Below are 288,358 nucleotides of genomic sequence, written 5' to 3'. Positions count from 1 at the left end.
CAAAGCTTGGTCAGATTTCTGACCACTGATAGACAACTCCATATTTACAGTCACTCTACTAAAACTCCAACCTTGCTCTTACGACTCAAAGCACTAGGGGCTAAAATAGCAATATTTCTACCTACCCATGTGCTAAATTATTCCAGACAGAGATCCATTAGACACTGCAGGAAGGTGACCTTGATAAGGTCTGAGAATCTTGGCATGTCATGAAATGGTCTGATCCAGCGTCTCACTCTTACAAGGGTCCATGGACCTGGATGTGAAGAAAGTCTGATGAAGACTATTTAAAATCATGTAAGCAGAACTCGTCGCAATTAAACTGGGTGTTTTTAACCTTAAAACTGTATCAGGCCATCCATCCCCCCAATTTTAGCATTTTGCAACTAATGTAAGGCCAGCTGATTAATGAATAGCAAGATGGAAATAGTAAATGCAAAAAAGTCTGTGGACTTTATTTAAAGATTGGTGGACAGCCACCTACCAGCAAGGGAGGCTTTGGCTCTTCCTCCGCTGTCCCACGCGCAGCTTCAGATACAGCTCTAGAGCCGACCTCCAGGTATGCAGCCTTTATTCACCAAACCTACTCCCAGGGCATATGGACAGTAATATCAGCATGGACAGTCATTCACCACTGCTGCCTGGTCAGCTTTTTTAAAATCTTCGTTTTACAAAGATAAAAAAGCAATGTCCCTGGTGCACTGTGTCTTTCCCACTGTGTGGGGGACATCGTCCATTTTGTAGGTCGAGCGCACAAGTGCTATGATGTGTTGTAATCTATCTGTGTGCCACCACTATCACTCGTTCATGGACTTGCCTTCCAAAAATCCTTTGTTATCATTGGTAAATGCTTTAAGTTTGTCCCTCCTTGGGGCAGTTTGTTACCGCCTTGGCCATCGACCCTGTTACATGGATAATTGCATGTTTGCCGATACGTTTGCAAGCACACTTATTTTTCCTTTTGTGTTTTTCATTCCCGCTCATGCTGGTCGTGGCGCTTTGAATCAGCTCGCTTATGTCAACCGTTTTACTTTTCGTTTGCAATTTATGTGGCTAGAAAAGTCCAGTTAGGAATTTACAACGCTAATAGGTCTAAGTCGAGCAAACGCAAGACCCATTGCATTACAAATGCTTGTTTTCAATCTTACGGCACATGCAGAAAACTGCTGGAAAGGTATCAGAAGGTCTGTAGTAAATGGAACCTTTTGCCTCTATGTCATCTGGAAGTCAAGCAGAACAGAGGGTGTGTCTGAAGGCACAGCCAGTGGGGTGGGGGACTTTTAAATTAGGTGGGTGAACTGATGGTTTGGTAGAAGAAATATTGCCATTTTTTTGTGGATGCCCTCATACTGTACATCCCTAGATTAGGCCTTTTTTACCTAACCAGACATACCCCAAAATCAAAATACTGTGACCTGTTCTAGTAAAAGTGGGTGTGTTTTGTTAGTCTGAGGAATGCTATTGTGTGTGTTGAGTAACACCAAGGGTTTCTGCGGTCAACCCTGCAACAACTCAGGAACTCTCTCTTTGCAGGATCTGAGCAGGAAGAGTGAAGAAGATAAGTACTACGACCCCTGAGGCAAAAGATAGTATCTATTTACTTACCATTGTAAAGATCCATGTGCGCAGCGCCAAGATGCGTTGTGTTGTATTGCACAAGCATCCGTGCAAACTGAAATAAATGTAGGTCATTACTTCTGCATCTCAACTGTGTGTGTGTGTGTGTGTGTGAGTGTGAGTGTGAGTGTGAGAGAGAGAGAGAGAGAACTGCATGCACTAGAGGGGAACTCACAGGATAGTGGCTTCAAGGGAGCAGCGGTACAACTGGTTGCAAGCCTTACGCTTTGGTAGACGGTCTCCCTCATTTGGTGTGAGACTCACGTCTGGACGCATAGATTCATTCTTTGGTTGCTAATCGCACACCCAATCACATAACCCTTAGTCAGGGCTGCTGATGTGGTAGGGGAGGGCCAAATTATATGGCAGGCTTGGCTAAATTATGCGGCAAGAAAAGGCAAAGTATGCAGGGAATGAGGCACATTTTGTGATAGTAGTACGTCATTATTTTGACATTTTTACACTTGGTAACACTGGGCAAAGATTTCACCTCAGTACTACTAGTTTAGAAACCAAATACAGCAACAAACGACTGGAATATGGCCAGTTAACTTTTGAGAAGGGCCTTCCACTGCAGAGGAAGACATCACAGTGTGTTTAGTAACTTCTGATCAGTTTCAGCTAGAAAGATTTTTTTGTTAAAGACTACAGATTATGGAGCAGGTGATGACTTGTGTGGCATATGTGGCAAATAATTATGTGGAAAATGCCGCAGCTGCAGAATCACGATTCCAGTGGCCCTGCTCTTTGTGTTATGGCGAATAATGCATGTGATCTTTTGAGGCCAGAATGTTCGAAAGAAGCAGGCACAGGGGACAAACCCTGGAATTTTTGTGGTCTGTCACAGTATTCAGTAAAGCTCCAATGATAACACTTTTTGGCATTTATTACTATCGCAGAGGGCTTTATTATGAGAAATGTGCCTTCCATCCAAGTCAGGTGTTCTGAGCCGCAGCACCTAACGAGAGCATCCGGCAATTAACACACGATAAAGCCCTTCAGAGCGCTATTGGAAGAGCTTGGGAGAATATGTTAACAATATGGTGTATATAGGTCACATAAAGAGTTAAAAAATATATATAATGTAAAGCAGTGCTGTCTGCTGTGGAAACGCAACCCTGGTTTGGCATTTAAGTCAATTCTCTTCATGGGGAGACTGTACAAAACTTTAGTGGCGGGGCAGAGAAAAACACTAATCAAAACCGTGTTCCTGTCTAGATTTCTTTCCTCTCAACAAGACTGTCGGGTCTCCCGTGATCTACACATTGTGGGCCCCTCACCCCGACCAGCCAGTGGGAGCATCTCCAGCGGCGCAGCTGTGGCTAATGATGCCTCATTCAGTAAGGGGTCGCCTGCCAAAGAGATGGGTTACCATGGCGACCACGATGCGCCCCCGCGCAAAACCTGCCCATTAAGAGACTCTGCGGCGGGCCATTGTCAACCGCATCCCTTAGATCTTAGGGTAACTTTCCCTTTAAAATGACCGAACAGTAAGTGATGCGCCGTACCTGTGTGTTAAGGTCCTCTATTCCAAGAAAGGGGGCGGTGGCGACGCTACATTTCTAGTCCCTTGCTAATTCTGACCAACATTAATGCATTCTGGGAGTTGTAGTCTCATGCTGTAGTCAAACTGGTTTACAACTTATTGTTTGTGAGACAGGTTCCGATAGAGGGACAGAGATTTTCAGTGATAGGAACCTAAGAAACAGTGACCGCCGGTAATTTCAAAAGGGAGGGGTAGGATACACATGCACACATACACCTCACTTACACCCATTCATTTACACATGCACTCACACACCCATTCCCAACACTCACTAACCAATACACGCACCAAACATTAATTAAAAACGTACCTCAGCAACACCGACAGGGAAGTCTCAGGGGTCCCAGGAGGGTTGGGACAGCTGCCTTCCCTCATTGGCTAACCTAAGGTCAGCCACTGAGGGAAGGCAGCAGTCTCAACGTGTCACAGAGTTCGATGGGGTCAGTGAGACTTCTGTCCCCACCCTACTCTGTAACGAGGTGTCACTGATTGACCCTCGGCCCTGGCCTGGCTCCCGCTCGTCATGAGTGGGAGGGCCTCCAGGCACCCTTGCCAGGCTGAAGAGGTCACGTCCACAGAAGCTGTGACTTCTTCAGCCCAGCAAAGTTCCGCTCAGGCAGCCAGGAGTCTGTACAAGAGTGTCTGTCAGGCTGACTTTTGTTCAGCCTGACAGACAGGCTTCAAGTCAGGACAAAGGTAGGGGGCGTGGCCCCTCAGCCCATACGGATAGGCCGCTGCTGCTAAGAAATTATTCTCTCAGAATATTGATTTCACCCAAGGGTGGTTTGGTGTGACCACTAGGCTGTGGACTATGAATTGCAGAAAAAGTCCTGCCACATTTCCTAGGTCCAAGCATAACATGTTGCTCCAGTCCACATTTTTTCTTTGAACTCTGGGACTTGTAGTTGTGGTTTTTCCATTATAAAAACAAGACTACAAGACACAGAATTCAAAGGATAAAAACTTAGACTGGAGAATGACATCACACATGGACCCGAGAAATTTGGCAGCTATGCGCAAACTCCTGTAGGCCTGAAGCAGGTGACAGTGCGGCTGAAGCAGTGTAAAGAAGCAGTGAAACAAACTAAACAATTGTCAACAGATCCTAAACCAGGTAGGAGAGAATCACTGAAAATCGATGGTGGACAGAGAAGTACTTTGGAGAAAAGAGATAGGGGTTAATACTTTGAACCCTGAAGGGGCGAGGTGGTGCCCAACATGTATTTTTGACTTGAGAATGGGGGTTGCTTCTAAGGGTGAAGCAAGAGGGAACTGAGAGACAGTGGTGGACTAAAGAGGGGGGAGTGAAGGATGAGAACATCTGGTAAAGTAGCGAGAGTAAACATAATGCCATTTTTGCATAGTTTTGCACACACTATAAACAGGGCCACTGAAATGATGTGATTGTGCAGATGCAGCAATGTTTACATAATTATAGATTAGCCACAATTAAAACATAATTCATCATCTGCTGTATATCTACAGATTTTAGCAAACAAATGATGCTTCTAGCTCAAACGGTTCACAAGTTACTAGAAATGCAGCGACACGTGTGGCTGTGCAGTGGAAGGCCCTTTGCAAAGCTGGACTGCTCAGCTTTCTGTTGCTTGTTGCTATATCTGGGTATTAAACTGGTACTTACGAGGTGCAACCAATGCCCAAATACTGTTACCAACTTTAAACAAGCATTTACAATGCAATAGGTCTTGCATTTACTTGAGTTGGAGCTATTGGCATTGTAAATGCATAATTGGATTTTTTTTCCACATTAATTGGTCAACCCTGTTGCACATTTTGGTCCTTTCTGCCACATAATTCCAGTGGCTCTGCAGGTAACTAAAGGGCTAGTAGGCCTACTAGAACTGTTTTAAACAAGGCCCTCAAAACACAAACTACTCCCCGGTGCAAAACATATTTACTTGCCAGTTGGTACAGGCGGAATTGCCTGTGGGGCAATGAATAAATAATTGTACTCCAAGAATGCATGCTTACTGAATCACTGTCCTTACCTGCCGTCTGGGGAGTCGAACAATACACCCAAGATTCTTCACACACTTGAGCACCTCACATGATATTAATGATCCTCAGTCTGTCTTGAACTGAAATATTAGTTATAAAATATTGACCATTGTACAGTGTAATCAACAGTAAGCTTTCTTTGAGGTTAGTTTAATAAATACACGTACGCCCAGCTCAGGTTTTACAGACTCAAACGAGGGTAATTCATCTAGCCAGGTTTCTGCTTTGTATTAGCAGCTTGTAATATGTTATAAAAATAAAACTACAAGTCCCAGAATGCAAATCTGAAACATAAACTAAATGAACAAATCACACATCGAACTAGGGAGCTGGACAACTTTACAAATACTACTTCGAAAAATAAAACTACAAGTCCCAGAATGTGTGCTGCAAAGAACGTGTATTACGCAGACCAGAGTGCATATAATGTAAAAAATGTCAAAATAACTATGGCAATTAATGTTCTTTTTTGAGAGAGATTGTACTTTTGTCTAGTGGAAGCTTGGACTCGTTATAAAGGTAGCACAGAGGGTTTGCCTGCTGCAAGAACGTGTACTAGGCAAATCAAAGTGCATATAATGTAGAAATGTCAAAATAACTCTGGCGATTTGTGTTCTTTCTGGAGAAAGAACATACTTTTGTCTAGTGGAAGCTTATAGCCATCATAAGGTAGTTGTAAAGAAATGGCTCCCTGATGCAGTTACCCCCCACTTTTTGCCTGATACTGATGCTGACTTGACTGAGAAGTGTGCTGGGACCCTGCTAACCAGGCCCCAGCACCAGTGTTCCTTCACCTAAAATGTACCATTGTATCCACAATTGGCACACCCTGGCATTCAGATAAGTCCCTTGTAACTGGTACTTCTAGTACCAAGGGCCCTGATACCAAGGAAGGTCTCTAAGGGCTGCAGCATGTCTTATGCCACCCTAGAGACCCCTCACTCAGCACAGACACACTGCTTACAAGCCTGTGTGTGCTAGTGAGAACAAAATGAGTAAGTCGACATGGCACTCCCCTCAGGGTGCCATGCCAGCCTCTCACTGCCTATGCAGTATAGGTAAGACACCCCTCTAGCAGGCCTTACAGCCCTAAGGCAGGGTGCACTATACCATAGGTGAGGGTACCAGTGCATGAGCACTGTGCCCCTACAGTGTCTAAACAAAACCTTAGACATTGTAAGTGCAGGGTAGCCATAAGAGTATATGGTCTGGGAGTTTGTCAAACACGAACTCCACAGCACCATAATGGCTACACTGAAAACTGGGAAGTTTGGTATCAAACTTCTCAGCACAATAAATGCACACTGAAGCCAGTGTACATTTTATTGTAAAATACACCACAGAGGGCACCTTAGAGGTGCCCCCTGAAACTTAACCAACTATCTGTGTAGGCTGACTGGTTCCAGCAGCCTGCCACACTAGAGACATGTTGCTGGCCCCATGGGGAGAGTGCCTTTGTCACTCTGAGGCCAGTAACAAAGCCTGCACTGGGTGGAGATGCTAACACCTCCCCCAGGCAGGAACTGTGACACCTGGCGGTGAGCCTCAAAGGCTCCCCCCTTTGTCACAGCCCAGCAGGGCACTCCAGCTTAGTGGAGTTGCCCGCCCCCTCCGGCCACGGCCCCCACTTTTGGCGGCAAGGCTGGAGGGAACAAAGAAAAACAAGGAGGAGTCACTGGCCAGTCAGGACAGCCCCTAAGGTGTCCTGAGCTGAAGTGACTCTAACTTTTAGAAATCCTCCATCTTGCAGATGGAGGATTCCCCCAATAGGGTTAGGATTGTGACCCCCTCCCCTTGGGAGGAGGCACAAAGAGGGTGTACCCACCCTCAGGGCTAGTAGCCATTGGCTACTAACCCCCCAGACCTAAACACGCCCTTAAATTTAGTATTTAAGGGCTACCCTGAACCCTAGAAAATTAGATTCCTGCAAACTACAAGAAGAAGGACTGCCTAGCTGAAAACCCCTGCAGAGGAAGACCAGAAGACGACAACTGCCTTGGCTCCAGAAACTCACCGGCCTGTCTCCTGCCTTCCAAAGAACTCTGCTCCAGCGACGCCTTCCAAGGGACCAGCGACCTCTGAATCCTCTGAGGACTGCCCTGCTTCGAAAAAGACAAGAAACTCCCGAGGACAGCGGACCTGCTCCAAAAAGACTGCAACTTTGTTTCAAGAAGCAGCTTTAAAGAACCCTGCAACTCCCCGCAAGAAGCGTGAGACTTGCAACACTGCACCCGGCGACCCCGACTCGGCTGGTGGAGAACCAACACCTCAGGGAGGACCCCCGGACTACTCTACGACTGTGAGTACCAAAACCTGTCCCCCCTGAGCCCCCACAGCGCCGCCTGCAGAGGGAATCCCGAGGCTTCCCCTGACCGCGACTCTCTGAAACCTAAGTCCCGACGCCTGGAAAAGACCCTGCACCCGCAGCCCCCAGGACCTGAAGGACCGGACTTTCACTGCAGAAGTGACCCCCAGGAGTCCCTCTCCCTTGCCCAAGTGGAGGTTTCCCTGAGGAAGCCCCCCCTTGCCTGCCTGCAGCGCTAAAGAGATCCCTTGATCTCTCATAGGCTAACATTGAAAACCCGACGCTTGTTTCTACACTGATCCCGGCCGCCCCCGCGCTGCTGAGGGTGAAATTTCTGTGTGGGCTTGTGTCCCCCCCCGGTGCCCTACAAAACCCCCCTGGTCTGCCCTCCGAAGACGCGGGTACTTACCTGCAAGCAGACCGGAACCGGGGCACCCCCTTCTCTCCATTCTAGCCTATGCGTTTTGGGCACCACTTTGAACTCTGCACCTGACCGGCCCTGAGCTGCTGGTGTGGTGACTTTGGGGTTGCTCTGAACCCCCAACGGTGGGCTACCTTGGACCAAGAACTGAACCCTGTAAGTGTCTTACTTACCTGGTAAAACTAACAAAAACATACCTCCCCCAGGAACTGTGAAAATTGCACTAAGTGTCCACTTTTAAAGTAGCTATTTGTCAATAACTTGAAAAGTATACATGCAATTGAAATGATTCAAAGTTCCTAATGTACTTACCTGCAATACCTTTCAAACAAGATATTACATGTTAAATTTGAACCTGTGGTTCTTAAAATAAACTAAGAAAAGATATTTTTCTATATAAAACCTATTGCCTGGATTTGTCTCTGAGTGTGTGTACCTCATTTATTGTCTATGTGTATGTACAACAAATGCTTAACACTACTCCTTGGATAAGCCTACTGCTCGACCACACTACCACAAAATAGAGCATTAGTATTATCTATTTTTACCACTATTTTACCTCTAAGGGGAACCCTTGGACTCTGTGCATGCTATTCCTTACTTTGAAATAGCACATACAGAGCCAACTTCCTACATTGGTGGATCAGCGGTGGGGTACAAGACTTTGCATTTGCTGGACTACTCAGCCAATACCTGATCACACGACAAATTCCAAAATTGTCATTAGAAATTGATTTTTGCAATTTGAAAAGTTTTCTAAATTCTTAAAAGACCTGCTAGGGCCTTGTGTTAGATCCTGTTTAGCATTTCTTTTAGAGTTTAAAAGTTTGTAAAAGTTTGAATTAGACTCTGGAACCAGTTGTAGATTCTTAAAAAGTATTCCAACTTTTAGAAGCAAAATGTCTAGCACAGATGTGACTGTGGTGGAACTCGACACCACACCTTACCTCCATCTTAAGATGAGGGAGCTAAGGTCACTCTGTAAAATAAAGAAAATAACAATGGGCCCCAAACCTACCAAAATACAGCTCCAGGAGCTTTTGGCAGAGTTTGAAAAGGCCAACCCCTCTGAGGGTGGCAACTCAGAGGAAGAGGATAGTGACTTGGAGGAAAATTCCCCCCTACCAGTCCTATCTAGGGAGAACAGGGTCCCTCAAACCCTGACTCCAAAAATAATAGTCAGAGATGCTGGTTCCCTCACAGGAGAGACCAACACCTCTGAAATCACTGAGGATAACTCCAGTGAAGATGACCCCCTGTTAGCCAGGATGGTCAAAAGATTGGCTTTGGAAAAGCAGCTCCTAGCCATAGAAAGGGAAAGAAAAGAGATGGGCCTAGGTCCCATCGATGGTGGCAGCAACTTAAATAGGGTCAGAGATTCTCCTGACATCCTAAAAATCCCCAAAGGGATTGTAACAAAATATGAAGATGGTGATGACATCACCAAATGGTTCACAGCTTTTGAGAGGGCTTGTGTAACCAGAAAAGTGAACAGATCTCACTGGGGTGCTCTCCTTTGGGAAATGTTCACTGGAAAGTGTAGGGATAGACTCCTCACACTCTCTGGAAAGAATGCAGAATCTTATGACCTCATGAAGGGTACCCTGATTGAGGGCTTTGGATTCTCCACTGAGGAGTATAGAATTAGATTCAGGGGGGCTCAAAAATCCTCGAGCCAGACCTGGGTTGATTTTGTAGACTACTCAGTAAAAACACTAGATGGTTGGTTAACTGGAAATGAAGTGTGTGACTATGTTGGGCTTTATAATTTGTTTATGAAAGAACACATTCTAAGTAACTGCTTCAATGAAAAGTTGCATCAGTATCTGGTAGACCTAGGTCCAATTTCTCCCCAAGAATTGGGAAAGAAGGCAGACCACTGGGTCAAGACTAGGGTAACCAAAACTTCCACTGGGGGTGACCAAACGAAAGGGGTTACAAAAACTCCCCAGGAGAAAGTGGGTGACACTAGAAACAAAGAAAAAGAGTCCTCTGTAGGCCCCCAAAAACCAGAACAGGTGGGTGGGTCCCAAGACACAACCCAAAACAAAGGTGGGTACCAGGGTAAGAACTGGGATGCCACTAAGGCATGGTGCCACAACTGTAAACAGTCTGGGCACCACACCAAGGACACTTCTTGTCCCAAAAACAAACCCCAGAACAAAATTCCAGGGGTAACCAGTGTAGCCATGGGAGATGACTCCTCAGACGAGGAGGTCTTCATAGCCTTCAACTGGAAACAGGGCCCAACAGGTGAGTTGGAGATTCCAGAGGGAAGTAGACACTTCCACCACCTACTGGTGAATGGAATCCCAACCACTGCCCTGAGAGACACTTGTGCCAGTCACACTATTGTGCATGACAGGCTGGTGCTCTCAAACCAGTACATCCCAGGTGAGACTGCCAGGGTAAGAGTTAGCCTAGACAGGGTCACTAAGAGGCCTGTGGCTTTAGTGCCCATAGAAGTGGGTGGCACTCTTAGCTGGAGAAGGGTAGTAGTCAGTACAGACCTCCCCCTTGATTGTCTCCTTGGAAATGACTACCCAGAGGTTAGTCAGAGCCCAAGAGAGGAACTGGTCCAGTGCCAGTCCGCTCCCAAGGATTCTGGAGTGCCTGCCTCTGCAGTAAATGCAAGTAGGCCCCAGAGGAAAAAGAAAAGGAAACAGAGTAGGAAAGGTGGACAACCTTTAGCCAAGGTTCCAGCAAGCCAAGGAGATCCTGCTCCAGTAGGGGAGAACTCCAAAAATGGCTCTGATAAAGTCCAACCTGACCCACAAGAAGTCCTGGCTAGTCAGGCAACTGTTAAGCCTGGGTGGGTGGCTCCTCAGCTAACAGAAGAAAGAGTGGAAGAAGGGTGTTTACTACAAGATGTGGTAACCCCCCACTCTAATACAGCAGACAGGCACCCTGAACCCAAAGAAGCCTGTAACTTAGCCCCTTCCCTTGTAGGTGAAGAGCTAAAGATGTGGTTCTGGGCACTGACAGCTGTCAGTGGCCTCTGCTGGGTGTTAGCCTTTATGGCTGCACTATCCTTGGCATGGTGGTCTGACCCCATGCCAAATAACAAGTTAGGCCCCCTGACCCTGTTGGTCATGGTGGGGTTACTCCAGCTCTGGGTAACCTCTTTGGGTAAGCTAGGGGTGACCCTGGCTAAGATCAGATTAGCAGAGGTGGATACCTCTGACCTCAAAATAGAGAGAATGGGTGAAGACATAAAAAGCACAGACAAGAGGCAGTTCAGACTAGGTCCTATCACTGTGGAAGTGGGTCAGTTCCCCAGAGGGAATGACCTGAACAGGAGGATGTAAGGCAGAGTAGGCCCTGCAACAAACCAGCCATTTCCTCTACTCTTCCTCGCCTGACAGACTAGGAAGACTCTTCCAGCGTTGGCTGAGTCTCCTGGCCTGTGGGCTGGGGGGGGGGGCTTGTGTAAAGAAATGGCTCCCTGTTGCAGTTACCCCCCACTTTTTGCCTGATACTGATGCTGACTTGACTGAGAAGTGTGCTGGGACCCTGCTAACCAGGCCCCAGCACCAGTGTTCCTTCACCTAAAATGTACCATTGTATCCACAATTGGCACACCCTGGCATTCAGATAAGTCCCTTGTAACTGGTACTTCTAGTACCAAGGGCCCTGATACCAAGGAAGGTCTCTAAGGGCTGCAGCATGTCTTATGCCACCCTAGAGACCCCTCACTCAGCACAGACACACTGCTTACAAGCCTGTGTGTGCTAGTGAGGACAAAATGAGTAAGTCGACATGGCACTCCCCTCAGGGTGCCATGCCAGCCTCTCACTGCCTATGCAGTATAGGTAAGACACCCCTCTAGCAGGCCTTACAGCCCTAAGGCAGGGTGCACTATACCATAGGTGAGGGTACCAGTGCATGAGCACTGTGCCCCTACAGTGTCTAAACAAAACCTTAGACATTGTAAGTGCAGGGTAGCCATAAGAGTATATGGTCTGGGAGTTTGTCAAACACGAACTCCACAGCACCATAATGGCTACACTGAAAACTGGGAAGTTTGGTATCAAACTTCTCAGCACAATAAATGCACACTGAAGCCAGTGTACATTTTATTGTAAAATACACCACAGAGGGCACCTTAGAGGTGCCCCCTGAAACTTAACCAACTATCTGTGTAGGCTGACTGGTTCCAGCAGCCTGCCACACTAGAGACATGTTGCTGGCCCCATGGGGAGAGTGCCTTTGTCACTCTGAGGCCAGTAACAAAGCCTGCACTGGGTGGAGATGCTAACACCTCCCCCAGGCAGGAACTGTGACACCTGGCGGTGAGCCTCAAAGGCTCCCCCCTTTGTCACAGCCCAGCAGGGCACTCCAGCTTAGTGGAGTTGCCCGCCCCCTCCGGCCACGGCCCCCACTTTTGGCGGCAAGGCTGGAGGGAACAAAGAAAAACAAGGAGGAGTCACTGGCCAGTCAGGACAGCCCCTAAGGTGTCCTGAGCTGAAGTGACTCTAACTTTTAGAAATCCTCCATCTTGCAGATGGAGGATTCCCCCAATAGGGTTAGGATTGTGACCCCCTCCCCTTGGGAGGAGGCACAAAGAGGGTGTACCCACCCTCAGGGCTAGTAGCCATTGGCTACTAACCCCCCAGACCTAAACACGCCCTTAAATTTAGTATTTAAGGGCTACCCTGAACCCTAGAAAATTAGATTCCTGCAAACTACAAGAAGAAGGACTGCCTAGCTGAAAACCCCTGCAGAGGAAGACCAGAAGACGACAACTGCCTTGGCTCCAGAAACTCACCGGCCTGTCTCCTGCCTTCCAAAGAACTCTGCTCCAGCGACGCCTTCCAAGGGACCAGCGACCTCTGAATCCTCTGAGGACTGCCCTGCTTCGAAAAAGACAAGAAACTCCCGAGGACAGCGGACCTGCTCCAAAAAGACTGCAACTTTGTTTCAAGAAGCAGCTTTAAAGAACCCTGCAACTCCCCGCAAGAAGCGTGAGACTTGCAACACTGCACCCGGCGACCCCGACTCGGCTGGTGGAGAACCAACACCTCAGGGAGGACCCCCGGACTACTCTACGACTGTGAGTACCAAAACCTGTCCCCCCTGAGCCCCCACAGCACCGCCTGCAGAGGGAATCCCGAGGCTTCCCCTGACCGCGACTCTCTGAAACCTAAGTCCCGACGCCTGGAAAAGACCCTGCACCCGCAGCCCCCAGGACCTGAAGGACCGGACTTTCACTGCAGAAGTGACCCCCAGGAGTCCCTCTCCCTTGCCCAAGTGGAGGTTTCCCTGAGGAAGCCCCCCCTTGCCTGCCTGCAGCGCTAAAGAGATCCCTTGATCTCTCATAGGCTAACATTGAAAACCCGACGCTTGTTTCTACACTGCACCCGGCCGCCCCCGCGCTGCTGAGGGTGAAATTTCTGTGTGGGCTTGTGTCCCCCCCCGGTGCCCTACAAAACCCCCCTGGTCTGCCCTCCGAAGACGCGGGTACTTACCTGCAAGCAGACCGGAACCGGGGCACCCCCTTCTCTCCATTCTAGCCTATGCGTTTTGGGCACCACTTTGAACTCTGCACCTGACCGGCCCTGAGCTGCTGGTGTGGTGACTTTGGGGTTGCTCTGAACCCCCAACGGTGGGCTACCTTGGACCAAGAACTGAACCCTGTAAGTGTCTTACTTACCTGGTAAAACTAACAAAAACTTACCTCCCCCAGGAACTGTGAAAATTGCACTAAGTGTCCACTTTTAAAGTAGCTATTTGTCAATAACTTGAAAAGTATACATGCAATTGAAATGATTCAAAGTTCCTAATGTACTTACCTGCAATACCTTTCAAACAAGATATTACATGTTAAATTTGAACCTGTGGTTCTTAAAATAAACTAAGAAAAGATATTTTTCTATATAAAACCTATTGCCTGGATTTGTCTCTGAGTGTGTGTACCTCATTTATTGTCTATGTGTATGTACAACAAATGCTTAACACTACTCCTTGGATAAGCCTACTGCTCGACCACACTACCACAAAATAGAGCATTAGTATTATCTATTTTTACCACTAGTTTACCTCTAAGGGGAACCCTTGGACTCTGTGCATGCTATTCCTTACTTTGAAATAGCACATACAGAGCCAACTTCCTACAGTAGTTCACAGGGTTAATATGTCTGCTGCAAAGAACATGTACTAAGCTGATCAGAGTCCATATAATGTAAAAATTATACCACAGATCGAGTTTGCGCTCTGAGCGCTGAGCGCGCCATGGCAGCCAAGGGAACATACTTTTGTCTAGTGGAAGCTTGGAGTCATAAGGTAGCGCATGGGGTTAATGTGCCTGCTGCAAATGACGGATACTAGGCAAATCACAAAGTGCATATAATGTAACAATGTCAAAATAACTGATGATTTATGTTCTTTCTTGAGAGAGAACGTACTTTTGTCTAGTGGAAGCTTGGACTCATCATAAGGTAGCGCACAGGATTAATATGCCTGCTGCCAAGAACGTGTACTAAGCAGATCAAAGTGCATATAATGTAAAAACAATAGTGCTGATCGAGTTCACACTCTGAGGGCTGGGAGTGCGATGGCAGCCACGACGTGCAGATAAAAGAAAAAAATAGTTTACCCACAATGAAGTATATCGACAATCGTGCAATTATCCCTGTAACAGGGTCGGTGCCCAAGGCAGTAACCAAACCGTCCCAAGGCGGGACAAGCGTAAAGCATTTACCAATGAGATCAAGTGATTTTGGAAAGGCAAGCCCACGAATGAGTGAAAGTGATGGGCGGGAGGTGGGCTGGGTTAAAGGCTCACAAGACTTACAACAGGTCAAAGCGCTTGTGCACTCGACCTAAAAAGTATGAAATAATGAATTAATGCTATTATAAAATGTGCTTCGTTATGCAGCATAATTTGACCTTTTTTGCTGCATAATTTACTCCTTGCCACTTAATTTGGCCCTCCCCACCGTATAATTCCAGTAGCCTTGGCTATAAACAAGTCATCTGTATAAGCAGCTCACTAAGGAGGCGTGTATTGCATGAATCAACGACAAGAAGAGTCTCTGCCCAGCTGGGTGAATCACACAGATGAGTATAACATTTCACAGAATACGCCTGCTTCTGCTGGCAAGAGAGGCATATCTGTTCAGGGCCACATGCCAACCCATCCCTTTCTCCCACACACTCCCCCAGAGTAATCTGCACGCTTGCTTTGAGGGTGGGGGTGCATCCAGGCCGCAGAGAAACAACCACATCTCACCAACGCTAGTCACTCTCCGATGAGTGTCCACTGAAGCCAGGTCCATGTACAAGATGGTTTGTATCCCTCACAAGCCGCTATATACATCCACTCCTCCTTAACTTGCAGACAAACATAGGGCCTGATTTAGAGTTTGGCAGAGGGGGGTTACTGTGTCAGAAATGTGACAGATATCCCGCCCACTGTATTACGATTCTCTTATAGCCTAGGGAAATCGTAATATGGCGAATGGGATATCAGTCACATTTGTGATGGAGTTACCTGTCTGCCAAACGCTACATCAGGCCTAAGCTCTCTGAAGACACTAGACCATCATGAAATGCCAAAGCTCTGCTGCTTGAACCTCCGGTATTTAAAGGGAATGACTGCTGGCACAATCCTTCTCTGGAAATGCGACCAGAATATGGAACTCCTTACCCCTGAACCTACTCACCACTACGGTGCTGGTGATCTTCAAAACACAACTGAAAGCCCTTCACCTTTAAAGGCATTTTAGCTTATGACGTCCTAGCTTTCGCTCTTGTGGACCTGTTCTTTCACCTACTAGGCTCAGCCTCTGACCATGAGATTATCTGCCCTCCCCCAGCACATTAGACTCTGCCTGGAACTTGTGGTACCTAGGCCCATATTTATACTTTTTTAGCGCTACATTTGCGTCATTTTTGTTACGCAAAAGCGGCACAAATGTGGCGCTAAAAAAGTATAAATATGGGCCCTAGTTCTTTGAACATTAGCAATTTGGTGCCTTGTGGAATGAGCAGTTATTTTAATTTTGGGCTCTCAAGTGCCCTCTGTTAATTGTTAAAGAGCACAGTTGTAAAGCGTCCAATTGTAATTCGGTGCCTTCTTTAATGACTACTTTGTAATTTTGGACCTTATGTGATAATCTTTGCTGTAATGCGCGGTGACACTTTTAGGTAACGTCCACACTATATAAAAATGTATAACTATATAGGAATACTTCAGCATGAACAGGGAGAGAGGGCAGACACAGCCCCGCTCGAGCTGTAATGGTGCAGGCCGTGAGAGTACGCTAGGGTGTCCACCTTTCTCAGACACGATCCCAGCCATTTCTTTACATTTTCCTGTTTGGTAAGCAGGGACACGTGGCACTTACATCAAACTTTATTTGAACTCCTTTGTTTTCGGTTAGACCAGTGGTTCCCAGCCTTTTCGACTTCTGTGGACCCCCATTTTATCATTATTGGAACCCGGGGACCCCCCACTGAATCACTGTTGGAATCTGAGGACCTCTTCATTGAGTCATTACTGAAAGCCGGGGACCTAATCTGTTAATATTATTTAATTTTCTAAGCATTCGCGGACCCCCAGGGGACCACGGACTACAGGTTAGGAACCACTGAGGTAGACATTTCAGTCGGTGCTAGCTTAAATTTTCCTACATTTAATTGCCACCCTTGACTTTAAAATACTACCCATGCGGTAAAAATAATGACAACAACAAAAAACAGCCGGGTGGTAACCCAAGTGCACGAGGTCACATCCCACCACTCGATCACAGTATTAATATTAGTGAGACTTAGGTCACGTTGGTGATGCAGACCTACAGCAAGACTCAGTTCAGAATTGCCTTCAAATCTCATTTTTGAATCCCCGCGGGCCTGCTGCTGCCGCCGCCTGCTGCTAAACACACCGCTGCTCCCCACTGCCCTTATCAACCAAAAATAGCGCTGCATATCATTATCCGGCCGTGGGAGCTTTTTAATGACGGGTTTGCCTTGCGCAAAACCCCTTCGCTGCCCTGGAGGGGGCAAGAAAGGTGGAGTTTCCCAATGGTCTCTCTGCAGAGGTCACTTTCACAGAGAACTTAGTGTGCCCACGCGTGAGCAGCACATCGAGTGTCAGGGGTAGTTCTCCTGATAAAAAGAGATGTTTCAGAAATCTACATTTTTCTAACTGTGGATATGCTAAAAATCTGGCATAGACCCAGCTCTCCAGGACCGACTTTGCAGAACCCTGGCCTAAAGCACTGGTGGTAAGTCCTGTCCTGACAGTCACCGCCAGGAAATGAAGTCACTATCTAGATACCATAATGCAAGTGCTGCAGATACTTGGGTGGAACTGAAGAGCTCCTTGTGGGATCAAACAAGCCCTCCATCCCTCTGGGGTCGAGAGAACGAGGATCAGTGAGTAAATCATATAATAAGTTTTTTTTTTTTTTGCTCAAGTAGATTTCGTATTCTTTCTTTAGAAAAAAGCCCTATCCATTCCCACAATGGCAAGCTTTTAATGACATTACTCACTTTCCGTTTTATTACGAATTCAACCGACATCACCCAGATGGCCTTCAAACACACCGAAGGGATGAGTAATGCTGGGAAGATGGGGGGGGTGGGGAGGAATGACTGTTCCTCGACCTGGCAATTGTACCATAAAATACAGACTGCTGCAGACCTCAGTTGCACTGCACGAGAGACAGGACTCTCTCTTAATAGGAGACACATCCCTCCAGCTTGACTACAAGCACTTCTCGTGGCTTGAAGAGAATGCACACTTAGAGGGAGGGAGAGAAGGAAACTGAAACGCTGAAGATCTATATAAAAAAAAAAAAAAACACTCTCTCTCTCACTCACACTCGGGTGCTTTTGTTGCACAAAATGCATTGGTACAACAATAAAACCATATTTCACAGGGAACTGTGAAACATTGAAAATATGCCGCAGTTCTCTATGCAATATGACTTGCATCAGCACAACAACTTTACCATTGTGAGGGCTACGGGGATTATGCAGCACGGAGGACCAAATTATGCGGCATGGTTAAAGTATTCACCAAAAAAAAAAAAAACGGTTTTAGTGGTATTTTTTATCCATTTATACCGAATAATATTTTTGTGAAATCGGCAAATTATGTGGCAAATGTGGAAAATCTACATTAATTCAAATAAAAACTGCACCCACTAATTTGCAAAAAAACGACCCCCCCCCTCCGATTCTTCGCTGATAATAAAGTTTGAGCTAGTTACTTTTAGCTGCACTTTGAATAAAATACTTCTTCAAGCTAGCAACCCCAAAATAAACATATAATATAAAAATACATCAGCGGGTAATGTTTATTATACTTCTATGTTGCCATCTCCGTGAGCTGGTCACATTTACATGCCACTGGGTTTGCACTCTCGAGGTTTACGATGGCTTCAAAAGCCACGATGCCAACTATAAATATATATAAGCACAGTGTAATGTGCTGTTTATTACCATTGTTGAGTGGGATGAGGGCCATGATTCACACGAGGCAAAGCCTCAAGTGGGTCATTAGCTCTCCCTCCCACCATCCCTCAACAGTGGTCATAATTTGCATGTTACATTCTGAACATCTGCATTTACCTTTTATCCACGGTATTTTTTGAATATTTGTTTTCAAAAACGGATATTCAATTAAAATGAGGAAGAAAGGGGTTACATTTGTGCATTAACATAAAACCACACTGCAGAGGCCTTGTGGACACCAGAAGAGTACATTAATGACACTGCAATCTGTGAGGCTGTAAACAATGTGTTCTACTCTGGTAAACTCAGATTTTCCTTTTCACTGTAGTAGTAAATGTGTGACTCTGCAATACTGGAGCACATTTATTTCCACCGCCATTGCACAAGCATCATACATAGATGGTGGGGTCCCAGGATGTTGCTGAAAGATAAAATGGAGAAGAGAGAAAGAGAAGAAGAGGTTCTTGTCAGTAGTCCGCAGAGACAGCGGACATCAGGACAAGATGGCCGCCACATCCGTTCTCCCGGTTTAGAGGTCACCGTGCGGGTCGGAAAAAATCCTGTTCACTACAGTCAAATGTAGTCCAGCGCATGCATAATGCAATAAACTCAGCGAGGACACATTGCAAATTAGATGCATTTCATTAACATTTTCTCTGCCTGCATAACCTCTGAAAATTACTCCCTTCGGAGCTGGGTGTTGCTGCCCGGGATGACCTTGGAATCTAACTTCTTGGAGGAAAAAACTGAGCCCAACTTTTACTGCACAGAACATAAGGAAAAATCTCCAAACTGATTGCTCACAGGCGATCTGGTGGCCTTAGATTACCATGCATTGAACATTACTATACAGCCCTCCATTTATCTCAATTGGTTTATCTTTGGCCAATACAGGATGACCCCTCACTATGGGTTCTTATTGAAAAGCAATCTTTACAGGTATCTCCAGGTTTGCAAATGTTTTATACTCATTGTAGGAAGTTGGCTCTGTATGTGCTATTTCAAAGTAAGGAATAGCATGCACAGAGTCCAAGGGTTCCCCTTAGAGGTAAGATAGTGGCAAAAAGAGATAATACTAATGCTCTATTTTGTGGTAGTGTGGTCGAGCAGTAGGCTTATCCAAGGAGTAGTGTTAAGCATTTGTTGTACATACACATAGACAATAAATGAGGTACACACACTCAGAGACAAATCCAGCCAATAGGTTTTTGTATAGAAAAATATCTTTTCTTAGTTTATTTTAAGAACCACAGGTTCAAATTCTACATGTAATATCTCATTCGAAAGGTATTGCAGGTAAGTACTTTAGGAACTTCAAATCATCAAAATTGCATGTATACTTTTCAAGTTATTCACAAATAGCTGTTTTAAAAGTGGACACAGTGCAATTTTCACAGTTCCTAGGGGAGGTAAGTATTTGTTAGGTTAACCAGGTAAGTAAGACACTTACAGGGCTTAGTTCTTGGTCCAAGGTAGCCCACCGTTGGGGGTTCAGAGCAACCCCAAAGTCACCACACCAGCAGCTCAGGGCCGGTCAGGTGCAGAGTTCAAAGTGGTGCCCAAAACACATAGGCTAGAATGGAGAGAAGGGGGTGCCCCGGTTCCGGTCTGCTTGCAGGTAAGTACCCGCGTCTTCGGAGGGCAGACCAGGGGGGTTTTGTAGGGCACCGGGGGGGACACAAGTCCACACAGAAATTTCACCCTCAGCAGCGCGGGGGCGGCCGGGTGCAGTGTAGGAACAGGCGTCGGGTTCGCAATGTTAGTCTATGAGAGATCTCGGGATCTCTTCAGCGCTGCAGGCAGGCAAGGGGGGGATTCCTCGGGGAAACCTCCACTTGGGTAAGGGAGAGGGACTCCTGGGGGTCACTTCTCCAGTGAAAGTCCGGTCCTTCAGGTCCTGGGGGCTGCGGGTGCAGGGTCTCTCCCAGGCGTCGGGACTTTAGGTTCAAAGAGTCGCGGTCAGGGGAAGCCTCGGGATTCCCTCTGCAGGCGGCGCTGTGGGGACTCAGGGGGGACAGGTTTTGGTACTCACAGTATCAGAGTAGTCCTGGGGTCCCTCCTGAGGTGTTGGATCGCCACCAGCCGAGTCGGGGTCGCCGGGTGCAGTGTTGCAAGTCTCACGCTTCTTGCGGGGAGCTTGCAGGGTTCTTTAAAGCTGCTGGAAACAAAGTTGCAGCTTTTCTTGGAGCAGGTCCGCTGTCCTCGGGAGTTTCTTGTCTTTTCGAAGCAGGGGCAGTCCTCAGAGGATGTCGAGGTCGCTGGTCCCTTTGGAAGGCGTCGCTGGAGCAGGATCTTTGGAAGGCAGGAGACAGGCCGGTGAGTTTCTGGAGCCAAGGCAGTTGTCGTCTTCTGGTCTTCCTCTGCAGGGGTTTTCAGCTAGGCAGTCCTTCTTCTTGTAGTTGCAGGAATCTAATTTTCTAGGGTTCAGGGTAGCCCTTAAATACTAGATTTAAGGGCGTGTTTAGGTCTGGGGGGTTAGTAGCCAATGGCTACTAGCCCTGAGGGTGGGTACACCCTCTTTGTGCCTCCTCCCAAGGGGAGGGGGACACAATCCTAACCCTATTGGGGGAATCCTCCATCTGCAAGATGGAGGATTTCTAAAAGTTAGAGTCACTTCAGCTCAGGACACCTTAGGGGCTGTCCTGACTGGCCAGTGACTCCTCCTTGTTTTTCTCATTATTTTCTCCGGCCTTGCCGCCAAAAGTGGGGCCTGGCCGGAGGGGGCGGCAAACTCCACTAGCTGGAGTGTCCTGCTGGGTTGGCACAAAGGAGGTGAGCCTTTGAGGCTCACCGCCAGGTGTGACAATTCCTGCCTGGGGGAGGTGTTAGCATCTCCACCCAGTGCAGGCTTTGTTGCTGGCCTCAGAGTGACAAAGGCACTCTCCCCATGGGGCCAGCAACATGTCTCGGTTTGTGGCAGGCTGCTAAAACTAGTCAGCCTACACAGATAGTCGGTTAAGTTTCAGGGGGCACCTCTAAGGTGCCCTCTGGGGTGTATTTTACAATAAAATGTACACTGGCATCAGTGTGCATTTATTGTGCTGAGAAGTTTGATACCAAACTTCCCAGTTTTCAGTGTAGCCATTATGGTGCTGTGGAGTTCGTGTTTGACAAACTCCCAGACCATATACTCTTATGGCTACCCTGCACTTACAATGTCTAAGGTTTTGTTTAGACACTGTAGGGGTACCATGCTCATGCACTGGTACCCTCACCTATGGTATAGTGCACCCTGCCTTAGGGCTGTAAGGCCTGCTAGAGGGGTGTCTTACCTATACTGCATAGGCAGTGAGAGGCTGGCATGGCACCCTGAGGGGAGTGCCATGTCGACTTACTCGTTTTGTCCTCACTAGCACACACAAGCTGGCAAGCAGGGTGTCTGTGCTGAGTGGGGGGTCTCCAGGGTGGCATAAGACATGCTGCAGCCCTTAGAGACCTTCCTTGGCATCAGGGCCCTTGGTACTAGAAGTACCAGTTACAAGGGACTTATCTGGATGCCAGGGTCTGCCAATTGTGGATACAAAAGTACAGGTTAGGGAAAGAACACTGGTGCTGGGGCCTGGTTAGCAGGCCTCAGCACACTTTCAATTGTAAACATAGCATCAGCAAAGGCAAAAAGTCAGGGGGCAACCATGCCAAGGAGGCATTTCCTTACACAACCCCCCCCCAAACGAAAGAGGATGAGACTAACCTTTCCCAAGAGAGTCTTCATTTTCTAAGTGGAAGAACCTGGAAAGGCCATCTGCATTGGCATGGGCAGTCCCAGGTCTGTGTTCCACTATAAAGTCCATTCCCTGTAGGGAGATGGACCACCTCAACAGTTTAGGATTTTCACCTTTCATTTGCATCAGCCATTTGAGAGGTCTGTGGTCAGTTTGAACTAGGAAGTGAGTCCCAAAGAGGTATGGTCTCAGCTTCTTCAGGGACCAAACCACAGCAAAGGCCTCCCTCTCAATGGCACTCCAACGCTGCTCCCTGGGGAGTAACCTCCTGCTAATGAAAGCAACAGGCTGGTCAAGGCCATCATCATTTGTTTGGGACAAAACTGCCCCTATCCCATGTTCAGAGGCATCAGTCTGCACAATGAACTGCTTAGAATAATCTGGAGCTTTGAGAACTGGTGCTGAGCACATTGCTTGTTTCAGGGTGTCAAAGGCCTGTTGGCATTCCACAGTCCAGTTCACTTTCTTGGGCATTTTCTTGGAGGTGAGTTCAGTGAGGGCTGTCACAATGGATCCATATCCCTTCACAAACCTCCTGTAATACCCAGTCAAGCCAAGGAATGCCCTGACTTGAGTCTGGGTTTTTGGAGCTACCCAGTCCAGAATAGTCTGGATCTTGGGTTGGAGTGGCTGAACTTGGCCTCCACCTACAAGGTGGCCCAAGTAAACCACAGTTCCCTGCCCTATCTGGCATTTGGATGCCTTGATAGAGAGGCCTGCAGATTGCAGAGCCTTCAAAACCTTCTTCAGGTGGACCAGGTGATCCTGCCAGGTGGAGCTAAAGACAGCAATATCATCAAGATAAGCTGTGCTAAAGGACTCCAAGCCAGCAAGGACTTGATTCACCAACCTTTGGAAGGTGGCAGGGGCATTCTTTAAACCAAAGGGCATAACAGTAAACTGATAATGCCCATCAGGTGTGGAGAATGCTGTCTTTTCTTTTGCTCCAGGTGCCATTTTTATTTGCCAGTACCCTGCTGTCAAGTCAAAGGTACTTAGAAATTTGGCAGCACCTAATTTATCAATGAGCTCATCAGCTCTTGGAATTGGATGGGCATCTGTCTTGGTGACAGAATTGAGCCCTCTGTAGTCCACACAAAACCTCATCTCTTTCTTTCCATCTTTGGTGTGAGGTTTGGGGACTAAGACCACTGGGCTAGCCCAGGGGCTGTCAGAGCGCTCAATTACTCCCAATTCCAGCATCTTGTGGACTTCCACCTTGATGCTTTCCTTAACATGGTCAGACTGTCTAAAGATTTTGTTTTTGACAGGCATGCTGTCTCCTGTGTCCACATCATGGGTACACAGGTGTGTCTGACCAGGGGTTAAGGAGAAGAGTTCAGGAAACTGTTGTAGGACTCTCCTACAATCAGCTTGCTGTTGGCCAGAGAGGGTGTCTGAGTAGATCACTCCATCTACTGTGCCATCCTTTGGGTCTGATGACAGAAGATCAGGGAGAGGTTCACTCTCTGCCTCCTGATCCTCATCTGTTACCATCAACAGATTGACATCAGCCCTGTCATGGAAGAGCTTAAGGCGGTTCACATGGATCACCCTCTTGGGGCTCCTGCTTGTGCCCAGGTCCACCAGGTAGGTGACCTGACTCTTCCTTTCTAGTACTGGGTAAGGGCCACTCCATTTGTCTTGGAGTGCCCTGGGAGCCACAGGCTCCAGAACCCAGACTTTCTGCCCTGGTTGGAACTCAACCAGTGCAGCCTTTTGGTCATACCAAAACTTCTGGAGTTGTTGGCTAGCCTCAAGGTTTTTGGTTGCCTTTTCCATGTACTCTGCCATTCTAGAGCGAAGGCCAAGTACATAGTCCACTATGTCTTGCTTAGGCTCATGGAGAGGTCTCTCCCAGCCTTCTTTAACAAGAGCAAGTGGTCCTCTTACAGGATGACCAAACAGAAGTTCAAAGGGTGAGAATCCTACTCCCTTCTGTGGCACCTCTCTGTAAGCGAAAAGCAGACATGGCAAGAGGACATCCCATCTCCTTTTGAGTTTTTCTGGGAGCCCCATGATCATGCCTTTTAATTTCTTGTTGAATCTCTCAACCAAGCCATTAGTTTGTGGATGGTATGGTGTAGTGAATTTATAAGTCACTCCACACTCATTCCACATGTGCTTTAGGTATGCTGACATGAAGTTGGTACCTCTGTCAGACACCACCTCCTTAGGGAAACGCACTCTGGTAAAGATACCAATGAGGGCCTTGGCTACTGCAGGGGCAGTAGTCGACCTAAGGGGAATAGCTTCAGGATACCTGGTAGCATGATCCACTACTACCAGGATATACATATTTCCTGAGGCTGTGGGAGGTTCTAGTGGACCAACTATGTCCACACCCACTCTTTCAAAGGGAACCCCCACCACTGGAAGTGGAATGAGGGGGGCCTTTGGATGCCCACCTGTCTTACCACTGGCTTGACAGGTGGGGCAGGAGAGGCAAAACTCCTTAACCATGTTGGACATATTGGGCCAGTAGAAGTGGTTGACTAACCTCTCCCACGTCTTGGTTTGTCCCAAATGTCCAGCAAGGGGAATGTCATGGGCCAATGTTAGGATGAACTTCCTGAACAGCTGAGGCACTACCACTCTCGTAGTGGCACCAGGTTTGGGGTCTCTGGCCTCAGTGTACAGGAGTCCATCTTCCCAATAGACCCTATGCGTTCCATTTTTCTTGCCTTTGGACTCTTCAGCAGCTTGCTGCCTAAGGCCTTCAAGAGAGGGACAGGTTTCTTGTCCCTTACACAGCTCCTCCCTTGAGGGTCCCCCTGGGCCTAAGAGCTCAACCTGATAAGGTTCAAGCTCCAAAGGCTCAGTTCCCTCAGAGGGCAGAACTTCTTCCTGAGAAGAGAGGTTCCCTTTCTTTTGCTGTGTTGCAGTTGGTTTCCCAACTGACTTTCCTGTTCTCTTGGTAGGCTGGGCCATTCTTCCAGACTCCAGCTCTACTTGTTCACCCTGTGCCTTGCACTGTGCTCTTGTTTTCACACACACCAGTTCAGGGATACCCAGCATTGCTGCATGGGTTTTTAGTTCTACCTCAGCCCATGCTGAGGACTCCAGGTCATTTCCAAGCAGACAGTCCACTGGGATATTTGAGGAGACCACCACCTGTTTCAGGCCATTGACCCCTCCCCATTCTAAAGTAACCATTGCCATGGGATGTACTTTTCTCTGATTGTCAGCGTTGGTGACTGTGTACGTTTTTCCAGTCAGGTATTGGCCAGGGGAAACCAGTTTCTCTGTCACCATGGTGACACTGGCACCTGTATCCCTCAGGCCCTCTATTCTAGTCCCATTAATTAAGAGTTGCTGTCTGTATTTTTGCATGTTAGGCGGCCAGACAGCTAGTGTGGCTAAATCCACCCCACCCTCAGAAACTAGAGTAGCTTCAGTGTGGACCCTGATTTGCTCTGGGCACACTGTTGATCCCACTTGGAGACTAGCCATACCAGTGTTACCTGGATGGGAGTTTGGAGTGGAACCTTTCTTGGGACAGGCCTTGTCTCCAGTTTGGTGTCCATGCTGTTTACAGCTATGACACCAGGCCTTTTTGGGATCAAAGTTTTTACCCTTGTACCCATTGTTTTGTGAAGAGGCTCTGGGCCCACCCTCCTGTGCAGGTTTTTGGGGGCCTGTATAAGACTCTTTACTATTTTTAGTTTTGGTTGTCTCATCACCCTTCCCCTGGGGAGTCTTTGTGACCCCTTTCTTTTGGTCACCCCCTGTTGAAGTCTTGGACACCCTTGTCTTGACCCAATGGTCCGCCTTCTTTCCCAATTCTTGGGGAGAAATTGGTCCTAGGTCTACCAGATGCTGATGCAGTTTATCATTGAAACAATTACTTAACAGGTGTTCTTTCACAAATAAATTGTACAGCCCATCATAATTACTTACACCACTGCCTTGAATCCAACCATCTAGTGTTTTCACTGAGTAGTCAACAAAGTCAACCCAGGTCTGGCTCGAGGATTTTTGAGCCCCCCTGAACCTAATCCTGTACTCCTCAGTGGAGAATCCAAAGCCCTCAATCAGGGTACCCTTCATGAGGTCATAAGATTCTGCATCTTTTCCAGAGAGTGTGAGGAGTCTATCCCTACACTTTCCAGTGAACATTTCCCAAAGGAGAGCACCCCAGTGAGATCTGTTCACTTTTCTGGTTACACAAGCCCTCTCAAAAGCTGTGAACCACTTGGTGATGTCATCACCATCTTCAAATTTTGTCACAATCCCTTTGGGGATTTTTAACATGTCAGGAGAATCTCTGACCCTATTTATATTGCTGCCACCATTGATGGGTCCTAGGCCCATCTCTTGTCTTTCCCTTTCTATGGCTAGGAGCTGTCTCTCTAAAGCCAATCTTTTGGCCATCCTGGCTAACAGGAGGTCATCTTCACTGAGAGCATCCTCAGTGATTTCAGAAATGTGGGACCCTCCTGTGAGGGACTCACCATTTCTGACTAACACAGTTGGAGACAGGACTTGAGGGGTCCTGTTCTCCCTATTTAGGACTGGAGGAGGGACATTGGCCTCCAAGTCACTAATTTCTTCCTCTGTGATGTCATCATCAGAGGGGTTGGCTTTTTCAAACTCTGCCAACAGCTCCTGGAGCTGAATTTTGGTAGGTCTGGAGCCAATGGTTATTTTTTTGATATTACAGAGAGACCTTAGCTCCCTCATCTTAAGATGGAGGTAAGGTGTGGTGTCGAGTTCCACCACATTCATCTCTGTATCAGACATTATTTTGCTAAAAGTTGGAAGACTTTTTAAAGAATCTAAAACTGTTTCTAGAATCTAATTTCAAACTTTTAACAAACTTTTAAACTCTAAAAAGACAATGCTAAACAGGGACTTAACACACAAGGCCCTAGCAGGACTTTTAAGAATTTAGAAAAATTTCAAATTGCAAAAATGAATTTCTAATGACAATTTTGGAATTTGTCGTGTGATCAGGTATTGGCTGAGTAGTCCAGCAAATGCAAAGTCTTGTACCCCACCGCTGATCCACCAATGTAGGAAGTTGGCTCTGTATGTGCTATTTCAAAGTAAGGAATAGCATGCACAGAGTCCAAGGGTTCCCCTTAGAGGTAAGATAGTGGCAAAAAGAGATAATACTAATGCTCTATTTTGTGGTAGTGTGGTCGAGCAGTAGGCTTATCCAAGGAGTAGTGTTAAGCATTTGTTGTACATACACATAGACAATAAATGAGGTACACACACTCAGAGACAAATCCAGCCAATAGGTTTTTGTATAGAAAAATATCTTTTCTTAGTTTATTTTAAGAACCACAGGTTCAAATTCTACATGTAATATCTCATTCGAAAGGTATTGCAGGTAAGTACTTTAGGAACTTCAAATCATCAAAATTGCATGTATACTTTTCAAGTTATTCACAAATAGCTGTTTTAAAAGTGGACACTTAGTGCAATTTTCACAGTTCCTAGGGGAGGTAAGTATTTGTTAGGTTAACCAGGTAAGTAAGACACTTACAGGGCTTAGTTCTTGGTCCAAGGTAGCCCACCGTTGGGGGTTCAGAGCAACCCCAAAGTCACCACACCAGCAGCTCAGGGCCGGTCAGGTGCAGAGTTCAAAGTGGTGCCCAAAACACATAGGCTAGAATGGAGAGAAGGGGGTGCCCCGGTTCCGGTCTGCTTGCAGGTAAGTACCCGCGTCTTCGGAGGGCAGACCAGGGGGGTTTTGTAGGGCACCGGGGGGGACACAAGTCCACACAGAAATTTCACCCTCAGCAGCGCGGGGGCGGCCGGGTGCAGTGTAGGAACAGGCGTCGGGTTCGCAATGTTAGTCTATGAGAGATCTCGGGATCTCTTCAGCGCTGCAGGCAGGCAAGGGGGGGATTCCTCGGGGAAACCTCCACTTGGGTAAGGGAGAGGGACTCCTGGGGGTCACTTCTCCAGTGAAAGTCCGGTCCTTCAGGTCCTGGGGGCTGCGGGTGCAGGGTCTCTCCCAGGCGTCGGGACTTTAGGTTCAAAGAGTCGCGGTCAGGGGAAGCCTCGGGATTCCCTCTGCAGGCGGCGCTGTGGGGGCTCAGGGGGGACAGGTTTTGGTACTCACAGTATCAGAGTAGTCCTGGGGTCCCTCCTGAGGTGTTGGATCGCCACCAGCCGAGTCGGGGTCGCCGGGTGCAGTGTTGCAAGTCTCACGCTTCTTGCGGGGAGCTTGCAGGGTTCTTTAAAGCTGCTGGAAACAAAGTTGCAGCTTTTCTTGGAGCAGGTCCGCTGTCCTCGGGAGTTTCTTGTCTTTTCGAAGCAGGGGCAGTCCTCAGAGGATGTCGAGGTCGCTGGTCCCTTTGGAAGGCGTCGCTGGAGCAGGATCTTTGGAAGGCAGGAGACAGGCCGGTGAGTTTCTGGAGCCAAGGCAGTTGTCGTCTTCTGGTCTTCCTCTGCAGGGGTTTTCAGCTAGGCAGTCCTTCTTCTTGTAGTTGCAGGAATCTAATTTTCTAGGGTTCAGGGTAGCCCTTAAATACTAGATTTAAGGGCGTGTTTAGGTCTGGGGGGTTAGTAGCCAATGGCTACTAGCCCTGAGGGTGGGTACACCCTCTTTGTGCCTCCTCCCAAGGGGAGGGGGACACAATCCTAACCCTATTGGGGGAATCCTCCATCTGCAAGATGGAGGATTTCTAAAAGTTAGAGTCACTTCAGCTCAGGACACCTTAGGGGCTGTCCTGACTGGCCAGTGACTCCTCCTTGTTTTTCTCATTATTTTCTCCGGCCTTGCCGCCAAAAGTGGGGCCTGGCCGGAGGGGGCGGGCAACTCCACTAGCTGGAGTGTCCTGCTGGGTTGGCACAAAGGAGGTGAGCCTTTGAGGCTCACCGCCAGGTGTGACAATTCCTGCCTGGGGGAGGTGTTAGCATCTCCACCCAGTGCAGGCTTTGTTGCTGGCCTCAGAGTGACAAAGGCACTCTCCCCATGGGGCCAGCAACATGTCTCGGTTTGTGGCAGGCTGCTAAAACTAGTCAGCCTACACAGATAGTCGGTTAAGTTTCAGGGGGCACCTCTAAGGTGCCCTCTGGGGTGTATTTTACAATAAAATGTACACTGGCATCAGTGTGCATTTATTGTGCTGAGAAGTTTGATACCAAACTTCCCAGTTTTCAGTGTAGCCATTATGGTGCTGTGGAGTTCGTGTTTGACAAACTCCCAGACCATATACTCTTATGGCTACCCTGCACTTACAATGTCTAAGGTTTTGTTTAGACACTGTAGGGGTACCATGCTCATGCACTGGTACCCTCACCTATGGTATAGTGCACCCTCCCTTAGGGCTGTAAGGCCTGCTAGAGGGGTGTCTTACCTATACTGCATAGGCAGTGAGAGGCTGGCATGGCACCCTGAGGGGAGTGCCATGTCGACTTACTCGTTTTGTCCTCACTAGCACACACAAGCTGGCAAGCAGGGTGTCTGTGCTGAGTGGGGGGTCTCCAGGGTGGCATAAGACATGCTGCAGCCCTTAGAGACCTTCCTTGGCATCAGGGCCCTTGGTACTAGAAGTACCAGTTACAAGGGACTTATCTGGATGCCAGGGTCTGCCAATTGTGGATACAAAAGTACAGGTTAGGGAAAGAACACTGGTGCTGGGGCCTGGTTAGCAGGCCTCAGCACACTTTCAATTGTAAACATAGCATCAGCAAAGGCAAAAAGTCAGGGGGCAACCATGCCAAGGAGGCATTTCCTTACACTCATAAATCGCCTGCTTTACAAAGTTCTAACCCTATTATTCAGTCTATGCTTAAGATTTGGATACACTCCCACAAACTCCTTAAGAGTAATCCGAGGCTACATAATAAGGCTCCCATATGGCATAACTGATATTAGAATAGGGAAACAGACAATTTCCTGGGATACATGGGAGAGAGCAGGTATTCTAATGCTGGATCATTTATTCACTTTAGAAGGCGAGCTTAAAACCTTTACGATGCTTCAGATAGAATTTCAACTCCCTAGCTCTCAAAAGGGGAAATACTTACAATTGAAACAAGCTCTACTTAGTAGACTAGGACCATTTCCGTGGATACCTGAGGATTCCCCAGTCGTTCAATACTTAAAAACTTGGGAGAAATTGAAAGGCGCGGTCTCTGGATTTTATAATCTCATTGTGCATGAACTACATTCATCACCATTACTAGCACAACTCCACTTCAAATGGCAAGGATTACTTAATGTAGCGTATTCCAATGAGGACTGGACGGATGTTGTTATGAACATGGATAAAGGAATCAGAGAGGCAAGAATGAAATTTACTCTTTTCAAAATTCTTCATAATTGGTACTGGTCACCACAAAAACTCAAGGCAGCAGGTTTACTACACCATTCTACCTGTTGGAGGTGTCCTCATGAGGACTGTGATATCCTACACATTTTATTTCGATGTCCAGTTTTGACGGAATACTGGTCTTCTATAACTTCCTCTATACACAGAGCTATACATGTGCCCATTCCTTTAACAGAAATATTAGTTATATTACATGATGTTACTGATCTCCCAAATCTAACAAACCATACAAGACGATTGATTGCTATTGCACTCACTGTAGCAAAAAATTGTATATTACGACATTGGATAACACCACAACGTCCTACACATGATGAATGGATTATTGAAATGTATAACATGGCATCATATGAAAAGCTGATTTACAGATTGCAAGATAATGTTGGGATTTTCATCCAAATTTGGAAACCCTTTCTAGCTAATTCATATTCTATTAATATTCACACGTAAACGTTTTCTCATTCTTTGTCTCCTATCTTTATTAAGACATTTTTATTATTGTTTTGAGTCATGCTGTTATTAAGACAATTGACATCTCACCCATTAACACTGTTATTTTAAGTAGGACTTACTGTTCACCAATTCAACACTGTTGAATTGGCAGAAATATCTGCATTTGAAATGTTATATATGTGGATTTGCATGATATTACTATCTCGACTGTCTTCTAACAACCTATAATATATGGTTTAATACATATTGCATAATTCTTTCTTTCCATATTTTCTGTTATAGGTCTACTTCTAAGAGTTAATGCACAGTTGGATGCCTTATAAATAATCTCATATATTGCATTTATTGATATATGTATAATGTTTTTTTTGTGTTTAGAAATCTGAGAAGTTAATATTTCATAATATTTTTCATATATGGCCATAATTTTAAGTATTGTTTCTCTATTTAACACAGTCTGTATATTGACATGTACTTCTCAATAAACATATACAAAAAAAAAAAAAAAAAGAACATAAGGAAAAGTTTGTTGCAGTGGATTATAATTTAACACTCAAAAGACTGATGTATCCTAGAAGACCTGGAGAGTTTTGCTGGGTGATCCTCCCGAACAAATATTTGCTTTTTTACATTGACATTTTATTTTATGGCCCTGCTTACACTTTGGGGTCTTTCATGCCCACCTTTTAGTGGTACCTCGGATCATATGAACATGTTTAGGAGGCAGGTCTTTCCCTTATATCACGGCAAAGAACTGAAGTTTGCTCCCTTCTTCCTTGGGGAGTCACAATAATCTTATATTTTAGAAATGATCAAGACCCCACTATTTCTTTCTTCATTATGGAAGCGCCCATTCTAGCACAGAGATACCTTTTGAGGTCTCTGTGGGCTACGGGCTGTGCTCATTCATTCCTTCATCAGAAAGGTCAGACGGGTAAAGGTATAAAGAGATTTTTCTAAATTAACAAATGAGGCCAGAAAATTTGCAGAATCAGCAATTTACACCTGAGTTTTTGCATAAAAGGACGCAGAGGTGAGAAGCAAGACGCCGGGTGTGTGCAGAGGAGACCCACTGTCATGTGAGAGGAAAGCGCCGAGAGGCCCGGTATCATCAGCAGAAGTCTAGGCGGGTTCTCCGGTAGACATGGCGAGACTGCTTGGGAGCAGAGCAGACCTCTGGAAGTAATCTTACTATCTATTGAAGGTTGCGTGGTGACTGTCGGAAGGCATTTGCACAAGTGACATAATGGGGCGTGTCAGTAAACATGAAGACAAACACCACCCCAGGAGGAAAGTGAGAGAAAAGATACAACCAAGGATGGGTTGGAAAAGGGCAAACAGAGAAGGGGGGGGGGGGCAATTAGGTACCACTCAGAAGAAACTGATGATTGTAGGAAAAGCAGTATCATTGATGGAGACATGTTTGTGGGTCATGGGGCGCAACCTCACAGGAACAGAAGCTAAACTGGCAGAACTGGATGCAAAAATGATCAGGAATGAGAAAGCCCTGACTAATGTTCAGGTACAAGATCTGAGTGCATTCCATCGAGGAGTCGCAAACACACTACTGCATTTAGAGATCTTTGAGAATGTTCATCCAGTGAATCATGTGAGAGTTCCTGGATCTGCACAGTCATGGAACGCCCCACATCAACTGAGAAACACTAGACTGAGCAAAGGCAATATCTACTCCCATCCTGAGTCCTCCAAAGATGGTGGCCAGCAGGCTGGAGGTGGAACTATGGTGGAAATCAAAGAGCCGGAGATGCTAGATGGTGTTCAGAAGATGCGGGCAATAAATGAATAGGACCTGACATATACTAATGATCCACGTCCTGAGAACAAAAGGTGTCACTGGAGTTCTGCAAGGAACTTTCTGGTATCAAGATGGCTGCCGCAGTGCTCATGAGTTCAAGGTATATGTTCTTGTGCGAGCTGAGGAACCCAGGGCCATGTTGGATGGATTAAAGAATAGTCCTGATGCAGGTTGAATGGTGAACCAGGGATTCTAGAGCGACTGTTCCTTCCTGGGCATTGGAAGGTTGGATGCGGTTTTTAGGCCGCTGAGCATGTCGATAAACATGGCTGGAGCAGAGATTACCCTCTTTGTTGATATTTAAGACATCTAGAGGAGCACGATGATTATCCTGGGTGAGGCCACCCTCTTTTATCCCTTTCCGTATGTAACCCACAAATAATGTTAAAATGTCCAGTAGAAACTTAAGAAAACGAAAACAAATTGGTATTTTAGTTGGCAATGGACAGTGGCTGTGATTTCCACGACTAACAAATTATATGAGAATACATTTTGGTGCCCGTCCCTTAAATAATGGTGAACACCTACTCTTTCACTAAGTGATCACTTTATTAAACAGTGTAAATATATAATGATAGTAATAATTGAAATTGAACCAAAACGAAACCACTATGCCCCAGATATAAGTAAATGAATGAATAAATAAATATTTAAACAATTTAAATACACAATGGTAGTAATTATTCAAATAGGACAAAAACGGAATCCCTACACCCAAGTATTTCAACTGCAGCTTGTACTACAAGTGTACCCGCCCTGCAGAAAAATGGTTTAAAATTCCAGTTTCCACTGCAATAACCTTAAAAAATGAAACCAAATGCAGAATACAACTGGAAATCCACAGTGATAATTGTTCAGTAAAATAGCACTGAAATATCTGTGGAAAATGTTGCCTTGCTCAGACAGTGTGTGATTACGCACAGAACTCGGCCTTCTGCACCAGCTGACGAATCACAAGTCGGAAACAATGTGCTAATTAGATGCTGTAAGGGCAAGTGGCAACCATTACTTAAATGCCACGATTGGCAATGAACAGGACTGCTAAATAGCACAATATTAAGATCGTCTCCTCCATTTGTGAACTAGAGGTATTGTTCTGCGAGCATGGCAGGCATGAGGCATAAACTTGTAAAATGCAACATCACATCTGACTGGCACAGATTACCTATTAATCATGTTGCCATGTTTCATCTAAAAATTTAGATTTTTTCAGGGAAAACCGTGCTTAGACTGGATAGTCTTTAAAAAATAAATAACCCCCTTGAAATGACTTCGGGTGAAACCCAGGGTAATCCGCCAGGTTGCTCTGCTGTGTCTTGCAGCTTTAGAGTCAGGCCTGTACAATTCAGGCACATGTGATGTAGGGACAGGTCGGTCGCGTTTAACAAAATTGAACCCAGGGAGGGAAAGAGTTTTGTTACCTCGGTCGTTTGTTTTCATTGGCAAACTTGGAAACTTTACAAGTTTAAACATTTCTTAGCTGCACTGTCAGATGTAGGGGCTTGCTTAAGTCTGCACATACTTGACTGCCCAGGACATGCTCCATTTCAGTTAACAATTGTCAGATGTAGGGGCTTGCTTAAGTCTGCACATACTTGACTGCCCATGACATGCTCCATTTCAGTTACCAATTGTCAGATGTAGGGGCTTAGGTCTGCACATACATGACTGCCCATGACATACTAAATTTCAGTTAACAATTGTCAGATGTAGGGGCTTGCTTAAGTCTGCACACACATGACTGCCCATGACATGCTCCATTTCGGTTACCAATGGTCAGGTGTAGGGGCTTGCTCTAGTCTGCACATACATGACTGCCCGTTACATGCTCGATTTCGGTTAACAATTGTCAGATGCAGAGGCTTGCTTAAGTCTGCACATACATGACTGCCCATGACATGCTCCATTTCGGTTACCAATGGTCAGGTGTAGGGGCTTGCTTTAGTCTGCACATACATGATTGCCCATGACATGCTCGATTTCGGTTAACAATTGTGAGATGCAGAGGCTTGCTTAAGTCTGCACATATACGACTGCCCATGACATGCTAATTTTCAGTTAACAATTGTCAGATGTAGGAGCTTGCTTAGTCTGCACATACATGACTGCCCATGACATGCTCGATTTCGGTTAACAATTGTCAGATGCAGAGGCTTGCTTAAGTCTGCACATACATGACTGCCCATGACATGCTCCATTTCGGTTACCAATGGTCAGGTGTAGGGGCTTGCTTTAGTCTGCACATACATGACTGCCCATGACATGCTCGATTTCGGTTAACAATTGTCAGATGCAGAGGCTTGCTTAAGTCTGCACATACACGACTGCCCATGACATGCTAAATTTCAGTTAACAATTGTCAGATGTAAGAGCTTGCTTAAGTCTGCACATACATGACTGTCCATGACATGTTACATTTCAGTTACCAATTGTCAGATGTAGGGGCTTGCTTAAGTCTGCACATACACGACTGCCCATGACATGCTAAATTTCAGTTAACAATTGTCAGATGTAAGAGCTTGCTTAAGTCTGCACATACATGACTGTCCATGACATGTTACATTTCAGTTACCAATTGTCAGATGTAGGGGCTTACGTCTGCACATACATGACTGCCCATGACATACTAAATTTCAGTTAACAATTGTCAGATGTAGGAGCTTGCTTAAGTCTGCACATACATGACTGTCCATGACATGTTACATTTCAGTTAACAATTGTCAGGTGTAGGGGCTTGCTTAAGTCTGCACATACACGACTGCCCATAACATGCTAAATTTCAGTTACCAATGGTCAGGTGTAGGCGCTTGCTTTAGTCTGTACATACATGACTGCACATGACATGCTCCATTTAAGTTAACAATTGTCAGATGTAGGGGCTTGCCTTAGTCTGTACATACATGACTGCCCATGACATGCTCTAGTTCAGTTAACAATTGTCAGATGCGGGAGCTTGCTTACGTCTGCACATACATGACTGCCCATGACATGCTCCATTTGAGTTAACAATTGTCAGATGCAGGGGCTTGCTTTAGTCTGTACATACATGACTGCCCATGACATGCTCTAGTTCAGTTAACAATTGTCAGATGCAGGGGCTTGCTTACGTCTTCACATACATGACTGCCCATGACATGCTCCATTTGAGTTAACAATTGTCAGATGCAGGGGCTTGCTTTAGTCTGTACATACATGACTGCCCATGACATGCTCTAGTTCAGTTAACAATTGTCAGATGCAGGGGCTTGCTTTAGTCTGCACATACATGACTGCTCACAACATGCTCCATTTCAGCTAACAATTGCTCAGAGGCACTGTTGTTGTTTATTGGGAAATAGCCTTTAGACAATATAATCCTACTGGGCCAAATTATGCGGTCACTTTTACTTTCCAAGGGGCGGTTAACAGCAGGTGATGGCCGGCCTTACTTAAGTTATGCGATCTCTGTCGAGAAGAAGCAAACGACTAAAATGAGGAATTACCAGGGAATGAGACAGAATTACCAATACCCCCTGATAATTTGCCATTGCTCTGGGGGCCTCACGGTTCCATCTGTACCCCCTCTTCACACTGACCTCCGGGGTCACCGGTACCTGCATGCCGCTAACTCCTTGGGAGCAGAATTAAAAGACACATCTGGGACTGCATCTGTGGGCCCACGGGCGTGCTGACGTCTTTACTTGCGCTTCTACCTGGAGCTGGAATCCTCATGGATGTATGGATGGTTGAATACTACTTATGCTATAAACACTGGGTAAATGAATAAAACAAACGTTACCGTACAGAACTTCAATTGTGTAGCTCTATTTGTGACAAAAAATAGCAGGAACCCACTAAATCAGTAGAAAACTTTCTTCAGAGTCGTGCGTTCATTGGTAGATGTCAGACACCCTTGCAGGTCACCGCTGTGATATTCGAGGGCCAGACGCGGGGGCTGTCACGAGTGGTGCACGCAGGTGTTACAGAAGATTGTCAAAAGGCATGGAGGGTGTCTCGTGCAGCATTTCACATGCCAGCAACATAACACTGTGTGACCACTCTGTAGAGTCTGTACACTTACAGCAATGGGAGCGGTGTGCTCACCGTTAGTAGAGGCAAGGACGAGCCATATGACCCCGAGGTAGCTTTGTATGCTAAACAGGGCAGGCACGGATCCGTGACTACCTCATAGGGCAAGGAAGGTGGTGCTAGAAGAGGATGGGTGAGGCCTAATCCTTGAATGAGAGAGAATTGGGGAACCCTCATTGTAAGATAGTCCCCTTTCCAGCAGCGCGCGGCCCATAGCAGTCACCCCCAGTGATGGATGGCTGGAGTCTCAGGGACGCCATCATAGTGCAGTGAGCAGCTGCTGCGTTATTAAGAGGGGTCTACTTCGGGGATCTCACAAGACGGCGCCGATGGGAACTGCGCGCCATCTGGATGTTTAATTCAGAGGCCGTGATGGAGAGTCCCCGGTGCACCCCCATCGTGGACCGAACGGACATCACAGCCGGGGCCTCGCTTTCAGAAGGAATGTCTGGAAAAGTTCGAGGTTATCCCTAATCAAGTCCAGAAGCGTGATAAGAAAGCAGTGTTTTTAAAAAGTCCATGTGTGTTCACTAATTTCTGGCCTGGAATGCCAAGCAAAGTATAACCTACAGGGTTAGAAGTTGATGAAAAATGAGAAGGCGTGCGTCAAGACTCTGTTTTCAAGTAAACTTTAGACAGTAAAGGACTTCGAGCCTTCATGGCACACGAGTCAGGAATCCCTCTTTGGAGGGAGCGCAGACCACTCACCGAGCGCCAGTGTATCGCTGCCATGAAGCAGTGTCCGCAGTCAGTATTTTGATGTCTCTGTGTGGGATAAGTTTGACTTCCGCCTGTCTACAAGCCAGGCCCAAGGCTTGTCTTGCAGACCTACGGGCTGGAGGAGGCCAATATTTCTACGTTGGTCCCATCCCAGCCTCCTTTGGTGCTAACCTTGATTGCACCATGGAGCTTCGCTGCTCAGAGGCTGATGATGCCAATCTGTCCCACAAAAGTCGCTGGGCACTACCAGAGCTCCAGCAATGCTGCCTGGCATGGCAATGGAAGGGCATCAGCAATGTCAACCACTGGACTCGCGCAGAAGTCTTTTTGTGAATGTTGTCTAGCGTAATTACATTTATATAGCGCTTTTATCACTGGCGAGGCACTAAAGGACAAACATGGACTATTCTGTGGGAGAGCAGTGAACGAATGGCCTACCTAGGTCATATTGCCTCAGTGAGTAGTGTGAAAGCTGAACTAATCAATAATAAATCTGCATTGATAAATAATTAAGAATTCTACATGTTTTAGGTTGATATAGAGAAAATAAGTCTTTGTTGAAAATGTGCCCACCAAAGTGGCCACCGTAGCCACCATAACATGTGCAACATTAATAAATAAATGGCATTAACTGTTAAAATAATGTACATAAGTGGGTAAAATGTATTAGTAGACCATATTAACGTATAATTGATATATATTTGCTTAAACGTATTACGCATAGACTAATCAAGAATTCTAGGCCTACTTGGCTAAGACTCATGCTAAGTTTCATGGCATTAAATAAATGTTAGAAAATGTTTTTCTGATGCATGGAGAAAGGTTTTGTTGTTCTTTTGTCCTTTGTACACACAGAGTTGACCAAATAGTTTGTAATGTTGCAACGTTTACTAGATGTCTTAACTTTCTCATGAGAATTGTCCGCTGTAGTGCAGTGTATTTTTAATGATACTTTTGTAACACTGATGCATGAGAAGCAAATGTTCTCAGGATCTAACAATGGACCCACTGACAAAAAAATGAATGGCAACTAAAAGTTACCTAGCGGAATTGGTGACAGGAACAGGAGAGGAGGAGCCAATCAAGGGCATGTGAAAGACTGTCTAAATATATCACAGATTTGAGAATGAATAATTATTGGTTCAACTGTGAACAGACGATATTCTGACCAATGACAACGTGAGAAAATACTTTGTGTACTTCTAATATACCCCGACCACCCTTGGCAAGAGCTCAGATCTAAGAACAGAATTCAGGAGAGAAGCAGACGCTGATACAGAAAGACCAGAGCAGGCTTAGATGCCCTTTTCGAGACATTACTTGATGCCCTTTTGATTTTAGTTTGGCTAACTTAGAGCCCATTGTGGCTGAGCCAATCCCCTTTACTTCCCCACTGCGAATGCTGTCCAGACAGATGATCAGCTGACGAAGAAGTCTCTCCTTGCTGACCCATTAAGGAGAAGTATAATGAGATGCAATATTACTTCTTGTCGCAGGTTTTGACTTTCTTTTCTAGGTACTAACCGCTGTATTTTTGCTAGAGCCATAGCTTGATGTCTTAATTTTTTTTCTCACTTTTCTCCTTTTTGCATGAGGCCCAACATGCCCAATCGAATTAGAGGGTTATTTAGTATGTTCATGTCCTATAATAAAAACTAATCAATAATTGATTTTGTTCCACTGTTAATGACTAAACGTATGCTACATCATTGGTTCAGTTATTGTTGATAATTTGTGTAGTAGCTATTGAATGTCTGATGTTAAACGCTTTAGTGAAGTTGAGGTTCTTTCGTCATTTTGGTCAACCTGTGTTGTTCATATATATGTCTATCAGCTAATATTCAGATTGGTTTACATGCCTTTAGCATTGTTATTCTAGGGAAATACATTTTTCTAACTTTCACTAAAAGGTGTGGTTATTCATGGCCACGTGGGTCATGGTGTGTGAAGTTACTGACTCAATCTTTTAATAAATGTGTTATGATTTGAAGTGTTATTTGGTAATTCAGTGATGAATAAGGTTTGTTTCCATGGTAAATCACTCTTAACTGAGTCAAAAGGTCCCTCGAACCTCTAACGGGTCCCCTTGTCAATAAACTATAAGACAAAATAAGGCCAGGCGCGCTCACAGTAGCACAGATGTCCTGCATGAGGACCAGAATTGTGCATGTATCCTGTTTCAGTCTACGCATGAACCTGAAGCGAAAGGGAGTGGAGGACTGGACACTTAATTGTAAGACACATTCCTGCACATGGTCGTTTACAGTTTCATATCACAATCTATCTATAGTGAGGGGTGGATGGGTAGGGGCTGTTAAATGGCCACTTATCTCCTCATCTTTCTCCCAACAAGGATCTCGCTCACAGCAAGTACAGTGGCACTCTCCACCCCAGAACTGTCACTCATAACAAGACCACATCTCCCTGATAAGGCAAGAACTCAGCTCTTTGTTGCTTAACATGTCACGCTCATAGCGGGAGACTAACGCATTGCGTCATAACCAGTGTGATACTTCTGATTCCCATAATCATTCTGATCCATTCACAAACCTTCCTAAAGAGTCTCCAGGTTTCACATCTGCACAAAACACCGAAAAGCTTTCAAATGCAGCGAGCTGTTGACTCTGTGAATATTTATTCCATCTGTACTGAGTGGGTGTTTCTCGTGTTTTTCTCTTATGGGAGAACAAAGTTAAGAAACATGAAATTACGCCAAATGAATCCTTTCCACCCCCCCCCCCCAGACGTCAACACCTCTATATTCTTCTGGTACACCTACCAAGTATCATGTTTGCAGCAGTGCTTAGTTTGTAAATAAAAACGTGCTGGTGCCCAAAGCCCTCCTCTGAAACACGCGGCTGCTGCAGTTAAATATGCGAACACGGAATACTGAGGCAGCATAATCCTGAAGCCATCTCAGGCCTCTATAATCCATTACAGCCACTCCCTGCCCCTTCAGCTCACTCTTGCAGGTTTCTGCTTTCTCCCTTTGTGACGCTTTTTCATTTTTCTCTTCCTCCATCTTTCTCATAAGTGCATTTTGCTCGCGGTAAATGCTTGAGGCAAAAAAATAAGTGCCGGCCCTCAAAATAAGAGCCGGTGACATGCACACGAAACCGCCAACACAAGTTAAGCACTGGTTTGCAGAATGCAAAGACAAGAATGATGTGAGTCCCTTAGCTGTCTGTCCTCTGGCTAAAGCAGCGTTGACGCTGCCACCTATCAGAGACGTTTTAAGGCATGGCAAAGAAGCTCAAACTCTTCCAAGGACATGTACTTTCTACTGCAAAAGAATCCTTTTTTCCAGTGGAAATAGCAGACTTTTTGCCTTCCTCCTCCTCTTTTTCTGACCTCATTTTTGCTGGCTTTTAGACTCTGCTCACTTTATCATGGCTAACCAGTGCTAAAGTGCATATGCTCTCTCCCTTTAAACATGGTAACCTTCGATCATACCTGATTGGACTATTTAATTTACTTCTAAGTCCCTAGTAATGTGCCTAGGGCCTGTAGATTAAATGCTACTAGTGGGCCTGCAGCACTGGTTGTGCCACCCACTTAAGTAGCCCCTTTACCTTGTCTCAGGCCTGCCATTGCAAGGCCTGTGTGTGCAGTTTCACTGTCACCTCGACTTGGCATTTAAAAGTACTTGCCAAGCCTAAACCTCCCCTTTCTCCACATATAAGTCACCTCTAATGTGTGCCCTAGGTAACCCCTAGAGCAGGGTGCTGTGTGGGTGAAAGGCAGGACATGTACCTGTGTAGTTTACATGTCCTGGTAGTGTAAAACTCCTAAATTCGTCTTGCACTACTATGAGGCCTGCTCCCTTTATAGGCTAACATTGGGGCTGCCCTCATACAGTATTGAAGTGGTAGCTGCTGATCTGAAAGGAGTAGGAAGGTCATATTTAGTATGGCCAGAATGGTAATACCAAATCCTGCTGTCTGGTGAAGTTGGATTTAATATTACTATTCTAGAAATGCCACTTTTAGAAAGTGAGCATTTCTTTGCACTTAAATCTTTCTGTGCCTTACAATCCACGTCTGGCTGGGCTTAGTTGACAACTCCTTGTGCATTCACTCAGACACACCCCAAACACAGGGTACTCAGCCTCACTTGCATACATCTGCATTTTGAATGGGTCTTCCTGGGCTGGGAGGGTGGAGGGCCTGCTCTCACACAAAGGACTGCCACACCCCCTACTGGGACCCTGGCAGACAGGATTGAACTGAAAGGGGACCTGGTGCACTTCTTAGCCACTCCTTGGAGTCTCCCCCACTTCAAAGGCACATTTGGGTATAAAAACAGGGCCTCTGCCCTACCTCATCAGACACTTGCTGGAGAAGAAACCTGAACCAGAAACTACATCCTACCAAGAAGAACTGCCTGGCTGCTCAAAGGACTCACCTGTCTACTTTCTACAAAGGACTGCTGCCTTGCTGAACTCTTGTCTGGCTGTAAAAGTGCTCTCCAAGGACTTGGATAGAGTTTGCCTCCCGTTCCCTGAAGTCTCAGGACCAAAAAGACTTCTCTTTTTCATTTGGACTCTTCGTGCGCCAAAAATTTCGATGCACAGCGTGCTCCGCGGTGAGAAAATCGCTGCACGCTGACGCTGCTCGACGCGACGCCTACGGGGCGACCGGAACTTTGACGCACGGCCTCGCATGAACAGCGCCGCCCGACTTCCAGAGGGGAAAGCGACGTGACGCCTGCCGTGAGAAAGAAAATTCCACGCACAACCTCCCGGAATGACGCGCAGCCAGAAAACAAGCCGAAGAATCCACGCACAGACCCCGGGACATCTGGTAATCCCGCGAACCACAGAAAGAGACTGTCCGCGCGTCGGAATACGATGCACGACTTCCCCGCGTGAAAAATAACGACGCAAGTCCGTGTGTGCATGGGAGAAATCGACGTACACACCATTTTTCCACGTATCTCTTCTTCTGCGGCCCTTTGCAGAGATTTTCCACTTTAAACCAAGTACTTTGTGCTTGAAAGAGACTTTGTTTGCTTTCTAAAGACTTAAGACACTTTATATCACTTTTCAGTGATATCTCTACAATTTCACATTGCATCTTTATTCGTTTTGACCTGCAATTATCCAGATACATATTATATATTTTTCTAAACACTGTGTGGTGTATTTTTGTGGTGCTATATTGTGTTATTGTATGATTTATTGCACAAATACTTTACACATTGCCTTCTAAGTTAAGCCTGACTGCTCGTGCCAAGCTACCAGAGGGTGGGCACAGGATAATTTGGATTGTGTGTGACTTACCCTGACTACAGTGAGGGTTCTTGCTTGGACAGAGGGTAACCTGACTGCCAACCAAAAACCCAATTTCTAACAGTGTTGCTTTATGCAACTTTACTTCGGGAGTGGGGGTGACTTTAAGTGATACTCTAGCGATTTACCAAAAGAACCCATACTTTTTGATGCAAAGCCAGACCTGGCGTTGGTCACAAACGTTCCGCTTCCTTGAAGCAGGCGCTAACATCGAGAAATGTTTTAATTTCTCCAAGCATTCCACATACTGCATATGTGCTGTACTGTACAGCACACACACGTGTGGAATATTTAAGAATGTATACACTTCCAGTACAAATCCTATGCTAGACAGCGCACACACACACCTCTGGACCGTGATACAACGGTTGTATGTGGCTCAAGCCAATCTGTGCACCAGTGCAAGGGAACTGAGCAGCAACAGACCACTGTTGCTAACTAAGGCACTGCAGAGCTTTCTCCCCCTGGTCCAATGCAGAGCTGCAAATTCAAAGTTGTTACAAACAGGGGGCACTCAAATATATTTTGCCCGGAGCCCCAGAAATCCGTCACTGCACCCTTTGTAGCCCGAGTGGTTCAGACACCTATCACTGCTAGAGGTTATACCAGAGACATACATGGGCGTCAATGCACTAAAATGCCAGAGATAGTGGAAGTGACATCACACGCCATTTGAGCTTTACTTAGGCACACATTTATATGCTTACACACACACACACACACACACAGACACACACACAGTCGTTCACACAAAGGCACTCTCATCTGCAAGCATGCACACAACATACAGTTAAAAGCATTTTTTACTTACCGTAGCTGCCAGATAGGGTCACATTCCAGCCAATTGTATTCCATTTTTATGACACTAATAGTGAATAATATTATTCACTATTTGTGTAATAAGAAATTGACAGAAAGACAGTAAAGTGGAACCCCAGCCGATGTCCATTATGGCGAGTTGCACCTGAGTTCCAGGCACTGATCACTGGCACCTCTGAGGCCAGGGGTCGCAAAGGCAGTGCCAGGGGTTGCAAGGAGCAAGCCGGGGGTCGCATCTGCGACCCTTGGCAACCTCTAAATGACGTCCATGGAGAAATAGCTCATCAGTGTGCGATCAGGTTTTTCATCAGTAGCTCAACCTACAAAGTCCGGTGTCAGCTTACCAAGACCATTATAGTGGGCTCTAAGCCCGCCCATTGCTTACTATTGGTCAGCCTTACTGCCACTCTTGCTTGCTTCTTATTCAGTGTCTTGCCTAGTCCTTCTTGTGTTTGATGCTACCCAGAGCACACCCTCCTTTCCTGTACTAGGTCCACTACTGCTTTTAAAGTGGTGGTGGAAATTTGGTACACTGTATGTTGTTGGGTGTGGAAAGCAGAAAGTGGGGGCTAAAATCTGCCTGGATGGTAAGTGGGAGTCCCTGCAACGTGACACTCTCTACACTATTGCTATTTCTCCCTGTTTTGTGTGCTTTCTCTAACACTCCTCATAAAACCATATTTGCTGCATTTCCTTATGGAAGCCAGTGACCCCGTCACTCAGTCAGGGTCCAGTGGAGTAACGCTCTCGTACCTTCACCTCATAAATCCGTCTAGTTCGTCCTTTGCTGCTCGGTCACGGGCTCTTGGTGTCCCAGCGTCCGGAACAACTGGGGACCCACAACCAGGGCTCTTCTTGCTGCAGCATTCAGGGTCACCAAGGCTTGAGATGGTTCCCATCATTTGTCATTGCTCCAGAAACTCGCTTTCTGTGTAGAGGTCTGCGTGGGAACAGCTTCCCATCAGAGAGATCTCCTGCACGTTTCCTCTAGTCCCACGTTGCTCTGATCATCTGTGCTTCTCGCGCATTGCTTCTAGAGCAGCAGTAGCAATGTAAGAAAGTGGCTACCCCTATTGCCAGCTCACACCATCTTCAATTAGTGTAAGTGCATCTCATACAATTGACGTTTAGCAATCTTGTGGGAACTACCCACTACTGTTCTCCTTGATAATTCTTCTAGCGCCCTCTCTAGTATTATTCATGCCCCCCCCAATTGCAAGCTTCCCTTCCTCAGCCCCATAGTTCAGGATAAGCTACTTGCCTTCATAGAGTCTGAACACCTCAGTGTTGTCTGCCATTTCAGCATAGACTCCCTGTTAAAACCAAGGTGTCTCCTGATGTCTGTTCCATGTTCCTCTTTAATCTTCCACAATGTGCAAGTAAACCACTTCTTAACATCCTACGTACCGCTCTGCATCAGGTGGAGTTCCGATCCACGGTGTAGGTTGTCTCCTAACACTAGGGAGGATGTCTCGACTGGCACAAATTGCCTTATCCAGTTGAGCAATCCAGGGAGCAACGTATTATGGATTCTTGCTTGGCCTCCAGTTTCAGCTGCCGTAGTCAGCACTCGAGAGATCCCAGGTTTAGAAGCTTCAAAATGGCAGACAGTCATAAGGAGGGTCGGCTTGGGGTGGCAGGTTTCCACCCCGTATCACCCCCAGCAGTTGTTCCAACTAACCGCACCCATATAAGAGCATAAACTTGATAGAGGTCCCACCTTGGGATATCCCCTAGAATGGGTCCTCCATGTTTAAAGCCCACCTATGCCCCTAGAATCAGAGCCTTTCTAGTACTGTAAATGGATCTTCAGAATCTAGTATGGACAATTACTGGCTTCAATTGGAGGATGGGTACGTGCAGACAAATAGAGAACACATCTTAGGAGAGAGAAAAAAATACTGCAAAGTGATATTTTAAAGTTTAGCATATTGCTTCATGTTTTTGAAAAACAACATTTTTGATAAACACCAACTTCATATAGATCAATTTCGACCTTTGTGAACAAGATATTTAATAATTTATGTTTTTGTACGATCTTTACTTGTTTTAGTATTTTTGTGTCTGGTCTTGAAGTTCAAATGGTAGAACTTGCTTTGGTAGGGGTCCCTGGCTTCCAGGAGTGGTTCAGTGTGGGCCCCCCAGAAGTCAAAAGGTTAACAACTGCTGTTTTAAGGCTTGCCACCCTCTGTGCTAACATAACAAGGTAGCGTTGTGCAAAATGTCCATGAAAATTGGAAGAACCCACTCTTCAACCCCTCAAAAGTTGAGCAAAATGGTGCAGTGAAACCATTTTTTTTTAATAGAAAATTTAGATTTAAAAGAACTTAACAAAAGAAGCACACCCCTATGCAGAACACCAGTCTCCCTTAATCACATCAGCACCAGAGGCATGTGAAGCACTGAGTATCTGAGTAAGGCATTGCAGCCAGGTCCATAAATCTCCTCGGCCCAGAGCACCACAAAAATCAATGGCCGCTGTGGAGCTGCATCCCAGATGCTGACCTCAGCTGCAATACATCCACACACACCTATAACTAAACACTCAATCGCCTAATTAGAAAAATGAAAGGCTTTTCTGCTAATTCCTAATTAGGTGGAATCAATTAAGCGACTGTATCTGCACCAATGTGGTGCATTCTGTGTGCCTAGTATGACCAAGAGCTTTGGAGCCATACGCGCATGAGTTAATGAAATTCATATCTTCAAAAGACGGACGAGAGGTGTATTCATGCAGTGCAGTGGGCCACCACCAAGTGAAGCGAGATTGGTATGTTAAAGTGAAATTACCAAACTCCCGAAGCACTTGCAAACATTAGGTCTGGTGTAGATCGCCAGCCTTTTGGATTGTCAAAACTTGTTTTGTCATGTTTTTGCAACACTTCATTGTCGGTTGAGCTACTGCGACATCATCAACCTAAAGTAAAAAATGGCTTAAAGTACAAATATTATCTATATTTTTGGTATCAGAAAACAGATATTGCCGTTTAGTCCCTGGTACGTAATGGAGCTACTTTGAGTGTGGATGTGCTCCTTGTGAAAGGGCAGAATGCCGTCACTCACTGTGAGGTTAGCCAATGGCTGAAGTGGGCTGACCCATGATCCCATGGGATGCTTGGTAGTTGGTGGAAGAAAATGTGAAAGATACAATAGCAGACCAATCACTGAAGGCGGCTAGTGGAAAGGCCCTGTAAGTATGTATATCATGCATATAATTTAGGAAATCTAAAGGTCCTGGAAAACCCCAACTGAAAAGCTCGTTCTCTTCTGTTTCACTGCTTAAAGTCCAGCCAAAGAACCACTGTTGGCAGCGACTAAGGGAGTTCATTGTAATGGCTGTTTTACCAGAGACAATTGGCAGTGCACTTTATAACCATGGCAACATGGATAGAAAATACAGTTGGAAAAAAACACAATATACGTTGTTCAACATTTGCATTACGGTTGTTTAGGTAGGGTGGCATTCTACGTTCAGTTAAAGAGCAGTTTCCTAAAATCTTTTATAAAGTGCTGTTTAAGGCTCCTCAAAGGCAGAGATTGACACGTCCCACTTGACATATGTCCAGAGAGGATGACCTAATGTTTGTCACGTTTCCAGAAAAAGATTGGTTGAGGGTGAAGGTGTTTAGAAATGTGGTATTGTTAACCTTGCAGTGAGCTTGGCTTTTTCATACTCTGTTTCCACTGGAGATTTGGAATTTTTGCAATGCGCAATCCATGTTTATTCAGGCAGATATCTATGTAGGTAATGTATGCTGAGCGAGTGTGATGCTATGAAACCTTTTCATATTCAAGACCAGAGTGGCGGTCTCATGGAGGACCGATTTGAGGGCAACTAGCGACACTTTAACAAATCAGTTGGTAGACCGTTCCAGCGTCCTAAATGTGAAATGACCAAGGCTTGAGTCCTTAACTTATTCTCTTGTTCAGAAAGAAGGATTGGAAGATGTACAGATGCTTTGGTTGGAATCTGGAGTTTCTGGCCATCTCTCAGATGTGAAAATCAAGGTCTGAGAGTTTGTCAACATTAAAGTCAATGGATATTACAGCGGTGATCCTTTTAGGTGACATGCCAGTGGCTAGATCGTGACATTCGTTAGGGGAGAACAGGAGAAATTCTACCTTCCGAGTGTTCAGCTTTAGTTTCATATATACACGAGCCATCCAACAAACCATCTTGTAATCCGATTAAAATTATTTTTAAAGAATATTACTGCTTGTAGCGTCGTGTTGTTTGGTTCTGAAGTTCTTTCAGAGGAGGTTAGGGCCTTGATGCGGTTTGAGCAGTCCGTCTTAATATATAGTTAGGAATCATTTGCATACCGCAGAACGCAGATTCCCTGTTTTGTTAGGGCATCGCCTTCTAAGAAGTACATGGTGAGGATGAAGCCTTAAGGGATCCCATGTGAAACTTCAAAGGATTAAGGTGAAAAGTCCTATTTCGATGCACTGTGATCTGTTAGGAGAAGACAAAAAAGTGGAACACTGTTCCCCTAATACCTATTCTGTTACCTAGGAGTTTTGGAGGGTTTCAAGACCAAGGGTCTGATTACAACCTTGGCAGATTGAATACTCTGTCACAAACATAAAGGATATCCAGTCCATCGTAATACAAGTTCCATTATATCCCGTTTGTGACGCAGTATCCCATCTGTCAAGGTCGTAATCAGGCCCAAGCGTCTCATGGGTCGACAAGGGCAAGAAGGCAGGCTTTCCTTCATCGAAGAGATAAGAGGGTAATGGCTACAAATTTGGGGGAAAAAATGTGTTTCTGTTGACGAAGTTGAACCAGATTGCACATGTCCTATAAAATGATTGTTATTGGTCTAGTCCATTAACCGGTTCCAAAATCTTTCCAAGATCTGGCAGAGGAAGGGGCTATCTAGGGTGGACATGTAGATGGTGAGCACTCCAGGTCAACGTTTGGTTCTTAAGAAGGCAAACTCAGATCGCCTTAAGGAAATGCTTGAGACAGAGGGAGTGCCTTTTTGCCAGAAGGCAGGGAGAGAACATTTGGGCTGTTTAGCTGAGAAGTGTATGTAGGTTTGGTTTCAGAGGCATTTCACGGTTTCGTGTTTGAGATGGCCTTTTTCAGCGTACCTACCAAAATGGGGTGAAGGAACTCCAGGAAACATTGGCCGGGGGTCCTGGAGAAAGGTATATTTTATGCGACTGAAAGTTGGTGTGCTTTAAAATGTTCAACATAATTGTTGTTATTTTCTTTGGTAAGTAGGAGGGGTCATCCTTGTATTTAAATCCTGTCATTGGAAGTGGAGGAGGAGGTGTGGATTGATTCTGTACAGAGTGGTACTTTAGTGAGTTTTAATGTGTGTGAGATGGCAGCCACCCTTGTATCATGATGGTGGAGGACAGATGTGTTTGAAAGTGCAGTCCCTCTGTCTTCAAGGTATAGGGAGGATGAGAAGAAATGTGCGAGGGAGCAGAGGCCCTGGTATCAAAGCACATGAAGGCTGAGTAGAGGCGTGTTAAGGGGTCAGAGACCCCGGCATCTGGATGGCAGAGGAGAGATTTGAGCAAGGCGTTAGGACACTAGATCGGAGGAGAGATGGCCTGGCTCAGAGACACTGACATTAGGACACCAAGGAGAGATCTGTGTCAGGAGATAGAAACCCCTACCTTCACTACACAGTTACTGCATCAATGGATAGCAGGAGAGAGATGTGTGCGAGGTGCCAGACCCTTGCGTCAGACCAGACTGCTGTGACATCTGTGTGAGGGACAGAGCTTGACCTAAGATGTACATACAGGGTGACAGAAGGGGGGGAAGGTGGACTAACATGTTTGTAGTCCTTGAGGTGATACATTTGGAGGTCAGCAGAACATGATTTCCAGGATCAAGCTTAAACAGGCACCTATAGCTGCCTGTACACGTCGTGCAGCAGTCTACATTCGATCTGGTCCCAAAACAAAGTACATTAGATCAGTTTCTATCCGCGTTCAACCAGTCTCCAAATCTGCTCATGGTTACTCCTTCTCTTGCCCCACTGTCCTGCTCAACACCCATTTTTTTCCAACATATTTCGCAATAACTATGACTGAGGATGACCAAACAATGCACCACGATGCATCCAAAGACAAATAAATGCATGCCGAGTGGGTATAAACAAATCCCTGATGCATCTAAGGCAAAGGGACCATTTACTTTTGACACTTAGATTCCATATACTCAGTCAGTACTTTGAGCTTGCTAGGTAAAGCTAAGCGCAGTGTTCCCAGAGCAGTGAATGCCCGGTCTGTAGTAAATACAGAAGTGTATGTTCAAAAAATGAAAATATACACCTTCATTTCCCCTTAATATTAATTTTGTAAATTACTTTTATGAAAGTTTCACGTCATAAGAGGCAGGGAGGGTGGCTGGAGTATTTTGTCACAAAGGTGGACGAAGGTGCAAAATTTGGTTTCACCGGAGGCCTTATCCGAGCGAAAGCGAGCTCTTCCGTCATCAGCAGTCAGTGAGGCGTGTGGATGCTTACTAATGTGTGTTAATGTGTTTGAAAGATACTCAGGGGAAACTGACCTCAGTACCAAGAGGCACCACAGGAAGCAGAAGAAGACCTGTGTGGATGGGTGGTGATGGTGGTGCGAAGGGTGGTGGCGATAACTGCATCTGGCTGCAGGAACTCGGAGGGAAGAGGGTGAGAGATGACAGAGTTTCACACCAGGAGGTACCAAACAGAGGCGAGGAGAGATAGCAGTATACATGTCTGTCTTCCCTAACAAGTAAGAACTGTTTGGAGATGTCCATTGGATGGACAGAGATCTGAATACATTAAATAATTAGCTTTTTACACACTTAGAAGCCTTTTAAAAGACTGAACACAAAAACAGTTAGCGTAGCCAGATGTACTCTGCTCCCTTAATTTTGATAAAAAATTAAGACATATGAATCTTCTTTACATTGTTTTGTTCACAGATTTTGTAAGTTAGTCTAATTTTATTTTTGCGCTTTTTCTTCACTGAAATTAAAAAAATTTAGAGATTTGTCTTGCCTTTTTCTGAGAGTTTGTACCGGTGGCTTTATACGAAGAATCATCCAGCGCAACTAATTTTTCAAGAGGTCACCAGAAAGGGTTCGGTCCATCGTGTTTTACAAAACTTTGATGCTTCGTGAGTAACGGGTGCCTCAGTTACCATCTGGGACACAGGGATAAGACAGTAAACACAAAACCGAAAACAGACAAGGTTCAATGAGCCGTTCCACTGTGCACGAAAATCTATTTAATTAAAGCTCAACACACAGAAAATCAGAAATTCCCCAGAACAAGTGTGAGTAAGGCAGTGTTCACATGGTGAGGCGAAACTACAACCATTGCTTGTTCCAGTAACATGAATCACAAATTACAAAAATACATTTCACAGGGCAGATTACAGGCTCCTTTAAGTGTGAACATCTTCTTATTCAGCTCCAAATTAGTCCCTGTTGTTGCTCTCAAGTGTAGTTTTTGTTTTGGATTCAATTCAAAATATGACCTCACTGTATCTAGGTCAGAACAACTGACAATACAATGCAGTGCATTTCCTAAGGCAAGATTTGATTTATGCAGATGTTAGGATGTTCAAGAATAGCGATTATTCTTGTTTTATTTTTAATACACACAAATTATTTCAATAGAGCTCTAAGCATTGTGGGGAGGAACTCGAGGTTCTCTTTATAGTTCCCCATCTGCCAACCGGTTGCGCTAAAAAAAAAAAGTGACTATAAAGCATCCGAAGTTGTGTTTCAAGAGAATTACAAAAGGGATCCATGGATATGCACTGATCCCAGATTCATGATATCGAAGTAAGAGCACCAATTAAGCTCAAAACATAGAGGGGGTAGTTGGTCAATGAACCCAAGGCCCAGCATCATGGGGCTTCTCCGCAAAGTTCACAATCGTAAAGAGACAGATCCCCCTACTCGGTAAAGTTAGAGCTTCTAGTTAAATAAATATTTAAAGATTATTCTACTTTTCATGTAAAAAGTGTAGTGGCTGCTTTCTGACAACACAAAGTATTTTGAGTGCATTAATGTGAGATATACAGAAAGTAAAGACTACAGTATATATATATATATATATATATATATATATATATATATATATATCTAAAAAAAAAAAAAAAAAAATCAGGAAACCACACCAGAAAAATAACCTCAGAACAGCCCCCGTCCCCCAAAAACATACTACAGAGCTTGCTTTCTAATCCTTCCCCTTCTTCACTTTGTTCCCAACTTGAAGAAACTAGACACACACACATAAGGCGATCTGTACAGTAGTTATTCTATTAACTTGTTTTCGGTTAGCTCCACAAACACCCCAAAATCTCACACAAATCAATAATAGCAGGTGCACAAGCTCATATTCCTCCAAGCAGTTACTTGGCAGTGAGCACAGAAACAACTTCACGCAATCCACCAAGAGAGCGCACAGTCCAAAGACGTGGACCGGAGATTCGGGCCTGGAGTCGACTAACATAACTCACTGCAGCAGTGAAGTGCAAGAGATTGGTGTAACACTGGTGTTGAATTTGCATACTTCACAGACAACCAATACAACACTCAGACCTCAAGGATTATCAGTCTGCTGCGGTTAAGTTGCAAACAGCAGTTTCAAATAAGACAGAACAAAAGGGACAAACACATGCACAGTGAAAAAGCACAATGGATGATGTGTCAACTTTTTATTAGAAATTCCCATAGGGAATCTTTTCCGTTTTATTTTACGCGCCTCAGTAACACATTCTGCTGTCTGCATATGGATAGAAATTATTATTTAACCAACTGAACTTTAAATCAACAGAAAAAGATAAACTCTAAAACAAGTGTGCAGATTAAAGCAAGGAACCCGATGCGTTCTGGATTCAAATTTACATCAAGTGAATAAGAAATATCTGCTCAGCTGATGAATGAGCTGCGGTCAAAATTGGATCTACCAATTTTCAAGAATATGCAATTTTTGCTCTTTGTCTGAACATTTCACAATACTTGGGCGTATCCCCATTACTAGTTAGTGTTTCCATAGCTGGATTAAGATATGACAAGTTACATTCATTCCATCAATATAAAAAAACAGTTAAAAACACTTCGTACAATAGCTGGCAAGGGCCCCTTGCCGACAAGGATAGTCAGTGGGTGATAACTTTCGAGACGCCACATATTGCAGCTCGCAGCCGCTATTCCAGCATTAGTGGACCACCTGTGGATATTATCACTTTAATGAGATGGCCTCTTACAATGCTGGACTAGGAGAAACACTGAAGAGGTAGCCCTTGTCCACAGATGCCTTTGTGGCGCGGTTCAAGTCAATCCCAGAAGCATCTTTCATTTTACTTAACTGGACAGCTCAAGGTCTAGCTGCAAAGCACTATTATATAGAGCACCTTGGTCTCAATAATAAGCTTGCAAAGGGCAGGACGGTCCTATTGTTAGTGACAGTTATCACTCACCAGAAGAAAAGAAAACTCAGGGTGGCTGTACTTGTAGGAATTTTAGAGAGAGGATTGTTGACAGTGATGAGGCTACATTCCATCCACTAATTCTTCTGCCTTCAACTTACAACATAAAAGAGTAATTCAACTTTTTATACACATCAGCCCTCAACATGTTAACCCAGCTGAAGACGAATTAGAGAAGGGAATGCATCATGCTTCAGTTGTTTCAGTGTAACAGCTACTGAGGAAAAATGGACTGGCACAGTTCCGCCAACGAACAATTGAGGAACTTCAGAGAAATTACTGAGCCTTCTGCAATGATATGTCGTGCAATGTGGGAACAGCTACAGCTTTTGCATCTATTGAGGGCATAAATCACCATTTTCAGTGCAAATAATTTTTAGGTTAAACACAGTGACCCAGCATTACAGAGTTTAGATTTTTTTTTTTTTTAAACAAGGCAGTGAATGTGGACACCTGCAATGGCCTTCAGAGTAGATCACTGCCTCCAATCATTTCACGATCTCTACAGCTCTCTGATGTGTTTTTTTTTGGTTTGGACAAAGGTCCACTCTAGAGGCATGTCCCAAAAAGCCTTTTACAATGGAGCTCTGCAATTGTGGTGAACACTTTAGGAATCATGCTGGCCACTTGGAATCTCTTTTTGATTAAAAACAAAAGTAGTATTTATCTTTCAACATAACTTTAGGTCACCTTCTGTTTTTAGTTACCATACGCTGCTATTCAGAAATGTCTTCTCAAAACACGAGAGTTCTGTAAGTGATAGAAAACGAGAAGTCCGATTGGTCAAGGTCTCTTCAGCAGTACCTTTTTCTCATATAATCTGGCAGATGATTTGGTCACCTTTTAATGGATCACACTTTTTCATCAAGTGCTTGCGGTAAGGAGGGCGTTGAAGGGGCTGTGGTTTCTTCAAGAGCATTTTGGTTTTGGATATCTGTACCGGAGACCTCTGGCTTAGTTTTGGTCTGAAACCAAAGGAGAAAAAGGAGGAAGAAATTGCTTTCAGTAAAATTAGCCTCAAGACTATCCAAGACAACAAAGTTTGCATGCTCATCCTTTTTTTATCATTCAGGCCTGGTTAATATTATTAAAACTTCAAAATACCACATGACAAACGTCTCCACGGAAACGTATTGTTAGAAGCTAAAAACAACAATCAACAAGTTCTTTAATATTGTTCAGGAGGATAAACGGAGGCATTCCTTTTTGGACTCGCTTCCAAAGCATGTAAATTAGCTCCCTAAAGACACTTTCCTGTATTAAAACTCTACCACTTAATTTGCTCAACATGTGATGGCCCAGTAATATCTCTAATCCTGGAGGTCCTAAGCAGAAAATCTTGTACTGACTGTGCTCCACCTCTACGTGCCGCACAGTCTGTGCGCCTCCCGACAGCCTCTTAGACCATGCACCTATGACTGTAATACAGTATGGGCAAAAGAATCCCTCATTAGCATGAAGCCACTACCCTATGCAAATGAGGGAAGGCCTTCAAGTGATCGCGCTGGTGCAGATGTAGCACCTACGTGATCTATGTTACATAAGGACCTTACAAGCATCTGCGTCCCCTTTGTTAACAGAGAAGTCCCTTTGGGTGCAAAAGGTGGGTGCATGTGCCTGTTGCAACCTATACCTGGGAACTTTGTATAATGCAGTCTTAGATGCTTAAAGGGCAGACACACTACACCTTAAGTGCAGGGTGAACCCTCATCAGATGTCTGTGGTCCGAATTAGCAGCACATTAGAGGTTTATGGCGCCCAGATTCCTTGTAATGCCTACACCCGTTGTTCAGGGACAATACATACACTACTTCAGCAAATATGAATTACTTACTAAGAACAAAAACTAATTACTTAAAAAGGATTACGGCTGTGCCCAGCAGAGAAGATATGGAAATCAGCAGGTGCTTCTGTATTATCCTCCTCAGTAATGGTGCGGTATCCTGAGATCCCCAACATGCCTTGTGCTAAGCGTAATATCCAATGTTTTCCAGAAAATTGAACTTACCACAAGCCAATAGCTATCCTCCGAGCAATGTACCTTAAAAATGTACCAGCTTTAAGCAAATTAAACTTGATATTTAGAAATCACTCATTCTGATTTTTCAAATTTTACAGCAGAGAGGCCGGAGGGCCAGTTAAGACAATTTATTGAGTGGCGCATTTGTTGCTAAGATCTTATATCTGCATAATCTCCTCTTGGTACACTCAGTCTCATAATTTCTAAGCATGAAGAAAAAAAAACGAGCTGGCCAATGAAAATAACCACCACTTAAGCAACAAAAGACAATGTTGGATGTGGTTCAAGTTACATAAATGGTAATATATAAAAATATATATATATTTTAAAGTTAAATAAGTGTACCTCCATCAGCGCTCTCATCATGCAACTGGCTTGAAAAAAGTTCAACAGTTCCTGTTCAATGCCAGCGATCTTGCTGCTCATGTGTCACATGGGTGTGGAGTGCCAGCAAAGACAGTGAGAAGTTTTAGGATAGACACTGCTCCTGGCAGCTCTTGCATCCTATATGCATCAATAATAACTGGAATAAAAACATCATACATTACAGAGAAACTTCTCGGCTTACCCTGTGCTTTATATAAGACAGGTACGTGTCCCATCCCAAAGTAATCACATTCACGTAGATGACACGATACTTCGGAGCCAGGAAGTAGAAATTAATCATCTGAGCAGGTGGCCAAACACACCAGTCCGCCTAGAGAGGAAACAGATGCTAAACATAAAAACTCACTCCAAAATTAATTCTGATCACTCTGCGATTACAGAAAACATATGGATGCCCTTCTACAATGATTGTGCAGTGAGTTTTGGCTACAGCAAATTAAATGAGATACAAACCACCCAGAACATAGACCCCTTAGGGTCCGTCTTCAATCATGCATTTCCAGACCAAGAGAATCAGACATATGTGCATGGTCTGTGCCCCCACTCAATTCACAAATCCAAAATGCAGGCATTATTTTCATTTAGAAACGTCCTTTAAGTCCACTTATTTTAAGTTTTATGCAACCTAGATGATAGAACCCTTGTTTGAGAGCCAAACATTACTACATTCTCATACTAATCCACACCCTCTCTACTACAGCCTAAAGACTAAACCGGGCTGCCCATATCATTTGATCTTACAAAATGTGACAAGGTTTGTGATGCATCTCTGCACAACTCAGCAGTCATAATTAGACTCTGTGTGCACTGTTCACTAACATGCATGGCAAGGGCACTGAATATAGTCAGTCTTTTTCAAAATCAAAATGATTTCCATGGACAAATGAAGGTCACGTGATTCCCACCCCATCTAGATTCTGAAAAGGTACTTTCTTAGCCTTTACTGCTGCAAAATTAAAAGACAAAAAAGTGATTGCTGTGTTCTTAAAGTAAGTGAAACAAACAGGAAATATTATCCATACCTAATATTTGCCCGTTTTATCTGAATTAACGCCCCCACCCTCTTCCGAGACAACCATCAAAGACTGACTATGTCAAAGGATTTTACCTCCCCAAATCGGCGAAAGGAACCCTGCATATATTAGAAAAAACTGTACAATGTTCCATTCACTTTGGGCTTCTTTAAAGAATATTTAAAATAAATCTAAACTACCTCTGAGCACCACAACTTACTACAAAGTAATCCATTAAAACATAAAATATTTTTCCTTTACCTTGTAAAATTCCCAGAATTTGTCCTTGAATTCCTGGGTGCTTTCTTGCAAGGTTTGGCCCTCCATTGATCCCATCCCTAATGTTAAAATAATCCACAACATTATTAGTTAGATTCATTATTAGACTTCTTACGAAGAAGGATAACACAGCAGGGAGGGATGCTATTCGCATGGCGGCCACTGTGAATGAGGGACTTAAAACCTGTATAAATTAAAAACGAATACATCTTACCTAAGAAATACCATGCTCCCAAAAGGGGTGAGCATATAAGCTGATCAATCAACACCTTCTTTGCCACTAGTTTAATTCCCTTCCCGGGAAATGATCGATCTAACCACAGGTACCAAAAATGCATGAACGGACCCATACTGCAACCGATTGCAAACATTCTTCCTGCAGGGGTTAAAAAAAAGAAATTCTATACTTTATGGCGTACAGCACTTCTTCTACACAATCACAAATTTAGCCCTTAAAATTCTAAAGTTGCACTTTAAATACACAAATATGGAAATTGCATTAATAAGCTAAATGTCCTTGGATAATGTAAGATAAGTGAATTTGTCCACATACATGCTATTCTTCAGTGCTTTCACCTCCTCTGTGAACAATGGTCCTAAAAAGTGTATTGTGGCTTTTAATATAATTTGCTAGAAATGGATTAGAGATGATTTTTTTTATTTTTTAAAACATGTGCTTTATTTCTGTTGATATCCACCAGTATACAGATTTGTGAAAACATGAATATTGAGTAAACATAAACTTTGGGGTTTTTATTTCTTTTTACTTTGGGCTAATACAGTTACACCATGATTTTGCATTAGCCACCGTTGAGTATCACAGCTTTTCACTTCTATTTAACGATTGGTATGTTAATAATCTTGCAAACTCACATGGAAATACGACAGAGAAGATTCCAGCATAACGTTCCTAAAATGGCATGGGTGTAGATTCAGAACTCCACCACGTTGAATGTACAATGTCAAAGCAGGAACCCGGAATTCATTGTGAATCATTTCAAGGAAGTACATTAACTCTGAACAACTACAAGATTAAAATTCCAGTTACCTGTTCGTGTCCAGTTTCTCTTCTGTTCCGGGTTCTTCCGAAGTTCTCGAGTTTGCTGAATGACATCTCCAGTGGCCAGGAACCCCCCGCAGGTTACTGTGTTGGTAATGATGAGTAATCTTCCTTTAAAGAAAGGTTTCCAGAGTACTGACAAACGGGCAAAGAAGAGTTTACCCTGGGGAAGCATTGCTCCCAAAATGTAATATTGTCAAATGACGAAACCACATTGACAGGAAAATCAATGCTCCTTGTACCCTACACTAAAGAAAAAAAGAAAGAAGACAGTTAAAAATCAGAGATTAGCTTACTTAAATTGGCTCACGAGGTGATCAAAAATTACATGAATTAATTTAAACTTTAAATTAGCACTAGCTTGTGTACAAAAAAAGAAAAATCAAGTAAATCTTAAACTACATTTTAGGAAATTACAGTTTGCCAGTGATGAATACTTTAGTGTTTGAGGTAACTGAGGTAAGCAAGTGTTGATATACTGGACTTATTTTATGTTATGGCATTGACACCTAACTGGTGACAACTTCTTTCAAATACTTTGTTATGAAGAAAGGATGCAGAACAAATATGGGTAATACAGAACAAACCATGCAGCCCAAAGGATTTGTTGATCCACAAACCCAGCTGACTAGACTAAGCTTTAAAAGTGGGTGAACTACCAAACCCATTTAAATTGAACTTTATAAAAAACTGGAACTAAAGAATATATTTGGAGACTCCATCCCGCTCCTATAAATGAATAATCAACTGGATTATATTCAGAGTAAATGCTAACCACAGATCACACTGTACAGTGCTCTACAGCTTTGTAATACACAAATAGTGCATACATATATACTACACAAAGAAAAGTGTAATTCTTAGTTAAGTGCACGATCTACATAAACATTGATTTCAGCTATAAACTCATTACTCAGCCTTAAAAAAAGGACTACTTTCTTATCATATTGTCATTGGGGGGTCCTTAATTTCCTCATATTGCACAATGAACTCTAGTTTATATCAGTTAGGGGAGGTCCTGGCCTATCAGTGCAAGAGATGGGATTTAGAGTTTGAGTCAACTGAAGAACTACCAGGACTTGTGATACGATCGCAGTTGTTCCTTACTCACTATATATATATATATATAAATAAATGTAGTATGGTAGCTATAAACCCATATCATCCTCAGTTAAATGTTCTGACCTATAAACAGAGTGCTTAGACACAGACTTACAACCAAAACCAAATACTATGAAGGTCCCAGCGTATAAAATTCCATTCTCTTCTAAACAAATGTGTGAATCTTAACATAGGTGATTCTATGTCAGGGCCGGAGGTGAGGATTATACAGTCCTTTCTTCACTTTTAACCCCTTCCGTGCTGTTGATGTAATGGTGACGTCCAGTGGCACATCACTGCTGTGCCATGGATGTAACCATTACGTCCTGCACCTGGCCCAAGGGGGGAGCGCTAACACTCCCCCTGCGGGTCTCCCACCCACACCCCCCCCCCCCCGGGCAGGGATGGCAGCGGAATCGCTTTTGCTGCCACCCCCGGCCTCCCCAGTGACATATGATAACGTAAGCATGCGATGCGTGCTGACCTTATCAGAGGTTGCCCCTGACGAGCAGGGACCACATTTTCCTCAGATTTCTGTGTGGGATCACTCCACCGGCACAAATTTCCTACCACCCAACGTTCCCCTCTGTCTCCTGATAAAAATGAAACCTCGCTTGTGTAGGTGGGCCAAGTGCCTGTGACAGGGAAAGGCCAAAAACATGTCAAAATTGAGAACGAACCGAAGCAGGACCAAAAGGGCAGTTTTGAAAAAAAAAAAAAGGTTTTAGGCTGACAAGTGGGACAGAATTTTTATTGGTACAGATGCGACAATGCTGGGTGGTAGGAATTTTGTGGATTCTGGAAGGCTCCATCACAAAAAAGTAGGGAAAATGTGTGATTTCAAGCAAAGTTGGAGGTTTGCAGGGCACTGTGGGTAAGAAAATGGTGTAGGGTACATGTGAAGCACACCACCATGGTGGACTCACCAAGATGTTTAGTTTTCAGACGTGTCTAGGTCTGGTAGATTTTTCTAGGTGGCAGGATGCTAAGGTCCAAAAGTGGTAGTCCAAAAGTGCTCCGTCGGTTTCCCGCCCTCTAGACACCAGAGATATAGATTTTTTTTTTTTTTTACAGGAGGGTAGCGACCCCTTATGCAAGGGTCGCTTCCCTGGAGGGCAAAATTATTTTAGGCCATTTTGGCCTATTATTAGAAGGCCAATCGGCCCCCAAAGGGGGGCAGAAACCCGTAGACAACAGAGATTATTGTTTTTTTTATTTTTTATTACATAACAGGAGCGAACCCTTGGGCAAGGGTCGCTCCCCAGAGGGCACAATATATCAGGCCTTTTCTGTCCCCCTTGGGGGCAGATCGGCCTACTTTTATTAGGTCAATCTGCTCTCAAGGGGGGCAGAAACCACTAGACATCAGCAATTTTTTTATGATTATTTTACATAACGGGAGCGGCCCCTTGGGCAAGGGCCGTTCTCCCTGGGGGCATAATATTTTAGGCCATTTCTGCATATTTCTATTAGGCCCATCTGCCCCCAATGGGGGAAGAAACCACTTAGGCACCAGGGATTGTTGTGTGTGTGTGTTTTGTTTAAGGGGCGGCCTCTTGGGCAAGTGTCGCTCCCCATGGGGTCAATTACTGTTGGCCATTTCTGCCCTCCTAGGGGCCAGATCGGTCTATTTTTATTAGGCCCTTCTGCCCCCAAGGGGGGCAGAAAACGCTCCGGCACCAGGGATTGGTGTGTGTGTGTTTTGTTTGGTGGGGTGGGGCAGCCCCTTGGGCAAGGGTCACTCCCCATGGGGGCACATTAATGATGACCATTTCTGCCCTACTGGGGGCAGATCAGCCCTATTTGAATGCCCATCTATACCCAAGGGGGGGAGAAAGCCCACTAGACACCAGGGATGATTAAAAAAATAAAAAAAAACAAAAAAGGGAGGGTGGGTTATGGCCATATTCCCACCCCAAATAAATAGGGACAAAGTTATTCTGCCCACTGGTGGGCAGATGGGGCAATTATCCCTGATTCACTCCCTGGGGGGATAGGGGGCAGAAAGCCAACTATATGCCAGGGAATTAAAAAAAAAAAAAAAAAAAAGGGGGGTGGCTGGGGGTGGCAGCAAAAGCATGGTGCCTGTGGCAGGAATGCCCCAAAACCCACCATGCCTACCAACACAAGGGAGGTACCATTTTTATCAGGAGACTGGGGGAGATGGGGGGGGGGGGGAGGGGAAGACTGCTGGATGGAAGGAAGTTTGTGACTCCTCTCAGATTCCAGAACATTGCAGCACCAAAATGTGAGGGAAAAGTGTTTTTTTAGACAAATTTTGAGGTTTGCAAAGGATTCTGAGTAACCGCACCTGGTGAGAGCACCACAAGGTATCCCATCCTTGTTTCCCCTAGGTGTCTAGTTTAAAAAAATGCACAGGTTTGGTAGGATTTCCTAGGTGCCAGCTGAGCTAGAGGCCAAAATGCTCAGCTAGGCACTTTCCAAAAAACACGTCAGATTTCAATGTAAAAATGTGATGTGTTCATGTTGCGTTTTGGGGCATTTCCTTTCCCGGGCACTAGGCCTACCCACACAAGTGAGGTACCATTTGTATTGGGAGACTGAGGGGAACACAGAATAGAAGAATAAGTGTTATTGCCCATTATCTTTCTCTGCATTTTTTCCTTCCAAATGTAAGACCGTGTGTAAGAAAGAAGTCTATATGAGAAATTCGCTGTACTTCACATGCTAGTGTGGGGACCCCCAAATTCAGAGATGTGCAAATAGCCACTACTTCTCAACACCTTATCTTGGGCTAATTTTTGAAAAAAAGGTTTCTTTGATACCTATTTTTCACTCTTTATATTTTACCAAATAAATTGCTGTATACCCGGTATACAATGAAAACCCATTGCAAGGTGCAGCTCGTTTATTGGCTCTGGGTACCTAGGGTTCTTGATGAACCTACAAGTCCTATATACCCCCGCAACTAGAAGAGTCCAGCAGACATAACGGTAAATTGCTTTAAAAAATCTGCCATAGCTGGAAAAAGTTACATAAGAAAACGTGAACAGAAATGGTTGATTCAATTTCAATATTTTTTTTATTTCAGCTGTTACTTTCTGTATGAAAACCTTGAAGATCTACACAAATAACTCCTTGCTGAATTAAGAATTTTGTCTACTTTTCAGAAATGTAGAGTTGTTCGGGATCTACCATTGCTTTCACACCGATTTATGTCACTAACTGGAAAAAGGCTGAAAGCACAAAAAACTGGAAAAATGGAGTATGTCCTAGTAAAATGCCAAAATTGTGTTGAAATTGTGTTGAAAAATGTGGTTTTCTGATTCAAGTCTGCCTGTTCCTGAAAGCTGGGAAGATGGTGATTTTAACACTGCAAACCCTTTGTTGATGCCATTTTCAGGGGGAAATCCACATGCTTTCTTCTGCAGCACTTTTTCTCCCCATTTCCCTTGCCCCCCCACCCCCCAAAAACAAATGTAGCTGTATTTTGGCTAATTTCTTGGTCTCCTTCAAGGGAACCGACAAACTCTGGGTACCTTTAGAATCCCTAGGATTTTGAAAGGACACAAATTTGGCGCGGGTAGCTTATGTGGACAAAAAGTTATGAGGGCGTAAGCACGAACTACGCCAAAGAAAGGCTTAGCACAGGAGGTGGAAAAGGCCTGGCAGCTAAGGAGTTAATATTGCAGCAAGTTCAAAGTTTAAACAAAACAAAAAAACACTATAAAACACTACATATCCCATGAGTCCAACAGAACATTCCCATGGCAACCATAAACCAATAGTAACACTGTCCAGTCCTTCCTCTTTCTTCACAGCTGACCCATCAGTTAAGCTCCTCGATTCCTTTTGGTTAGGTATTGCCGGGGGGGGGGGGGGGGGGAGAGGTCTGCCTTGTGGTACTGACGTGTGGTGCTTTTTACTATTGCTTATCCAAAAGCTGGTCTAACTGCTTTTTTCCTTACAGATTGTGGTGGGCTTCAGCCCGAGCATGGGTTTTGAGTACCTTGCGGGTCCTGAGGCGCACCGCAGCCAGTTTCTAGCACACTTTCCCCAGCGCTGTTCAGGCACCAGGCGCGCATTAGGGAGTAGGTGGATTTGACCATGAGCCCTAGTTTGGGTCTATTTTAGAGCCTTTACCTCCCTTCCAACCCTCGTCAACACCACATTGCGGTAAGAATCAGGCCTCGGCCTCCCTTACTCGGATGCCCCTTGGTGGTGTGTGCTGCCTCAAACAGTGTGAACACCTGCAAGATGGCTGTCCTTTCTAACATATTACAGGGAATGATACTTTACAGATGGTCTCACCCCAATAATATGGAATTTTTTCAAGACCATGCATATTCCCCTAACCTAGCCTCAGAAGAGGAATGGCCCCTTTAGCGCCACCTTCCTGCAGGGGTGAACAGGCTCCTTTCCCAGGCAATTGCCAAGGGTGGCATCTCTGCAAGAACGTGTGGACAAGCTTATGTCCCAGGTCTCCTTTGGCTCAGAGGGCCTGGCCACAGGGGCAGGTACTAGCAGCTCTGCCATCTCGGTCTGTTCGAGACCTTTGAAACGTGGCGCGGTGCACCTGGAAGGCTTGGAGTAGAAGCCTTCCGTAAGAGGGCGCGCATGTTACGAAATGCACCCTGCTGGGAGGGTGTTCTACCTGGGGAGTTTGGCGATGATGTCGCCCCGGAATTTGACCCATATCTGGGGTATCCCCAGTTCAGGGGTGGGGGGTTGATACAGATAAGGGCTTATCGGATGAGGGGTGCTTATCGGTTAGACCCTGGCACCCGAGCTTGGCCAGCTCAGGTTCTTGTGAAGGGGAACAAGTGAGCACTGACATGTATGACCCAGAACACATATACCACCCAAGGTCTTCTGAGTGGGTCCCAGAACAGAAAGTGGCCAAGTATGTGGCCAGTAAAATTTGTCACCCCTTGGATAAAGAGGTGCGTGCCCGCTTGCGGGCAGAATGCCCTAGGCCAGCCCTAGAGGGTAAGGTGGTGGCCACTCCCAACATTGCACATTCTTTTCCAAATATATGAAAGATCCCAAAAAAGGGATTGATTGCTCCTGGTGTGCATGCCAGGATAAGCTCCTAGTTGTCTTAGGCCCCCCCAACTAGCATAATAGAACTGGCTGAGTAATCCAAGCAGTCGGGATTCCCCCTACTCACAGACATTGTGGTGGGCTGGACACAGCAGGCGGTTTGTCTTCTTGAAAACGCCAAGTGTGCCCACTCCGCGGAGTGAAGACGCTCTCTATTGATAAAAATCGATCCTAAACTTGGTGAACTTTCATCATTGGAGGCAGGGCCAATAGAAAAGGACAAACTTTTTGGGGAATCCTTCGTGAAGGCTCTTGGGAAGTTCGTGTCCACCTTCTCCACTCTGGACAAAGCGCAATCTTCCATCAAGAAAGCCTTCCAGTGAAGGTTTTCTATGGGGCCGGAAGAGGCTCCTCCGGCTTCCCATCCATTCAGGCCCCTCTAGAGGTCACCTCACCAACACACATCGCTGGAAACACGCTCAATGCCATCTTCTTCACCATCAATCCCCGCACTCCAGGACTCCAGGCGCACTTGCAGATGGCTAGAGAAAAGAAGGAGTTACAGCAAGTCCCCGGAAGATTTTGAGGCCTTCAAAGCTACTACCAAATCCCACTAAATCATTAGAGTCACCAGGAAAGCCGCCCTGCAGGACCATGGGCTGAACACCGTTTCCTACGTCAACGACACCCAGCTATCACCTCACTGACTGAAACCCCACTACTGCCAAGAAGAACCTCCATAACGGGATGGAAGCCATCACCGCCTGGATGAAGAAGAGCTGCCTCAAGCTCAACTCCGACAAGACCGAGATCCTCATTCTGGGAGCATCCACATCAGCCTGGGACGACTTCTGGTGGTCATCAACCCTCGGCACCCCACCCCAACAAACCACGCATGCAACCTCAGCTTCATCCTGGACTCATTGATCACTATGACCCACCAAGTCAACTCAGTCTCATCCTCCTGCTTTCACACAGTCCGACTTCTCTGAAAGGTCTACAAATGGACCCCAAAGGACTGCCGCAAAACTGTAACCCTGGTTACCAGCAGACTCACCAATGGCAACGCCCTCTACGCCATTACCACCCAGAAGAACCTGAAAAAGCTACAGCACATCCAAGACGCATCTGCCAGACTCATCCAGGACATCCCACACCACAAACATATCTCCAATCACCTAAGAGACCTCAACTGGCTTCTTATCAAGAAAAGAATTAACTTCAAACTCCTAGTCCAAGTTTACAAGGCACTCCATTACCTAGGACCCGCCAACCTCAACCACTGCATCACCTTCTACTCCACCAGACCTCTCCACTCAATAACCACTAGCCACCGTATCCCGCATATGGAAGGCCTCGGCTGGTCGAAATTCCTTTGTCTACCACACAGCAAAGAGCTGGAATACCTTGCCCCTGCACCTCAGGCAGTCACCATTGCTTCCTCAATTCAGGAAGGACCTGAAAAGCGGACTATTCAACTGAAGCTCAGAGAACAAACCCCCTTAGCGCCTTTAGACCCTTATGAGTAAGTAGTTGCGCTTTATAAACCGTGATTTTGATTTTTTTTTTGTTTTAGAGGGAAGGCCCGCCAAAACAACAGGAGGAATGATGGCCGATATGGCACCTTCTTCCCCAAACAGGGAGGCGTGTAGGGTAGGCTCAACCGAGCTACCAGAGGAGGAGCTACTGTCCCAGGAGGCATCAACGATAAGCAGTACCTTTTTTTCCCCTCCAAAACTGGGAGGGAGACTGAGGTCGTTGGCCCACGGATGGGCCCAGATAACTTTGGCCCCGTGGGTGCTGGAGACAGTCAAAGGCTTTCACATAATTTTACGGAACTCCAGGTCAGAAAGTGAAACCACGCCCAATATGCTTTTCCCTACAGGAGTCAGATTTGATTGACACAGAGGTGCAGGAGCAGCTCTCCAAGGCAACTATCAAACAGACGAGTCTTCATCCGAGGGGTTTCTTGAGCAACCTATTCCTGGTGAAAAGAGAAAAAAAAAAAAAAAAAAAAAAAAAAAAAAAGGACAAGGGATTCTGACCAGTTATAAATCTAAAGTTGTTCAATGAGTGGTTGGTTGACCACCACTTCAAAATGAAGGGCATTCATTTCCTAAGGAACCTTCTCCTTCAGGGCAGCTGGCTAGTTCACCTAGATCTCAAAGATGCCTATCTGATGATTCCCATTTTTCCAGCTCATTCTCGCTTCCTGCAATTCAAATGGAGGAATCGGATCTATGAGTTCCAGTCTCTATCATTCGGCTTCTCCTCGGCTGCATGGTGCTTCACAAAGCTCCTGAAATCTGTTGTGGAGACCTTACGGTCACAGGGCATCAGGTTGATCATCTATCTTGACGATATCCTGCTGTTGGATCAATCTCACAACCAACCACAACTATTGTGCTTCTACAGGACCTCGGGTCTGTCATCAAGGGAAAGAAATCGGAAATGACTTCATCTCAGTCAATGACTTTCCTGGGTTTCCCGACAGACACCACTTCAGCTATGTTGGAACTTCTGGAACTGAAGATCATCAAGATCAAGAAGAAGCTTCTCAAAGTGTTTAGGAGAGACAGTATATATCTCTGACAACTTGCAAGGATAGCTAGATTGTCTTCTTCGATCCAAGCTACCTTTCCAGGGTTCCTGCACTACAGGGCTCTTCAACGGCTGAAAGCATCCCATCTGAGGAGTAGCCTTACGTATTCGGAACTAGTGGCACATGCACAGCAGCCAGAATGGAGATTCATTGGTGGATAGACCATATAGACCATATGGAGGCATGGAAAGGGCGATCGATCTTCGGTTCTCTATCGTACCTGATCATAGAGTCGGATGCCAGCCAACTAGGCTGGGATGCCAGATGTGGAGAGATCTCCATGGGAGGCCAGTGGACACAGGAGGGGTTGAGTATGCACATCAACTGCCTGGAACTTCTTGCAGGTTCCATTGAGATCCAATCCCTTACACAGAACAAGATCTCATGCTGTGTAACACTGAGGATGGACAATACGACAGAGGTCCAGACTTTCAACAGACTGGGGGGCACCCGCTCCAGAGCCACAGCAGAATTAGCCAAGGACTTTTGGCACTACTGCCTCCAGTGACAGATCTTGGTGATGGGGGAATGCCTTCCGGGTTCCTAGAACATGGTTGCAGACTGGAATTCCAGACATCGCAAGGATTTCAGCGATTGGCAACTGGATCCGTCAGTCTTCCACGCACTAATGGAACGGTGGGGCCCTCTTCTCTTCCAAATTGAATGCGCACCTTCCCAGGTATTTCAGCTGGAGACCAGACCCGGGAGCAGCAGCAGTGGATGCCTTCCTCCAAGATTGGACATCGGGGAAAACCTATGCTTTTCCTCTGATCCCCAGAGTGGTGGCTCAAGTCCACAGACAGAGAGCATCTCTGGTACTCATCACCCCGATTTGGAGATCGCAGGCATGGTTCCCCATACTGCTGGAGCTGTCATGGATGGAGCCGCTTGGTTTGCCATCGTCACAGGGGATCCTCCGGGATCCTTCCCGACGCCCTTACCCTCAAGTAATGAAAGGCCACTTGAACCTGATGGCCTGGAGAATTTCAGGGGACGATGGCAAGACATCCGATTTTCAGAGGAGGCTGACAATCTCATCAGACAGGCGTGGGCACGAGGCATGACCAAAAGATATAAATCGACCTGGAACCGATGGTCCTGTTAGTGTAAGGAGAGACACCTGGATAACGTGGGGGTCTCAATTCTACACATAATAAATTTCCTTGCAGACCTATACAAATCAGGTCTAGCTTATCTCACAGTTAATTCTTCCAGGTCAGCCATCTGGGCAGGACACTTTCCTATCAACAATATTCCAGTGGGGGAACATCCTTAGGGATGTAAATTACTTAAAGGTTTCAGAATGTCTGGGCCCCCGGAACCCAGACACTTCGCATTATGGGATGTCACTAGTGTTCTTCATCTCCTCTCGGAACGGCAGAATAAGCCAATACTTACTAGGAAGGAGATATCAGCCAAATTGGCCATGCTTTTATGCCTCATATCCTACAAGAGAATCTCAGACTTTCGGGCCCCCGACATCACAGCGAGAGTATTCATCTCAGAGGGGGTTACATTTACTATATCCAGGCAGAACAAAACAAATACCAGGTCGGTATCCTATCCTAGGTTTGAAAGTCATCCTAAGCTCTGGGTGGTCAGATGCCTCATGGCGTACGAGGGAATGATGACGGAAATAAGACCACCAGGTATGAAAGAATTAATTGCCATCAAGAAGACATACAAGGCGGTTTCTTCCCCATCTATTGCCAGGTGGGAAAGATCTATTATGACAGAGGCTGTTATCGATATTTGCCTTATTGGTGTGCACTCTACCAGAGGCGCCATGGCTTCTAAGGCAGTACAGGAAGAGGGCAAGCGTGAAGATATTATGAACGCGGCGGACTGGTCATCAGAATCCACCTTTAAAAAATTATGTTTCAAACCTAAACCTGTTCTGTGATCTACATAGAGGCTAAGACACTTCAAGTGAGGATTATTAAAGGAGTACTTTATAATTTACAGACAATAATATTATTTCACAAACTACTGGTTTAAAGAATAATTTTTCTGAGATTACTTTATTTCTCGATAACAAGCGAGTAGTGTATATCAGTTTTTTCTCTATACATATCCTTTAAAGACTGCAACGTTGCTAGGATTTGTCTTTGGTAATCAGAATGATTTGCCCTGATTTTATCTGGTAATGTTTCAGGATACTTAATATTTTGTTTGCATTCTAGGGTCTGACTCCAAAACGGATTAAGGTCGCTTGAACTTAACCTCCTACAGTGAAGAAGAGGAAGGACTGCAGCTGACCCGCATTTATGTGGGCATTCGGACAGTGTTACTATCGGTTTATGGTTACCATGGGAATGTTCTATTGGACTCATCGGATATGTAGTGTTTTACAGTGTTGTTTGTTTGAACTTGCTGTGATATTAAAAGGGAAGAAAGGCGTGCATGATCCTCGCCTCCGTGTCCTTAATAGAATTGCAACTTTTCTAGGAAATGTTTCATTTTTGGTGTTAAAACCAGATCTGGATGCAAGTGTTCCTTACCATGATTTGTGGAAACGAACTATGACCATGCTTTCAATTTCAGAATGACAGGGAGCTTGAATTTACAATAAGAGCCAAGGTGAACAGAATGGCTGTGCAAAGTCACCACTATCTCATGGTTAAAACACACTCCGAAGTGGGATAAACACAACCAAATGAAAACTCTGCGCCAAATGAAAAAGAAATCAACACAAGAGAGTGAAAGCCTGATATAGAGGACAGAAAATGATGAGAGAGAAAAGGCAACATGAGAAAAACCAAAGCAAGAGAGCGATACTGAATTAAAAGCGAAAGCCACACAAGAAAGCATAAGAGATAAAGCAACACAACAGAAAGAACCTAAATTGATTTATTCAAGGAGGACAGGGGACCATTAGACAATGACACGGAGGATGCATTTGGAAAGAACAGATATGAATAAGAAAAGAAAAAACTAAGCGAGTACTGATTGTGGCACTACATGCATGTTTAAAGATATATGATTATTTTCTTTTCAATTCAGAGTGTTTTTCTGTCCGGTACATTTCTCCAGTGATATCGATGAATGCAATTTATTACCCAATAAAAATGACTGAAAAAGAGAAATACAAACAATATGTTAAAGAAGAAAAGAAAGACAGGAAGAAAAGTGAACAGGATGGAAAAAAGTATCAAAATGAAAGTGAATGTATGCAACAGCAGATTATAATGAAGATACTGATATAAAGTAAGACAGAAAAGTGGAAGTGAGAGCATAAGTCATGGGACGAAACCAGAACATCTGAGCTGGGGAACCATGGCTAGCAAGAGGTTCTTCCACATCATGTGTTACAAGTTATATTGTTCCTGTTTCTTTTAGGCAACAGCAGTTTCTAGTGTTTTGAGTGCATATTTACAATGTTAAAGGAGAACTACAAGTTTGAGGTTGCAACATGCTGTTGCTTAAAGACCATCACTGACTGAAGATATTCCATATGACTAAGGTGACCAAATTCTCAAAACATAAAACCAGGACAGGTCATAGATGTAGAAGTAGCACTACAGTTTGCAGCAACCATTGACATAAAAACAGGACTACTTGACAGCGGTCATAGACATAGAAAAAAGGACTATAATGACAGCCTCCTCCATGGACGCATATGAAGAATTACAGACAACAAATCAGAGAATGCTAATGTGCCGTTAAGGAGGCCATGCCCCTGCACCATATTTACAAAGTGGCACAATGGTAGCATTGCGCCACTTTGTAACCCCTTGTGCCACTTTATACATGCGCTAGGTATAATGTATGCAAGAAGGGTGTTCTCACTCAAGGAGGCTGCAAAAAAAAAAAAATGACGCAGTGAAATCAACAAGATTTCACTGCAACTTTTTTTCCGTCATTTTTAAAGCCTGCTCGGGGCCAGCGTTAAAGTGATGGGCCCATAGTAACCTATGGGCCTCGCTAGTGCTTTGCTTTACTAGCGCCACAATTTATGGCACGAATCCAGTATAGCGCCACAGCAGCGGTATAAATTATGACTCTATTGTGGAAACAAGCACCATCTGTCAGAGGTTCGAGGCCCTCCTCTACCCACAGGCTTCAGCCTGGGCCTCATCCCTGGTGTCTAGTGGGAGAGCTCTGCTCTTCTGCTGGGCTGCCCTCTACCTCTTTTCTCCTCTTTTTATTATTTGGGTGCTGTTCCTTTTTTTGCCTTTCCTTTTTTGCGCTTTCTACGTTTTTTTCCCTCTCTTCCTCTTTTCTTCCCCTCACTCCGCTCTCTCTTCACTCTCCCCCCTCTCTCACTCCTTGCCGCTGCTGTCCCGTCCCCCTCCTCTCTCTCACTCTCTATCCCCACCTGCTTTTTTTGTGCAGTTTCCTGCTCCCCCCTACCCAGCTGTCCTCTCCTCCCTACCTAATGGCAGACATGCGCAGCGGGCGCACCTAAGGCAAGCCCGTCTGCGCCCATCCATGACCTGTACGCAACCGGCACCAGGACCCTGGTCCTGCCACCTCTACACATCAGCAAAACTGATCGCACTCAACCCAGGACGCAACAACAACTGCAATCAAGCATCTCCAGGCAACACATACGGTCCCTTCAGCTGCCTCCGCTGCTGCCAGACCTGCACCACCAACAAGACCCAGGACCCAGCTCAACCCACCCACAACAACTCCCCGAACCCAAAACCCCTGAGGTGCATCCTCCTAAACGCCCGCTCTCTCCATAAACACACCACCAAAATCTGGGACCTCCTTGACAGCACCACCCCGGACTTCGCATTCCTCACTGAGACTTGGACCAACGCCACCTCAGGCCCGGACATCGCCATCCCCCAGGGATACAAGATCGCCCGGAAAGACCACCCCAGCTGCCCTTGGGTGGGGGGGCATCATCCACAGGTCCAACCTCCGCCTGACCACACACTCCGAAGAATCCACAAACCTGATGGAACACCTCCACTTCAAGCTACTCAAGCTTATCATCTATGCCCCCCTCTCCCCCCCAGACCTCGCACACCATTCGCAGTCTCCATCACCGGACTGCATCTACGCACATGCCATTCCAGCCACCAACTACACCCTGCTGTGAGACCTCAATCCGAGAATTTACAAGACCCCAACACTGCATCCCTCCTAGACAACCTCCACAACATAGGACTCCGACGGATCGTGACAGAGCCAACACACTCAGCAGGACACACCCTCGATCCAATCTTCACTACAGGAACCTCTTCTACCTTCAACCACACTACGGAACTCCCATGGACAGATCACCGATGCATCCACTTCACCTTCAACACACCCACCATCACCAGACCCCCAACTCCAACCATCGCATACAAACTGGACAAGAACAACTGACGATCAGCTCACCCCCAACTTCGCACACAACGACGACCCAAACACCGCAGCACGCACCTTCCATAAATGAATCACCGAATGCGCCAACACCATAGCCTCCCCTCAAAAAGAACACCCCCGCAAAGACAGCCAGCTGGTTCATCCCCGAACTCCAAGAATTGAGACGCACCTGTTGCCGCCTTGAGAAAATCTGGAGAAACACCAAATCCCCAGAAGCCCACAGCAACTTCAATGCCACCACCACTGCACACCACCAACTCATCAGAAACACCAGAAAGAAGGCTATACAAGACAGAATCTCCTCAGAAGCACACAACAGCAAGGAACTCTTCAGCATCATCAAGGAGTTCACCCAACCCAACAGTGAAACAACGGACATTCCACCCTCACAGGACCTCTGCGACAGACTCAACACCTACTTCCACCACAAAATCAAGACCATCTACGACAGTTTCAACAAGGACAACCTACACGCACAAACCCGTCTACCAAACCCAGACACCAACAATCTCCACCTGGAAACTCCCCTCCACCGAGGATACGCTGAAAACAATGAAGTCCATACACTCCAGGACCCCCACGGACACGTGCCCCCATCACATCTTCAACAGAGCTGCAGACACCATCGCCCCCAAGCTCTGCCTCACAATCAACCGCTCACTAGCTGCCGCCACCTTCCCCGATGACTGGAAACAAACCAAGATCAACCCCCTCCTCAAGAAACCCTCAGCAGACCCCACCGACCTCAAAAACTACAGGCCCATCTCCCTACTTCCATTCCCTGCGAAAGTCATTGAAAAAGCAGTCAACAGCCAACTCACCACGTTTATAGAAGACCACAACATCCTCGACATCTCCCAATCCGGATTCAGGTCAAACCAAAGCACCGAAATAGCCCCTCTGGCCACAAAAGACTACATCCGCTCCCTACTGGACAAGGGAGAGACAGCGGCACTCATCTTACTAGACCTCTCTGCAGTTTTCGACACAGTCTCCCATCACACGCTGATAAGAAGACTCCAAAAAGCCGGCATCAGAGACAAGGCCCGCGACTGGATCCAAACGTTCCTCTCCAGCAGAACGCAACGAGTGAGACTCACCCCCTTCCTCGCAGACCCCACACCCACCACCTGCGGAGTGCCCTAGGGATCCTCCCTCAGCCCCACGCTGTTCAATGTCTACATGGCCCCGCTAGCCACTGTGAGAAAGTAGCCTCTTTCTAGCCTTGTTACCCCCACTTTTGGCCTGTTTGTGAGTATATGTCAGGGTGTTTTCATTGTCTCACTGGGATCCTGCTAGCCAGGGCCCAGTGCTCATAGTGAAAACCCTATGTTGTCAGTATGTTTGTTATGTGTCACTGGGACCCTGCTAGCCAGGACCACAGTGCTCATAGGTTTGTGGCCTATATGTATGTGTTCCCTGTGTGATGCCTAACTGTCTCACTGAGGCTCTGCTAACCAGAACCTCAGTGGTTATGCTCTCTCTGCTTCCCAAATTGTCACTAACAGGCTAGTGACCAATTTCACCAATTCACATTGGCATACTGGAACACCCTTATAATTCCCTAGTATATGGTACTGAGGTAGCCAGGGTATTGTAGTTCCAGGAGATCCCTATGGGCTGCAGCATTTCTTTTGCCACCCATAGGGAGATCTGACAATTCTTACACAGGCCTGCCAGTGCAGCCTGAGTGAAATAAACATCCACATTATGTCACAGCCATTTACCACTGCACTTAAGTAACTTATAAGTCACCTATATGTCTAACCTTCATCTGGTGAAGGTTGGGTGCTAAGTTACTTAGTGTGTGGACACCCTGGCACTAGCCAAGGTGCCCCCACATCGTTCAGGGCAAATTCCACGGACTTTGTGAGTGCAGGGACACCATTACACGTGTGCACTGTACATAGGTCACTACCTATGTACAGCGTCACAATGGTAACTCTGAACATGGCCATGTAACATGTCTAAGATCATGGAATTGTCACCCCAATGCCATCCTGGCATTGGGGAGACAATTCCATGATCCCCCGAGTCTCTAGCACAAACCCGGGTACTGCCAAACTGCCTTTCCCGGGGTATCACTGCAGCTGCTGCTGCTGCCAACCCCTCAGACAGGTTTCTGCCCTCCTGGGGTCCAGCCAGGCTTGGCCCAGGAAGGCAGAACAAAGGACTTCCTCAGAGAGAGGGTGTTACACCCTCTCCCTTTGGAAAAGGTGTCAGGGCTGGGGAGGAGTAGCCTCCCCCAGCCTCTGGAAATGCTTTGATGGGCACAGATGGTGCCCATCTCTGCATAAGCCAGTCTACACCGGTTCAGGGATCCCCCAGCCCTGCTCTGGCGCGAAACTGGACAAAGGAAAGGGGAGGGTCCACTCCTCTGACCTGCACCTCCCAGGGGAGGTGCACAGAGCTCCTCCAGTGTGCTCCAGACCTCTGCCATCTTGGAAACAGAGGTGCTGCTGGCACACTGGACTGCTCTGAGTGGCCAGTGCCAGCAGGTGACGTCAGAGACTCCTCCTGATAGGCTCTTACCTGTGTTGCTAGCCTATCCTCCTTCCTAAGTAGCCAAACCTCCTTTTCTGGCTATTTAGGGTCTCTGCTTTGGGGAATTCTTTAGATAACGAATGCAAGAGCTCATCAGAGTTCCTCTGCATCTCTCTCTTCACCTTCTGCCAAAGGATCGACCGCTGACTGCTCAGGACGCCTGCAAAACCGCAACAAAGTAGCAAAGACGACTACTGCAACCTTGTATCGCTGATCCTGCCGCCTTCTCGACTGTTTCCTGGTGGTGCATGCTCTGGGGGTAGCCTGCCTCCTTTCTGCACCAGGAGCTCTGAAGAAATCTCCTGTGGGTCGACGGAATCTTCCCCCTGCAACCGCAGGCAACAAAAGACTGCATCACCAGTCCTCTGGGTCCCCTCTCAGCACGACGAGCGTGGTCCCTGGAACTCAGCAACTCTGTCCAAGTGACTCCCACAGTCCAGTGACTCTTCAGTCCAAGTTTGGTGGAGGTAAGTCCTTGCCTCCCCACGCTAGACTGCATTGCTGGGTACCACGTGATTTGCAGCTGCTCCGGCTCCTGTGCACTCTTCCAGGATTTCCTTCGTGCACAGCCAAGCCTGGGTCCCCGACACTCTAACCTGCAGTGCACGACCTCCTGAGTTGTCCTCCGGCGTTGTGGGACTCCCTTTTGTGTCTTCGGGTGAGCTCCGGTTCACACCTCTTCCAAGTGCCTGTTCCGGTACTTCTGCGGGTGCTGCCTGCTTCTGTGAGGGCTCCCTGACTTGCTGGGCGCCTCCTCTGTCTCCTCACCCAAGTGGTGACATCCTGGTCCCTCCTGGGCCACAGCAGCATCCAAAAACCCTAACCGCGACCCTTGCAGCTAGCAAGGCTTGTTTGCGGTCTTTCTGCGTGGGAACACCTCTGCAAGCTTCTACACGACGTGGGACATCCATCCTCTAAAAGGGAAGTTTCTAGCCCTCGTCGTTCTTGCAGAATCCACAGCTTCTACCATCCGGTGGCAGCTCCCTTGCACCCTCAGCTGGCATTTCGTGGGCATCTGCCCACTCTCGACTTTGTCGCGACTCTTGGACTTGGTCCCCTTGTTCCACAGGTAATCTCGTCCAGGAATCCACTTTGGTTGCATTGCTGGTGTAGGTCTTCCTTGCAGAATTCCCCTATCACGACTTCTGTGCTCTCTGGGGAATATAGGTGCACTTTACACCAAATTTTCAGGGTCTTTGGGTGTGCTATTTTTCTAACCCTCACTGTTTTCTTACAGTCCCAGCGACCCTCTACAAGCTCACATAGGTTTGGGGTCCATACGTTATTCGCATTCCACTTTTGGAGTATATGGTTTGTGTTGCCCCTATACCTATGTGCTCCTATTGCAATACATTGTAACTTTGCACTGCTTGCATTACTTCCTTTTTCTATTACTGCATATTTTTGGTATTGTGTACATATATCTTGTGTATATTTGGCATCCTCATACTGAGGGTACTCACTGAGATACTTTTGGCATATTGTCATAAAAATAAAGTACCTTTATTTTTAGTATATCTGTGTATTGTGTTTTCTTATGATATTGTGCATATGACACCTGTAGGAAAGTACCATCTTGCCTGGCATGTTACCCCCATTTTTCACTGTATATATGTTGTTTTAGTTGTATGTGTCACTGGGACCCTGCCAGCCAGGGCCCCAGTGCTCATAAGTGTGCCTGAATGTGTTACCTGTGTTATGAGTAACTGTCTCACCGAGGCTCTGCTAATCAGAACCTCAGTGGATATGCTCTCTCATTTCTTTCAAATTGTCACTAACAGGCTAGTGACCAATTTTACCAATTTACATTGGCTTACTGGAACACCCCTAATTCCCTAGTATATGGTACTGAGATACCCAGGGTATTGGGGTTCCAGGAGTTCCCTATGGGCTGCAGCATTTCTTTTGCCGCCCATAGGGAGCTCTGACAATTCTTACACAGGCCTGCCACTGCAGCCTGAGTGAAATAACGTTCACGTTATTTCACATCCATTTTACACTGCACTTAAGTAACTTATAAGTCACCTATATGTCTAACCTTTACCTGGTAAAGGTTGGGTGCTAAGTTACTTAGTGTGTGGGCACCCTGGCACTAGCCAAGGTGCCCCCACATTGTTCAGGGCCAATTCCCCGGACTTTGTGAGTGCGGGGACACCATTACACGTGTGCACTACATATAGGTCACTACCTATATGTAGCTTCACAATGGTAACTCCGAATATGGCCATGTAACATGTCTATGATCATGGAATTGCCCCCTCTATACCATCCTGGCATAGTTGGCACAATCCCATGATCCCAGTGGTCTGTAGCACAGACCCTGGTACTGCCAAACTGCCTTTCCCGGGGTTTCACTGCAGCTGCTGCTGCTGCCAACCCCTCAGACAGGCTTCTGCCCTCCTGGGGTCCAGCCAGGCCTGGCCCAGGATGGCAGAACAAAGGACTTCCTCTGAGAGAGGGTGTTACACCCTCTCCCTTTGGAAAATGGTGTGAAGGCAGGGGAGGAGTAGCCTCCCCCAGCCTCTGGAAATGCTTTCATGGGCACACATGGTGCCCATTTCTGCATAAGCCAGTCTACACCGGCCCTGCTCTGGCGCGAAACTGGACAAAGGGAAGGGGAGTGACCACTCCCCTGACCTGTACCTCCCCTGGGAGGTGCCCAGAGCTCCTCCAGTGTGCTCCAGACCTCTGCCATCTTGGAAACAGAGGTGCTGCTGGCACACTGGACTGCTCCGAGTGGCCAGTGCCACCAGGTGACGTCAGAGACTCCTTCCGATAGGCTCCTTCAGGTGTTGCTAGCCTATCCTCTCTCCTAGGTAGCCAAACCCTCTTTTCTGGCTATTTAGGGTCTCTGTCTCTTGGGATTCCTTAGATAACGAATGCAAGAGCTCATCCGAGTTCCTCTGCATCTCTCTCTTCACCTTCTGCCAAGTAATCGACTGCTGACCGCGCTGGAAGCATGCAAAACTGCAACAAAGTAGTGAAGACGACTACTGCAACTCTGTAACGCTGATCCTGCCGCCTTCTCGACTGTTTTCCTGGTGGTGCATGCTGTGGGGGTAAGTCTGCCTCCTCTCTGCACTAGAAGCTCCGAAGAAATCTCCAGTGGGTCGACGGAATCGTCCCCCTGCAACCGCAGGCACCAAAGAACTGCATCACTGGTACCTTGGGTCTCCTCTCAGCACGACGAGCGAGGTCCGTTGAATCCAGCAACTCTGTCCAAGTGACTCCCACAGTCCAGTGACTCTTCAGTCCAAGTTTGGTGGAGGTAAGTCCTTGCCTCCCCACCCCAGACTGCATTGCTGGGAACCGCGACTTTTGCAGCTACTCCGGCCTCCGTGCACTTCCGGCGGAAATCCTTTTTGCACAATCCAGCCTGGGTCCACGGCACTCTAACCTGCATTGCACGACCTCCTAAGTTGTCCTCCGGCGACGTGGGACTCCTTTGTGCGACTTCGGGTGAGCACCGTTTCACGCATCCTCGTAGTGCCTGTTTCTGGCACTTCTGCGGGTGCTGCCTGCTGCTGAGAGGGCTCCTTGTCTTGCTCGACGCCCCCTCTGTCCCCAGACGCAATTGGCGACATCCTGGTCCCTCCTGGGCCACAGCAGCATCCAAAAACCCTAACCGCACGATTTGCAGCTAGCAAGGCTTGTTGGCGGTCTTTCTTCAGGAAAACACTTCTGCACGACTCTCCACGGCGTGGGGGATCCGTCCTCCAAAGGGGAAGTTCCTAGCCCTTGTCGTTCCTGCAGAATCTCTAGCTTCTACTGTCCAGTAGCAGCTTCTTTGCACCCACAGCTGGCATTTCCTGGGCATCTGCCCATCTCCGACTTGCTTGTGACTTTTGGACTTGGTCCCCTTGTTCCACAGGTACCCTCGACTGGAAATCCATCGTTGTTGCATTGCTGATTTGTGTCTTTCCTGCAGAATTCCCCTATCACGACTTCTATGTCCTTTGGGGAACTTTAGTGCACTTTGCACTCACTTTTCAGGGTCTTGGGGTGGGCTATTTTTCTAACCCTTACTATTTTCTAATAGTCCCAGCGACCCTCTACCAGGTCACATAGGTTTGGGGTCCATTTGTGGTTTGCATTCCACTTTTGGAGTATATGGTTTGTGTTGCCCCTATCCCTATGTGTCCCCATTGCATCCTATTGTAACTATACATTGTTTGCACTGTTTTCTAATACTATTACTGCATATTTTGGTATTGTGTACATATATCTTGTGTATATTTGCTATCCTCATACTGAGGGTACTCACTGAGATACTTTTGGCATATTGTCATAAAAATAAAGTACCTTTATTTTTAGTATATCTGTGTATTGTGTTTTCTTATGATATTGTGCATATGACACTAGTGGTACTGTAGGAGCTTCACTCGTCTCCTAGTTCAGCCTAAGCTGCTCTGCTAAGCTACCTTTTCTATCAGCCTAAGCTGCTAGACACCCCTCTACACTAATAAGGGATACCTGGGCCTGGTGCAAGGTGTAAGTACCCCTTGGTACTCACTACAAGCCAGTCCAGCCTCCTACATTGGTTGTGCAGTGGTGGGATACGTGCTTTGAGATTACTTACCACTTTTGTCATTGTACTTTTCATAAGAGAAAAATATACAAAACAAGTTCAGTGTATGTACACCTAACCAAAAAGTTTTGCATTTCTTTTCTCACCTCTTTTCTAAAGTGCTGAAAAGTACCTCTAAACTTTCTAAAAGTTCTTAAAAGTTTTAAAAGGTTTTTTTTTCTGTCGTTCTAAAAGTTCTGAAAACTTTTTTCTCTTTTTCTATCACTTAAACTCTTTCTAAAAAAATGTCTGGCACAGGCCAAAATGTTGATCTGTCCAAACTTGCATATGACCACCTTAGCTGGAAAGGAGCAAGGAGTCTCTGTATAGAAAGAGGTTTGAGTGTAGGGAAGAATCCTTCCTTGGAATTATTGCTTAACATGCTTAGAGAACAAGATAAGGCCAAAAGGGCCCCATCTGTTGAAAAAGTAGCTAATGGTTCCCAATCTGATCCAGGGACCCCCCTAGGAAAAGATTCAGGAAAGAAACTTCATAGCCTGCCCATTACTAGACAGTCTAGCATAGTTGGTACTGGGGTTGAGTCACACCATACAGATAGTGTTGTCTCACATCATAGCAAGAGCATTCATTCTCACCACAGTAGAAGTGATGTTTCTGTTAACCAAGCTGTTAGGGTGCCTTCTGTAAGGGACAGGTCTCCTTCTGTCCATTCTCATCATACTTTCTGTTTCAAGACATGTCCCTCCCACCCACCCTGATGACAGATTGTTAGAAAGGGAGCTCAATAGATTGAGAGTGGAACAAACCAGACTGAAGTTCAAGAAGCAACAGCTGGATTTGGACAGACAGACCTTAGAAGTAGAGAAGGAAAGACAGAAGTTGGGTTTAGAAACCCATGGTGGCAGCAGCAGTATTCCCCATAGTCATCCTGCAAAAGAGCATGATTCCAGGAATCTGCATAAGATAGTTCCCCCTTATAAGGAGGGGGATGACATTAACAAGTGGTTTGCTGCACTTGAGAGGGCCTGTGCTGTACAGGATGTCCCTCAAAAGCAGTGGGCTGCTATCCTATGGCTATCATTTAGTGGAAAAGGTAGGGATAGGCTCCTTACTGTGAAAGAAAGTGAAGCCAATGATTACAAAGTTCTTAAGAATGCACTCCTGGATGGTTATGGCTTAACCACTGAACAATACAGGATAAAGTTCAGAGAGACCAAAAAGGAGTCTTCACAAGACTGGGTTGATTTCATTGACCATTCAGTGAAGGCCTTGGAGGGGTGGTTACATGGCAGTGAAGTTACTGATTATGACAGCCTGTATAACTTGATCCTGAGAGCATATTCTTAATAATTGTGTGTCTGATTTGTTGCACCAGTACCTGGTGGACTCTGATCTGACCTCTCCCCAAGAATTGGGAAAGAAGGCAGACAAATGGGTCAGAACAAGGGTGAACAGAAAAGTTCATACAGGGGGTGACAAAGATGGCAACAAGAAGAAGGATGGTAAGTCTTCTGACAAGGGTGGGGACAAATCTAAAAATAAGTCTTCATCAGGCCCACAAAAACACTCTGGTGGGGGTGGTGGGCCCAAATCCTCTTCTAATCAAAACAAAGAAAATAAACCATGGTGCTATTTATGTAAAATAAAAGGCCATTGGACAACAGATCCCAGTTGTCCAAAGAAAAGCACCAAGCCTCCTACCACCACAACCCCTACTGCTACACCTAGTGTCCCTACTAATAGCAGTGGTGGTGGGAGCAAACCTACTAATAGCCAATCAAAGGGAGTAGCTGGGCTCACTTTTGGTAACTTAGTTGGGGTTGGTCTTGTTAGGGAGACCACAGAGGCTGTGTTAGTCTCTGAGGGGGCTATTGATTTAGCCACCTTAGTTGCTTGTCCCCTTAACATGGATAAGTACAAGCAGCTACCCCTAATAAATGGTGTTGAGGTTCAGGCCTACAGGGACACTGGTGCCAGTGTGACTATGGTCATAGAGAAACTGGTCCACCCTGAACACCTACTTGGTCACCAGTACCAAGTAACCGATGCTCACAACAACACACTTAGGGCCTGATTCAGACCTTGGCGGGCGGCCGAGGCCGCCCGCCAAGGTCCCGCCGACAAATGACCGCACCGCGGTCAAAAGACCGCGGCGGCCATTCATACATTTCCGCTGGGCCGGCGGGCGCTCTCCAAAAGAGCGCCCGCCGGCCCAGCGGAAATGCCCCTGCAACGAGGATGCCGGCTCCGAATGGAGCCGGCGGAGTTGCAGGGGTGCGACGGGTGCAGTGGCACCCGTCGCGTATTTCAGTGTCTGCATAGCAGACACTGAAATACTTTGTGGGGCCCTCTTACGGGGGCCCCTGCAGTGCCCATGCCATTGGCATGGGCACTGCAGGGGCCCCCAGGGGCCCCGCGGCACCCCCTACCGCCATCCTCTTCCTGGCAGGAGACCCGCCAGGAACAGGATGGCGGTAGGGGGTGTCAGAATCCCCATGGCGGCGGAGCGCGCTCCGCCGCCATGGAGGATTCTGCAGGGCAGCGGGAAACCGGCGGGAGACCGCCGGTTTCCCGCATCTGACCGCGGCCGAACCGCCGCGGTCAGAATGCCCTGCGGGGCACCGCCGGTCTGTCAGCGGTGCTCCCGCCGACCCTGGAGTCACCCCATGGCTGTTGTAAATCTAAACTGGGGGGGGGTTACTGGTCCAAAGAAAGTTGTGGTAGCCTCAGATTTACCTGTAGACTGTCTACTAGGAAATGATTTGGAGACATCAGCTTGGTCAGATGTGGAGTTGGAGGCCCATGCAGCAATGCTGGGCATCCCAGGGCATATTTTTGCTTTAACCAGGGCTCTGGCCAAAAAGCAAAAAGGACAGGGAAACTTGGATCCTGGAACAATGGACCAAGTGCTCCCTAAAGCTAGGGCTAGTAGAAGTAAAGCACTTCCTACTATCCCTCCCTCTACAGTGGATTCTAATTCTGAGGAAGAAGAATTTCCACCCTGTGCAGAACCTACACCAGAGGAGCTGGAAGCAGACACTGCTGAACTTTTGGGTGAAGGGGGGCCTGCCAGGGAGGAGATGAGTATGGCACAGCAAACCTGTCCCACACTAGAGGGTCTAAGACAGCAAGCTGTCAAACAAGCTAATGGGGATGTCAGTGACTCTCACAGAGTTTACTGGGAGGACAACCTCTTGTACACTGAAGCAAGGGATCCTAAACCTGGAACTGCCAGGAGGTTAGTGATTCCTCAGGAGTACAGAAAGTTCCTCCTAACTCTAGCCCATGACATTCCCCTAGCTGGACATCTGGGACAAATGAAAACTTGGGACAGGCTTGTTCCCTTGTTTCATTGGCCTAGAATGTCAGAGGACACAAAGGAATTTTGTAAGTCCTGTGAAACCTGTCAAGCCAGTGGCAAGACAGGTGGCACTCCAAACACCCCTTATCCCACTGCCTGTGGTTGGGGTTCCCTTTAAAAGGGTAGGGGTTGACATAGTTGGCCCCCTTGACCCTCCTACTGCTTCAGGCAATAGGTTTATCTTAGTGGTAGTGGACCATGCCACAAGATATGCTGAAGCAATTCCTTTAAGGACCACTACAGCACCTGCAGTGGCAAAGGCCCTCCTGGGAATATTTTCTAGGGTGGGCTTCCCAAAGGAAGTAGTATCAGACAGAGGAAGCAATTTCATGTCTGCTTACTTAAAGGCCATGTGGAAGGAGTGTGGTGTGACTTACAAGTTCACTACACCCTATCATCCACAAACAAATGGACTGGTGAAGAGATTTAACAAAACTCTCAAAGGTATGATTATGGGTCTCCCTGAAAAACTCCGCAGGAGATGGGATATCCTGTTACCATGCCTCCTTTTTGCCTACAGGGAGGTACCCCAGAAAGGAGTGGGCTTCAGCCCCTTTGAACTCCTCTTTGGACACCCTGTTAGGGGTCCACTAACACTTGGCAAGGAGGGTTGGGAACAACTTTTAAAAGCTCCAAAGCAAGATATTGTGGATTATGTACTTGGCCTCAGATCAAGGATGGCGGAGTACATGAAAAAGGCCAGTAAAAACCTTCAGGCCAGCCAAGAGCTCCAAAAGCAATGGCATGACCAGAAGGCTGTTTTGGTTCAGTACAAACCAGGGCAGAAAGTGTGGGTCTTGGAGCCTGTGGCCCCAAGAGCACTCCAGGATAAATGCAGTGGACCCCACACAATTGTTGAGAAAAAGGGTGAAGTCACCTACTTAGTTGACTTAGGCACTGCCAGGAGTCCCCTTAGGGTGCTCCATGTCTATCGCCTTAAACCCTACTATGACAGGGCTGATCTCACCCTGCTCATGGCAACTGATGAGGGACAGGAAGAAGACAGTGATCCTCTACCTGATCTCTTCTCTTCCACAGAACAAGATGCTCTTGTGGAGGGTGTAGTTTTGGTTGATTGTCTTACTGCTGAGCAGAAAGACCATTGCATAAATCTCCTGGGTCAGTTTTCTGAACTCTTCTCTACTGTGCCAGGTACCACTTCTTGGTGTGAGCACACTATAGATACTGGAGACAGCTTGCCTGTCAAAAGTAAAATCTATAGGCAGCCTGACCATGTCAGGGACTGCATAAAGCAAGAGGTGCAGAAAATGTTAGAACTGGGAGTGGTTGAGCACTCTGAAAGTCCATGGGCTTCTCCTGTGGTACTTGTACCAAAAACTCATTCCAAGGATGGAAAGAAAGAAATGCGGTTGTGTTGACTACAGAGGTCTCAACCAGGTAACCAAAACTGATGCTCACCCTATACCCAGGGCAGATGAGCTCATAGATACACTGGCATCTGCCAAGTATCTAAGCACTTTTGATTTGACTGCAGGGTATTGGCAGATCAAATTATCAGAAGATGCTAAACCTAAAACTGCATTTTCAACCATTGGAGGCCATTACCAATTCACAGTAATGCCTTTTGGATTGAAAAATGCACCTGCCACTTTTCAGAGGTTGGTGAACACAGTCCTGCAAGGGCTGGAAGCTTTTAGTGCAGCATATCTGGACGATATAGCTGTCTTTAGCTCCAGTTGGGATGATCACCTGGTCCACCTATGGAAAGTTTTAGAGGCCCTGCAAAAGGCAGGCCTCACTATCAAGGCTTCAAAGTGCCAGATAGGGCAGGGGAAGGTGGTTTATCTGGGACACCTTGTTGGTGGGGAACAGATTGCACCACTTCAGGGGAAAATCCAAACTATTATAGACTGGGTTCCCCCTACTACTCAGACTCAGGTGACAGCCTTCCTAGGCCTCACTGGGTATTACAGGAGGTTCATTAAGAACTATGGCTCCATTGCAGCCCCTCCTAATGACCTCACATCCAAAAAGATGCCTAAAAAGGTATTATGGACAGCAAACTATCAGAAAGCTTTTGAGGAGCTGAAGCAAGCCATGTGCTCTGCACCTGTCCTGAAAAGCCCTTGTTACTATAAAAAATTATATGTCCAAACTGATGCATCTGAATTAGGAGTAGGGGCAGTCCTATCACAACTTAATTCTGAGGGCCAGGATCAACCTGTAGCTTTTATTAGTAGAAGGTTGACCCCTAGAGAAAAGCGTTGGTCCGCCATTGAGAGGGAGGCCTTTGCTGTGGTCTGGGCACTGAAGAAGTTGAGGCCATACCTGTTTGGCACTCACTTCATTGTTCAGACAGACCACAAACCTCTACTTTGGCTAAAGCAAATGAAAGGTGAAAATACTAAATTGTTGAGGTGGTCCATATCCCTACAGGGAATGGACTATACAGTGGAACATAGACCTGGGAGTAGCCACTCCAATGCAGATGGACTCTCCAGATATTTCCACTTAGACAATGAAGACTCATCAGGTCATGGCTAGTCTTATTGTCCTTCGTTTGGGGGGGGGGGGGGGGTTGTGTAGGAAAGTACCATCTTGCCTGGCATGTTACCCCCATTTTTCACTGTATATATGTTGTTTTAGTTGTATGTGTCACTGGGACCCTGCCAGCCAGGGCCCCAGTGCTCATAAGTGTGCCTGAATGTGTTACCTGTGTTATGACTAACTGTCTCACTGAGGCTCTGCTAATCAGAACCTCAGTGGTTATGCTCTCTCATTTCTTTCAAATTGTCACTAACAGGCTAGTGACCAATTTTACCAATTTACATTGGCTTACTGGAACACCCTTATAATTCCCTAGTATATGGTACTGAGATACCCAGGGTATTGGGGTTCCAGGAGATCCCTATGGGCTGCAGCATTTCTTTTGCCACCCATAGGGAGCTCTGACAAACCTTACACAGGCCTGCCACTGCAGCCTGAGTGAAATAACGTCCACGTTATTTCACAGCCATTTTACACTGCACTTAAGAAACTTATAAGTCACCTATATGTCTAACCTTTACCTGGTAAAGGTTGGGTGCTAAGTTACTTAGTGTGTGGGCACCCTGGCACTAGCCAAGGTGCCCCCACATTGTTCAGGGCCAATTCCCCGGACTTTGTGAGTGCGGGGACACCATTACACGCGTGCACTACATATAGGTCACTACGTATATGTAGCTTCACAATGGTAACTCCGAATATGGCCATGTAACATGTCTATGATCATGGAATTGCCCCCTCTATACCATCCTGGCATAGTTGGCACAATCCCATGATCCCAGTGGTCTGTAGCACAGACCCTGGTACTGCCAAACTGCCTTTCCTGGGGTTTCACTGCAGCTGCTGTCAACCCCTCAGACAGGCTTCTGCCCTCCTGGGGTCCAGCCAGGCCTGGCCCAGGATGGCAGAACAAAGGACTTCCTCTGAGAGAGGGTGTTACACCCTCTCCCTTTGGAAAATGGTGTGAAGGCAGGGGAGGAGTAGCCTCCCCCAGCCTCTGGAAATGCTTTCATGGGCACAGATGGTGCCCATTTCTGCATAAGCCAGTCTACACCGGTTCAGGGACCCCTTAGCCCTGCTCTGGCGCGAAACTGGGCAAAGGGAAGGGAGTGACCACTCCCCTGACCTGTACCTCCCCTGGGAGGTGCCCAGAGCTCCTCCAGTGTGCTCCAGACCTCTGCCATCTTGGAAATAGAGGTGCTGCTGGCACACCGGACTGCTCTGGGTGGCCAGTACCACCAGGTGACGTCAGAGACTCCTTCTGATAGGCTCCTTCAGGTGCTGCTAGCCTATCCTCTCTCCTAGGTAGCCAAACCCTCTTTTCTGGCTATTTAGGGTCTCTGTCTCTTGGGATTCCTTAGATAACGAATGCAAGAGCTCATCCGAGTTCCTCTGCATCTCTCTCTTCACCTTCTGCCAAGGAATCGACTGCTGACCGCGCTGGAAGCCTGCAAAACTGCAACAAAGTAGCGAAGACGACTACTGCAACTCTGTAACGCTGATCCTGCCGCCTTCTCGATTGTTTTCCTGGTGGTGCATGCTGTGGGGGTAGTCTACCTCCTCTCTGCACTAGAAGCTCCGAAGAAATCTCCAGTGGGTCGACGGAATCGTCCCCCTGCAACCGCAGGCACCAAAGAACTGCATCACCGGTACCTTGGGTCTCCTCTCAGCATGACGAGCGAGGTCCCTTGAATCCAGCAACTCTGTCCAAGTGACTCCCACAGTCCAGTGACTCTTCAGTCCAAGTTTGGTGGAGGTAAGTCCTTGCCTCCCCACGCCAGACTGCATTGCTGGGAACCGCGACTTTTGCAGCTACTCCGGCCTCCGTGCACTTCCGGCGGAAATCCTTTTTGCACAGTCCAGCCTGGGTCCACGGCACTCTAACCTGCATTGCACGACCTCCTAAGTTGTCCTCCGGCGACGTGGGACTCCTTTGTGCGACTTCGGGTGAGCACTGTTTCACGCATCCTCGTAGTGCCTGTTTCTGGCACTTCTGCGGGTGCTGCCTGCTGCTGAGAGGGCTCCTTGTCTTGCTCGACGCCCCCTCTGTCCCCAGACGCAATTGGCGACATCCTGGTCCCTCCTGGGCCACAGCAGCATCCAAAAACACTAACCGCACGATTTGCAGCTAGCAAGGCTTGTTGGCGGTCTTTCTTCAGGAAAACACTTCTGCACGACTCTCCACGGCGTGGGGGATCTGTCCTCCAAAGGGGAAGTTCCTAGCCCTTGTCGTTCCTGCAGAATCTCCAGCTTCTACTGTCCAGTAGCAGCTTCTTTGCACCCACAGCTGTCATTTCCTGGGCATCTGCCCATCTCCGACTTGCTTGTGACTTTTGGACTTGGTCCCCTCGTTCCACAGTTACCCTCGACTGGAAATCCATCGTTGTTGCATTGCTGATTTGTGTCTTTCCTGCAGAATTCCCCTATCACGACTTCTATGTCCTTTGGGGAACTTTAGTGCACTTTGCACTCACTTTTCAGGGTCTTGGGGTGGGCTATTTTTCTAACCCTTACTATTTTCTAATAGTCCCAGCGACCCTCTACCAGGTCACATAGGTTTGAGGTCCATTCGTGGTTCGCATTCCACTTTTGGAGTATATGGTTTGTGTTGCCCCTATCCCTATGTGTCCCTATTGCATCCTATTGTAACTATACATTGTTTGCACTGTTTTCTAATACTATTACTGCATATTTTGGTATTGTGTACATATATCTTGTGTATATTTGCTATCCTCATACTGAGGGTACTCACTGAGATACTTTTGGCATATTGTCATAAAAATAAAGTACCTTTATTTTTAGTATATCTGTGTATTGTGTTTTCTTATGATATTGTGCATATGACATTAGTGGTACTGTAGGAGCTTCACTCGTCTCCTAGTTCACCCTAAGCTGCTCTGCTAAGCTACCTTTTCTATCAGCCTAAGCTGCTAGACACCCCTCTACACTAATAAGGGATACCTGGGCCTGGTGCAAGGTGTAAGTACCCCTTGGTACTCACTACAAGCCAGTCCAGCCTCCTACAACACCAGTGGTATAGTGGGAGTTTTGCATGTCTCCTAGTTCAGCCTAAGCTGCTCTACTATAGCTACCTTATATCAGCCTAAGCTGCTAGAAACACCTCTTCTACACTAATAAGGGATAACTGGACCTGGTACAGAGTGTAAGTACCCCTTGGTACCCACTACAAGCCAGGCCAGCCTCCTACAGCCACCCTCGTCAGACGCTATGGAATAAACATCTCCTACACCGACGACACCCAACTCATCCTCCCCCTCTCCAATGAACCCAACAAGGCCAGACGCAACTTCCATGAAGGCATGAAAGCAGTTGCAAACTGGATGAAAAACAGCTGCCTTAAACTTAACACAAACAAGACAGAAGTACTCATCATGGACCCTCAACCAATGCATGGAGCAACTTCTGGTGGCCACCCACCCTCAGAAACTCCACCCACCCCTGCCAGCCAAGCCCACAACCTCTGAATCATCCTGGACCCCGACCTCAGCATGAATCATCAAATCAACTTAATCACCTCCACCTGCTTCCGCACCTTCCCCCTCCTATGCAAAACCTTCAAATGGATCCCCCTACAACATAGAAAGACCATCACACACGCCCTCATCACCAGCAGACTAGACTACGGCAATGCACTCTACGCCGGAATCAACAAAAAAACTCACCCGCAAATTGCAAAACATCCAGAATGCCGCAGCCAGACTGGTCCTCGACCTACCCCGACACTGCCACATCGCACAACATCTACATACACTGCATTGGCTCCCCATAGAGAAAAAAATCACTTTCAAAATCCTCACCCACGCACACAAAGCCCTCCACAACACCGGACCATACTATCTGAAGCAGCGACTAAACTTCCACGTACCCCATAGGGCCCAGCGCTCAGCCCAGCTCTCTCTCGCAGAAGTACCGCGCTTCAGGAAAACCAGAACAGGAGGGCGCTCCTTCTCCTACCTGGCAGTAACCGCCTGGAACACCCTACTCATCCACATCAGACAAACCACCTCCCTCACCAGCATGGCGAGACATGGCTTTTTTAAACCCATCACCAGTATACGCTATCCCCCTCCTCCCCCTGCGACTTGAGACCCCAACAGGTGAGTAGCTGCGCTTTACAAGCACTGATTGATTCATTGGTGCGCTGCGTTGTAAATATGGCGCAACCATAGTGTCGCTAGGTGGGGCAGGCCGGAGCAAGAAAAGTGGTGCATCTAGAGCGATGCGCCACTTTCTAGTAGATCTGGCACAAAATGTTATTAAAAGGTAAAACTATACATACAGGCATAAAGGACAAATTAGCAAGGATCACGCTGTTTGCACCGACCAGGGCAGTCTATGCAAACCACCTACACAGTGTCCTGCAAACATAAAAAGGTGCAGTAATGTTCTCTTTGGCAAATGCATCACTCTCTTCAAACAAACCAGAAAAGGTACACATGCGCCATTTTCTTGTGACATAACAGCAGGCTTTGAGCGCTAAACATTCAAACGCACCCGGTGACAGCAAAATATATTTCTGCTCAGGGCTCTGTCATTGGTATTTGTATCACCCATAAACATGGGTTGTGGGTGATATTAAATTCATATCGTTATATCCTAAAAAGTTCATTTGAAGTTTCAAGTAAGAAGGTAGGTACAATTCTTATTTACTTTGACACATAACTGAATTGAGAAAGATGTGTGCAATGTGTATTAACACTTCAATGGAGTCAGCAAACAACCTTTTCAGGCAGCGTCCTATTGCTATACAAAATCCCTTTTGAAAAAGAGACTGTATCTTTCCTTACGAAGAAAACAGCAATCCGGTAACGGGGACAAAATGACGGTGTTAATGTTGTTAAATAGAAGCGATTATGAAACAGCTGTCTAAGAGCACTGGCACATGTTAACCGTGTAAAATGTGTAATGTAAGATGTTAAGCCTACGTCAGGACACCCCCCTCCCCGTTATCCTGTCTCGCGCTCCCCCCGACCCCTTGTCTCTCGTGTGCCTCCATGCTTTGCTTACCTTCTCCCTGTGACTATGAAGACTGCACGGCCTCTCCATCAAACAAACAGAAATAAAATAGTAATTTTCAAAAAATGGTCCGGAGCTCTCGGGTTTGTCAGGTGCATAGGAGAACATCTCACACAGTTAAAGTTGGTTCTTTTTGTGGCTTGCAGCACTAACTTTACAATGAGATAAACAGAACGACAAATCCCAGAATGCAAAGCAAAAACCTGGACTGGCGGAGCTACGCACACATGGCATGAGAAACTGGAGAGCTGTGGTTCCTCCAATCCTATGGATTGTCTTCCCAGATTCACGTAAAAGGGCACCCAGATACAGAATGCGCTACGAAGCGAGAACAGGGGTGGTCGGCACTACACAACAGTGAAAATCATGACACAAGGCTTTTGTAACACCGCAAACAAAATGTGTAACCCGCTAACAAAAGCAATGGAGCGCACCCTTATGGAAGGCAGGATGGGCATGCATGAAAGATGAGCAGAAAGCGCAGAAAATACAAATAAACCTAACATAGGACATAAAAAAAAAAAAACAATAAGCGCCGTGAATCCCAAGTGCGGCATTCTAGTAGCGCACATGTGCGTGTTATAAGTTGCATTTGTATAGCGCTCGCTATCCCTGACGAGGCGTCTTTAGGCGCTGCAGCCAGGTGTAAACACGTCCATCCCCGGGCGCTGCCGGGTCACACCACTTACCTCCCGTCTCCCGGTGAACACCCGTGTCAGCTCCCCGCCACTTCCGACTGTCAAACTAGAGAAGACTGAAAGCGGGGAGAGCCAATAGGAGAGCTCGCCTGCCGGGAGCGACTGCCGAGGGGCGGAACCAGGAAGTGCTGCGTCCGCGTGCCGCTGCCGTCAGCCCGCACACGGTAAAGGAACGAGAAAGTCCCGCCCCGGAAAAGTAGGACGCGTTATCCCGGATATGACCTCTCTGGCTACGGAGGAGCCGCCGCTTGGGTTTTCGGGGTACAATGGGGCACCCATTCCTAACCCAACGACGCCCCCGGGGGTTTAATGTAAAGTTAGGCCCCGCCCCTCTTAGTCGCTCCGCCTCCGAGCGCCTAGAAGTAGGGCCCTCTGCGGGCGAGGAACATAGCTCCCAATCTGATGCTTCCACGTTGAAGCAAACCTTTCAAATAAATGGCAAACGCACACAACAACAACGTTTTGAAGCAAGAAAGAGGACTTTTTTTTTTTTTTTTAATCCAGTGAAATCATTTTCCTCATCGACATGCATTAAGGCAAAGACGGTCCAGACGGGACGCAGCTAAAATGAATTAATTTTTCGCTTAAAAAATCGTGACTCCCCATATCCCACTGACCAACTCCTCTAATTTTGCTATCCGTGACTTCCGTGTCTTAGACACAACCACTCTTACACTACAAATCCATGTATTCTCCCAAAATCAATCTGTTCACTGAATATAAATCTGTATTTCTTTACCGAACTGCAATATGGACGATCCATTATGTTTATACTTCTTTAATTATGTTCCATTTATATATTGTTTTTGCTGTCTATCTGTATAAACCCTTAATAAAAATCTTTTGGAAATAAAATTAAAATGTGGGAGTCGCTTGCCCGAATCAGGTCTGTTGGCCTTTATACTAAAGAGCGGACCATAGCCCCAGTCACGTGCTGTTGTGAAAAACAACTTAAGTCATTAGCTTGCCATGCAGAAAAATACATTCTTCCACACAGAGCAGGTTTAAAATCGTGTATTTCCACATGTCACAAGACAATATTCACTCTGCAAAACAGCTTTAGATTCTTTCACGTCGCTAGGACAAAAGCTGATCAAGCAGGGTCTAACTCGTCATTTTTTTTTTTTTTTTAAATGTGTTTTTATTATTTATTATCACACAACAAAATTACACAAGTGAAAGCTGTCAATAAGAATAACATTTGCAACAGGTTCGTTCATCACATCACCCTAGACGGCTTATGTACCATGACTGGGCTATGTTGTACTTCGCCCACTTCCGCGCCACTGCCAGAGAGAACGTGTTGCCACGGGCTGGAGCAGGGGGGGGAATAGTCCTGACTGGGCATCATATTAAAGCATCCTGTTGCATTGGAAAGAAAGAAAAAAAAAAAAAAAACAGAAAAGAGAAAAGAAAGAAAGAGAAAGAGGGGAAATACTGTGGGGGGGGATAAAGGCCGGGGGGGGCCCCCAAGACGGAGGAAGCGGGGGCAGAGGAGGAAAGGGAGGCACGCGCGCGAGCATTGGGTCATGCGTCCCTTTGTGTGCTGGTGTTATTGCTAGTTGGTTACCGCCTGTTAGGTTATACAATTTCATGTTGTCTCTCCCAGCTCCTGTCCGCCTTCCTCTATTTGACATTCTGATTCGAGCCTGATGAAGGGTGGTTGCGCGCTATCACTGGGGGGTTACAGCTATTTAGGACTATAAAATGCAGATTTTAATGTTCGTTGGGGGGATCGTTCAGGGCGGGCGTTCGTCATCTTTTCTTTCTATTATTGCTACGAAAGAGTTCCAGGTGTCAAGACCTTTGACCAGAACACCCTTTGTTGATAGGAGCTGAAGCGTGTCGGCTTCGGCCCTGGCCCAACGCCGCAGCTCCGATCGCCATTGTTCAATGCTCGGCGCGGCTGGTGCCTTCCAGTGCATGGCTATGAGGCGTCTGTACAACACCAGTGCCAGCGCTATGCATCTTAGGGTTTGTTTCCGTCTTTTAAGGCTTGGACCTACACCCAGCAAACACAGCTCCGGGGTGGGGGACATTTCAACAGCTGTCCAATCAACAAGCAGTACTATTATGTCTTCCCATACTTTCCGGATTGGGGGGCATTCCCAGGTCATGTGGTAAAAGGTGGCTTCGGGAGTGGCGCATCTAGGGCATGTTTGCTTTGAGTGGGGGAAAATACGGGTTATTCGATGAGGTGATAAATATGTTTGATGTAAATAATTAAACTGGGTATAACGAAAACGCGGGTTGCGTGATACTTCTTTTGTCATTGTCAACGCCTGATTCCAAGCGGGTTGTGGTAGAGGCTCTGCTAGCACTGCATCCCACTTGTTCTTTGATTGTACTTGTTTATCTTCAGCGCAAGAAGTTAAGATTATGTATGCTCTTGACACATTTATTGAATCTTCTATGCTACCTAGCAACTCATGCAATCTAGGGGAGATATTTGGTTCTGAGTTTTCATTGCCCCAGCAAAACCTTAGTGTCTGGCGTACAGCTCCATATGCTATAAAGCTTCCGCGCCCCAGTTCATATTTATCAATTAGTGTATTGAAAGTTAGGAGGCGTCCTTCACTATAGATGTCGCCGATGGTGCGTATTCCCTTTTCTGACCAACTGTTCAGGCCAACTCTAGCTGCTATGTTGGCTATTTTCGAGATGGCCAAAAATGGAAGCCTGGGGGAATATTGTGGTGTTTTATTGTTCATGATCACATGGTGGCCCCATATCCAGTGCGCAATTTTCAGTAGTATGTTGCGTGGGTGTTTGGGGGATTCGCGATTCATCAAGTATTGTATTAAGCCCCTGTTCCCCAAAGACGAGTGGATCATCTGTGATTCAGCTCCGTCTGGACGGCTTAGCCAGGATGAGATCCATTGTAACTGGGAAGCTGCGTAGTACATTTCGAATCTAGGCGCTCCCATTCCACCCATTGTTAGTGGGTGGTATAATTTTGTTAGTGCCACTCGGCGTCTGCCGTTGCCCCATATGAGATTTATTAATAGGCTATTCAGAGGTTTAAAGAAAGAGGCTGGGAGAGTCAGTGGGAGGGCCATGAAGAAGTACAACAATCGGGGCAGGATCACCATCTTCGCTATGGCTACTCTGCCCAATGGTGATAGAGGGAGTGAGCACCAGAAGGGCAGGGAGCCTCTAATGGATCGAATCGCCTGCCCCAAGTTGCCGTCCCTGAGATCTCGTGCGTCGTGATATATGTTTACACCCAAGTATTTGAAAGTGGTGTAACACCATTTCAGTTCGCCAGGGTTGGAGGATAATCTGTGTGCTTCAGGGACAGGACACATAGGGAATATGCACGACTTAGACCAATTTACCTTGAGTCCGGCCAACGTGCCAAACCTGTGCAGTAACTTCAGCACTTCAGGTAGGGATTTTTGGTGATCTCGTAAGAAAATAAGTGCATCGTCTGCATATAGCGACACTATACGGTGTGTGTGGTCGTCTCGGATGCCCCATGCAGGGGCTACCGCTCGTAGGTGAGCTGCTAAGGGTTCGATTGCGAGGGCGAATAAAAGCGGGGATAATGGGCAGCCCTGCCTGGTTCCTCTCTCTATTTTAAACGGTTGCGAAATCGTGTCGCCCGTTTTGACTCTTGCAGAAGGGTTAGTGTAGAGTACCTCTATCCATCTGATGAATGTTCGACCGAAGCCCATACGGCGCAACGTCTCCATCAAGAAGGGCCAACCCAGCGTGTCAAATGCTTTTTCTATGTCCAGTGATACTGCCACTTGAGCATAGTCATCCGTTCGTGAGTTCGCCATAAGGCGCAATAAGTTTCGGATATTGCTAAATGTGCTCCGGCCAGGTATAAATCCAGCCTGGTCGTGATGTATCAGGTCCGGCATACATGGGAGCAAACGGTTGGCTAGCAGTTTACCGAGTAGCTTACAGTCTGTGTTCAGTAGTGATAGTGGTCTATATGAACGTACATCCAATGGGTCTCTCCCCGGCTTAGGTAGCACTGCTATCAGCGCTTCACGGCATGTGTCTGGTAATTGTCCACGCTCTAGCGCCTCCGTCAGCATCTCTAGATATGGGGTTTGTGTTTGAGTCGGGAACATGCTATAGTATTCAATAGGCAGTCCATCGTTGCCTGGTGCTTTGCCATGCGGCAATTGTTTTAGGGCCTGCTGTATCTCATTGATATCAATTGGTCTTTCCAGGTCTGCAACCTGAGCGGTCGTTAGTTGTTTCAGCTCGATAACAGTAAAAAACTCGCTCAGTGATGTTTCGGGTGGGGGGACGGGAGCTTTGTATAGTGTGCTGTAATACTCCTTAAAGGCTAGGTTAATATCGGCCTGTGCATTTACTATTAGTCCTGTTTCTAATCGGATGGCTCCTATGGGGGATTTCCGGCCACCATTGTGTATGAGCCATGACAGTAATTTACCCGATCTGTCACCCTCTGCGTGGTTACGAGCTATGTAGTGTCGATGGTCAAACAGACCTAGTCGTCTATCAGCTTCGTACCATTGTGCGCGCTTTCCAGCTAGTTCTGTGTGTGTAATCTCGCCCCTGGCGAAGTCTTTCTCAAAAGAATGTACTTCCTTTTCTAAGTTACTAAGCTCACGTGCTAGTGTTTGACGCGCGCCGACTGTTGCTGAGATGCATGTTCCTCGTATGACTGCCTTATGTGCGTCCCATTCTGTTGATCTAGAGCCCGTTGTCCCCTTGTTTTGGATGAAGTAAGAGGATATGTGTATGGCTAATTCATCTCGGAAAGGGGGGTCTTGTAACAATCGGGTCTGGAGGCGCCAAGTTGGGATGCATGCGCGCGGGCTGCCCCATCTGAAATGAGCGATGAGAGGGGAGTGATCTGAGATTACCCTAGCGGTGTAATCAGCGCTAGTGATCTTGTGGGTGATGTCTTGGGAGATGAGGATAAGGTCTATGCGAGTGTGGAGGAGGTGTACTGGGGAGTAGTATGAGTATTCGCGATCATGGGGGTGTATATGCCTCCAGGTATCTATGAGACGGTGGTCTACCATCCATTGACGCAGCATCTGCGAATTTTTGATTGCTTGGGAGGCTGCTATGGGGGGGTGTGATCTATCCGTATCTATATGTGGAACGCAGTTCATATCCCCGCCCCAGATACATGTAGAGGATAGGTCGTTTGAGAAGTGTGAGATTGTTTTGTGTAGGAATTCACTTTGTCCGACGTTCGGGACGTACAGTCCGTTCAGTGTTACTGGTTCCCCATCTAAGTGGCCTGTTAAATGTATGTATCTGCCCTCTATGTCAAAAACGCCGCGCCGCACAGTGTACGGGACCCCCGGGGCTATCCATATCAAAACCCCTCTTGCGTATGATGAATTTCCCGACCCGTGGACCTGCCCGCCCCACTTTCTTTCCAACCAGGGAATATCTACAGGGGTAATGTGCGTTTCTTGGAGAATGGCTATATGAATATTGTGACGCTTTAGGTGCGCGTGTATCCTATTGCGCTTTCTTATGCCCGCCATACCCTTAACATTCCACGTCATTATATTATATGTTGGTTCCTTTTTTGTCATGTTAAGTTAGGTTGTTGCACACCTATTTTTTTGTACAGTTGGGTCGATCCCGTGACGCGTCCAGAGACTGCTGTTAGTCTAGTGCGCGCCGCCCACCCACGTCTCCCCTCCGCCACCAGCGCCCGCCCGCCAGCCCCCCCAGTCCTACAAAACAACATTATCAAAAGAGAATAATAAAAATGAGAGCAAAAGAAATAATAGGCAAAAGGATATTTCGGGTAAAGCCCGGAGATAAACATAATGGCACAACTGGTGCCTAAACTGCAAACTGCGAAGTTAAGTTCCATTCGGGAGTGACTTGGTTGTCGGAGAGCGTGGTTTTGGTATAGCCGGGCGGGAACCGACCCGTCTCCAGGATAATTTTGTCCCTGCTCGGTCCAAATTGTAAGTACAACCGCTTTGGTTACCCTGTTAGTCCCAGTCAAGGAAGCTAGCGGCCAGATCCCATCCCAAAGAAACCACCAAGCACCGCTCTAGGCCGCATAAGGGCGGGAGGTCGCGTGTCCCAACGCCGGACTCATGTCTGTGGCGCAGTTCATATTCCCTCACGAGGTCTAGAGATCATCCGCAACGCGCGGTGTAAGGTCAGGGCCGGCCAGTAGGAAGGAGGAGGATGCACTTGATTCCCCTCCTGGGGATCCGCTGTCTGTAGCATCTGTGTCACTTCGGGTTTTGGATTGTGGTCGAGTGAAGGAGCTAGTTTCCCTTAATATTTGAGCTTGCTCTGATTCCATTTGCGATTTCGTTGGGCGCAATGTGGTCTTGCTTTGTTTTTTTTTCCTCCTGGAGCTGGGTGTTATCCAGTCCTCAGTTGTTGTCTTTTCCGTTGGCGGGCTGATCAAACCTTTGGCGTGAATCCAAGTCCATGCATCCTCTGGGGTAGGGAATATGAGCGTTTTCTCATCTATGGTGATACGCAGGCGGGCTGGGAACATGAGAGAATAAGTTATATTATTTTGTCGCAAGATTTGTTTGATCTTTACAAAGGTTGCTCTTCTACGTTGTACTTCCAGCGTATAGTCCGGGTATGCAGATATGTTATTATTTTCCAAGCTGATTTGACTGGAAGATCTAAAGTGTTGAAGAACAGAATCTCTGTCTCTGTGGTTAAGAAATCTAGCTATCATGGGTCGGGGTGGCGCTCCAGGCCGAGGGGGTCTGCCCGGTATTCTGTGGGCTCTTTCTATCATTGGTGATTTTGTGGCATCCTGAGTTTTCATTATTTCTTTCAGCCAGTTTTCTAAGAAATCCTCGGCTTTGGGTAGTTCCAATCGTTCTGGGATGCCAATGAATCTGATATTGTTACGTCTTGAGCGCCCCTCTGCTTCTTCAGCTCGGCGTTGTAGCTGTGCCAACTCAGTTTCCATCTGTTTGAATTTGCTTTTCATGTCTTTCATTTCCGGGTGAACCGTTTCTAGCGACAGTTCAGCATTATGCACTCTGTCAGACAGTTTGCGGTGGTCAGCTCGGAGTAGGGAGACCTCCAGCACTGCGGCATCAATTTTCCCTTCTAGCGAAGTTTTGGTTTCCATAATTGCCTGCATAATTTTATCAAATTGCTGGGAGTGTGCGCGTAGCGTCTCGCTCAGTTGAAGTTGCGTTGCCTTTTGCATGTCCAGTTGGCCCATGGAGGGGGGGGTTTCTCCCTCCGCAGAAGTCCCTGTTTTGGAATGCTTAGGCTTGACCATTGTGACCACTATGCGACCGGGGAGAATTATGCCGTATGAAATCAGCTATGTGTACTGGTGGGGCGAAGCAGAGCCATGCACGTCAAAGTGGGTGATTTTAGCGTTATCAGTGGTCCAGGCGTGGTTGCTTATTTTCAGGGATATTAGGAGTTAGTATGTTAATTTGTTGACTGAGGCCCTCCTCGTTGCAAGGCAGAGAGCTGAATGCCACTGGCCTGGTACAGGTGCGTTGGGTTTTTCACTTATTTGCTTGTGGCTTGATACTTTGGTGACCCAACGTGGTTGTTTTATGTGCGTTTAATTTATTCTGTGCCAGCGCTTTTTCATTCTTTTTTTTTTTTTTTTTTTTCTCTTTTTTATTTCTTTTTTTCCTTTATTCTGATTTTATTGGCTCCTCCTCTCTTTTTTATTTATGTATTTTTATTTTATTTTTTGTAAATTTTTTCCTTCTTCCTTTCTTTCCCACTCCTCCGCCTCTGCTTCCCACTGTTTTATCTTCTGTGCTGGGTGCTGGTGCTTGAGGGTCGTTGTCGCTGGCCCAGTGCCCTGCACGGGAGGAGAGGCCGAAGGTCCCCTCAGCCGGTCCGGTACACTCCACCAAAGGCACGCCGGGGCCCCCACTCCACCCGAGCACGCGTCCGCCGGCCGCCTCCACAGATCAAGGGCGGAGTGCCAGGGTGAGCCAGACGCCCGTTCCTGGCGCCGACACGTCCAAGGCCCGACCCCGCAAGGAAACACCGCCCAGTGCTCTCGCCGCAGCGTCACCGCACGACGCTGCTACCAGTTCTTGGTAGGGGGGCCACGTGGAGCTGTAGGGATGCTAAGCCATATCAGGGGGGGCTCGCTCACTGCCGCGCGCCCCCGTGTTTCTTGTTGCTCCGATGGAGCGCGGCCGAACCGGAAGCCGCGGCGTCCCCCAGGCCGCGCCCCAGCCAGCAGGCCCGCTCCCAGGGCCCACCGCAGTCCAGGCCCAACAGCCCTCGACCCCCCCGGCGATCCCACGGGGAAGCCGAACGGGGCGACCCGACCGCCGTGCCCACGTCTCGCCGGCCGCGGGAGGGCCGCCTCACCTCCCGATCCACAGCACCAGGCGCGTCTTGCTTCCTCGAATCCAGCAGTTGATCACGGGGCCATCCGCAGCTACTTCTGTGTCCTTGAGGGCTGCCCCCGGCACTGGGGGGGTAGCCTCAGCATTTTATGGCCGACCGGGAACCAGGGACCAGGATATTCGGCAAGAAGGAGGGCCGCGAGCGGAGCTCTTTTCTCAAGCGTCCGCTCCGGCCGCCATCTTGGCCACGCCCCCAGGGTCTAACTCGTCATGACCCTGATTTTCGCAACCCCATGAGTTACCGGTCCTCCCAGTATCAGTAACTCCAAGGATGGGGAAAAATGCAGACCATATGCTGGGCAACTCATAATAAGGGCCTAAGTAGCTACACCATTTGTGGTGCAGGATTTGAGAAAAGTCTAGGGGTGTCTTCTATTACAGTGTGCTTTGGTAGTGTACATGAAACCTGTAGAGTGTGCCCCAGACTGCATAGCAGCATGTAACATCCATGCAACATTTGAGATGATGGAGATTCAGGACAAAAAAACAGGGGATACTAACTTCTCTTTTCAATTGCACTGAGAAGACTGTGTTTCTAAGTGAGAGACAGTTAAGGTAAAGCTATTTATGACTTTAGAAATCCGGAGTTTCCTCCGTAATTAGGGAGTATTGTCATATATGACTTCTTAACACAAGGACTGGCAAGCGAAAGGCAGTGTGAAGGAAAGTTTAGCATGCTGTATGTACAAACCAGTTTTACTCAAATTCTGCAAGTCACCACAGTCATGATTTTGGGAATAGCCAGATTGTTAACACTTTTCTGAATTCTAGTTGCTGTTGGTGGTTATTCTCTTCTTTAGGGGGGATTCTTCTTAGCTTGCATAGCTATACGGAGTAAGAGATTCAACTTGTGAGGGTTGTTTGAAAAGGGTGACTTCTTAGTAAGGGAACAACTCTTGATCTACGGTCTCTCTCTTGAATGAAACGTTTAAGTTTAGATTGTAAGAAGATTTATCCATTCCAGTATACAACGCAGAAGGCTCTGAAGGGAAATCGCCTTGCGGCTGGCAATCAGTGCAGCACCTTTAATTAATTATGTGATCCACTGGTCTCAATTTAAAGATTTACCTTGCTGCGGGAGTCTGGATATGCCGTAGCTTGTAAATTAAGTGTAAAATAAATGATAACACTAGGTCTATTGATGCCTTTATTCAATGTGAAAGAAATACTCATGGGAAGATATTTTGTACTGTTCTCACTCTCTAGAATGTTTCTTTGGTCACTTTGTCAACTTAGGCTTGAAGTGAGAGTTTAAATCCATAACCTCACTTAGTTTTTTTCTCCTCAGTTGATGTGGGTGGCAGGCAATTCATCGCAAGAGGCCTGGTTGATAAAGGGTCATAATTCTGCCATGATTCACGAGTATTTCTGTTTTGGATGAGTGGTTAACATGCTTCATCATACCCGCAGCAGCCTGGCGATAATAGACCACTTTAGGCCCTCTAACTGCCCTAAGTGTAGGGATGAAAATGCCCACTTCCCTCACCTGACGTGGACCTATGGAATGGAGAGCAAATACTGGTGCGAGGTTTAAATGCAACTTTTCCAAATGGTCGGAACTGAGTTGGTGCCTAAACCTCTTCTTGCTCTACTGTGTTATGTCTAAGACGTACCACATGGGGTCTCCAGATTCACCACAATAGCACTACTCCTGGCGAGATCGCTTCGCACTGGGGCAGTAGACACAACACTGCTGCATTGGACTAGCTGAAAAGCATGATGTACTGTGACTCCACCAGTGAAATATATGCCACACTCCTCCCACCAACGGCTAGACCTAAGGACATTTGGCAACTGCTCCGTAATTTTCTCTTGGAAAAAGAACACCAGGACTCAGATTGATTGAAACTGTTTTTATATGACTCAACGGTCCAGCCTTTTCTGCCCCTATAATCGATCCCAAAGCACCCACCCTACAGCAATATCCATAAGGAGCTCACCTACGACCATATTCACTAATGTAGACACCATGCCCTCTACAATTTTTCACTCCTAAATGGACCGTCCTAGCCCATGTTGCAATCTATTCTGTGGGCTTTAACTACACCCATCTCATGCGCATCACTTTCATTTGTTCCTGGGCCTGCCTTTAAAAAATCCCTTGATGTAGTTGGTAAATGCTTTACCTTTGTCCCGCCTTGAGGCTGTTTTGTTACCGCCTTGGAGACAGACCCACTTACATGGATTATTGCACGAGCGGCCATGTACCTTAGTGCAGGACGCTATTTTTTCTTTTGCCTTGCTGCTTCAAGCTCATGGCGGTATGTTGTTTCTTCCTCGTTTTCAGGCATCTTGCTGTTTCTTAGCAGTCTGCGGAGTCTTTCTTATTTATTTATTTTGCAGTTTTATGTAGCGCAACTCGACACAACGGTATTGGAGCACATTTTTTGTTGTTGGAGTTTTACAGAGCGCAAACTCAACTAAGGTATTGCAGCGCTTTACATGAGCACCGGTTACATTATACAAGAACAGATTCATTTTTGGTATCAAGTGATTTGCCCAGAATCACAGCATGTTGAGCTGGTGCCGAGACTCAAACTGTGTTTTCCAGCTCCAAAGTCGGTAGTTCTGGCCCTTAAGCCATATCCTTTCCCCTAGGGTTCTTTATTTGGTGTGTGTTGGTGCAGTCTGGGAATAACTCGTTTTTTTTTATAGAGCTTGGTAATATAGGTTCTGCCATTCCATAGCGCTGCAGAGCAGGTGCCATTCTTAACAAAGTCACTATAATTCATTTGCATTGACCTTGCAGAAATGAAGAGGTGAAAAAGCTACGTCAGAATTGTAATCTGTGACATGCTCATTTTATCAAGACCTCTGCAGTGGGTGCATTAACCAACTGACTTGAGTAGAGCTTAACACTAGGAGATAGCACATGCTCTTGATAACCTCTGGAGGGTCACCAACCAAGCAGGTTAGTTCTAGGCAAAAAGATGGCAAAAGGTGTTTTCTTCAAAATGGCGGAAAAGGAGTTGTGAGTCCAGACCAAAGCACTTCACGGCCTCAAGCTTGATAGCAAAAAACATCTAGCCCTTGGATTTAAATTGGGCCTCTTCAAATAGAGTTCAGTTAGTAGAGGCAGCTATTTTCCTTAATCTGTAGTGCAAAGAAGCTAACACAAGGGTGCCAGAGTGAGAGAAGAGGGCACAAAAGTGGAGCAAACTCCATCGCTTCCTCCTCTCAGAATTCACTGGTGTCATGGCTTTGGCAGTCCCCTCACAGCTACTGCGACCTTGCAGATGGCACTTCCGGAAGCACTGTCTAAAACAGCACTCAATTAGCACTGCTTTGAAGAGGCCCCACCTCGAATACCCCCCCACATTTGCTGTCACAAGTGCAGCTTCCCCATCACCCTTTGGACTGCTGTGCATAATGATCCACGCATCGTCTGTCACAGTCTAGTAATGTTTAACCTGCTTTCCTCTCTTCCAATCCCAGGCTTCATGTAACCACTCTACTAAATTCCCATGCATCATCTGATGTAAACTCTATGCATTATTTCTGATTGCCGTGGTTACAAAGTACATGGAAATATCTTTCTGATGAAATCTGGTGCCTCTTTTCCCACTCCTGCTTCTATTGGTGTTACCATGTAAATCAGTACAGAAGGTACCGAAGAAAACCACACACACACACACGCGTAGAACATAACTGGAGGAGCAATGACTCTGGGCCAGGTGGCAGCCCAATGTCCCCTCCTCCCTGTGAATATTTATGTTACTGTTTCACTTCTGCAATTCTAACTTGCCATTTAAAATGAAGCCGGTGATTTCTGGTCAGACAGTCTTTGTTTGCTTCTGGACACAGAAGTTTGGCCTACTGTACTAGTTGCATATCTTTGCGTTCTAGAACAGTCATCTGCAGCTCGGGCTGCAAATCCATGGCTGATTCATGGCATCTTCGGGCTGGGTAACTTTTCACTTCATAATTCATATTGGCCTAAAGTACTTTCTTTTCAAATATTCTGAACACTGGATTTTTCTACCTACTGGAAATGTTTGCTTTGGGCCTCTGTCGCCATTCTCCTCTCTCAACAGGAGAGAAGTCAGTTACCTTTCAAGCTGATAGAGTGAGTGGCCTATTTATAGAACACGAGGTGACAAAGGAAGCAGTGCACTGCACCACACTTTTTTTTATTTTATTCTTATGTTATTGTTCTTATGTGCAATATACTTATAGGTATGCGTTGAGGTTATTAGAACACCTTATTGCATGTCATTACAAAACAGGCATGTCCATTGAAGGACTGGGAACGCAAGCGCCATGCCAGGCTTGCAGGGTAACCACTATGTAAGTAAGTTCCATATACATTATTTTTACATAATTTATCTTATGTGAGTATCAAGAAACTCTGACATGGTTCCTGAACTACCTTGGATTCCCAAGAAAAACATACATTTGAATCATTTTCATGGCCCAAAAAATGCCATTGAACCAGCCCTGTAGGAGCCTCATTGGGCACCACAGGTGTGGGCGAAAAAACACTATTGTCCAAACCCAGGCTTCCCGCTCTAATTTGAGTGGTCCAGATGGCAAGGCCAAGACCTCAAATTTTGAGTTGCCACCCCAACAGAGATAATTTTGATTTCAAAACCATCAGCCAGGGCACAAATGTGCCGAAAAGGCACCGTCAAGGTCCAGGAGATTCAGGTACCCATATCTGTTCTACAGAGTCCAATCCTGAGCCGAGGGCTGTCATGAGATCATTAACCCAAGGCAGTGCTTTAAATGAATACAGAGTACCAGCCCTTGTGTATTTCCATTTAAAACACTGACCCAAGGTCACAGATTTTCCACCTCAGGAACCTATCCTGTCGGCCCATATACCACTGAAGCTCTATTTCACCAATCTGCACACATTTGAAGCCTCCTGTCCAGTTAAGCTGCCTCTTCTGTTATTCTCTTTGTATACAGTCAATGTTTTTAAATATTAGGCTAGTATTGCCAACGTAGAGGAATAATTTCTTTAAAAATGTAACACATACAAATATATGGCTGCCTCTTTTTCTTTGCTCCTAACTCTTTAGACGCCCTCCTTCTCCGGATTAAATGCCTCAAAGGTGCCTCTTTGTGGCTTGTTTGGAGCTATAAAAGTTTAGGTAAACGCATTGGAAAAGGTTGCATCACTAGGGTATCACAACCAGTCTGTAGGAATGAGGCAAAAACACTTCCAAGATGGTGGCCTTGTTGCGTGCTCTTTCCTGCAGTGACAGACCTCGGAGGGTTGCTGTGGCACCTGGCATACATCCACTACACTCCAAACCAAAACACATAGGTAAAATATATTGTCATTTACAACGCCAATGGCTCTAACTCTCACAAATGCGAGGCCTATTGCACTGCAAATGCTTTTTCTACAGAGTGGACGATGTCTATGTATGTTATCGTTCTGTCTGTTCCTATTTTCAAAATGATACATTAAAAAAAAAAAAAAAAAAAAAATGCTTCATCATTTACTGTTGCACTGCCAGAGGCATTCTACAAGTCCAGATGTCTTGAGGTCCAGTTGTCTCTCCTGTTTTTAGATGATACCATCACCACAAAGGGAACCCAGATTCTGACGCATTTCAGGATCATGCATGTGCATATACCATAACATATTTCGCGATAGTTTAAATTGGCAGGACAAAAATATTTAGGGTCTCATTACAACCCTGGCGATTTTAAGACCGCCAGGGCCGCAGTGGCAGTTGGACCGTCGCCAATGTGACGGTCTGACAGCCACATTATGACCATGGCGGTTGCGCCACAGTCGTACCGCCAGTTTTCCTCCACAGGAGGGGCTGGCGGTCCTAATCCGCCAGGGTAGGGATTACGAACCCCTTCTCTACCGGCGATGACATAGTGGTAGCCCCGCCATGTAAAGGCTGGCAGAGACGGGGTGCAGGGGTGCCCCCTTGCCAGCCCAGTTGCGATGTTCACTGTCTGCTTTGACAGACAGTGAACATCGCGGTGGGTGCTAGTGCTCCCTACGCACAACAGAATGTTCACCGGTTCTATTATGAGCCGGAGACAATGCAGTTGGGCATTTTCTGCCCACTGACCCAGCGGGAAACTCTTAATAGGACCCGTGGGAAGGCAGCTGCACTGGCAGCAACCAGCCCGTCGGGTCTTTGGCAGATGGACTTCTCCATCCGCTGAAGTCGCAATGACCCGCTTAGTGTTGGAGACGCTTAAGTTGTAAGTAGCTTTTCAGAAGTGGTACACAGTAGCATCAACTGAAAATTGAAGACCTTGCTGAAAACGTCTTTCCAGAGCAGCCAGAACTTCACGAGAGGGCTATTCTTTACTCACTTTTGGAAGGATGTGGTGGATCACCCTATGATTCTCTGAACAAGACTTTTATCAGATTTGTCAACTCCACTGTTTACTACATTGTCACATAAGTCACATTTTCTGAAGATTGAACTGGTGGAGGGCGCTCAGCCATATCTATTCAAGCTTCTGGATGTGGAAACAAGAAAGGTTTTCTTAAATTGGAGGTTAGGTCAGTTTAATACCACCCAATTTAACAGAGGACCAGGCAGCACCCACAGGAGTCCCAGAACATGGGGACAAAGGAGTTGTAAAATACGGTTGTCACAGCACTACACAAAGGGATTCCATGCCACCAGAGAAAAACTCAGGGAGCTGAGCGTCGCAGGATAAAGTGCTGGGGACATGGGTTACGCTCTGCACAAAGGATATCTGGAATCAAGCTATCAATCAGGGATTTGTAAAGCGTACTACTCACCCGTGAAGGTCTCAAGGCGCTGAGGAGGGGATGGGGAGGGAAGTGCTGCTACTGCCCGAACAGCCAGGTCTTGAGAAGTTTCCTGAAGGTAAGGAGGTCTTTGGTCTGGCGCAGGTGGGTGGGAAGAGTGTTCCACGTTTTGGCGGCGAGGTGCAAGAATGATCTGCTGCCAGTTGTAGTAACTGCAGATGCATGGGACGGTTGCAAGGGCGAGGTCGGCGGAGCAGGGATGCCAGGTCGGGGTGTAGAAGGAGAGTCGTCTGTTGAGGTATTCTGGTCCGGTGTTGTGCAGTGCTTTGTGAGCGTGGGTGAGGAGTTTGAAGGTGATTCTCTTGTTGACGGGGAGCCAGTGCAGGTTTTTCAGGTGGTCTGTGATGTGCCAGTGGCGGGGGATGTCCAGGATGAGGCGTGCAGAGGCGTTCTGGATGCGTTGCAGCCTCTTCTGGAGTTTGGCTGTGGTTCCTTCGTAGAGGGCATTGCCGTAGTCCAGTTTGCGGCTTACGAGTGCTTGGGTGACTGTTCTTCTGGTTTTGGTGGGTATCCATTTGTAGATCTTTCAGAGCATGCAGAGGGTGTTGAAGCAGGAGGAGGAGGTGGCGTTGACTTGCTGGGTCATGGATAGAGAGGGGTCCAGGATGAATCCCAGGTTGCGTGCGTGGTCGGTGGTTGTCGGAGCGGTTCCGAGAGTGGCAGGCCACCCGGAGTCATCCCATGCGGAGGGGGTGGAGCCGAAGATGAGAACTTCCGTCTTGCCGGAATTGAGTTTGAGGCAGCTGCTCTTCATCCATTCAGCGATGGCCTTCATTCCTTCGTGGAGCTGGGTCTTGATGGAGTCCTTGGTGAGGGAGAGGATCAGCTGGGTGTCGTTGGCGTATGAGATGATGTTGAGGTTGTGGGATCAGGCGAGGTTAGCGAGTGGGGCCATGTAGATGTTGAAGAGGGTCGGGTTGCGGGCGAACCCTGGGGTACGCCGCAGATGATTTCGGTGGCCTTTGAGAGGAATGGGGGGAGGCGGACTCCCTGGGTTCTGCCAGTAAGAAATGAGTTGACCCAGTCCAGGGCTCTGTCCCGGTTTCCAGCATTGCTGAGGCGTGAGTGTAGGGTGTGGTGGCAGATGGTGTCGAACGCAGCCAAGAGGTCCAGGAGGACAAGGGCTGCTGCTTTGCCACTGTCCAGTATGGTTCTGATGTCATCAGTGGCAGCGATGAGGGCGGTTTTGGTGGTGTGGTTGCTGCGGAATCCGGATTGGGAAGGGTCAAGGGTGCGGTTCTCCTCTAGGAAGCAGGTTAGTTGTCTGTTTTGCCGCCTTCTCAGTGACTTTTGCCGGGAAGGGGAGCAGGGAGATAGGCCAGAGGTTCTTGAGGTCCTTTGGGTCCGCCTTGGGTTTTTTGAGAAGGGCATTGATCTCGGCATGTTTCCGCGCACAGAAGCCCAAAGAGCTGCAGAACACGCGGTGCACAGGGGTACTGTCTGGCACGGGATGCAAGCCCACACCGCCACCAAATTTGGACAGTTGGAACTTTAGACCGTCAGGATCACTTCGGTCCACCAGCTGTGTTTAAGGGATCACCCTTGTCAACAGGAGAGGAGTCCCAGTGTACCGGTTGTCGTTGCAGAGAGGTGCCTGCAGAAGCAGGGAAGTGACTCCGTCACTCCACTGGAGATTCCTTTGGTCCTTTTGGTGCAGAATGAAGACAGGCAGTCCTCAGAGGATACTTCGTTGCTGTTACAGTGTTCCTGGAGCAGTCTGCGGTTGATCCGACAGTCTGAAGCTGAAGCAGAGGATACAGAGGAGTCCTGGTGGAGTCTTGCAAACCGAATCTGATGAAACACCCAGAGAAGAGACCCTAAATAGCCCTGAGAGGAGGGTTGGCTACCTAACCAGGTATGCACCTATCAGGAGGGGTCTCTGACATCACCTGCTTGCACTGGTGTAGGAAAGTACCATCTTGCCTGGGATGTTACCCCCATATTTCACTGTATATATGTTGTTTTAGTTGTATGTGTCACTGGGACCCTGCCAGCCAGGGCCCCAGTGCTCATAAGTGTGCCCTGTATGTGTTACCTGTGTTATGACTAACTGTCTCACTGAGGCTCTGCTAACCAGAACCTCAGTGGTTATGCTCTCTCATTTCTAACAGGCTAGTGACCAATTTCACCAATTTACATTGGCATACTGGAACACCCTTATAATTCCCTAGTATATGGTACTAAGGTACCCAGGGTATTGGGGTTCCAGGAGATCCCTATGGGCTGCAGCATTTCTTTTGCCACCCATAGGGAGCTCTGACAATTCTTACACAGGCCTTCCATTGCAGCCTGAGTGAAATAACATCCACGTTATTTCACAGCCATTTACCACTACACTTAAGTAACTTATAAGTCACCTATATGTCTAACCTTTACCTGGTAAAGGTTGGGTGCTAAGTTACTTAGTGTGTGGGCACCCTGGCACTAGCCAAGGTGTCCCCACATTGTTCAGGGCAAATTCCCCGGACTTTGTGAGTGCGGGGACACCATTACACGCGTGCACTATACATATGTCACGACATATGTATAGCGTCACAATGGTAACTCCGAACATGGCCATGTAACATGTCTAAGATCATGGAATTGTCACCCCAATGCCATTCTGGCATTGGGGAGACAATTCCATGATCCCCCGAGTCTCTATCACAGACCCGGGTACTGCCAAACTACCTTTCCCAGGGTTTCACTGCAGCTGCTGCTGCTGGCAACCCCTCAGACAGGTTTCTGCCCTCCTGGGGTCCAGCCAGGCTTGGCCCAGGAAGGCAGAACAAAGGACTTCCTCAGAGAGAGGGTGTTACACCCTCTCCCTTTGGAAAAAGGTGTCAGGCCTGGGGAGGAGTAGCCTCCCCCAGCCTCTGGAAATGCTTTCATGGGCACAGATGGTGCCCATTTCTGCATAAGCCAGTCTACACCGGTTCAGGGATCCCCAGCCCTGCTCTGGCGCGAAACTGGACAAAGGAAAGGGGAGTGACCACTCCCCTGGGAGGTGCCCAGAGCTCCTCCAATGTGCTCCAGACCTCTGCCATCTTGGAAACAGAGGTGCTGCTGGCACACAGGACTGCTCTGAGTGGCCAGTGCCAGCAGGTGACGTCAGAGACTCCTTCTGATAGGCTCCTCCAGGTGTTGCTAGCCTATCCTCTCTCCTAGGTAGCCAAACCTCCTTTTCTGGCTATTTAGGGTCTCTGCTTTGGGGAATTCTTTAGATAACGAATGCAAGAGCTCATCAGAGTGCCTCTGCATCTCTCTCTTCACCTTCTGCCAAGGAATCGACCGCTGACTGCTCTGGAAGCCTGCAAAACTGCAACAAAGTCGACTACTGCGACCTTGTAACGCTGATCCGGCCGCCTTCTCGACTGTTTTCCTGGTGGTGCATGCTGTGGGGGTAGTCTGCCTCCTCTCTGCACTAGAAGCTCTGACGAAATCTCCCGTGGGTTGACGGAATCTTCCCCCTGCAACCGCAGGCACCAAAGAACTGCATCACCGGTCCTCTGTGTCCCCTCTCAGCACGACAAGCGTGGTCCCTGGAACTCAGCAACTCTGTCCAAGTGACTCCCACTTTCCACTGACTCTTCAGTCCAAGTTTGGTGGAGGTAAGTCCTTGCCTCCCCACGCTAGACTGCATTGCTGGGTACCGCGTGATTTGCAGCTGCTCCGGCTCCTGTGCACTCTTCCAGGATTTCCTTTGTGCACAGCCAAGCCTGGGTCCCCGACACTCTAACCTGCAGTACACGACCTCCTGAGTTGTCCTCCGGCGTCGTGGGACCTTCTTTTGTGACTACGGGTGAGCTCCGGTCAACTCTTCTTCGTAGTGCCTGTTCCAGCACTTCTGCTGGTGTTGCTTGCTTCTGAGTGGGCTCCTTGTCTTGCTGGGTGCCCCGTTTGTCTCCTCACGCAATTGGCGACATCCTGGTCCCTCCTGGGCCACAGCAGCATCCAAAAAACCCTAACCCTGACCCTTGCAGCTAGCAAGGCTTGTTTGTGGTCTTTCTGCACGGAAACACCTCTGCAAGCTTCTTCACGACGTGGGACATCCATCCTCCAAAGGGGAAGTTCCTAGTTGTCTTTGTTCTTGCAGAATCCACAGCTTCTACAATCCGGTGGCAGCTTCTTTACACCCACAGCTGGCATTTCCTGGGCATCTGCCCATTCCCGACTTGATCGTGACTTTTGGACTTGGTCCCCTTGTTCCACAGGTACTCTTGTCCGGAAATCCATTGTTGTTGCATTGCTGGTGTTGGTCTTCCTTGCAGAATGCCCCTATCACGACTTCTGTGCTCTTTGGGGAACTTAGGTGCACTTTGCATCCACTTTTCAGGGTCTTGGGGTGGGCTATTTTTCTAACCCTCACTGTTTTCTTACAGTCCCAGCGACCCTCTACAAGGTCACATAGGTTTGGGGTCCATTCGTGGTTCGCATTCCACTTCTAGAGTATATAGTTTGTGTTGCCCCTATACCTATGTGCTCTCATTGCAATCTATTGTGACTGTACATTGCTTTCTATTGCTATTATTGCATATTTTTGGTATTGTGTACATATATCTTGTGTATATTTGCTATCCTCATACTGAGGGTACTCACTGAGATACTTTTGGCATATTGTCATAAAAATAAAGTACCTTTATTTTTAGTATATCTGTGTATTGTGTTTTCTTATGATATTGTGCATGTGACACCAGTGGTATAGTAGGAGCTTTACACGTCTCCTAGTTCAACCTCAGCTGCTCTGCTAAGCTACCCTTTTCTATCAGCCTAAGCTGCTAGACACCCCTCTACACTAATAAGGGATACCTGGACCTGGTGCAAGGTGTAAGTACCCCTTGGTACCCACTACAAGCCAGGCCAGCCTCCTACAACTGGCCACTCAGATGCTCCTAGAGGGTCCCCACACCTTAGAATCCAAGATGGCTAATGCCAGGGACACTCTGGAGGCGGTCTGGGCACCACCCCTGGGATGGTGATGGAGAGGGGAGTGGTCACTCCCCTTTCCTATGTCCAGTTTCACGCCAGAGCAACGACTGGGGGTCCCTGAACCGGTGTAGACTGGATTATGCAAGGAGGGCACAGTTTGTGCCCTTCAAAGCATTTCCAGAGGCTCTGGGAGGATACCCCTCCCATGCCTGTAACACCTATTTCCAATGGGAGAGGGTGTAACACCCCTCTCCTAAAGGAAATGCATTGTTCTGCCTTCCTGGGATTGAGCTACTCAATCCCCAGGAGGGCAGAAACCTGTCTGTTAGGTGGCAGCAGCTGGGGCTGCAGTGGAAACCTCAGAGAGCTGGTTTGGCAGTACTGAGGGTCCATGGTGGAGCCCCTAGGGTGCATGGAATTGGCCCCCCAATACCAGAATCAGATTGGTGGTACAATTTCTCAATCTTAGACACCTCACATGGCCATATTCGGATTTACCATTGTGAAGCTACATATATGTATTGACACATATGTAGTGCACACTTATAATGGTGTCCCCACACTCACAAAGTCTGGGAAATTGGTCCTGGACAAAGTGGGGGCACCTTTGCTAGTGCAAGGGTGCCCTCACACATAGTAACTTTGCACCTAGCCTTCAGGAACTGAAGGTTAGATATATAGGTGACTTATAAGTTACCTGGTGCAGTGAAAAATGGCTGTGAAATAGTGTTTGCACTATTTTACTTGGGCTGCAGCGGCAGTCCTGAAGGAGTGTTTGTATGAGCTCCTTATGGGTGGCAAAAGAAAAGAGCCCATAGTGATCTCCTGGAACCCCAATGTCCTGGTGTAGGAAAATAGCCCCTGTTGCAATTATCCTCCCCCCTACACACACTTTTTGCCTGCTATTGATGCTGACTTGACAGAGTGTGCTGAGACCCTGCTAACCAGGCCACAGCACCAGTGTTCTTTCACTAAAAATGTACTGTTGTTTCCGCAACTGGCACACCCCTGGCACACAGATAAGTCCCTTGTGAAAGGTACCAGTGGTACCAAGGGCCCTGTGACCTGGGAAGGTCCCTAAGGGCTGCAGCATGTGTTGTGCCACCCTAACGGACACCTCACCTAACACATGTACACTGCCATTGCAGATTGTGTGAGTTGGTGGGGAGAAAAAGGCAAAGTCGACATGGCATCCACCTCAGAATGCCATGCACACAAAACACTGCCTGTGGCAAAAGGTAAGTCACCCCTCTAGCAGGCCTTACAGCCCTAAGGCAGGGTGCACTATACCACAGGTGAGGGCATAGCTACATGAGTACTAATGCCCCTACAGTGTCTAAGTTCATTCTTAGACATTGTGAGTACAGTGTGGCCACATTAAGTATATGGTCTGGGAGTTTCTCAAAACAAACTCCACCTTTCCATAATGGCTACACTGAATACTGGGAAGTTTGGTATCAAACTTCTCAGAATAATAAACCTAGAATGATGCCAGTGTTGGATTTATAAACAAAATGCGCACAGAGGGCATCTTAGAGATGTCCCGTGTATTTTACCTAATCCTTCAGTACAGGACTGACTGGTCTGTGCCAGCCTGCCACTGAGAGACTAGCTTCTGACCCCATGGGGTGAGAGCAATTGTGCTCTCTGAGGCCAGAAACAAAGCCTGCACTGGGTGGAGGTGCTTCACACCTCCCCCCTGCAGGAACTTTAACACCTAGCGGTAAGCCTCAAAGGCTCAGGCTTCGTGTTACAATGCCCCAGGGCACTCCAGCTGGTGGAGATGCCGGCCCCCTGGACACAGCCCCCACTTTTGGCGGCAAGTCCAGAGTGAAAATTAGAAAAAACAAGGACCTCAGCCATGACCACCCCTAAGCTGTCTAGAGCTGAAGTGACCCCCCCCTTTGCATAATCCCCCATCTTCGTTTGGAAGATAGGGACCAATATGGTTAGGAATGTGTCCCCCTCCCCACAGGGAGTGGGCACTCGAAGGGTGTAACAACCCTCAGGAACAGTAGCCATTGGCTACTGTCCTCTGACCCCTAAAAATGCCCCTAAATCTTGAATTTAAGGGCTACCTGAACCAAGCTAGTAAGATTCCTGATGACCTCACAAGAAGGAGGGCTGTTTAGAGGAAACCCCAGCAGAGAAGGAAAGGAGACAACAACTGACTTGGCCCCAGCCCTACTGGCCTGGCTCCTGCTTCAAAGAATCTGCAGAAGAAAAGCGATGCGTCTTGCAGGTCCGGCGACCTCTGAAAAACCTTCAGAGGACTGCCTGCATCACAGAGGATCAAGAACTCCCGTGGACAGCGGCCCTGTCCAAAGAAGAACAGCAGAAGAAACCTCTTCTGAAGGACTCCCACCTCACTCCAGAAGTGTGAGACCTAACCACTCTGCACCCGACGCCCACGACCCGAGTCCAGGTGGGATCCCCAGGCGACCAAGTGCCCACCCTAGGTTGACCTCTCCACCCCTCCACGACAGCGCCTGCAGAGGGAATCCCAAGGACCCCCCCGATCGTGACAGTCCTGGACGAAGATAACCGATGCCAAAGGACCCACTGCACCTGCAGCCCCCAGGCCTTGGAGAAATCGGCACCCGGTGAAGCGACGATCAACAGGCAGCCCTCTTCCCTGTCCGACCGGTGGTGTGCCCGAGACACCCCCGGACCTCGCCTGCAGCGCCAAAGTGACCCCTGGGGTCCTCTCATAGTTTCTTTGGAAACCCGATGTCTTGTTTGCACCCGGCCCCCCTAGTGCCGCTGAAGGTGTGGGATTGGTGCCTACTTGGGATCCCTCCAGTGCTCCTCTAATTCCCCCTGGTCTGCCCTCTGAGCTGCGGGTACTTACCTGCTCGCAGACCAAATTCCGAGCACCCCGTCTCCATAGGAGCCCACGTTAAAATTGCTCAACTTTGACCTCTGCACCTGGCCGGCCCCATGTTGCTGGTGGTGGGTGTTTGGGGTTGACTTGAACCCCCAACGGTGGACTACCTATAACCCGGAAACTGGAACTGTAAGTCGTGTACTTACCTCTATAACTGTACTTTATTTTCTTCCTCCAGGAACTGTTCTGAAAATGCAGTGTCCACTTTTAAAATAGATATTATATGTTTTCTTAAAAACTGTTTACTTGACTAAAGTGAAACAAAGTTACATTGATGTCTATGCTAAGTACTTACCTGCAACAGCATTTACTTCAGAACTGAGTCTTGTGGTTCTAGTAATAAAATAACAAAAATATATTTTTCTATATAAAATCCTATTGATTTGGAGTTAAGTCATTGAGTGTGTGTTTCTTTTATCGCTTGTGTGTGTACAACAAATGCTTAACACTACCCTCTGATAAGCCTAACTGCTCGACCACACTACCACAAATAAAGCATTAGTATTATCTATTATTGCCTCAGTCAAGCCTCTTGGGGGAACCCTGGACTCTGTGCACACAATCTCTCATTTTGATATAGTATATACAGAGCCAGCTTCCTACACCTGGGTACCTAGGCACCATATACTAGTGACCTATAAGGGCAGACCTGTGTGGCAATCTGGATTGGAATATGGAGTCCCTAGACTATAGAGACAAATTTGGAAAACGGGGAGAGCATAAGCACTGGCGTTCTGGTTAGCAGAACTCCAGTGACACAGTCAAGCATACTGACAACACAGTAACACACTGACATATAGGCCACAAACTATGAGCACTGGGGTCCTGACTAGCAGGATCCCAGTGAGACAGTAAAAACACACTGACAAACAGGCAGAAATTGGGGGTAACATGCCAAGAAAGATGGTACTTTCCTACAGATCTCTTTCCAGGAGGTATGACACAAGGATAGCTGTTTGTTGCTGCTCATTCGGTGAGTCTAATAAAGGATCAGACGATCATCAAAAGTTGAAACGGGCTTTATTTCAGGATTAGATCACACGTAACGCACTGCGACCAGCCAGCTCAGATTTCCAGCAGTGAATGACCGCAACTCCTGTGGAATCCCTGCTCAACGATCAGAGGGCGTGAGGGGACATGCTGAACATAGACGTATGTCTTCACAATGCAATAAGGAATGGAGTACAAAGTTAAACATATACACGTGCACAAGACACATCTGCACATGCTACGGGTGTGCGTGTTAAATTACCTCTACTACAGTGAGAAACAGAAAAACCTACCAATCCTGACGGAGGTGCATGACCGACCGGACTCAACACAGAGTAGTTTGGTAAATAGATGGCACACCCTGCAGACTCACATATGAGCTATATACCACATTTAGGGCCATATGTACGAACACATTTCCCCACTGACACAGAATGGGAAAACCCCTTTGCTACATCTGGCCCTTAGTGCCCTAAATTTGTTAGGCGATCCTTAACTGCATATTAAAATATCCATATTGCGAGTTAACAATGTGCACGACGAAAACCAAACAAACTGGACTGGATAAGGAGAACAGCAAGCAGCAGCTGAAAGTTGACTCATTAGATGGAACATAATCCATGTCACGGAATTCTGAATCCTTCATAACCAAACATGTCCTATGAAATGATCCTCAACAAATCACAACATAAGATATGCATAATTGTACAATAAGCTTTATTATCGGAACCCGCAGCTACAAAATCTTCTTACATCAAGGTGAGCCTCCGACTTTCCTTCTTGGATCACATCACCTGGGTAATACCAATGCAATACCACAACATTCCAATTAATCCAGCAATATAGATAGTGCCCAGGAGACAACACACCTGCCCCGACCGGTACTCTGCATTTTGTGGGGAAACTTATTCCAGATCCAATAAAAACTGATCCATTGGATATAAACCTGGACAGAATGCCACAGGAAGTACTTGGGTCAGTGCCAGCACAGAACCTTCATTCTGTTCGCATAACTTTAAAAAGTTTTGGCAGTGCTTTCTTCCTTTGGCATCTTACCCAAATACAGATATAAGTGCATACTTCAAGGAAGACGAGGTGGGACGGCTTCCCTCAAGAACTGGCTCTTCGAATGAACTACTTCGATCTGCAAGCGCCTGGATACCCTCAAAGATGATTAGCCGCACTTTACAAATTGTGGTTGTTCGGGTGATTGATTGAGTGCTTCAGGCTGGTAGATAGAAGTGTTAATTCATACACACACGGTCCGCCTCTAATGGAATTGGACCTTTTTTAGCCTGACAGGCAATTGGTTTTGGTCCCTGCAGGGAGACAAAAGAGGTTTACTAGTTACAAGTCTGAAAAATAATGAAAACAATGTTAATGATCAGAATCCAGGATATGTACATTCTGTATAATCATCAAAAAAATCAATAGTTTTCCTTAAGAACCTACAATATCGCCTCACTAGAAGGTTGAATGATTTATTTATTGACACAATGACTAAAAATATGCTATGCAGTCTGTGAATTTAACTAGTAGCTAACAAGGAGAATGAACTAAAGGAAAGTGATTGGAACATGTCAAGGGAAAATGTGTTTTTGTTGAGCACTCCAAGGCATCAGCAAGCCTTCTCAGAGTGCTGGGGATGGGAGGAAACATCAGAATGATGCAGGATGCAGGACACGTGCAGAGAACATACATCAACAGCAATGAAAGTAAAATCCAGTGGCAAAAAGCTTCAAAGGTCGAGGTGCCTGAGGGAGAATCAAATACACTAATAAATGGGCCATCCAGAACCACCTTCATAGGCTTTTCCTACTACACCTGTTCGTATAATATGCAGATGCCTATGAACCTTGATTGCAACATCTAGGGTCCTGCTAATGCTCTGACTTTCCAGCCTTAGTGCAGTAAAGTGGGGGATGGTCAGGAACTGGTGGAGGATAGAGAACTGGCCCTGCAAGTCATGCTTCTAGCTTGTTAAAGAACAGATGCAAACAAAGTATTTAGAACCATCTCAGGGCTTCCCAAAAGTTTTAAAAAAATTTACCTAAAGGTCGGAGATTCATGAGGTTTTTAAAATCCTATCACACTGCCTCGAAATCCCTATAGTTTAATGCAACCTATATCACTTTACAGCGTCGCCGCATTTAGGCATCAGAACCATAAAACACCACTTACCGTGTATGTTTCACAAATGAGGTTGAACAGTGCACTCAGGGCTTTACTCTGAAGTTCGTCTGTGTGTTTCTGGGTAGAGTAAATCGAAATGTTGGTGTTATTTAAAGGTTGCATTATCATCACACACATCAATTTTTGTCAATATACAATTTTGATCCACAGGAGAATGTGATGTGTTTCATATATAAACTCAGTTTTTGACTAGTGGTCATGGCTCAACGTCACCAGAGATGGCTTCTCAATTTGGTGGTGGGGTACATAAATGTACGCAGTCGACTACAGGAGCTCGGAACTTATCTGGTTGTGTGGCTGTCGGCTGTCTTAAGCTCACATTTGGTAAGGCCTATTGACCAGGCCGCAGTGCTTAATTTGTAAATAAAAAGGTGCTGGTGCCCAAAGCCCTACGCTCAAACACACGACTGCTGTATTTAATGTGCGAACACGGAATACTCGGGTGGCGTAATCCTGAAGCCATCTCGGGCCTCTCCAATCCATGTAAAGCCACTCTCTGCCCCTTTAGCTCACTCTTGCAGCTTTCTACTTTCTCCCTTTGTGACGCTTTTTCATTTTTCCCTTCCTCCATCTTTCCCATAGGTGTATTTTGCTTGCAGCAAACGCTTAAGGCTGAAGAATAAGCCCCGGCCCTCCAAAAAAAGTGCTGGTGCTCAGCACCGGAAACAACAAGCACAAATTAAGCACTGCCAGGCTGGTTATACTTTGGAGTGACTCCCTCACATGGTGAAAATATTTTTTATGGGTGTCGTTATAGCCCCCTGCTTTCCTTACACGGCTGCGGGGACTATGAGATTTATGGTATTTGCAAGACAGCTACAAGGTTGTGAGTTGTGACGTATGGTTTAAAGCGGGGTGTCCAACGTTGGTTCAGGAATGCTGGCTGTATGTCACATTGTGACGACAGCCACTGATTATATAAATGATTTACAGTCCGATTAACTGGAAGAAAATGTATCCTATTGGGAATATCCGGAAACTATCTTATGAATTCAGCCTGGGGACCTACACTGGACACTTCTGGTCTAATGGATTACTACAATACCTTATAAACAGGAGTAGAATACCTGTAACTTTATTTTTACTGTTTTTTAGTTAAGTGAGTGATTCAGAGGAGTCCCGTTTAGTAGGTATATAGCCAAACTATAGAAAATAATGTATCCATGGTTGCATTTTCAGGCATTTATTTAGAATTAGAAGGCATGGGTGGTGCTGCTTGCATAGTACTAGCTGACACTAGTATCGGCCACCACTCCCTGATCCGAGAAAACTGTAGCCTGAGAACAAAGTGTGGACTTCGGGAGAAAAGTGCCCTTTCCTCAAAACCCATTAGAATGCGCTTTAACAGCATTAAATGCCCCACCGCGCCTACGTCCTTGCTTCAGCGCCTGGATACCAGACGTGGCTCGTGGGACGGAAAAGGGGCGTGGCACGGGGTAGCTAACAAAAAAAAGACATAAATAACTCGCCTTTGTCTCCGCGCCGCTCTGATTCGCTACGGTCCTCCACTGCAGGCACAGGCACCGAGCTTGCCCTGCGTCCAATCATAACACTGCTTTCATGCTGGTGAGGGGGAGTACTGTGCACTCTCCCTCTGTCCCCGTCATGGCCCCGCCCCTTTTACAGTAAAACCATAATAAACGTGGTATAATGGAGGGGCCGCCCCTGCTGGATACCTTCATGGGTGATAAGCTGCATCATACAAATCTACATAACTTAACAATACTATTTTAGATGCGAGGTACAGCCTTGATGGTATACAAAAGAGGTCCAATACTTCGGCGACAGACAAAAGGTACACGAAAAGGTCAAAGTCAAACCGCTGTTCCTGAAATTTACCCTCACATTTAGTCATGCACAAACACACGCCTGCATGCGTGCACACACTTTGTTGTACTAACGCGCGGATATTCAAATGCTTCGCTCACACACAGGCACGCACGAGCACACACTTGTAGTCGTACCCCATTTACGACAATCCAAGGGACAAACTTATGAGGTGGATCCAGCCGCTGCGTCCGCTGGGCATTTTCGTGCATCAGCTTGTTTCCAAGGTCCCCGTTCGCGCACTGCATGATTTTATCCAGGCTCAGCTCCGGCTGATATACCTCGAGGCACTATAAAAAGTAAGAAAAGTGTTTGGAAGCACAATAAGCAATAAATGTTTTCTGTTCGACTCCCAACGCCTGTATTTGAATAATTGTCCCACACATGTTTTTTTTATACATGCTTCCTGAAAGGACACGGATATCTCGCTTTGGGGCAGTTTTATATGGAAAGTAGTACATGTGCACCCATAGATTCACACCTGCATGTGAGTGGAGAATTTTTACTTTCTGGATTAACTAACATCTCCAGCAATACGCATGGAATGCTGTGCCAAGTGTACAGGGAAGGTCAGATGATGTTTCCTGTGGGACCCCTCCGCAAATGTACTTTTTGTTTTCTCCACAGAGACAATATTTTACCTTGGGGAGAAAGCCCTTCCCCTACACCCCCAGCACAGTTAGGAGTAATGTGTCCCCCTGCCCCACATGGAATGGGGACTTATGCCAGCTACTGGCTGGAGAAAATATCTGATCCTTTCCAGAAATGTACAGATCTGTGGGCGGCGTTCTCAAACGTCCAAGGCAAAACATGCCTTGGCACGCCCACGCCCCACCCCCTGAGTGGTATTTGTAAGTGCAGAGAAGTGTGGTAAAGCTTAACTGGGCTAACACCTGCTAGGAATACCACTGCGAAGTCCTGGCAGATGAATAGAAGGTAGATTAAGTTGTAAATTTATGCTTGCAGTCAAATCTGCTTTCGTGAACAGAACCTAAAGCCTTTTTCAGCTCATACCTATATTCAGATAGCTACTCAACCTGGAACTCTGTGTAACAAGAACCAGGAGCGTACTGATGCTGTCTCCAGACAAACTTTCTTTTTGTTGCTGTGCCAAAAATGTCTCTTTCCTCCCCGGTGGTAGAATTACTCAGGAGAACTCCTAAATGGACCTGTCCAGGTTCACAGTTTCTGGGTTAGTACTAATCCCAATATGAAGTGACATCCATGTGGCTGTAGTGTGTCTTCGGCTGCACCCTCACACCTCAACCTTCTGTGTACAGAGTGATCTGATGCACTCGATACAACAGAAAAGTTCTTAGTAAAGAGCCGCGCAGGAGTAGGAGCTACGCAGAGAAGGAGCTAGGCAGAGGCGGTAGAACAAACATATAAAGTACTTACTGGCTGCACAGATTTGATCACATTTTCTGCCGATTCAATGCAGTAGATGATGGGGAGATACTGGTCTGCGCTTCCCAAAATATTCATCAAGCAGGTCTAGTAAAGACATAAAACACAGGTCATACATCTGCTACTAAGCGCTTTTATGTTAAGTCGTAGGCGAAGAGCTTCACACCATCCTGAATTCACTTCGAGGTACTTGAATATTATCTGTCTGGTTACGATCGTTGCCTTAACACAAAATAAACTAAGGCGTACTTTTAAAATATATAGCTTGGATGTTTAGATTGACTAAGCTATACCAAGAGGTGATTACTTTAACTTTGGAAGGGTTACTCAGAGGCTTGTAGTTTAGAGTACTTCAAGCTCTGGAGTATGGTTGGCAGTAGTGTCCGGTGACCATATATTTTGAGCAGAGGCATGACTTCGTTTGAGGGGCAACTACACTGAGGGCTGGCTTGTCCCCCCCCTTAGGGTTCACCAGTGTGTCAACCATTAGGGCTTTTAGAGAGGGGTAGAATTGAGTGGAGCTCGTTCCATGGGATTCCTCAGCAGGAACCAGACATCACGTGGACTGAATTAATAAGAAATGCTCCGGCCACAGCCATGGTGAACGCCCAGGCTTCTAGCTGATTGGGAAAACTTTATGAGTTGACCACAGAAGAAGCTGCACAGCTGATTGGTGGAAAGGGATAGAGAATGCCTGGGAAGATGAGCTCAGGAGAATTATATCTTGGTTCGCCTGGTTCAGTTCAAAGTCACTGCAGCATTTCTGTTGTTCTGGAGTCCTGGCATCTGGATACCGACCGTACTGGTCTAGACAACCCCTGACAGTAGGGTACACCTGGGTACCATGTGATGAATGACCAGATGCATTAATCAGAAATTTTGAGTAGGTGCATGTTTTTGGATTATACAAACATTAGAAAGCAGGAGAGAAAGGGGACCAGAGAGGAAGCCTTTGAACTTTAACATGTAAGGCCACTGGCAGTGTTTTCTGATCCTGTGATCCTTCTATAAGTGACTCTGTCTAGCACAGATGATCACTCCAGGATAATGATCAAGTTTGCCACCTGCCAGGCTTTTTACTGATAGGGATACACATTTTATGACATGACCGGTCAATAAATGAGAAAACAAATAGCAAAAGGATGTATTTGTTTCTTCTCTCAAATACTTAAAACATAAAATACCATAAAATCTTATCAACATGATTACATCTTTTAAACATTGTTTTCCAGCTCAATTAACTATCCCTAAGTGTTAAGTGGAGAGGGCAAAATCTAAATTGACATGTCAAAAAATAAGAGTATTTTATAGAAAATCTTGTTTGAGTATCAGCTCCTGTCACACTATTCGAACAATATGAATAAATGTAAGACTTTTCCACTGAGAATTGTGGTATTTGGATATAAAACACTGTAAGGCAGCGCTGATTCCTCGGCGTTCAAGACAAAACTCAAAATGTCTCTCTCAGATGTGTCTCTCTCTCGTGAACGTGTTCCTCTGCTCCCTGCTCCAACTCGCTCCTTGTGTCTTTTGCTCTCGCTTTGTCATGCTAGCGCTTTGATGTGGCTACTTCTACAACAGGTTAGCGCTATACGAACAAATGAAATACAAGGTGATGTTCTCCACAGTGTTTTACACAAATTGTAAATTAATTCAAGCATTCAGTTCTTTAGAGGAAGAATTGGGTATCTATATATAGATGTCCTGCTACAAATCAGGTCCCATGGACAGCGCCAATCAGTCAATGCCAACACCCACCACCCAGCCCATAAACTAACCTCAATCATATTTCCAAGACACTCATTGGGTCCGTGCTGACATTCAAAGACCCACTTGCCGCTTTCATTCCTTTCCTGCAAAAAGGACAAATTCAAACCAAAGAATGAGACATACCATTGAGTTCTGGCCTCCAATTACATTTTAGCAACATATCTGAGCCACAGTCTTGGGGGGGGTCTCTAGTAACTTTGCCAGCTCCTTATGTGAAATATTAGAAGAACCTAACTTTGGTTTCTCCAATATATCTGTGCCCTCATTTTTGGTTGGCAAGCTACCGGACACGATCCTCTGCACCACCTTCAAACTGCCCGTCTCAGCTTTATCCCACCTCATACTTACAGGCCAACTTTATTACATTGCTGCAGAATTCTGCGCCTTGGGTTGTCCTGGGGCTGTATCTCCTTGCATATGCATTTCTCATTTTATGCTCTATTACATTAGAAGACACTATTTGAGTACATTGATTGCCTAGACTGATGATGGGATTTAACAGTACATCTCCCAAATAGAATTCCTGAGATTATTCACTTAACTAAGCATGTTTATAATGACTGTATTCCATTCTCCTCAGCCTACGTAAAAGTCACTTCTTTACTATCTTGCTAAGCACACTGATGCACCAAGCACCTTTGTCCGCACTAACAAAAACTTTAAAACCAGATAAAATTACATTTTCCAGCTATGTGCTTTGCCATGGACTGTGGATCCAATTTCTCTTATGTTACCTATCAGGGGACAGTGATCAGTTCTTCAGGTTTTTGGAATTGCTTCTTCTCCTCTGTCTAAGTTAAGTTATATATATGACACATAAGGATGTGGTCAACTCCAGTTACTTATATCACTTTAGGACATCACCTATTTAAGCATGCGAGTAGAATTTATTGCATAGCATAAAATAACAATATAACAAACCACAAACACTAAAATCCCACAAGAATCATTCATTTGGAAATGTTTATACCACATTGTGTTGTTTTACTTGGGGTATATACAATTGCGGTGTGGAAGCATATGTGTGTACTTAAATTTTTGCACATAGGAATTGAGAATATAAATTCCACAACGTCTTCTACAAGAAAAAAATCAAAATTGCACTTTGGTATGGACACACAGATCTTAATTTTCTAGTTTTTCTGTATTTATATCTCAGTATAACAAGTGCATTTACTTTTTAAAGAAAGGAACACAATTCTTCTTCAGAAATGAGTCTAACCTCTTTACGGTCACGGCTATAAAAGCATTCAGTGCCAATGCTATGATTTTGACAAAAACTTACAGAGAAACATGACACAATTATTCTGTAAAGAACATTGTAGGCAGTATGTAGTGGTCTAGCTGGCACGGAGAAAGTATGACGACATTACCTGTGCGTTTCCATACGGGACCAATGTGATGTTCATGATGGAGTTCAGCATCATCCAGGTGGGGAATAGTTGGCTGGTGAAGAAACTTCGGCAGCCGCCGCAGAGACATTCATAGTACAATTCGATCTGCACCAGCTCCTCTGAGGAGGACTCCGAGCGACTGTAAAACTCCACGCATTGCTTTTCCACCTGGAAGAAGCACCATCAACAAGTAATACTCAAGGCCAGACCGATCAAGAATGAAATCTGTACAATAGGACATCAAAGGGTTGACTCCTGGTCCCATCCTTAGTTCCTCAACAGCCTCGTATATTATTCCGAGCAGTGCTTAATTTGTAAAAAAAAAAAAAAAAAGTTCCAGTACCCTCGTCTGGAGGCCACCGCAGCTTGCATCACCCATTGCCCCTGCAAGGGCTGGTAATGACAGTACCAACACTACTACTAACCATCACACCCCTACACGTGTGACAATTCATACTATTCTAGGCCCCAAAGCTGTAAGGATGGGTTGGGCGGCAAATATTCGTCATTTTTAATGTACCTTGAATTCATAAGCAACTGTTGTTGTGCTACTCTCTAACTTAGATAAACAGTGCCACCCTGTGGCAGACTGTATTAAGTGCCAGTGTTGACAATTAAGTGCCGGGGCTGAGCACCAGAAACCACCAGCTCAAATTAAGCACTGAATTCCTAAGAGTCAAGAAGAAGATAAGGGAAGGGGAATGTTAGAAATTGGGTCTCTAGTTGACAGTCGGTTTGCACCCTGTCCAAGTAGGGACCCTTATTCTAGTCAGGATAAGGGAGATACTCGCTCAGATAACCCCTGCTCAACCCCTTGGTAGCTTGGCACGAGCAGTTAGGCTTATCTCAGAAGCAATGTGTAAAGCATGTGCACATAACACACAGTAATACAGTGAAAACACTACAAAAGAACACCACACCAGTTTTAGAAAAATAGCCAATATTTAACTGTGTAAAACAAGACCAAAATGATCAAATAAATCCAACAGACAGTAATAAAAATATGAATTCTGCAAGATTTACTCAAAAATACATTTCCTTGAAGTCAATAGCTCCACCTGGGGCTACCACTGCGTCGTGAGCAACAAAACCAACAGTTCAGGCCGTCCGGTGCAAGTCTGGCCAGCTACGGTGTCGGGAATACCTGCAAACAGTACTTTGGATTTGTAGGATGTCGTGATCGTTGTGGTGAGCTCTGGAGAGCAGCGTTGCGGTGTCAGTTCCAGAGTCGGTGCAGGAGTTGTCGAGCCCTCGAAGTCACACGCCTTGCGGATCGAACTCCGGGCTGATGAAGTCAGGTGCGTCGGCATTGATGACGTCAGCGAGAGCAGGGCTGCGGTGTGAAGCGGGGCAGTGCAACGTGCGGTGTCCACAGGTCACGGTGCAGGCAGCGGCGGCATAGTTGTGGAAGCGATGTCGTCAGTATGCCCGAGCCAGTGGTGCGGGACGTGACGGTGCTTCGTGACCCTCACGAGCAGTGTCCACAGGCCACGGTGCAGGCAGCGGCACCGGCGTCAGCAGGAGTGGCGGCGTCGGGGAGGCCCAGGCTGCGGTGTGAGTAGGCGATGCCGGAGTGCGGGCCCAAAAGTCGCGGTGCGAGCAGCCGCTCAGTGAAGTAATCTGATGACGGCGTTGGTGAGACCAGGGTCGCGGTGCGCAGCAGAGCAATGCGACTCCCTGTGGTGTCAGCAGGTCATGGTGCAGGCCAGCTGCGTCGTTGGGGCGTTGCAGTGGTTTGTCCTCTTGAATAGCACAAAACACACAGTTCCCAGTGCTGCAGGTTGAGGAAACTGAAGTCTTTGGTGTCCCTGAGACTTCCAACAGGAGGCAAGCTCTAATCCAAGCCCTTGGACAACTTTCTCAAGCAGGACACACAGCAAAGTTCTCCCTTTGCACTCTTTTCAGGCAGAAGCAGCAACTGCAGGCCAGTCCAGCAAAGCAGCACAGCAAGAGGACAGTACTCCTCCTCCAGTTCTTCGCCTTGGCAGAGGTTCCTCTTGATTCCAGAAAGATTCTAAAAGTCTGGGGTTTTTGGTCATCTTCTTATACCCTGTTCTGCCTTTGAAGTTGGCAAACTTCAAAGCAAAGCCTCAAGTGTTTTCAAAATCCTTCCTTGCCCAGGTCAGGCCCCAGACGCACACCAGGGGGTTGGAGACTACATTGTGTGAGGGCAGGCACAGTCCTTTTAGGTGTGAACGACCACTCCTCCCTCCCCTCTAGCTCAGATGGCTCATCAGGCTATGTAGGCTACACCCCTGCCCCCTTTTGTGTCACTGTCTATAGATGTTCAAAACAGCCCAACTGTCAAACTGACCCAGACAGACAATCCACAAACAGGCAGAGTCACAGAAATGGTATAAGCAAGAAAATGCCTACTTTCTAAAAGTACAAGTTACTTACCTTTGGCAACTAAATATCTGGTAGAGACATTCTAGTTGCAGATTCCTTACCTTAGAATTTCCCCCAGGCGCCAGACTGGATCCGGAGATTTTTCTTTGAGCAATACCCTTGCACGTCGGTAGGTGGCGTCGGTCAACTCTGCGGGCATCGCTGGCGTCATGGGCACCGTGATGACGTCGGGAGTAGTATATAGACGCCGCCCTCATGCAGTGACGTCAGTTTCTTTTAACGACTTTCCACGCCAAAGCGCAGAGCTGCTAAGAACACTGAGATTGGTGCGCCAGAGATAAGGACCTGAAAGGGGGAATCCCTGTCCCAGAAAAATAAGTTCACAAGCAGGGAGGATGTGTGGGTGGTAAGGAATCTGCAACTAGAATATGTCTCTACCAGATTTTTAGTTACTGAAGGTAAGTAACTTGTACATCTGATAGAGACTTCTAGTTGCAGATTCCTTACCTTAGAATAGATACCCAAGCAATGCCATCATCGGTGGTGGGCTGCGAACAAAGATCATACTAGGAAGTCCTGCAGGACCGAATGACAAAAGTAGCCATTCCGACGGACCCGACTGTCCAGAAAGTAGTGCTTAGCAATGGTATGCAGGGACGCCCACGTAGCTGCCTGGCAGATAACCAGGACAGGAACTCCATGTGCTAATGCAGTGGAAGCAGCAGTTGCTCTGATGGAATGAGTGTGCAAGCTCTCATTGGGTTGCTTCTTGGCCAAAGCGTAGCACATTTTGATGCAAAGAAGCACCCATCGAGAGATGGTACGCTTTTGCACCGCCTTCCCTTTTTTCTCACCTACATACCCAACGAAGAGTTGATCGTCCACCCGGAAATCTTTAGTACGATTGAGGTAGAACGCCAACGCTCTTTCTGAGTCCAGACAGTGGAGTCTCTCCTCCTCATGGGAAGGATGTGGGGGTGCGTAGAAAGTAGGCAGAGTGATGGACTGGCCTACATGAAAGGGTGTAACCACCTTAGGAAGAAAGGAAGCCTTAGTGCGCAACACCACTTTGTCAGGGTACACAGACAAGTATGGAGGTTTTGATGAAAGGGCCTGAAACTCACTCTTCGAGCAGAAGTGATGGCAACAAGAAAGACAGTTTTGAATGTGAGGAGCCGCAAGGTACAATTATGCACTGGCTCAAAGGGGGTGCACATCAAATAGGTAAGTACAAGATTAAGGTCCCACTGAGGCAAAATAAATGGAGTGGGAGGAAATAAATGGGTGAGTCCGTTTGGGAATCGACTCACAATAGGAGATTTAAAGAGGGATGGCTGATCAGGTAGCCTAAGAAAGGCCGAAATGGCAGATAAATACCCTTTATGGGTGCCTAAAGCAGAGCCCTGCTGGGCCAAAGAAATAATGAACAGAAGAACCTCGGATAGAGCTGAAGAGAGGAGAATCAACAGATTTGTTGGTGCACCATGCCACAAATTTATGCCAACAACAGGCGTATACAGTTTTGGTTGATGGAGGCCTGGCTGCCAAGATGACATCGCAGACTTCGGGTGGGAGTGCAAATGCCGTAAACTGTTGCTGCTCAATCTCCACGCATGGAGGCGGAGGTTTGACAGGTTCGGGTGAAGAAGCTTCCCCTGTTGCTGCGCCCGCAGATGCAGTCTGAGTGGAGGATCGATGGACATGCTCAATAGCTCTGGATACCATACTCTCCGGGCCCAGTCCGGAGCCACTGAGATGACTTGGGCCCGGTCGTTCCTGATTTTCTTGAGAACTCTGGGCAGAAGAGGTATAGTTGGAAAGGCGTAAAGGATGCCGGAGTTCCACTTGAGACGAAAAGCGTCTCCGAGCGAGTGCCGCCTTGGAAACTCCAACGCGCAAAACAGCTGACATTGTGAGTTCTCTGCAGAGGCGAACAGATCTAACCAAGGCTCTCCCCACTGCTGAAAGAAACCATGCTCCACCTCCGGATGGAGACGCCATTCGTGATCGCCTGTGGATCGACGGCTGAGTTCTCCCGCTCTGGCGTTGAGGGAACCTGCCAGATGTTGAACCATCAGGGTAATGCCCTGATGTTCCAGCCATGTCCAGAGGTGTAGTGCCTCCTGACAAAGGGTCCAGGACCCTACTCCGCCCTGTTTGTTGCAGTACCACATGGCGGTAGTATTGTCCATGAACACCTGCACCACTTTCCCTTTGAGAGAGGGAAGAAATGCTTTCAACGCAAACCTGATCACCCGGAGCTCCAGAAGATGGATATGGAGCCCAGACTCCGCCGGAGACCAGAGTCCTCTGATCTCCACCTCTCCCATGTGGCCCCCCCAGCCCAGAAGTGACGTATCTGTCACTAGAGAGATCTGGTTGGAGAAGGGAGAGGGATCTGCTGCGGACCCAATGCGGATTCGAAAGCCACCACTTCAGATCTTTTGCAGTCCCCTCCGGGATCTGGACCATGTCGGAGAGATTCCCCTGATGCTGCGCCCACTGGAACTTCAGGTCCCACTACAGAGCCCGCATATGCCATCTGTCATGTGTTACTAGCAGGATGCAGGAGGCCATGAGACCCAGCAGCCTCAGAGTCAGTCTCACTGACACCCAAGATCAGAATCATAGCCTGAATGTCTTGGACTCGCTTTTCGGGAGGATAAGCCCAAAACTGCACTGTGTCCAGAACAGCTCTGATGAAAGGGAGCGTCTGAGAGGGAGTCAGGTGTGACTTTGGCACGTTTATAGTGAACCCCTGCGTGTGCAGGAGGTTCGCCGTAGTCTAAAGGTGGGAGACGACTTTCTGGGGGGAGTCCGCCTTTAACAGCCAGTCGTCGAGGTAGGGGAAGACTGAGACCCCTAACCTGCGCAGTTGAGCTGCAACCACCGCCATCACTTTCGTGAACACCCGAGGGGCGCTGGTAAGGCCGAAGGGGAGCACTGTAAACTGAAAGTGCTCGTGACCTACCACGAATCGTAAGTAACGTCTGTGGGCAGGCCGGATGTGGAAATAAGCATCCTGCGATGTCCAACGCTACCATCCAGTCTCCTGGGTCCAAGGCAGACAGAACCTGAGCCAGGGTGAGCATTTTGAATTTCTCCTTCTTGAGGAAGTAGTTTAGGTCCCAAAGTTCTAGGATAGGACGTGAGCCCTTCTCCTTCTTTGGTATCAGAAAGTAGCGGAAATAACAACCATGACCTACTTCGGGCTTGGGGACCTTTTCAATAGCTTCCTTGGCCAAGAGAGCTGCGACTTCCTGGCGGAGAAGTGCCAAATGATCCTCTGGAAGGTGACTGAAGGATGGAGGCATGGTTGGTAGAGCAGATTCGAAAGGGAGGGAGTAGCCCTTTCGAACTATCTGCAAAACCCACCTGTCCGTGGTGATGTATTCCCAGTGGGGCAGGTGAAGGCGAATCCTGCCACCAACTGGACAGGAGTGAGGGGACGGATTAGGAGGGTTTGGAGGCTGCCACAGGGGTAGAGGTGGACTGGGCAGACCTTTGGTTCCCTGTCCCACAGCCACGTGGGATTCTGCATCCCCGGCCACACAGAGGCTGGACAGCATGGGTGGCACGGTGGCTGGGTGGAGGACGTGACAGGGAGCCCCTTCCGTGGCCATGAAATGGGCAAAAAGCGGACTGTGTGGGGTGAGGGGCAGAGGAAAAACCGAGGGACCGAGCCGTAGCCCGGGAATCCTTGAATCTCAAGGATGAGTCTGCTTTGTCTCCAAGAGACGTGAGCCAAAGGGCATGTCCATGAGTGACTGTTGGACATACCTCAAAAAATCAGAAGTACGCAACCAGGCATGGCGTCGTAAGGCCACAGTCGTAGCAACCTATTTGCCCAGAGAGTCGGTCGTGTCCTGCCCCCAATGGATTGTGAACTTTGCTGCATCTCTCCGATCGTTCACAGCTTGGTAGATGATAGCACGGGCCTTCTCCGGTATCTGCGGCAGGACTTGGGCAACCGTATCCCACAAAGAGTGGGTACAGCGGCCCAAAAGACATGCAGTGTTCACAGACCGCAGTGCGAGACTGGAGGAAGAAAACAACTTCTTACCAAACTGTTCCAGCCTTTTTGATTTCCTATCCGGGGATGCGGAAGGGAATGCGCCAGAAGAAGAGGAAGCCTGGATTACAAAACTCTCAGGCGTAGGATGTTGGGACAGGAATTTTGGGGCGTTCAGAGCGGGCCGATGGCGGCGTGAGATACTCATATTCACAGGAGCCCCTGTGTTGGGTTTGGACCAGGTACCCAAAAGGACATTGGTGACGGCTTCATTAAACGGCAAAAGGGGTTCAGAAGTAGAAGCTCCAGGCTGAAGCAGCTCCGTCAGGAGATTAGACCTGACCTCAACAGTGGGAAGCTCAAGACCAAGGACCTCTGCTACCCTACTGACCACCATACCATAAGTCGCTCCCTCTGCCGCAGCCACGGTAGGAGGAGACAGCATGCCAGCGTCAGGAGAAGTATCCAGACCACTGGCTTCGCCCAATTCCTGAGCCCAGTCCATAGAAGAGTCATCCTGGTATTCATAAGGGTCCGTGGACCCCTCCAATCCCTCCCCATATTCGTACCCATAAGAAAAATGGTCCAAATCCAACCTGGGGTGAATAGGCCCCATCGAAGTCAAAGGCAGCGTCAGCCGACGCCGCTCCGACAAGTGGGTCGTCGGGGATAAGAATTGGGTCAACGTCGATAGTGGGCACCACCGACGTCGATGCCGGGGAAGGTCTCAAGGGTGCGATCAGCGCCGGTACAGATCCGCGCGTGGATCCGGAGGTGACTTCGGTGGCCAAAGCCGCTGGCGCGTAACCCGAAGGCCCCTCAACCGAACCCCTTGGGCCCGAAGGCGCTGTATAGGGGTAGGACCGCCAAAAGATGAGGCGCATGGCCTCATAAAACTCTTTAAGCTGGGCGGGGTCGCTCTGGCTCCGGGAAACTCGGGGAAGTGTGGAGCCGACCCAGATGCAGGCTCCGAGGTCAGAGGCCTTGTGCATGGACGCTCCTCCCGTTCACACAAAAACTCTACAAAACGGTTGAATCTGGTCAAAAATAGACCAGGGTAGCTCTTCTCCGGATCAGCGTGTGGCACGGAAAGAAAAGAACTGACGTCACTGCGCGAGGGCAGCATCAATTTACTACTCCCGACGTCATCACGGCGACCATGACCCCAACGACTCCCGCGGAGTCGCCCGAAGCCACCTACCGACACGCAAGGGTATTGCTCGAAGAAAAATCTCCAGATCCAGTCTGACGCCTGGGGAAAATTCTAAGGTAAGGAATCTGCAACTAGACGTCTCTATCAGATGTGGCATTTTCAAACAGACAATTTAAAAACCAACTTTACTAAAAGATGTATTTTTAAATTGTGAGTTCAGACACCCTAAAGTCCATATTTTTATCTGCTCTCAAAGGGAATCTGCGCTTTAAGGATATTTAAAGGCAGCCCCCAGGTTAACCTATGAGAGGGATAGGCCTTGCACAGTGAAAACCGAATTTGACAGTACTTCACTGTTAGGACATATAAAACACCCTAGTACATATCCTACCTTAAACATACACTGCACCCTGCCCCTGGTGCTACCTAGGGCCTACCTTAGGGGTGCCTAACATGTAGTTAAAGGGAAGGTTTAGGCCTGGCAAGTGGGTACACTTGGCAAGTCGAATTGGCAGTTTAGAACTGCACACACTGACACTGCAGTGGCAGGTCTGAGCCATGTTTACAGGGCTACTAATGTGGGTGGCACAACCAGTGCTGCAGGCCCACTAGTAGCATTTGATTTACAGGCCCTTGGCACCTCTGGTGCATTTTACCAGGGACTCAAATCTGCCAAGTATGGATCAACCAATCAACAGTACAATTTACACAGACAGCATATGCACTTCAGCACTGTTTTAGCAGGGGTAAAGTGTCCAGAGTCCTAAAGCCAACAAACGCTGGTCAGAAAAATTAGGAGGAAGGAGGCAAACAAGACTGGGGATGACCCTGCGAAAAGGGCCAGGTGCAACAGGGAAGTTACAAGAATTAAATATGGGTGTTCACATCCTTGACTGATGTTCACTGCGAAGATGTGGAACGTAAGTTCAGGGCATCAGGTCTACATCAGTTATCACTGGCTATGTGATTTGTTCCAATTTAGGTTAATTATATTTTGCTACCCTGTAAATCTGGCATGGGTCCAGGTTTCTTTGAGGTATGCTGGACAACCTGTTTGCATATAGCACATCAGCAACAATTGCTTCCTGGAATCATGACCCACGTATGTTTTTAGACTCAGGTTCAGATGAATTCTGGGAGATGACCCCGGTATACAGGATCACTGGCTTTGCAAGTGATGTCAACAGATGCACTATTAACCAGCTCATAACAGAACAAAACTTGACAGAAAACCAGAGCATACATACCGGCTTCATTCTGTAGAGCCTGAGAGTTCAGGCACTCTCGCAATTGGCGGCCACAATATACCACCCCGCGTGCTCTATCCCGGAGCCAATGGCGAGAGGGCGGAAGCACAGTGCATGCTGGGAAGAACCTGAGCATTAATGTTGTTTTGGTGTGATAGCCTCGCTTAATGCATATTACTTCCACATGTGAGGGGATCAGAGGGGGTCCTGGGTGGAACAGTAGAAGGGGCATGCAGGTTCAAACTGTGACCTTGACTGCTCTGAAGCAGGCAGTGAAAAGCAGTCCTAATATTTGCAGAACACCTGGGCTGGTGGCCTTAGAGGCAAGTAGCAGCATCTTGTGCTTTACAAATATTGATATTTCTTACAAACTCAAACCTATTAATGTTTGAAATGTGTTTACCTGTCAAAAAGAAGCTGTTTAGTACTTCATTCAAAAAGATGAATCTTTTATGAATTCTAAATAGATATACTGTTGTTGAGGTGCTATTTCAAATAAAAGACGAAAAACATACATCATAAATCTTCAGGTTGCAGTTTTATTACGCCTTTAATTCTTTAATTCCAGTATTTATTTCTCTTCTTAATTAATATATATATATATATTTTTTTTAATTTATTTTTATTTATTATTATTATTATTTTTTTTAGAGTGTTGCGCCATGCCTTTCGGTCATGTGGGAGTGGTGCATGTCTGAGGCGTGCCGACAGAGGAACTTGGTTCTTTTTTTGTGTAATTCCCGCAGCCATTCCTGAGCTATTTCAATATGACCTTACAGCACATTACAGGCAGGTCACAAGCATATCAATAGTTTCCAGGTCACGGGCGGTGGTCCGCCTAACACAAGGGCACCACCGGATGCACCAGAAATACTTGTATCTGATTGGTCGAAAAAACGAAACTTTAATCATGTACACAGGCAGCCTGAAACCTTGGACTGGGTGGACACGCTCCCTCTCTCTCCATTACCGACCCGGAAGATGTGTCATGGGTTTACAATTCCGGTGCAGCCCCTTTTTCATTTGTAAAGTCAACGCACCCAACACAGAAGGGTTCCATCATCTTGGACTTCTGTGGTGTGACCTGCTCTAGTCTCCACTCCTGCGTCAGACTGCTCCATAAGGCGGTCTTTACCTGGTTAAAGTGAGACTATCCAAAGCACCATTGTCTGGAGCCATGTGGCCCGGCTCTCGACAAGGCTACATTCATGCCTGCTCTGAAGACGGTGTAATGGGTGCTGGGTAGATACAGGGCACAGCTCATGGCTTCACATGTAACACACAAATCTATGCTATGTGCCAGTTTCACAAACTCCCAGCTCCATCCTCTCAACAGCCCCAGGTGAAAAAGATTTCTGAAGGCACAGCTGTTTCGTTCCACGCGTGGATGCCAACTCTGGACAGTGGTGTCCATCATAGGTCAAATACACTCTTTTATGGTATCTATCTTATGGTATTTTTATGAGATAAATTTGCATCCAAAGTATCTAAATGAGAATAATATTCATTGTCATAAGATTACTTTCAAAATCGATTACGGATTTAGCCCTCCTGAACTTAAGTTGGGCACAGACGTACATGTTACAAAGTCTGCAACCTGTCCACGAGAAACGTGGTCATTTATGGTCCAGTGTAGCCGGGGACCTGGCATAAGCTTGCCAAACCCATGCCCTACACCAGTTTAGAGAAAGTGGCTCACTGATGTGCCCAAGGAGAGACACCATTGGCTCCACCAGAAGTCAACCACAGGTGGTGGGCCTGTCCACCACTGGACCACTAACCTTTGTGGCGTGTGAGGTCCACATTCATATCTCTCATGCATGGGCCTGCCATGTGGAATACAGGCGTGGAGAATAAACAATGCCCCTCCTCAACTCGTGTGGGAGGAGAAACTTCTGCACGTCAAGACAATTTTTTTTTTTTTTCAGATGCATTTTTTTTGTTTAAAAAAACTGAATCCACCATCATGATAGCCTGCTTGCAATCTGCTTTGTCAGAAATTTATCTACCACACCAGCCAATATCTCTCCGGTGAAAAGATCCTTATAAGGCAGGCGAAGATCTCTAAACACAGCCGGTGACGCACCTCCAATACGGAGAAGACAAGCGCCCGCCAACCTGGCGGGGCCTCCCACATCCTCTGTCCATCCACCTTGAATGACAAACCTCACTCAAAAGAGAGTGGGTGAATGTCAGAATTAAAGACCCCTGAAACTGATCTGGTGTGTTTATGGGGGCTCCAATAATCCACCTGCCTAGTAAACTGGCTTTCAGATTGGCCAGTCTGGAGGCTGTTTACCGAACCACAGGGTTCACAAGGTATGTTTTCACGGTGAATGGGTTATCTAGGCTTCAGTGACATTGTTAAGCAAACGCAAAGCGGTGCCATGTGGTGGCTTTCTGCTCAGTGCGTTCTGCAGTCACCAAACAATGAGCAGGGTATTTAGTGCATATGGCAGAACTTTTCAAACTTTTGGTCAATGCGCAAAGCAAACTTTTACATGACTGTAGAGATGCTGGCACTGTGTGACACACACATGCAGCGAAGAAATCAGAAGTATGTGTACTCTCACCAACACACCACACCGATGTGTAACCTAGACAGACCCTCCTCACCCTGCACAAACACAAGCAAATGCAGGAAGCCTGAAATAGACTTGGAAAGCACCTAGAGACCCAGCTGTGCGGCGAGCACTACACAGACAGACCCATAATGTACCAGGCAGGCGAAGCAAACAAGCCTTAGCTGCTCCCAGGATGTTGCTGTGCGTTGTCTACACCCCACCGCCAACCTGCCTCGAGAACTCATTTTAACAACACTACTTGCAAAATATATATCACCTAAAATACCAAAGGATTTCCATGCAATTTTTTAGATAAGCTTGCGAAATGCTCCAATATTTTTCGCTGTGGCATATCACCCCTACCATTGGTTTGCCGCAGCAGCAAAGCATGCATGTTTTTTTATTTTTACAAGGTGGCGCGCTGCTTCCTGCAAGCTGCTTTCAGGACTAACTGAACTCACTTCCCCTCAACCCTCTGGGACATTTCCATGAGTCTAATACGGACAGTCCACCCCTCTAAATGTTAAATTAGTTCAAACACTCCTCAATTACAATGGTCATTTCTTGATTTTGTAAGGCTTTTAAAATTCTGAATGACAGGGGAACGAGAAAGTTCTTCGGAACTATGAGAGATTTAACAATGCATCAGCACCTACAAAGCTGTCTTTCGAGAAGACCCAATATTCCAAAAGCAATCTCTGAAACACTAAATCCTCCAACACCCGAACCAATTTCCAATGTTTCTATTTTGTTGTGCACTTAATTTTTCTATAGCGCTCATGTGACATCACAGCCACCGGCTGCATCCCATGCACCACTGGACTTTGTGAACCTACAGGGATGGGTTTAGCACCGGTGGCGCCCTGTGCGACACCCCTTTTTGGCACCCCTCGGATTCCATCACTACCACCGGACAAAGGAGACCCGCATCGCTCCATAGACTCTGACTCACATTCATTTTAAGGCGCTAGCACGGCCTGGTTTTACTAATCCACTCAGCTATCCACATCTGGTCTTTGCAGCAGGCGTATTAACCCTTTGCGCTACTTTGTGGCGAGTCAAAACTGCCGCTGGACAAAACTCCATCTTGCTGTAAGGAATATTAATCACAAAAGTTACCTTGACATTTTTAATGTCGCCCGACAGATGGACGCACATGGAACTTTGCTTCCGGTGCTTTTAAATTCTAAGTTATTGCTAAGCACAGCGACCCCTCGAGGTCGGCGCCCAGTGCGGCCGCACCAGTCGCACGCCCCTAAAGCCGGCCTTGCCTGCAACACTAGTGCAAACCCTTGCCACCACTAGCATCACTATACACGTAAAAGTAAGCTTCGTACACAAACCACTTACGAAGCACTTTGTTACCACCCGGAAGCTTCATGAGTGCATAACAAAGTCTATTGAGTACAAGCTCCTATTTCAAGGCACTTCTCAAGCTCTGTTTTATATTTTGGCTGTTTCATATTGTGGTACAGTTTGTAATTTAAGCCATGGTACTGTTTTCTGCTGTTTTTATATTATTTATAAACGTGACCCGTTTAAAAAAAAGTTTTGTTTTTTATAAATATTGATATGTGTTTTTTATATATGTGTTTCATGGCTTGCTTTGACTTTGAATGCATAACGTATTGCTAAGATCCATCCCAAAAGCTAATTTAACTTCAGGGGTGCTACTGGTGTCAAGATTTTAGCATCCCCTCTCTGAAACTGAGCCATCAGTTGCATAATGTGTCCATTTTCACCTCTTCAGGGATAAACCAACAATAATCGGACCTCCCCGCCCGCTCCCCGAAGAGAAGGTCAGAGACGAGACTATTGTGGAACTTTGAGGCGCCTCGCGGGCTGGGCTCCCCTTACCTTGCAAGCCACAGCGATGTCCCAGGAGGAGCACCACAGACCCGGGGAGTGGTGACACCCCGGCAGGGTGGCAGCACTTACCACCCCAAGGAGTACTAGTGGCAGGACCGTCTTCATAGTGCAGAACCTGTGCCCGAGTCCTGGGGCTCACTGTGGAAACACTTCCTCGATTCCTCCCTCCCTTGTTCCAGCCCTCCCTCCTCTCGTGATGCCGACACTCCCTCCCTCCCTCCTCCACTTGGAGAGTTCATGCGGAAACTTGTCTCGCTGGGGAATACCCTGGGTCCAGATCAGACAGTGTGACACAGCAGCCCCTGATCCTGCGCTCTGAACCTCTTCACTGGAAAATCATCCGCGTCGAAAAGGAGTCCCGCCTCTAACATCTAACTCGCAGAAGCGGAACCGTCCATGAAAATGCTGATTGTTAATATCTTATTTTTTCCACCCTCTTCGCAGTCTCAGAGCCCGCACAGCGCTTATTTGAGCACCCCAGACTTCACATCCACAGGTCCTGCCGGGCTGCGCAGACAATAAGTTACAGTGAAGTTTTTTTGTTTTGTTTACTTGTTTCTGTGCTCAGCATCGCCCTTCTCGTTCGCTACTAAAGGAGATAGTGCTCTATCTAATCTCTTCAGGAAGGAAATTGATATGTATTGCCCGCTCTACTTCCGGGGCTGTGTGGTGCTTGTGTGATCTGAGACATGGCCTGGGAAGTCCCCAGTTGTTTTAGAGATGTGTGATCTCTGGCACTTGTGCAAGATCAAGGTATCGGTGCTCCGCCTGCAGTGCAGAGGGCACCGCGCCCTTGGTTGCCAGGGGAAACAGCCGGGTCCTTTGCAGGTTTTTTAAGCTCAGGTGCACATAAAGGTAAGCGACTGTGAGGCCGCCCGGCACCACTGCGCACATTGCAATGGGCTTACCTCGTTCACTATTATTTTCTTGCAAATTCAGGTTGGATGACTTTTACACGTACGATAATTTTGGATATCAGTAATTTATTTTTTTATGTTAATATCAGTTAAATTATTTTGATTTAATGTGTTTAAAAATTTGCAATTTTTATTAAACTTGATTTTACCGGTTTAACGCAACACTGATAGACCCCGTTACTTCCCCCCCCTGCTCGGCCCCAAGCCGCTTCCAAAAATCTATCCCACTCGTTTTGCTAAAAGAAATCTCGGTTTGCATGTTCACCTTACTCAGACTAGTGTAACTTTATTCTAACCTTTAAATTAGTATCTTGAAAGTTTAATGATCACAATATTTGTAACAAATACTTAATGAGTTAGAAGTCTGTGGTATGTTGGGAATGAAGTGTGTGAACATTCAACTAACTCTTAACAGCATAGGGCAGTGGTTCCCAAACATTTTCGACCCACGGCTCCCTTGATCTATTGGCCACTGGCTGCGGCTCCCCATTATGTTACTTTTTGTTGGCGGGTGGGGGATGTAAGCCTGGCCTAGGGAGTACATCCATTTTTCTCCCTGAAAAGAATTGGGATGACGCCAATGAAGGTATTGTAATTCTATATATAACTGTAAAAAATAAAAATGTAACAGTTGTTTAATTACAGCATGCATAGGGTTTTTTAGTAAGGGGAAAATATTGGTTGACGGTAACCCTAGTAAAATGGGCAGGTCTCATTTTTATGTAGTTATAACATAACTGTTTAAATATTGTGAAATGTAGAATCCCTTTAGTTGTGTTTAACCACCAGAGGGCGCTCAAGGACAAAATTAAAAAAGAGCTGCTAAAACGGAGTAGTTTTATTTTGTACGAACTGGCCCAAGGGCTATAAATAGCTCAGTGGTTCCCAAACTGTGTGCGGCGCCCCTGGCTAGTTTTGATGGCGCACCAGCGAGCCGCGGCGCACAGATTGGGAACCACTGGCATAGGGGGTCATTAAGAGTCTGGCGGTCAGACAGTCGACGATACGGCGGTCCAAGCACATTACAATCCTGGCGGTCGGGCTACCAGGGAACTTCCAGCTCCGAGAGGATCGGAGATCCTGGAGGAGGTGGCGGTCCTAATCCGCCAGTGGGATCTTGGCGGTACCACCGCCATAAAAATTCTGGCGGGCAACAGTTGCACTTAGCATGGGCAGTGCTGGGGCCCCCTTGACCAGCACCACTGCAATGGTCACCATCTGCTTTGCAGACAGTGAACATCGCGAGGGTGCGAGGGTGCTAGTGTACCCTACAGGATTGCCGCAGGCTCGATAACGAGCTGGATCCGATGCTGTAGCCTGTTTCCCAGCTGACCTAGCAGGAAACTCTTTATGGAGCCGGTGGGGAGGTAGCTTGTGTGGAGGCAACCTCCCTGTCGGAAGTTCAGCGGACAGTAAAAACGGTCTGACAAACTCATAACGACCCCCCATAGTGTCAAAGTGGCGTACAGATAGTCTGAAGTATCCCCCGCCCTATTTATCGTGATATGCGTTGTCATTAATATTGTTCATCGGGGAAGGCCATCTGTTAGGTTGTGTTGCAAATTGAGATTGTTCATTGAGTTTCTTTTCAGATCCAACAGGTCACAACAGCACTCCAATTAAACAAGCATTTGCAATGCAATAGGTCTTGCATTTGTGAGAGTTAGAGCATTTGGTGTTGTAATGACAATATCTTTTACCTGTGTGATTTGGTTTGGAGTGTAGTGGATGTATGCCAGGTGCCACAGCAAACCTCCCAGGCCTGTCGCTGCAGGAGAGAGGACACAAAAAGGCCGCTAACTTGGGGGTGTTTTTGTCTCATTCGTACAGACTGGCTGTGATACCCTAGAGATGTAACACTTTCTAGTACTTCTATAGCACAGAACAAGCCACAAAGAGGCACCTTCATGGCATTTAACCCAGATAATGAGGGGGGAAAAAGAGTTAGGAGCAAAGAAAAGGGGGCAGCCATATATTTCTGTGTGTTAAACTTTTAAAGGAATTATTCCTCTAATTGGCAATACCAGCCTAACTTTTAAAAACATTGTATAAAAGGAGAACAGATGAGGCAACTTAACTGCAAATGAATTATAGCGATTTTGTTAAGAACGGCACCTGCTTTGCAGTGCTATGAAATGGCAGGATCTGTATTACCAAGCACTATATAAAACAAGCATTTGCAATACAATGGGTCTCGCATTTGCTCGAGTTAGAGCTATTAGCGTTGTAAATTCCTAAGTGGACTTTTCTTGCCACATAAATTGAAAATTAAAAGTAAAACAATTGACATAAGCAAGCCGATTCAAAGTGCCACGGCCGCTAGGAGCACAAGCGCGAAGGCGAGACACAAAAGGAAAAATAGGTTTGCTCGCAGTCAAACATATCGGCAAACGTGCAATTATCCTTGTAACAAGGTTGATGGCCAAGGCGGTAACAAAACTGCCCCAAGGAGGGACAAATGTGAAGCATTTACCAATGATAAGAAATTTTTGAAAGACAAGCCCATTAACGAGTGATAGTGATGGGCATGCGGTAGCTGTGGTTAAAAGCCCAAAGATAGACTACCACAGGCCAGAGGGCTTGCGCGCTCAACCTAAAAAATGAGTTATTCCCAGACTGCCCCAAAAAGCACCAGATAAAGAACCCTAGAGGGGAGGATGTGGTGTAAGGGCCGGAACTGCTGACTTTGGAGCTATGGAAAACATTTCAAATCTCGACCCGCCTCAATATCTTGTGATTCTGGGCAAATCCCTTAATCTCCTTTTGCTACCAAAAAATGAATGTGTTCTTGCGTAATGTAATCGTTGCTCATGTAAAGTGCTGTAATACCTCTGTATCGAATTCACGCTAACTAAACTCTATTTGAAAAGGCCCAATTTACATCCAAAGGTCAGATGTTTTTGGCTATCAAGCCTGAGGCCAGGAAGTGCTTGGGTCTGGAGTTACAACTCCTTTTCCACCTTTTTTTTTGAGACAACACCTTTTGCCATCTTCTTGCTTAGAACTAACCCATGTTCTTGGTCGGTGACCCTCCAGAGGTTATCAAGACCACGTGCTATTGCCCAGTGTGAAGCTCTACTCAAGTCAGTTGGTTAAGGCACCCAGTGCAGAGGTCCTGCCACAACGATAATGTCACAGATTACAATCCTGACATAGCTTTTTCACTTCTTCATCTCTGCAAGGTCGATGCAAATGAATTATAGCAATTTTCTTAAGAATGGCACCTACTTTGCAGCGCTATCAAATGGCAGACTCTGTATTACTAAGTGCTATATAAAAAAACAAGATATTCCCAGATGGCCCGAACACACCCCAGACAAAGAACCCTAGGGGAGAAGATATGGCATAAGGGCCAGAGCTGCCAACTTTGGAGCTGGGGAACAAGGTTTAAGTCTCAGGACAGGCTCAGCATCCTGTGATTCTGGGCAAATCCCCTTGCTACCAAAAACGAATGTATTCTTGTGTAATGTAACCGGTGCTCATGAAAAGCGCTGTAATACCTTTCTATCAAGTTCACGCTACATAAAATTGCAAAAAAATAAACAATCAAGCGCTCCAATACCTTTGTGTTGAGTTCTCGCTACATAAAACTGAAAAACCAAGAACAAAAAAACCCGCAGACATCGCAAAGAAACAGCAAGATGCCTGAAAACAAGGAAGAGGAAGAAACAACATAAAGTCACTAAGCACAAAGCAGCAAGGCAAAAGAGAAAAATAGTGCGCCACACAGTTACATGCCCGATCATGCAATAATCCATGTAACAGGGTCAGCCGTCAGGCAGTAACAAAACAGCCCCAAGGTGTGACAAACGTAAAGCATTTAACAACAACATTGAGATTTTTGAAAGGCAGGCCGAGGATCGAATGAAAGTGATGGGAGTGGTTAAAGACCACAGAATAGATTTCAACATGTCGAGAAGAGCAGCGCCTGCATGCTGCTATGCTCGACCTAAAAAGAAAAAAAAAAAAAGAAGGCAACTGTCTCTCAATTTGGACTAATTTACTGGAATTCCCTTCTCCTAGAACTGCCATAAAAAGGTACATAAATATTTTAAAAGAAATCCAAAATCAAGCTGCCAACATCACATTCCAATTTACATTATTTCTGAAAACTATACCAGTCTTCCTACTGTGTACAAGGCAACATTAAATTAATCATACATAGGTAATTTAGGGAGGGGAATGTCTAGGCCACAGGCATCACCCATCAACTGCCTACCAGAGATACAAACATAAATCTTTGCCAACAGCGCAGAAAATCAAGAAGTACAAAAGTTGAGACCACACTTTCAGCCACCTGGGGAGAGTCTTTTGGAAGGCCTTACTGCAGGACAGGAGGCTGACTTCTGACATGTCCACCAGAGGTAAACACGATCTTCTGGCGGGCCTCAAATGTGACCATTGCACAAGCTGTGCTTTTCTGCTTTAAAAAATCCATGATCCCCTGCACTTTCATTGTGACTTTCAGTTCCAGTTTTAGCTTTCTCCCGCCTGCCTCCCTGGCTTTCTTCCTTGGTGTGTCTTGAATCCAAAATTTAGGTGAATCCCGCAGAGTTTAGAAAGAGTTTCACAGGAGCAATGAAAGCTATATGACCATATACTATATCAGGCATATCTCTAGAAAATTGTTTTAAAATCTTATTCACATCTCCCAGGTTTTCTGCTGGTCTTACTGCATGGATGTAGTTTCAGATAGAATGTGTTGAAGCAGTTTACAGCGCCAACCGTTGTTTATTTGAAATAAAAAAAAGGTCTAACCAACTGTGCTATTTCTGTTCGGAGCTATAACTTCAGCTTTGCAGTGAGGTTCTGCAATTTTCTCAAACCGGACCATTTGATTTCACTTCTGAAGCCCTTTATACATCCAGTCATCTACTGCTCACTCTTTGTGGGATTTGAATTTCGAAAAATGTAAATTGAGTAGCTTGGACAAACTCAAACTTATTTTTTAGGGAAACAAAGGAAAAACAATATGCTGAAAAAAGAAAACGTAAACAGGAATGGCGATTCTTTTGTTAGGAAGTGAATGACCCTGAAGGAAATAGTGATAAGCTGGTCACCTACTGCTGAAGCTTTCATGAGGAGGCGGGTGGGGCTTGACCATCGTTCTGCGTTGAGCAGAACATAACTGGATCTTTTGAGGGTGGGCAGGAATTGGGAATGACATGCGTTATGTTACATGTATCGGGTAAGATTGCTTCCAGGGTACTTAGCCGCCAGAACAGCTTTAGGGTCGGAAACCGAGGTGGAAGAAATGGGTCTATCTGAAGAGCATAACTGTAATTGTATTTATATAGCGCTTACTACCCCTGATGAGGTGTTGAAGCGCTGTTTGGCCAGAAGCACGCTGCTCCGGAACCACAGGTATTTGGAAATATAACTAATTTGAGCAGTAGACATGTGAGTCTGTTAGTTTGACTGAATGAGATATTGTAGGGATGGAGGAGGGGAGAGTCTGATAGTGTTATCTGGAAGTTCATATTAGTTAGATGAGTTATGGAATGAGTGAAAGGGGGGTAGAGGAGGGAGGTGTCTAGAAAGGAGTATTATGGAGATTATTGTAGTAAAATGAGGTTTGGATGAGTCAATGAAGGGATAGAGGAGGAAAGAGTCCAGAAAAGTTTACATAGGCGATCATAGTAGTAGAAGGAGGTTTGGGATGAGTCAGAGTGAAGGTAGACGAAACATTGAAAGAGGTTAGGATGAGACAGTAGTGCACTGGAGGGAGTTGAAAGCTTTTTTTTCTTTCTACAATAGGGGTATAGTAATACACAGATACATTACTACAAAAAGGGTATATATTTATAAGGAAAATAATAGAGATATAAAATGTTATTGCACAAAGTTCCATATGTACAAGTATGTGTGCTAGCTCTACTGGACGGAAAAGTACTGTAGGCCAGCAACAGTTAACAGAAAGACCCATCACAGAAACAAAAGCATTTTGATGAACAAGTTACTTACCTTCGGTAACGATTTATCTGGTAGAGACATATTCTTGTTGCAGATTCTTTACCTTAGATTCCCCCCCCCAGGCATCAGACTGGATCTGGAGATTTTTCTTCGAGCAGTATGCTTGCTCGCTGTCAGGTGGCATTGGTCGACTCCGCGTCCGTGGTTGGCATCGTGGTCACAATGATGATGTTGCGGTCCTACATAGGTGCCACCCCGGCGCGCCACATGTGTGGCAGATGATCCTGTCTGTCATACGGTCTACCAGATCTAGTCTGACTCAAGCACACTATCACGGTTCGGAAAACAGCGGTCCAAACTCAAAAAATTAAAAGTGAGGCTGGGGTGTTAAAGGTATCAGTCCCCCCGCCACCCATAATCAAACTCTAGCTTTGACAGTTTGTTTTTGTGAAACAAAAAAGTTTGCTTGATGCCAACCTTAAACATGTTGGCCCCTCAGCAAACTTTCATTGCCTTCAGAAGAGCTGCTGTAGCGATAGCTCCCTGAAGTCATTGAGATCTGCGCAGTGTCACCAGAGATCGCAAAATGATGTGAGGAAGTCCCACCAGGGTGGTAGAGGTAATAACCTTTGCCATATTGACAGACGACAGACCAGCTGCCATACTCAAAATCAGGCCCTAAGTTCCTCACATTTGGCATGGAGATCTGCCTTCCCGTCGCTCTATTGAAACATGTAAATACGTAGCTGTAAATATGTACAGTGCAAAAATCCAATGTAATTTTGTAGCTTCTGATATGGCTCATTATACGTCTAGTCTCAGTTTCTCACACCCCAGGGTCTCTCAACTAGTTCCGCCACACACCCACACTTATCATAACGTTCAATACAGAGCACCTACTAAATTGAGATGTTTGTGCTACAATACAAATGCTCCCTGTAAAGCACTTGCACCAAATAGAATAGGAAATAAAATGTTAAGCTCACAGTAGGATTTAAAATTAATCTCAGCCACACATAAATAAAACACCAAGCAGGAAAACATTATTATTCATTTTATTTCTCTTTTTTAATGTACCATACAAAATGTATTTTAGAGTACCAGTTTTAAACCAAATACTGGGTTTACATTAGTAAACTTTTTAACAGAAACAGCATAAAAACTAATTCTGGCAACAGACATATGAAATGCCAAGATAAAGTACTTATTGCATATATCTAAAAAAAAAAAAAAAAAAAAAAAAAAAAAATAGAAAAAGAAAAAGAAATATTTCAATGGGAGCGCACAGCAATGCTCACTCGAGATAAAATGCCTCAGTGTAAAAGAAGCAAAAACATCCATCTGTGGTTTATTAAAAAAACCTCCTTGGAAAGAAATGCTAAAATACAAACATTTTGATGTGTAGTGCTAAATATTTTATCAACAAGATTCTGAGAGGCGACTTGAGGGAAAGCTCTAGAAAAGTTGCCTTCAGTTTCACAGTTCAGCATGGATCACCAAAATCAGTTTTTACACTGAACAAACTTTTAGGGGAATTTTGAGAAAGGCTAGTCAAACTAATCCCTAGAAGGGAAGTTTGGTTGCACTGATCATTGTATTCATCATGCTACACTGCTTCAGCCGTACATTGGTTGTGCAATGACTGATCGCCTACAAAACCAGGGATACGAATGAGGCAGCGTACAACAGAAGCGGTGCATCTAAACTTACTTCCAAAAGCTGATGAAACACTGTTGTGCACCAGAGACCTCGAATTATGAGAGACAATTTACAGATAGAATCATGGACAACAACTGAGTGGGTAGGGAATTTGCATCTTTTATAAAGTCAACACTGGGATAGCTGGGGCAAGTTACGAAGTGTAGTGAAACCAATCAAATTAGTCTCATCCTGCGAAAAAGGGTGAAGATTGAAAGCCGTGACGAGGCTCTGATGCATTTAGGTTGGGTTCAAGGGTGGAGGGACGCCTGCTCTACAAATTAAGGTGTGGAATGTTTAGATGCGCTTAATGCAACGCTGCATTAACAACAGAGAGCTGATATTGAAAGAAGAGGACACTTTGGCGTTTATGAGTTCTTAAAACTAAATGCTACAGGATTTTTTTTTACAACTTGCCTCCTAAAATTAATCAAATGATGCTTCTGGAAATAGAAGCCATTGCTTTACCAGTAAACAGATAATGCTATGAATTATAAAACAGCCAAACATGTTTCAGAGTGATTTTAACTGTCCTGCCTTCTAAGGCTGATTGATTTTCACATGTCGGACATCGGTTTATTAGTTTTTTTTAAGGTGACAAAGTGTAACATGACTACTAGTTCTAACAGGTGCACGTGCTTGGCAGTCAACATCGGCCAATCAGATTACATTAAACAAAGGCAATTCACTACCCTTCAGGAACAAATTCCCGGTTTTTGCTTTCAAAGCAGATGGACCCAACAGAAAACTGATTTTGATGATCCTACAATATGATCAGAAAATAACAGATTGTACTGAAAAATAAACGGCGGGTACAGTTTTTCACTAGTAATGCATCCAGCAAGATGTTGGGACGATCAAGCTAACATATTCCCTTGAAGAGATTACTCAACCTATCTGAATAGGAAACATGTCCCTTAAAAGGGTTTAGCGTGTAACGTTAATAGGCCCCATGAACAGTCGACATTTGCAACAGAGACAGGATGTCAACTGGTGTTGAAGGCAACTAGAAAACTAGCGATATCGATTATCCAAGTTCAATTGATCAATGGAAAACGAGTTGCAGTTGTACGATACTCACACATGAAAGAACAGAGAACAGCACGTTTTATGTCAAAGACCTCTGCGATTTAATATCGACTATATATACGTATGTTTTTCTTACAAAAGAACCTCTCCTTTCTGTATTCAGAACTTGGGTAACATTGCCTCCCATGTTCTTGCCCATCGTGAAAATACTGTTGTCAGCGTCTAAGATGCTGTTTGAGTGAAGTCTGGAACCGGGGCACATTCCATCAGAGAAAGAAAAATCAAGACTTTCCGGCCCCCACTTTCTTACCAACGGAATGAGGTTAGCACTTTTGAACCAGAGGTTTCTGTTTCGCCCACCAGAACGTGACCTTGCTCTGGAATATATATATACAATTTACGCGCAAGGTCAGTGGAAATGAAGAAATCTAGCCTACTTCATTTACTGTACAGCAGAGCATGGCTGATAAAATTTCAAATATATATTTTTCTATTTGGTTAATCAAATTGTGTAAACAGCAATTTTCTAAAGCATTTAGGAAAAATATCAAACTAGCTTATTCCAAAGGATCTGCGTCATTTTAAAATGATCCGTTTGACTTTTCTGGCGAGAGCCACAAAAGAAAACGTCATTTTAAAACAGATCCAGTCAGGCACCGTAAGAGAAGCAATGTTTCGGTTCAATGGCAGCCCCATGTTACCGGCCACTGCGCTTGAATACTGAGCTCCGGGCGGGGGGGGGGGGGGAGGGGGGGGGGGGGTAATTGGAGAGTAAAAGAGGGAGTGAAAGTCCCCTCAGCCAACAACATATCACAGTACCAGAAAAAATATTCAATACATTTTCTAAGCTAGCTTTTGCAATACTGTACAACATGCTTACTTTGATAAAACAAAATTCAAGCACTCCATGGAAGTCTAAAACAGTCCTGTCAGGCTGGACACCAAGGCTGTTCCACACCGCAAGAGAGACTGGTCATTACCGAGAGAATTGCAGAAGTGACGGGGGGGGGGGGGGGGGGCGGGGGGAGACTGCAGGGTAACGAAAAAACGAAATATCAGAATCTCAAGTTATCAAATGAAAATTAATGAAAGAAAACTCCCAAAAAAGATGCTTGTAGTTTATTTTCAGGCACGTTTAGCCCACTGGGCTTGATGAAATGGTTATCGGGCGCTCACATATAATTCGTATGTTCACCGGTTGTATACAACTTTCATTGCAGGTTCAGAAATGGCTGGAACCCCTCAAAAGAAGTACATGTGTATGTATAGGCAGTTATTGGACAAAAAGGTCACTTCCTGAATGCACTAAAGATGGACCATACAGTATTACCAGAATCAGAATTCAACCAAAAACTATTACATCCCACTGGAACTGCTGTGGTCCCACCCACCCCCCTGGAAAGGGTGAAGCACAACTTATTTTCAATTAAAGAAGCCTCAGGACACAACTCGATGAGTGACCCGCTCACCACTTTCTCAAAAGATATTCCCGAATGTTAGAAGTTTTGAAAAGACATTTCTAGCTGAAAAGGCAGTAGAGTCGCTGACCTGGGCCCCGCTGGGCCAGCACTGGGAGAGTTCACAATAACTATTTTTCTCAGAGCGAGGGACGGCAAGGCACATGCACTGGTCAGTGTGCGACCAGCTGGCCTCCTTTTGAGTTCGAGGGCTGCCAGTGTGAACTGCGGAGTATAACGGGATTGCCCAACACACTTTTCTGCCTGGTGGCTTCAGGGTTATGTGTGGGCCCTCGGGCAGGCGTTAACAGCCTAAGCCAGGGAGCTCACACCCCCGACATCCAGCCACCAAACACGTGGCATCCCTCACATCTACATCCGACATCCAACCTACATCCGACCTTCACAATGTCCCCCCCACTTCTTGAAAAATATACTATATTTACCAGCTCATGAAGGGATGAGACATTGTTTTCATCTTGAAAACTCTGACACTCCGTTGCTCAGAAGAGGGAGGCATTTGTGCTTCACTTCTGAGACCCCAATGCAGGGCACTTCCGAGGTGATGCTCAGTACAGAACACAATTACCTTTTGAGGTTATGATTACTGGGAGTCCTTCGGCGGTTTAAGGTATGTATAAAATAGTTTCAGCATTCCCATTGGCTAAAATCTATAATTCAGAGGTATAACAACATCCTTTCGCGACACAGGGGCCCGGATGCTCTTACCTTACAAACAAATTGGAAAACATATATAATGGATACATTATTGGTAACGTCAGGGAGAACATGTTCTACTAATCCATTTATCAAAAGGAAAAGTGCCTTCTGAAGGCCGCAGAACCCAACCACTGCATTTTAGGACCATTAAAGTAGATTACTGGTTAGGGGCATAAAATAATTGTTTTAAATAATTTTTTGAAGTTTGTCAAGGGTGGAAATATGAATTCAATGTAATAACCGTTTATGAACTGTCTATTGCAGTGGTTCCCAACCTTTTGATTTCTGTGGACCCCCACTTTAACATTAATGGAACCCAGGGACCCCCACTGAATCATCATGGGAATCTGTGGACCCCCGCCTGAGTCATTACTGGAAGCAGGGGACCTAATTTGTCAATATTTGTCAATATTTTTTAATTTTCTAGGCTCTCGTGGACCCCCTGAGAAGGCTTCGCGGACCCCCAGGGGTCCCCGGACCACAGGTTGGGAACCACTGGTCTATTGCCTTCAAAACCATGATTAAACATAAAACCGGACCACTGCTGCGGACCACCTACTTGGCAAACCTCCAAGCATTCTCATTACTAGGAAATACTTAAATGTTGCACTCAATAACTGGACCTAATCACATATTTGACTTTGCAAAAGTGAATCTTTGGTTATTTGCTCATTTTAGTACGAAGGATGCTGGCATAGTCAGTCATGGATTGCCACTTTTCAATAATTAATGGGTACAAAATGAGAATTATTAAGTGCTAATTTCAAGACATTTTTAGGGTCTTGTGCACTTCTTTTTTAAGGCATCAGAAACACTTAAGTAGCCAAATGAAATACACTCTCCTACCTGGAGGGGTCAGGAACTTCATCATGGCTGTTCTTTGGCCAACAAATCGATTAGGGTGCAACTGGCAATATGCATAACAATGGCTCTCAGTCAAAATGAACACTTCATTAGTACATAGTACAAAACTATAGACCAAACACTGTAGACAGGAAAAAGCCACAGCAATATATCTACCCACTTTTTGTGTCCACCTGTACAAAAATCCGTATCTCACATCTAGACCCACCTCCTGAAAGACAGGGTTACATTTTTATTCTAATTCCTTTCCTACTGTGAGTGAAAACCAGTGCTTGATGGAGAGATTAGGTGTAGGCATATATATATGTTTTCTTCCATAGGCTACACTTTTGATTTATTGTTTTTGTAGTCCGTATTCTCACACAGGAACCAAATCTTTATCCCTAGATTCCAAACCCAATGTATATTAAGGACCTCTGGTTGCGCACCGCATCCTCCTAACTGCGCAAGTATAGATTCAAGACCCAACTGCAGCAGCCTTCAAGTTATGAAATACAATTCTGCAATGTCAGGCACCAACTGGAAACAGACAATGGTAATCAGGGAGCTTTGTTTGCTACATCAGACAAGTAGGCCATTGGATTTCAAAATCTCAGGGTTTGCGCATCCAGAATTTAAAAGCCACATCACCCAAGACCTTCTTAAAACCTCTCTTTGGCTTTCAACGTACATAAAGCTCATGCGTGGGGAGAAACGTATATATCTGACATCTACAAAATGTTTAACATAGCTCAGATAAAGGCCAAAAACTGTGCATGAGCAAATCCACAATTTTCCAGCAAAAGGCATTTTCACAGAACTTTTTCTCCAGCTCCTCACACAAAGTCCATGGGGTACAATGTTTGAACTATTAAACAAATATGAAGGTGGAAAGATACATATTTTATGTTCTCTGAGGTTTTCACAACTTAGCACCAAAATACAAGAAACCCCTCCTCAAGGTGCTATTTGAACAATGAGGATACAGTTGAAATAAGGTATGGCTAAAAAGCAATGTTGGTCACCACCAGGGTTGATATCTGGTGTGGGGGGGGGGGGGGGGTTATTATATTAACGGTAACTCAAGGTGCGCAATCATGGTGTGCAAACAATACAGGCACAACGCACAGATATATGAACTTAGCTAGAAAGAACTACTGAAACACAAATACCTATAAACTTCCTAGCTGCCGAGTGAAATGGACTCCTGGGCAATTCAGCTTGGTCCTACAAGCATTTTCAAGGATGTCTATTTTGTACAGTAGATCTTTCGGCCATTTAAGAATGTTTTGTTACATTATGTTTAATTTTTATTTATTCACCTCTGTTGTGCGTGCAGTGCTTTTTTAGAAGCTCCATTCTTAGATAAGAGGGAGGCTCCCATGAGATTCACATCTCGTAAAATCTTTTTTGTGCTGCAATGAAGCCAGAGAAAGGAGCGGCTTACAAAGCAGTGAAATAAGAGGCCCATAAAAACAAGCCCAACTGACTGTAAAAAAAAATCTTGGGGAAAACTGGAGATGGTCATAGTGAACGCTATGAACGTTCTCTTATACCTGACAGTAGGAACGACAGAACTCAGTTGAGTTAATATCATGAGTGATGCAATCTGCACCGCCGCTTCCCTTACACCAATCGGGGACCTGTGACAAGACATCATCTCTTCCACCATCACGTGCAGAGCTTTCTCAGGGTTCCCACACCTACTTTAATTCACAAGCTCTTTAAAATATGTTTACAGTGCACAGGCTTTTCATTGTCACGGCGAGTGTGGTAAGGACGCATCCCCCCAGTACCACAGCATAAATGAGCGCAGGCCACTGATGGAGGAGTGATGGTATATGTTGGGGAGGCATTTCTCCATGTCATATCTTTAGCAAGTGAATGTCTGAATGAACAGACAGACCAAATGGGTGCACAAATGGGTACACACACTAGAACCTCAATGGTACAGTCCTGTACGAAACAGTTCAATGTTTATATATGAAATAGTTTTGATAATATTTACTAACCTGAATCTTTTATCAAAATGTTAATTTTCAAAAAGGGACATCACTCCCAAGAATGACAAATTTCCAAACTCTGGAAATCCTAGAAAACGTACTCTTGCTGTATGATGCACAACAACACATAACGTGTGACTGAGTACTGCCCAACGGCTCCACCCAGGGCTCGGGTGACCTCTCAAATGGACGGTTACAGCTCCAGCCCCAAAGAGCCTCAATCGCATCAGGTTTTAAGGCTAAACACTGAATATGTAAATAATTCCCATTTATAATTATTATATGCCAATTAAACTCCAAAACATCCACGAAATCTGCCACAGGTGCAGCCGCGGAGGACATGCTGCATATCCCCGAGTAAATTACGACGATGAATGGAATCGGAGGGCTACTGTATGCAACAGCAGCTCTTTTGTCTATAAACCGTATAATATCTAGAGGCTGTCACATTTTTAGCTGCACATTATGATCCTGTATGTCACTGTAAGGTTCTGGTGTCAAGAAGATAAAACACAAAGCTGAAGTGGTTTGTAAATGGCACCAGAACCTGCTGGTGGCATTACTGGACCCTGGCAATTTGACCATTATGTTGTTTTTAAATTATAGGAAAATGGGTATAGAAACGTGCATGCCATTTTCTACTACTGTCTAGGCCTTGTAGGGTTGTTTTATACATACTGCTCAAGGGGAGCAAAGGGTATTTCAACCCAGTTTTTTTGTCTTCTCAGGGCACTATGATATAAGGACCAGGTAGCGGTTGCATAGAGGTTGCACAAGTGCTTGGCCTGCACCCAGAGCCCAGAATTAACTGCGTGCTGTGGGGCAGAGTGACACAGTGCGCAGTTTCTATAATGTCGCATTATCATTCAGCAGGATATTGTCATAGTTGAGAAAAAAGGTTTTGAAACTGTAGAAGTCCGTTTGATACCTGTAGCCAATCATGCAAGCAATTATGGTCAGGCACGAATACAAATGTTTCGCAACATATGCTTTGGCACACTGTTTAGATACATCATTGCGCATGCTAAGATGTCAAACACTCCTCTAGGAACAAAACTGAAGAAACTCAGTGCTGGGCTCCCTACCATCTACTCATCATCTGTAGGACGTAAACCATAGTTTTGAAAATAGGTCGGTCTGTTTAGTTCAAATGGCAATGCTTCTGAAACTCTGAGGTCGTCCAATTTAGCAAAACTTTGACTATCACAAATAATTCATATTGTAATCAGGAAAAACTAAACAGACGTAATGCATAATGTGATGGCCTTGACAATATTTGCTGTGCAGTACATGATTAAATGAAACGCAGAAAGAGATACCGAGAATGCACCACTGGATATAAACCAAGGGCATCAAAATTTGGTCCCCGAGAGCTGGATCCATAACAGATTTTCAGGATATCACCACACAAGGTACATCTGTTTACAATTAATCTAAATAATACTAATACAGATAATCAGTGGCTACCCTGAAAAGCGGACACTGATCTCGGCCTGGACTGGACACCCCTCCTGTAAATGTTTACGTGCAGAACAATCATATGGGAATTTACCCACGTGGATATCATGAAAAGTTAGCTTGGCTCATTAGTATTTGACACCCCATCTGTAAGACAATGTTTATATAGTACTGCGGAATTAAACAAAGTCTTCTAAATCCAATAGACCAACTAAAAAAATTAAGGGATTCATACTCAATTCATGATACCTAGAAATGCTTGAACATTTATCAGTTCTCTCTTCTCAAGATAGAAGTGGAAACTAACTTGGAGACTTAAAATTCCACTATTACGTTGGGAGCTGTGGGTAAGCCAAGAGCACAGGGTGGCATCAGGAAGCCTGTCTGGGCATTTCTACTGGCAGACATTGACACCAATGTCTGCCAAGCTATCTGAACTGTTTCATTTCCATTAATACCAAATATTGTACACGATCTTTCAGTACAATGGACATTTAGGATGTAGAGTCAGATTTTTGTGTGAAATTCTGGGCTAAATGTAGGGCATTTGAAGAGTATTCTGAATGGAATTTTTCTGAAAATTGAATAACAGTAGTCTGAAAAGTTTTATTTCAGCAACCAAGTTGAAGATCCTGAATTTTGGCATTTTTTAACTGCAGAACAATGGTAAATTTGCATTTGACCGGTCTTTGCTAACTCTACCCACACCCAAGTGCTAGTTCTTTCTTAAATGTTCGGCTTCAATAGTGGGAAGGGAAAAAAAAACCATTTCTTTATTCTGGTAATTCCCATCACCATTCTGGTGCAGACAAATAAATCTCAAGCAATGAGAGATATGGTGTCTCTAAAAAACACATCTAACCTAAAATATGGTGTTCCAGAGTCGAAACCTGCTCAAGATCTCTGGAATTTGGACAATTTATTGGACTCTAATCCCACATATGATTGTGAGAGTTATTTTTTAATCATGGTAAATCTTGTTTGAACAAAATAATGCTCTGTCTTTCTCTAAAACACCATGCTTGCACTCCAAAATCCTTCTGGAAGCCCAAACTGTTTTTGAAAAGCTCATGAGAAATATTATTCACATCTAGGCTTAGCAGAAGGCAAAGGCAGTGCGGAGAAGCTTTTGATAGGTGCTATTTTTTTAAAAGGCCAGAGAGACTTGAAGATCAAACAATAATGGGAAAATGTGCCTGGTGCCTTTTTATAACCACCAAAAGTGAATAAAAGCCTTTGTAATGCTAAACTGAGGAACAACCACTGGGGTTACATTTCAACCTCACACAGTGTCCTCAACACAGAATTAACAAAGTGTTGGATTTAAGAGACTTGCACGGAGCGCAAAACAAGGACTGGGCTGCCTCAACAAGCTGGCTGTTAAAAACAAAGATTTTACCTACACTGGTAAAAACCTACAGAATTGATTAGAAATGCATGTTTAAGAAAACTGCATAGAATGATCCATTGTTCTGACCTAAAAACGTGGAAAATTCCATTCTGTTGCCATTTGGGACCTCAGCTACTTAAGTAACTTGTCGTTGTGGCCTAAACAGACGTATGAGCAACGGGCAATTTCAGAAACTGCTACATAGCCAGGTTTTCTTCTGCTGCCATAAAACATGCCTGATGCATTATATTTTTTAAAATAAACTACTGCAGAAGTTGCTAAGGGAACCCTCTAAGACTTGGAAAAGTTCTGACTCCATCACGCATTTCAGGATATGCCAACAAGGGGTTCTGAAGCAATATGTGACAATACCAGGCAGTATGGATGGGAGGTTTGGGCTCAAGCGGAAAAGACCGAACACGCTCTCACGTGACAGTTGTCTTAACATATTACGTTGCTGAATAATAATGAAACGCCAACCCCTCTCCGTCAATGCTGACATCATCCTTTGCTAAAGCAGCGATCAGAAAATTTAGGAAAGACTAACGCAGGAAACCAGCAGCTCAGCAAATCTATGCAAATTACACAGGTAGCACAATTCTACCACATTTTTTTTAAATATATGCTTTTTAAATCTGTCAACCAAGAAGTGGAGAAATCAAAAAACAATTAGGAAAAAAATATGCAAATGCTGCTGTTCAAAGTTAAGTGATTATCTGTTTAAGAGGCGTAGGAGAAAGCGGGGGCCAGTCTGCGGACTACAAACACTGTTTTTTTTCCCCTAATCAATTTTTCCATTGCTTCCAGAAAGATTAAAACATTTAAATTAACTAAGAATTTGCTAATGAAAAAACACTTTTTTAAAATCTTTACACAAAGGCCACTTTAACATCAAAACTAGACATTCTAAGAAATAGCTCACCTTTCCTTGTACAAAGCTGTCCTAGTAACAAATAAAATCCAAGCTGTCTAGATTTACAGTTCTGCCCAAGCACAGGCAGTCTTTACAGTACTAATGATTACAACTGCGCGTATATGTTCGTCTTCTGATATATAGCTATATATTTCTTTTTTTTCTCATGCATATACATTTATATGTGCTAAAGAGTCCCAAGTCTCCAAAGACCAGTCGTGTCTCATTCCACAACAGCCTGAACAAACAGACTCCTTCATTTGGCCTATTTGCAGCTTGCGACCACCCAGACATCGCTTTTCACAGTTTGATAACACTCCTGTTCTGATTTTTTCTGTTCAAAGCAGAATTGGTGAGGTGGACCCCACCCTGCAGCGCTCTGCCCCAAACTCCAAAAAAAGACAAATAAATCAGGATTATTTTCCCCAAAACACCAGTGAGTCATCCAAGGGATAACCCTCCTCATTCCCAGACAATCTACAAGTGGATATCTACAACTAAAACTTGTGGATTGCAAAAAAAAAAAATACATATAATTTTAGTGCATTTAGAGTGAAATAGTTTGCATGATTAAAGGCTTTTTTTTTCATCATCTTTACAGAACTTTGGAAAACATTTCCTGTAACAAGGGCAACTTTTGCGCGTGAACAGCACAAATTAGTTTTGAAATCTTCTGCAGAACACAGACAAGCAGGAACGCTGCACTGTTGTCTACGACTCTTGTGCATGTTCAAGAAAAGCCCTCATTTAACCCTTTCTGCAGGTGCTGATAAAATGCAAAGCTAACAGGTGAATGTTCATCACATTTGCGTATATATGTATATACTGTGGGCACCTTCGTTGTATAGAAGGCAACACTGCCCGACCCGAGAACGCCAGGGACGCACGATGCAGGCACGAAGAGAGCTATTTTTTTTTTTTTGGTCCAAATGTTACGACAGGGAATTTTATCTTTTTTTATTCAATTGTTCCTAATTAGGGTTCGTGATTGGCCTTCTGTGGGCAACTTTCTCCACACAAAATACTTGCGCACCTAGATGGGAAGAACTCAAGTTGAAAGCAAGCGGCAACCTAAGGGCAAAAGTGATATGATCACTCGAGCGCGGCGGGGCTAAGAACTGAGGGATGCGAGTGAGTTACTACGTTCTGAGTAGTGGCTTAACTACCACCGGGGTTCCAGAACAAAGTCTCTGCGCAAAAGCAGCAGATGACAAACAATTGGATCATGTGTCCGCCCACGGCCGTGCAAATTCGCCCTACTGCTTGCTAGTGCCTAGAAGACATGTTTGGGAAGGCACTTCAAGTTCCATGGTGTCTTATTCAGCTCAAATTACAAGCAAATGTGCACTATTATTGCTGCTGGGCTTGACCCATATATTTAAAGTCGCTCAGGCCTCTATGTGAACCGGAAGGACAAGTAATCGCACGGAGGGTACAAGAACGGCCATCACATTAATCGATAATCGCCCCAGCAGGATTCAAACTAACGACCCATCAGGTGAAATTCGCTCTCACCTTATCACGCTACGAAACCACTGAGTTCCAAAATAGGCTTCTCAGAGTGTGCCGGCTACTTGTAGAAGATGCACAAGCATAGCTCACTAAAAATATCGTGTGATGGTAACTACTGGACAAACCAGTCCAAAACTACCCAAGACTAACGCGCCTCTTCACGTGCGTCCTTACCCATGTCCACCAACGAGCCCGGGCTAACATGCATTTATTTTTGTATATAAACTAAACACTGTCTTGTTTTATAGAAAGAAAAAGAAAAAAAAAACTTTAAAAAACTTCAAAAATAATTTCCTTTACACAAGTAGGTTTTTACTCAGAACTGGAGATTAATCATGAAATTAGTCTGAAAAAAAGCTTATTTTGCATTAATGAACAGAAAACCAGCACCAAGAGGAAGAAGCAACTTGATGAAATGCTGCCATTTACGCCATCCGCACGTGTACATTAAAAATAAATCTATAAGGAGCCACGGCTTACGAATGAGTCAGAGTAAATCTGGGACAGGACACAAGTGGATTTGGGGTTGTGCACTGAAACCCAGATATTACTCTCTCCTCCCCTGAGCCATCCCACATTCCTTCCCCGCGTACCCCTAATACATGTAATATCCATCCGAACAGCTGAGAATGCAAAACCATCTCCTATAAGGCATCTCCATTTTTTTGTTCTTCAAACAAAAATGACTTCTGAGCCAGAAACTGCAGCTATGCGTGAATATCACTCTAGCTCAGGCGTATGAGCAGGTTACTCAAAGCCTTGCAACTTTCATACTGGAACATCCTGGAGTTGTAAAAGCATTGGGAAATATTCCAAAAAACATAAATGCAGTATGAGGTTTTGGAATATTCCAAAAAACATCAATTGCAGATGTGAAGCTGGCGATGTTCGGACACGGTGGAAAGCGCAACGAGCCAAGAAGTGTTTGCCATCGTGGTGGAACACAAAGCCCAGAATGGTAGCCGGACATTGCTTTTCCGGTGGTGGAAGCTGCCTCGCCTGTACCACAGTGGTGAGCTCTCGGTGTTCATCGAGAGGGCTGAGGCAGGACTGGGTAGGAGAGGGTGACATTCAGCGAGTCGTTGTGCTGGACAAGGGATGTGTGTTTGTAGTGCAGGACCAGGTCTTTCAGCGACGCGTACAAGTTATATGGTTCCGCAAAGCCGTATCCAGTTGCCGTCTTGTATATCACGCAGTGCTTCGTGTCACCGTCAACACTAGGAAATGAAACACAGGAAATGTTCAGTGGCATAACTTGAATTGCACAGAGTCAGTGTTCCTGGCATGCTTCTTTTAGAGCAAATGTCAGAACCGAAGTCATAGTTCGAGACTTTGCTATGACATTCAGTGACATTAGTTCTTAACTACCGGGAATCCAACATAGATTCACTGACATGAAGGTGGCATACCCTTCACTCGGTGTAAATGCTGAAACTGGCAATAATTTTTTTATTATTACCACAGAGGCCTGATTTACAAATACCTTTGTGCACCTACATTCAACTAACAGATGCACAGAAAATAGAACGGAAGCGAGCATTTACAATCCAGATTCACAGAATTAGTATTGGTAAAATGTTACCATTAAAAATGTAATTCAAATGCAAAGCTTCAGCCAATATGGTTCACAAATGAAGTGTAGTCCTGGGATGGGTGCTTGTCAGCATTGCTGGTTGGTCTACCTGTAAAGGTAGACGAACAGCAGCAAACACGACAATTTGTGGTTATTCGTTTACTCCTTGCTGCACCTTTTCCCAGTTTACAGATGCAGAATATTCCATGTGGTGGAGGATTCAACATTTGTACATTGCCCGCATTTGAGAATGATGTGTAATCAAGCCAGACCTTTTCAGACCTTTCAACAAATGGGGCCTAATTATGAGTTTGGTGGACAGGAACAACCGTTTGTCAAACGCCCGACAGCTGGGCTGTAGTTGTAGTGGCAACCACCCCGCCGAACCTATTACAAGTTTCCCCCTAGGCTGACGGGCAGAAACGGAGGTTTCCAGACGTCAGCCTAGCAGGAAACTGGAGGCCGAATTGTCTCCGGGTCGAAACTGAGTCACTGGCAATGGTGTCGCCTACAGGGTGCACCAGCACCTTAGCAATGTTCACAGTCTGCACAGCAGACAGTGAGCACTGCAATGGTGCTGGGCAGGGGGGGTCCCTGCACTGCCCATGCCAAGTGCATGGGCAGGGCAGTGCAGGGCCCCCCTGTGGCTCCCTGCACCTGTTCTCCGCCAGTCTTTTCATGGTAATAAAACTGCCCGGAATAGGCTGGCGGAGAATGAGGTCGTAATCAGCAGGGCGGCCTCGCATGCAGCACCGCCCTGGCTGATTGCGACCTCCATCCGCCGTAAACCCGTTGGGGTCACCGGTCTCCAGCGGAGACAGCAGAATCCTGACAGTCTGACCGCTGGGATCTTCATGTGGCCGTCGAACTGCCACAGCAGTGCCTGTCCTGACTGCGAGCCTCGAAATGAGGCCCATAATGTCTTTTGATTGGGGAACCATACTAGTCTTCCGTGTGTTCAAATTAATAAACCAAATTTAGAGATCAGGACAACAAGGCAATGGATTTTATCACTTCTAAGATGGAATGACTCCAAGATGTAAGTAGATTAAATGCACTGATGACAAACTGTCTGCCCAGCGAAGTAACTCACACAACCGAGCAGGCGTAGCATCCCTTCAGCCTACTCTTTCGTATCAGGAATGTGCCGTCACGCTTGCCAGCGAGCATCTCCTCCGCCTGTTCACGGTTGATCTTCCCCACGTACCAAGTCCGTTCTTCATGGTGAGGCAAATCGTCTTCCTCGTCCATCAGGGAATATTGGCTAGAGAAGGAGCGATCAAAGGATTAAGGCCATGAAAATAACGCAGCACGGCTGCTGTCAGAGACCAAAGCTTACGACTGTCACTGAGCAAGTGCTGGGTCCTGAAAAGAGTGCGGTTTCTCATTACTCCCTTTAAATAAGCTAGATCCCCTTCACTCCAATGCAGGAGACCGCCCACATTAATGGCAATGGGGTGAAAGGGTGCATCGTGGGTAGGGGGGTCAGTGAAATGTATGACAGTGGGGGCAGGAACCTCTCCGGGTATTGCAATGGGTTTAGAAACGTCCCACGGGCTGTGAAGCAAAGAGGGAAACACTCCCAGGGACTCTAGAAGGGGGAGATGACAGAGGCTCTGGAAGATGGCGGAATAAATGCGCAAGTGAATCCAGAAAAGATTCATGCCGCAAAGCCCAGGATCAACAAAGGACACGTGGCGAGACCACTGAAGGGACTACGATGGGACGAAATAGCCAATGTAATACGAGAGGCAAGGGGGTTGAGGACCACCACTACTGGCACAGGAGGCGAGCCATCCGTAAGTGGCGACGGAGACTGGTGTTCCAGGGACTACAAGGGAAGGGGTTCCAAACCAATGTCTCACCCAGAGTCTGCAAAGAAGGGGAAACAGTGCAGGCTCCGAAGGTGTAACCTGCAATGTCAGGAATCTCTCACCAGGGAATGCAAAGGTAAGGGACTGTTAAAATGGTCTGGGAGGTGAAACTAATGATGGTTAAAAATCTTAATTCCTGAACAGGTTGTAAAAGGGAACTATAATTAAGAACTGTGAGACTAGAAGAGAGATTTTTCCTACCAGGCTCACAATTTGAAAAGTCATAAGAAGAGTTGCAGATACGGAAACGTTTAGGATTTGGCAGGACCCTGCCACATTTTGGACTGGAAATAAATTAATCGAACATGTCATATGAACGTTGTGCAAAAACAAATAAAAAATGAAGCAAACGCAAACAAATCACGAATAAAAAGCACAAAAATATAACATACTCCTCTGTCTCATTCTTGATTCCTAGCCATTCGTTGATTTTCTTCTGCCTCGCACCTTTCTGGTTCAGCCATCTGCAAAAAAACAAAACAAAAAAAACATTTACAAACATCATCGAGCTATGCTTCTGAAAGGCGAAACAGCACATCGAACAAATAGAGGGTGTAACACTAACTGCAACTCACACATTGGCCACTAGGTGTCAGTATTTCTTCAGGTTAAAGAGAAGAATGCATTTCCACATTTAAAAAATCAATTTAAGTACTTTTGCATGTGTTTATGTCACTTTTGTGAGGGTATGAAGGTATTTTATAGCCCCTGTGCGTCATCAAATATGAACGACGACCTGAATTTTTTGGCAGCGACAAGATACAATATGTAGTAACGCTGCATATAAAATAATATACCATGTGTCTGTATAGAATTACCTATTAGGCTCTCCCTCTGGGTCTGTTGTTGACCGAACCCCAATTTTGACGGAAAATGTGGCTAACCTACCAACCTCCGCTCTTAGACTAAGCACAGAGGTTGGAAAAACACTCCGTCTGGTCCTTGTGTGAAACGTCATCAGACATTGCAAAGCAATCGGACCGCCTGGAACTTTCACTTGTGCAAGTGCCGAGTTCACGAGGCTAATATTTCACGAAACACAATCATCGTCTGCTGTTCGCGAAGTTAATGGACGGAAGTTAAACCCCCGGGGCAGGCGCGGGGCCGCCCCCGGAAGCCTGTGCGTCAGGGGCCTTACATCAGGTACTGGTCGCGGATCTTGCGCAGCTGCATCAGGTCGGGCTTCAGGCTGTTCATGCGCTTGTCGATCTCCCGGTTCTCCGTCGCCTGGTGCTTCAAGTCCTCCTCCAGCTTCATCTTGCTGTCGTGGATCTCCGTGATGCGCGACCTCAGCTTCTCCGAGTTCATCAGAATCCTGCGGATGCCACAAACAAGCTCATCACAAAAGATGCCCAAGAAACGTCCTAAGCACAAAGTCCCATTCACACACCTGCCGTATCTCTGACGTGACAACAGGACACAAGACGAACAGAAATTGCAAATATAAAATAAAGATTTAGAAGGGACGCATAAAAAAGAGGAAAGTTTCACAGGTTTAGGGAGGATTTCATGAGAAATGCTTGAAAGAATTACTCAGAAAGGCAGGTACTAGAGGCAATATATGTCCAGTTGTAAATGGCTTAAAAATGTTCGGTTCCAATGTGATGGCCACTAACTTGGAGCATGTGGTTTGAAAGTACATTTAATATTTTATCCATCACCCTCGCCCTAAGGGTAATTTTCACCCAATCACTCACTCTCTATAAGCACATAGGTATCCTTAAATCTCCTTGCTGCCCTCCCCCTTTCTGTCTGGATTATAGAAAACCAACTTTATAGATTATAGGTAAATGACCTGTAATTCGCATAAATGCTGCCTTTCCAGAATGGAGCCTTGGCTGCCAGGAATGTGAAATGGCTGTGGTGCAAACTGGGAATTTATTAATGCACCATTAAGATCTGTTGCACGTTCATTAACCTAGCTCGGTTTTGAGGGGTGCCAACGAAATCTGTAACTCGACCTTTTCAACCAGGCACAGTCAGTTCCTTAGAGCTCCTATGGGTTAACTTGGGGACATGTTAACTTCACATCAAGTTCTCATCCAGTATCAGTGTTGGCTAGAGGTGCCCCCCCCAGCCCAGCAGCCCCCCCACGGGAGGCAGACCCTTACTTCTGCAGCTCCTGCACGTTGCCCTCTCGCCTGAACTTCTCGATGTAGTCCTTGCTGCACCTCTCCTGCGTCTGGCATTGCTCCTCGAAGATCTTGATGGTTTCATTGAAGGCGTCGATGGCCGTGCGCTTCATCTGGAGCTCCTGGGGAGAGATGAACACGTGCGATGTTACTGACCGCTCAAGAGACCTCTCTTGGTCCTAGAAAGTGACGGGCGCCTGAGGGCGTGAAAACTGTAGCCCCACTAAGAAAGTAACACAAGGTTCAGACTTTTTGCTGCCGACTATCTGCAGTTATGATTCCATGTTCTTTCATGTAGGACTGCCTTTTCCTTTTACCCCTAAGTTAGACTTCATGCAATATTTATTTGCATTACTTCATTGGAATTTTCTAAGGTAATATCAACATAATGCCAAATCTACGTAATATTTTAGAGTTTTACATGTTTTCTTATTTTTCATTTAAAATTATGCATATATAAAAATATAAAAAATAACCTGACATTTTCCAAGATTCGTTTTCAAGTGTAAACACAGAGCCAGAAGTCTCGTACATGGCTTCCTTCTTTCTTCCATCCCCCCCATCCCCACCCTCTATGTTGATTTTATTGCCCCCTTGTAAACGTTTGCAATGGTCATAACGGTAAACAAATATGATTGCGGCTGGGACTTCAAGTGCAGGTTTTAATGCATAAAATGTAGGGAAACCGCTGCATACAAGTTCACCAGATGTGGGTTTAAGAAAAAACAACGGAGCCAAGACAGGGTGGCAGACTTAAGTCAGTTAATCCGGCTAATAATTATTCATGGCTGACCACAGAAGCAAAGGTGGGTTTACTAGAAAGGTGTGGCCGTCCTGGCACAGATGCCTAGCCCACCCTCCTAGGGATGAAAAGGACTGATGCTCAGACTGGCATCGGGTATCGTGGCCCAGCTGAGCAGGCTGCCCTCAGCACAAGATACCCGGCCAGCAAGCTACTGTGAACGTCATAGCTCACTCCGCGCACAAGCGCTCACTGCGCAAACAGCAGCGAGCGCAAAAGTGAGAGATGACAGCGGGATTCGCAAAATGGCTCTTCTGAAGGGCGCGTCCAAGGAGCCGTCTCATTGCGCAGCTTTGCATGCTCAGTGACAGGATGACATGTCCAGTTACCAGCAGGTTTCTGCTGAGGACCACTTGTCCCGCCAAGGTAACAGAGTGTTCTACAGGACATTAGTCGTATTAACTAACAATGGTTACGCAATATCTGCATAACTCAAACATAGTTACACAATATAAGCGTAGCGTATAGGGCAGTATAGAGGCAATATGATAAATAAAATGAGAATCTCAGTAGAAGCAGTGATGGCACGGCCTCGCCTTTTTTCTGTTTTTTTTCCTACTTTTTGTTTTGTCTGCCAGCGGTTTTTAAGTAAGTGGCGTCTCAGCCTCAAGCATAGTGGCTTAACTTACCTAATGTTTTTTTCTCCTCTGGGCTGTTTTACTTAATATGTAAATTCTGTCTGACTTCGGAATAGTTATCTAAACAAAACTCCACCTCCAATGGCTAATTTCTGGTCTACGTTCTTTTTATGAACGACGTTTTTGCACACTGCTGCCTCTATGAAACTGATCTTCAAATCAAGCGGCTACTGCTCACGTACCACCCCCCACAAACAAACAAACTGCGTAAAATGATCATAATGCAAGGCAGACACTTCAAGCTGTTGTGGGTAATGTTCAGCGACCCCTGTACGCAGCAACGCCCCAGTGGTATCTTAGCGCTGGGCGACCACGAACACACAAGCGAAGAACATCGAGCGGCTCGCTCCACACCTGTGACGTCCTCGTGTATTCGTCGTACAAGGTGTCGTACTCTCTGCTCTTGTCCTGGTACTGCTGGTGGTACACTTTCAACTGCTCTCCCACAGCCTCTACGCTGTCTTCCTTTACCACCTCCTCCTGCGGAGTAAAAGTACACATCACCTTGTTAGTGACACAAGTTGACCAAGAAACCGGAGTACAGCTTAAGTCTCCAAACAATTCATCTCAGATTCTTACAGAAACATGTAAGGTGTGTGAATGACCCTGAGCTGTAACTCAGTCATCCCTCCCTGGTTCACTAAGAGACAGTCAGTGATGAGTACTGTGCTCCTATAAAGTACTGAAACAACTAAACACAAAGGAAACCTGAATGGTTTGGGCGCTTGAGTGAAGAATGCCAACACATTTCTTTTTTTTACCAATTGCTGGAATATATTGGTCCCTTATATCTATTTGGAAACAAGAGTTAGGCTGACTTACCTCATAGACACAAATCAGGAGACCAAACTAAAGAAATATTTTAATTGCAGTTTTTTTTTTTTCCACAGTAAAAAAAAAAAATGCGTTCATGGATACCGTTGTCACCACCAACTGCGACTGTCAGATTTTTGGAACATTTGTGAAGGAACAGCCTACACAATTCAATAACACAGGATTGTCTCACGAATCCACTCAGGGCATGTATAAGAATTTTTTTTATTCATGGATAGACAGGACCATTGCTCAATTAGATTAAATATATGTATGACATTAAGGGTATTCATGCATATTTTGTTTCTTAATATCCCTAACTAAAACAATATACCAATTAGGGATGAAACTGCATTTACCAAGGGGAGAAAAAAACAAATATTTTCCTTTTAAAATCAGAGGTTCAAAAGACTTGAAAGAATGACTCAGATACTAAATGGACTGCCGGATAATGATGTCACAATAGATCGCAAACCCCAAGCTAACTTCATCACACAAAGGAATATCCTAGAACATCTATTACCGGTGACTGTTAGAGATGCAGCTCTGGCTGGAAAGAGCAGTCTACGCTGATGGGATGGGCCACCAAAATAGGAACTAACATTAAAAATAGGAGCAGAATGTCTGGCCTCACCTGCTGGTGCTTGGAGATGGGGTACAGAAGCTTGGTGTCCAGCTTGGCATTGTACTGAGCCAACGACTCATGTCGATAGTGATTAATCAGCTCTACCACAGACGAGAAGGTCAAAGGCTCGGAGAATCCATACTTCCCTTCGCGGTGGAAAATCTTGATCAGCTTGTTATTCCCACCTTTCCTGCAAGAAGAAATGGATTTGTAAGAGTTTGCACACTCTCGACTACTTTCTTATTCTTTCTGGGATCTCTCTTTCACTTTATTTCTTAAAAGCAGACACTCTAAGCCCAAAACTGTGACCTCTGTTTAATATCTGAAGTTGAAATTTGTAGAAAAAAAAGCACTGGGCCCCACACACAGTGCACTTTCAGTCCCTCTGCTGCAGCGTCTGGCAGTGCGCATGCCCGATGATCTTGGGAAGTGTGGACGACAGGCGTTGGGACGCTTTCCAACATGGAGTCTTTACTACAGCTCTCAGCGACTGTCGCATTGATGTAGCGTTCACACCGCGCTGCGAAGCACATCACTGGACAAGTAGCACCCTACACCATAGAGGAGGACGTGGTGGGAAGACGGTTGTGTGTGCTGTGAACCCATGAGGGACATGTTTTTATCTTACGGCACAGCACCTGTACGTGTGATGGGGGGGGGAGCATGTGAATAAAAAACCACAACGAAACACACTTACGAAAAACCTTAATCAAGGAACTATTCCAGCTCAGAAAAGGGAAATACAACATGGCGTAACCTTGAATGTATGGCAGGACCACCCACAAAAAAAATACATAATGTTTCGAGTAAATATATGAAATTGTAAAACTTTAAACGTTAGTGGTACAATAATGGTTATGATTTACAACAGTAAGCAAGTTAGAGTAGAAACCAATGCAGAATTCACACTGGCAGAAAAAATGACCAGAAATAAGTGTCTTTGCTGCAAAATAGTGGTGCTATCTGGAAATGTAAACAACTAAATAGTGGTGCTATCTGGAAATGTAAACAACTAAATAGTGGTGCGATCGGGAAATGTAAACAACTAAATAGTGGTGCTATCAGGAAATGTGAACAACTAAATAGTGGTGCTATCAGGAAATGTAAACAACTAAATAGTGGTGCGATCGGGAAATGTAAACAACTAAATAGGGGTGCTATCTGGAAATGTAAACAACTAAATAGTGGTGCTATCTGGAAATATAAACAACTAAATAGTGGTGCGATCGGGAAATGTGAACAACTAAATAGTGGTGCTATTAGGAAATGTAAACAACTAAATAGTGGTGCGATCGGGAAATGTAAACAACTAAATAGTGGTGCTATCAGGAAATGTAAACAACTAAATAGTGGTGCTATCAGGAAATGTAAACAACTAAATAGTGGTGTTATCTGGAAATGTAAACAACTAAATAGTGGTGCTATCTGGAAATGTAAACAACTAAATAGTGGTGTTATCTGGAAATGTAAACAACTAAATAGTGGTGCGATCGGGAAATGTAAACAACTAAATAGTGGTGCGATCGGGAAATGTAAACAACTAAATAGTTGTGCTATCTGGAAATGTAAACAACTAAATAGTGGTGTTATCTGGAAATGTAAACAACTAAATAGTGGTGCTATCAGGAAATGTAAACAACTAAATAGTGGTGCTATCTGGAAATGTAAACAACTAAATAGTGGTGTGATCTGGAAATGTAAACAACTAAATAGTGGTGCTATCAATCTTCCCTTGCAGCCGTGGTGCACAGATTCCCCTGTTACACGTGCGCCTTGACGAGAGCGCTATCCAAGAACGAGCTTAGCCGAGCAGGCAGAGAGTTGCATTTCTACACCTTCAATATTGCAAGATTTCTTCCTGAAACCTTCTTTCAGTGGCTGGTGGGTCAGTGACGCCAGCAAGCGGCAGACGAATGAGGGACAGAGTTTGTCAATGTGATGTCTTGGTCCGGTGTGACACCTCCGGGTGTCCAATCGTACAGTCCCTAACCCGCCTGCAGGTCAGTTCAAATCCGAACATGGCAATGATGTTTAGTATTTTAGTCTCTCACATAAAATGCACCTCTGATTAAACTAGTTACTCACCCCTAACAATAGTTTTGCCGCGTGAAGCGATCTGCATTCACACGCTGTGCGTACAGCCAACATCTACGGGTTTGGAGCTGAAATACACTGAATGCTTGTTCAACGATAAATATTTTATTTTCAGTGTCAACCGCAGGAGGAGCCAGTGTGGTCGCTGATGACGTGGATGGTGATTCGATCATTTACCGCCCTTGACCACTAACTTTAGATGAATACTGTCCTTGGTACTAGAAGTTGCAGACAATATATTCTGAGAAAGTCCTGAACAAGGGACCAGAGACGTCCACGGCAAGAGACAGCAAAAGGTAAGATCGTAAATGACAAAATAAACAGCAATGAATGCAGTAGGATTGATGTCTTTTTTCCACATTTGTGGGTCGCTGCAGCTTCAAAGAAAATGTGGTTTTGCATATTTGGGCACGTGCCAAAGGCGAGCTCGAAGCTTCATTCAAACATCAGGACACACTTGCCCACACACCATCCATCTGTGCACGTTTTACCGCAGGCGGTCAGGGGTGGGGGCGTAGTTAGCGCAGGTGCACACGAAGGACCGCGGGTGAAAACCAAAGCAAAACATATATGTGTTTAAATGTTCACCAAATCCAGGCTGGCGTGCGCCCTTCAAGGCTTCAGCTTCAGCTTCGCGGAAAATCACATTTAAAAAGCATTAAACTTTCCAGCTGACAAGATGGAAATCTCCACTGCAAGTGCAGTCCATCACAGCTGTGAACATTATATGGAAGCTTCCCCTCGCAGACATCACTATATTTTTGGGGGGAGGAGTGGGCGGGGGCCTTTGGTTTCCATTTTCTCCCAGCTGCTGCAAAAACTAACGTGAAGATGGCTGCTTCTTTATACGTACATTCACTAAATTGTGTCAACAATTTTGCACATTCTCTGTAGTGCCTCAAGGCCGGGAGATGCGCTAGACGAGATGACTCTCCGGCCGCTAGAGCAGAGTGGACAAGCTCTGCCGGGTACAATGGAAGACTTTCAATTAAAAGAACAGTTCGAAACCCGGCTCACTCGTCCAACACAGCGAGTGACCCTGGGCGAACGAATTCCTTATTACACAAAACACGAACCATCCTTACTCATCTTTAAAATCCTCTGTAGTAAGTGTCTCAACGCTTGATCCTTGATGGAAATGCTTTGCCAGGCTAAAACACCCTCCTGCTCACGGCTCTACTTTCTGAGACAGGATACTTTTGGAAAAATGACACAAGTTCAAAGATCTGCACTGCACACGAAATCAGAATGGAAGTCAGAAGTAATCCAACGCTGCAGGGATCCAGCCAAGAGTCCACGGTGAGAGTGATCTAACTCCCAAATTCTGCAAGTCTGGAGTAACATGGTTTTTAAGAAGTATAAAATTAAATCACATTCTTTCAAAAGAGCAAAAACATATTGACATTTTAAAACAGTCGTAGCTTGGTTTTCTTTGCAGTGACTGACGAGCAAACAAGAACATATTGTCTGGCCTCGCAGGTCCTCTAGGGATCAGGATGGAAAGGGGCATCTCCCGCCACTGGCTGTGGGTAACCCCACATGCTCGCCAAAGCAGCTCTACCGCCCAATGGCCTCTTTTCATCCCAAAAGTAGATGTTAAACTTCATCCAGCCAATGGGGTGGGGGGTAATCGTGCCATCTTTACAAATGAACTGGGGTATATGCGATTTGCAAACATATGCTATGCTTTGGTACGCGCCCTACCAAGTGCGTACTTGGTAGGGCGCGTACCACCCTATAGAGCGGCCTTAGACATGTCTGTGTTCTCAAACCCAGAAAAAATGAATAGACTTATGGTCAAATATTCTAGAAACTCACTCAAAAGTGCTGGCAAAGTTAATTCACAGGGTAGGCTGGGTCAGACGGAAGCGTACACAGAGGCAACCAACCTCTAGGAAAATAGTGCAACAGTGGTGCAAGCTTCAGGTGGCACACGCCGCTTAGCTGGGCACTGCCAGTGACAATGGCTTGCACTGCACAATGCCCTTTCAGTTGCAAACCATTGGAAGGGAGAGAGACAACCCCCTCACCCCCCAATAGATTCTAACTCCCAATGCTTGCACAGAAAGTCCTTACAGGTCAACAACAGTCAACAAATGTGGCGATGAGGGTCAGGCACGTGAGCTGCACAAGAAGTCACGAAGGACTGACAACACAACACTGGCTGCGGCAGATTCTCATTTCTTGCATGAAAGAGCGATCTGGACGTTTATGGATTCGCTATTGCCATGCAGAAACTGAGCTTTGCAAGCAGGCCCGACGACAGAAGTGAGCCGTGCCGCTAACCAGCCACCAGGTGTCGCTGTTGCAGCATCGACAGTGCCTCGTGAAACACCAGGGACGATTCCCCGTAAACTACCTGGATGACTGCCAGCAAAGGCAAGGAAGGGCTAAGCATCCAAGCCTCCTCAGGAAATCAACAGAATTAGTCGACCACAAAGTTCAGATCGACAACTCTGTACCTTTAATAAATACAAAAAAAAGCAATAAAATATTACACGAATAAACAAACAAGCAGAGGAAGCTTGCCTGTGAATCAGAATTGAAACAGATCCTGGAAGAGGCAGGCGGATGCACACTAAATGCATGCCATAAATCCTGGGTCACTGCAATCATCTGGCAGGAGAGGACCAAATTATGCGGCAGTGCTGACTAAATTACGTGGGTAAGAAACAGCAAATTATGCTGCATAATACGGCACCTTTAGTGACAGTATTACCGCATTATTTTGCCACTTTTAAACGTTAACAATGTCCAGGAAATTGTTTATTCTCATTAGTGCCAGTTTAACACCCAAATCCACTGGTAAACAACAGGAAGATGACCTTGCACTGCAGAGCAACAGGCGTTGCCCAGCTTTTAGTAACTTTGACCACACTGGGCAAGAAACCATTTTAGTTAAAATTCGCAGATTATGAGGCAGGTGATGGATTATGTGGCAAATGCAGCAAATCTCTAAATATGCGGAAAACGCAGCAGCGGTCACATCTCCTAATTCCAGCGGCCCTGCATATATCTGCTCATTCTTACCTGAGAGTGAGCGTGTACTCTCCTTGAATCTTGCTGGAGGCGTCGCGGACGAGGAAGGTTCCATCCGGGGTGTCTCGGAGTTTGTCATTCACTTCCTCCCTGTGTGTGCAAGGTGACAAAACAGACTTGTTAATTGATGCACACCAGAAGCAACAAAGAAATCTCGTGCACTCCTGCAAGCATCCCCTCTCTCTGACTCCTCCCATTAGGTCTATGGGAGGGGTCCACCGCAGATGACGTAGGACGACTTTACGAGGAAGGCAACAGTGCGACACACGGAGACCTGGGATGGCTCTCTCAGGTGGACCTTGTTTTTGCAAAAAAGAGAATGCGGAAGGATGATTTTTGACCACCAAGTACGACCCATCCGGTCAGATCTATGCCAGATTTTCAGGATATCCACTTGACATAAAGTTGCATAAACTCATCTACATATCAGGCGGGTGGTTATCGTGAAAGTGTGGCACAGATCCGGCCTTCCTGGACCTACGATGCACACCTGGACCAAATGAATGTCAAGGACGCAAATGCGTAAAAGGTTGTACAAAAGGTAAAGGGATTGGGTGAGTGGCAGGCTTTTGAGGGGATAAGCAGGGATCCTCAAACAATAAACCTATTCTTATAATAATCTTGTCACTCACCATCACCCTGTAACTCAGTCTATCCTTACTTCAGTTTAACCCTTGCAATGACTTATCACACCATTTACCCATGTGTTTTACTGTAACGTTTTCCTTTTCTGGTTTTGACTCCCGAGACTTTTTTTTTTTTACTAATAAAATGACTTCTCGCAATTTAGCAAATCAAAGCTCGGAACCGGAAAGAGTGCTCTAGGGACGAGGAACCTTCAGTCACCCAGGACAGTCAGAAGTGCAATAATTGCCTGGTGGCATCTTGAGCTGGAATGCACCTTCTGATGAGCCTGTGACATCACAATCATGTGTCCCAATCAGGAACCCGCCTCCTCCAATGGACCAATGGACCAATGACCGCCCTCCAAACACAAAGGAAGTGTTACCTGGAAATGTCGCCCCAGTACCACTCCGCTTCCTGCAGCGTTGTGCCATTTCCATTTGACACACTGCTTGTCGATGCTTTTGGTTTTGATGGTTTTGGAGGCAAAGCTGTCAAAAATAATAATAATATTTTACCAAAAAAATATCCACAACACAATTCACCAAATGATCTTGGATAGTGTACTTCTGTAACATCATCTAAAAACACACAATGAAAACAAAGACAGACCAGAAAAAGCAGACGCGCAGATATAAACAGAAACATTATCTAGATCTAAAAGAAAAAATAAGAAAAATAAAAAATAAAAAATAAAATAAATCGTTTCTGCCATATGGGATGTTTCCGAAAAGGGGACAGTGAAAAACATTTGTACAACAGTGGGTGGTCTCAAAGGAATATCCGTGCTTGTTGGAGGTTTTTCATACTTCTGTTCGCATGACGGCAAACACACAAACCTAGGCAGAAGACAGAGATGGCACCAGTTATCTCCCTTCTCTTGAGCAGACTCAGGGAGTGAGGGGTATTTCTTCCACTGCTTTCAAGCACATGACAATCTTTGTTCAAACACAGTTTATTCTTTAAATGATTCACATATACTGCACTTTATATGTTTTTAAATTTGATCCAATTGTACCAGAAACTCCATCAAAGGTTAAAAGTAAAAGAATTAAAAAGAATAATACAATATTTAGTTTGACAAAATTGTTTGCCGTTTACGCACTTACATTTGCTAGCGAAAAGTCAAAGTCAGGAAATGCACGCAACGTTTTTTTTATTGTATTTGTTTTTTTATTAAATTGCACGCAAAGTTGTGGGGCCATGAAATGTCATGGACATGCAGCGGGACAGGGCAAGCGCCTCTCTCACAGCGGCTTAGAAATAAAACCGAGTAACTGGACAGCCTGTGCTTTCTGTTGACAAATGTGGTGGAACTAAACCTTTTGATTATTTTGAAAGGCTTCTTAACGACAGGGATTTAAGGTGATTCTATAATTTAGCTCATCTGTTGGTAAGTTTCTACAAAACGCTCCTGGGCGGCTTCAGCACATGGCCAAAGCCTAGAGGACTCCCTCCTTTGAGTTTAAATGACCCAGAACCTTTAAGACGCGAGAGGCAGGTGTATGTCTGTCCAAATGAAAAAAGTGGTTTATCAACATGTTTTCAGAATGTTCCGATTAGTACAAAGTTCTCTTTCTACAAAGCAAACAAAAACCTAGGCGTTCTCACCACCCTAGAATACAGACTTGGTGCCTCTCATGGAACCCAACACCTGACTGCTAAATTCAATTTTTTTTAAAAACGTTTTTTTCGATATTTACACTGCCCTAAAAGCAGAGTTGTGAGACTAGTACTGACGTCTTCACGCGAACGGTGGCCAAAAATATCCCAAAACTGTTAACATTTGGAGGTGCTAGAAAAAAAACTAAAAGGTGCATTCCAAAATTATTTTTAGCACAACTTTTTCTGCTGTAAATTCCTTATAGGTAAGGGGCATTCCAGAAGGTTCCTCTTTGGAAAGCTGTGGAGGCGGGACGGAGGCGGCGCAAGAGGAGGTCACTGGATCTTTTTCTAGCCACAGGACCCGTTTAGAGTGGCACGGTGTGTCTGTGGTCTAGTGTGCTTCCCCGGAGATATTAAGGGGTGCTGAGACATGTTTCGGTGCTGTGACCCTTGATCGACTGCGAAAAAAGCCTGCCCTATCCTCACCCTTGATCCAAAGGACAGCTGTCAATTTCCATTGCACCTCAGGCACAATCCGGCCCAAATGTCTTCCAAGTGAACGCGCGAAGGGCAACCCTTGTAGCAAGATCTGCTAAGTCTAAGGATAGATTTGTGGCCACCATCCACTCTCCCTTGATAAACACATGCCCTTTTACAAGTTTATCACCTCAAAAAACTTCAGAAGAACCAAATCCTTGAACTCGAACTAGAGACAGCCGAACTTTCAATCAATCAATCAGTGCTTGTAAAGCGCAGCTACTCACTTGCTAGGGTCTCAAGGCGTTTGGGGGGGGCAGTGTAGCATATACCGGTGAGGTGGTTTAAAAAAGCCATGTCTTCAGTTCCTTCGTGAAGCTGAGGAGGGAGGTGGTTTGTCTGATGTGGATGGGTAGGGCGTTCCAGGCGGTGGCTGTGCGGTAGGAGAAGGAGGGTCCTCTGGTTCTGGTTTTCCTGATGCAGGGTACTTCTGCGAGAGAGAGCTGAGCGTAGGGCCCTGTGGGGTAGGTGGAAGTTGAGTCGCTGGCTAAGGAAGGCTGGTCCGGTGTTGTGGAGGGCTTTGTGTGCGTAGGTGAGGATCTTGAAAGTGATTCTTTTCTCTATGGGGAGCCAGTGCAGTGTACGTAGGTGTTGTGCGATGTGGCAGTGTCGGGGTAGGTCGAGGACCAGTCTGGCGGCGGTGTTCTGGGTGTTTTGCAATTTGCGGGTACGTTTTTTGTTGATTCCGGCGTAGAGTGCATTGCCGTAGTCTAGTCTGCTGGTGATGAGGGCGTGTGTGATGGTCTTTCTATGTTTGAGGGAGATCAACTCGAAGGACTTGCGCAGGAGGCGGAGGTTGCGGAAGCAGGTGGAGGTGACAGTTGATTTGATAGTTCATGCTGAGGTCGGGGTCCAGGATGATTCAGAGGTTGCGGGCTTGGCTGGCGGGGGTGGGAGGGTTTCCGAGGGTGGGTGGCCACCAGGAGTCGCTCCATGCGTTGGGTTGAGGGCCCATGATGAGTACTTTGAAGTTCTTGCCACTAAAGAGCTGGCTCTGAGGAAGATCTTCTGCAACTGATGCCGGCTTGAAGCCCACCTATCTGAAAGGACAGAGGTGAGCCAGTCATTGTTAGCCAATGTGTTCCTCGCAATGCACATAAATACAAAATCTGGAAAAGAGCGTCATCTAGCAAGGACGGAGAAAGTGCGAACCCTGCACTATTTCTCTGATCACCACAAAATGGATTCTTAAGGAGGCTCTAAACTGGACCAAACAAGAGGAGGATCAAGCAAGTGATCCAGAAGTTCCAATAGTTAAAAATTAAAAGTTCTCATGGACCCAACTTATCAGCAAGCATTTCATCTGGAGGTGAAAAGGTCCCTCTCCTCATGTGGGGGCAACATCTCACAGTCTGCCCCAGTCAGAGAAATTGACTTGTTTCATTAACATGCTCATCTGGAGATCATCCCTGAAACCGCTGCTGTCGCTCACGAACAAAGGAGGTAGGATCCCTAATGCCGACGGGGTCGACGCTGAGTGCTGTCTTTGGCAACAGGTATTTGAGCGATGATGTGATATTGAGTTCACTGATGCTAAACACCTAAGTTGAAGAACTGGAAAGAGATGGCTATGAGGTTCTTGGCAACAAGAAATCAAGCACAGAAATCATCTTAAGACAGACTTTCTGGGGGGTCAAATTCACCTGTTCATGTCCCAGATCTGAAGCTACTGAGTCAGAAAAAGAGATCCTCTCCAATGACGTCTACTTAATGGCCGAGGCAGTAGCCTGTGTGTTCTTCCTGCGGGAGCATCTCTCAAGGAGTCCTTTCTAGACCTGGCTACCATCCGTTCAAGCTGCAACTTACAAACCACTCCCGAAAGAAAGGTTTATGTGATTCTTCTTGTTCAGCATTCCTCACAAGCACGACCTTGTGATAAAGTCTTATTCTTACAATGGGGCAAAATTTCCAAGACAGAATACATATGACTAATATCACTTGATAATTCAGTTCAACGCTTTCTTAACTCTTCACTGCAGCTTACATGTGAATCAGGCAGACAACTGTAACTTGAGATTTTATTGACTAATACAAATAATCACAAAGTAAGTTATTTACATCTGCAAGGGAGCCCTTTTGTGTAGAAGAGACCAAGCACTATTGCAACGTTTGGTCTGGTTCACCTATTTCCTCATTAGGTGGTGGCCTTTTTCACAGCTGTGTGCCTCAGCCCCAGGAAAGCACTGGGGGACGAGCGCTATGACCGACTAATTGTAACTTCTCAGCATGGATCCGTCACCCGAAATCGCTCTTCCCTAACTGGGTAATCCAAGCACTTTTTAAGATTTTCATCTGTCCTTGAACTGTGATTTTGTTTGATGTGCTTCTACGACATGCTCTTCAGCCAATATTTTTTCCCAGTTATAAGCACTTTCACATTCTTAACAATGATGATTAAAGTTTAATTTTAATAAACTGCAATAGAAATATTTCATCAGCGTTTAGAAGCATGGTCAATTTGTTTTTTAAACTCAATTTCTTTGCCTAAGCGATCATCCAACCACCTAAAATGAATAAACTGTAGGCGACAACGACCACATTTTTGTCCCAATGGTAAAATTCTCTTTTTTGAGTCTCTAATGCACAGTAAAGCTGTTTTGAGAATGCAAGGTAAACAATGACTCCCAACAGTGGCTAGCAATTTCAATTGCACAGATCCCATACATGTACAACCAATCCAAGAGCGCAGTGGTTCGGTACCCACTAAAAAATCTGAGCGCACAATGGCATCTAAAGTTCAATTTCCCACAAGGTTTGCTCACAAATTGGTAAAATGAATACCAATAAATTGATAAAAAATTGATCACAACTCTTTCTGCGCGTGATAAGCGCTATGAATGTGAGCACCTTACCTGGAGCAGGATTTCCTTGCAGGGACTGTCTGGTATCAACCAACAGTTCCAGTGCCAAAGCTGAGAAATCTGGACCACCCTCGGCGCTGAAAAACAAAATCAGGTGTCAGGTGCAGTCACATGACGCGTCTTTTTAACCCAATCCACCGCACTGACATGAGTTTACTGTTGTATTGAGTTCCTTAAAGTAATAGGGGTCCACCCGCCACCTGGTAAGGATATTGTTCCCAGGCGCCTGACATGAGAATTAGAGTTCAGATTAGGATTTTATGCTCCATCTTTTTCACGTAGATAAGTAGTGACCTGAAGAATACCTTCAGTTAATTTTGCTTTGGCCGAAACGTGTCACCTGTACAGTACTCTGCTATCTTTCTTAAGGTTAGGTTTGCGCTAAATAGGTTCTACATATTTACAATGCCAAACAAAACAGTCATAAATGCATGGACAGAGACTATTTTTAAGAATTTGCTCCTGATTCTTGCCCATGCATGATAATAAGTGTCATTTTCTATAGTTTAAGTATTCATATACTATTGAAATAATGGTTTGTTCTTATTTGTTTCGTGATAAACATTGCGCATGCACAAAATAATAAATTTGAAATTACGCTCCTCCTATTCTACTTCTGTTTTTACATGGGTAATCTGTTATAGTTAACTTCCAAAAATACTCTTACTCTTATCGGAGTATAAATAGATTATTAATAATTCTTGTTCAACATGATAAATTATATAGAATAGAAACACACACAGGCCACTGGAAAAGTATTATATCAGCAATGGCAGAGTGAGTCTCTTGGCACTCCTTTGCTGACTATATTAAAGTTTACATTAGTTCAAAGGTCAAACTGACTTTCCTCTTTCCCACATTGACTGCAATGTGTTGTTGAAACGATGCACACGTACCCCCAGCACTCGCGCAGTCAGGAAGGATGTTTGCACCCATGATAGATGGAGGGGATGAAAAACAGCAATTGGTTTCACTGCACAGAGTCCACCTACCGAGGAAGCCTAAAGATCAAGGCACCGAAGATTTCACCGACGGCGCGAGGGGTTAGTCCGTTTTTATCGGCTTCGCAACAGATTTTGCCAAAATGCTGGAGCAGACATTGGAAGGTCAGCACATTTTGGAGTGGAATGGCTGGAGACTCCAAAACCAGAAACAGTTGTTTCCTGCAGTGCTCTTGCTGAGGGAATTCTAAAATCATGAACACAAAACATACAAGGTTTGTTAAATATGTCAATGGGTGCAAATATTCATTAAAAAAAAACCTATGACCATCTGCAATACAAGTTTAAGACAAGCCTTGCGTAGGCAGTTCTTATGAAAGCAAAACAATTTCTATACGCTGTTCTGCCACATCATGTTTGCAGGCCTGGGCCCTCACTGGACACATCATGAGACAAGCACATGTACTCTGGTCCTGACCTGCTGCCACTGATCCATTTGGACTAAGGAACGTCATAACTACCTGTAAGAGGAAAGCCTAGAAGTGGAAAATGGGGTTCAGGTGGCAGAGGGAGGTGGCAACTCATACCAGAAGGAGTTGAGATTACTCCATTTTTTAGGTGCCAGCGAAGACTTGGATGAGAGCGACAACTACACTCATCCAGGAGAGCCTGGCCCGCGGCTCCCAGATCCAGAACTCCTGAAACAGAAACAATTCCCTATGAAGTGCCAGCGAATCCCATTTAGTTTAAGTTTTTTATGTTCTGTTGGCTTTAGACATGTGGTGGGACCTGCAGTTGGGCAGTATGCTGGCGGGACCTGCAGTTGGGCAGTATGCTGGCGGGACCTGCAGTTGGGCAGTATGCTGGCGGGACCTGCAGTTGGGCAGTATGCTGGCGGGAACTGCACTTGGGCAGTATGCTGGCGGGACCTGCACTTGGGCAGTATGGGACCGCAACTGTGGCCAAGTAATCAAGACGCCTGGAGTCCAGGGCCTTAGGAAAGTTTTGGATTTCACTCTCAAGGCTCAGGTTCCTTCTGGGAAGGTGTGACATCAAGATTCTTAAGACGACAACGCAAGCTAATAATTGAAAACATGGGTCGGTTGCAACAAGCATCGGCAAAGCCAATGGGTCTGGGTTAAATGTGTTACCACATGGAAACACAGCACTGTTAGCACATCAAAGCCAACCCATGTAAGACACAAAAACCAGACTGTAATGAAGGCTCACCTTGCCATCCAACCATCACTTGATATAGAAAGACAACATGGTTGCAGTGAAGGCAGCGGAACTTACATTGCAGACTGGCCTTTGTTTCCAGGAAGTGACAAGGACACGAAAAGTCTGAGAAGTGGTACACATGGGAATGAGGGAGGCTGGGAGAGAAGAACAGAGAGGGCTACAGACGGGTGGATTAAGGAACAACATACACAAAGGAAGAGGGAGAAACAAGAGGGAAGTCTGGACAGAGGAGAAAGATGGAAAGGTCAGAGGGAACAACCACGAGCACACACAACCGTAGGAGAAAGCAACACATTGAAAGAGAGAGAGGTAATGTTTGTTTCATTTTTCCATATCGAGGTGGCTTGATCCTAAAAGGACGCTGAAGTTGTTGGAGTTTGGCTGGGGCCACCTTCAGGTCAGGCATCCCAATATGTCAAAAGAAAAGGCTATGATAGGGTGAACCGCAAAACATGTGTGCTGAGAAAAACTGGTTACAAAAGTCTGCTGCATTGAAAAATAAGAATAGGTTTGTCTGGGTACAGAATAAAAGTATGATACAAAGAACTCTCTGTGATGTAATAGGTTTATTTTAGGAATGTACATCAGTCCTTCAGGCTTTCAACACAAACACTCAAGTGAAGGCGGAACATGGCCAACAGGATTAAGTGAGGGAGATAGTCTCCACTCAGCTGAGCCAAGATGGGGTTGACAAAATCTCCAGCCAATGGGTGAAAGAGGCTGGTAGAAAGAAGCCAATGGTTCAAGGGGGTGGGTGGACACAAAATGCACTCTATGTGGATTAAAAAGGAAATGCCTGGCTGTCAAAATCCAGACCAAAGAATTGTTAACATACTTTTTCAGGATTAATGAGCAAGGGTGCAGTATACTAAATAATTCAATATTGCCACATTGTTTGGAAGTTTTGATAAACTCTGAAACCTCTGCAGACTTGGCAAAACTCAGGCAGCTGAAGTGTACGGCAATAATTCCAGAAGTTAGCATTTGCAATAATATTCTATGAAAAGTATTATTTTTGGAACGAGGCAAACGGATTTTGGAGTCCTTCAACTAAAATAATTTGTTTTCATTTACATTTTGGATTTAGTTTGAAAGAAAACCCAGTGGTGGTCTACGATTTAACAAAGACCACTACTGCTCCAAGACCAGCCCCCCTTCATCAGAATAACTCACAAATCTTTCCACCATCAACCCATTCCTCCAGGCAGGCCACTCGGCCCTGGAGCATCGTCTGCTAGAGCCGGTACCATGGGACCAAGCGATCAATAGACACAACATGTACTTAGTTACCTGTAATGAGCTCGAGGCGGCTAGAAACTGTTTCTAGACGCTGCCAGGTCCATAAAGTTACATCCAAGCAAAAAAAGGAAAAGCAGAGGGAGAAGAGAGAGGGGAAGAGCTAAGGAGGGAGAGAAGAACTCTGAAGAAGTAGAAAGTGAATCAAGTTGAGAGTGGAAAGGGCAACAGAAAAATATCCTGAATGGGAGAGCAGGTGGTGAGTTAAACTATCAGTTGTTACCACAAATAATTGGATTGTGCGTACTCCCTCCAGCGGCCAAACTGCGAACGACATTACAATGTGTCTCAAATCCCAAACAGACATCGCCAAGTAAAGTGGACAATCTGGGATTGTTATTGCTGGTGAGTCTGGAACGGGTACAAAGAACAAATTTTTTTTTCTCTTTATTTTTTTAGGTCGAGCATAGGAGCGCACAAGCGCTGCTCTTCCGAAGTGTTGGTATGTATCTGGGCTTTTAACAACGCCCACCTCACACCCATCACTATCACTCGTTCATGGGCTTGCCTTTCAAAAGTCGTTTGTTTTCATTGGTAACTGCTTTACGTTTGTCCCTCCTTAGGGCTGTTTTGTTACCTCCTTGGCCATCGACCCTGTTATATGGATAATTGCACTTTTGTTGATAACTTTGACTGCGAGCGAACTTCTTTTTCTTTTTGTGTGTCTCCTTCATGCTCATGGCAGCGCTTTGAATTGGCTCGCTTATGTTAACTTTTTTACTTTTTGTTTTCAGTTTGTGCGGAAAGAAAAGTCCAGTTAGTAATTTACAACGCTAATAGGTCTACGTCGAGCAAACGTGAGAACTACTGCATTGCAAATGCTTGTCTAAAGTGCCTGTGATTGGCAAGTTGTCTCATGCCCATCTCCTTTGTAGCGGAGTACAACCTCCCCAGCATACCCAAAATAGGGGGCATTTTGACTTGGGAGATGCTTTTCAAAGCTCATTTTTAGATCTCAAGTTCCTTCTGATCACGTGACGAGACATTCTTCACCTGAGTGAACTGAGGACCAGAATTCCAGAAGGTTCTATGGAAGATACAGGGTTCTCGGAGGTCTGTGGTGTGAGTCATCCCTAAGGAAGCCCCTAGGTAACCCATAGGGCAGGGTGCTGTGTAGATAAAAGGTAAGACAAGTACATACGTGTTTTATATGGCATGGTAGTGAAAAACTCTTACATTCGTTTTCCGCTACTGTGAGGCCTGCTCCTTTCATAGACTAGCATTAGGCCTGCCCTCATATACTTTCTGAGTGATAGATTCTGATCTGAAAGGGGTAACCTGGTCATATTTAGTATGGCCAGAATGGTAATAGAAAATACTGCTCATTGGTGAGGTTGGATTTTATATTACTAGTTCAGAAATTACACTTTTAGAAAGTGAGCATTTCTCTGCACTTAAAAACCATCTGTGCCTTACAGCCTGTCTCCAATCAACGTCTGCTCTGTGCTGGTTGACAGCTCCCTTGCGCATTCCACCCAGACAACTACAAACAAAGGACACTCAGTCACATCTGCATTCATCTGCATACTGAATGGGTCTTCCTGGGCTGGAAGGGTGAAGGGCCTGACATTTACATTTCAAAGGCCAGTGGCCTGCCCTCACACAAAGGACTGATAACCCCCACACTGGGACCCTGGCAGACAGGATTTGGCTGAAAGTGTAACCTGTGTGGTTCAAAACCACTCTTTGAATTCTCCCCCACTTCAAAGGCATTTTTGGGTATACAAACTGGGTCTCTGACCCCACCAGCTCAGACACTTCTAGACCTGCACCTGAACTCTGCAGGAAGACCTGCCTGGCTGCCCAAAGGGCTATCTAGGCTGCTTTGCTGAGAAGGACCGGTGGCCTGCTGACCTCTGACTGTGCTGGAAGTATTCTGCCTTCCCCCAACAGTGCACTCTAGGGGCTTGGATTGAGCTTGCCTCCTGTTCTGAAGTCTCAAGGACAGCAAAGACTTCAACTACTAGCTTTTTGCTAGTACCTGACTCCTGCGACTCCGGAACGACTTCAGCGACGCCACAGCCTACTCCCTCTCCCTGGAGCGGCACATGCAATGACCGCAGCCTGAACGCAAGGCTAACGTTGCCGCAACTCCGCTGAGGTCACTTAGGATCATTGCAACACTGCGAAGTCCACATCACGTATTGACGGACCTGAACCAGAAACCCCACTGGGTCAGAAGGAATCGAAGCATCGCGGACTATGACTCATCATCTCCCTCTGCATCTGGACAGAACAGACGCCTCACCTCCACCTGCTTTGCAGCGCGGAACCAACACCTCTTTCCTCTGAAGCTGTAAGGGACTGACGCCGCACCGGCTCCAGCGACGCCTCTTTCTGACTCCGTGCGACGTCTTTGTTCTTTTTCCCCCCAAAAGGTACGGTATCTGGGGTCCGTGTGACTCCGTGACCTGTACCGGTGGTGTTGGATTTCTGGAAACGACTCCGTCAACTACACCGTGATAGCCCCAGTCAGAGCTATTGTTTCGATGCGCTTTGGTTGGATTTAATCTTTAACAATTCATAACTTTCCTTGTGTACATTGGATTTTCCTCGTTTTGACGGTATTTTATTCAGATAAATATTCCCTAATTTTTTCTAAACCTGTGGAGTGTCTTTTTGTGGTGTTTTCACTGTGTTATGATAGAAGTTCTGCCCAAATACTTTACACATTGCCTTCTAAGTTAGGCCTGGCTGCTCAGTGCCAAGCTACCAGAGGGTGGGCACAGGATAATTTAGATTGTGTTGCAACTTACTCTGACTAGGACTGTGGTCCCTAGTTGGACAAGGGTGTATACCTTTGCCAACTAGAGACCACATTTCTAAAAGGCACCCCCTGCCACACATACCAAACTCTCATCTCCAAACACTTCTATATTCACAATTATCACAGCACCAAAGCAAAAAACAACACATACACACCTTGGTGCTCTAGCATGATTCCTCCCTGGAAAGTACCCATCCCTACTTCCAACAGCATGCTCTGCGTGCCCAGGGCATAGTCTGCCAGCCCAGCTACCCTCTCTCCATGGGCCCGGTACTCCAGCCTCCATGCGCCACGACACAAAGCACAGACAGCCCAGGCACATGTCACAATTTATCCTTTACAAAGTTTGGGTAAATACAAACAGATGGTCTACAAGCGTTACAAATCTAACAAACTTGCTGGTGGGAGCTATACAAATGCTGGTAACACAACACACCGCAAAGGTAGCGTTCAAGACACAAAGATGTGGCTTATCCACTAAGGCCAACAGGTAACTTGCTGACATTCCCACCAAACCTGTGGGCTAGAATAAGTATATCCTTTATGACATCAGCATTGATTCGTGTGCAGCCCCTCATTTCCACCAAACACAGCCCACTCCTCCGCAGGCCACGTGGCAGTCCCACCTTCAAGCCTACCTTGCAGAGTTTGGATGATTTCGCTGTGGAGCAGCGTAGGTACCACCGGGGTGGGCAGGTCGAGCAGGTACCCCCTCACAGCCTCACCAACAGCGCGCACGTCAAACTGCTCCAGGTCCAGAGAAAGGAAATCTAAAATGGAGGGAAAAATACACTCTGAGCACACATAGGTGGGTCTCTGAGCACACATATGTCAGGGTGGTCACAGGATGCAGATTCCTCAGCAGTCCCCAGAAGTTAGATTTTCAGTGCCACCTGAGGTCCAGAAACAAGCTCTCCACTGACCCGAGATGCTCGCTCGCGTGAGCTCCCCCAAGCCGTCCTTTGTCCTATGGACTCCAGATGCTTGCTCACCTGTGGACATAAAGCGCTTGGTTCCCTGTGGCCCCCAGATATGGGCTTTAATGTGCTATCCTAGAGTTATGTTCTACCGAGGGAACCTTGACATTTGATCCCCTGAGCACCTGTGAACATACTTCTTCTGTGGACACTTGTAGCTCAGTCTCCTGCAGGCCCCTGGAGCTCGCTCCCTTGACGACATCTCATGCTTGCTCTCCTGATGTTCCTTGAAGCTCACTCTCCTGATGGCTACTGAAGTTCACTCTCCTGAGGGCCCCTAAAGCTCACTCTCCTGAGGGAACCTAAAGCTCACTCTCCTGAGGGCCCCTAAAGCTCACTCTCCTGAGGGCCCCTAAAGCTCACTCTCCTGAGGGCCCCTAAAGCTCACTCTCCTGATGGCCCCTAAATCCCACTCTCCTCAGGGCCCCTAAAGCTCACTCTCCTTAGGGCCCCTAAAGCTCAACCTCATGAGGGCCCCTAAAGCTCAACCTCATGAGGGCCCCTAAAGCTCAACCTCATGAGGGCCCCTAAAGCTCAACCTCATGAGGGCCCCTAAAGCTAGCTCCCCTCAGGGCCCCTAAAGCTCACACCCCTAAAAGTCGCTCACCTAAGGGCCCCCTGAAGCTCGCTCACCTAAGGGCCCCCTGAAGCTCGCTCACCTAAGGGCCCCCTGAAGCTCACTCACCTAAGGGCCCCCTGAAGCTCACTCACCTAAGGGCCCCCTGAAGCTCACTCACCTAAGGGCCCCCTGAAGCTCACTCACCTAAGGACCTCTAAAGCTCACTCACCTGAGGACCTCTAAAGCTCACTCACCTGAGGACCTCTAAAGCTCACTCTCCAGAGGGCCCCTAAAGCTCAATCTTCTGAGGGACCCAAAAGCACCTGAAGCTCACTCTCCTGAAGGCGTCTGAGGCTCACTGCCCCAGAGGCCCCTGAAGATCACTGTCCTGAGGGCCCCTAAAGCTCAATCTCCTGACGGCCCCTGAAGGTCAATCTCCTGACGGCCCCTGAAGCTCACTCACGTAAGGGCCCCTGAAGCTCACTCACCTAAGGGCGTGTGAAGCTCACTCTCCTGAACTTCACTCTTCATGTACCTTGAAGCTCGCTCTTCTGAGGGTCCCTGAAGATCACTCTCCTGAAACTCACTCACCTAAGAACCCCTGAAGCTCACTCTCCTGATGGCCCCTGAAGCTCACTCTGCTGAGGGCCCCTAAAGCACACTCGCATGAGGGCGTTTGAAGCTCACTCTTCTGAGGGCCCCTGAACTTCTCTCCATGTCCCCAGAAGCTCACTTTTCTGAGGGCCCCTGAAGATCACTCTCCTGAAGGTCACTCACCTACGAACCCCTGAAGCTCACTCTCCTGACTGCTGCCGAAGCTCGCTTTGCTAGGGACCACAGAGGCTCACTCTCCTGCGGGCCCTGAATCTCGCTCTCCCTTGATGACTTTTCAGGCTTGCACTCTAGAGGGCCCCTGAAGCTCACTCTCTTGATGGCCCCTAAAGCTCACTCTCTTGATGGCCCCTAAAGCTCCCTCTCTTGATGGCCCCTAAAGCTCCCTCTCATCAGGGCCCCTAAAGCTCCCTCTCATCAGGACCCCTAAAGCTCCCTCTCATCAGGACCCCTAAAGCTCCCTCTCATCAGGGCACCCAGAGCTCAGGACTGGGTAAAAAAAAAAAACCACAACTTTCGTCTAAATTGACTTCTGCGTAGAATTTATTGGTGGCGTGGGCATGTGTGCATTGGATCAAAGGGATTAAATTTGGAGGGAGAGTATGTTTCAGACTGGTTAAATTCGATAGAGGGGGTAATGGGCACAGGTAAACATGGGTTCGGAACCATATATAAAGTATCTGTTGTGCAGCCCTGTAATTAACATGATGCTACTAAGCACATCAACCTCTGAAGCATGAAAGGCAGTGTTGTCCCTGCTGTAATTCTTGTTCGTAACGAGCAGATCACACGTGGTGCCAACTCCTGCAGTGTGTGTCTAACTCGCCGGCTTTGAAAGTTAATGGTTTTAAAATGACGAAGGCCTAACCCCTTTCTTCCCTCCATACGTGACCCCGTTCTACGTAGCACAGGCGTCACGCGAAGGTGCTAGGGCGTGTTACATGGATAATCACAGAGGAGGTCAAAATTACCAACAATGGTTAAGAAAAATAAAAATGGTAAATCATTACAGAAAAACTAACTGCAGAAGACGTATTTAGAGCGGTGAAAAGGGTGAAAAGGTTGTAACGGCTTGATGAAGAGGAGGCGGGGTATTTGTCTGCAGTGATTAATTTGTAACTAAAAACGTGAGGGTGCCCAAAGCCCTCCTCTAAAAACACGCGGCTGCTGCAATTAAATGTATGAACAAGGAATACTGAGGCAGCGGAATCCTGAAGCCATCTCGAGCCTCTTCAATCCATTTACAGCCACTCCCTGCCCCTTCAGCTCACTCTTGCAGCTTTCTACCTTTGTGACGCTTTTACATTTTTCTCTTCCTCCATCTTTCCCAGATTTGCCTTTTGCTCGCAGTAAATGCTTGAGGCAGAAGAATAAGCCCCAGCCCTCAAAAATAAGTGCTGGTGTTCAGCACCGGAAACAACAAGCACAAATTAAGCACTGCTTTTCTGTGCCAAGATTAGTTGCAGTATGGTAGCTAAAATGTTGTTGAAAGAGGAGGGCTGTCGGCCATTGTATTGAGCTTAAGCACAAATTAAGCACTGCTTTTCTGTGCCAAGATTAGTTGCAGTATGGTGGCTAAAATGTTGTTGAAAGAGGAGTGCTGTCGGCGCTTGTATTGAGCTTACATAGGGGGCGTAGCTTCGGGGAGGTGTGGGGGGTGTTACATCCCCCTAATAAATGTATTTGGTGATAAAGAGTTGGGTGCAGGTGCTTTCAGTTGAGGGTGATGAGGTGTCTGTCGGATTTCACTGGGAATTTCACACACAGGTGAAACTGCACTCTTTCTCCCTCTCTCTGTTTGGAAAAACTTAAAATGTGGGTTATTTCAGTAAATAACGCGCTACATTCTCTCCCTTTCCACTGTACGCCCCTCTGGTGCCCCCTGTTTGTGGTACAAGGCAGCGGTTCTCAACCTTTTTACTTCTGTGGCCCGCCCACTTTATTACTGGAATCCAGGGACCCCCACTGAATCATTATTGGAATCTAGGGACCCCCCCTCCCTCCCTCATGAGTCATTACTGAAAGCAGGGGACCTAATCTGTTATTTAATTGTCTAAGCAGTCACGGACCCCCAGGGGTCCTTGGACCACAGGTTGGGAACCACTGGGATAAGGTACATTCACATCCTGTGCCAGCCTGATTGTTGGGAAAACTGAAGCTACCACCCCCACCCACTGACTGACTCCGGGTGTTGTAAGGGGGCATTAAAGGTTTTGTGGTAGTTTACCGAACGCTGAGTGTAGAAGGGCCTCGTGGTGTTGGTGTGACTGTGGCACGAGGCTGGCCTGGGAAGCCCCGGCCCGGCCTGGATCCCATTACCCAGGCCCCGCGCATCCCTCATCTTCCCCATCCAAGAACTGGTTCTTACCGGATCTCAGCGCCTGTCTCAGCTCAGAACCAGCCGGGCCTCCAGGCGCCCTGTACAGCGCCTCGCTGTCCAGACCTGCGGAGGTAGGCGCAGTGTGAGTCAAACATTTAATATCAACGAGCGCAAGCCTCATCCACCCACCCACCTGTTCTATCGCGACATTATTGCAGTTCAACTCATTGAAAGGTGGACTAGACGGGAACACACGTACAAAACAACAGCAGCGCCTCAAAAAGTAACGTTTTTAAATTCGTCAGTGCAACAGCCAGCAGAGAAATATGTAATTTAATAATGTGTCTTTCCTGAACAAGTGAGCCATCTTGGGTCCCCGTTCTGTGAAGTTTGCTCTCCCCCGAAGGACAACCGTGCAATCAGTAGTGTCCGTGCACACACAACACCTGAAACAGTCCGTGCACACACAACCCCTGGAACAGTCCGTCCACACACAACCCCTGGAACAGTCCGTGCACACACAACCCCTGGAACAGTCCGTGCACACACAACCCCTGGAACAGTCCGTCCACACACAACCCCTGGAACAGTCCGTCCACACACAACCCCTGGAACAGTCCGTCCTGGAACAGTCCGTCCACACACAACCCCTGGAACAGTCCGTGCACACACAACCCCTGGAACAGTCCGTGCACACACAACCCCTGGAACAGTCCGTCCACACACAACCCCTGGAACAGTCCGTCCACACACAACCCCTGGAACAGTCCGTCCACACACAACCCCTGGAACAGTCCGTCCACACACAACCCCTGGAACAGTCCGTGCACACACAACCCCTGGAACAGTCCGTGCACACACAACCCCTGGAACACACCACAGCTCCTTTCAGACACAACCCCGCAGGACTCACCAGGAGCCGTTCGCAGCCAGGGACACCGTGTGAAGGGGCAGCCTTCCGGGCGGGTCCATAGCCGGTATTAACATCAAGATGTGCTCTCAAGCTGCCCGGTGACCCCGGCTGATAATTACATCAAACAAGCGCACAGAGGCCATTTTACTAAGGAATACAGACCGTTTATATAAAGGTCTCCCTAAGAACACCGTCCGCGCCTTGCGGAAGCTTAAATCGTATGTCAGTGCGTATGTCAGTGCGGTAGACTCGGTATATTTTACTACAGCTCAGAGGTGCGGTTTACTACAGCAAAGGCACATGAAAGATTGCGCAGTGCTGCACTTTTTACACTAAGGGCACATGAAAGATTGTAGTGCTGCACTTTTTACACTAAGGGAACATGGAAGATTGTACAGTGCTGCACTTTTTACACTAAGGGCACATGAAAGATTGTAGTGCTGCACTTTTTACACTAAGGGCGCATGAAAGATTGCACAGTGCTGCACTTTTTACAATAATGGAAGATTGCACAGTGTGCACTTTTTACACTAAGGGCGCATGAATGATTGTGCAGTGCTGCACTTTTTACACTAAGGGCACATGAAAGATTGTAGTGCTGCACTTTTTACACTAAGGGCGCATGAAAGATTGCACAGTGCTGCACTTTTTACAATAATGGAAGATTGCACAGTGTGCACTTTTTACACTAAGGGCGCATGAATGATTGTGCAGTGCTGCACTTTTTACACTAAGGGGACATGAAAGATTGTACAGTGCTGCACTTTTTACACTAAGGGCACATGAACTATTGTAGTGCTACACTTTTTACACTAAGGGCGCATGAATGATAGCGCAGTGCTGCACTTTTTAGACTAAGGGCACATGAAACATGGCATAGTGCTACACTTTTTACACTAAGAGCGCATGAAACATTGCAGTGCTACACTTTTTACACTAAGGGCACATGAAAGATTGTAGTGCTGCACTTTTTACACTAAGGGCGCATAAAAGATTGCACATTGCTGCACCTTTTACACTAAGGAAGCATGAAAGATTGTACAGTGCTGCACTTTTTACACTAAGGGGACATCAAAGAATGCACAGTGCTGCACTTTTTACACTAAGGGCACATGGAAGATTGGGCAGTGCTGCACTCATTCACTAAGGGCTAATGAAAGATTGTGCAGTGCTTCACCTTTTACACTAAGGAACATGAAAGATTGTTCAGTGCTGCACTTTTTACACTAAGGGCACATGGAAGATTTCACAGTGCTGCACTTTTTACACTAAGAGCACATGGAAGATTGGGCAGTGCTGCACTCTTACACATGGACTCGTAAAGGAATGTGCAGTGCTGCACTTTCACACATGGGCACGTGGAAGGAATGTGCATCGCTGGACTCTTACACATGGGCACATGAAGGAATGTGCAGCGCTGGACTCTTACACATGGGCACACAAAGGAATGTGCAGTGCTGGACTCTCTTAGACATGGGCACATGAAGGAATGTGCAGTGCTGGACTCTCTTACACATGGGCACATGATGGAATGTGCAGTGCTGGACTCTCTTACACATGGGCACATGAAGTAAGCTGCAGTGCTAGACTCTTACACATGGGCACATGAAGGAATGTGCAGTGCTGGACTCTTACACATGGGCACATGAAGGAATGTGCAGTGCTGGACTCTCTTACACATAGACACAAGAAGGAATGTGCAGTTTAGCACTCTCGTACACACCACGGCTCATAAACGGATGTGCAGTGCTGCACTCTCACAGCAAGGGCACACAAATGAGTGTGCGGTAGTGCACTCTACTACAGCAAAGGCACAGGAATGTGCGGTGCTGCACTTCCCTAAAGTTACAGCCCGCGAATGTAGGAGTGCCTCACTGTACATGGTTGATGCTGCACTCTCTTACAGTACTGGCACATGAAGGAATGTGCAGTGCCAGGCTCCTTTAAAATCAGAGCACATGAATGAGTGTGCAGTGCTGGACTTTCCTATAATATGAGCACATGAATGAGTGTGCAGTGCTGCAGTCTCCTGAAACCAGGGCACATGAATGAGTGTGCAGCGCTGCAGTCTCCTTCACTGAGGACACATGAATAAGTGCACAGAGCTGCACTATCCTACAATAAGGGCACCTGAGTGAATGCATGTGATGTATTCTACTATATTCAAAGCACATGAAATAATGTGCCACGATTCAGTCTCCTACAATATAAGCACATGAATGTGTGTGTAATGCTGCAGTGTCCTAAAACCAGGGCACATGAATGAAAGCAAGTACTGCTCAATCCTAAATTCGGGGCGCATGAATGAATGTGCAGTGTTGCAGTCTTCTTCATGGAGGACACATGAATAAGTGCGCAGAGCTAAACTGCCCTACAACAAGGGCACCTGAGTGAATGCATCTGATGTATTCTACTATATTCAAAGCACACAAGATAATGTGCCATGATTCAGTCTTCTACAATCAGAGCACATGAATGAATGTGTGGTGCTGCAGTCGCCATGGAGGACACATGAATAAGTGCGCAGATCTACACTATCCTACAACAAGGACACTTTAGTGAATGTATCTGATGTATTCTACTATAATCAAAGGACATGAAATAACGTGCCGTGATTCAGTCTCCTACAACATAGGCACATGAATGAGAGTGCAGCCTCCTTCTTTAAGGACACATGAATAAGTGCACATAGGTGCACTATCCTATAACAAGGACACCTGAGTGAATGCATGCACTGCATTGTACTGTAATCAAGGGACATGGATTAATGCGCTGTGCGTCAGTATCCTACTATAAGGGCACATGAATGAATGTAAGGTGCTGCAGTCCTCTTCACTGAGGATACATGCATAAGTGTGCAGAGCTACACCATCCTACAACAAGGACAACTGAGTGAATGCATCTGATATATTCTAAAATAATCAAGGCACATTAAATAATGTGCCAAGATTCAGTCTCCTACAATCAGGGCACATTAATGAATGTGCAGTGATGCAGTCTCCTTCTCTGAGGACACATGAATAACTGCGCAGAGCTACACTATTCTACAAGGACACCTGAGTGAATGCATGGGTTGCATTGTACTGCAATCGAGGCACATGAATTAATGCGCCGTGCTTCAGGCTCCTACAATCAGGGCACATGAATGAATGTGCAGTGCTGCAGTCTCCTTCTTTAGGGATGCATGAATAACTGCGCAGAGCTTCACTATCCTACAACAAGGACACCTGAGTGAATGCTTGCTCTGCATTGTACTGTAATCGAGGCACCTGAATTAATGCGGCATGCTTAGCTCTCCTACAATCAGGGCACATGAATGATTGTGCAGTCCTGCGCTCTAGAACCCCTTATCTGCGAGCGGTCCCACTGTTTTTTGGCTGAGAAAGAGCTGCCTTGGGCAGGGTAGTCAGAGAAGGTGAGCTCTTCTTGGCCGAGGCACTAGACCTCTCTCAGTCTGAAGAAGTTCTTACATTTTTATCTTATGATGTGCTGCAACCTTTTGCATTTGCCAAGTTTGAAAGGTACTCCTGGGACATGTGCTGCGGTTTCCCGAAAGGCCTTTATTCTTGACAGCTGTGAATCATAGCAGACGAAGGCTGCCAAACATTAGCCTGGGTGACAAAACCTGGGCTGTTATCCCCTTGGATATGAACACTGACAACAAAAAACCTGGGCTGTGTACATGACCCATTGTAGGTAAATGTATCTAATTCTGATATTCTCACAGCCTGACATAGATTCCTCCCCACAGACCCCAGTTATCTCCTCTCTGAAGTCCTACAAGACAGACCTCACAATATGACAGTGTTAAATGCCTCCTATGCAAGAAGGCGCTACTAAAAGGCCATTTCACCTTCATCCAGGCACTGTATCTTGTAGAGCAACATTCCACAGCCCTCTGCAAGCCCTGCACAAAGCAGGGCCCGGAGACACCAGGCAACGGTGAGGGACATGTCTCACTAGCTCCCGCTTCGCAACCCAGCCCACCGGGGCAATGGGCCTGGCAATGAATCTCGAGTTGGGCTTGTGCCTCTTGGCTGTATATGTAGATTTGGTGCCCCAGCACCCCCTTTCATACTGGTCGGCCTGTGTGCCCCCCCACCCCGATTAACTGATGCTATCCACCGTGCAACAGGGGGAATGCGTTCAGTCATGTGACCCTGCAAACCCACTTCTCTGATATGTGCTGTCTTTGTTGGATGACACCACCCCCACATCTGGATGGACCCCGCAGACCCACTACTGTGATGTCTGTCGTCTCCGCCGGACGGCACCACTCCCACATGTGATGTCTGTGGTCTCCTCTGGACTGCACCATCCTCACATCTGGGCAGACTCACTACTGTGATGTCTGTCGTCTCCTCTGGACTGCACCACTCCCACATCTGGGCATCTCACTACTGTGATGTCTATCATCTCTGCTGGACAGCACAACTCCTACATCTGGGTAGGCCCACTCCTCTGATGTCTGACGTGTCTATTGGAGAGCACCACCCCCACATCTGGGCAGACTCACTACTGTGATGTCTGTCATCTCTGCTGGAGAGCATCACTCCCTTACCTGGGTAGGCCCACTACTGTGATGTCTGTCGTCTCTGCTGGAGAGCATCACTCCCTCATCTGGGTAGGCCCACTACTGTGATGTCTGACGTGTCTATTGGAGAGCACCACTCCCACATCTGGGTAGACACACTCTTGGGATGTCTGACGTCTCCTCTGGACAGGTGTCTTGGGTTGCACCTTCCCCAGTTCTGGTGCGCCAATCCTGCTCTGATATCGGCTGACCCGGTCACCCGGAGATACTTTTGGTAAGGTTCACTACGACTTAGCAGCACCCAACCACACAACACTCATGACACTATGCAACCTCCCACCTAGCCTGTCACAAAAACACAACACACCCACGGGTGCACGAAAAAATGGAGTGGCCTCGAACTTTGGGCCAGATGTAGCAAAGGTTTTTCCCCACTCTGTGTCTATGGGAAAAAGTGTTCATACATATGGCCCTTATCAGCAGAAAGCCTTGGGAGCTTAGAACGGGGTAGGAAAGCGCTACACGGATGCTACAGTGTCACTGGCCAACCAATGTACCTTTCTTTTCGATGGCGTCCAATAGCTTCAGCAGGGTCGGAGGCCCGTTCTCGGGAGGCGAAAACTGCTCGGTGAGGTCAGGGAGGGCAGATCCTGGGGGAAAAGAGTACACAATATACTTTACCAGGAAACCTTCACAAACCCTGGGTTAAACAGACAGAAAAAGATTATTTATTCAGATATCTCATTGGGGAAGTGTCAATAAGCTTTATTTTTTATGTCAGAACTTGCAATAGCTCAGAACCCACCTCTTCAATTCCAAGTGGCTCAAACACTCCTGTCAGCTCGCCTCCTAATCCTCCATCTGTACCCCTCCTGCTGCCCCCCCTCCCCGCACACCCGGGTCACCCACTCCAAACCAGTATAAGCATCCCTCATCCACCGGCCATGCTTCTTTTAGAGAGCACCAGCGTCCCTCATCTACCGGCCATGCTTCCTTTATATAGAGTACCAGCATCCCTCATCCACCGGCCCGGCTTCTTTTATAGAGCACCCGCATCCCTCATCCACCGGCCCTGCTTCTTTTATAGAGCACCCGCATCCCTCATCCACCGGCCATGCTTCTTTTATAGAGTACCAGCATCCCTCATCTACCGGCCTTGCTTCTTTTATATAGAGCACCAACATCCCTCATCTACCGGCCATATAGAGTACCAGCATCCCTCATCTACCGGCCATGCTTCCTTTACAGAGTACCAGCATCCCTCATCCACCGGCAATGCTTCCTTTATATAGAGCACCAGCATCCCTCATCCACCGGCCATGCTTCTTTTATAGAGCACCAGCGTCCCTCATCTACCGGCCCTGCTTCTTTTAGAGAGCACCAGCGTCTCTCATCTACCGGCCATGCTTCTTTTATAGAGCACCAGCGTCCCTCATCTACCGGCCCTGCTTCTTTTATATAGAGCACCAGCATCCCTCATCTACCGGCCCTGCTTCTTTTAGAGAGCACCAGCGTCCCTCATCTACCGGCCCTGCTTCTTTTATATAGAGCACCAGCATCCCTCATCTACCGGCCCTGCTTCTTTTAGAGAGCACCAGCGTCCCTCATCTACCGGCCCTGCTTCTTTTATAGAGCACCAGCGTCCCTCATCTACCGGCCCTGCTTCTTTTATATAGAGCACCAGCATCCCTCATCTACCGGCCCTGCTTCTTTTAGAGAGTACCAGCGTCCCTCATCCACCGGCCATGCTTCTTTTATAGAGTACCAGCATCCCTCATCCACCGGCCCTGCTTCTTTTATATAGAGCACCAGCATCCCTCATCTACCGGCCCTGCTTCTTTTAGAGAGTACCAGCGTCCCTCATCCACCGGCCATGCTTCTTTTATAGAGTACCAGCATCCCTCATCCACCGGCCAAGCTTCTTTTATAGAGCACCAGCGTCCCTCATCTACCGTCTCTGCTTCTTTTATATAGAGCACCAGCATCCCTCATCTACCGGCCATATAGAGTACCAGCATCCCTCATCTACCGGCCATGCTTCCTTTACAGAGTACCAGCATCCCTCATCCACCGGCCATGCTTCCTTTATATAGAGTACCAGCATCCCTCATCTACCGGCCATGCTTCCTTTACAGAGTACCAGCATCCCTCATCCACCGGCCATGCTTCCTTTATATAGAGTACCAGCATCCCTCATCTACCGGCCATGCTTCCTTTACAGATTACCAGCATCCATCATCTACCAGCCATGCTTCCTTTACAGATTACCAGCATCCCTCATCTACCAGCCATGCTTTCTTTACAGATTACCAGCGTCCCTCATCTACCGTCCCTGCTTCTTTTATAGAGTACCAGCATCCCTCATCTACCGCCATGCTTCTTTTAGAGTACCCGCATCCCTCATCTACCGGCCATGCTTCTTTTATAGAGTAGCAGCATCCCTCATCCACCGGCAATGCTTCCTTTATATAGAGTACCAGCCTCCCTCATCCACCGGCCATGCTTCCTTTATATAGAGTACCAGCATCCCTCATCCACCGGCCATGCTTCCTTTATATAGAGTACCAGCATCCCTCATCTACCAGCCATGCTTCCTTTACAGAGTACCAGCATCCCTCATCTACCGGCCATGCTTCCTTTACAGAGTACCAGCATCCCTCATCTACCAGCCATGCTTCCTTTACAGAGTACCAGCATGCCTGACGTCACCAACATGCCTCTACTGCTTTGTAGTGCTTTATCATCATGCGAATTACATGCCTCTACCACATTGAACTGTTGCCGCTTCGGGGCACCAGCATGCCTCGTCTAGAATGCAATCCCGTCTAGCCTGTGACTCCCCGATTTAAAGCGCCCCCCTTAGAATGCCTCATCTAAAGGGCTTCCGCTGCCTGCCACTGTTCAATGGAGGGTAATAACATGCTGGCAGTGCCCTGCAGTGCACACGCTCAGGGGCACCTGCGTGTTTACCTACCATGAGCTGCCCCAGGTATGAGTCCCAGCAAGCATGCTTCATGTGTGTGTGGGGGTGGGGGGTATCAGCAAGCCTACAACTGCACAGCCCCTGCCAAACTGAGGTACTGCACCCTCAAACCCATCCTCGCAGGGCCATGCCAACCTCTGCCAACAGACCGCCCTGTAAAGTGTCGGCCCAAGTCACGAAAGGGCCTGTCCGGCGTCCTATATAGGCAATAAATCCAAACTTAATTACAGAAAATCCCCATGAAATACAAGTATTTCTTATGTGACTTTGTGCAAAATGCTTGAATTACAATGTAACCGGTCTCTGCGGTGTAATCCGGATAACCAGCTCGGTGGGTTAATGCAGCTGTTGCAGAAACCTCAGTGCGGCCTACGTAAGTCGCATCCTGTGATTTTGGCATCGAGGTTTATAGACGAACGGGGTTAAAAGTAAAAGATGTTTACCGTAATTGTCCTGAGACCTCAGCCTGCAGAGGCGGCCACTGCACAAGAACAAATGATTGCCCCCAGCGGGCCCCCCCAGACAGAAGGCGGGGCCGAGGAGCGCTCATCTCCCACGGGACACCCCGCGGGGCGGTTCGGGAGGCGGCTGATCTCTCAGCAGCAGGTGCATTGACCCCCTGCAACTCTCGCCCATAAACCGAAGCTCTTCTGAATAAGGGGCTCAGCAGAGTCGGGGGGCGCGGATAGAACAGGGCCAGGGAGCTTCGAGGGCACAGGTCGGTCCACTTCAGGATGTCTGGTAACAAACAGCCCTGGTGCACCCTGGCAGGCCGGGCCTCCTAAGGACGGTCAGACCCCCCCATCCCCGGCCCCTTTATCAAGGCCCCCGACACACCGCAGGCTCGCTGCAGATTAGCTGCCTTCTTTTACCCAGCATGCACTTGGATCTTATGCAACATGTGGCGGCTCCCGGCGCTGCCTTTGTGCCACTGTTTGTTCTGCGCCTCCCCAGACATCACTCTTGAAGCAGCTCCAAGGCCCCGGGCTGGCTGGGCACGGGTGCTTGCACCTGAAAAAGCACCCCAGAGCCACCCCTACACCCCCCAAAGCAGAAAAGGATCTCTGCCAAACGCTTCCCGGGGGGAGAGGCTGGGCGGTACCCTGGGGCACCCTTAACTGGGCAGATCCTGCGATCCGACCGCTTCTAGGCTTCATTCCAGCATTTTACATTCTAATGTTGCCATTCCTTTAATTTTTAATTTAATTTTTAGGTCTGGCCTAGAAACTGCTTAAAACGTCCCGTCTTAGAAATGTATTTAATTTGCCCCCGTCTGTGTTACAAAAATGCATTAAAAAAATATGTACATACAAAGTTGTGTCCTCTTTGTCCATTGGTCTGTTTAAGTGTCATTCACATTTTGCTGCCAACCTCCACAGTGTACACCACGTGGCAATGGGTCACCCCACTTCAAGTTTTGGCTCTCTTGCACTGTATATTATGGAGCTCTGCCAGGCCACGCGTGCAACGCCGCCCGAAAAGGAGTGGGATTTGGTGCTCAGGCTGGTACGCATAGGCTCCTAGGCTTCTCCTTTATTTTTATATATTTTACATTTTTTATACAATACATAAGTAAAGAAAAAAGCTCAGCTTGTCAAGGACAGACCTGTTTTACATCCTGGTGAGTCTAGGTGATAATGTTTCATGGTACCTTCCTACAGGCGGTTTACAGTGTCATCTCGGTGGGGTTAAGTGAAACCACGTGGGAAGCTGTAATGCACTTTCCCAGGCACCCCTGTGGCGCACGCAGCATCTCACTGGCCGAGCTGCGGCCTGCTTGACCCGGAGGACTGGTGCATCCCATGGGTCACTCATACAGCCCAAGCAGGTTCTGCAAAGTCGGTCCTGGAGAGCCGGGTCCATGCCAGATTTTTAGCATATCCACATTTAAAAAAATGTAGATTTCTGAAACATCTTGTTTCTAAATGTGGATATGCCAAAACTCCGGCATGGACCCGGCTCTCCAGGACCGACTTTGCAGAACCCTGTGACTAGGGGATCCTCACCAAATTGTTCAGGGGCATCTATCAGTTTGAGTTTCGTCACTGGCTTGGATGCCACATACGCAGGACACGATACCACAAGACACCACATGCAGCACACCCGGCACCAGAGTTAAAAACATCTTTATGAGACCTTGGAGACAAGCTAACGCCCATTCTCCCAAAATTCAACACAAGGAAACCATATGGACAAGCACAAGTTTGTACACCCAAGAATCTATAAAAAGACCCTACGGATGAGCCCACACTTGTACACCCAACAATTGTCACAAGGAGACCCTACAGACGAGCCCACGCCTGTACACCCAACAATCGACAAAAGGAGACCCTACAGACGAGCCCACACCTGTACATCCAACAATCGTCACAAGAAGACACTAAAGATGAGCCCACGCCTGTACACCCAACAATCGTCACAAGAAGACACTAAAGATGAGCCCACGCCTGTACACCCAACAATCGTCACAAGGAGAAACTAAAGATGAGCCCACGCCTGTACACCCAACAATCACCACAAGGAGACCCTCCAGACGAGCTCACGCCTGCACACCCAACAATCAACACAAGACACTAAAGATGAGCCCACACCTTTACACCCAATAATCGACAAAATGAGACCCTACAGACAAGTCCACGCCTGTACACCCAACAATCGTCACAAGAAGACACTAAAGATGAGCCCACGCCTGTACACCCAACAATCGTCACAAGAAGAGACTAAAGATTAGCCCTCGCCTGTACACCCAACAATCGTCACAAGAATACACTAAAGATGAGACCACGCCTGTACACCCAACAATTGTCACAAGAAGAGACTAAAGATGAGCCCTCGCCTGTACACCCAACAATCGTCACAAGAAAACACTTAAGATGAGACCACGCCTGTACACCCAACAATTGTCACAAGAAGACACTGAAGATGAGCCCACACCTGTACACCCAACAATCGACAAAAGGAGACCCTACAGACGAGCCCACACCTGTACATCCAACAATCGTCACAAGAAGACACTAAAGAGGAGCCCACGCCTGTACACCCAACAATCGTCACAAGAAGACACTAAAGATGAGACCACGCCTGTACACCCAACAATTGTCACAAGGAGAGACTAAAGATGAGCCCACGCCTGTACACCCAACAATCGTCACAAGAAGAGACTAAAGATGAGCCCTCGCCTGTACACCCAACAATCGACAAAAGGAGACCCTACAGACGAGCCCACACCTGTACATCCAACAATCGTCACAAGAAGAGACTAAAGATGAGCCCACGCCTGTACACCCAACAATCGACACAAGAAAACACTGAAGATGAGCCCACGCCTGTACACCCAACAATCGACAAAAGGAGACCCTACAGACGAACCCACACCTGTACATCCAACAATCGTCACAAGAAGACACTAAAGATGAGCCCACGCCTATACACCCAACAATCGTCACAAGAAGAGACTAAAGATGAGCCCACGCCTGTACATCCAACAATCATCACAAGAAGACACTAAAGATGAGACCACGCCTGTACACCCAACAATTGTCACAAGGAGAGACTAAAGATGAGCCCACGCCTGTACACCGGACAATCGTTACAAGAAGACACTAAAGATGAGCCCACTCTTGTACACCCAGCAATCGACAGAAGGAGACCCAAGAGAGCCCACGCCTGTACACCCAACAATGGTCACAAGAAGACACTAAAGATGAGCCCACACTTTTACACCCAACAATCATCACAAGGATACCCTACAAATGAGCTCACACCTGTGCACCCAACAATCGACACAAAGAGACCATAAAGATAAGCCCACATTTGAACACCCAACAATCGACAGGAGACCCTACAGACGAGTCCACACTTGTACTCCAACAATCGAGAGGAGACTCTACAGACGAGCCCACGCCTGTACACCCGACAATCATCACAAGGAGACCCTGCAGATGAGCCCATGCCTGTACACCCAACAATCATCACAAGGAGACCCTCCAGACGAGCCCACGCCTGTACACCCAACAATCAACACAGGGAGACCCTGCGGACGAGCCCACCCCTGTGTACACAACAGTCCACTCAAGGGGAAACCCAGACAAGCTCACAATAGTACACCCAACAATCAACACAAAAAGACCCCCCAGAAAAACTCATGCCTAAATACCCAACTACTGACACAAGGAGACCCTGTAAAGAAGCTCACACCAGTGCACCCAAGAATCATACAAAGAGACCTTCCGTGCCGTCACACCTCGAAACCCAACAATCAACAGAAACCCTAAACACAAGCTCACACCTGTTCACCCAGCAATCGACACAGAGACCCCACAGACAATCTCACACAGAGCAATCCCTAGGTTAGCCTTGATGCAGACACATAGAAAGCGACCCCCAAGCTCAATATTAATAAGAAACAAGAACATGTAAAGCAAATTCTACTTCGTTCCTTCGGAATCGGAACACAGAAACGTATAACTCTAAAACCTGAATCCGACCTCCCCATCAATATCCACCCTCAGTTGAAATGACATAGGGGGCTCTCTTTGAGCTAAGAAAACCCATGAGTTTACAGCTTAAATATCCTTATATCAATCATGCAACACAATGCTTATAAAAGCACAAGGGTCCGCGCTCACAAACTGCATTTAGTAGTACAACTGGCAGTACCACAATGGAACTACGAAGGTGCTACAAACCAATACTCACAAACCTGCAGGTGTAAATCTCCGCCTTCACCTCTCCTCGCTTTTTAAATGGAGGGTATTAGGAAGGAGTAAGGAGACCCTCAGGGAGGGGCTTATACGGGTACACGCATCACATACAAAGCATAAAGCCCACTGGTGTTCATATACCATCATTTCTAAAGTTACTAAAGTTACAAAGGAGCCAAACACTAGTAAGTGTACGTAAGCTCAGAGCTGGAGTAAGCCTACCACCACACAACCACTGGTATTGCAACACCTTCCCATCCAAAATAATGGAGGTAGGGAATCAAAAAAATACCAAAAAGAGAACAATGTGGAATTACATTTCTTTTAAACTAGCTAAACATATAATTACATTTAAATGTTTTTTTAAAAAGTATCTAAAGTTAAAATATTTATTATTTTATCTTAAAGTATATTAGTAACCATATACGAATTTTTATAGGAATGTAGTATTTTTATTAAAATGAATTAAAATACTTTCAAATACTTGCATATATTTCTTTTAATAATTTTTACTACATAAAAATTTTTTTTTTTATACTTTAGGTGCGATTTTTGTTTTAAATTTAAACTTTAAAACAATCATTTTAATTTAATGTAATCTATTCAAAAGTATTTATATTTTAAATTCCAAAATAAGCGAATATGGCTGTAGCGCCTAACGTCTTTTACATTTAAAATATCTAATAATATTAATTTACATTAATATTTAACAGAAGAAATTGTAATTGTTTTTTCAAGTTTATCAAACTTTTTTTTTTTTTGTACTTTCCCCTATATTTTTCCATTAGGAAACTTTCACCACAGGATGCCTTAACGTGGCTTCTCTGAAGTACAATATGCTTGTTTCTCCATAGCAGCTTGGGAGAATGATCATGAGATGTAGTTGATCAACTGTGACCTTGGAACCTAGAGACAGGGTTTTGATCCCAGCTTCAGCAACTGATCAAAAATCCTGCGATTCTTGGCAAACCACTTCACCACCCCGTGCGAGTTATCAATGCTTCCCATGCAAAAGTATGATGTAAACATGTGGAATGGAAATATAGGTAAAGCACCCTCTATACAGATCTTTAAACCTTTTCCAAACTTTCCCCGGACACAGGGAGAACGGGTGCTTCCCCGCTAGGTCTGTGCGACATACTATGACGACATGAAGCAAACCACACGCGGTGTTCGCTCGTACAAAGCGAGCAGTCAGGTGGATACGCCAGGGTGAATGTGAGAAATTTAATGTACTTTCCAGGCGCTTCCACTCAAGCCACGTCCAATTTGTGCATCACTGTAGCCGACCAATTTGTCGAAGCCGGAATTTCAGAGGAAGCCAAGTGTGTGAATAGGAAATTGAGCACCTGTTCTATCATAAAGGCCTCTATTCATGGCAGAACCCTTGATGAAGCACAAACTGCAGTGATTCCTGCACTGCTCATTCACTGTGCCTCCAGTCTGACCTAATTCAAAAACAGCTAGGGCTGAGTTTTGGGAACCAATGTTCTCCAAGATAAATACAATTGTGAGATCCATGCAAAGGTGTTGCCCTTGTTGAAGTTGAATCTTTAACCAAGTCGAGGAACCAATAACTTTTCTTTAAAGTGTTCTTCTAAGACAGAGGTCCTGGGTTTTGCTTAGGGAGAGAATCAGAGACTTCAAAAGTTTGGCATCCAGAGCTCCCAATGATCTGTCCCTGTTTTTCAGTCATCTTAACGTGCGGGGATGGACGATCGCAGGTTTTTGGCTCAAATATAGTTGGGAGGCAGGTTTTGGTGGTAAGCAAGACCGCTGATCCAATGTGAGTGATACATCACTTTATCCTTGACTCCATCAGGAGCCAATTGCGTGCTCTTAGGGCAGTTGTGGTGAGGGCTCATTTAGGCACCTGTTGGCTTAGTTTGTCTTTGCCCTCTTTGGAGTTTGTTGCTGAGGTTTCTAAGAAGCAGAGTGAATCATGGTACAGTCATCTAATGGTCTCTTTCCTAATGATCTACTAAGCTCTACTGTGAATTGAAATGAGCAATGTGAACATTTCCCAGAGTAAGGAGAGTTGTAAGTTGCAGTGTCTGGAGAGGTCATGGTTACTGAGCTGTAGGAAAGGGAGGTTTTCTATTTCATCCAAAGGGCACTGTGCCTAAGGCATCCGGTGATGATGCCTAGATGCTTTGCTGACCTCTAGCTGCATGTAAATTTGGCTCTCGTGAGAGTCATTTAGGAATCTGCTTGGTGATTCTTCAAGAAGTGGTCCAACAGGGGTGTGTTTTTGTTGAACAGGAGAGCGGACCCTTAAGAACGGATTGTGCAACAGATTACTTGATCAGAGTTTGTGTGTACTACAACTCAGTCGATCAATCAAACATTTACAGAGCGACTCAAATCACCCATGAGGGTCTCGAGGCGCTGCTGCATTTTTAGGTCTGGCTTAAAATGGATTGTTGCCTCCAGGAGCTCGTACCAACAATAGACAGAAAGAGGCTTTTAGGTTAGCCTCCTTCAATAACACAGTTATTGTGGTAATGTTTCTTTTGGCCAGAGCTTGGCGCCCCCCCCCCGGGATCACTTGAGGCCCCTCTAGGGGTACCTTCCCCCCAGTCTGAAGAACCCTGCTCTAAGTGGGCAGGGCCTGCCAAGGCTGAACCCTGGCACAGCAAGAATGAGATGTAGAATCAAAGCCCTACCAGGGCTCTGTTGGTGCCCTCTTTGGACTTAAAAAACTGCACCTGCCTGGCAGTCATAAGCCCCGGCTGTAAGGAACCAAGAAATCTCCTTTGTACACTTGACTCTTCTACACTATCAATGGCAAAACGGTTAAGGGACCGCTTACGTAGTACAGTCTTCAACGCATGTATCGGATTTAGTTCAGCTTTTAAGCAAACAGCGGAGGGCCATCAACAGTCAGAGGACCCTGTTTAAGGGCAGAGTTATCACAGCCGGGGGTGTTTGAAAGTTGCTATAGTAGCAGTGAGGGAGAAGGAGTCTTCATGGCACTATTCTAAAGATGAATTCACATAAAAAAAAAAAACTTGACCTTACATCAGTCCAGTGGTTAATCTTTTGTCTTCTGTGGTCCTCAATTTAATCATTATTGGAATCCGGGGCCCCCACTGAGTCATTACTGGAAGCCAGGCACCACAGCCTATGACATTTTGATGATTTGAACTTCAAAACAATAGCCAACTATACAGAAACACGTATTCGTCAAATATAGAAAAGATAAAATATTTTATTTAATTTGCAATTATATAAAATAGAAATTTTACTTTTAATGGGAAGCTTGGGAATTTTCCAAATTCAACTGAGGCCCCCCTTCGGCCATACTGTATTCTGTTTGATGCATTTGTACTGCTCCCACAAATCAGTCTGAGGATACCAGCTTAATATTTAGCCTCTAGTTTCAAATTCCTTTACATTTACAGAACGTTTTAACATTTTCAAGTTTACATTTTACTTCTTCATGTATACTTTATTAATCCATTAATATTATTTGCATTTCTAAGCAGTTGCGAACCCCAGGTTAAAAAGGGTTGTTTTGCAAAAATATTACCTTACAATAAATTCTACCTGCACCACAAAGTAATACCCAGCACATGCTCACAACTACAAAAGTGGAGCTAAAATACTACACTAATCGGGCTCTAAAACACAAGGAATGTGACTTTGGATATTTCTGAATCCAACACAGGTTGACATTTTTGAAGAGATATTCGTTTTTGAAAGAAATGCATTTACAACCTGGGACTCCAGGTAAGATGTAGCCATCTGACCTGTGCAAGCTCACCCCACTAGCAGGTCTGCCACAATTCACAACAAGCATTTACAATGCAACGGGTCTCGCGTTTGCTCATGTTAGATCGCGTTGTAAACTCCTAACCCGACTTTTCACCTATCGGGCAAAAGTGCATTTATGTACCTAACCCGAAAAAGTTAAATTAACTATGTAAAGCGCTCGACTTCTGCCAAGCGAGATCACGCTCGTAAATTAGAGAAAAAGACGTTCACGAGCCCGATGGAAAACAGCGAGCCTCGCATGTTTTCTGTACTTGGTCGCTGCGCTCGAGGAGGGCTAGCCACCGGAAAAGGCATGACGTATGCGTGCCTTCGACTAATGAAAGCAAGCAGATTTTATTAGGCAAGCCCACGAACCAATAAAAAACACTGACGTGAAGTTGACAGGGCTCTGAGCCCTTTTCTAAAATACAAAAGCGTCTCGCTGCTATACGCATGCGCGAGCGCATGCAACACAGGCTCGACCCTAAAAAGGGGACCCCTTTTCATGCCTCACCACACTGGTCCCACCATGAAAGAACTTCAAGAATAAAAGCTTTACGTCCGCTCATCACAAACTGCTAACAAGGGTGAGTGATCATGACATGAACACAAATACATCCTCGGCCACATCCAAGGCTGGGTCAACCACACGCAAACCAGTGTCCACCATCCATAGACGATCACTTGCCCAAGGCCCTTTACCACAACCAGAGTGGGATTCCGGCATGTGCAATCAAATGTGTTCTTCTACACTGAAAACAAATAGAAACATACAAAACGTTAACCCCCTGAACGCAAGCGTCGTTGGGGGCGGGTGTCATGTACAACAGGCAATCATGAAAATTGTGTGCGTGTGTGAGGAGCGGCCATGTTAGGTATGGCTGCCGTGTTACTCCTCTGCCCCTGCGTAGCAGTTGAAAGCACTGGAAGGTGTGAGAGCGCCATACTTTATGAAGGCTAAACAGAGAATAAACAGGATGTTTTTCACCTAAGGGTCCTGAGGGACATGATAGAACATTCTAACTTCGCTCTCACCATCTATTTGATTTCACTCTGAACCGCTCACAGAAAAACTTCCCCGTAATTCACTGTTTACCATCTATAATACTATAGTTATTAGTCATAAAAACAGATTTATCACCCAATCAAGAAAGTTTATAGCATGGAAATATTTCATTTAAAATAACAAAGGTGTTGATGGTAGATATCGCTTTATACAAAAGCCAATTAAGAATTACAACAATAATTGTTTCACGTCTTGCATTATTGGTTTTCCTTAAGGTTCGTCCGCTCTCAGATCTGTTGCATGGTGTTAACACGTTTCTCCTAATAATAGGAATACTTGGTCTTCTCCCTGTTCATCACTAAAAATAAATGTTGCTGATTGTTCCATCACAGAAATGTGGAACACAAGTATGAATATATGAGCACTGGAGTAGTCAAATACTAAACCATGAAAGGCGAAATCTTTAATGTTTGTCTGGAGTCATCCGTCAAGGTTAACAACAGTTGCAATCCCACTAAAGTGTTTTCACTAAGTTGCTTTTGTGGGACCAAGCATGCCGTTACAAATCACATGTGCCAGACGTTACCAGCAAACACCCACCACAGTGCCTTACACCCAAATAGCAGAAAATAGAATGGTAAACATAAACCAGGCCTACAATCACACAACTTTAATTTACCCTAAACACTGCTGCATTAGTTTGTGCACAAAAAATAAAATAAGATTTAAAAGCAAGATTCAAGCAAGCTGCTCCGATTATTCCCCTTAAATGCAATGGGAAAGCGTCTAACTTATGTTCACGTTTTGGGAAATAATTTATCATTCATTAGAGAAAGTGGCTAAAAACAATTACTTCAAATTTTGGATGTCACAAACTATGAACTGTCAAACTGCTGAGTCCTTCCTCGTCATTTGAATAATCTAACACAAAAGACTCTCTGGTATTGTGTAAATATCAAAACCTGTGAGATGTTCAACTGCAAGTCACAAATGCACAACAGCTCATGTTGCAATGGATTATGGGCATTGACCGTACTCATGGGGTAAACATTTCTCCAACTCCTGTTCAGTGCAACTGCTCATCACTATTTCAGATCATTCCAAACAAAACTTAGACTCATCCCTCTGCATGGGCAAAGTCCTAACCAAAAATGCTGCAAGCCTCCAAACCTACAATTCATTTCTACAATTCACACAATTCCTCAAAATCATGATTTCCCCACAGATCTTTGTGGAATCTCGTGTCCTTCTAAAAGACTAAGGCCTGATTTAGAACTCGGCGGACAGGTTGCTCCCTCACAATGGTGACGGATATCCCGTCCGCCAAAATATAAATCATATGGAAGATAATGGGATTTAGATTTTGGCAAAAAAGGATATCCGTCACCATTGTGAGAGAGTAACCTGACCGCCAAGTTGTAAATCAGGCCCTAAATCTGGTCTCCACCCACTCTAGTGGCCTCTCGTATCTCAAGCGAGAGCCACGTCCAGCTCGCGAGCGAGGCACCTCACGTACTCGGGTTCTGTAGGCCTCAGCGATTGCACTGGATGGTGCTGACAGTCTCACACTTGTTCGTCATTCACTACCTCAAGCAAAGGAAAACAAGCCACCTCTCAGCCAACCGCAACCCAACCGCACTCCCTTAGTTAAAATGCCATCCTTCAAGCTTCCAACCACACCATGAGTACCGCATGGAGTTCTCCAGCAAGCTCCCTGCTGACCAGAGGCTAAAAACTACCCCACTGATTACCGCATAGGAGCAGATGACGTGCATCTCAATAAATGAGCATTCAGACGTGGACACCGTCTTCACTTACAGTCCTCAATACACAATAATTGTTTTTCCCTACAGCGACTGAGGCTAGGGTTTTTCCACTCAAACTTCTGAAGTGATTCCAAACCCTCAGTTCTTTGGAAGGAGAGACAGTTCCAGCCCCATAACATTCAAAGCCGACACCGGTTTTGGGTCACGTATTAGTTTCTTCCTTAAGTCTTGTTTTTTATCACCAGGAGGACCTACTAATATCCGCACTGCTCCCTTCAAGGAATGACCTGCTACTAGAATTGGTTGTTTGCTTACCGTAGGAAAGGAATACACACCAAGCTATCAGTTCAAAAGCCAAAGAAACTTCACAATGTTCCGAACAATTTCTCCATTTCTAGTTTGACCTGAATTACTCAGGCCACATCATCTCAGCCGTGAAATCATTATACTAGCTAGTGTTGGAAAAATACATTAACTTTAAGGCATCTGGAATACAAATTTCCACCCGCAAATCTGCCACAAATTGTGGGACTGTCCACAAATGGAGTGAGGGGCCGGGATCAGGAATCAACAATAAATACCAGAAACATCTTGAGGCAATCCATATGACCATTTTGTTGATGGGCAGCCAGAACCCTACACTGGGTGTCCATCAACAAAAGGATCGTCTTCAAAATCCTAATCCACGCTCACAAAGCTCTCCATGACACTGGACCGGCCTACCTCAACGAACGACTTAACTTCCACATCTCGACCCGCCAACTCCGCTCCGCCGACCTCGCAACAGTCCCTCGCATCCAACGCACCACTTCCGGCGGGAGATCCTTCTCTCACCTCGTTGCCAAAACCTGGAACTCCCTCCCCACCAACCTACGAAAGACCCAGGACCTCCTAACCTTCAGAAAGCACCTCAAAACATGGCTCTTCGAGCAGTAGCACCCCCCCCCCAACCCCGGTTCCTTGAGACCCCACCGGGTGAGTAGCGCGCTTAACAATTTATTGATTGATTGATTGATTGACCATTACTCAGGTAAAATATCTTTAAGCTCAATATTATTGGGTGCGTAGAGTGCATTACAGATTTAAAGGGATTTCATGGCATTTCGTCCATGGTTTTAGGTAAACAAATGGGCTCTGTAGGGTGCATTCGTGTGAAATAATTTGCAGTTTAAAAGAAATCGGGGAGTAGTGCTCTCGTGGTTGGATACAAACTCAGCGTTTGCGAAGGGACAAGATATTTTAGTTGTAAATACCCTGTCTAAGGTCTGCGTGCCTCTTGGGTCGAAGAACCACCAGTTCTCTGACCAACAGAAATTTTCGCATGATTTTTGCTTATGTACAAATACATTTAAATCCAAGTAGTGTGATCTCTCAGCAAATTTATGTTGGCTAGGGGGGAGGTAATGCTTGGACCTTCAAGTACGAAATCCATTTGAATTACTTCAAAAACCCAGGTTCATACTTACCAGACAAAAATAGGTTTGTCAATACACATGGATGAACAGAGCTCTAACACATTCAAATATATAAATTCTAGCACTATGTTGACAAAGAGATAAACTCAATGTTTAGGATTTAATCAATCATAAGTTGAACACGGAAAAAAGAGCACAGCAATTGATACGCAAGTCCTAAGTTTCTATGATACGTATTCAAGAGAGAAGTCTGTTTATCACATCTTCTCCAGCTACAGAAGGAAATGTCCATAAGGAGAATGGTCTAGAACAGTGGTTCCCAACCTTTTGACTTCTGTGGACCCCCACTTTATCATTACTGGAACCCGGGGACCCCCACTGAATCATTATTGGAATCCGGGGACCCCCCCGACTAAGTCATTACTGAAAGCTGGGGAGCTAATCTATTACTAATATTTAATTTTCTAAGCAGTCGCGGACCCCGTAAGGAGGCTTTGCAGACTCCCAGGGGTCCCCAGACCACAGGTTGGGAACCACTGGTCTAGAACATTAGATGGAGGTGGTGATGCATTCCCAGCTTCCTCCCAGGAAGGCAGCGTGGAACATCAGGCACGGGTCCAAGACTGCGGTGCTGAAGGCTGGTTTTAGGTTAATCGGCACGCCTGTGGTCGGGTACTATAAGGTTGTGAGGGTGGATGGGTTCGTGTATGTGCACGTTACACCGTCAGCATAAATCAGAGTTAAAACCACTTTCCTTTATGACTGTTTTAGCTGTAATACCACAGCTTGAAGCAGAGGATCATCGATAAATAGAAATGGAGTTGTCTGCGAGCCAGGTTTCAGTGACTGAGTGATTGGAAGCTTTCTCGGTCCTCGAGGTAGGTGGGAAAGGGTTGTCAAGGGAAGGATTGTGTCTGTGCGAGTGTATATGAGTGTACAAGAGACGTGAGGTGAAGGGTTTGGAGGAAACAGTGTGGGATTGTGTGTGCTTGAGACAGGAAACTCTGTGTTGAAGATACTTGTAGAAAAAGGTTTGTGTGTAAGGGATGGCCTGGGACGCTCAATGCAGTGGGTGTCTAAGGAAACAATATCTCGCGTCGGGAGTGTGTATTGTGTATGAGGGGTGGCACACCAGGAGCAGGTCTGCAATATTTGTGTGACAGTGTCTGGTGCATGAGAGTGCAACAGGGGTACTTTCTGTGACAGAAGATTTGTGTGGAGGGGTCAGTGGTTGCACGTGTGTGTGGGCAACAGGATTAGTAAGTGGGGGATGGTGTCGTATACGACTGAGTGTGTCCTTACGGAAGTTGTGTGAGGGAGGGTGAGTGCTGGCGTGTGTCGTGGTAAGGTGAGTGAAGGGAAGGTAGGGTGCTTGTTTTTGGAGGTATATATTCCCATCAGTTAAACACCACTAAACAAATGTGACGGGAATGGGAGCAGGCCACCGCTCTTCCACAAGGGACCAGGCGCATTAGCTGCTACTTGTCGACGAGTCTGAAGTCCTCTGCAAGGCTGGGAACGCTACGCCATTGGGTCATGTTGGTTTTTCCACTCTTGCTTCTTGTTCTTTGCCTTAGAGGACTCAACTAGATGGTCAATGGACCTGCTCCACCTTTTATCAAGAGATGTTGTGCAGCACTTACCAGCTCTGCTAAAAGGATGTGTAGTCAATGTGTTCTCCTAAACCGAAGGGTCATTGCTACTACCCTCTCATACCAGAGGTGACCTGGAGGTGGTGTCCGCAAGCTTGGGCTGGCTATTATGTCATTAACACATTTTCCTAGTACGATGTAGGCTAGGGACTGATCTCAGAAGAGGATGGGCTACCGTGACGGGCCATGCTCCCGTGGCCTCATTATGGGCAGCTTTCTCAGTGCAGGGGTGGCGTAAACATTGTTTCCAATGCGGATTATAATTTCCTGTCCAGCACCAGTTGGCAGTAGAATATTGTTAAACTTTAGAGGCCAAAAAACATGTGAGGAGGATGCAGACAAGTGTTCCTCTGTAGATTTCCAACCACTACCCAATCACTGGGGTCCTTTTTTTTTTCCTCAACCAAGTCTGGAGTGTGTTTCAAGTATGTGTGGTCATGGACAGGTCTAATGTTCGGGACACAGTCAAGGACTTACAAAAGATGGTGGCTTCTGTCATACACAGCAGTCACGACAAACTATTTAGTTACCAAAAGTGGAGCAGTCAGGAGGACTGGGAAGGTTTCTCCCAATGACCAGGGAAAACAGCCCTCTGTTTCCTATGATGCCTGCTGTTGCCTGGCAACCAAGATACCAAGGCAGAGATCTACTGTGAGGGTGCGAGGTACAGTCACCCTTTATGCTGATGAAGCCCTCCACCGTACACCTGATGAGAAGAGCCGAAACATGTACTCTACGTGTCTTTCGTTGCAGCTCTGCTTTGAGCAGAGCACCTTCAGGGAGCCACTCAACCAAAAGGAGGAGCTGTCCTACCAAGAGGGGGCGCTCTTCTACATACCCCTGCTCTTGAATCTTAAAACACTTACCACAACTAATCCACAAAGAAACAAAAAACACCTTTAATAATCTACTGCCTTTTACCTCTAACCTCGGGTTCCGGAAGAGAGAAAACCAAAGCGCTTCAATGCCTCGCCATGGATAGCAAGTGCTACATAAATACAATTTACAATTACAACTATATTGGTATGCCATACGAAGATTTTTATTATTTTTATATTTATTTTGATCCTGTATATATTTCACTGAAGTCTCCTGTCCAAATTGTCAATGATGTCAAACGATGTGTGACATCACTTCCGTGGATGTCATCAGATATGCTAATTAGTTCTCGTGATAGTTTCGAAAACATGAGAGCTCTCCTTCACACCGGGTTATGTAGGTGAGTGAACCCGGCAATTTTCATTCCTGAACTAATGAATGACTTCTGTTGTTTTGTTTTCAAAGCGTTTTCCCAATCTTAGTATAATATTCAAAGGGGAGTAGTTTTTTTTTTTTTTTTACAGGAACTCTTCTTGCCTATGCAAATAATTTGAGTGCAACAAACCCATTTTTTCCTAAACCGAATAACGTTTCTAATTAGGAAAAAAAAGATGTTTCTAATAACGAAAAGCGGCTCCATCGAGACCCGCAACCATTTTAAGCCGTCTTTATAAGTTCGCAAGACTTGTTCGCAGACTTTCTGGTCCTTACTCCGCGCATCTGTGCAGAAAAAACGAAACGTAAATCTCGTCTGCGCCGCTGTCAAAAAAGGCGGAAAAGTTTGGGCCGGGAGCAGTGAGCGAGCCAGCAGCCATCATGTCAAGTTTCTAATCCGGAGATTCAGACAGAGCGCCTTGTCAGCAAATTCCTGGGCCTGATTGCTTGTTAAACATAGAAAGTGGAGCCCACCCCCTCTGGTCCAGCCCCCCCTTCCCAGGCCAGCAGGAGAGGCAGTGAGCAAGGTTAACAGCGGGAGGGAAGAGGGGGACATCTTTTAACACTGAAAACTCCTTTTGGTGGGGAGGGGGGCTCTCTTTGAGGGGGCAGGGGTCGGCACCCAACGCAGAAGCCTCTGGTTTTAGTTGGGGGGAGCGGCGGGGGCTTCCCCTAAATCAGCAGATGGTATTTTATCGCAAGCCCGTGACATGTGCATGGGGGACTTGAAATGCAACCGGCCCAAACTAGTTCCGAAACTTGGCAAGCGGCGGACTGCAGATTCTTTCAGCCATTTCCCAACACTGCCAACTTTTTAAACTTTTTTTTTTTTTAAAGGAGGAATCCATTATATAACCCAAACGCAGCTCTGGCTAAAACCAAGATTTTTTTTTTTTTTTTTTTTTTAAATCAATGCTTCTTGAAGTTCTTCGCTGAAGTTTATGAGCTACAAAGCTGCCAGAAGGACTGCTCAAAGTGCTTTCATTTACGTGGCTTAAAATGTATTTTAAACACCATAGAACCTAATGAGAACAATTTAAAGCTCCAACTTTGTAAAATATAAACAAGAAAACACTGGTAGGACAATCCTTTCAAGGGCAGTGGGAGTAAATTTGGAAAATAGAAACATGAACTATGTTGACTGTAAATAACGCTGTTATTCCTTTTGTCAAAAAGTTGGATCACAGTTTCAAACAAGTTCTGTGCATTCTAGGAACTGCAGTCACACCTGGAAGCACTTAGACCACCACACTGGACAACAATAGTTTGCAAAAGTAAAACCATGGCCTGAAAAACGTATAGACCCTGGGACGTGGAGTTATCTGGTAGACTGGACAGAAACTCATGTCAGATATACTTTGTAAAAGTGCTATAAAATATAATATAATTTTGTTAAAAATGGGGTCGCTAGTTGGCTGTCAGTTTACACCCTGTCCAAGTAGGGTCCCTCACTCTAGTCAGGATAAGGGAGATACCCGCTCACCCCCTTGGTAGCTTGGCAAGAGCAGTCAGGCTTATCTCAGAAGCGATGTGTAAAGCATAACACACAGTAACACAGTGAAAACAATACAAAAGGACACCACACCAATTTTAGAAAAATAGCCAATATTTATCTATTTAAAACAAGACCAAAACGAGAAAAATCCAACATACAGTAATAAAGATATGATTTTAGCAAGAATTACTTAAAAATACAGTTCCTTGAAGTCAATAGCACCATCTGGGGCTATCAAGGCATCGTGAACAACAAATTCAACAGTTCAGGATGGCTGTGGGCCAGCTATGGAATCAGGAAGACCTGGAAACAGTACCTTGGAAATGTAGGGCGTCGTGATCCTCGCAATGAGATCTGAAGTGTGGCGTCGGCAGGCATCAATTCCGGTGGTCGGTGAGGGGTCATTGGGCCCTTGACGTCACACGTGTTGAAGATCGAACTCCGGACTGATGACAAAGTCAAACGCGCTGGCGTTGATGGCGTCGGGGTTGCGGTGTGAAGTGGACGATGCGACGTGCGGTGCCCACAGGTCATGTTCAGGCAGCGGTTCGGGGACGCCGTCCTGCGGCGTCAGCGAGACCAGGGCTGTGGTGTGAAGCAGGACGGTGCGACGTGCGGTGTATCCAGGTTGCGGTGCAAGCAGCGTTGTCATCGTTGCTGAAGCCCTGTCGTCGGTAAGCCCAAGGCTGCAGTACGACACGGGACAGGATCCATGCGGCGCCCACGGGTCAGTGTGCAGAAAGGGGCATCTGTTGACAATGCTGGAGTCGATGGCGTTGGCGTCGGTGGACCGGAGCTGCAGAGCAGGATGGGATGTTGCTTTGTGTAGCTCACGAGTGGTGTCCTCAGGCCACAGTGCAGGCGTCGGTGTCAGCATAGAGTATTGTCATCGGCAATACCAAGGCTGCGGTGTGAGCAAGGCGATGCAAAGTGCTGGGCCCACAGGTCACGGTGCAAGCAGTGGCTCGGTGATGTCATCAGGTGCCGTCGTCGGGAAGACCAGGATTGTGGTGTGAAGTGGGGCACAGCTCCATGCGGAGGCATCAGGTTACAGTGCAGGCAGCGGTGTCATTGACTGCGTTGTGATGGTTTTAATTCAGTTGCAGCACCAAATACACAGTTCCCAGTGCTGTAGGCAGATGAACCTGAAGTCTTTGATGTCCCTGAGACTTCCAACAGGAGGGAAGCTCTACTCCCAGCCCTTGGAGAAACTTCACAAGCAGGATACACAGCAAGGTCCAGTCTTTTTCCTCGTTAAGGCAGAAGCAGTAACTGCAGGCCAACCCAGCAAAGCAACACAGCAAAGGGGCAGTACTCCTCCAGCTCCTCTCCTTGGCAGAGGGCCCTCTTGATCCAGAAGTGTTCTAAAAATCTGGGGTTTTGGGTCCACTACTTATACTCATTTCTCCCCTTGAAGTAGGCAAACTTCAAAGGAACATCTTTGTTGTTCACAAGATCCTGCCTTGCCCAAGTCTAGCCTCAGACACACTCCAGGGGGCCGGAGACTGCATTATGTGAGGACAGGCACAGCCCTTTCAGGTGCAGGTGTCAGCTCCTCCCTCCCGACTCTAGCCCAGGACACTCATCAGGATATGCAGGACACACCTCAGCTCCCTTTGTGTCACTGTCTAGAGGGAACTCACAACAGCCCAACTGTCAGTCTGACCCGGACGTGGATTTCCCTGGCAGGTAGAGGCACAGAATGGTTAATCTAGAAAATGCAGACAATCTAAAAAACAATTCTACCAAAAAAAATATTTTTAAATTGTGAGTTCAGAGACCCCAAACTCCAAATTTGTATCTGCCCCCAATGGGAAACTGCACTTAAAAGCTATTTAAAAGCAACCCCCATGTTAACCTGTGGGTGGGATAGGCCTTGCAATAGTAAAAAACACATTTTGGCAGTATTTCATTATCAGGATGTGTAAAACACACCAATACATGTCCCACCTTTTAGATACACTGCACCCTGCCCATGGGACTTCCTAGAGTGTACCTTAGGGGTCACTTACATGTAGTAAAAGGGAAGGTTTGGGCAGGTCTGAGCAATGGTTGCAGGAAAACTCACATGGGTGGCACAATCAGTGCTGCACGACAACTAGTTGCATTTGATTTTCAGGCCCTGGGCACCTCTGGTGCACTTTACTAGGGACTTACCAGTAAATCAAATATGCCAATCATACCATAAAAACAGGAGTCCCGAAGACAAAAAGACAGGGGGAACACGTCAATATAATATAATATGGCAAGAGTGGACAGAAGACTCGAGTCAGATATACGCTAAGATAGTTCACGGACATGAGTAAATGTAAGGTCCCTCGCCAATATATTAGATGTGTGTACACGCCCTCCCCCCCGAAAACACAGAAAAAACAGACATTCTGGTTACCAGCAAGCAAATCAGCCATGTCAGCGAGAACACTGACATTAGAAAGGGATATTTAAGCAAAAATCATTGTGTTGTCAGAACAGTAATGTCACTCTGTACATGCAACAGTATGTACTCTTGTACTCTTATCAACTCTTGTCCAAGCATCAGTCTTGGCGGGATGCAGTGTCCGTACAGTCACTATTTTTGTTGAAAAGGGTTGAAGGCCTTCTCCACCGCCTACAACTTAGGAGGATTGACCCACTACCAGCTTTCTTTAACAGCTTGAAATAATGTTTTTACCATAATTGGGTTTATTTATATGATTTTTTTTTTGTGTGTAAAATAGCACTCTGCAGTCACTTCAAAGTTCTATCAAAGGACAGATAAATAAGGTAAGAATGGATAATTATGGTTATTAGGGATTAAGTGACCAAATATTGTCCACCTCTTTGTGATGGATACTAAGGAGCAAATACAAGTTGGTAGAACCAGAGAAGATTTTTTTTACAGACAATCGTAAGCGGAACCACAAATCATATCACTGGTTAGAGGGGCGGGAGGGGTGGGGGGGGGGGACGAAAGCTACATCCTGACATCAGATTTTTTTTTGATTTAGGCCCAAAGAAATTATATATTTTTATCAGTGCTGGGGAGGCTATGCAAAAAGCCAGTGTGAAACTGGGACTTGGAACATCACAATGAAATCTGAACTTTCTAAAATTCAAGGCTAAACAATGCACTTCCCTCCTTGTTGCAAATCAACAGGCGAAAGAAGTGGATTTTTTATGTTTGGGTCACAGAGTGATGGAAGAAGAAGTCTTGTGATGTTATTCCGACCCCGCCTGAGGTTTCTGCAGGCCAGAGATAAGCAGCAGTAACGTCTTCTAGAATAATATTCCAGACAGAGCAAGTAAGCTAGCTGGGTGCGCTGAGGGCATGCGCATGAGCTCTGGGTGCAACCTTCAGGCCGCACAAAATAACTCCAAACGGGAAGAACGGAGTCCTTTTATAACACTAAGCTTGATAAAATTATTATTGCTGAGAAACAATATTTGCAACTGCAATGCCTATGGACAATGCATATTGTGGTAGATGCAGAGAAAGAGTCAAAAATTTAATTTGTGCGGATAAACTTGAATCCGCGAAGTAGACGGAGCAATCTTTTTAAAGTCACTCAAAGCTTAACTTTGTGGTCTATTTTCCTAATTACACTCATGGTTAGCGTTTCCAAGTTGGTTTGGACAACCTGAACACCTGCGACGAACAGAATGACCCTTGTTCCAAGGTCACAGTGTGCTTGAATTACCTTCTAAACTTACCTCCTGAACTACTATTAACGGAACACTGGTCGCTTTGAACTTCATGGTGTCCAAACCCTGCATCCAACACATGGTGGTCTCTGCCACAAAGACCTTGAAATGTAATTTAATCTAATCACTCTCGGGCCAAGTTCAGGTGATCGTAAAACAATGGGATGGATTGTACAGACCCTCATCATATTGCTGCTCAAGATCAAATTGTCCTAGAAGTCTTGATACCGGAGTAGGGGTAATGTCCTTTCAAAGGCGGTACTTGAGTAAAGCGGGTCGATTTTTTGCAAAATTATCTTTGGAATTTACATCTGTTTACTAATGGCAGCTAACGAGTGCAAATTTATCTGAAACCCTCCTAGGGGCATGCATTTCTGACGTATCCTTTATATTTGTTTGTCTATCAAGTATTAATAAATTATCATTGAAAAGGATGTTGCTGCCCTTAAAAATTGGGGAGATCTTTCTGCTTTCAAAGATCCCAGACAGTTCTCTGTTGCTTGCATCAGGCCTTGTGCACTAACTTGATTGTTGGTGAGACAGAAGTTAGGATGGGAAGTTTAAGCCAGATGGGACTCAACAAGTCTTTCCTCAGATTAGCAACAAGTCCACTATCACAAAGTTATGGCATTCGCTTAACTTAACCACTGACACCTGTTTGCTTCTCCTCCAGACACCTGACAACATTGATATTATACAGTAGTTTTGTTAGGCAAGTGAAGATACCATATTGTGATTATTACATTTGTAAAACTGATTAATATAGTTGAGCCTTACACTCGTGGTTCTTAAACTTTTGACTTCTCTGGAGATGCACTGAATAGCAACTGGAAACCAGGGACCCGTCTGAGGCACCTGCGACCTCTTAAAAAACACACTACAGGGGCAAATATATTAAACAAACATACAAATTACTGAATATTTTCTTTAACTCACAAACAAAAATAATCTAAAAACATTAAAATTGGAAAGCTGGAACTTTTCAAAATGTGTATTTCTTTCTAAAAGACAAAGCAATACGTTAGATCCTGGTAAATCACTTTGCTTTTTTTGGTCCTAATGCATCTTTTCCTTTTGCTAGAGGGTACTACTGCATCACCTGAGGTCACCAATGCCCAATACTAAGGTTTCCTGTACTTGTGCAAATCGAGCTAAAGATAGCTTCTTTTTTTGCATCCAATTTCAAAATTCCTTCACGTTTACAGAGCATTTTCAAATTTACAATTTTATTTTTGTACATGTATATACTTTTTATATCTGCTAATATTTAAAAAGCTAATACGCTGGCTAGGCTCCACGGACCACGGATGAGATCCGCTACAGTACATTAAACCTCTAAACTCACCCTTGTTTGGAGGGATCCCCTGTCCTTGTAAGTCTTCAGCATCCAAACAAGGGACCTGAATGGGATCACACGCCCAGAACCCTTCACCCACCAGCAGATTTTTCTTCTCCGTTGATTTCAATGGGTTCGCCATCTAAAACCTCTTGGGATGGCGCTCAGTGCGTAATCTGAACGGTGTGAGGTATACTGACACACTGTTCTATTTACACACATACAGCGGCGTTCCGCGAGTTGCATGAAAAGCAAAATGGCATGACCACCACTTTATATTACACCTGCATTTACTCCCTCTCTCTTCATAATGAACAGAACAGTTTTCATGTTACGTTGATTTAAAATATATAAATATATTTATTAATATGGGGGGGGGGGGGGTAAATTAAACATTTGTATAAGTCCAGACTATGCGTTTGCATCAGACCGGAGGGATATACATTTCACTAAAAAATCGGAAGGGGCTTTTGCGGTACTCTCAATATTTTATTTTTTTAGGGATTGGAACATCAATGCTCCAATTTATGAAGTAAATTAGGTTTCCGATTACTACCTCGTGAGCCAAGGGAGAATGTGATATGCATCTGATGTGTTTATTTTGGATACTCGTAGTAGAAAAATAACCTCAAGGCAATCAACAAAAAATATGTCAGTGCAGCGTACTGTAAACATGACTTTCTGCCCCAACTACACAGTTTTACGCCTTCCTAGCAAAATGATGTTTTTGAGTGCTCGGCTCTATCCGCCAAGACTTCATTGCACGTATCTGAGGTTCTGTAACCTGCGAGCAAAGGAATAGTGAAACTTCTCAAAGAGAAGTGTGGGCGCTTCTATCTCCGCAGCTTATGTGGTGCACAGACAAGGGGCTTCTAGGCACCCAGGCTTGACGGAGTGTCTGTACTTAAGGTAGTGACTGAAGGGGGTGTAAGAAAAAAAACGAATAACCAACTGGCCCTTTGGAGAGTCGTAAATATCAGAGATTACCGCAATATTGCACACATTTATACGTAATTACACAAAATACATCAAGCACTCAAAAAGTTTCAATTCAGGTAAAAATTCAATTCCAAAATGTCATTTGAGTTGATTTCCGATCACTCATGTTCAAAATGTTGCCGCTAGCATACGGATTTGTAGTTTTGTGTTAAAAAAAATTACATGAGCGGTATCCTCAAGTACAAAACGTACCTGAAATGTTTGTTGGCTGCCCGTGTCACGGGGACCTCAGCTCACGTTCAAAACTCTACAGCTCTTGCTCAAAAATTACCCGAATAGTACATCTTGCGTGACAATTTCAACCGAACGGGAGCCCCATTACGCGATGTGGCATGAAGGTATCATCTCAGTAATTTTGCATCAGTGAATTACCAATCAGTGAATTACCAAAATGACACCAGCGTAATTAAAATTTCACCCAGACCTAGTTTTAGGGGCAGAGTTCAAGAACAATACTCCTGGGGCAGCAAGAACTTGGTTACTTTGGTTGGCTGGATGGAACTTCTAAATTCTGATTATTGTTCTAATAAGGTACGGTGGGAGAATTTGGGTTGACTTCACAGGGAAGCGCTTCCTTTGGAATATATACCTTTCTAGACCACGGAGTCGAGTTTCACTATAATAACTGTATTGGAAACCAATGGAGTTGGAGACAACATCATCGAATTTGCTGTCCGCGTGCAGACCCCCGCCACTGTGCTTGCGAAGCATTATGGGAGCCGAAGAGGTAACCCTGCTGTGATTGGCTGTCATTCTCTGCACTCTTCCAATGCCAAGTAACTATGGGCCAGATGTACCAAATGATTTTACCCATTCTGTGTCTATGGGAAAAAGCTTTCGTACATATGGCCCTATGTTATTAAACATTTGTGGCCCACATCTTGTGTCCCTGAACGGTTTCCATAGCGACTAAAGGAAGAGTCACACACAGGCGGTACAAAAAAGTTCTAGGTTTCCACGAACAGTCATAGTTTTCGGAATTTCAGAAAGTCGAGCAAAGGTTGAGCAACTTCTAAAGTTATTTCACGTCACATATTGCGCACAAGTGGAAGAACTTTACGATGCAATTTCGGTATAAACCACTACATTAAAATATCTGTAAGAACCATCATCCCCACAGCACAAAAGAGAATTGACTTCACTTTTAGCAGGGCCAGGCCAGATCAGCTGGGCAGACGTTTTTGCTCTTAAAAAGAGATGCTGTGCTCCACTTCACCCACGATGGCCTTAGAGGCGAAAATTAACAACCACAAAAGTCCTGCAAAAGTAATTTGTCACAAGACCACACCACAAAACTTAAAATAGAACGTATGCATCAACCTGGGGTGACTTAACTAGCCTTTCATCCTGCGGAGGAGGATAAAATAAGAACCACAGAGGAAGGAAAATGCAAATTCCACTTCTCACCATTTTTATGAAGAAGTCAGAATTTCTCACAAATCACTTTTGTAAAAACTCTCTTAAATGAGGAACGTAAAGTGGTTTTACTGAGCAGCCAAAGGGGCAGGTCTGTTATGGCCATCTTTGAAACAAGCAATCTCGTTTTTTGTCAAAGTGACATTTAGCAGAGAGGCGGAAGTTTAACTTAAATATCTGGTGTATGTATGAATTGCATGTATACACATTCCTTAGTCAGCGAAGTTGTGTGTCAGGAGGGGAGGTGTCCACCAGATTAAAGGGTCAAAAGCTACGGATGTCCATCAGTCCAAAGTCAGTTGTGAAAAGACCGGTAAATCCTAGCGTATGTTTTTCATTCAGTTACTTCCAGTTCTGGTTTGCCGCCCTCTGCTCCTCTCAGTGTTCAGAACTACAAGTCCCAGAATGCATAGGAGAACAAGCACCGGCAAAATCAATGTCTGTTGTTGGCCGCAAGCCTTTCGGCTTTCCCACTGCTTCTTTCGTGTGTCATGTTTTTTTACAAAATGTTGTTGAGGAAGCTGCTGGGCCTTTGTCAATCTAAAAAATAAATAGACTGGCTAAAAGCAAAAATATAAATAAGGTCTCACGATGCACAAACTTCCGTTGTAGTCCCAGGCACCGAATAAACGGAAGCATGCCAAGCCTACAACACCCAGAATGCATCTGGGTGTCGAACTAAAGCTCGGGTATAGAAGCTCTGGGTTGCCCACCAAGTCAATGAACTGTTTTTATATTCTGTTTTCTTATTACTTGAGTCGGATACTCCTAAGGTTTTGAACACAAAAGTATTCTATAAGATAGGTCAGTCGCTTAAATTACTGCTAGATGCAATTCTCTGCAACTCGGGGTACTTTTCAAAAAGCATAGTTTTGTGGCGAATGGATTTCTCTCCTTTCTCTCCTCCCCCCAACAAGTGCAGGCCTAGATCTTTCACAGGCTGCTGGCCTCGAGGGAGCTGGGCCCCCACTTTACCCGCTTCTGCAAAGATCTCTGGGCGCCCAGCCAGCGCCAAGAGGCGGGGGATGGATGCTGGCGAGCAGGCACGGCCTTTGTGAAAGTTTAGAAACGGATCCAGGAAGCCAGAGAGCTAAAAGGGAGAAGGAAAAACACGCGGGGAGGTGGGAGATCTCCCCCTACGGGGAGAGAAAATCTCAAACTGCGAACTCCCCAGCAAAACCCTCTTGGCAGTCAGGTTTAATATGAAAGGCGAAAGCTGTGCGCGCAGGACTTTTATAGCCCTTGGTCTGAAGCCACATGTCAAGCAGACCTGGAGCCAGGCTTGGATGGATGCCTTCCTTCTGCTCTGCAACACATCAGCAAAATGGCGGGTGCAAATACCTGTCCATCGCGGATGCAGGTTGTCTCACCTTCACGATAAGGGATGCTGGGCTCCGTGGAGGTCGAATTTGGCATAATCCAGAAGGCCGCTTGTTGGTGTGGCCTACAGACACCTTTAACTGTTTCATCAGCCCCAGTGATTCCAAAAATCTTCCTTTGATAGATAGATGGATAAACAGACGGACAATCTTTGGTCAGCCCTCTCCATCCATTGGTCTATCCCAGTGTCATTCACATGTTGTTTCCTCCTCTACAGCTTATACTGTGCAGTAACGAGCCATCCCACTTCGGCCACTGGCCCTTTTCACTGGGAGTGACTGCATTTTGCTCTTAGGCACGTGCACATCTGCTTGGAAAAGTACCACATTTCAGTGCCAGGGGAAGAAGGCCCATCTCAGTTTTTATTTTACCTTTTTTGGTTTATTTTTGCTATTGGTCGTATCTTTTTTTTTTAAACTTATTTTTGCAAACATAAGCACACCACCTTTAGACGGTGACATGTTTACTTTTTATTTCTTTGAATTTTTCAATGTCTATTGTATGTTCGGAATAGAATGAAATTAGTAAATCACTTCTGGCCTTCCAAGGCCAGACCAACTAGCCTTGCCAACTCTCGTTCGAAAAGGTGGACAGTCGCATTTTCTTAGGCACACTTTCCCATGTGGTCATTAAAGTAAAAAAATAATAATATATCCCCTACTAACTCCACAAGACGATGTGAGGTCTCTTTAGAGAGCGCCAGTGTTGTGACACTCGCCCCATTAGCACTCACTGCAATCAACAAGAGAAGTCCACAAAAGTTTCTTTTTAGGGATTCGAGACTTCAGCAACCACCTGGGCCAACTGCCTTGCTACAGCCACTAACCACTAAAAACTTGCTACAGCCACTAACCACTAAAAACTAGCTACAGCCACTAAACACTAAAAACTTGCAGCAGCCACTAACCACTAAAAACTCGCAACAGCCACTAACCACTAAAAACTCGCAACAGCCACTAACCACTAAAAACTTGCTACAGCCACTAACCACTAAAAACTTGCTACAGCCACTAACCACTAAAAACTTGCTACAGCCACTAACCACTAACCACTAAAAACTTGCTACAGCCACTAACCACTAAAAACTTGCAACAGCCACTAACCACTAAAAACCTGCTACAGCCACTAACCACTAAAAACCTGCTACAGCCACTAACCACTAAAAACCTGCTACAGCCACTAACCAATAAAAACTTGCTACAGCCACTAACCACTAAAAACTTGCAACAGCCACTAACCACTAAAAACTTGCAACAGCCACTAAAAACACTGCTTTGTTCGAACACTGAGACACACCGTAGAATTGTTATAGATATTATAGAACAACTTAGAATTGATAAATAGCGCCTAAAACTAGGCTCCAACATTAAACCAAGATTCGAACCATTCAACACATGCACAATGCAAGCTCCCGGATACCAAAGCTAGAAATATTCTTAAAGCTCACGGTGTCCACTCCAACAGATTACTAATAACAGGACGTGTGCAAGACCTTAAACCCAATGGGCGAAACTTGGCAGATGTAGTTTTTCACCCTTCAACGTAGAAGTATTTTTCAAGTTACACAATACCTCCAATCGCACAAATAAATTCACATTGAAATAAGGAGAAGTAGGTCGGCAAAGAATCCTTTCGTAGAAGTGTTTCGCAACTACGCATTCCAGTAATCTCAATTGTGCTAATTCTACCGCCTTCTCAAATCCGCAGTAGATTTGCCATTTTTTTCTGCTCGCACAGTTCGACTTTGCAGATTCCATTCTCAACAAATCAGTTTTCAACCTTTAAATTTTCCTGAAATCGGCTGGTTTTAGGGTTTAACAGTGGTGGTGGTGGTGAAATCCTGAAAACCTGTGCACTGCTATTATGGCCTAGAGGCAGTGTGGAAGGGAGAGAAGATTCCAAGCACAGACAAGAGTTTTACATGATTCTTCATAAATGAGGCAGCTTTTGTTACATGCTCAGTTTTTGGCCTTCTGATCCTCAGTCTGCGGCAATTCACCTCCAAGCAATCCGGATAGCAACTAACAGGCCATTTTTCCTGGACGATGGCCAAACATCTAATTGGGCAACCCTAAAAAGAGACCTGAGCCACCAAGAACCCAAAAATTGAACACCAGCTAGACAGGTGATATTTGCTTGGACGGATGCAAAGCACACACATCACGGTGTTTAATAAGGTGCGAAATGCAATATGGAGCGGCGGCCGCTTCTGAACACCCAACAAGAGACGGCGTATTTTTGGCATGAAATAAAAACCTGGCGGATTTCATCCTGTCATCAGCTATCTTCTGGAATCATCCGCAGGCGGGTTTAAAAATAGCAGCACGCACCTACAATTTAAAACATCAGAAGCCCTTATCCACTGATGGATCTGGCTGGAGGCAGAGAATCTGGTGCGTGGAAAAAACCTTTCGAGAGAACGGTGTCCGGTGTCATACACAGGTATGATGCGGAAGTCTGAAGAACCAGTAATTGAAGCAATGAGTTGTAGGTCCAACTATGGGTTTCTTGAGCTAGAGGTGAGAAAGCAGAGTGCTACGCCAATACTAAACTCCTTTAATAAGGAAATTCATAATGTGCCACTTCCATTTTAGGTGTGGTTAAAGCCAAGACCTTTTGATTTTACTAAAATTATGTGTGCAATATACATTCTTATAGCCACCTCGCTTCATCAATTGGTCTGTTAATATGTCATTCACATTTTCTCCCATCCACTACAGCACAGGGCATTGGGTGAACCCACTTCAGTCATTGGCTAACTTCCCTGTGAGTGACAGCATTCTGCCCTTTCACAGGGAGCAAAGACCCACCCAAAACAGTACTTTTCATTGGCAAGGACTACAATGGCAACGCATGCTTTTTTAGACAATAAAGTTTTGCAAAAACCACGACAAAATAAAACAAACACTGACAAAGCCAAAAAGCTGGAAAACTCTCACCAGACATATAGGCTTTGCCAGTGCTTCTTTAGATCACGTCAGCACTGCCGAATGGGAACCTCCTGCATACACCCAAATCTACTCAGCCCCATAGACCCCTCTGGGGAATTTTGCATATTGAGGTGACACTGTAAAATCGCACTTAGGCAAGGCTTGCGACATCCACTCTGGTCTGAATAACGGCATCTCACACAACCCCTCAGGGTCCGCAGAAGATCCACACCATCATGCAATTAGTCCTAACACATTATGAAGCATGTTATATCCTGCACTAATAGCCAGATAGCGCCCAGATTCGTTTGAGCGAGACCGTAGCTGCCTTTCAAACATGGGCACTTTCAGTCAGGCACATGGTCAAGGACGATAAATAACGGATCGGCTCAGGATCACACAATCTGTTCGAAAGGGGAAGCGAGCATTAGCAATGATGAGCCTCAATTCCATACTTGCCTTTTTAGCAGAGTTGGCGAAACTGACTCATCAATATGGAGCAGCGGGTATTAGCATGAAAATGTGCTGCAGGGGGTAAACTTTCTTGAAGCTGAATATAGCTTTTCGATCCATCGCAGAGCACTCCCATTTCTGACAGCCGACCATGCCACAAAGTCTGAGACCATGGAGTTGAGATACAACTTTTAGGATCTCTAAAGACCATATCAAAGTAATCCTTTGCAGAGAGCACGGGTGGTCAGGTCTCCCAAGGAGACAGTTTCAGCGGAGTCACTGCACCATTCTTTCAAAAATATGCATAATAAAATTACATATTAAATATATTCAAATAAAAGACCAAAGGTTACAGGGACGTTATAATTAGGCTCACTTTTTAAACGTACCAAACCATAGAAAACTCATGCCCCAAGGTAACTACAACTCATGCCCCGCCATGCACAGCTATCTGATCAATAATTTTACTGCAGATGTTACAGTGGCCTTATCAAAATGTGATGAGTGCTGTAATTTGTGGGGTGATTAGCAAGTGTGCGAGGTATGTTTACTTTAGATAACTAACTATAACAGGTGAATTTCTATGGTTTTGGTATGTTTAAAATGTGACCCTAACTAGAACGTCCCTGTTTTTTTTTTTTTTTTTACTGTAATTTTCGATACTACGCGTTAATCCAACAACCGCCGCACACAGCATTCGGCCTTGCACAGTGGCGGCTGGCCGCAGAGTCTGGCTTGTGGTCAGACACTGCAGTCAACCCCCTAACCACCCAACCCCATGCTGCACATAGCCCTTTGGCCATGCACGGCGGGAGTTGGCCGCGGCCTATCTCCCTGGGTGTGAGAGGGTGTATCGGGGAAGGCAGGGGGGAGAGAGGCTGTGAGAGTGTCTGTCTGATGTGAGAGTGGGTGCATCAGTGTCTTAGTAGGTGCGTCAGTTTCTGTGTGGGTCTGTGAGTGCGTGTGTGAGGGTTTCAGTGGGTCTGTGAGTGGGTGCACAAGGGTCTGAGCAGGCCTGTGAGTGGTTGTGTAAGGCTCTGAGTGGGTGTGTGAGTAGGTGAAAGATTGAAGAAAAATGGAGGGAGAGAGAAAGTGAGAGGGAAAGAGATCGAGTTTTTTACGCTTTGGTGAATGATATACTTAGAATGAGCTATTTCTAGACAAATTGAAAAGAAAAATGTATTTGTCAATTGAAAAGAGTGAACACTTTCCATTATGAACCTTAAAATTCTGAAGTTGAAAACAAATTAAAGTATGCAAATAACCACAAACATATCTGGACTAGAACCCTCAACATTCAGTGCGAGGGTCTGTGACCTTAACCTATAGCCCCATAGGTGACTCCTTACTGTGATGCTTTCAGATATACCTGTGATAGTCAACCCACGCACGTGATCGGAAAACGTTCCATCAGAAGGAAGGTTTTACAGTCAAAATACCAGTAAACAAACAAGCACACTGCCAAATGATACTAGGGTTCGAACCTTCACCCTACAGAGTGACAGCACCTGACCATTAAGTCAGAAGTGGCTCTGCATTCAAACGTAACATAACATTCGTACCAAGCATCTTGCTAGTCTTACTAAGTGTAGTCACTGCACGGAGAGACCATTGCAGAGACAATCTCCTTTATGGGATGGAAAAAAGAGAGCGAGAGAGAGAGAAAAAAAAAAAAAGAAAGAAGAACCGCAGGGGAGCCTGAAGGCCCCCGCGGTCCTAGCCGGCTCCCCACGCCTTGCGTGAGCCGCCACTGTCCCCCCAGCAGGGAGCTGCTTTAAATAGCAGCTCCCTGCTTGTCATCTGCCGTCCCGCTTTCATATTCACGTACAGGGAAGACAGATGAAAACACTGTTTTCTACCAGCGGATTTTGTTTGCTTTTGCAAACAGGTGTTTCCTGGGGGTGGGCACCCAGGGACACAGCAGGAGCCGGCCCTGGGGGTGGCGGTCCCCTGGGCCATCAATGGCTCCTCGAGGGGCACTGTGCAGCCCCTCTCAACCTAGGAATTTGCCTGAGGAGGTGGTCCTGGGGCCTTTCTTCTTCTATTTTAGCCCCGGGATGGTGGCAGTCCCTGGGGCTGTAGGGGGGCCATCCCCCCTTCCCGCACTGCGTATGGTTTAAGCCCTGGGGAGGTGGCAGTCCCTGGAAATGTGCAGGTGGAGAGATGGGGGCTGGATGGCCCCCGTATTTCGTTTCACAAAAGCCTCAGGGAGGCTTAAGAATTATCTAGCGCAGGAGCCCAGACTTTTTTTTTTTTTTTTGCCGGATCCACAGATCCACCGTGACTCATGGTGAAAAGAAAAAAAAATGCTTTTTAGCTCTGGGGGTCTGTCCGGGACCCATTACCAGAGTTAAGGGGACGGTGTGTCCCTACCCGGGCCCCTTTTCTTTCTTTTTTTTTAAACTTTTTTTTTGGGACTCGGCTAGATGGCTGCTAGAACTCCCTTGTTGAAGTGTTGACAGCCAAACAGATCTCAACACGATATCGGAAGGGTTTGCGAAGCCTTCACGTCCCTATATATACAAATTTGGATTTACTTTAATTTCTCAAAAACTACTGAATGGATTTACACCAAGTAACAAAAAGGGTGCTTTCTGGACCAAGAGCTACCCTTCTGCCAAATTTGGTGTCATTCCATCCAGTAATTTGGGCGCTATCGATGTTCAAATTCCCTAAGGGAATTAACATGGGAAATGCTCCTTTTTGATGCCCCGCTTGACGGGTGACCCTGAAGCTTTCCAGACAGCAGTTCATGTGGCTATCAAATTTTTTGGGGACAATTTTGTGAAGATTAGTCAAGTGGCATCAAAGATATAGGAAAGTAAAAAAAAAAAAAACTGTATTTCTACAGAAACTAGGTCCTAACTACAGCTATCTAGTGGCGACCGCCACTAGGAGATTTATATATATGTATTTATTATATATACATATATAAAATACAGACGGGAGCCTTGGGTCAGCCCTCTTCACACTACTGGTCTGTTCAAGTGTCATTTACATTTTGATTGTTTTATTATTGTATGCATGTAGGGCTGTGTAAAGACATTTATTGCAGCATGCTTAGACTTAAAAATGAGCTTTGAATCAGAAGCAGGTACTGAAAAATGCGGCATAGTCTTTATGCGGAAAGACGATTCACAATCACAGTAACTCATGGAGTTTTTTTTTTTTTAGGAAAGTAAAAGGTGGGAAAATGTTTGTCTTTGACACCACTGGTTTTAAAAATCTCTTCCAGGGCCTCACCAGTTTTCAAAGACATGAGTGGCTGCCTTAAAATGCTTTCGTTCTTGAGCCCAGTCTTTTTTGCTGACTAAAATGTTGAAACATGAACATTGTTTTTGTCATTTACTACATTAGGAAAGCAAAAACTTAAAACTTTATTTAAAACGAAAAAGAAAAAACAAACACGTAGGAAGGAATGCTTAACTCCCTTCATATGTTCTCACCACCACCTCTCCCATCACTGTATTTTTAGATCTGGCTTGATAGTGCAGTTGTCGTCAAATCTTATGTGATTAATAAAAAAGAACTGTGGCTCCGCCCAGGAGTAGTTTCATTTAAGTACAATTTTTGATTTGTCAAAAGCAATGTGCCTCCCACAGGAAGAGTGTCATAGGTCTAATGTCTTTATAATTAAATGTTATGACACATGCAGTAGGCTTGGCTTATTTATTGGTAAAATAATTTGTTAAAGCCAATAGTTCTTTAAAGGTGAAATACAATCACATCATGTTACAATCGGTATTTAAAAGTTGAAGGGCATCACTAGGTGGTACATGCAATAGAGAGGTATTTTGTTACAACAACAAAAAAGTCACAGATTACCACAGTAGGCAAGGGTTTTGGTGTTCGTCACACCTGTGACAAACCCAGAGGGTAGAAAATTATCACTGTGAAAATCCTTGTTAGGCTGTTTCAGAGGAGTTGTATATTGTTTAGCCATTTATCAAATTGTACATATTTGCAACAGTAACTCTGTATGCATGATGTCTGCTAGTACATGTACACTCCAGTAGGCCTGTGCTGGTTAGGGCGCTAAGCCAATTGTGAAGTCTAGAGGCCTTAATGGATCATCGAGAAATATTATTTCATAGGATTAATCTGGTTATTATGAAAAGTTATGAGAAAGACATTAGGCCTGTCTTACTTTTTGCTAAAAGCCTATGTTAAAGGAAATTGGCTTTTCAACTGTGGAATATTACACTTTGGCCAAAGCCTGTAGGCAGGTATTCTGTTGAAGGGAATGTGACGGATCAGCATGGTAGGCAAAGGTTTTGGTGTTTGTGGTGTACTCAAACTGTGGGCATAGAAAATTAGAATGTAATAATCCTTAGTAGGCTCACTTATACGGGATTTTATACGGTTTAAACAACTGAGATTTCATAGACTATGTGTAATTGTATTAATATGTAACTGATTGTTGCCTTAGAGGAAAGCCCCCGCTCAAAACAGTATGTTTGAGCTGTATATGAAGACTAATCGATGATAAAGGATGTAGGCCTGATTTGTTTGTTAGGAAACGTTTTTATAGGAGTCACAGCTCTGATCTGATTGTATATAGTCTAAAATAAAGGCAAAGGCCTTGTTTATTTAACACTTAATTTAATATTGAATTAAAGTCAATAAGCCTTTAAGGGTGAACTGTTATTGTACTGTATCCATGCATGGAAAAGGACAGCAATCAGTTCAGAAGAAAACAGGGAGGGTTAATATGCAGACTTCACAAATGTCCGTGTGTCCTGCGGCTTCTACAATCCAGTCCGTCCCCATCTTTTAAGAATTTATTGAGTATTGCTTCAATCCGCTTTTGAGATGTGAAGTAGTCCCCCATGCATCTGAATGCAAGCTGGCCATTTGAGGTGGAAGGATACAACAGCCACAAGAATTAGGTGAGACAGTGGGCAGAGCTGAAGGCCATCCAGATAAATCTTAAACACCTGGTAATTCCTCCAACGCCCGGGACATCTTGTTTAGGGTCAAGGGCAACAAGTTTTTATGTTTACTTTGTCCTTGGGACAAGTAGACCCAACCCTCTGCAGCACAAACCCTTTGGCTGCCTGTTTACAAAGAGTGGAACTCTCTGCAGTTGAGGTAATGTGTTTCCAAAAAATAATGCTGTTCGAACTTGTATTTATGGTTCATTATTTGAAAGCCTTCATTATTAGGGTGAGTGCTGTAAATAAATGTTTTAAGGTCACACTTCACTACTGACGTTGGTTCCAGTACAAAAAAAAAAAAAAACGTGTATACACATGTTTGAAAAGTTTAGGCTATGAGGCTAAGTATAATGCTCCCAGAATGCTCTCTGATTAGATGCAAATGAAGTGTCATTTAGTAAAATGTGTTGATGCATGCTAGTATTTCCCAAAAATATTTCTAATGGAAAAACAGTGTAACCATTTTCAACACGAATATGGGAAGCATGAAAATAAACAAACACTGACAAAGCCAACTGGTCTGACATATTTTGATAAGTCTTTTAGTTTCATCAATGCGTGTCTTGTTTTGGCATGGCTTTTGTAACACTTTATTGTTGTGGGAGCTACCAGACCCTCAACATTGTAACAAACACTGGCAAACCCCCCCCCCAAGTTTTTGAACTCTAAAAGCACACGTTGCCACCAGTGGCATAACAAAGGCCCCGCAGCCGCCCTCCAGGGGGCCCCTTCAGCACAGCACCTGCCCTGAGTGAGTCTGGAGAGGGGGCTCCTCCATGTTCTTTGCAAAGGGGCACCCTCCAGTTTCGTTACGTCACTGATTGCCACTGTAGTTCCTGACACTGAACAAAACTACTTTGTGTGCCAATATGCTCCTTGTGGAAGAGCAGAATGCGATCACTCACAGTAAAGCCAGCCGAAAGAGAGAGAAATAGAAGTTTAATAAAAACAAAATGTCTTTGTTAACACCAGACCTAATTAGGGACCAAGACCCACATGTAGGTAGCTTTTTGCATGTCGCAAACAGCGACTTTTGCTGTTTGCGACGTGCAAAAAGCACATTGCGATGCACAAACCCAGTTTTGCGATTCAGTAACCTGGTTACCGAATCGAAAAACGGGTTTGTCACTCGCCATTAGGAAGGGGTGTTCCCTTCCTAATTGCGACTCGCAGTGCAATGTAGGATTGTTTTGTGACCGCGAACGCGGGCGCAAACCAATCGCAGTTTGCACCCATTTCAAATGGGTGCTAACACTTTAGCAAAAGGGAAGGGGTCCCCATGGGACCCCTTCCCCACTGTGAATGTCACTGTAAACATTTTTTCAGAGCAGGCAGTGGTCCTGTGGACCACTGCCTGCTCTGAAAAAATGAAACGAAAACGTTTCATTTTTCGTTTTTGTAATGCATCTCGTTTTCCTTTAAGGAAGCAGTCACAGACATGGTGGTCTGCTGTCTCCAGCAGGCCACCATCCCTGTGAGGGCCGCTATTCGCAAGGAGGTCGCAAATTGCGACCCACCTCATGATTATTCATGAGGTGGGCATTTGCGAAGCCCTTGCGAATCACAGATGGTGTCAGGGACACCATCCTACATTCAGATTTGCGACTCGCAATTTGCGGGTCGCAAATCTGAACCTACCTACATGTGGCCCCAAATTCTTAAAGAAAGTCACAAAAGTGCACCCATGGTATATGTCGTACCCCTATAAAATATTTGTGAACTGTATTTTAGCATGGGTTAATACGCATGTGTAGATTTGCTCATGTGAAAATCTATTGAGCATTTGCAAGTTCATTTTCCCTCCGGCCACTTTCTTCCCAACCCTGGAAGAAGTTCTAATTCTGCCATTGTCAGGAGTAAATGTCCAACCTTTCTTATTATGGGAAAATATTAGAGAGAAGCTGGGGAAAATCTTTAAGACATGCAGGTTAGTAGGTTTGCAGACTCAAAGGCATTCCAGCCCTGGAACTATTGCTTACTGCTTCCTCCAGCCCCAGTATGCTGATCTGCAGAAAGATGGCAAAATAAGGAAATTGCTACAGTAGGGATTGAAACTGCAAGTATTCAAGCCCTACTATGGTAGTAGCCCTGGCATAATCAGAGAGGCTATTATCAGAGCTCTTACATAATGAGATTGCTGCCATAATTTGTCGCCACACTACATGGCACCAAAGGGACAAGTAGATCTTTTTACAGGACAAGTAGATTTGAGAAGCAACCTGTCCCCTGGACAAGTAGATATTTTAATAAATTCCACACCCCTGATATATATATATATATATATATACACACACACACACATATACATACATGTAATAATAGATGGATACTTTTCGCACAAAAACAAAAATATATTTGTGAGAAAACTTCTTGCAAGATGGTTTTATTCATAACAGAAAAGCTAATCCTTGAAAGCACAGTTGGGGAAGTTGACAAAACTTTGGAAATTTTTCATACTACGCAAAGTGTGTTCACTTGGCCCAACTTTAAACCACACTTCCTCCACGAAAATCAAACAGCCTTCTGATCACCTGTTTGACTTTTGTACCTGATTACTTGCAAAACCTTTTTTTGCTAGTCAATGATAATTTCCAAATAGAGGGGTGTACAGTACACAGCAGGAGTACTTTTAGACGCAGATATTTTTAAAGTAGTCCTCTTGCTGGGTGAGCAGTTACTGTAAAATTGCAAAAACCTGAGTAGTTTAAGCACCATAGACATTTATAACCGCTCAACAGAGTCCATTAGATACAGACTTTCACGTCTTCCATCAACTACAAATTGCTGAAATAGATTTTTTTATAGCGCGAAGCCTTCTGAGCGGTAACATCCACTGGTATGAGCGACGGGGAACGTGTACTTATTGTAAAGCTAATCTTAGCTACCAGATTGAAACCATCATTCATTCTCTTTGCCAAAAGAGGCCAAGAGGGGAAGAGAGAATTTTGTTTGGAATTACTTCCAGGGTCATTCATATTCACACGGGTCCCATACCGAGAACTATTACAACTGGGGCAAGAGTTTTGGAAAAAGGCCAATAACAAATCATATATGGTACGGAAGAAAATATCCTACCCCGTTACATATCATATTGTTAACCTTCTAACTTGTGGCTTCCATGCATTACCCAGACGCCCCCATTACCGATCTGAAAGAGAAATTCAGAGGAGTGGAAAGTAACACATCTAAGTCAATAGTCAAACTTTTGTATTAGGAGTCTGGTTCAAGCCGATAACCGTCAAACCAACCCAACCCGCAACATTTATGCCCAGAAAGATGAGAAGAACTATTGATCATTGAGTGGTGAACATTCAATGCTATGACTAATCACAAGCCATGGTTTCTCTCAATATACTCTGTGTTCGAATCCCACCATGGGTCAGAAATGATCATTTCATCATCTACGTTTTGTGCTGTGGTCGGAACATGTCCAGAGTGAGCCAAGACAACAAGAGGTTTGAGAAACACCACAAGGAGCTTTATGTAAGTACCCGGACCTTGCACTACAACCCAAAAAGCAAACCAAAAACAATGTGTGTGCTTCTCATAATAGAGGCGATAAAGTCCTCCGTCACTCAATCTGATGGGTGGTCCTTTTCAGATTGCTGAGTTAGGGGTCAAGATTGTCAGAAGAGAAACCCGCAGGAGCTAACCCTGTGAGAACTTCAAAACATAGGACTTTCCCTACTTGTCTTGGTCATAAGTGACCGAGACGGACAATTATCCACTGATGCTGATAAACCGTTGCTTCCTGTGGAAGGTTATCATCGATAGCAAATCATTATTTCCAAACACTTTCTATTGTACAATATAGCTCAGAGAGTTTATTTCTTACTTGTAATGTTGTAAAAGGTTCTGTGTTCAAGGAACCTGGTTGTTCGTCTTCTGAAATTGGCATCTCGCACTCAACCAACGACAAAGTCACAACATTTGCGACACATTCCAGATTCAAGCAGAGTGAAGCTGTTCAACCACACTAAAGACAGAATACAACTCTTCAACTTCACAATGTGAACCCCCAAACTCCACAATAAGCCCTTATTTCAACACGTCCTTTGCTGCTTAAATTCCGACACAGAGCTCTCAGGCTTAGCATAAAACTGACGATATGGTAGACGCTACTGGCAGGCCAAGGACAGCCGAAGCGTAGAGTCACAGCAACCGTAAACACCATTTTATACTGTATTTTGCGGTTTTTGGCACAATATTTTTCATTAACTTTTTTTTTTTTTTAAATGAAGAAAGGATTAAATTCAATACCACTCAAATCTTCACTATATCGCAGGCGTAAATTGGAAGTATCCAAGCGTGTTTGGAGAAGGAGACAGGAACCATCAGTGAGACAACTGTCTTGAGGCTCATTTACTGGTCAAAAAGTTGGATCCAAAAATACTTTCAGAGTGAGTAGATTTTTCCATAGTTTGGCTTTCCCAACAGAGAATTTTCTGCCAGCAATAGGAAACAGCTCCAATCTTGGTTTTACTACCACAGACTTAGTTGAGGTTATGGTGCTTTTCTGTGGTTTACAAGTAGTACAGGGCGCAATTACGGTGAATTGTATGTGAGGTGCTAGACTGGCCGACAAGCTGCCAATGGTTAATTCTTGGCACTGAAGGGCTCTCATCCAGGCATATTTTCACCAATCTCCAAGCTACACCCTAATTCCTAAAAGGCGCCTAGAAGTCTACATGCTTTCTATTAAAAAAAAAAAAAAACTATTAGCACACGATACATTTTATACCATCCAGAATTTGGAGTGCTAGGGCACTTGTTAAAAAATGTCCCAATAAACACATTTTTTTAAATGAAAAACGCCAAATTAACTAAGAGTCACTTCGTAATTAACTTAAATTAGTGAATGAAGAAGGGAATGATGTTTTTATTCTTAAGCTTGGAGTTCCTTGGAGATTTGGCAAATGTGAACATTAGGAATCTTATGGTAATTAAATAATTGACATTTGGAGTCACTTGAAAACTGGGATTTGAAGATGAAAGATTCTTTGAGAAAAGGGTCATGACCTTTGGCCTTAATTGGGAAACGAGGATTAAGGGAAAACATGCAGGGGGCAGAAGGTGGGAGAGAATGTACGATTATAGTGGGGTTGCAACCTAGATCAATTTTCCTCTATAAACCACTTTTGGGCTCAAGGCTTAAAAGACAGAAATCCACACTGATAAGCATGTACTGTGTATTTTAAAACTAGGCAGCGACTGTACACTTTTTTAAATTACTAAAACATAATTTAGTATCAGAAAATTAGATGGTAGGGCAATCAATAGATGAATGCAGCCTAGGTAGTGATCTATCGGTAACCTGAAGCCGCATATTCAGCTACCAGCAGGGCTGAAACATTATTCATCCTTCAAAGGTTGACAAAATTAGTTCTGTACATGCAGATCGGGCATGGTTTGGTCTATCATTTGAGGAATTGAGAACAAGAGCATTGAGGGACAGCACAAATTTGATTTAAAGTTATAAACACTTTTTCCCTGGTGTATGCTTAAATGTACTATATTGTTTTTTTTTGGGGGGGGGGGGGGGTGGAGGGCTCGTACTTGGCAAGGTTTATAACAATGCATTTTACTGCTGCTAGCCCTGGACGGTGTAGAGCCTGAAGGCCCGCATAGAGGTTTCTCAAGGTGATACATTTTCTTTTTTCACCTTTATTAAATGCCTATCAAATGGAGCATGGATACTCACAAACATTTTCTCCGGGGCCACACAGTATGGTTTGTGATGTGACCGAGGGCCACATTGATGCCATTAGGGTGGCGGGCTGGAGGTGGGGGGTAGTGCTATACGGTGGATGTTGGGGAAGTGAAGCGTATACATCTAGGGCCTAATTTATGACGCTCTTGAGCCACCGGAGTTCACTTTTAGTGACGTCCAGTGGCACTGTGCCCTGCTCCATATCTACAAGGTGGCATTAAGCGACTTTACATGGCTTAACTAGCCTTGTAAAAATTGAGCCGCACCAATGCAGTTTTCTGCAGCAAAGAGGCGTGCAATAGGTGTTGCTGTGGGAGTACCCACACAAGTGCATTTTGATGGTGCTCCGGATTTACAAGAAATAGTTTTTGCCACTGGCTCAGGGTAGCTAACGCCCCCCCTGGGGTGGCATTAGAGTGGCGCAACGAGAAGAAATACTTTTGTTTCTCCTTGTTTTTTGCTCTATTTCTGCTGCATTCTGCAAGTCGCCATTTATGATTGTTTATGTGCAGGAAGGTCACTCTTCCTGCACATAAACAATCATCCCGCAGCGCAGGCATCCTTGCGCCATGGAGCAAGGTTGGCTGTGTTGGTGCTAGGCAGCTGATTTAGCGCCAACGCGGGTGGAAAACTCAGGGATGCGCTGTATTCTTGTAAAAGACGCAGCTCGGTGCAGAAATATTGTTTGCAGCGCCATTTCCTTCTAAAGGAGGCCCAAGTGTCTGAAACGCACAATATGAAACAAGAAACTTGAGTGTAAATCCCAGCTTCTCCACTTAACCAAATTGTGTGATGCTAGGCAATTATTTTATTTCATTTTACCTCCCTTTTTCCTTTTGTCGTCTTTATCACAAATGAGGACCCTGAAATACATGACTTCAGGATGTGCACCGTACAAAACCTTCTGTGTCTGATTTAGGAAACTATAAAGTTGTTCATGTATAACAGGTCTCCCAGGGAGTGCACATAACAACCCTAATTCACAATTTAGTTTGTCAGGGTGGGTGGATGAATTAAAGTTTCTAAATTAATTTTTGAAAACTTTAACTTAACAAACAAATACTTCTCAATGTGCTGGTATAATCTTGGGTACTAAGGTGAAACGGTTCTGCATGTTAATAAAATGCACTTTTTGAATTTCCAAACAGACGTTATCATACTTTTATACTTTTGCTGCAAGATGTCCATCAATTAAAGTGTTTTAAAATTAAGAGGTGCAGTTACTTCCTTTCTTCAAATTCAATTAGTCTTTAAATAAATAATTACCCATTCATTTAACATTTTTAGTGTTAGTGCTGAGCCGAATAAACAGCAGCACAGGGCTTCTGTTGACCAGGGGGCTGCTTGTAAAGGTCGGGAGCGCCGCATGCGGCCCCCGGGCCGTACTCGGAGTATCACTGAAATGGAGCAATAATACCCGTAAGGCACCCATCTTAAGCTATTTAGTTTCCTATTTCCATGCCCAAGTCTGGGTGCCAACATTGAAAACGGCCTCCTTGACTGCCTCTGGGGTAGTAAAATCCTGCATTGTCAGGGTTCAACGGGCCCTGGTGCCACTGCACTTGCTGCACTAATGGTAACCACGCCCCTGATCTCTACTCTAGCTAGCCCAGTATAAATTCACTTCAGGACTACAGATACCAGAATGCAAAGGAAAACCCTGCATAGGCTGAGCTGCTAACGCATGTAACTGTCAAACACTGGAGCAAGGACAATCCCCGGGTGTCCCTGGGAACGGCAGCAGCATCGACCTACGAGAAGCCCTGCACAGGGTGGCGTACGCCTGATTTTGGGAGCCGGTACCATGTGGTGTTACCTGAATTTTCGTAGCGTTCAACACGCTTTTGGCCTGGCATCACGGTGCTCCACTACATGGAAGGCTGACTATGTTTGTGAGCCTGTGCTGTGAGTGGGAGCGTGCTATGTACATCTGTATAGCGCTTCAATACCATTTTTATGGTCCCGAAGCTCTTTCTGGATCTAAGTTGCACTTTGGGTTCTGGAGATGTGCTCAAAAGGTTCTGCAGATGCTAGGCGAGTGTGTGAACTTGAGTGAGCTAGAATGAAAGTTTTAGGTCTCTGCCGAGCAAGGCCGGAAGGCTGCACCCAATGGGTCGTGCATCACTGCAGGAAGGCAGCTAACAAAAGCTCCTGATAGCACAACAGCCAGGTAACTCCGTATTTGGGCTGCGCTGGGTGTACACCCAGGGCCCACCTCAAATCCTCGACGCTCCTGCTACAATAAAAATGTTCTGCGTAAAACACTCCAGTGCTCCTTGCATCTCGGTCAGCGCTGTACCAAACCTTGTAAATAAATATCCAACATGAATAAGGATGGCGCGACAGAAGCCAGAGGACGAGACAGAGGGCCAGATGTATCGAAGGGTTTTACCCATTTTGTGTCTATGGGAAAATGCTTTAGTACATGTGGCCCAAAGTTTCTCAGCCGCTGCCCTTCTCCAGGGCTCAGCATCTTCCCGGCCGCGCGGCGGCCATCTTCCCTCCCAGGGCTGGAAGGATGCCGGGGGAAGGTGCTGATGCGGCACATTCCGGGCCCCCACGTGACCCCCGCCTCTCACAATTTACTTTCTGTTCGAAACCCGGCCTGGCGCAGGCAGCCGGCTTCAAACCAGGGCAAACCCCCGGGCGGGAATAATTCACGTTTTGTTCCACTCCCGGAAGGGAGCTGGCGCGCTGGATCCTTGTTCAGGGAGGGGTGGCTGCAGCCCCCCGAAACTTGCAAGACCAACCTTGACTGAGCACTTCAAGAATCACAGCGCCCCGCCTAGCAGGCTCCAAAATCTGCACAACTCGGCATCAGAGCGCGTTTGCAAGGGATAGAACTTTTGCAATACGTTTAAAACACAACAATTTCAGCAATTTGTAATACACAATCAGGTTCGGCACTAGCGGTCCTGCAGCACGGGGCACTACACAAAATATTCAAAATATAGTAAAACAACAGGGCCACATGGTCCCTAATCAGTTTCTATCAATTCCTGTTCATTAATTTAATTTGCATTCAGTTTTCTTCATTTTTTCCCGATGGATTTCTCAATGTTATATTTAACAGTTTATTTTGATTTGTTTATCGTGTTTTACTGCCTTTCGATTTTACAAATAGATACAAATATGAATATATTCGGAGTAGCACCCAGTTGTATTCTTAAATTAGATCCCTAGACAGGCACGTGCAATCCTGGGGCATGGCACACTGTAGGTGAAGAGAACAGGCAGCCATCACTAACAACCCGTCCTGATGCCACCGGAGTGGTTTAATCCCAGTGGTCGCCAAGTGCATCTCTGAAGATATCATGCCCACATGGGCAAGAAACACGTGCCCCTGCATGCAGAAGGGTGCATGATACGCCTGAACTTGGATTCCATGTCGACGGCAAACATCTCAAATTGAGTGCTTTAGCGCCTCGAGGCACCGCTCTCCTGTCAGGAGCCTCTTTGCAGAAGTACCATGGATCTTGAAATAGCTTCACACCCTCAAGCACAACGGAGGATTTTAATAGCTTCAAAAGAAGCTTTTCTTAGAAACCAGACCCAGCTGCGCGTCTTGTCCGGACTTGTCCGGCTACCTTGGGTGACCACGCTTTGTGGTTGCTAACGTGGTGCACTGCGCATGTCCGGACTGTGTCAGGTGCCGACTAGAGGGCTGGATTTGTTACAAGAGCACTGGAAGGTGGGAGCATGGCTACGCTTAGTTGGGTTATTTACTTAACAATCTATGCTAATTAATGCCTTAACATAAAACCCATTCAGACATCTTCATTTGCCAGTGAACGTGAGTTGCAGATATTTCTAGGAGTTTGTCCAACAGGAGGTCAAGGTCAGTTTGAGACAAAATGAATGTCTTTATAGAAACTGGATCATGAGGTTTTGCAAAATTAACATAAATCTATGCAAAATTTAAATCAAACTATACATCCAGATATACCTACGTAGAAGTATCAGAATGCTGACAAAAAATAAAGACTGCTGAGATCAAACTATTTAAAGATGAAATGCTGCGGATCTGCATCAGTTCCCTCGTAGCTGCGAGTACCTGAAACTTTGCCTTGACCACTTGACTCTTGTTTAGAAAACCTAGCCTGAGAAGCTCCTTATCCCATCAAGACTTTATAAAAAAACAACAAAAAAAATTACCAAAACTATCCTACCTACTAAGGCACCGTGCAAACAAAGTGGCAATCCGTGCCACCCCGCGCAATGAACACTACAGAGGTCGCCAGCCCAACAAATGTTTCATAAAATGGCGCTGGGCCGCCCAGTAATCCCCGCATATCTTGCCACATGGGCATGCAAAGGTCATTTTGTCGGATTTCTTACATTTGTTGCGGACAAGGGAAGGCGGAGTGGAGCATCATGGAACACGGAGGGATCTCAGTCGCATGAATACAAAGGAGTGGATCACCGTGCGGTAATCTTGGTACCTTCCAAAATCCTTCATCTGTTTACGCAAAGCAGTTTTAGAAATGGCGCACCAGGCATCGGTTATTGGTTACTGATTAACAGTGGCATCTCTCGCTTGTTGAGTTCTTGCTATGGGAGGCAGTTAAAGTTGCCTCAGTGTTTTATAGCCTCAAGTTATCAATCTATAACCAATAGTCATTCCAAAATCTGCAAGTGAACTGTGACTTCCCTTACCCAAATGTTTGTCAACGTTAAAGTTTTCAATTGGACCTGAAAATAAAAAAATGCCCGATATCTGCGTCTTTACACGGATATAAGTTCCACCAAGACGCACTCAAAGTACATTTATTTCTTGCAGGTATCCTGAAAATATGGCACGGATCCAGCCCTCCTGGGCCCGTGACTGACATCCCTGTTAAGCACCAAGGAATATGTGGTCTTTGCTCGAAATCTCGGAGAATGCCTCCTTTTCAGCTAGAAGGGGGAGACAAAACCCTGAAGGCGGTAGCGCGCATACCAGGCATTCTAGGCTCTAGTGCAGCCGGGCTCCAGTGGGCCCTGCTGGTATAATTTAATCAGGGGAGGCCCCGAGAGCTGTCTGGGAAACCGGAATGAGCCACATCAGAACGATGAACGAAAATCCCTTCATTTCATCACCGCCCAACCTTGACAGCCATGCAGGCACCCCGTGCAGCTCCCGGGGTAGGTTTTTAATTCAACGAGGAGGAGAACTATTAAAAGGCCTCCCTCACTCTTTCACAAAGAGCGGGGCCCAAGGTGCCCCGTGCAGCTGTAGGGGGCTGTGACTGAACCTGACCCACCTTACTGAACGCACAGCCTGTGTGCTCCAAGGGGACATGATGTGCACAGTGTAACCAGCCGATTACCTTGTCTCCCACCACTCAGAAGGAAAAAAAGACAACATTCACCTAAATGAGTTTGTTCCTCTCCTGACGCCCAAACAGATTAATCAATTTGGTAATTTAAAAACAGGCTAAATACCTCAATAGTATCACAGACGTGTGTAAAGATGGTTTAACGCCCTTTTGATGTGATGCCTATAAAAAATCATGCATGCAAACTCAAAAAAATTTTTTAAAAAAATAAAAGCTCAAAAAATTATATTGTACCTGAAGGTCTATCAATGCTTCCTCATTGGCAAAATTCTAAGGTGATGAACTCACGCATTTAACCTACAACAAAGGCAGAGGGGCCTACAATGTACTAATTCACACACTTTCGGATTCTACTTCAGGGCTACAAAAGCCTACACTGTGCACACACTGCAAACAAAGGTCCATAGGAGACCAACAACATCTGCACACTAGCCACCAAGCAAACCAGCAGGACTTCAGGAGCGTTAACCGCTATGCTGGCCTTGCACCGAAGACCTAACCGAAACCTATTGGTCATCTTCATTGTGATTTACAACCAAGAAGTCCCTCGATGCCTGCATCTACCTGCACCCGCGTTCACAAAAGCGACCCCAAGCACAAGCTGGAGACACCAGACCTCAAACAGTTACCCAAGAGAGGGGCAACTGACCCAGTCTCTTCATAGTGACCAGTGAATAGGCGAGGGTGGCTGCAGGAGCGAGCTTGGAGAAAGATAAATAGGCAGGAAAGTGAAACACCATGGCTTCCAAAAACTCAATCGACATTGACCATGGAACAGAAAGTGCAAGCCTCTTACCTTGAAGGTCACCTGAGTCGGGCCTGGGTGAGCTGCTCCCTGGGGTCGCAGGCAGTGGTCTCTGTCCCCTTGGCCTGGGAGTCAAGAGGGGCCCTTTCACCGGGCCAACATACTCTACGTACGTGCCCGGAAAGTCCCCCTTCTGCTTGGTACGCTCATTGAGACCTCGGATCCACCCGATCTGCTTGGGGTTCTGTTCGTCGCCCTCCTTGACACCAAGAGTTAGGAGGGCTCCTCGAGCGACGGTCAGGATATCCCCAGGTAGCAAGTCAATGTCTTCCTCGCGCTGCTTGCGGTACTCGAACTGCGCCCGGTAACGAAACCCTTCTGACGCCATTGTCCCAAAGGTTTCCTTCCAGACGGTTTTGATGGAGAAGCTTGGTAGAAGGCAAGAGTTGCGTCTGCTGAGTTCTAGTGTTGAACTGGTCGGCTATGTACAGTGATTTGTGTCGAGCTGGGAACGGTGTTGGAAGGAGGGTAGATGGATCATGACACAAACCCCCCGGTCAGGATTTGGTCACACCCCCTCTTAAGTACCCCCTTTCCGTAGCTTGAATCCTCGGTTCAACCAAATTATTGAACAGAGGGAGAGTGCGACAACCATAATCCAGCACTTCCGACCACGCATGCGGCAAAGGAAATGCAAACGTGCTCTATGATGTTCAGTCTGCAGAGATAGTCTTCAGAAGATGGGCTGAGACGTAGAGAAAATAAGTGCTAAAAATGTGTCCCTCCAACTCAGCCTTGTTGGTGCCCACTTGCAAAAGGTTCTTTCGATCACGTCACAGACTTGCGTGTCTGGTGTCAGAATCTAATTGGATACAAAAAAAAGAAGTCAATTATTAGAAGGGCCTATAACTTCCTGTGGTAATGTTTTTCAATGATACACTGTGCTTGCAAAGAGAAACACGCATTGGCAAAACCAAATGGGCTCGACATTGAAACATAGTTGCTTGGACACTGCTTTTTGTTTGATAGCCGCAATGGCCTTTTTTTTTAAAACTGACTTGCTGAAAGATACAAAACCTATCTATGGGCACAGGGATGGGGAGCGGAGATAAAAACTGGGGAACGGGGTGGAGGGTTAGAGGCAACAATGAGGATGAGCACTTGGAAGCGTGGCAGAAGCAACACGGAGGAGAGCGGGGAGGGGCCAAAGTAAACTTAGAGCAGCACAGTGGGAGAGCAAGAACACACATTTACTTCAATTATAAGAAAAGAAGAAAGCAGTCACTGTATGCAAGCAAAGTCAGCAGTAGAAGGATACAAGTCAACCAATGAAAAAAGACAAATGCTCCCGGGCGGGAAGGGAAAACAAAAAATACAGAAGAAAGACTTTGATCAAGAGGCGAACACTCAGACAGACAATAAAGCCATCCAATCATGAGCATAGCCCAAGCCGTGTGCGTTGGAAACAATAGGTCTGGACAACATATAGCTTAAGCTGTCTGCAACCAAGACCTAAAAATGAGGGGGGATACTTTCAAAATATTGGTATCTACAAGAAACATCAGACACAAATGTGTAATTTCATAGTCACAGAGACACCATGAGCTGGTTCAGCTGAAAGTGGTCACCCGAAAGGCTGAGGAGGCAAAGTGCTACCCACAGCCAGCGCCAATCACTGAACGTCTGAGACAGCCCACTGATGAGACTACTCTGGATAAGAGGTTGGAGCTATGTCTGGGGACCCCAGACTTCACTACCTGTAGTCAGTACCAATAAGCAATATTTCCCGTTGAATAGATAATTATGAGGCTGCTCCAGGACAACGTCACTTCCTGCCCCTGTTATTTCTCAAAAGGAAAAAAAAAAAATCTTCTGTCCCAAGTACATTTTTTATTTATACATTGACTCTATAATGTAATCATCATGTGTTTATGATTACCTTTACATATGTCAAAACACACCATTGAATGTTACAAGATTACATGCAATATGTTTCACAACCCTCCATAAGAAACAAATTGAAGCTAAAATCTGGATTCATTTTATCTCCTGGACTTTTTTTTAATCATAAAATAAAATACTTTACAATGAAAAATAAAACGGGCCATCACTTTTGAGGCATGTCAAAAGTAATATATTGAAAACACATTTGCCTTCCTCCGACTAGCTCGCCCCTGGAGCAGGCAGGGCGAAGATGTGAGCCAGTCATGAAACCAGGTGAGCGGCCATCCGTAAAACAGTATTCTCAAGGCGCCTTTAGGAGCCATTGGCAAGCAGGGCAAGCAAGATCGGCCGAAATTCTAATGTGTGCGCCACCGGTGCACCGCGCAGAGGGAGCCCAGGCGGCCTGTGCACGGCCCATCCATCACTGGACTGTGTTTACTTTATCTTGACGTTAGTTTTAAACTTCTGATGCCAAACACACCCTGATGTTCAACGCCGAGGTGGTCACCACCGAAAACGAAATATTCCAACAAATACAGAAAGATGAGTGGAGACTGCTGCCAACAACTCAGGCAACACTTCAAAAACTCATTTCAAGGGAAAAAAAACTTTTATTAATACTAACATTATAAAGTTGACATTAGCACACACTGCAGTAAAATTGTGCCTTGGCACTCAAATAACTGGTATTGGTTACTTCTTAACAGGACTCATATTGGCAACTTCATGTGGACGAAAGCTGCAGTCTGACCTGCTAGCAGTCCGCACAGTAAGCGGCCTCAAGAGCCTGAACCCACTGAGCTATATCCTTTAAGCAAGAATCACAACCAACACATACTCAAGGAAGCACATTTTTCTGATTAATTCTATGGAAACATTTTGTAAACTCTTTCCAAATAAATATAGGAGGGGGTGGTCATGGGTGTGTGTGGTGTGGTGTGGTGTGATGGGTGTGTGTGTGTGTGTGTTTTTCTCTCATAATCTTTCTGGCTCCGAAACACAACGCCAAAGCAACTTTCACTGACACCCCACAAACTCCATAGCATCAACAGTGAATATAACAAACTTTTTTCATTTATGATGAAATGCTTATTTCAATTTGTTTCTATTTTTTCCTTTTCTTTTTTGTATATTAAAGCTTCACTTAATTAGGCCCACAAACCTCTGCGGATAGCACACATTCACAGCACACCCTGGCTTTGGCAACCAGTTTGGTAGCCTCTAACACAAGGCGAAGGACTTTCTTGCCTTGTATTTTGATTCTCCATAATCTGTACCCCAGGAAATGCGACACCTCTAGGCAAAGTATGGATTGCCAACACATGGGCTACCCACAGTGACTACACGGCAAAATAGCCGCAAATGGCCCAAAATCTGGCTACAATAGTCTGTAAACCAAGCCACATCCTATCAGCAAAGGTATTCATTTAAGAAAAATAGAGCCTCAATAAAAACACATTTAAAAAGTACCCTACATCAGACACAACTGAAAGGAGAAAAAGGCCACATCAGCAAAGGTATACATGAAAAAAATACAACCATTTTATGACAATATCCGAAACCAGAAGTAACTGGAGGAGAAAAAGCCACATCTCCAGGGTATGAACATTCAAATGAAATATATGATATGGCCAGCACCGCACTCTAGGCATGAATCTTTAGTTTGACAAATGGCTCCAGAAATCAGGCAGTGGTTTGTCGAGCTGGTAACCGCATTACTGGGCCTTGAAGTCGAAATATTACACTAAGGCACTGCCAACGACAAATAGCGAGGATTGCGCAAGTATACGGAAACTGCTGTAAATCATTTGCAACAGGGGTGCTGTGCCAAGTACAGATGTGGTTCTCTTCGAACCACCTGCCGGAGTCCAAACTGAATATATCTTGGCGCGCTCGGACATTCGCACCATTCTTAGTTGCAGTTGTCGGCAAAGCAGCACAATTTTAGCCTTGTGGTAACTCCAACAAATGGTAATTTGCCGCTAGAAATGTCCAGGTGCTCATAGGAGGCGGTAATAGCATTCTCAGCGCATATAGGCCCTTAAGCGCATATAGGGAACTGTATTGGATTGATACTCCATTACTTGTGCATATAGACCTACTTGTGCTCTCACTGTGCAACAGCGTCTTATGTTGCTTGATCTACACAACACCAGTACGCCCAACCCCATGTACCTCACCCACCAGTGCAAAGGCTCAGCATTGTCCTGCAGGTCCATCACTAAAGAAGGTCCTTGTGGGGTGCACTGGATTTTGCACACTTCTGGGGTAATCAATGTTGTTATCCCAGGTCTTCTGTCTATTGCCTCCACTCCTCTAGGGGGGAGGAGGGTAGTCTTTCTTCACTTTCTACTCTGCATATAGCCCTCATCTACAGCCTAATCTGCCTCCTTGCTTTTCTTTAGATGCTTGAATTTAGGCACTTGGAGATCTCAACTAGTTTGCCTGCATGTTGGCAGCATCTCTACTTGTACCACCTGGGACAAGGAAATCCCTTCTAAAGCGCTCTCTCTTTGGGAATTCCGAGGCCAGCATGCCAAACCTCCTCACCTACCTTGTGATTCCGGCCAGTCCACTTGGTGAATGGTGTGGGGTTCTGCCACGTGAAATATATTTGAAACCACACTATTACAACTGTTTTAGTCTACAGTTATTATTTTGTAAGTGGACTAAAATGCAAAAAAAATAGACTCATTTTCCCAATTCAGCAGAAGCTCAAAAGGATTATATTGGCAGGAATATCTGTAGAAGAGACAGATTTATTTTCAGATCTCATGTTATGAAATTTCAAATTATCCTACTGAACATAACGATCACTCTCTTTGCTCACAGGACTTAAATTACACCCCCTGTAGCACCCTCTGTGCCCTGAACAACAAATTCCTCATGACTTCCGTCAACCAGTTCCAAGACCTCATAGACAAGAACTGAAATCACACAAAGCAAACAATGTATTAAAAACTTGATGAATATTTTCTGAAATATAAATCGGTCTGTGGAACAATGAAAATCGAAACAGTTACCAATGAAAGCTATAAAGCTTGTGAACATCACACAGGTTTACAAGACTACAAAAATACAATTTAAATAGTGTATGCTGCACATGTACACGTTGGCCGTAAATCTACCAGGTTCTGCATCTATCTGTTCCACTTTTGCACAGTAACAGAATGTAAGGATATGTTTATCCAAACCTCTTTCACCACCTCTTTTTCTATTTTTACTTTTAAAATCCAATTTTATTAAAGATATCTTTCTTATAAGAGTGTAAAAATACCCTGTGTAACAGTTTAACAAAAATCATAATGTGCTACAATGTTGAGCTTACATCTGTGAGAGAAGTTACTTTAAAAAGTGCACAAAACAAACACAGATATTTACATTGATCCTACTGTAGGTTGTGGATAGTTTTTATCTGACAGTGTGCTGTTTCTGAATTTAGCATTAAAGGAACTCAAGAGCACAAAGTATTTAATCTCCACGCCAAGACCTAAAAACCACACTGGCAAACAGGGTAGCATAATTTTTCCTTTCCACCAGTCAAAGACATTGCAGGGGATGCATTAATATTCTTGTGCTGTAAACAGTCACCGCCCTAGTTTCGTACTTCATTGCCAATGTCCTCTTGGGTCAAGAGGACCTTCAATTGTTGATATTTCCAGGAATTCCTACCACATTGGTAATGTATTTTGTTATAGTGTGCAACTGATTCCTGCACTGTTTCTTTTTGGGATATTACAGCTCATTATGAATTTAAACAAAAATGATGAAGTGCAAGAGCTTACAAAAGAGCCAAAGAGAGAGGGGCAAAACATTCACTTATCGCAAGCCATCACTAACATTGCGGCTCAATGTATGACCAAAAAACACTCACAGCCATAATTTTAAACAAATATAAAACATTATCATTTTATGGGTGATACTGGTTTTTCTTTGCATAAATGACATAAGTGAGTGTGCAGAAAAACAAACACAAGTACTCTAGATAGAAAGAAAATCTAAACAAATTTGTAATGAGATTTTTTTTTTCAACTAAAGACATCACTCACCTACCCCGAGGTGGCACGCTTCCTTATAATAAAATAAATAAATATTAGTTTTAGAGATTTGTTTAGATATTCTTTCTGTCTGGAATACCTGAAGGTGGTTATTGTTATAGGGAAGGTGTACTCTAGAATTTTCCTGTCACTCCTTCTGTGGTCTGAGTGCGCTTTAGAACTTTATTCATGAGGTAAAGCAATATGCAAGAATCTTTCTAATCTACTACCTTTCCTTTGAAAAAATGTTCACACACATTTTGGTGGAAATTTCAAAAGTTACCATTTAACACACTTGTATTTAGCCTAAATAACAACCTGACACAAATTAAGGGATACCTGTGTTGTGTCAATGAACCCCAAAGCATTATGAACATAGCTATGTGTCATTCTGCTGACTGTACAAAGAAACCAAGCAGACCCGTCCTCACTAGGACTGATCCTTTGGTCATAGAGAAGATAGAAGCTCAAGTCGAAAGGAGCTGATCTTTTGCTCAGTTTAAGTTGAGGCACATCAGAGTAAATTAAACCAAACATCATACATGCCCGCCCCTCCTAATCCATAATTACATCGTGGATAATCAGACTGCTAAAATGACTCCAGATGAAAGTCCAATGGTGGCCCACTGGCAGAAAACGCCAGTATATTTTTCTGGAAAATGTTATACTTTGTTTATAAAGCTGTTTGCCAAGGAAGATGTGGACCTGGAGATGTCTAAATTGACAACCACATTTTCAGCCAGAGTGTTGCTTAGGAATCGTTCTTGCAGATTGCAGGAAAGTTGGCGTCATCGGCTGACTCAGCGTCTCGGCCCAACTGAAGACTGCTAGCCAGAGGGATTTAGACTTGTGGCATAGACAAACAAGAGCATGAAACAAGGTAATCTTAGATACCAATCAAGGGAAGACGGTCATCGACAGAAAGAGCAACCCATATTCAGCTCAGAGCCTTGCAGAACAGCAAGCACCTTCTCAAGCAAGATACTTTTCACAATGATAGTATGTGACTTGATCATCCATGAACCTAATGTGTTCTCTGTGGATGTTGGAGATCTTCACCACAAAACAATGTACCTGTGTGTATGTGTATATATATATATATATATATATATATATATATATATATATATATACACATGAAGAGATGAAGAGAATAATATGCTGTTTATTACCGCTGTTGAGTGTGTTGGGGGGGGGGGGGCATTACTCACAAGACAAAGCCTCGAGTATTGACGCCCATCTTAACATGTCAAACAGAATAATATACTTTGCTCATCTGCGCTTAGAGTTTATGGCATCTCTTTATGTGTACTTGTTTTAACAGAAGGTTTTTAACCAAAACCAGGAAGCCAAGGGTTAGATTTGTATTATGGTACAATCATACTGAAGAATTGTCATCACCATTAGGAGAGTTGTGTTCCCCCATGAAAACATGCAATTTGTGAGAAAGTAAAAAGTGTTTTCTCAGGATGTTGCTGTACTATGATAATAAGCTCAAATTTGACATTTCCAGTGTAGTAATAAATGCGCCAATGAATGTTTATTAGTAGAGTTGCTCTAAAGAACGTATTTTCACCATGGTTTGCATTAATATATACATAGACAAAACTCTTTTTTCATAAACTTTAAAATAATGTTGCCTAATAGGATAGAAAATTACTGAATGCATAATCTTGGTCTTTCATTTACCCTTTTGCAGTAGTACTTGTTATCTAAGCCAATTTAGTATTCTGAGACCGTTCACTCCTTACAGTGAAATCATTCCTCCAAAGTTCCCTCATTTAAATCTGGAAGTGTTATTTCCATAACTTGTGCTAGGATAGCTATCTGTTATCTTCAGGGTAGGTCCCACATCCACCAGGGCTAGGAATTTACACAAGTAAAACTATCTAACTGCAGATGTACTACCGGTCAAAGCCGCGCCGTACAACCGTCCACTTCCCACAGCTTTCCATCTGTGACATTTTTAGGTGAGCCCCATCACCTTATATCAAGTACTTTACACATTCCCTCCTAAATATACCATCTGCACAAATCCAAATTCATCAAGATCTCAAGACTAAAACCAAACCAAATTCTACCCCTTACAAATACACATATGCAAGAAATTATGACCCCATACAGTGAACTGATGACCCTACTGCAACAGGAGACAGACTCCTGTCAATGATGGAAACCTCCAGACCAGGGCGTGAAGGTATGTGAACCTCATATCAATATAAGAGCATACCAAGTGCAAAACAGATATATAGAAATCTCTTCACATTCATTTATAATACCTTACAATTAAAGCTCTCCTGTTGGAGTACTATTTCTGTGCTGGTGACTCCTCGGCAGACCATCTCCTGCATGTACAAATTCATTTAATCCCTTCAATAAGACCATCTGCAAGCCAACAATATCCTGTTGGCAGGAGGCAGTGTAAATCAACTGCATCATAGCAGAAGGTTATTACCCGTCTACCTCCTGCTGCTTGCACTCCTTTGTGGAAGGCGGGGAGCGTGGCAAAGCGTGAGTGAGTTGGCAATATCAAGATTTGGCTTTGTAGAACACATCAGATTTGACGATGCCACGCACATGAATACATACAGACAAGAGCTTGTTCGCATAGAAGGAAGCAACATCCAACATTAAACAGGGGAAACAGAACCCTATTATTTTCCCTGCCAATTTCATGCCAGCAAAAGTCAACGCCAGCCTGGCCTACACCCAAAATTAGAAATTTAGCAGGGAAACATTCCAAAAATTCGATTTTCCTAGAGAGGATTTTTTTTAAACAAATTCCACTGGCCAGGGAAGGACCCAAGTCGATGAACAAGGTTAAGCCAAACTAAAAAAAAAAAAAATTCAAGACTGCTAGTCTCACGAGCACATTTCTCAAACCTGTAATACCTAACTTCAGAGACAATCGTTCAACCAGTCGTGGAGGTTTGGAAGTCACAGCTTATCCCGCTACATGTGGTTTACACCCTTGTTACTGACTTTGCATTGTAAGCGTCATCCTATAGGTCAGGAATGAGAAAGCATTTAAAATCCTTGACCTGGTCCTAGGTTTTACCTTCTGCCCTTTGTCTATCGTCGAAGCCAACCTGGCCAGGGCAATGTTGTCACCCAAGAAGGACAGTTTCCACGGGGAATCCCTGGTCACTCTGTATGTGTTGAACATTCACAAGCACTCATGCAACTCCCCTGGAGCTTGGTACATCTAATACACGATTGGCATGTTGTGATTTAGCAGTACAACCAAGATCTTAAAAGTTGTCAATATGGTGTCTTAATTATTATTACCCACAACAGTCCAGGAGATTGAATAATAAGCAACAAATACAAAAAAGTTACGAAGAATAAGATTAAGATTAGGGCCAGACCACAAAAAAGTGAAAAAAATCGTTCTTATTTAACAATGTATACATTTAACAATATCTCCACGTTACATAAAACAAATATACAATACAAAGTGTAAAACAAAAAGAAAGGAAAAGCGGTGGATCACAAAAAGGAGGAACATGAAAGATCACAATATATCAGACACAAAAGACAATTACTATTAATATTTAATCAGCCAAGTATACGTCAACGGTGTTTCGACCCCTATGATTTGCTGGGTCATCATCAGGAGAAGTCAGTTTGGGAGCACATGCACAAATATGGATTATTACGGGTCGCCCAATAGAGATGATGGACACTGCTGCCTTGAGGACAAACTTCTGAAAAGATGGAGATTTTTTTTAATCCCACGCTTCTCAAACAACTTTTGGGCTGTTTGACCCAGTGGTTTTCTATGGTAATTTGGGGTAATATAACAAACAGGCTTGGAGCTTGAGGAAACTGGCTGAAGATCGATTCCTTGTTCAAAAGATCTCTCTCTATTGGGCGACCAGTAATAATTCATATTTGTGTATGTGCCCCACACTGACAAGCCCGGACTATGACCCAGCAAATCATAGGAGTTGAAAAGCTGTTGACGTATTATTGGCTGATTGGATATTATTAGCAATTGTGTTTTGCGTATGATCTTTTGTGATCTTTCACGTTTCTCCTTTTTGTGATCCATCATTTTTCCTTCGTTTTCGTTTTACACTTTTTTATTGCATTTTTTTTATGTAACATGTGGAGCCATAGTTAAATGTATAAATATGAATATGGTGTCTTAGGCACTGACCATCATTACTTTCCCCTCTTCTTCGACTCTTCACCCAGAACCATCCAACACGTAATATACTGATGAGCTAATAAAGGGTTTTGTAGAGTGCCAGGAAATTAGTATGTATCTACACTCAACAAAGCAGCAAACACTTACAAAAGATTAGAAAATGATAGAGGAAGAGTTGATTCAGTTTGCTCTCCTCTTCCAGAGTCTACTCTGTCATCAATGTGCATGAGGTTCATTGCAACAATATACTGCGCTTCTTAAAGTATCATCTCCCAAAATGATCACGAGGCTGTGCCCAAAAACCTGAAAGCCACTCTGGCAATCCCTGGAGAGGAGGGACTCCATCCACCTCATCGAAGCCAGCTTCTGGAGAGGTCAATTCAAGCAGCAGTGTGCTTTTCTCAAAGCAAGAATCAGCAAGGAGTCTGAAATGCCTAGGAGCAAGTGAGCACGATACGTGCCGGAGAACTGTGGTTTACAAGACCGATCTAGTGCACAGCCAGACTAACTGAGGAGATCATCTTCAGTTCGTACATTAAAAATACACACATCAAGGGGATTCAGAAGAGATAAAACCACAACCCAAGGTCTACTCGCCCTTGGCTCTTACTTCCCAAGAAGCTTAGAGAGAATCTATAAAATACTTGCCATACAATTAATGTTAACATCTTGCGCTGAACCCAATATTGTGCCGTTAGCCAGACTCTCTCGATTAAAAAATGCGGTTTACTCATGGACACGTCAAAACAGGTGTCACCATCTGAGAGCCTTTAAAATAATTGGCTAACAGATATACTGAACTAATTGTTAATATTTTACTTTAGTAGCCAGTTCTTATGGGTTGTTTGTTTACGGTTAGGTAAACATTCAGAGCAGGTGCACTCTGAAGGCATTGAGTTCCATCCGATCTCAACCCCCTGAGCCCTTCCACGGATCTCTCAATAACCACCTTTCATTAAGACCTGAAAAACCCAATCTTTGCCTCCTAACAATTCCTTACAACCCAGCTTCTATCTGGTCGCAAGAGGACTCTAGCTGCGTCAGACCACAGGACAGGAGAAGGAATGGGACGGGAGGGGAGGTCCACCGGGTAAAAAGCCAGAAAGAATGTAACAAGGATGAGACACTTCCTAAGTGACACAATAGCTATTGCATTGGACTTGAAAACCCTTAAATTTGCCAAGAACACAGGTTTGTCTGCAGTTCTGGAGTTCATCACAACTCTGCTGGGACGCACATTCCAGGGGCCGGACTCAGGTGCTGAAAAGTGAACATCGGAGGAGCACTAGCATTCACAAGGAGAGATGGAGGTTCTTCGTAAGGAGCTGAAACATGATGTGTTACCAGAATTCTGGTTTGTAATGAATCTTGGTCAGTGGTGGCCATGGTCCTGTGCCTTCCACCAAGTGTCTTCTTGTATCAGCGCTCTTGGTAGAACCCACCCCATAATGGAAGAACTTCCACCAGTTGCAATGAGCTCTCCGTCTGATGCAGGAGAAGCAGGTGTGACGTGTTTAGCTGGCGCAGGGTCTGGCGGTAACCACACCTGCTTCTTACATTAAGGAGCAGCCACATGGTCTTGAGAGACAGAAACCTGGAGATACACAGAGACACACACAAACATACAACAGGAAGTTAATGAGACCTTCTACACTTGATGTAGATATTCTTACAAAGCAGAAACTAGTGCCTCACAGATATTATTAGACTGGCTGAAGTTGGAGCTAGAATTAAACATGCAATGCTTATAAAAAATCCCCATGGCTACTATGATGGACCCGGGTAGCTCCTACGTTCTTGAATGAGTCTGAGATCAGGAATCACAGCTGTCATTGAGACATGGTGCTGCGCTCAGTAACAGGACCAAGAGATAACCTTCCTTTCACAATTAAACATCTCAAAAGAGCAACTTTATTTGTGCAGACAACAAACTTCTTTTTTTTAGATTCATTTACTTTAATTGACTATAGTGTATGGTACCAGCAAGGCTGGATGTCCCTCCTGAATGCTCCCAATACAAACCAAGCTTCCCAGCAAAACAAAATTGTATCACTTGAGCAATCAGAGTTGACATAATTCAGGAATCTATCCAAATCCAAATGGAACTGCGGCAGCTGGATATATATCAACTGTTCTGATGCTGCAGACCGGACGCCAACTCAGCCGACAGAATAAACTCAACCTGAGGACGATGCGCCTCATTCAATCCCACCGTTCCAGCGTCTTCCCGATCCAACCAATAAAAATACTTAGATAAACCATTCCACCGCTTACAGGCTCGCTGGAATTGTGGCAGGGATGAGACTGTAAATGTGGACTGGAAGAGACCACTACGTTGGTGCCAGTTTCTTCAGTTCGCCTTTTATGAGATGGGCGTCAACTTTTTAATACAGGTATAGACAGCCTGAGGGGACAAGCCAATATTAGTCAACACGGATCAGTGCCGTAAAATTTACAAACCTGTTAGCCAGTCACAGCAACAATTATATTGGTGATGGTTCTATTTTTTTTTTTCTTTGCTCAACAAAGGGTTAGCATAAAAAACACAATCAGAAAACCTAATCCCTTACCAAGTCCTCGAATCTAACTTGTCTACCTACTAGAGAACCCATTGACCCCTTCCGTATGCTAGAAAGTGATTTCCTGGACCATGAAACGCACTCATTAAGTTCAGGATGTTCAGGACTTTCAGATATGATGTTCTGTGGAACGCTGCGTAAAATAAAAAATAACAAGAAAAAAAGAATACATGGTTGTTCCGTGTTTAACCACAAATGTAGGCTTTAAACTTCCCAAGCTAAATGGTGTATGACTGGAACCACAGGCAGGGAAACAAAACTCCAGCTCAGAATGGGAAGCAGATGACAATCCCTAACAAAATGTCAATTTTCTTCCCTCCCCCCTCATTAAAACTCTTGAAATTAGATACTTGATAAGCCTAGTGTCTGCTCAAAAAAGTGCCAGCCAAAAAAAAGAAAGAATACAAGAACTGACATTAAATATGAACCTTGCTGGGTAAGATAATACCCTTGTAAGTGCCCACCAAGCACAACTGCCACTGCGTTTTCTGCCCAGATTTAAGAAATGGGTGGGCTTATGAACACCGTTCCAGAGACCCATGTAAAGGACATTCTGTCTTTGTTGTTTATTGCCGACACCCTGCTGAAAAGAGCTACAAGTTACTTAGAAAATTCAGTATTACTTAGGGGGTCCTGCCTAATGTATTGTTCTTTTCAAAAGTGGCCGCCCCCCTGATCGGGGAGGGTGGTCTCAACTTTTCAAAAAGGTAGCTCAGGTTTGACCTCCGTGTACCACTTCCTTCCAAACACAAACACTGAATCCTACCCAACATTACAAACCAACAATAATATAAATGATGGACTTTATTGGAATGTCAAGTGTGGCCAAACTAAACAAGTAAAATAAAGCTAATATTACACTATTTCCAATCTGGATGGCTTCATTGTGTGCCTTTTTTTTTTGCTTTTGTATCAACAGATCTGAGGGGGCGGGCTGGAGGAAGCCTACCGTCCATCAGAACCACAGACGCGAAAACAGGAGATAAACTCAGTATCATAGCGTTGAATGTAATACTTGTGATTTCAGGATCTCATTTTAATTTTTTGCAGCCTTAACACTGCACTAGTTGCATCTCTCTCTGGTTCTAGGACTGATATCCCAGAGGGAATCTGCCATGTCAGAAGCCCACCCCCACACCGCGGACCTGGTTTCAACCAAACCCTATCACAGCCTCAGCAAAAGCCACCTTCGGTTCTATCCATCCTTGCCTCGATGTAGCCGCTGACAGCCTTCTCCATACTGTCCAGCTTTTAAGGTCTGGATCAGTCATGTTGCTAAGCACAGACATAGAATGGGTTCTGGGTACATCTCCATCAATCACTGTCTTTCTCTGAACAGCCTCTTTCACCAATTGGCTTGAAAATTTGCCAATCATGTCTTGCCTCAGCACAGCAGAGTATTTACCTCTCACTTAATGCTATTGGCTGTATGGTTGCATCCTTCCGCCTAAACTGAATTAAGAACTACTTTACAAATCCAGCTCTTTCTGTCCACTCATGCTGGGTCCCTCTTGAATGTCTTGCTCAAAAGTGCCAACACTGTGTACATTAGCAAACTGAAACCAGACCCATTGACTTTGGTGGTGCTTGTTGACTGACAGGTCAAGCCCACCATTGTTGTATCAGTGCAGCCATTGTAAAAAGAACGTCAATACGACGAAAAAATGAAGAAAACAATACCTGTGAACCCAACTCACTGAAGGAGCCGTTTTGTTTTTGTGTAAAAGGCACCTACCAAATCAACGCGAGTGTGGGGTCATGTTGGCAGGCCGTGCCCATTCCTAAGAGAAGGCTCTTGAAGCCACTCGCATGCATAGATTTCATCCCTAGAGTTCTGATCATTTTCTTGGTATGATTGAAGGGGCTGTATGAAAGTAAAAGGTCCAGGCAACTCTCTTCCAGCACCTCTCCCAGAGGGCTTTTTGAGAGAAGCCAAACCTATATCTCTGCTGGTTAACTCACCCGCTGCAGAGGTCAGTGCAAAAGTGAAAGTCCATAGTTTGGAGTCCTGGCACTGTTGACTAAGTTTCTCCTCGTTGCACAGTTGGCCAATGAGTACCAAGTCGGGCAACAGGAACAACCAGCGCCACAAGGCATTTCAGCCTGTAGTGAGGGCATTACCAAGAGTGAGCAAGCATTGGGCAAACCCAACAAGTTTGATGTTTGCACTTGAAGGAAGGAATAAACAAGAAGGAATAAACAAGTCTTGACTTTTGGGTTTGTCAATACACACAGATGACTCTGCCATAGGGCTTTTTTCAATCCTGTTAGTCACTGACAAAAAATGGTGGGAAAAAAGGGTGTGATGATGTATACACGCGCATGTATCGTGACGCAAGCCATTGCCAATGAGCTGCGTGTGATGATGTATACATGCGTATGCGCCACTATGCCTACAGAAGGTGCAGCTAAAATGTGACTATGGATTGATCCACGATGTGGCTGACAATTTCTCATGATGAAGCTTCCAGTCATAGGACCTGTGGCTTAAGGCGGCTGACATCAAAGCCATTTAGAGGACATTATGTGCAGAATCGATACAATATGTTCACAATGAATGGCGCAAAAGTGATCACTTGTGAAACCTAAAAATGATTACCACAGATTAGAATATGGATTATTGCTGGATAAACGTTCAAGGCGCTCTGCTGCCCACGGACAAACATTATGTTCCCACATATATTACTGGAGTCAGAATGGTGCCCATGTCCATACATTAGACATATTCAACACTGCAGATTACAAGACAAAAAAAGATGATCAAAGAGGGAGTTTTATCCAACATCCTACTCCGAGTATGTGCAGGAACCAACACTTATACTGCATCTAAAAGAAATTACCAAACCGAGGAAGAACGTCACAAAGAGGTTTTCCATCTGTCCCTCGATACAGAGGATCTGACAAAGGCTGAAGTAACTTGGCCAGTCTGGAAGAGGGAACGCGTAAAATGTCCCCGGGCGACCACAGAGGGGAGAAACATGCACAAGTGGAGTTTTGTTCAGCAAGCACATTTTCCTGGAACGAAAGTTCAGAGAAGTGACTCCCCCGTGTTTAAAATAAGGACCCCTCGAGTGTCGCCAAACGCAGCCGAGGATGTCAGTGAACACCACCAGCATCGAAAGTGTGCATTTGTAACAAAAGACACACATGGAAACACATATGTGAACTCTGGCTCAAGAACGCAGATGGATTTATGAAATAAAGGACAATGCTTCCCTAATGAGCTTGCAAAGTTACTTCAAAGACACGATAGTCCCTGAACATTTACCCGCACCACCTACCTCCCCCTGTACCTTTAATTACAATATCCGTCGCCCCTCTACATTTCCACCCAGAACTGTTCAGGGTAGGTTCGTGGTTCAGCGCTTTACCGCGCCGACCGCTTCTTGGCGCGGGGGTTAATGTTTCACCGATTCAAAACCACTTATTCAGCAAAACTACATTTTTAGTTTGCACAGCTCTGCAGCTTGGCAAAATCAAAGGATGAGAGCGCGTCACACTGAAGTAAAACACCTTTTGAGCAGATCAGTAATGAGAAAAGTCAGATTAAGAGTCTAAAAAATGTTTTTTTTGTTGTTTTACTGAGCTACGTTATTGCAAACCAGTGAATTGAATATATGTTAGTAAATGTTGTTTTTAACACATTTGCACCAATGCACATAAAAATCATTGCCCAACAGAAAGGAGTGAGACCACATTTTCTTTATCGACTCATTATCACAACGTGGAGACCTGTGGTTTCCCGTCTCTGATTGGAAGATTACCACAGACCTAGACCAACCAATAACAATGATCAAACCTCTTCTTGTCCTATGTGTTGCCTTTCCTTGGGGCTTAGATTCTACTCGGGATGCCAAGTAGAGAGATTTATGTCAGACTTTCAGGATAACTACTATTTAAAAAAATCTCCATTTAAGTTAAGTGCATGTAAGTGTATCTTTTGTGGTGAGGCATAAACATTGGACATGAATACTGCCCCTTTGGGTCAAAAATGGACATTACAAAATGTTCTTTCCTTTAGACTGAGGTTTATTTGTGCAGACAACAGCCCTTATGGTCTTAAATGGTAATATCACATGTCCAGACAGGCGATTCGTAATTAGAACGAGAAGTTGGCCAGAATCAAAATCTTTTAACACAACTGTCACTAGTGAACACACAGGAGATGCTTCAGTCACTTAAAACTACCAAATTTGTTTTTCCTGAAACAGTCTGCGGAATCTAGACGGGGCAACCTAAAAAAATGTAAAACAAGCCTTTGCCTCAACAAATCAACTTGTCAGCAAATTATCCACCAGACGAATGTCCAACGGCTGCATAGAAACCACCCTGAAAAGCTCCAGATCTATCAGTGTTGCAGACTTCTCAAATTTCCCAGGTCCATGCATGAGTAGCTCATCTAGTCCAGATTTTTTTTCCCTTTGGATTCTGGGACTTGTAGTCCTCTTTCTTCAGTTATAAAATCAGGACTACGACATCCAGAGCGCAGAGAAAAATGTGGACTGGAGCAGCAAGTCACGTGAACCTGGAGTACCTGAGAGTTCTGGCAGCAATCCTTCCTCCACACAACATAATGCATCCCACCAAAAGTAGCTTCAAAAGGAACTTCCAGCAAAAAACAAGGAAACAGGCACGCAGCCACCAGATTACTTGTAAAGTACTCCAGGACTCTCACATTACTACGTCTATTAGTTGCTGGTCTCATCTTATTCTCATATACATGATGCAACCTGACAGCCATCAGAAGGTCACTTATCGACGCTCACTTCTACAGGCCAACAGCTTCAGAATTTACACAAAGGCTCCCGGCTGCCACTTGTCCAGAAGCCAGTGCTCTGAGGATGCCCTTTCAAGCTGGGCTGCTTTAGTTTAAGAACTTAGAGTCACCCCTGAATTCTTTACACACCGACTGGATTTTTAAGTCGAGCATAGCAGCGTGCAAGCGCTGCTTTTTCAACGTGTTGCATGTATCTGGGCTTTTAACAACGCCCACCTCACGCCCATCACTGCCACTCGTTCGTGGCCTTGCCCTTCAAAAATCCTTTGATGACATTGATAAATGGTTTCGTGTGTCCCGCATTGGGGAGGTTTTGTTACCGCCTTGGACACTGACCTTGCTATATGGATGATTGCAAGTTTGCTGATAAGTCTGACTGCGAGCGAACTTCTTTTTGTGTCTCTCCTTCACACTCACGGCGGCCGTGGCGCTTTGAATTGGCTCGCTCATGTCAACTGTTTTACTTTACATTGTCAATTTAAGTGCCAAGAAAAGTGCGGTTAGGAGTTAACAACGCTAATAACTCTAATTGGAGCAAATGCGAGACCCATTGCATTGCAAATGCTTGTTCTAGTTACTTTGAAACACTCAAGTGCACGTCAGAAACGCAATAACACAATTTTGGGGAAAGGCTCCCAGTTTTCCGTTCCTACTGATTCCTACAGATAAATACAGACAGAAGCAATGCGTTTTCTGTCTGCATTTATTTGGAAAATCCGAAAAGTACAGATATTGGGCTTCTTTTAAGTGGCTCTCCGGCTGTCTTTCGTGCATCCCAGGACAATAGCTGGGCAGAGAGACATCATGTGGAGTAAAAAAAAAAATCAGGGTGGCATTTTCTAAATCAACAGCACATACATTGGTAGCATACTGCTAATATTTACCTACAAATGCATTGCTATGTTATATCTGTCTGCTTAATTTACTAGAACACGACAGGCATTAAAGAATGAGTACATGTTTATCAGTTAAATACGTGAAAAGATGCCCTTTACAACTTCATTTATGCACGAACACATAAAATAAACATGGAAACGTTCTAAAAAGATGGACAAAAGTAAATACAGACGGAATTCTTAAATATAAAATATCCCCAAACCGGGAGTCATGTTTGTGGGCTTTGTGCCAGGAGTGCTATATTGTGGCATCCAGAGAAAGCACCCTGGCACAACTAGATTACTGCTGAAATGTTTATTGCTTAATGTATATAAGTAATATGTATACTGTTCTTGGGAATTTTTATCCCAAATAAATATGGCATGAGGATGTGGACTTGAGAGTCCCTTCAGCTCTAGGCAAGGAGGGTGGTATTATGGATTTTTTTTTTTACAAAGTACTTTTCCCCCACAATGCCCATTTTCAGTAACTGGTAAATGATGGTAATTCAGCCTGTATTTTGCTAACAGGCTGCGAGTTAATTCTTAAATTACAGGAGGAAATGTCAGCTGGCGCTCCACCCACACCGCCCCCAAAATATAGGACTACATTACACGTGCAAACAATAACACTGCAAGTAAGCACCGGAAACATGTAGGGCAATTTTAAGGGCGTGTTAGGCAAAAAATAGGTGTGAGACCGATTCTTCATTATAAAATACCTTTATTTCCCCTTAATGACACCTAAAGCTCAAATAGTCCCTCATTTATTTCAACTGCAAGAAAAGGACAACCCCAAACATGCATAAAACAAGCAGACGCAAAGATCGTAGGTCTATTTAATTTAATTTGTTTTTATGCCTGGCGTTAACCAAGAACATCTGATTTTATTAAAATACACATATAATTATTCAGAGGCCTTCAGTCAGCTCATTTTCCTATTGGTCTGTTGTTTTGTCAGTCACATGTTTTTTCACCCACTATAGCATACAACATTGAGCACTGGTTATCCTACTTCAGCCATTGGCTAACTTAACTTTGAGTGACAACATTCTCCTCCTGCACAAGGGCCGCATCTTTCTACAAAGAAGTTTCCTTCAGCGCCAATAGGCAAAATAGTGATTTCTTTTTTTTTTTTTTTACACCAACATTTTTTTGGTTGGCTTTTAGCCTTTTTTATATATTGGCAAAAGGCCAGCAGCTCCCACAACTATAAAAGTGTACAACAACCATGACACAACAAATGAAACATTAACAACGTCAAAACGCCAACCACCAACCCCAGACCTACCGACTTTGCCAGTGCTCGTTTTGCAAGAGAAATGAACTAGTAAAATGAAAACATACCCATTCAAAGGTGCAGTTATATGCTACCAAAGTCAACAAATGTAGAGAGACTGCACCAACATGCTTGGCCCACCACCCCTGGCACTTAAGAGCACTATTTGTTAGGTGGAAGAGCTCAGGTGATCAGTAAAAACACCATCACTGACAGCCAATGGCTGAAGTGGGCTGACCCGCTGGCCCATGACTTATACGGATGCGAGTGGAAGCAAATGCGAATGATACCTGCGCTGCCAAATGGATGAAGAGGGGCAACCCCTCTATATCTCTATTTGTATGTAGCTTTCATATGATTTTTTTTATTATTACAAAAAGCTGACAAGTCAGCTAAAACTATCTCTACGCCAGTATAATGAATGTTGAGACTGAAATATTCCTGCGGGGCGATTCAAGATAGGATTGACAAATCCTCAAGCACATGGCTGACGGTTTAGGGGTGTGGGGGGGGCTTCAACGGGTAGCTTGGTACTACTGGTGGTTCAGCAGGACCTCAGAGTAGCTCCCTGAATAGCAACCCAGCAAAAATCAACTTACTCAAACTGACATACTGCAAGTGCTGTTGTTTAAGGTTCAACACTTCTACAAGTTGTTTGTCAGCGACAAGAAGCAACTATGAGTCTTACTAAGACAATTGATAGTACTTTGTCAATATTCTTGCAGAAGCCCAAGGGTCTCAAGGCGTCGTTCAGCCACTGACAGCCACATACCTAAATTTTCCCTGCACATCCTTCAACCCTTGATATTTGCTTTTTACCTCAGATTGAGTCCAAAGACAAATTTTCTGTCCACCCTTCCCCAACAAATCTCTGAGCTTCAACATGAACATTAACCTTGTCCACCGAGGATCAGGTAAAGAGCGGCAAGGACAGGATACCGGCTTCACTTGCATGTGGTCGGTGAGAGAAAAGTCCTGAGGCCACATTGAGCTGCCAGACAAATGCCCATCATTTAAGACAATTACAAACACTGTTTGCTAATACACATTGAGATGTGAATATCCAGCCCAACAGCTGAGATGAGCATTTCTTAGAAAAACAATGATTCAAGTCTGATTCAGCAATGAATTGAATCCCCCTGTTGATTTCTTTGGCCAAAATTTGCTCAGTGGCACAAACCCAAAAACAGCTCAATGACTACAAAAAAAGTAAAAGTTCCTGGGAGGCATTTGGCAAGGTCTGTAGCTAAATAGTAACACTTATAACAGGAACAAGAGAGAGGTTTTTTTCTTACTACGCAACTAATAATTGAGGCATTTCAGTTTTTGCTCAGATCCGGCTTTTTTCCAAACAGCTACAAATTAGGAAGCCATTTTTTGAAGCCCTCTTGTTTGTCACTTTCACTTACGCAATGACGGGTAGTACCAATGGACATCGCAGGCAACCTAAGTGAAACTCCAGTTCTCTATGTTAGCACAAGGATCCTCAAGAAAACTGCAAGCCCCCAACCATAACTTTACGCAACTTCTGGGTTAATTAGCCGTCTATTAATAAAAAAACCTGTTTAAACATGAAAATAGTAGAATGTACGGAAGATAATTTAATTGTTATTAATTCAGTCTTTCAGCTGTGAACTGTACACTATGTTGCAATTACATTAAAAAGAAATATTCTTCAATTGTTTGCAGATTAAAACACTTTTTTTAAACAAATATGAACCATCTTGATTTCCTAGGTTTGCGATAGCTGGGTTTTTTAAGCACCTTATTTCATACCTTAAGCTGAATATTACATTTTCCTCAAATAGTATTTACTGTTTTGTCTTAAGAGTGTTGAGTCTTAGAGGGAGAACAGATTATTTAGAATTGTTTACTTTATTTTTTCACAACTGCAATGTCACAGTACTCCCATTGTTTCATCACAAAGACACCAGAGCAGGGAATTAATCTATTTTTAGAATCAGGACGACGATCACCTGTTATGGCACAAAAGCACATCAGAGAGACATTTTTGTATTTTTAGAATTAAAAAACTAAAAGTGTATATATAAGGCATCAATTTAAGAGAAGAAAATACGTGTCCTTAAATCTGAACTTAGTACTTACATCTGGTGGGGCCTGTGGTGAATGACCTTTACCAAATCTCAAGAAATAATGCTGGAAAATGGTTTTCACTGTGCAACAGGTACCAGCTGTAGTCTAAGGCGTGTGAAGTGGCTGCAAGTGGGCTACAGCACTACGAACAGAGAACATCCGGTCTGTGGTGCCCAAACCGCAGTCAATAGTCGCCGGTCTGGTGCCCAGTGGGACACCAACAGTGCCCTTGACATGAGAAGGTTCTAGGGATTGATGGGCATTCTTGAACTCTGAGCATCCCTCTACAACAGCTCATCCCAACTAATTATGGAATTCCTGCTGGCCGTAGAAAAATTTACCAAGTTTGATTTTATTTTATGTGTGCCTTAAAAGAGCTTTATACCATGGTCAATTGATGTTTTCAGAAAGTCAAACATCTTACAAACCATATTTAAAAGCACACAGATCACACTGACCTTGTTCACTAGAAGCCCTGAAAAAAAGAAAAAAAAACAAGCAGTCCATCTAAAAACTGCAACCTAATGTCCCCGAGTCCAGCACAAGTATTTGTTTTGACTTTTGCTAAAAATAAACAAACATTATTTAAATATTGAGGTGCTTACCTCCCAAAACAAACCTATTTCTATAAAAAAAATATCCGATCTGTAAAAAACAATAGTTGCACACATCACCATGGGTTTCCACTGTGGATCCAGGTTCACCAGACCAATCAAGATATCTGGAATAGCTACATGTAAATGAATTCCATACAGACCTGCCAAATGAACATTTCATTTACGTGGCTATCCTTAAAATGTGGTCCACCCGGATGTCCATGCAAACAGACTCACATTAGCAATGAATATTGAAATCAATCAAAAGGCTCCATGAAGAAGCCAAAGCCCTGCAGAAATAAAGGCAGCGTTACTTCATTACTTCTGCTATTCTTAGATCGAGCAAATAAATTCCCGTCAAACTCAGGGAGAGATGCATCCTGAAGCCTTGCACCCCCCAACCATACTCTGCATCACTAAAGCAATGAGATGGTGGTAAGAGGATGGAGACTGCTCAGCATCTTGGATCGCCAACACGTCTTTCTCAACATCTGTTTCTTGTGAATGATGTAAGAAGAGTTTAGGTTTCCCATGCCCCATATTTACACAAAATGACACTGGGACTGGAAATTGTGACTACCAGTAAAAACCATGGGCTTATGGTTCCTCTAATAAAAGGCGGTTTGAAAAACCGAAATAAAGTCAGCATTGTAAGAAATGCAATGGCAAGGGGCCACGGTTGTCGAGGAACACTCATGCAGGGTTTGCACCTGGAGACGGTCTGGGTTGACACCGCTGACATCTTCTTTCGTTAATAGAAAAAGTAAAAAGGAGACATGTCAACACTCCAGCATGGTCCTCCAAGGACCATATCCTTTCCACAACAACACGTTATTCACTTTCCTGTTTGGCCGAGCATGGGGCTTATTAGACCAGCCAATCCAGATAACGGAGTCTTCATCATCTCAACAGTTGCATAAATACATGGAGTCTAAGTGCACAGACATGCGCTAAACAGCAAATATACAGCAACCCCGAGGGGCTATCTGCACTTCTAGCCACACGTACAAGCCAACGAGCCTTAGACACCCAATCTGCACGACTTGATGACTTTGATGAAAGATAATTCTTTGTGTCCAACAGTCGTACAGACCTGCATCCAATACGTCCAATCAAAATATCCAACTCATGCTGCGTCAGAAATGGAGGAGGAGCTTGAAGGTGATGCTGGCGGTTGGACAAGCACCCACTTGGATCTAGTCTACCCGAGTCAATCCCAGCTCAATGGACAACCATCGTTGGCTATGGCTCGACTATCACTAGCAGTGGCAGATGAGAACCAAATGTCCAGATGCAAGGGTATTACAGCGCATGCCTAACTGGTGCCCCGCCCAGGCACGTTCTCTTGCATTTTCTCTCCGAGAACATCTCCTGAACTTTATTTACCCAGTCTTTAGCTAGGAATTATAGAAAGTCATTTTTTTTTTTTGGCACGTTCTCCTTAACTGGCACACCTCAAAAAGGGAATCAAGATACAGCATCAGAACAAAGTTTCCTGGATCATTAAATATTGCCCAACATACAAAGCATGCGTAGTCCTCAAACACCTGACTGCCAAGCTTTATTTGTGGTTGAGTGGGAACTTTAACTAGTGCAGAATGCAGCCGCCATATTGTTGACGTGCTTTTTCCACTCAGAGCAGCTCTAGCTACCTGCAGTCTCACTTGAAGATTAATGATCAACCCATATTCAAAGCTCTCCAATAATTCAGGTTACCCTACCTGCAGGCTTCAATTATAGGTAAGGACTGACAACCAATAGTTTCAGGCCCTGAAGAAAACTAACGAGTTATGCATTCCTTGCAGACGGCTGTCCCACAAGACTTATATTTTTATCTACACCATCTATCTGTACGGCAAGAAGTTTTCCTCTGTAAAAGGCGGGAGTGCTATTTCATGACGCGTGGGGGACTTACAGCTAAAACAAACAACAAACAAAAAAATATATATATATATATATAAAAAAATAAATATATATATTTTATTTATTTTAAATAAATTAATAAAAAAAACAAAATGACATTCTTTTCTCAGCCAAAGATATGTCTGATCAGAAAGCATGATTTTTCCAGAATTATAAATAAATAAACGTTAACAGAAGGGGAAGGTCCTGCACTGGTGCCCACAATCCCGCGAGCCTTCAGACATGAATATCTCAGAGTCAAACAGCTCACTTTTAAGAATTCTTGGGTTTATAGTCAACAGCATCCTGGGGCCTGTAGCTTTGTCTTTTAAACCATACAAGTATGACCTGTATGTACCAGCATGCAGAGGGCCGCTGTGATGCCCATTCAAAAAAATCCACAATAAGTTCCTGTACGATTTTGGCCAAAGCGAAGCACCGTAAAATAGCGGAACGGGAGCAGAGACTGTAGCTAGAGATGGCTTATTCACAGCCCCCAATATACCTCAATAAGAGGTAATTGATTGTTCCTAAGCAGTGGCCACCCATGAGGAAAAACATGAGTCATGCTAATTCATTCACTGAGATACCTGGCTGTCCAATTTTTATTTTTTTCAAAATACAAATTGTAGAAAGATTTGATACAAAAAGATTTAAAAAAAACAACTAACCATATTCTACGGTCTATGGGGGATTATCTATGCTAGTGGTTCCCAACATGGGGTCCGCGCAGTCTCCTCAGGGGGTCCGCGACTACTGAGAAAATTAAATAATATTAACAGATTAGGTTCCCAGCTTTCAGCAATGACTCAGTAGGGGGTCCCCGTGTTCCAATAATGATTCCGTGGGATTCCCAGGGTTCCAATATTGATAAAATAGGGGTCCACAGAAGTAAAACAAAATTGGGAACCACTAATCTATGCAAAACAGAGCTAACTACTGAACAGAAAAAGTTAATTAACTTGTTCTTTCCCAAACCGAGCTCTGAATTTACTGATGACCAGAGAACAAGCCTCAGAGAAGTAGCATGCCTTAAACAGTAGCTCAGTAATACCATTTATCAGCATGGCTGCCGTACCAGAACATGCTTGCACCAAAGTTCAGCGAGGTAGCCCTACATTTGTTTAGTTCAGAAACATGAATCGCTTTTTAATAAATAACCGAGAACAACAGGTTCCCAGTTAAAGCTGAAAAAAAACTTTTTGGTGCATAAAATAGCTCCCACGTGTGAAGCTTTTAAACTTGGCAAACTGCCTATGTGCTAAGTTTTCTCTGGTAAACGTTGGCCAACCCGATGTATAATTTACTGGCACCCTGAGCCACTTTCCGGTCTGAGGAGGCGATGTGACAGAGAACGGAGCGTTCATTGATAAACTACAATGTGCATGGCTTATTTGCATCGAGGTATGCACCATGCACACGCTGCAGCATGGCGCAGTTTTAAACAAGTAGTACGCGACTTCCAACACCTCCTTCTGGTTTCAATCCTAGTTAATTGTAATAAAAACACCCGCGCCTGATTGGCCCCTTTAAACTGTAACTCCTTGTTGGAATGCTGGGAAGTGAAAGTCAGCGGCGGGGCAGCGGGTTCGAAAACCTGTTGCATATACAGAGCTTGATTCTTCCAACACCCAAGAGGACTGCAACAACTTGACACTGGGATTTTGTTGATCAGCCAACCTTGAGAGCAGCAGAATAGCAGGCCATGGTCCCTTTGGTCATGCAAATTGAATCAGAAGTCACATTAAATTTACCTTTTTTTTGCTAGTCCTATAAGAGTGGGCAATAATCTGTCTTCACCCACTGTCCCACCCCAACAGCCACATGATGGGATGTGCCTCACCACAGTAATCTCTGCCAGCAGCGAGCGGTATGGACGGCACACCCATCTAGAACCTCTCGATTAAGAGATATCGGAAGGACGCGCGGAACAAAATGTTCTCCTGCAAGACCATGGACGCCATTCAACATGGCCACGACACCACTGGACGTCCCAGTGCACGAGCCACAATGCCAAGTGCTTGCGTAAAGCGTGACCGGCCAAAGTGCCTGTGGTCACATTGTCACCAGCGATGGAAGAGTGTCCTCGCCAACAAAAACGTACTGAGGGATTGGTGGTATCTCAGATGGCATATGTGGTGCATATACTATTATTACTACTTGTGTATGGAGAAACATTTGTGACCGTCAGCTCTATTTTCCTGACACGGCAAGAAGAAAATATTATTATTGGTTTTTTTTTTTTAAACTACCCAAAAAGATGCCAAGATCCGAGTGCAGAGACAGTGACCTGATGGCCTTGGCATGCACGACTGCAAGAAGGTGTCCGTGGCACCTCCTCAAACAGCTGGCACTGCAGAGTACATTTCTTAGAAAGCCTAATATTTATGTACAGAAAGACTGACTCACCTGTCAGCACACAAAGAAGGTTTATGTGCACTGCGTTGGCTGTTTTCTATGGCATCGAGGGCACCTCCGTAACACCGGCCGCGGGCATGCCTAAACTTTTGCTCACCCTGAAAAGCAACATATCCAGTGGTGGCAATAAACTTCCAAAATGTGTGCTCATACTTGCGGTTTCTACATTTGTCTACAATATGCCAATTGAGTGCCAGGATAAAAAAATATACATATCAAATTTCCCATGTGGCCAGAAAGCAGGCATATACCATAAACTAACGTAAAACCCTCAATGAGGTTCAAAATTGGGATGGAAAAACCCTGGTAACCAACAACAGAATATAATAATTAACTCCATACTGAGCAGAACGCATTGCCAAAAGAGTTTATTCTCGACCATTTGAAGAATAGCCATACCTGTGTGGGTTTTTAAATCAGAATAGAAGTTCACCGGCTTATGGAGACCAAAAGGGTGTGTTTATATAGAATTTAATTTAAATGTGGGTGTGCTGGTTCAGGGGTAGATATAAGATCTCTTTAGGGTTCTTATACTAGTCTTGGGAGGGAATAGGAGAATTCGTCACAGACCAAAGCACTCTGGGACGTGCAGTCATGGTTTCCTTGTTCTAGAATGGACCAATATGGAGAAATCCAAACAGAAAAAAAAATTGAAAAGAAAAATCAAACAAAACAAAAATTGAAAAAAAATCTCTTTTCTTTGAGCCCACTGTTATCAATTATACAATCTTCATCTTAATTCTTCTAGCAGGACATTTTTTTTTTTCAAATCTCTTTATTCGCGTTTTATCAAACGTTGCATTAGCGAATATATAAGACTGACATTCAGCAACAAAAACAACCAATAGTGCAGTTGATCAGAACACACTATGATCTAATGGAACAAGCATTCGGTGGGTGCATGTGCGTTACCTGGGGGTGGGGGCCGCAGACGACCAAAGGGTTCCTACGTTAATGAGGTATGGGGAAGGCGGAAGGGCAAGGCCTCTTTTCTAGATCACGTTTTGGTTCATTTTCCAGCTATTAAAGGCTGGTCTTCACATTGTGTAGCACATTGTGCTCAATCAGATCGCTGCTGCAGTGGGGTTGCGTGAGGGTTCTACGGAGAGAATGGGAGACCACAGTGACACGTTCAGCCATGGCTCCAACTCCCCCCCCGCCAGTCACGGATCCGGGCTCATGCCGCTCCACGTCCTCTCTCTCCCCGTCTCTAAATGATACACTGTATCTCAAGATCCCTTTCAGCATGTTCATCAGTACGGACCATTCGGAGACGGCACTCCTCAGCCACGGCCCACTCTACTAAGTCAGCCTTCCATTTTATCATTGTTGGGGAAGCGGGCTCGTACAGTGGATTGCGATGCATCATCTAGCAAGTAATAATGCCAAGTGGGTAAACCCATATCGGATCTTGCTACCGTTTTTTGGCGGTGTCAGCAGTCCCAACAGGCAGTGTCTCATTGTCAGATCGACACGTATAGTGTCACTCTCCGGAGCTCCGGTCTCCCAGAAGGGACCTATACATCGGCAAGTCCATGTGATGTGTGCCAAACCGGCAAGGGTCACTCGGCACTGTGTGGACACAGCTGTATGCATGGGGTATACCCTGTGTAGTTGTTGTGGTGTCAAATATACTCTTTGTAAGTAAGAAAAATGTGTTAACTTAAACCAGGCTACTTCTGGTACCAGTGCTCAGCTGTGTCTTTACTCCCTGTCCGGGAGAGGAATCTCCAGATCATTAACCCACCAGCATGAGTAGATGTTAAACCTGTCTGCCTATCATTTTTTTAGGGCTGCATATAACCTGGATATACAGGCTTTAGGGGAACCAGAGTCTAACATTACCTTCAGGATATGTGATTCCCCTGGTTCGTCTGGGAATGTCAGCCATAATTCCCCAGTTGTGCAGGACATACGAGCATAGTGTAAACACTGCCCATGGCCGACGCCATACAGCATTCCCGCCTCCTCCATACTCATGTAGGTTCCATTCAGCTACAGGTCTCCCGCCATGTTACATTCTCCTTCCAGTCAGCCAGTGACATCCACTGAGTTTTTGATGTGCTCAAACGGTTGTAGCCTCCAGATTGGGAGCGGTCGCATGTAGGGTGCTTTCCTTATAACTTGGGTGACAGCCTGTTCCCAGGCCTAGCCACCTAGTGAACTATGAAGGGGGTGCAAGTAGGTGATCTACAGCCCCACATTAGGATCTTGGGGTAATCACCAGTAGCCACAGTTCCTTCCAGTAGTGCCTTTTACCAACTGGGTTCATCATTGCACCATAATGCTGCCTATTGTATTAAGCCAGCAAAATAGTAGAGCTTGAGGTCAGAGATGTCCAATCCTCCCTCTTTAAGATCTAATTTTGGGATCTGCAGTCTGACTCTACAACGCCTTCCAGCCCACACCAGTGACACCACTAGTTTATCCAGCCCTTTAAATAAGGAGGCGGGCAGAACACAGGCAGAATTCTGCATGGCATAGACACAGCATGGCAGGAGCACCCTTTTGGCCAACACTACTCTTCTCATTACCGACAAAGGTAGTGTATTCCAGAACTTTATGGAAGCGGCGAGACCTGCCACTACCCTCCCCATGTTCACTTCATACTGTAGGTGTGCATTGTGCATTATTTGCATTCCCAAGTAGCGAAAAAGTCCCATCTCCCACTGCAGGCCTACCTCAGGGAGTTTTTCCACTACTTCTGCCGCTAGTGACGCCGCAGGATAAATCACCGTCTTATGGCGGGTAACGTGGAGCCCCGAAAACCCCCCAAAATGCTCCATCAGTCGGAGGAGTCGGGGCTCCGAGTTCTCCATGTCCTTCCCATATATTAAAGTGTCATCTGCATAAATGGACATTGTGTGTCACATTCCCCACGCGGATTCCACTCTCCCTCAGTCTTATTCTCAAATAAACGGCCAAAGACTCTATAGCTGTGGCAAACATGAGTGGGGAAAGTGGGCACCCCTGTCTGGTACCCCCCTCAGTGCAGAAGTCAGCGGATACTATCTGGCCAGTGCATACCCTCGCCCTTAGTTTCCGATACAATAGTTGGGCCAACTTTAGGAATCCAGGGCCCACACCATCCGCCGCATTACCTCCCACAGGAAATCCCAGGAAAGGGTGTGAAATGCCTACTCAATGTCTAAGGCAACTCGAGAAGCCTCAAACGTTTAGTGCATTACATGAGAAAGTCTCCTAAGGTGCATGTGGGTTCCCCTACCTGGTACAAACCTGCACTGGTCTTTGTGCACTAGGTGTATAATCACTCGACTCCGTCTCTGCACGAGAACATTTGCTAGAAGCTTGACGTCTACACTGAGCATAGACAGCAGTCTGTACGATCTGTGATCCGCAGGATCCTTGCCAGGTTTGGGTAGCATATTTATCAAGGCCTCAAGCGTGTGAGACTGCAGGGCTCCACTGCTACAGGCCTCCTCCAAAGCTTCTAAGAGGGCCAGGAGAAGAGAGGCAGAGCATGCTTGGTAATAGTCCATCTGGTCCAGGGCAGCGACCTCGGGCCATGTTACACAGGGCCTCTTTTTACATCTCCTACTTGTATTGCACCATCTTACCCCTCCGCCTGAGCCCCTGTTAGGCGAGGGAGTTCACCTAGTCTAGGAAGTCGCTATCTCCCATTCCCAACCACCCATTTGTCAAGCGTACACACCTACTAAGCGGTCTCATAGTAGAGAATCAATGCCAGTCTGCGCCACAGCCGCTCCTCCCCAGGGCGGGTCAGTGCGAGGATCGTGGGCGGCGGTCTTTCGCGTTTCAGTAACCAGGCCAGCATGCGGCCCGCTCTGACCCCCTCTCTGTGCAGTCGTTGCCTAAAATCTCATCCTACGTGGCGATCAAGTGTGGCCCAAGCTGACGTCACTTGTCTTCGGTCAGTGTCCCGTCTTCTGCCTTGTGACCCACCATGCAGTGTTGCGGTTTGTCACGGCATTCCTCCCCCTCCCGTAGTCCTCGCTCTAGTCTTTTCCTGGCTCTGTAAGTCTTGCTGGGGCTTTCGCCTCTGCTGACCACCTAGCAGCACATTTATGATGCAGAGTCACTTGCCTTTATCGCAATCAAAAGAATAATGCTAAGTTTTTCTTGTTGATTCCTTAAATGCTCATAAAACTTCCACAAAAAAAGTTTAGTCTGAAACAGGGATGTCCAAGTACCACATGCAGGAAAGTTTGTAAGGATATCCAACCAAGATACATTTCCAACCAGAGACCCGCATGGATCAGGAACAATGTTGTGCAACCCAAATATAAAACCTCTTCCCAGTGTTATCATTCCTACTGCCAGCCAGGTAACCTACCTTAAAATATCCAATATGACACCAAGCGTAATAGCGTGAACTTTATCTGCATTGACGTTCAGTCACAGAGTTTCTCTGCCTGTTTCATCTGTCTGAGGTTTTACTTCCCTTCAGAAGTAAACAAGCATTGTACAAGAAAAGGGAACGTTGAACAATTTCCTTCTATTGGAACTGGGTAAAGGATAACTGTGGCTTCACTGAGCAGACAAAGTTCAGATAAGTCACTCTCATGATCTGATGCTCTGGTGACTGGTGGCTTTTTATTCAGTGTGATAGGAATACTGCTGAAGTTTCTGCACCATCCGTGTGCTGAACCAGGCTGCTCATGACAAGTCTCTGTGTTAAGAACGAGTGATGGAAAGAGAACTGTGGCATGTTTCTGGATTCTGCAATATCTTGCACTTGGAAATCCTGCCTCGCACCCACAGCATCCCCCTTAGGGGACTTCTACACAGCTCGAATACAGAAGTCATGCAGTTACATCAGAATATCACTATAAAGTGCTAGGGACCTCAAGGGCAGAAAATGTAGTGGCATCTACTCTTTAAACCCGCATTCTCCAAACTGATGGTCTGACCTCAAAAAATAGACAATTTACTCTCAAAACTTGAAAAAAAGGCCACACCAACCTGATAACTCTGGCTGATCACTACCGACTCCTGGATTAAAGGAAAATGAAGAATTCTGAAAAAAATTGATTTAAACATGTTTTGAAGCATTGACGTTCTTGGTTCCAGACCTGTGTTCATGTCAGCACTTAGGGCCATATGTACAAACACATTTTCCCATAGACACAGAATGGGCAAAACTGCTTGCTACATCTGGCCCTAAGACCACAATCGCTAAGCCCAGGAGATGAACTATTGTGCTCTAAAAACATAGGAACATTTCTACAAAGCACAAAGGAGCCATTGTCCGAAAGCACTATCTTTCACAAGACTCTCGCCCCACCAAGAATTTTATACCACGAGATTCCTAGCGATGGCAGGGACACCTTGGCTGCCTCTGGCACCAGTGTACCGTGGTGCAAGCAACCTCGAGGTCCGAATACATCCACCCACCTCTTCCAAGTAAAGGTCCCTCCAGTGACTAAACCTGATTTAATCTTCAGAAAGATACTGCCAAAGTAATTTTTGAAAAACCACCTCTGGAACTATTAGGGAGCTCCAATAAGTCATTTTCTCCTTCCTAATGACTTCCTCATAAATATTGACGTAGTGCGCTGTACTGTATAAACCACAGGCATTACTAAAGATAGCCTGGCATAATCCCAGATTCATATTTCCGTTCATCATGAGCCCCCGGGACCCCCTGTTTTACTACATCTTCTTGGAAACACCTACTGGGGAGAATTTATATATCCAAAATGGAATTGATTTACTTCCTGAATGGTGTTTCATTTAGCAACAGCTTCCACCTGCTGAGGCGGGACTTCCTGAGAAGACGTCAATCACTCACTCATAAGAAGTTCCCCCACACTATACAACATGTACAATTTATGAGCGGGCTACACTGATCACATGAAGGTACAAAGGTATTAAATGTGCAGACTCAAACTTTTTTTTTTTAATTAAAAAAGTGGAATATTACGAAGATCCTCAAAACATTGTGGGAAAGAGTGAATGAGATCCTGAACCAATTCATTTTAGGAGTTCAGGAAGTGTAGGTGGGAATCTCTCTTTTCAACTTGCCTTCCTCCAAAAAAAGTTTCTATATGCATGCAATGCAGTTTTTAGTCTAGCATAGCAGCACGCAATCGCTGCTTTTCTGACGTGTTGGTATCTATTTGGGCTTTTAACCACATACGCTGCACACCTATCACTTTCATTCGATAATGGGCCTGCCTTTTAAATATCCTTTGTTATCATTGGTAAATGCTTGACAGTTGTCCCTCCTTGGGTCAGTTTAGTTACCGCCTTCACCATTGACGCTGTTACACAGGTATTTGCACGGTTGCCGCATGTCTGACTGCGAGTGAACTTTGTTTTCTTTTTGTGTGTCTCTTCGCGCTCACCCTCGTGGCGGCTGTGGCGCTTTGAATCGGCTCGATTATGTCTACTGTTTACTTTTCATTTTCAATTTAAGTGGCAAGAAAGGAATTTACAAAGGTAATAACTAACTCGAGCAAACGCGAGACCCATTGCATTGTGAATGCCTGTTTTATTTGTGAACCCGATTCATCGTAAGATTGTGATAAGGGTACAAATTACATATTGAGTGTAATTTAAGAAACTAATTAACTGCACCGCCGACAGGTGATTAAAAAAAAAAACAGCAAAACTTGAGCAGAAACCTGCCAGCGAGATAAAATCTCCGTGAACTGGTATGTATGGGCATGTTGAAATAGGCCAAGGGTGAAGTCGAATTCTGCAGAGCCTTTGACAAAGAGTTGCCAATGTCACCCGGATCCACTCAAGATATTTAGGCTGACCAGTTGCTGAGTAAGGAGAGAGATGCATTTTGATAGCGGATATAAACGTAACTTTAGTGGAAACACAGAAAATATGAGATGGAGCCTTGGCTGGGCAGCCCTCGCTGACAGCACTGTTTGCAGAACAGTGATCTCTGACAACCTCAAATCAACTCTGGATTCACAGAGACACTTTAAACTGAACACTACAGGTTCAGTAAAGCACAATGTGGCTTTATGCAAATGTAATAAGTTAGCAGCACCGAAGCATGATGAGGCAAACAGGCTAATGGCATGGACAAATTCTACTGCCAACTTGCTAGAAAACAAGTTCTTTCACGCCAATCCACTTGGAAACAAGCACTGGCAAACTTATGGCTCGTTTTGGCTGCTAGCCATTGGAAGCTGCAAGACCATCGTCAACTCCCTCCTACCCCTCCCCCCCCAAAAAAAATGGCTAAAAGCTGAAATAATTTTAGGGTCTCAAAAAGGACATATTGCTGATGTAGCCCTGGCATTTAGGAGAACTGCTTTGTGTGTGGCTGTGCGCCTTCTGATAGGAGCAGAATGCCGTCACTCACACTGAAGTTATCCAATGGCTGGAGTGGGCCGACCCACTGTCCCATACAGGTGCTGCACTGAGGGGGGAAATGTCAGTGACACAACAGCAGGCGAGTGGGTGAGGGGTCCCTGGATGTACTATGATATATCCATCATTTTAGCAAGATCAAAAGGTTTTTATCAATGTCAGTCCTAAATATAGAAGAAATTGGAAGATGTGGGTGCACTTGAGGTGATGCGAGTTATCCAACAGAAAATTAAAAGACTGAATGAAAAGTCCGATAATGTGACGCACTTTCAACGCACTTTTAATGAGCATTAGCCGGTAGAAGCAAGGTCAATTGTCCTTTTTAGCTAACAGTTAAACAAGGTACTGAATGATTCAGCTCGGGAACGTTGCAAATTCTCTTTCAATGAATACAGTGCCTCACTGGTCATATTCAACTAGTCTCCATCTAGGTGCTTCGGCTATTTGGCTGAAAAGGGAATTAAAGCGCAAGAGCAAAGCCATTTGCCCAAGTCCACACAAGTGGTCAACTTTATTATCCGGGATTAGAACCCAGGTCTCCTGGTTGAAAAGGTTGCAACCGAGGCACTCCAGCTCATGTCCCTTTGACAGTGATACCAATGGCCCATGCCCAATTCAGAAAGCATATCTCTCTTGAGCAGGAGGCCTCTAAGAAAGTCAGGGATAAATGGAGCAAGTCTGGATTAAAAGAAAGAAAATGTATTTTGTGACTCAAGACCAGATATTAAGGAAGGATTCTGTGAGGGTGGTCTTTAGAAGGAAAGAATGAAAACGAAGCACTGCTAAACAAAAATTACAAGAGCACTGGAACAAGAGGGTCAGCATGAAATGCTAAAATAAAAACATCAAAGAAAATATTAAATCTTTAAGGATATAAGGACGGCAAGAAATGAACAACAAGCAATTGTAAAATGCCGAGCAACTGACCTGTGAGTTTAATAAATGATATGTTTTGATCTTATGGATTTTGAATTGCACAGAGCATGCCCAGTGATTCCACTCCTATGCCAAGCAGAAAGGGGGGAGTTCTGTTCCTTAAGTCATAAAAGTGGTAAAAAATGTGCACGGAAAAGGTCGGGCCCTTGCTAAAATTTCTAACCGACACCGGGCATTTCCCCAAGTTACGTAGATATACCAAGCACTGGGAAAGCTAATGTTTCAGGTCTTTAGGAGCTATCGTCTTTGTCAATGATTTAGCCATGCTGTACAGTATCCATAATGTGGGGAACTGCACACAGGCGAAAAACTAGTGCGATGGAGAAGCACATGAAGGAGAGTGCGTCCGAGGGGTATAGGGAGAAGCGCACAGAAAAAAGTGCAACACAAGCATTGTGGGTGGGAGTAAAAACAGGAGGGAGACAGCTGGAAAACACATGCACTTTTGTAGCGTGTGTAAACAAAAAGATAAAAGTGAAGTGCAGTGAAAACTGAGGAGTGGGAAGGCAAGTATTGAATGTATCTTCCAGGGGAGGGACAAACTCACAAAAGAGGAAGTAAAGCCCACGAGCTAACGAATAAGCAAGCTAGCAAACAAGAGCAACAATGAACCCAACCAATAATAAGCAATGGCTGGGCTCTAAGTCCACTGTAAGCTGACAATAAGTCTCACGGAAGACAGTGAATGCGCAGTCCAGTAGGCAAGACCTAAAAACAACTACCTTTCAGCTCTTTAAGAAAGCATTTCAATAACATGCCAACGCATCAGTTCCACGATCATAAAAATCTTGTTGGCAGCAACACGCATCCTCCAGTTGGTAGTCACAGTTCAGATACCCGCTATATCCTCGACAACCACAGCGCACATTTGCTACGCATCACTGTTTTCCCCCTTTTTTCCTTTGCTTCTGCCAAGTTATATTTCCCAGATAATTCCTCTGTAATTGCTCCAATGGCAGGCCCTCTCTTCGCTGCTCTCTAGCTGCAAACATGCTGATCAAATCATGCAGAGGAATGCGCCCCGATCCGGTTTATCCGGCATCGCCAATACCAAAATAACTATTTTAACAATAAGGGAAGCAGGGTGTACACTTATATAGAACTCAAAACACCACTTTGCCCATCCTTCTGTACAATGCTGTGCTCTTATCATATTTAATAGCAGTGCAAAATGACAACATATTGAAGTACTTGCAGAACCACAATGTGCAGTTTCATCCTTGGTCGAAAAGATTTGTGGAAAATTTCAAATCTCCCAAAGGTTATTATTCTTTTTTATTTATTTTTTAACAGTCCAGGATCCAAATGTAATTTTTTTGTATGTGGATGTGAGGACACCGTCGGGCCAGAATTCATGTTTCCAATAACCATTTGCAGATTTATCAAGCGACAGAATTAGACGGTAATAACCAAATATTGATGAACTATTGCCTAGGCTTTTAGAACATAAAAGGTGCTGCTGTAAATGCTCAAAGATTGATTGCTGTTATGAATGATGGTTTATTCTCAGATTTTTAATATATGTTTTTGTCAATTTCTTTAGGGGCCTCAAAATCACATTTAGGAGATAAAACGTTGCTCCTGGAAACACTGCCCATGCCGGGGATCTGAACCCCTGCACCCGAGTTCTAAACAAATGATGAGTTAAAGATTATTGCACGAATTTCTTTGTCCAGAGTGTTAAGGACTACTCTTGCTGCAATTTTAGATGTAAAAAAAAAAAAAAAAAAAAAACTACATTTATATGATTGATAATTGGTCTGGAATGCTGAAATCCCACTTTTTTGTGAACCCTTAAAACCTAGATGGTTTACACCAAAAAAACTCCAGTTAATATCTCTGTGAAGATATCAGGGTGGTTGTTTTCCGGAAGTTGTAGGATTGAAACTTCAAGACCCTCTCCCAATGCACATGGACTTCAGGAGCCAAGCAAATGCAAAATACAGATTAATGTGGCATATATTTCAGCAAATGTATATAGTTCTTCTGAAGTTCAAATTTAAAAAAAAAAAAAAATGTTGAAAGTTTTTTAAGTACTCACCTCTCGCCTTTCAGCAACTTTCCATAGAGTAAAAGACACCCCATAAAGTGCAAGTTGAGGATCCCAGACAGACAGGAGACATTCTTCAATCAGGAAGCGAGCACACAACATAAATTTTAAGGACTTCACTGCTGGACAGATGAACTAATTTAATTCAGTAACAGATGTGTGTTCTGGTACTTTTACATATAATATATATATATATATATATATATATATATATATATAAATAAAAAAATATATATATATCTAGGATCCTAGTGATAAGGGCACTTTACAACAGTTGCATACACAGAAGAAACAAAAAAAAAGTTTATTTGAGTAAAAGCATTTGCTGTGTAATAATTAAAAAAAATGTATCCCTAACAATTATGCTTCACTGGCGTGAAAGCTTTTTAGAATACTCTCCCACATGTTTATCACTGTTGGATATAGATATTTAAAAAACAGGAAATATGCCTTGGTGTACTTTTAAACAGACACAATTGCAAATATGTCATTCACATAGCAACCCCTAGAATCCCTAAATTTACTCATTTTCAAAAATTAAAATAGAAGAATGTCATGGGTTGGAAGGTCCACTGAAATTCAACTTTTTTTGTTTAGAAGTTCTATTCCTTCAAAAGTCAAAATGCCAACCTGGCTAAAACATCTTAGATGGATATCTTGTTCAGACATCATGGGCTAAATGTGCATGTCCCGTGAGTGACACATAAAGCATTTTAAGCAAATTTGGAACTGGAGATTCCTGCCCTGTGAACAACAAGTAGGGAGACAAAGGGGCCGATGCCCTTTCCCTGGGCTGCTAAAAAGAGGTCAGTGGTGTGCTGTAAATCAATCAAGGGCCCGAGAGAAAGCCGCTTTATTAGAGAGAGACAAAGGGCGGGGGGGGGGGGGGTAGATTACAGGGGGAGGGACGGTGCTGAGTGAAGAGCACTGCTGCCATCAAATCACCTGTCAATCCTGCCGAATTTCTCGCCGACGCCCCCGGATTAGGGATTCCAGGAGGGCAACAGCTCAATCATGGTTGAGATAAAGCCAGATCCGTTTCTTGGCGCTACCCTGAGCTCAGCTGCCATGCTCATGAATCAAAGTCAAGGGGTTCGCAGTGATCAAGAGAAACTCTCAGCGTGGCACACGGATAACAAGCGAGATTTTGCGAGATCTTCCTCTCAGCTGGAATAAAGGTAGCAAGCCCAACCTCAAAGATCACCCTTCGGCAACAACACAGAGCGCACAATGATTACACAGAGCCTATATCAATATATTCATCTCACGTGTCCCACCGGGACCAAGGATGCCTTACTGGTGACATTCTTTTGGGCTGGAGTTGTGTGCGTATATAAAGTAAAGTTTGAGTACTTGTACGCTCAGGGCCTGAATTGCAGTTTGATGGACAGGTGCACTGTCACCAACATGAACTAATTAACACTGCACGATATCCTAATACACTTGTAATAAGGCAGACGGGATGTCCATCATGTGTGCAATGGAGTATCCATCCACCAACCTATAGATCAGGTCGCAACTCCAAAGATCAGAGCAAGTGTTTTCAAACACAGGAATAATCAATTAGATGACGTCATGATTAAGAAATCATAAAATATATATATATATATATATATATCAATCAATATCAGAGATGAACTTAAGAGTTCTGGGCAAAACTTTATAAGGCTTTCACAAACACCCAAACCACACACAATGCCAAAAACACGTATTACTGCTGAGGCCATCAAAAACGTGCTTGAAGCCGATGCATAATCAATCTTTGTCAATAACAATGAGCTGCATTTTCATTTTTATTTTCAAAAATTGAGACATTCAATAACAATTGCAGGAGCAAAAATGTCCTGAGTCAACAAACCTGCAGCCACAGCCTGACAGTAAGAAAAATGATCAAATTTATAGAAACTAAGAAGAAGGATGAGGAATGGCTACTCACTAAAGCGTTCAAAAGTAACTTAATGACAACGAACAGTGGTGTGGAGAACAAGGACAGTGATGGAGGCCAGTACTCTTGACTCTACCTCACCTAAACCTCGTAGATTAAACACGAGGATATTTGTGTTTGCTGATCTTTTCTACAGGGCAAATGAAAACGCCTCGTACTGTATGTCCAGATAATAAAAATGTGTGATGGACAGTCTGCAACAGAACAGAAGTTTCGAAGAGGAAAAATAATTTCCAGGGTTTCCCATATGAGAAAACCTAGATTCTCTCTGCTGAAATTCTAGATATCAAGTCAAGTAAATCTTCTAGATATATTTGATACGTCCTACAATGAAAAAAAAAGATAACCACCATTCCATCTTGTTTCCTGCAAGTGTTCATATACTAGTACGTTACTCATACAAATACAAACATTTTTTCTGTGAGGTCAGTGTGTCCCCTTATACAATTCACCTATGGACCAGAATATGTAATTCACCACAACATCGAATGTATTCTTTGGTGCTGCTCATGACCAGGTTTGATGCAATTCCACTATCTTCCACTAAAACGGCGACAGGTGGGGGACCATATTGATACCTTCAAGCAAATAGTTCACACTGGTTCCATCTGTGATCCTCTCAGCTGGAGAAGTGTACTTAATTTTTGTCATCCCGCTCCGCCCCCCCCCCCCCCCCCACATTACAGTAAACAAAGCAGACTGAAACCTTCCTGCGATAGAGAATATAACAATTCTCAGGCCGTATTTATTCACAACCACATAAACACGACATAAAAAAAATCATCACATTTTCTCTATTTTTCTTTCATCCTTAATTTCCAATATTTATTTACAATATGCATCTCAAGCCATAGTTTTGGTTCTTTAAAAAGAGTCATGGTTGTCCAACCACCAGGCACCTGGGCATCGACTGTAGACTGGGGGCCGTGTTCCCCCAAAACAAATTACCCTTCACAAGGCGAGACTCACCTGCCTCCTCAAGATAGAGGGGGCGCGGGCCTGCAATAAAATTGTCCCCCAATCCAAACATACCAGAGCCAACCCTAAGCAAGGGATCCCCCCTGGCACCCAATGGGGATGGTCCTGGGCAACCGAGCCATACCTTGATCCCCTGGCGCAGTCTCTATCCACCCAAATTCAAAATTCCAGGGCCGTGTAATGGAGTACCATGGGGGGAGCTATGGACATTTACGGTAGCGGTCGTCCCGAGCCCCTTTCCTACACCCACAGCACCACCACCCTGCTTTGAGCCAAAAGGCTTCCAATACCGTCTTGAGTTTGCCTGCACTAGTATTCTTGATGCCAAGGTCATCCTCCTGCTTTGTGCCCAAACATGACTCCTTCCCTCCTAAGGTCTTCCTACTCCTGCGATTCTTTGGGGATGGGTGGGCAGGAAAGAATTCCTCCAGTCCTCTGGAGGTGTGCACAGATCGTCAGGGGCAGCCAGGGTCAAGTAAACAACCTGACTCTCGAGGGACTTGAGTCCCCTTTTAAGCCAGTTCTGGCTGCCTCTGCTGATCGCCCCAGGAGCCCCCACCATCCAATCGACTCACCCCGCGGGTGAGCACGATTTTCAAAATTTGTGCGGCGCCCCTGGTATGGCTGTCACTCGGAACCGGTCCGATCTGGCCCGCACCTGCCCTGGGGGCGCGCAATGCCTTGGTGTGCGCCTCCTTCCCAAAAACTCAAGTTTCTCTGAGAAGGTCTTTTCTTTCAACGTTTCCTGGCTTAAGGATCCCTCTACCGTACTACCACTGATCCTCAAGTGCAGCTGACCCACGCCAAAACTTGTGTGCAAGGATTACAGAAATTAAAAATAAGAACTGTTCTAAAAAAAAAACTCGGGCTTCAGCAAGTGTGAAAGCAGGGAGTGAGATTGAGCTGCGACTGAAACAAGTGCAAACACACCTTAAAAGCACAAAATTGGACGTGAATAGAGTTAAGTTCTTCCCTTGAAGTCCTTCACACAAAATCTGCTGGAGCAAGGGCCTACAAAATCTAGAAAGTAAGACTATACTCCAAATAAACACATTCAATTGGCCAACACATCATATCAAGGGCCAATCAAAGTTCAGACAGAAAACACATAGAAGTGGGTCGCTTGGTTCAAAGTTCAGGAATGCTGGGAACTCCACGTTCAGAGCAAAAACAACCCACCCGCATAAACTAAACTTTTCTAGTTAAAATGTGGCTGAGGATCAGAAACGCAACAGTGAACAAGAAAGCTCTGGTCATAGCATCCCCAGACAGAAGCCGCTGTTCCCCTTCAGCAAATACTGAAGGTTCCTCCTCCCTACCAATGTGTTCCTCACTCAGCATTGAGGTTGAATCAGTCTGAAACTAAGTGAAAAGTTTTCACAAGAGCAACCAGATAAATAAACCTAGAAATGCACTCTAATGCTAACCCAAGACACAAGTCATAAATTACCAACTCAGAGAAAATAAAAAAAAACAAGAACAATCTGCAGAAAAGTTCCAAAAATAAAGAAGGTACGTAAAACTCAAGCAATGGAGGCTGTCCAATGAGAAGAGGGCGCTGCAAGAGATGTGCACGGTCTGGCCACGTTTACGCACACGGCGCATCACGCGCAATACATCAGAATTCCACCTGACTTGTTCCCAACAATGACGACGCCCTTTACTCAATTAAATAAAAAGTACAAAACAAATAAAAAGGAAAAAGACGTTTAGCTGCAAGGGGGGTGGGGTGTAGGAATGGTCTTGTGCTGCCCAGGTACAACAATGCACGCTGGGATGCACGGGTCCCACGGAAGACAAGTTCATCATATGTGAGCAGGAGAAGAAACAGGGTGAAGGATGGAGGCTGCAGATCCACGAACAGCGAAAACCCTCGCTCCGCTGAAACGCACCCCCCAAAAGAGCAACCATGAGCCACACTGGGAGGGGCCTAGGGTAGGTGAAAAATTATATTTTTGTTTGTACAACTCTGTTCGATTTTGGTTTTCAGAAGAACAGTAAGAGATCTTTACTAGCCTTAAGTTCATAACACAGTAATCAATGAAAAGGAACAATAACATCTATCAATCAGAAGCAATGAAAACACTCAAACCACAGGCAGCTTGTGGAAGTGACTTGGGAGTGTGGTGGGAGTAAACACAGGAATGCGTGGTTTGGATTACGATTCCTATATTGTTCCATATTAGAGGTCAGTCCCTGGCTTGCAAAGCGTCTTGCCTTCCCTAGGGTTACGCTATGTCCTGGGGTTTTCTAGAAAACTGGCAATGTTTCTTTCCACGTACTGGCTAGTAAAAGAAATGGCGCATCTGTTTCCATCATAAATTAAAATTAAAAGCGTTTTTCTAGTGACTTTGTAACTAGATGGATAATGATCTATTTATCCCTCAAAACTTGGAGTGAGAGTTGTGAAATTAACCAAACGCACTTGCTGAAACTTTGTGAGCTACAGGTACCAATGAGATAAACAGGAAGTTAGTGGCAGGCGAACTTCACAATCTTGTACAAAACTGGTGCAAACAGAATCTACCACAAAGAAACTGGCGTGAATGCATGGAAATGTTTCCAAGAGAAAATAAAACCAATCCCAGTATAATCAAGAACACTGGACTAACCACTAAACCCGGGTTCGGAAATAGCATACTACACATGAAAAAGCGCTTCATCGCACGTCAGGGGTAGAGAGCGCTATATAAATAGAATGAAGGCACAACAAATGGAGATAGAAGGCATACAACATCCTTGTGGCAGAAATGAGAGGAAAGTCAAAAAAGCTAATGAAATAAAAGAACGATCAAAGCATAAAGGACTAGAAGGATGAAGAAAGAAAAGTAATTTGAGCTGGAGCCGGCCAGACAGTGCCACCAAGAATGGACATTGTACTGACCTGGGCAGGATCGATCGTACTTATCGGAGGCCAATATCTACATTTCTGTGATCTGAAAGAATTCACAATGGCCAGCCACCCGACCACAACACATACAAGAAATACTTTATAGCGACACAAACGTTTAAACCCACGGAAGGTGCTCAAACTCCTTTCCACAACCGAGAATATTTAAAATACATTTTTCATTTCTTGGGATAAAATCTTGCTGATTTTTTAATCGACATAAAGCAGAGCATTGGGTTCGAAAACGTTTTCCTCCTTGGGTGTAGAGGGCCAGAGGTAAATTGTACATTTTACCCACAATAACTAACGTAGGTTAATTCCCCCAAATTTGGACCGTCATTCGTCAAAAACAGAGGAATGACAGTAAATTCTCCAGACATGCACTTCTACCAAGGCAGGCTTGCCTGCACAGCTGCATGGGAGCTGACGTCATGCATGCAGCCTGGCCCCGTTCCAAAGGCATGACCTTGAGGCACCCCCACATTTACAAGGGGCAAAAAGAGCACCCAACAGCTGCATGGCTGCACGCCTCTTCCACGTGGCGGCTGCACCGGTGACTCCAAATAGAATATCCCAAAGTTCACCAGTGGCCAATGTGCAACCCAGAAGGCGCTGCGGTGTCTTGCACGCGTTTCACAGCTGCTCCAATGATTCCCCTTCCTCACTACTACAGCAGGCGTGAACCACATTCGTGCTCGCAGTTACAATGGTGAACCTAAATGTACTCCATGCCCCCAGATACGGCCCACTGAAGCACCAGAACTCGACTAATCACCTCGTGGCTGCACCAGTGAGCCCCCAACCCAGGCAACAACTGCACCAGCGGAGCCTTAGACTTCACCAATGGGCACGCAGCGCTACTCTCTGCCGCACAAGTGAACCTCTGGCTCTCGCTCACAAAGTCCCATTGCAGCCGCACTAGTGAACCATCAACCCACTTAAAAGGCGGAATCCCCAACCAGCTCACAGCTTTGCACGTCAACACTCGCCTTCCCTGCAGCTGCACAAGTGAAAACCTATCCCTCGTCAGTGCACCAGTGATCCACCACAAACTCACAGATGCACCTTGATCTACAGCCCCTGTGCCGCCCCCTACCGACTCCCGCTCACGACAGCTGCAGTAGTGAACACTATGTCTGCCGCCGTTGCACCAGCGTCTAGCAACCCCCTACAAGCGGTACTAGCGACCACCGAGCCTCTCACAGCTGAACCAGTGAACACCCAACCCCTCACAACTGCACTAATGAAACAACAGGGCCCCCTTCAGACACAACCAGTGACCTGCACATCTGCAGCAATGCCCTTCCGCCACGCACATCTGCATTATCAATTCTGCCGCGTCTGTGCAAACTAGTGCACAAGATGTGCCAACCGCCATATCTTCCATCGACACCCGCTGCACCAGGGACCCTCCTCTAACGACCCTCAACCCACACATGCACGTTAGCGCTGCCCAAGTAGTCATAATTGGCTAAGATACCCTGCTATTGCGCCAGTCGTGCCTGGCACGAAGTGTCACCACGATGCTCGTGCAGCCAGATGGTTACACTAGTGTCTCAGCAGCTGGACGGCCACACTCTGCTGCAATCATGGCCTTCACGGCTGCGACTGAACCTATCCCACATCAGCACCAATGAATGCCCCTAACCCATTCTTGCCCCAGCGCCCATGCTCTCTGCACCAACAGTGGCCCATTAGACCTTCTGGCACACATCCGCAGCCACGATGTCACTGAGACCCCGCAGCCCAAGTGTGCCACCCTGCCTCTCTGCTAAAGAAACCAGCCTCGTACCCCTTTCACCAGTGAAAAAATGCACTCTGGCCTAGCGCGCCCACCACCTCCACAAATGACCCTCACTCATCTATTCCTGCGCCCTAGCTGAACCAGACCCCCCCCCCCTTCACACACACACACATCATCCCAGCACTACGGAACAGATGCAGCTGTGTAACCACTATAGTGTAACAATCCACCCAAAGGCAACTGCACCAGCCATCGCCCCCTCCGCAACCCTGTCAGCACCCACCACAACTGCACCAAACTCCATCTGTGCACCACAGGTCACGAGGTCTGCGCTAGCTCCTGCACGGAGTGCATCAGATCTCCACAGTTTCACCATACTCCCAACTGTGCACCACTGCTCACGAGGTCTGTGCTAGGTCCTCCACGGTGGGAGTGCATCAGATCTCCACAGTTTCACCATACTCCCAACTGTGCACCACTGCTCACGAGGTCTGTGCTAGCTCCTCCACGGTGGGAGTGCACCAGATCACCACAGTCTAACCATACTCCCATCTGTGCACCACAGCTCACGAGGCCTGCGCTAGCTCCTCCTCGATGGGAGTGCATCAGATCTCCACAGCTGCACCACACTCCAACCGTGCACCACGGCTCACGAGGTTTGCGCTAACTCCTCCACGGTTGGAGTGCACCAGATCACCACAGTCTAACCATACTCCCATCTGTGCACCACAGCTCACGAGGCCTGCGCTAGCTCCTCCACGATGGGAGTGCACCAGATCCCCACAGCTGCACCACACTCCCAACTGTGCACCACTGCTCACGAGGTCTGTGCTAGCTCCTCCACGATGGGAGTGCATCAGATCTCCACAGTTTCACCATACTCCCAACTGTGCACCACTGCTCACGAGGTCTGTGCTAGCTCCTCCACGCTGGGAGTGCACCAGATCACCACAGTCTAACCATACTCTCATCTGTGCACCACAGCTCACGAGGCCTGCGCTAGCTCCTCCACGATGGGAGTGCACCAGATCCCCACAGCTGCACCACACTCCCAACTGTGCACCGCTGCTCACGAGGTTTGCGCTAGCTCCTCCACGGTTGGAGTGCACCAGATCTCCGCAGCTTTACCACACTCCATCTGTGCACCCCTGTTCACGAGGTCTGCACTAGCTCCTCCACGGAGGGAGTGTACCAGATCTCCGCAGCTGCACCACACTCCATCTGTGCACCACTGTTCACGAGGCCTGCGCTAGCTCCTCCACGGAGTGCACCAGATCTCCACAGCTGCAAAAGTCCTACTACCCAAGGGACACCCTCGCAGCTGCACCAGCGCCCCCAATGTCTCCATCGGTGTACACCAAGAACCGCGCTGCTATCCAGAGCTGCACTAGTGCACCAGAGACCCCCAACGCACTACACCAATGCATCTCCATCAGTTGTCCTTTCTCTGCACCAATGCACAACGGTTATCATCAGCGCCCCCCAATGACTCCACCAGTATACCCCCAAGGTCTACACAAACGCTTCCCCAAAAGTTACTTCCCTCTCTAGATGCACACGCTCACATGGTTCTGCTTTAGTGCACCTTTGGTTCATCAGCGCGGCTGCACCAATGTCCCCTAAGAAATGCACCAGCATCTCGGAGCAGCACACGCCCTCCCACAGGTGCATTAGTGCAGTGGTTCCCAACCTGTGGTCGGGGGACCCCCGGGAACCACAAAACCTCCTCAGGAGGTCCGTGACTGCTTGTAAAATAAATATTAACAGTTCGGGGATCCCCAGCTTTCAGCAATGACTCATGGGGGGGTCCCCGGATTCCAATAAAGAGTGTGTCCCTGGGCCCCAGAAATAATAACGTGGGGGGTCCACAGAAGTCAAAAGGTTGGAACCACTGCTCTAGTGCACTCCAGGTTGCACCAGCGCACTATAACTGCACTGGTGTAAGTGCACGAGCTCTTCTGCAGCTGCACCAGCCACTCCGTGTTACCTCAGTGCACCATTGCTGAGCCAGCGCTGCTGCACGACTGACCGCCCCCCCCCCCCCGCCACGAACTACAACTATGGGTCCCACGACGTGTCACTGCTCGCCGAGCTGCGGCACCTCCACTTTACCTGCACCAGTGCACTCCCCGGGGGTTGCAAAGCCCAAAACTAACTGCACCAACACTCCTCCAAAAATGCACCAGCATCTAGTGAGCTGCACCCGTGCACACCCAGTTGCATCAATGCACCACAGCTGCACCAGTGTTTCCTGCAACGCGTCCGTCCGAGCTAGGCCAGTGCAATGCATTCGTGCAGCACCAGTGCACCGACAGCTGCACTAGTGCACTCGCGCTGCACCACAGCTCCAACAGCCGAGTGAGGGTCCTTCAGGAGCTGCACCAGCCCCCCCGACCCCTGCACCAGGGCCCCCCAACCACCAGTTGCCGCTACTTCCCCGGCCGCTCCGTTCAGCCCCCTCGCTCACCTCTCTCCGGGGGGCTCGGGGTGACGGTGGACGTGTCCCCGCCGGACTCTCCCTCCAGGCGTCGCTCAGGGCCCCGCCACGGCCGCCGCCAGCACGGAGCAGCCTCTGCGAGCAGCCATGATCCAGCACAGCCGGGGAGAGCGGGACGAGGGAGGGAGGAGGGCTGCCTGCGGGGAGAGGAAGGGGAGGCGAGCGGAGCCGAGCACCTCCGGAGAGAGCCGAAGCACGCAGAGCAGCTCCGGAGAGAGCCGAAGCACGCAAGGCCGAGCCGAGCACTTCCGGAGAGAGCCGAAGCGCGCAGGGGCGAGCCGAGCAGCTCCGAAGATAGCCGAGGCAACCAGGAGCGAGACGACCAACTCCGGAAAGACCCGGAGATAGCCGAATGCTCACGGAAACTAAGGGCCGAGCTCGCGTCTGGCGGACGAGAAGTTCCGAAAACAGCCGAGCGTGATTCTAGAAACAGCTGCAAGTGCTTGCTGCCCGGAAGTAAAAAGTTCATAATCTTTGGTAGCAATCTCCAGTATTCTTAAAGTTTATTAGTTTTACAACTAACCATTTAGGATTGTGCAGAGATGTTAAATATGCTTTAAAAAAATAATAATAATAGTTGCCACATTTTTTAGTTCCTCCAGAAAGGGACAAGCCAAGTGGAAATTAGTAAATGACACTTTTACCAAATATTGTAAGTTTTAGCCTTCCTATCACACGCAAAAATGGTCTCATATGCGGGGCCATTGGAATTATGCGGCCGGGAAGGAGCAAATTGTGAGGGGGTTGACTAAATGATGTGGCAAGAAAAGTCAAATTATGTGATGCAATGCCGGCGATTTTGTGACAGTATTCATCATTTTGTAATTTTGACATATGCTAACACTGTCCGGGGAAAGATTTCTTCTCCTGAGTAACAAATTGAAACTGAGGTCGACACACAGCAGTAACGCAGCAGCATCTCAGTAGCCCAGATCTGCTACCTCACCAGCGAGTAAAGGGGAAGAGTTTCATTACTCTAGGCAGGGGCGTAGCTTTGTCAGTAAGATTCTCCGACAATTAGACTGGCATATAATGTTTAAATACATTATA

The 288,358-nt window shown here is 45.5% G+C and overlaps 3 protein-coding genes across 4 annotated transcripts; all 3 read right to left on the bottom strand.

Annotated features, from left to right (window-relative positions):
- Positions 1–52,215: 52,215 nt before the first annotated feature.
- Positions 52,216–90,579, bottom strand: MPV17L2 (MPV17 mitochondrial inner membrane protein like 2). 2 transcript variants are annotated; one of them, XM_069216920.1, is made up of 7 exons: positions 90,460–90,579; positions 57,752–58,011; positions 56,918–57,079; positions 56,686–56,762; positions 55,593–55,721; positions 53,845–53,969; positions 52,216–53,754 (listed from the first exon to the last, which is right to left on the bottom strand). In XM_069216920.1, exons 2-6 carry the CDS (start codon positions 57,936–57,938, stop codon positions 53,856–53,858), a joined length of 669 nt encoding a protein of 222 aa, XP_069073021.1. In that variant the 5' UTR covers positions 57,939–58,011; positions 90,460–90,579; the 3' UTR covers positions 52,216–53,754; positions 53,845–53,855. The 2 variants fall into 2 exon arrangements, with proteins under 2 accessions (XP_069073021.1, XP_069073020.1); XM_069216919.1 differs by having other exon boundaries at positions 52,216–53,969.
- Positions 90,580–115,049: 24,470 nt separating this feature from the next.
- On the bottom strand, positions 115,050–136,455 carry IFI30 (IFI30 lysosomal thiol reductase). The gene is made up of 7 exons (XM_069216407.1): positions 136,123–136,455; positions 122,920–123,108; positions 121,555–121,629; positions 119,768–119,863; positions 118,507–118,659; positions 116,531–116,599; positions 115,050–115,668 (listed from the first exon to the last, which is right to left on the bottom strand). Exons 1-7 carry the CDS (start codon positions 136,237–136,239, stop codon positions 115,594–115,596), a joined length of 774 nt encoding a protein of 257 aa, XP_069072508.1. The 5' UTR covers positions 136,240–136,455; the 3' UTR covers positions 115,050–115,593.
- A 19,780-nt stretch (positions 136,456–156,235) lies between these two features.
- On the bottom strand, positions 156,236–287,498 carry PIK3R2 (phosphoinositide-3-kinase regulatory subunit 2). Its single transcript, XM_069216406.1, has 16 exons — positions 287,279–287,498; positions 240,352–241,162; positions 191,923–192,015; positions 185,967–186,041; positions 182,089–182,220; positions 176,197–176,392; positions 175,196–175,281; positions 170,587–170,692; positions 169,569–169,667; positions 164,454–164,634; positions 163,361–163,486; positions 161,546–161,688; positions 160,573–160,749; positions 159,827–159,898; positions 158,654–158,824; positions 156,236–157,204 (listed from the first exon to the last, which is right to left on the bottom strand). The coding sequence occupies exons 2-16, from the start codon at positions 240,686–240,688 to the stop codon at positions 157,015–157,017; spliced, it is 2,184 nt and encodes a 727-aa protein (XP_069072507.1). The 5' UTR covers positions 240,689–241,162; positions 287,279–287,498; the 3' UTR covers positions 156,236–157,014.
- Between the last annotated feature and the right edge of the window lie 860 nt (positions 287,499–288,358).

The sequence above is a fragment of the Pleurodeles waltl genome, chromosome 12, assembly GCF_031143425.1.
Source record: "Pleurodeles waltl isolate 20211129_DDA chromosome 12, aPleWal1.hap1.20221129, whole genome shotgun sequence".
NCBI classification, from domain to species: domain Eukaryota; kingdom Metazoa; phylum Chordata; class Amphibia; order Caudata; family Salamandridae; genus Pleurodeles; species Pleurodeles waltl.
The sequence above is the reverse complement of the archived record's forward strand: the minus strand, read 5'-3'. Positions and strand labels throughout refer to the sequence as shown.

Coding starts and splice junctions, on each gene's coding strand:
- MPV17L2 (XM_069216919.1), bottom strand. CDS start 57,938: ATGCTTCCCCAGGGTAAACTCTTCTTTGCCCGTTTGTCAGTACTCTGG. Junction 57,080..57,751: donor GAGAAACTGGACACGAACAG/GTAACTGGAATT, acceptor TAACCCCTGCAG/GAAGAATGTTTGCAATCGGT. Junction 53,970..55,592: donor TGTCTTATATAAAGCACAGG/GTAAGCCGAGAA, acceptor CTTTGGTTTCAG/ACCAAAACTAAGCCAGAGGT.
- PIK3R2 (XM_069216406.1), bottom strand. CDS start 240,688: ATGGCGTCAGAAGGGTTTCGTTACCGGGCGCAGTTCGAGTACCGCAAG. Junction 192,016..240,351: donor CGACTCAGGTGACCTTCAAG/GTAAGAGGCTTG, acceptor CTTTTCCCCCAG/GATCTGCCCTCCCTGACCTC. Junction 169,668..170,586: donor TACTGGGGCGACATTTCCAG/GTAACACTTCCT, acceptor TTGCACACACAG/GGAGGAAGTGAATGACAAAC.
- IFI30 (XM_069216407.1), bottom strand. CDS start 136,239: ATGAAGACGGTCCTGCCACTAGTACTCCTTGGGGTGGTAAGTGCTGCC. Junction 123,109..136,122: donor ACATCGCTGTGGCTTGCAAG/GTAAGGGGAGCC, acceptor TGCTTCTTCCAG/GTGGAAAAGCAATGCGTGGA. Junction 115,669..116,530: donor TCATTTGTGAAACATACACG/GTAAGTGGTGTT, acceptor GTCTCCCTGCAG/GGACCAAAACCAATTGCCTG.